At 52.6% G+C, this 276,375-nt stretch overlaps 11 protein-coding genes and 1 pseudogene across 39 annotated transcripts; 6 read left to right on the forward strand and 6 right to left on the reverse strand.

Moving 5' to 3' along the window:
- Positions 1–422: 422 nt before the first annotated feature.
- On the reverse strand, positions 423–9,339 carry HSD17B8 (hydroxysteroid 17-beta dehydrogenase 8). Of its 4 annotated transcripts, none has more exons than XM_084831939.1 (9): positions 9,285–9,339; positions 8,320–8,510; positions 5,831–5,947; positions 5,642–5,737; positions 5,446–5,531; positions 4,735–4,819; positions 4,472–4,530; positions 3,738–3,812; positions 430–3,628 (listed from the first exon to the last, which is right to left on the reverse strand). In XM_084831939.1, exons 1-9 carry the CDS (start codon positions 9,328–9,330, stop codon positions 3,574–3,576), a joined length of 810 nt encoding a protein of 269 aa, XP_084688065.1. In that variant the 5' UTR covers positions 9,331–9,339; the 3' UTR covers positions 430–3,573. The 4 variants fall into 4 exon arrangements, with proteins under 4 accessions (XP_084688067.1, XP_084688068.1, XP_084688065.1 ...); XM_084831940.1 differs by having other exon boundaries at positions 433–3,628; positions 4,488–4,530; XM_084831941.1 differs by lacking the exon at positions 5,831–5,947 and having other exon boundaries at positions 423–3,628.
- An 84-nt stretch (positions 9,340–9,423) lies between these two features.
- SLC39A7 (solute carrier family 39 member 7) lies at positions 9,424–20,047 on the reverse strand. Of its 4 annotated transcripts, none has more exons than XM_084831904.1 (8): positions 19,992–20,047; positions 17,913–18,483; positions 16,686–16,854; positions 16,491–16,571; positions 15,420–15,548; positions 14,819–14,920; positions 14,477–14,673; positions 9,424–13,890 (listed from the first exon to the last, which is right to left on the reverse strand). In XM_084831904.1, exons 2-8 carry the CDS (start codon positions 18,471–18,473, stop codon positions 13,639–13,641), a joined length of 1,491 nt encoding a protein of 496 aa, XP_084688030.1. In that variant the 5' UTR covers positions 18,474–18,483; positions 19,992–20,047; the 3' UTR covers positions 9,424–13,638. The 4 variants fall into 4 exon arrangements, with proteins under 4 accessions (XP_084688030.1, XP_084688031.1, XP_084688029.1 ...); XM_084831905.1 differs by having other exon boundaries at positions 19,222–20,047; XM_084831903.1 differs by having other exon boundaries at positions 18,867–20,047.
- A 100-nt stretch (positions 20,048–20,147) lies between these two features.
- Positions 20,148–44,599, forward strand: RXRB (retinoid X receptor beta). 16 transcript variants are annotated; one of them, XR_014787319.1, is made up of 11 exons: positions 20,472–20,549; positions 26,781–27,013; positions 27,171–27,324; positions 27,578–27,757; positions 29,493–29,659; positions 30,123–30,252; positions 30,613–30,745; positions 31,138–31,229; positions 31,469–31,574; positions 32,670–33,234; positions 43,575–44,598. XR_014787319.1 is itself a non-coding variant. In XM_084831915.1 (10 exons), exons 1-10 carry the CDS (start codon positions 20,489–20,491, stop codon positions 32,815–32,817), a joined length of 1,404 nt encoding a protein of 467 aa, XP_084688041.1. In that variant the 5' UTR covers positions 20,148–20,488; the 3' UTR covers positions 32,818–41,602. The 16 variants fall into 16 exon arrangements, 14 of the variants coding, with proteins under 14 accessions (XP_084688041.1, XP_084688036.1, XP_084688043.1 ...); XR_014787317.1 differs by lacking the exon at positions 20,472–20,549 and adding an exon at positions 20,584–20,668 and having other exon boundaries at positions 29,493–29,722; positions 43,575–44,599; XM_084831915.1 differs by lacking the exon at positions 43,575–44,598 and having other exon boundaries at positions 20,148–20,549; positions 32,670–41,602.
- Positions 20,150–26,524, reverse strand: LOC146356719 (uncharacterized). The gene is made up of 2 exons (XM_084831953.1): positions 26,094–26,524; positions 20,150–21,260 (listed from the first exon to the last, which is right to left on the reverse strand). The coding sequence occupies exons 1-2, from the start codon at positions 26,212–26,214 to the stop codon at positions 21,034–21,036; spliced, it is 348 nt and encodes a 115-aa protein (XP_084688079.1). The 5' UTR covers positions 26,215–26,524; the 3' UTR covers positions 20,150–21,033.
- A 25,776-nt stretch (positions 44,600–70,375) lies between the features above and the next one.
- Positions 70,376–166,416, forward strand: COL11A2 (collagen type XI alpha 2 chain). Its single transcript, XM_084830270.1, has 67 exons — positions 70,376–70,387; positions 70,653–70,980; positions 75,664–75,874; positions 79,411–79,573; positions 79,848–79,985; positions 87,761–88,078; positions 88,926–89,072; positions 89,454–89,618; positions 92,335–92,394; positions 93,716–93,757; positions 93,889–93,951; positions 98,410–98,484; positions 101,497–101,583; positions 102,817–102,873; positions 103,373–103,426; positions 104,986–105,039; positions 105,265–105,318; positions 105,514–105,567; positions 106,008–106,061; positions 106,455–106,499; positions 109,540–109,593; positions 109,697–109,741; positions 111,042–111,095; positions 112,025–112,069; positions 112,188–112,241; positions 113,605–113,649; positions 117,616–117,669; positions 119,025–119,069; positions 120,105–120,158; positions 120,258–120,365; positions 120,530–120,583; positions 121,807–121,860; positions 122,377–122,421; positions 123,934–123,987; positions 125,249–125,293; positions 126,133–126,186; positions 126,271–126,324; positions 128,250–128,303; positions 128,515–128,622; positions 130,156–130,245; positions 133,304–133,357; positions 135,150–135,257; positions 135,956–136,063; positions 136,161–136,214; positions 136,343–136,396; positions 137,679–137,786; positions 137,887–137,940; positions 138,136–138,189; positions 138,315–138,368; positions 138,886–138,939; positions 139,472–139,579; positions 140,204–140,257; positions 141,555–141,608; positions 141,892–141,945; positions 143,521–143,574; positions 147,699–147,806; positions 148,213–148,266; positions 148,384–148,437; positions 149,460–149,567; positions 151,610–151,663; positions 151,752–151,787; positions 151,921–151,974; positions 155,588–155,858; positions 157,683–157,795; positions 161,136–161,204; positions 162,417–162,656; positions 164,422–166,416. The coding sequence occupies exons 1-67, from the start codon at positions 70,376–70,378 to the stop codon at positions 164,566–164,568; spliced, it is 5,685 nt and encodes a 1,894-aa protein (XP_084686396.1). The 3' UTR covers positions 164,569–166,416.
- A 1,037-nt stretch (positions 166,417–167,453) lies between these two features.
- On the forward strand, positions 167,454–167,587 carry LOC146356721 (U1 spliceosomal RNA; annotated as a pseudogene).
- Positions 167,522–184,037, reverse strand: VPS52 (VPS52 subunit of GARP complex). 3 transcript variants are annotated; one of them, XM_084831895.1, is made up of 20 exons: positions 183,833–184,037; positions 181,036–181,117; positions 179,801–179,853; positions 179,620–179,695; positions 179,368–179,435; positions 177,968–178,143; positions 177,323–177,473; positions 175,308–175,408; positions 174,837–174,969; positions 174,609–174,666; positions 174,202–174,335; positions 173,538–173,693; positions 172,631–172,749; positions 172,186–172,309; positions 171,349–171,444; positions 170,630–170,737; positions 170,447–170,512; positions 169,823–169,934; positions 169,606–169,724; positions 167,522–168,165 (listed from the first exon to the last, which is right to left on the reverse strand). In XM_084831895.1, the coding sequence occupies exons 1-20, from the start codon at positions 183,983–183,985 to the stop codon at positions 168,019–168,021; spliced, it is 2,232 nt and encodes a 743-aa protein (XP_084688021.1). In that variant the 5' UTR covers positions 183,986–184,037; the 3' UTR covers positions 167,522–168,018. The 3 variants fall into 3 exon arrangements, with proteins under 3 accessions (XP_084688021.1, XP_084688023.1, XP_084688022.1); XM_084831897.1 differs by lacking the exon at positions 183,833–184,037 and adding an exon at positions 183,043–183,823 and having other exon boundaries at positions 167,524–168,165; XM_084831896.1 differs by having other exon boundaries at positions 167,525–168,165; positions 183,884–184,037.
- Positions 184,038–184,732: 695 nt separating this feature from the next.
- Positions 184,733–193,771, forward strand: RPS18 (ribosomal protein S18). The gene is made up of 7 exons (XM_084831950.1): positions 184,733–184,778; positions 185,070–185,090; positions 187,142–187,240; positions 191,812–191,898; positions 192,697–192,798; positions 193,329–193,420; positions 193,659–193,771. Exons 1-7 carry the CDS (start codon positions 184,776–184,778, stop codon positions 193,732–193,734), a joined length of 480 nt encoding a protein of 159 aa, XP_084688076.1. The 5' UTR covers positions 184,733–184,775; the 3' UTR covers positions 193,735–193,771.
- Positions 193,772–197,513: 3,742 nt separating this feature from the next.
- RGL2 (ral guanine nucleotide dissociation stimulator like 2) lies at positions 197,514–221,263 on the forward strand. 5 transcript variants are annotated; one of them, XM_084831893.1, is made up of 18 exons: positions 197,514–198,145; positions 198,745–198,892; positions 200,245–200,340; positions 200,446–200,666; positions 201,189–201,248; positions 202,735–203,020; positions 204,152–204,367; positions 204,478–204,581; positions 205,485–205,569; positions 206,883–206,960; positions 207,135–207,209; positions 209,618–209,650; positions 209,781–209,902; positions 209,991–210,083; positions 210,282–210,390; positions 213,346–213,591; positions 214,056–214,170; positions 215,143–221,263. In XM_084831893.1, exons 2-18 carry the CDS (start codon positions 198,776–198,778, stop codon positions 215,346–215,348), a joined length of 2,262 nt encoding a protein of 753 aa, XP_084688019.1. In that variant the 5' UTR covers positions 197,514–198,145; positions 198,745–198,775; the 3' UTR covers positions 215,349–221,263. The 5 variants fall into 5 exon arrangements, with proteins under 5 accessions (XP_084688019.1, XP_084688016.1, XP_084688017.1 ...); XM_084831890.1 differs by having other exon boundaries at positions 200,245–200,666; XM_084831894.1 differs by lacking the exons at positions 197,514–198,145; positions 198,745–198,892 and adding an exon at positions 199,024–200,106.
- PFDN6 (prefoldin subunit 6) lies at positions 218,205–225,213 on the reverse strand. 2 transcript variants are annotated; one of them, XM_084831951.1, is made up of 5 exons: positions 225,188–225,213; positions 223,078–223,179; positions 221,774–221,844; positions 221,496–221,620; positions 218,205–218,452 (listed from the first exon to the last, which is right to left on the reverse strand). In XM_084831951.1, the coding sequence occupies exons 2-5, from the start codon at positions 223,139–223,141 to the stop codon at positions 218,332–218,334; spliced, it is 381 nt and encodes a 126-aa protein (XP_084688077.1). In that variant the 5' UTR covers positions 223,142–223,179; positions 225,188–225,213; the 3' UTR covers positions 218,205–218,331. The 2 variants fall into 2 exon arrangements, with proteins under 2 accessions (XP_084688077.1, XP_084688078.1); XM_084831952.1 differs by having other exon boundaries at positions 223,078–225,213.
- Positions 225,214–239,254: 14,041 nt separating this feature from the next.
- Positions 239,255–241,706, reverse strand: LOC146356726 (HLA class II histocompatibility antigen, DR alpha chain-like). The gene is made up of 2 exons (XM_084830271.1): positions 241,340–241,706; positions 239,255–239,409 (listed from the first exon to the last, which is right to left on the reverse strand). The coding sequence occupies exons 1-2, from the start codon at positions 241,704–241,706 to the stop codon at positions 239,255–239,257; spliced, it is 522 nt and encodes a 173-aa protein (XP_084686397.1).
- Positions 241,707–244,581: 2,875 nt separating this feature from the next.
- Positions 244,582–248,885, forward strand: LOC146356727 (H-2 class II histocompatibility antigen, E-S beta chain-like). The gene is made up of 6 exons (XM_084830272.1): positions 244,582–244,636; positions 245,499–245,780; positions 245,976–246,086; positions 248,263–248,310; positions 248,486–248,707; positions 248,806–248,885. Exons 1-6 carry the CDS (start codon positions 244,582–244,584, stop codon positions 248,883–248,885), a joined length of 798 nt encoding a protein of 265 aa, XP_084686398.1.
- Positions 248,886–276,375: the final 27,490 nt, after the last annotated feature.

Genomic DNA, 276,375 nt, shown 5'->3' on the forward strand with positions numbered 1-276,375 from the left:
TGTGAGGATAAAACAGAGAGGGGGAGGATCATGTAAGCTGCCCAGGGTTCCTTGCAAGATAAAAAAGGTGGGCTATGCATGAACATCGGAGGTCATCTCATCCCAACCTTTGCTCATTGTACGGTCCCGAAATCAGGAACGGCTGGTCCTGCTTGCCCCTCAATGCTCATCAGAAGGGGTCAGGCGGCTGGGTGGGCTAGGGAGAAGTCCGGGCCGTCCTCCTCACAGGGGCTGTGGCGGGGGCTGCTCCGAAGGCTCCGTAGTGGCCTCCTTTCAGAAGGGCACTTCCAGACCTTTCCAAGAATCGGCCCCATGCTCCAGAGGCTGGCCACAGAGACCACCCTCTCCTCGACAACCTGGGCTGGGTGGAAAAAGCCCAAATTGGCTGCGACAGGTCAGAGGGCTCCAGAGGAGACCCCACCATCCTCCCCCCGGGCTAATCCTCTTTCTCCCCAACACTCTGATGCCCCACACCCGCTTTCCAAGCACACCCCAATAATCCCTTCGGCAAACATTAATTAGTGCAGCCGCACAACTGGCCTGGCCACCCATAATCCCCCAGGATTAGCGGGAAAAGGGGACCCAGGTGTCCTGGATCACATGCCCACCGGCCCCAGAAGCCACTGTTGGCAAACGGAACCCAGATGTTAACGTGCAGTGTGTGTGGTGGGGGAAGAAGTGGTTTTGCGTTGCTATGAGAAAAGAAAGGCGCTCTGCACATGATAAAGACACTCTTTTCATTGTATTCCTAGGCTGAGCCTGGGCTCCCAAGAAATGGGGCTAGCTGGGGGTGACCTCCCCCACACACAAAATCCGCCCAAGGCATACACACTGGGGGTACCCCAAACCATCTGATCGAGCCACGCGAGTCTTCATGTGTCTAGAAATTATACAAATCCAAAAGTTGCAAAGAGGAGGGGTAATGAAAATTGGGGGGACATCTCCAGAGGCAAACGGTGGCCTAGACTGACAGTTCTGTTAGGTCCTGCTGCACTTTTAGATTGGCTTTTAATCTGGATCACTGCTTTTAGAATGTGTGGTTGTTTTTAACTGCATCACATTTACCTTTTGAAGCAAACCACCCTGGATGCTCCATGAGAAGAACTCGGAAGAAAGAGAAGTACCACTAATCGTATTATATTATAATATAGGCCCGGCTTCATGCAAGTTGGAATAGGCTAAGCTTGACACAGGAAAGCCTTCAAGCAAACTCTGGTAGCAGTCCAAATCGGACATAGCGTGTCTGCCCTGCCGGAGTGAAACCACACCCCTTGCCCTGGCGCTCCCCTACAGCCCCCTGAAGGAGCGGCCTGTCCACACCTTTCCCCGGAGGGGGGCTGCCCCACAGTCGCGGGGACAGGTAGCAGGCCTGCAACTCTGCCCCTGCACCCAGCAGCCTCCTCTGGCGTCGCGCTGCATAATGACAAAACTATATGCTGGTTAGGGAAGTCTAGTGGATGAGGTTGTCAGCTGCAGACTTAAACCACATGGGCAGTTAAATTAATTAAAAGTAATTAATGCCTTAAAAACCCTCCACAACCCACACCCCCAGGGTCACCACAGGATGCCTGTCAAGTGTCAGAAGTCTAGGTTTCAAAACTTTGGTGCTCTGATGCCGATGGATGGACAAACAGACATGCACTTTCATTATTACAGACTATTAAAGGTGTCCCCAACCAGTCGTGTCCGACTCTAGGGTGCGGTGCTCATCCCCGTTTCTAAGCCGAAGAGCCAGCGCTGTCCGAAGATGCTTCCGTGGTCATGTGGCCGGCATGAACACCGAGGTGCACGGAACGCTGTTACCTTTCCCGCCGAGGCGGTACCTATTTATCTACTTGCAATTTCTTGCTTTCGAACTGCTAGGTTGGCAGGAAGAACAGACTATTACAGATACATTAAGATTGAAGTGCTGGCAAGAGTCCCACACCTTACCTAGGTGGCAGTAAGGGGGGGGAATCCACTGGGGATCCACTGGGCCTCTCATCAGGCCCAAGCAAGGGCTTGTGTGGGCACCCCAGGTTCTCCCATTTTCCCCCCTCAACCAAAGCGGCTCCCATTTGCACTGGCCACCAGGGGACAGGGTTGGGGGGGCGCGTACTTTCCAAAGAGAGACCTCAGGGGCCCTACTGCAGAGGAGCCCCCCGCCGTTGCGGCTCTGGGTCCCAGTTCTGGTGCGGAAACGGCATCATTCGGCTGCCATTCTCAGTGCAAAACCCCTGTGGAGGAGGAGGCTAGTAGTCTTGATGGCTAGAAGCTCCCTGCAGGGTCAGAGGATGCCAATATGCCTCTGAATGCCAGTTGCTGGGAAACATGGGTGGGAGGGTGCTGTTGCTCTCGCGTCCTGCTTGTGGGCGTCCCAGAGGGGCAGCTGGCTGGCCGCTTGGGAAGAGAAGCCTGGACAAGACAGGCCCTTAGTCAGGCCCATCAGGGCTCTTCTTACGTTCCTAACATACCTGGGAAAGCCCCACTGGGTGTCGCAGGCAGGCGGGGAGAAGCCCAAGAGCCGACCCACGTGGGCAGGAGGCTCACGAGGTACAGGTCAGGCTGGACTGTACCACTTCAGGCACTGCACGTCTGTGTGTGGGAGGGGAGATGGCTCGAACACTCCCCATTCCTAAGGGACACAAGGAAACGATCCTGTTGATCGCTTCCCTGACTTCATCTCCCTCTGCTTGTTTTGAAATTGTACGTTCCTTGGAGCAGGGACCCATTCTCTCGCACTTTCATCAAGGGCGGTATATGAATCGGGATAGTCAACCTGGTGTCCTCCAGTGTTTTGGACTACAGCTCCTATAAATCCCAGACAGAATGGCCAATGGCCAGGGGTTATGGGAGTTGTAGTCCCAGGTTGACTACCCCTGATATAAATAACAGGGCTTATATGTTTTTTCAAGGCTGTGTTTTTTGATATGTTTTTTGAGGCTGCATTCCAGCCTACACCAACTCCCAGCATGGCTGGCTGGGGGATGCTGGGAGTTGGGGCCAGCACATTTGGAAGGTGCCAGGTTGGGTCAAGCTGCCATATTCCTTTTGGTGTCTTAAGCCCGGATGAAAAACGGGAGTTATGAAAGGTGGCCTCCTCCCCTTCAGACAATCAGCAGTGACTTTTGTGCATTATTTTCCACAGCCAGAGGCATTCCCCTCAGCTTCTCCCAAAGGCACTTCTATCAGGGTGTTGAGCACACGTTTATTTTAAACATAGTCAGCTGATTGATCAATCCATTAGAAAGCGATAATCAAGTACAACATTCGCATTGCCAGTCCGCAGCTGCAGTTAGTACCAGCCCCCCAAGGTCGCGGGGAGCGAGGCCAAATCGAAGCACCTCCCTCGGGGGGGGAAGTCCGGCTGGCCACCTGCCTGACTTGGGCACAGGTCGTTTGCAGAAATGCCCCTCCCTTCCCAGGGAAGCCGGGGGTCCCGCCTCCCGGCCTCTCCCTCCCCGCTTTGCATTGAAAGGCCTCAACAGCAAGGCGCTGAAATTGTCCACACAGTGCAGTGCACCCATGCCCCCCGCCCACGCCCGAAGGACCCGCACAGCCCTTCCTCGGGAGCAGGGGTCGGGTCAGGGAGTGTCATCTCATGAGGCTCCAGACGCGGAGAAATGGACGGGTCAGATGAAAAGTCCCCCTGGAGGAGAAGGAGGGAAGGAAGAGGGCGTCACAGTACGCCCCAGGTGGGGGGCTGGCATCAAGGAAGCCCCCCCGGCACCGCCACTTGCCTCCCCTCCCCTGCTCACCTGTCACCTCCACGCTGGCGCCGGTGATGTAGCGGCTCTCCTCCGAGGCCAGGAAAGCGCAAACGTCGGCCACATCTGGCAGGAGGGAGAGTTGCCAGTGAAGCTCCCAGGCACATCTGCCACCTCACCCTTCCCCAGACCCCGCCGCTCCCTCTCCCCAAGAAGAGACCAGGACGCGCCCTCGCACGGATCCCACGAATCAATGACATGCTGGGAGGGCCGGAAGAAGCCGGCTCGTGCTTTGCGCTCGGAACTGTATGCTGCAAGCTCCCCCAACTGGGTGCTCTCCCGATGTATAGGACTGCAACTCCAAGATGTGCCCCCCACCCACCCTCCACACACACTATCAAACAGAACACATCCAGAGGACAACCGGCAGTAGCTGTCGGGGGGGGGGGGGGATGTCTTTCCCCAGACCTGAGATCTTTTTACCTGGAGATGGTGCAGACTGATGGATTGGATTTTTTATTAAAAAATTCAATGATTTTGCATGTACAGTGGGGGGGGCAGGGTGTCTGCCCACTGAACATATCCCCCAGACACAGATTATGTGTGGGAGCTCCTTTTGATCATGCTGCAGGAAGCGAGAAGACACTCTGCAGATGCGCAGAGGCCCTCTTCTGCATGATTTCTCCCTGAGTCCCCTGAAGTGCTCTGGGGCCTAGCCCTTCCAGTGCCCCCACCTTCACACCTTGGCTCCCCGGATGCCCCCCCCAACCCTGGAGGATCCATACATGGTGAACGTCTGACCTTCGGGCTCCCCAAGTCGTCCCAGCGGCACCATCGCTGCAAACTGGGGGGAAGAGCAAGATGGGGTCAGGAAGGAGGGTGGCCAGATAAATTCTGACCCACGCCTCCCCGCAAAGCGCCCAGGAAGCCAGTCCAAGAGAGGCTGTGGCCGGATGGGAAGGAGCTAGACAGCTCCCACCCTCCGTGCCCCAAGGACCCCCGCAGCCCTCCCCACACCCCCAGCCCGATTCTACAGAAGGCCACTGACCTTGTCCAGCACTTTCTGGGGGACTTTGTCTGTCATGGGGGAGCGGATGAATCCAGGCAGAACTGTATTGCAGCGGATGTTGTATCTGCGGTGCAGCAAGCGAGGGGGTCAGACGGGGGGACATGGGCAGGGGAGCAGGCGGTGGGGGGGGGTTGCTACCCCAGCTCTCTCAGAGCAGCACTGGCAAAGTGTGGGCAGTCTGCAGAGGAGCACAGGGACCTGCCTCCTCTCGGTCTGTTCAGCCTTCGATTTAGTTCCGTTACTGATTTAAATTGGCTTCAATTTAGTTCTGTTATTGATTTAACCTTCTTTTCCGGCCCCTTTAAGGGTGGAACCCTTGAAGCGTTTTCGCCCCAGCCGAAAAGGCTCCCAGAGTGGCTCACGTAAGATCACATAATTTTTGTGAGCTGCCCAGAGAGCTTCAGCCATTGAGCGGTATAGAAATGAAATGAATGAATGAATATCAATAAAAAGCAAGGCAGTCCCTGCCCACAAGCTTACAGCCTGAGACACAGCACAAGAGGAAAGAGGGATGAGGAGGAAAGAGGGAAAGAAGCAACCTCAGGCAGTCCCAGCATCCCAAGCAACCTTTCCTTCCTGATCACCTGCTGCTTGGAATTGTTTTCTGCGCAGAAGGCAGGCTGGCTACCACTGAAGTGCAACGCCCCTGCCCACATCTAATCCTATAAGCTCTCCCACCACGGGGATTACCTGGCCAGTTCCTTGGCCGCCGTCTTGGACAGAGCCTCCACCCCGGCCTTGGACGCAGCGTAGTTCACCTGTCCCAGATTCCCCACCTGGCCAGGGAAGAAGAGAGGAAGGTGTGGGGGAGAGGTGCAGCGATCCGGGGTCCTGCCTGGCGGGCCGATGCAAAGGGCAGGCGGGATTGGGGAGCCACTCACTGCACCTTCCCCACCACGCTGCCCACGTTGATGATGGAGCCGCCGGGCCCCCCGCTCTCCACCAGGGCCTGCGCGACAGCCTGCGTCACCAGGAACGTCCCCTGAAAAGAAGCAGAGGAGATGGGAATTGGAGCATCTCCGGGGGACTGGGAGACAATCCCCCCACGGCACACCCCCACCGCCAGGCCCGGTACCTTGAGGTTCACCCTGAGGACGGCGTCAAACGCCTCCTCTGTCTGCTTCAGCAGGAACTCATCCATGGTGATCCCGGCGCAGTTGACGCAGACGCTGGCGGGGCGGGAAAAGTGGGCCTGGGATCAGGAGGGAGAGGGACGGGTCAGAGCGCACGGCAGGAGACCAGGCCCAGGCGGGAACCTCTGGACTCGCCAAGCCACTAAGTGATCTCGCAGGAGGGCTGAGGGAGCAATTGAATCGATAACAGGGACAAGCCTAGGCTCTCTCTCCCAGCCCTGCCCAACCCATGTTAGACTACAACTCCCAGCATTCTCCAGATGGCTGGAGGGTGCGGGGAGTCGCAGTCCAACCCATCTGCGGGGCACCAGGTTGGGGAGCGCTGCTCTTCATGAACCCATACAACAGAGCAGGGCTGCAACCCGATAAAAGAACTTTCAATTGAAAAAGGGCTGCAATCGATTAATCAAGTAATCTATTGATTTTATTTCCATACGGGTAAAAAAGAAAAAATCAAAATCAAGGAGCCACGTTGTTTTGAGGTGATGCACAAACATGGCACATGTGGAGAAAAAAAGGGGGTGCTGGTCCTTGTCATCTGAGCAGGTCTTTAGAAGTGCCGGTACTAATAATATTTTCTATTTAAAACATTGACTACCAAGTTAGATAATTCATTTTTTATAATCACTTAGGCTTACCAATTGATCCAGCCTTCCCCAAACCAGCACCCTTCATGGCAGCCATGCTGGCTGGGGATTATTGGAGTTGTAGCCCAGCAGACCTAAAAGGGGCCAGGCTGGGGAAGGCTGAATTGCTCAAATGCTGCAGCCTCAGAAAGGTGAGACCTTTGAAGATGACCTCATGTTTGACCACTGCAGAAAGAAAACGTTACACAAAACACCGGAGAACATTCTGTCTCCACAGCAGCTGAAGGGGGAAACAAAGGGCAGAAAAGTGCCATCATCAACTGTATCAGAGCAAGGTGAGGAAGGACAGAGGGACCTGCCTGAAGGTTGAGGCCTGCTTTGGACGCCCTGTTTTATGTCTACCACCAAGTGAGGCCGGGTTGGTGAGAACGTGAGACAGGGCCTTCTCTGTGGCAGCACCCAAGTTGTGGAGACTAGCCCCGTTCCTGATGGTGTTTAGGCAGTCAGTGAAGACATCCCTATTCCATGTGGCTTTTAACAGTTTTTACTTACATGATTAGAGGTTTTAACCCTGCTTCTTTTGACTTTAAGGTTTTAGTTTACGTATTTGAGTCTTATTTATTTATTTATTTCACTTCTATACCGCCCAATAGCCAAAGTTCTCTGGTTTGGTGCTTTTATATTTCGGAGCCCTTCTTAGAGCCAAAAAGCTGTATAAAAATGCTTGAATAAAATAAAACAAAACACAGAAGATAAGGCAAATTTTGTTCAGGCGGGGGCTTCCTTTGTGATTTGGCTCTGCCGGTAACACACATGTATTATTTATGTATTCGTTATACTGGCCAGCCACTTTAAACAATACAAACTTCTAAAAGAAATGTAAAATATAAAACAAAGTTAAAACAAGAAAAAATATAAGAAATTCCAAATCCAACATAAAACGAACCCCAGCACCAGTAAGTCAGTTAATCAACAAAAGCCAACTTACAAAAGGTGAATAGCAAGCAAGGACCATAATCAACAGAACTAGTATTAAAATGATGCTAATATGGTGTTCCAAAGGTCTCGGAAAATAAAAAGCTCTTAGGCTGGTGCTGAAAGGACGTTAATGTGGGTGCCAGGTGAGCCTCTCAGGAGAGCATTCTACAAGCGGAGCCACCGCCGAAAAGGCCCCTCTCATGGCCATGCCCCACATCTCAGACTGAGGGGGCATTTGAAGATGGGCCTCCGCTGATGATCTCATGGTATGAGTAGGTACATTATACTTCCCTCTGTCGGGACTCATAGTTTTAATGGATTGTAATAACTTCCTTTTGTTGTGAATTTAATGCTTTTAAGATTTCATAACAGGCTGCTGCTGGATACATTCTGTTTCCCTACAGCCCGAATTAAGCTAACAGGGTTTTTATCCCGCTACAGGGGCTAATTATCTTGCCAGTGCCAGGATGTTTGGTCACTCGGCTTATTTTACAGTTCACAAGGCCATGTTGGTCTGTTGCATGCTGGCTGGGGGGATGCCGAGTACTGTAGTCCTTGACAGCTTCGGCAGTTGGACCGTATGGAAATGTAATGAATGAATAAATAGCCAGAAGGGCACCAGGGAGGAGAAGGCAGACATAAGCATTCAGGTGCCAGAAGACTTTGCTGTTTCTGGGGGAGGAGGCATACGAGAGGGGCTGCGGCTCAGCGGCAGAGCCCCTGCCTGGCATGCGGAAAGTCCTGGGTTCAATCCCTGGCGTCGCCAGTTGAGAAGATCAGGTAGATGAAGAGGTGCTCTGCCTGAAAGCCTGAGCCAGAAAGTACAGGCGCAGTGGAAGGTACCCTTTGCACACGCTTAGTACTACCTGGATACGGGCCATGAGGTCCGTCACACTCTTTGCGCAGCCCACGTCGACTCTCAAGGCCTCGTGGCCCCCCGGCTGGAGCCCCTGCAGCGTCTTGGCCGCTCCCGCTTCATCGCAGTCCGCGATGGCCACCACGGCGCCTTCCCGGGCCAGGCGAGCACAGACGGAGCGGCCGATGCCGCTGCCGCCCCCTGCAGAAGATGCCTCACAGTCAGGCCCTGTGGGGAGAAATGAGCCCCGACCCCCCAGAGCCCAGCCTCAGAGACTCCCCCACCCCCCCACCTCTCACCACTGCCGTATACACTTCTGCCACATCCTGCCACCAGACGTTCCCCTGCCTTTAACAGTGGTGCGACAGGCAGACATCCAACAGCTCGTTTTCAAAAATATTCATGGCATCTCCATGCTGCAGGACACCGCCTATCTGAAAAGCTCAGGAACCCTGGCGAAGCGGCCACATCCCAACAGGTGGATCTCCCCCTCTTGTTATCACCGCGCTTGGTAAAAGCTTCACCGGTTGAACTGCTGCCTAACAGGGCCTCCCAATAAAAGGCACGGGAGCTGTGCTGCAAAGGGGAGGGGGAGAGAAGAGAAGCAGCAGCAGCAGCAAGAGCATGGCTGCTTCTTTCTCTCCCAACCAGGAGCCCCCTCCCCAAGTAGGGTTAAGCAACACGCCCCTCCCTTCCAGTGCCTGCTTCCCGCCCCCCCTTTTGGGGGCCTCTCAGAGAATAGCCTGCGAGTGCCCCCCCCAAATCATACTGGGCAAAGATGTGCACATGGAAAGGCTTTCCTACCAGTAAGCCCCCTCCCCAAATATCCTCTCTCCCATGCCCCCATTGCTCTCCAACCACCCAATTTGGCCCTCCCCCCCCTGCCCCCTTGCATCCCAGACTTGCTGCCTCCCACCCCTTGTGAGGGAAGCTCCCCCCCATATTAGGGAGCAGCCCCCTCCCCAGCTGGAGCACCTGTGACCAGCGCCAAAGCCCCCCGCAGCCTCAGGTGGGCAGCCATCGCCTTGTGGGGGGGGGACAGGAAAGGGAAGCCCCTCCCCCGGAAGTTAGGGCCATAGAGGCTTCAGGCGAGACGAGGCAGGCCCTGCTGAGCAGTCCTCTCTCTGGCCTTAGTCCTCCAGGCTGGCTGCGGAGGGGAGCAGGACCCCTGGGTCCTCTGGGAGGCAGCCTGGGGGTCCCACCACCCCTCCCCCCGCTTTAATAGGCTGGAGCGCTGGGCAGAAAACAACGGAATGACATTCAATAGGGATAAACGCCAAGTCCTGCACCTAGGAAAAAGAAACCAAAGGCACAGTTCCAAGATGGGGGATACGTGGCCCAACCACACTACAAGCGAGAAGGATCTTGGAATAGTTGTAGATCGCAAGCTGAATATGAGCCAACAATGTGATGTGGCTGCAAAAAAGGCCAATGTTCTTTTGGGGTGCATTCATAGAAGCATCGCTTCCAAATCCCGGGAAGTACTAGTTCCCCTCTACTCTGCACTGGTTAGGCTTCATCTGGGGTACTGTGTCCAGTTCTGGGCACCGCACTTTAAGAAGGATGCAGACAAGCTGGAGAGGGTTCAGAGGAGGGCAACGAAGATGATCAGGGGACTGGAAGCAAAGTCCTATAGGAGAGAATGAAAGAACTGGGCATGTTTAGCCTTGAGAAGGGAAGACTGAGGGGAGATAGGATAGCGGTCTTCAAGTACTTGAAAGTTTGTCCCAGAGAGGAAGGCCAGGATCTCTTCTCGATCATCCCAGAGTGCAGGACAAGGAATGATGGGCTCAAGTTACAGGAAGCCAGATTCCGGCTGAACATCAGGAGAAACTTCCTGACTGTTACAGCAATATGGCAATGGAACCAATTCCCTAACTGGGGGCATTCAAGATGAAGCTGGACAGCCACCTGTCAGGGATGCGCTGACTTGGATTCCTGCATTGAGCAGGGGGTTGGACTCAATGGTCTTGTAGGCCCCTTCCAGCCCTACTATTCTATGATTCTATGAGCGGCTTCTCCCGGGAGAGATCAAAACCAAAACCTGTTGAATGTCTGCTTGTCAAAGGGCACAGCAGCCCTCCCCAAAGGTCACCAAGTGACAATCTTATGGGAAGGGAGTCTTAATTTATTGCTGTAAGCCACCTCGGGAGGGCTTCTGCCCTGAAAGGCAGCCAAGAAATACTTTAAATAAATACATATTAAATTAATGCAGCATAGAGGCTGAAAGGGCTTTCAGGGGGGGAGAAAGTATTTGAGGGCTGCTTTGGAGAGATTTAGGGTTAACCTGACCCATATGCCCTTCCTGCCAAAAAAAAATGGGACACCACCACCCCATCCCAAACATGGGAGAAATGTCCTCAAACATCTGAAAGGCTGCCACGCACACAAAATGGAGCAGACTTGGTCTGTGTTACTCCCGAGAGCAGGACCAAAGGGTGGACATGGGAGGGAAGCAGATTTGGGCTAAACATTATGAGAAACTTCCAAACCGTGAGCTCTGTTCAGCCGTGGAACAGACTCTGCCATGGGAAGTGGTGGGCTCTCCTTTGCCAGAGACAATTAAGCAGAGGCTGTCCGTCTGTCAGGGCTGCTGTAGCTGCACCCTGCAGAGCAGAGCCTGCATGGATCAGGGAGTTGGACTAGATGACCTCTGAGTCCCCTTCCAACCATTAGGATTCTAGAGGTCTTGCAGGTAGAGCGGAAAGTATGGCAAGAGGCACCTGTGACGTTTCGAGCAGGGCATCCATGCATCTCATGCACGCTGGAGAGAGTGGCGAAGAAAAACCATCCACCGGCCTTGCTTGGCTTTTCTGCATACATTACTGGCAGTTCACCTGGCCTCTAAGGGGTCTTCTTTCTGGGAAGGCGTCCACAGCATTAAGAACTTAAGAGCTGTGCTGGATCAGACCCAGGGCCCATCTCGTCCAGCATTCTGTTCACGCACGGGCCAACCAGCTGTCGCCCAGGAACCCACGAGCAGGACACGAGCGCAACAGCACCCTCCCACCCATGTTCTCCAGCAACTGGTGTAGATAGGCTCACTGCCTCTGGTCCTGGAGGTAGCACCCACTGATAGCCTTCTCCTCCAGGAATTTGTCCAACCCCCTTTTAAAGCCATCCAAATTGACGACCATCACTACATCCTGTGGTAACAAATTCCATAGTTTTAACTATGCACTGTGTGAAGGAGGACTTCCTTCCTTCCTTCATTTATTTCATTTCTATACCGCCCAATAGCCGAAGCTCTCTGGGCGGTTCACAATCTTCCTTTTCTCTGTCCCAAATCTCCCACCAATCAGCTGCATGGGATGACCCCGTGTTCTAGTAATTTGAGAGTGGGAGAAAAATGTCTCTCTATCCACATTCTCCACAACATGCATAATTTTGTACTCCCCTATCACGTCTCCCCTCACTCACCCTTTTTTAAAGCTAAACAGCCCCAGATGTTGTGACCTCTCCATGTAGGGGAGATGCTCCAACCCCTTGATCATTTCAGGGCAGAATATGCGTGTTTAGGCAGAAAAAGTCCCGGAACTGGGAATTGTAGGACTTTTTCTGTCCAGACACGCATAGGATTATGCCCTTAGTTTAGTTGCTCTGGAGGCAGAGGCACAGACCTAGCCAGGCTCGTGTATGCATTGCCCACTACACCTCCTTCCGAGGGTGGAGCTGCACCTGTTTAACTGATGGGGATGTCAGGCAGGTGGTAAAAAGGGGCAGAATCCCTGCTCAGGGGAGCCCCCAGCACAGAGAGCTGAATGGAGCGAGAACACTGGATTCTTGGAATGAACACACACGCTCACACCCTGTGAATCTGGATTCGTTTATTGTGCAGTCAACTGCCCCACCTCACCCCAACAAAACATCCTGTCCCAGTTTTTGCCACTGCTAATGCAGAATCGTCCTTCAAAAAAAAATAATAATCTAGCTCTACAGCTTCCTGATCATGAGTAAGTCTGTACAGTAAAGAGATAGAGGGAATTCGCAATTACGCTAGAAGGCTCTCAGAGCAGATGCAGATGGGTTTAAGCAGCCCTCCTCTGTTGCCCTCCATTGGCCATGCTGGCTGGGCTTGCTAAAAGCTGTAGTCCAACACCTCTGGAGGGTGCCAGCAGATGCAACCCCCTTGGGGCAGAGCCTTGGCAGTGGGCAGCAGCACCACCTGCTGTCCAGTACAGGAACAACATATAAAATTTCTCATGGTCACACTTATCGCAGTCTTTCTTTTTAATTACAGACACAACCTTGCTTCATACGTTCCTTGCCCCCCCACCCCCCACCCATTACAGTCATGGTCCCAAATAATATCCCATCCCCCCTACAAAAATGCAAAAAACCAAGGAGATATATAAAGCAAGTGTACACAGAGATCCCACCCACCCTCCACTGCCACCACCGTTATGAGCATGAATGAGAAAATCCCACCCACCCTTGGCAGGGGGAATGGACTCTCCCCTCTTCCTGACCTGGAGCGAGCAAAAGGAGGAGACACACATAGGCAAACCCCTCCCGTCTTCTCCAGAACTCTCAGCCCTGGTGCCTTTTTGGGGGGTGGAGGGGAAGGGTCCCACCGGCACCACCCTTTGGTGACACCCGAGTTCAGAAAACCTGCTCTGCGACACCTTCTGTCCTTGGATGGCAGGAACTCCGCCTCCGCAGTCCCCCAATCCTGCCAGACACCCAAATAACCGTCCCACACTTCTTGGAACCATGATTTCCACCAATCCCTCCGCCCTCAGACCCTCCCCAGCGTAGCACTCCGCCCCAGAAGACAAAAATTTCACAGCCAGGTTTGCCTCTTCTTTGCTTTGGTCCCTTGTCCATACTTCTGCACCTTCACCCCCACTAACAGGGCTGAGAAGGGGAGCGGCTGTCCCGGGGCCTGAGAAGAGAGAGAACTCAACCCCCACCCCCAGCTCCCCAGGAAGAGGGTGATGGGGTGTAGCCTTGTTATCTGCTACTAAAATCCTCTCTCAGCCTCCCACCCCCAGATTCCTTCAGTGCCCGGTAGGAAAGGGCACTCCACAGTGGAGTTGGCCCTCTGGCGTACCAGACCTGCTCACAGCTCCTGACAGCACCCCCTGCTGGAGGAAGAGTGCACAGCAGGGGCAGAAGTCTGAATTCCCAGGGCAAAAAAGCAGACCGGGGTGGGGGAGTGGGAGGGAAGGGCAGCCTCGGGACTCATGGCTTCCACACTCGGCTTCTTCGCAGGCTAAAGCAAAGTGGGAGGCCCAAAGTCCTGCAGTCGCTCTCTCTCTGGTGGGAAGGAGCGCTCCTGGCTGCCTTGGCTCCCGAAACTGGCGCCTGCCCCCAACGGCCCTCCCACCTACTCATACAGGGCGATGAAGACCATCATGGCCACGCCGCCCATGAGGCCCAGCACCTCCAGCAGGGACTGGACAGGCCCCGAATCCTGCAGGAGCTCCGGGATGACTGAGACGGTGGCCACGTAGATGAAGCCCCCAGCCGTGAAGGGCAGGATCCACGCGGTGGCCGCCTCGCCCACCCCCTCTGCCAGCAGGGAGCAGACTGTGCCTGCCAGCGCCCCCAGCGCCGTCACCAGCTGCAGCTTCATCGCCTGGCCGGGGGGGGGGGGGGGCGCGGAAGAGAGAGAGACAGAGAGAGAGAGAGAGAGAGAGAAGGAAGAGTCAGATATTGTGCACATGTGGAAATGGACCAGCCTTTCCCAACCAGCCCTGCTGAAAGACTGCATTGTTTTCTCCTCTACCCCCCGACGCCCTTTCTCCTGCTGTGTTGTGTTTCTGCAGACTGTAAGACTCGTTGCTCAGCTGATTATATGCAAGGTGCTCTGGGAACCTTTTCGTCTGAGCAGCAGCCTAAAAATGCTTCAAAGAAATAGATAAATCTCTCCTCCACATCCAGCGGGCCACCAAGCGACCGACATCCTTTCTGTTGCCACCTATCCCTCCTTGAAAAACCGCCCCTTCCCAACAAGCTTCCACAGATCGAGGGGTCTTCATGCAACCCCCCGAACAAAGAAGCTGAAGGCTTGCAATGGCGCTTTGCATGAGCGTCAAATCCTCAGGCTGGAGCAAGTTACAGATGCAGACAAATCCCTTTTCTTTCTTTTTTTGAGAGAGAGAGAGAGAGAGAGAGAGAGAGAGAGAGAGATTGACTCCCACGCAGGGGAGAAGCCCCATTACCTTCCGCTTGCTGCATCCAGACTGCACGAGGATGGCGAAGTCGCCCACCTCGTGGGGGACTTCGTGGAGCAGCACGGTCAGGGTGGTGACGGCGCCGACGGTGGTCCCCGCCAGGAATGAGGCTCCCAGCGCCAGCCCGTCCGTGAAGTTGTGGGCGAAGTCAGCTGCCAGGTTCAGGTACCCTGCAACACGCATGGCTGGGGGGCAGGGGGAGAGGGGGTGAGTCGGGGGTCCCAAACCTCCCCGCTACAAGAGTCAACCCAATCTCCCCCTGCCCCCCCCCATCTGAATGTGATGCCAGCCTCAAAGCCCAACCGAGCGGCCTGCCCCCACCCAACGTACCCGACTCGGGGGGCTGCTCCTTCCTCTTGGAGGCTGCTTTCTCCGCTGACACCCGGGCAGGCTCCTTCTCCCCCTCGTCATCACTGACCTTGGCCTTGGCGGCTGTGGAGGGAGCAGAGCAGGGCAGGGGAATCAGAGCGGGGCAGGGGAATCAGAGCGGGGCAGGGGAATCAGAGCAGGGCAGGGAGCTGCCCACACCCTCCACCCTGGAAGCAGGACCGCCCACCCACCACCAATCAAGTGGCGCAAACAGGACTAGAATTCCACTTTCTAGCAGAGAGCTTTCTCGGCCTTCGCTCTCTAGAAAAACAAAGCAAGCAGCTAGCCCTCAGTGCTGCAGGTGAGCTTCAAATTCTGCCCATGCAGATAAGGACTTTGCCCCGTGTGGCTCTCCTTTTCCTCTCCAGTAGCCAGAGGCCCAGCCTCACTCGCCCTGAACAGCTCTGAATGTCCACAGGCCTTTGGGGTTGCCACCCTCTTTGCTTGGAAGACAGAACCCATGGGGCTTCTGACTACAGACTCTGAGCCCCAGATTCTGGAGATCCTCTCTGTGCAGAGAGAGAGGGGGGAGGGTCTGGCCAGTGCCCATGCCAATACCCACCATGGCTGTGCCCGCCGTGGTGGCCGTGGCCTCCCTTGACGTGCCTGACAAACTTCTCCACGACCAGGAAAGCCACGATGCCCCCCAGGACCCAGAGGCCGACTGACATCATGTGCTGGTGCTCAGGACCTGGAAGCGGACACAGGAAGAGAGAGGAAGGTGGGCAGAGAGTGCATCAGAACTTGCACCCAGCAACCTCCTACAGGCTCCTCCTAGGTCTAGCTCTTCCCACATCTCTCAGGCCTCAGCGCACTCATGCTGGCTGGAGGATGCTGGGAGTTGTAGTCCAAAAGAACTGGAGGGGACCAGGTTGGGGCAGGCTGTTCCATGATCTCCCCACTATCATGGACCGATTCTTCCTGACTCTCAGCAGCCTCTCGTGTGTTTGGGGCTGTCCTCTCCCCACAACCCTGTGGGACCAGCCACACTCCACGTGTCCCACTGCAGCCCCTCAGCACTCACCCGCCTCTCCATCCCAACAGATCCCCGCCCCCACTGATCCTGCAAAAGAAGCTTCTCTTTCCAAGAGTCCAGCAAATTCTGCTGTGTCGAGAAGAGATGGGGGGGGGAGAGACACATATCTACAACTGAGGATGTGTCCCCTGGCTCCCCCCCCACACACTATTCTAGAACCAGAGGGGTGGGGGAAAAGGTGGCACTGGGGTTTTTTGACTGGGAACACCCAAGTTCAAATCTCAGCGTTTGGGAGGCTGGGGGTTTGAATCCTTGCTCTGCCAGCGCAATGCCAGGGACAAGATCCCGTGTTGGGAGAGCTGTGCTGAGCTTTGGAAGTCCTGAGAGGAAGCAGAGAGATGTCACAGCTGCCCTGCTAAACCGAGAGTTGGCTTGTTTCAAACCAAGATGTCTCGAAGACGTCTCAGTCAGAGGTGAGCCCCACCCGCATCTTCCCCCGCCTACCCCCCAGGTTAAAGCTGTGGCCAATCTCCCCCCCACCCCCACCTCTCTCAGCCCAAGGCCACCTCACAGACTTTCGGGGGGGGGGGGCAGTGCCAGAATTGCCCTGAAGTCTGGGAAGGAGCAGCGACCTGCAAGGCAAACGAGGCCTCTTACCCTGGTGAGAATGGCCGTGGCTGGAAGGCTTTGTGTGGCTGTGAGCGTGGACGGCTCCATCTTCATGATGGGAGTGAGGCTCTACAGGGGGGAACAGATGATGTGAGAGAGGGAACCCCCCTGCCTCTTGCAGCCAGCCAGCCAGCCAGCCAGGAGCCAGACTGGGGCGGGGGGGACGGACGACAGGCAACTCACCCAGGGCGTGAGGAATGAGGTGCAGGAAGGCGTCTCCCAAGAGGCCCCCCGAGGCAAAGCTCAGCAGCAGCTTGAGCAAGGCCTGGTGATGGGAGGTGTTTGACTCCACGGGGATCAGGAACAGGATGAAGTAGGGCGCAGCACTGATCAGGAGCGTGGCCCCGATGGCCTGCGGCAAAGAGGGGCAGAGAGCCAGGTCACAACGACAGCAGCTGCCTGCCCTAATTCCAAGGACCACCTCAGAGCGGGGGTGGGGGGTGGGGTCCTTTTACAGACTGGAAATGGAGGCTCCTGCCTTGGCAGGCTGGAGGTGCAGGATCTGGGTTCAAATTCCCACTTGTTAGCCACAAAGCTCACTGGGTGACCCTGGGCCAGCTGTCATCTCTCAGACTGACCTACGCTGCATAGTGCAGGGGTCCCCAACGTTTGGGGCCCATTTGGCAATTTGAGAAAGTGCTGTGGGCACCACCAGAAAATGCCTGAGGAGTGGATCACCACTTCGGCGCCAGCCTGTCACGTCCATGGATCTTAGCCTGCATCTTATTCAGCACAAACCTTTATCTTGTATCTATTCCACACCACAACAGCTCTTTAGTAAGGGATTGTTTAATTCAGCAAATTGCTGGAAGTGCAGCGTCCCTACTGTTTCTTTTAAACATACGTTTTGGCAATGTCTGCTGGTTGCTTCTTGCAGGCGGGGGAGGGGAGGTTATTACACAAAGAAATTTCATCCTGGAACATTCTTTAATATTCACTGATGCACATGCTCTTTTAAATTATTTTCCAGCTTCATGGAAATTAGCAAATGGTCAGCGAAAATGGATTCCCGGTGCCCTTTCAACAGCTAAAAGGCTGATAGTACAACACTGGAACACTCATTTCCTATGATGCAATGGATTGAGGACCTTACACCACTTTCAGTTTTTGAACGGCGGCACACAGACGCCACCTTCAAACGGATGCTTATTTGGATATTTGGTCCGCTGCTGTCAAGGCCTGGAAACCTGTATGCACTTCATACGTATCCATTGCTATAGACATCAACAGATCCATGTACGTATATTTTAAAAACAGGCAAAAAGATTAAGAGTTTTGCGGGTGCCACACTGAGGCCCCCTGCTGTACAGCATCTGAATGGGGTTTGTGCAAGATTCTGGGTGGTCTCCACAGGCAGCATCACCAAGAAGGTGGCACCACCCTCAACCCACCACAGCCCTCGGCACTCACATAAGTCCACAGCCACAGAGGTTCCAGCTTCTCCCTCCTCGGAGCAGCCTTCTCATGCCCAGGGAAAGTACTGGCTTGGCTGGGGCCACTGGAGTGATCCTCGTGCGAGTGGCTGTGAAGATGGTGGTGGGAACCCTCGTGGAAATGAGAGTGGCTGTGCCCGTCTTGGGGACCCTCATGTGCATGGCTGTGCCTGTGGTGAAAATCCTCCTGCCCCTGCGCATGGTGCAAGTCCCCGTGGCCATGGTGAGGGTCACCATGGGAATGACTGTGTCCGTGGTGGTCCCCGTGGCCATGGTGAGGGTCACCATGGGAATGACTGTGTCCGTGGTGGTCCCCGTGGGCGTGTCCGTGGTGGTCCCCGTGGGCGTGTCCGTGCCAAATATGTTCATGCGTGTGGCCGTGGTGAGCGTGGCTGTGGCCATGGTGGAAGTCCTCGTGAGTGTGCTCGTGAAAGCCTTCATGCTGCGAGGAGACAGTCCCTGTCAGCATCACACAGACCACGATGAGGGCGATGGCGTTACTGAGCCGGGCTCTCCACAGCAACCGGCCGGCAGCCATCGTGGTTGCTCTGTCAGGGAGGAGGAGAGTAAGTACAGGCACAGCCACTCTAGACAGCCTTCCCTTCCACATCTATGGCCATTGCATAGCCAGTTTACCCACTCCCAGGCCACCTCTCTCTGGTTATGGAGGACCCACACTGGACTGGATGGATGGTCACCACCCTGAGGCACTCTGATCCCGTCTGATAAAGCTTTCTCACTGTGCATTTCCAGGTTGCCTGGGAATTGCCTGACAGCAGCCATGGACCGGCTTTCTTTTTTTGCTAGAATCCCCATAGGCCGCGGCGGCATCTTAAATTTAGAACGCAAGAGCTGCACGTTCAGTTCTCTGTTCTCAGACATAACTAACAGGCGCACCGGAAGCCGCCTGAGATCACCTTCCCTGCCTTACCTCCGATCTCTGTGGGGAGATCAAATAGTTTCCCGGCTCCTCCCCCATGGCGCACTGTGGCTCTTTAAAAGCCTCCACTGGTCCCATGGAAGGCTTTCTCAAAGCGTAATTGTCGCGAGGGGAGGCATTTTTGCAGGGGGGGCTGCTGAGGAGGGGAGGGCTCACCCTCTGCTGTGACCCCCCCCCGAAAATTCGCCCCTTGCCTGCTGCAACCAGGCTACTTAAGGAGTGGAGAGGAGCAATGGCTAAGCGTCCCACTGCAGGCGCGCAGCCCCCAACAAGCTTGCCCGGAACCAGTCTGGGCCGAGACCTATCCCCTGGTCTATACAGAGTGGCAGCAGTTCCCCAGCCCCACCTGGAGCCACGGGGGATCAAGCCTGGGGCCTTCTGCCTGCCAAGCAGCCCCCCCCCCGCACACTCCTGAAGCGACCCCGCGCCTGGGCCCCTTGGCCGAGAACATCAGCAGCACCGCGCAGGACCAGGACCAGGACCAGGACCGGGCCCACCCAGGCCAGCGTCCTGCGCAGCAATCCCAGCCGCCAGCGAGCACCGGCGAATCGGGCCGCGGCCCAGCCGTGCACCTGTCTTCAGCCGGCCCCACTTCATGCCACCCGGCTCAGCCCAGCCCCTAATCCCTGCCCGCCATCCACGATCCTTCAGCAGCTCCCGGGAATGACGGGCACTGCGGCCCCCCCTAGCGGGAGGGGGGGAGGCGGCTGGGGGCGGCTTGTCCAGAGCGGGGGGGGCATGGAACGCACAACCGCTGGCGCCCAGCCAGAGGTCAGGCGCCGGGGGGGCGCCGGGGGGGCGCCCCGCCCCGCCGTTTCTGCAGCTCAGCCGGGGCTCCGCGCCCCCCCGCGCCCTGGCCGGGAGCGACGGGCGCTGCCGAGGGCGAGGGCGGCGTGCGGGGAGCTGCGGGCGGGGGCCAGGGCGGGGCCGCCTCTCCAGGGCGCCCCGTTACGGACGCGGCCTGCTCGGGGCCGGGCGCCCTCCCGCGCCCCATCGGCCCCGCGCAGGCGCCCGGGCGCAGGGCCCCGGCCCCCCCGGGCCCCCGCGCAGCCTCCGCGGCCGCCCCCTGTGGCCCGGGCGCCCCCCGCCGCCGCCGCTCCCCGGCAGGATCCTCACCCCGCTCCCGGGACCCGTCAGCTCCCGGCTTAAGCCCGACGTGGCGCCCGAGCCCCGCCCACCAGCCCCAGCCCTCGCGGGAGCCCCTTCCCGCCCCAGCTTTCCCCGGCCGGGCCCGCCCAAATTCCTCTTCGCCCGTCCCAGAGACGGCGCCGCCGGCGCGCCCGCGCCCTCAACAAGCATGGCGGCCACGGCGCCCCGCGGGAGAGCCGCCGCGGAAGGGGGGCGCCCTCAGCAAAGATGGCGGCCGGCTAAAACGAAGCAGCGCCACGCAGGGGTTCCCGGTTCCGCCATGTTTCTGTATGGCAAAGTGCGGCCTAGTTATAACCGGCTGTTCTGAGGAGAAACTTATTAGCTCTTCTTCCAACGGACAAAAGGACCCGCAACGGCCGAGATTCCCCCTTCTTAATCATGAGCGCGCTAGTTCTGCCGGGAAATGAAACTAATGCGCCTGCGGCCGCGGCGCATGCCGGGTAAGCGACGAGGCCCACCGGTGCATGGTGGGAGGCGAGCCAAGGCAAGAGCCAGGCCGGCCGGCCGACGGGCGCGCGGTGCATGGTGGGTACCCCCGCATCCCCTCTTCGCCTTATCCTATCCCTCTGCGCGGGCGCGGTGCATGCTGGGAGTCTGGCCAAGGCTGAGCCGCGCCGAGGGCAGGAGGCGGGGCGCGGTGCATGGTGGGTAAAGCGAGGCGGCCGCGGCAGGGGAGGGCGGCGGCAGGGGAGGAAGCCCAGCCGATAGGCCCCGGCCCAGGCCTGCCTCGCCTGCGCGCGCGGTGCATTGTGGGGCCCAGGCCGGAGGCGGCGGCGGCGGCGGCGGCGGGGGGCGGCCGCCGCGGGACCAGGCCCTGGAGCCCCTGGGGGCGGCGACGGGGGGCCGAGGCTCGGGCTCCCCCGCTCTCCTGCGCCTCAGCCATGGGAGACTCGGGCCGGGCCGGGCCAGGTAAGCACGTGAGGGCCGGAGCGGGGGAAGGAAAAGGGGAGGAGGCTGCCCCCCATGCACGCCCTCGAGTGGAAATGTGCGGGGGGCGCTGCGCTCGCGGTCAGCCCCCCCCGGCGGAGGCAGGAGAGTGGGGGAGGGAGTTATTGTTATTGTTGCGCGGGGGGGGCGCATCAGCCCCTGGGCTCCTTCCAGGGAAGGCGCCTTGAGAATTTGGCTGGCTTTCTTTGGCTGTGTCGTCGTCGTCGTCGTCGTCTTTCCTGGCAGGGCTTCTGGGCCTTTTGCACAACAGCTCCGCGACAGGCAGATGTCCAGTTGGATCCCAGTTGCCTGCAAGCGGAATGATGCACAGCGTTCAAAGGGAATTCGTGGAGGAGGAGAAGGCTGTCAGTGGCTACGGACCCTGACGGCTTTAGATTGACCGTACCTGATGGCTTTTCTGTCTGTTGTGCAGCTGTTTAAAAGGTGCTGAAATGGTGCCAGGAGAAACAACAACAAAACCTCAAAAAATTGTACCAGGCAGGGGTTGGGGGGAGTTTGGGCTTCTCTCCAAAATGGTCAGGATATACCTGGACCCCTCCAGATGTTTTGGACATTGCTGGGGCTTATTGGAGTTGCCCATAAACCCCATCATGGCCAATGGACAAGAATGTTGGGAGCTGAAGTCTGAAACTTCTGGAGGACACCAGATTGAGGAAGGCTGGTCTTAACTTGCATTAGCAAGTTTCAGAGAGACAGCTGTATTAGTCTGTTGCAGCAAAAACAACCAAGGGTTTTGTGGCACCTTACAGACTAACGCATTTGTTCTGGCAGAAGCTTTTGTGGATGCTGTTTGCTTCACCAGATACAAATTGGCAGACTTATATTCACCCACATGCAGCAGTGCAGTTGGTTGGGAAATTAGCAAATTTGAACTTCCAGAAGGGGTTGCAGCCTTGTAGTGCCCCAAAGACTAGCAGATTACTTGTGGCAGGAGCTTTTTGAGATGTGTTAACTGTTATCCCACATGGAGCTAACTTCTGCCAAGTCAGATTTTGGTATGCCAGTCTGTCTGTCTCCTCTGTCTGGTAGTGGGTCTCAGTCAGATAAAAAATCCTCATTTTTGGAGACAAACTAGATAGTGCTTCCAACTTTTGAAAACTTCCTGACCTTTTTTTCCATCTGGAAATGGCAACAACACTCTGACCCAAAGATTTTGGCAGCACGTACAATGTGACAGCTGCAAAAAAGAGAGGCAAATTCTATATCAGCAATAATTAGGAAAGGGATCAAAAATAAAACTGCCAATATTGTAATGCCTTTATGCAAATCTGTTGTGTGACCATATTTGGAATATGGCATAAGAACATAAGAAGGGGTGTGCTGGATCAGACCAAGGGACTCTCTAGTCCAGCATTCTGTTCTCTTAGTGGCCAACCAGATGCCCCAATGGGAAACCCACAAGTAGGACATGAGTGCAACAGCACCCTCCGACCCATGTTCCCTAGCAACTGGTGCACATAGGCTCACTGCCTCTGATACTGGATGTGGCATATAGCTATCATGACTAGTATCCAGTGATAGACTTATCTTAAATAATGCTACATTTTGTGGTAGCAAATTCCACAATTCTAGTATGTGCTATGTGAAGAAGTACTTTTGTCTGTCCTTAGTCTCCTATCATTAAGCTTTGTTGGATGATCCCGGGTTCTAGGACTGCTACGCACTTTCTCCACACCATGAATAATTTTATAACCTCTACCATAATTTTATAACCTCTACGCTTTACTTACATTTTTTTTCTAAACAGAAAAGCCCCAGGAGTTGTGATCTTTCCTTGTAGGGGAGTTGCTCCAGCCTCTTGATCATTTCAGCTGCCCTTTCTGCACCTTTTCCAACCCTATAGTTTCTTTTTTTAATCTGAGATGACATGAATTGTGCACAGATTTCCAAGTGAAGTTGTAACATCAGTTTGCACAAGGGCAGTATGATACTGGCAGTTTTATTTTTGATCCCTTTCCTAATGATCCCTAACATGGGACTTCCCTGTTTCACAGCTCCACTGTGTGTTCGTATGTGGTGCCAAGATCTTTGGATCAGAGCGTCATTGCTTTATCCGGATTTTGAAAAGGAGGGGAAAAAACAACCTAGAACTTTTTGAATTATTGGAAGCACCACAGCTGCACCCCGCTGGTCTGGCTTGTCTTTGGAAATTAGGATTTCCCTTCTGTTCTCCATGGGATGTGATTATCTACTGCTCTTTGCCCTGAAAGAAACAATAGGTGTTTTCAGCATACAAGTTGCTTTGCATTTTTGAACATTTGTTCTGATGGCCAGGAATAGAGGAAAGGCTTTGAAAGGAAGGGGTGTCCCAAGATGGGTCCACGGACCAGAGGTTCCACTTGTTGTGTGAGGATATCTGGCAAGTGAGATGGGACTGTGTTTCAGGATTTGATCTTTGGCCTCGGGCTCATTCCTAGCATAGCAACTGGTAGCCCTGAAAAGCCTCTCTTACCAGTTTAATCCCAACCTCGCCATCAAACACCAGCCAAGGGTGGAAAGGGTATTTCCACCACTTCTGAAAAATGCTGACTTTAACGAATCTCCAGGGGCAGGGAGCTCCATAGTTAGTTATGTATTTATTTATTTATTTATTGCATTTATACCCCGCCTTTCTCCCTCTCGCAAGGAACTCAAGGCGGCTTACATTATCCTCCTCCTCACCGTTGTATCCTCACAACAACAACCCTGTGAGGTAGGTTGGGCTGAGAGTCTGTGACTGGCCCAAAGTCACCCAGTGAGCTTCCATGGCCAAGTGGGGACTAGAACCCGGATCTCCCGGCTCCCAGTCCGTCACTCTCACCACTACACTACACTGGCTCTATTTGATCTGTATCCCACCTTTCCACAAAGAAAATAGTGCTCAAGGCAGCTACACTTATAAGACAGCCAGAGATACGCATTCTTAGAGGAGCAATCTCTTGGTACATAAGACCTCCCTGTGTCGAGACCCTGTGCCACGGAGGACCAAGTGCTGAGGTCAGAGAGTGGAAGGCCATTGCCTTTTTGCCTGTGTACAGGCTGGGGTGAACTTGGCTTCTAGTCATTGCTGGATCAAAAAGACGGATTTTATAAGGCGATCCTTGCGTAGCTCTGGGTGTTTGAGAACAGACCGTTGTGTTATGAAGGCAAAATGCTGAGAAGCCAGACTGTCGGACTTCGACCAGGGTGATCCAAGTTCAAAGTTCTGGTCAGCCCTGAAGATCGCTGTGTGACCTTAGGCTAACTTTGAGATAGACCTACCTTGCAGGATTGTTGTGAAGATACAATGGCGGACACCCCCCATTGGATGCGACCAACCAATAAAAAGGCATTCCCCTGTTGATTTGGGTCTGAGCTGTTTGGGCTTCTTGGTCAGAATGAGTGCTTTTTTTGTGTACTTCGCAATTCGTGCATTGGAGCATTTTGGTGCCCCCACGTTGTAGTTAGTGGAGTGAGTCCGAGAAGTCGCCAGTTGTCAAAACCCCAGAGCTTCACATGGCCTGGCCCGTTAACCACTTGGCTGCGAGGCTTCCCTCTCCGAACACCTTAAGGAGGATGGGCTTGTTGACAACTTTGAATCTTCAGGGGCTTCCCAGTTGAATTGACCTGCAGGTGTTTTGCGGGCCATTGAGCAAAGGCACCTGCAGAGAGCAGCATCTTGCAGCTGTTGCTGCTGTGTGTGAAGATCTGGGGGTCCTAATCCCAGCAGTAGCTGAAGGAGAGGAATGGGGCAGGACTTCTCTGGCCTCCCCCCCCCCAAAGCTTAAAAGCATGTGCAGTTAGAAAGCATGGGTCATTGTGGGTCCAGCCAGGCCCATAAATCCAAGGGGGATCATGGGGCGTTCTCCCTCCCAGTGCTTGGCTTCCCCTGGTGCAGGGTCCTCTCCCCCTTCCCCCCTCCCCCGGAATTTGAGAAGCACTCCAGTGGCCTGCGGAGAATAACTGCTAAAAGTCTTGTGAAGACTTTTTCATACAGGGTAGGGGATAAATGATGGGGGGCTTGCAAGCCACTGGGGCAAAGCGTAGCTGGCTGCCTTGCTGAGCTGAATTAGCGGCAGAGTAGAAGGGTGTGCTGGGTGACAGCCGGAGACAGTGCATAGGGCTCCTCCAGTTGGCCCAGCCACTTCCTGTCTCCTGCCTGCGTGAGGACCTGGTCTCCAGAGCCTGGCCTGGGCCCCTTTTGTGTGCCACTGAGTGGGGGTCTTGGAAACAGCCTGCATGACAGCCCGGTGACGTTATTTATTCCCATGCACCCCGAAGTGTGGCGGGGTTCAAACGAGAGCCCCTCCCCCATCGCCCCCCTGCATAACCTCTTAATGGTCAAGCGTTGTTCCCTTCGTGGGATTCTGCAGCCCTCAGCAGCAGAGGTGGCTCCTGGCAGGGCCGGGGTGTCTCGCTTGAGGCTAGCCCGGCTGCCAAGAGGAAGAAGAAGGCAAAGTCCACGGCAAGCCAGCTGTGCTGGAGGAGGGAAGGAGGTTGCTTGGGGACAAGACTTCAGGAAGAGAAAGCGGCTTGCTCCTGAGGAGGAAGTGGCTGTTGCTCAACCCTGGTTCCCCCCTCCCTTCCTCCCAAGTTAATGGGGTGGCTCAGCACTGTTCACGTGAGGAGGAGTCACTTCTCTCTGGTCATTGCTTCCGCCCCCCCTTGGCAGTGGCGCTGGGGTGGGGAGGCGAGAGGAGGAGAGCAGGCTTCGGCTAAGGGGGAGCCCCCCAGCACCCTCTTGTCACCCAAGCTGGACTGCTTTCTGGGGTGAGGTTTGGCCCCTTGGGAGTCAGGAGGTCCAGGCAGGGCGGGCTGGGGGATCTCGGTCCTGGCGCAGCTCCATCTCCTGTCTCGGGCGATCCTTGCAAGCCTCTGGGCTGGGCAGGGATGTTTCTGCCTCTTTCCCTCCTGCAGTGACAGGTCAGTGGTGGGATGGAGGCCCGCTTCCCCGAGGACGCGCACTGTGCTCAAGGAGCGAGCCCACTGGCGGGGCAAAGGCCAGGGCCTGGGTTTCTCCATCTTGTGTTTCAGAGTCTCCCTGGGGCATCTTGGCAACCGCTGTGATTTGCAGACGGAGCATGGCTTGGGACTCTGCCAGGGGCGACAAGTGCGCCACCCTCTTTGGCCAGGGTTCAGTTGCCATCTCCTGCCCAGACTCACCTGTGTCTGCCTCGGGAGGGGCGCTGCTAGCACCTTCTCTGCCCGCGGAAGGTGCCGGGTGTGCCATCCTTGTCGTCGTCGCTTGTTCAAAGGATGAGGTAGCAGACAATGCAACCGCCATCTGCCTCAGACCTAGCTGCTCAGAGGAGACTCCTCCACTGTTCCAGTTGAGATTGGGGGGCTGTTTCTCAGCCCCAGGAATCTGTCCGAAGCAGGCGGTGGTCCTTGCGTTGTCTACCTGGCCTCCTTCGTGCACCCCCTTCCCAATGGAGCTGTATACTTCAGGGGAGCTGTTGTGGGGGGCGGAGGTGCCATCCCACACTCCGCATGTTCTCAGCTGCTCTGAAAGTTCTGAGCAAAATTATTTCTCGTATTCAGAGCAGCAGACGGGAGCTGGGAGCAGGACGACTGGGTCCCTTGCTCACCTCCCAGGCCTCCTTGGGAGCCGCAGGCAGGCAGGAAACTGGCCGCTCATGTGGTTCCTTGCAGTTTTGCAAAATATCCGGAGAGGAAGCTGAGGGTGTCTGGGGTGGGGGCTCCTGGGGAAATGCTAGAAGGGTGGCGACGGGTGGTTCTGGCGGGTCCAGGGCTGCAGTGGCTGACTGTCCCCCTTTGATTTCGGGGGGGGGGGGCACTGTCCCATTAGTCCATTCTTACTGCTTCCCTTCCTTCCTCCCCTCCTCTCAGGCTGCCGGAGTCCGGATAGCTCTTCTCTCAGCTCGTCTCCACCACTGCGGGGCACAGGAACGTCCCCCCCTCCTGAGCCGTCGGCCCCCCTGCACCCTTCCATGATCGGGTCTGCCATGACCACTTCCATCGGCGGGCTGGGGTCTCCCTTCCCAGTCATCAGCTCCTCCATGGGCTCGCCGGGTCTCCCTGCGACACCCTCCATTGGCTACGGGCCAGTCAGCAGCCCCCAGGTAAGCTGGGGGCCTGGGCCCTGGGGTCCCTACACTTGGCCGAAGGAGCCAGGCCCTCCTGCTTCCTGCCCTGGGGCGGGGGGGGGGGGGCTGAGCTTGGCGGGGGTGGGGAGCCGTGGCCAGACCCCCTCCACAGCTTCCATCCTGCCCTCTGCAGATCAACTCCACGGTGAACCTGTCGGGCCTGCATTCGGTCAGCAGCTCGGACGACGTGAAGCCGCCGCTGGGCATGAGGGTGGTGCCAGGCCACCCCCACAGCGGCATGATGCCGGGCAAGCGCCTCTGTGCCATCTGCGGCGACCGGTCGTCAGGTGCGCGGGCACCAGGGCAGCCGGCGCTGACAGGGACCTCGGAGCATGGGGCTTGGGGGGGGTGTGAAAGGCTGAGCGGAGAGAGGGAGGGGCAGGGGCAAATGGTGTGCTTGGCAAGGGCGGGGGAAGGGGAGTTGGGGGGATGTGGCCTCCACTGCCTCTGGAGGGAAACCTGGGGGCGGGGGGGGCGGGGGGCCAGACCTGGGACTCAGTCCTTGCCTTCCTCCCCCCCCCCCCCGCCGGCATCCCTCAGGGAAGCACTATGGGGTGTACAGCTGCGAGGGCTGCAAGGGGTTCTTCAAGCGCACCATCCGGAAGGACCTGACCTACACGTGCCGGGACAACAAGGACTGCATCGTGGACAAGCGCCAGCGCAACCGCTGCCAGTACTGCCGCTACCAGAAATGCCTGGCCACCGGCATGAAGCGTGAAGGTAGCGGGCGGGCGGCCGTGGGCGGGGCGGCGGCGAGGGCAGCCTGGAAGCCCCGGGGCGGGGCCTCCCGAGGGGCAGCTCTAGGGCAGCCGGGGCGGAGCTGGGGGACAGCGGGCCCAGATGAGAGGCCAGCTCCTCCTCGGCCCACTTGGCCCAGCCTCCTGCGTGGGGCGCGCTGCGAGCTCTCGGGGGAGCCTCGCAAAGAGGGCTGGAGGCCGCCTGCCTGCCCTCCCCAGCAGGGCTGGCCGCCTGCCTGCCCTCCCCAGCAGGGCTGGCCGCCTGCCTGCCCTCCCCAGCAGGGCTGGCCGCCTGCCTGCCCTCCCCAGCAGGGCTGGCCGCCTGCCTGCCCTCCCCAGCAGGGCTGGCCGCCTGCCTGCCCTCCCTCCCCAGCAGGGCTGGCCGCCTGCCTGCCCTCCCTCCCCAGCAGGGCTGGCCGCCTGCCTGCCCTCCCTCCCCAGCAGGGCTGGCCGCCTGCCTGCCCTCCCTCCCCAGCAGGGCTGGCCGCCTGCCTGCCCTCCCTCCCCAGCAGGGCTGGCCGCCTGCCTGCCCTCCCTCCCCAGCAGGGCTGGCCGCCTGCCTGCCCTCCCTCCCCAGCAGGGCTGGCCGCCTGCCTGCCCTCCCTCCCCAGCAGGGCTGGCCGCCTGCCTGCCCTCCCCAGCAGGGCTGGCCGCCTGCCTGCCCTCCCCAGCAGGGCTGGCCGCCTGCCTGCCCTCCCCAGCAGGGCTGGCCGCCTGCCTGCCCTCCCCAGCAGGGCTGGCCGCCTGCCTGCCCTCCCCAGCAGGGCTGGCCGCCTGCCTGCCCGCCCGCCCTCCCTCCCTTTCTCCCTCCCCCTCCACAGTGCTGTGAGGATGGCTCCGGGGCACATGCTCTGCTTGGAGGAGGCCCCAGGTGCCATCCATCTCCAGGGTTAGAGGGGAGGCCCCAGACAGCAGGGCTGGCCCCAGACAGCAGGGCTGGCCCCAGACAGCAGGGCTGGCCCCAGACAGCAGGGCTGGCCCCAGACAGCAGGGCTGGCCCCAGACAGCAGGGCTGGCAGGCGGGCCTCTCTCTCCGCCTCAGCCCCAGGAGAGCTGTGCTAGCCAGAGGAGACGGTCCAGGCTGCGTGGGCTAGTGGCCCGGCTTCATGGGGCAGCTTCCCGATTCCTCCCTGTTCCTGAGCAGAGCTAGGGGGGATCCCTCCTGGGCCTGGGGTGCTGCTCCTCAGAGCAGACGCCACCGGACCGGTGGCCTGGCGCCGTGTAAGGCAGTGCCAGAGGTTGGCAGGCCCCCTCCGGGGGAGCGGTGGCAGCGGTTGATCTCTGTGTTCGTCCTCCTCCCGCAGCAGGGGTTCCTCCCGCCGGTGCTTCCCGTGGGCTCGGGCTCAGGGGAAGCAGCAGCAGGGGTCGCCATGCTGCCAGCGTGCGAGGCAGCGGGGGCGGTGCTCCGGCCTCCTCCCGTCTCCAAGGGCCAGGAGGGGGCCAGAGGGAGCTGCCCCCGCAGCCTGGCATGGAGGCGGCCAGTCCCCCCCCCCAGCCTCCATCTCTCCCCCTGTCTCTCCCCAGCTGCTTTGGGGGGTGGGGGGGAGAGAGGGAGAGAGTGGTGATGTCGTTGCAGCGGTGGCGTGGTTTGAGTCTCGTGCCTCCCTCCCTCTCTCTCTCTCTGCTGTCCAGGGGTGGATTGTGGGGGAGTGGGAGCTGGGCCGGGCCGCCTCTCTGACCCCCATCTCTCTCCTCACCCCCCACGCGCGCACACCCAGCTGTGCAGGAGGAGCGCCAGCGCGGGAAGGACAAGGAAGGGGAGGGGGACCTGGCCGGGGGCGGCGCCAACGAGGACATGCCTGTGGAGAAGATCCTGGAGGCCGAGCTGGCCGTGGAGCAGAAATCGGACCAAAGCGTCGACGGATCCAGCACGGGGGGCAGTTCGGTGAGTTGGGGCGGTGGTGCTGCGGGATCAGAACGCTCACCCCGGACCTTTGAAGTGAACGAGGTAAATACCGAGCAGGGCGGTAGCAATTAGTCGCGATTGTTTGGAGGGGGGCGGCAGCTTTGGCTGCAGGCGGGGCGGCCGGCCAGGGAAGGAGTCTCTCGCCTGGATTTGGGGGGGGGGGGGGGGTTCCAAGGAAGCTCATTTGGCCCCTAGAGCTTCGAGGAGTTTGCAGACAAGTAGCTCAAGGGAGCCATGGGAAGTGGAAACATGGCGGGGTGGGTGGCAGTGGGAGTTTGGGAGGACGTTCTGGGCAAGGTCCTGGGTCTCCCCCACTCCCTGGTGGCTAGTGGGTGGTTTTGAGCTCTGGCCGAGGGGAGAGGAGGAGGTCTGTTTTGCCAGGCTTCCCTGCACCTGCCGACAACCCACCTGCCTCTGTCGTCTCTCCCCTCGGCTCCTCCAGCCTAACGACCCCGTGACCAACATTTGCCAGGCTGCTGACAAGCAGCTGTTCACGCTGGTGGAGTGGGCAAAGCGCATCCCCCACTTTTCAGAGCTGCCACTCGACGACCAGGTCATCCTGCTCCGGGCCGGTGAGTGTTCCGTCCATGTGATTCAGCTCTCTGCTCTCGTCGCCACGAGGGCCAATTTATCTGTGCCACGTGCCCCTCTTCTAGACAGGATGCGCGCAGTCTGGGGTGTGACCCCGATGCATCTACATTGGGTCATGGATTCCCCCCCTGCCCGTCACCAGTCCAAGGGGGAAGCAGCCGACCTCGCTGGCATTTTAGAGGCCCCTGCTCCTGCTCCTGCTCCTGCTCCTGCTCCTGCACCTGCACCTGCACCCCATGTCTTGGGGGGGGGCACATGGGCCCCTCTTGGGATGAAGGTTACCAGGCCCTTTGCGCCCCCCCCCCCCCCCGCTCTCACATTCACTTTCTGCTCTATGGCAGGCTGGAACGAACTGCTGATTGCCTCCTTTTCCCACCGCTCAATTTCGGTGAAAGATGGGATTTTGCTGGCCACGGGGCTTCACGTGCATCGCAACAGTGCCCACAGCGCCGGCGTGGGAGCCATCTTTGACCGGTGCGAGAGTGTGGGTGGGTAGGTGGGTGTGTCAGGGCTCTAGCGGCAGGGTGGGGGTCTTCCTGGAGTGTGGATGTGGATGGGTGGCAGAACTGCGTGTATGCGCTCACGCGCACACCCTTTTGAGCTTTCATCAAGTAACATCTGCTCCAGGGCTGTTGAACCTCAGGCTCCCAGCCCAGCCCAGCCCAGCCCAGCCCAGCCCAGCCCAGCCCTCCGGCGCTCCCCAGATGGCCACCTTTCCCCGACCACCAACCATTGGGTGGTTTCTCAGCTTTTGCGTGGATTTTCCCCTGTTTTAAAAGGTTGAAATGCCTCTGCTACAGCTTCGTGACTGGCAGTAAGGGCTTGAAGCTAAAAGACCCCTCCCCGGGGCTTTCCCTTTCCTGCAGGGTGCTGACCGAGCTGGTGTCAAAGATGCGAGACATGCGGATGGACAAGACGGAGCTGGGCTGCCTCCGGGCCATCATCCTCTTCAACCCGGGTGAGGAAAGGGAGCGTGGTCTCTCCTGGAGCCCTGATGGAGGCCCTGGCCTCGTGCGGGTGGGGGTGGCGGCTTCTGGTTTCTTTCTCATACAGGGCCTTGTCACGGGGGGCCTGTTTGTGTCTGCCTGAGACGCTTCTGTCTCCTCACAGCACAAGCCCCACAAGGGGTTTTCTCTTTCATCTTGTGTGTCTCCCTCCGTGGCTGAGTGTACTAGCTCTCCCATTGACTCCCCATAGATGCAAAGGGGCTCTCCAACCCTGGTGAGGTGGAGCTGCTACGGGAGAAGGTATATGCCTCGCTGGAATCCTACTGCAAACAGAAGTACCCTGAGCAGCAGGGCAGGTACAAATATGGAGCGGGGGGAGGCTGGATGGTGGGGGGCAGAAGAGGTGTGTTCCGTGTAGGTGAAAAGTTTAAATTCGAGGACACTTTGAAGGGAGAGGCCCAGGAAGGAGAGATAGTCTTTCTCCCGCCACCTTTGGAAACCACTCCTTTGTTGTATGTATTTCTGTTTATATTCCACCCTAAATAAAAAATCCCTGAGGTGGGTAACAATACTGAAAGAATAAAATCCAACACTTCCAATAAAACCAGTAACAATCAGCAGAGAGACCCACCCGCAACAGAGACTCAGTCACGGGTATCAACGGCTGGTAATTGTCCAGGCCAACCGACGAGTCTTTGCCGGGGGCTGAAATGACAGCAAAGTCGGCTCCAGACACATCTCTGGCAACATAGGTGCCCTCCTTGGCCCCCCACCTCAGCTGTGAGCAGCCGAAGAGGCCCCGTTCTCCCCACTGCCCCCTTTCTTGCCCACAAACGCCCCTGTCTTCTGAGTGGGGGCGTTTGGAATATTTGGAATAAGTTGGAATATTTCTATGCCGCTCTTCATCTGGGGAAATTCCGTGGTGGGGTATAATTGCTGTGTGGAGGAAGTGGCGGGTTATGAAGAAGCAGCTGAGGCAGTTGAACTCCCCACCCCAATTCCCTCGGGCTGACTGGTCTGCAGGTTCTCTTTTTCGAGGTGGGGGGAAGGAGGCCCCCGGTCTTGGTCTAGCCTCGGACTCACACAGACTCTCCCTCTTTGGGGATGGGGGCCAAGAGGACAGGGGTCTGTCAAAGGTGACTGAGAGCAGCCTTCCCCAGCTTGGCGCCCTCCCGAGGGGTGGGACGACAACTTCTATAATCCCCAGCAGCTGGGTATTATAGGCGTTGTCATCCCACCCCTCTGGAGGGCTGGACCAGACGCCCTTTCACGCTTGCAGGCAAGCAGCGAGGCCCTCTGGCTGCCCTGCTGATGCTGGCCCTCCCTTTTCCGCTACAAGCCCCTTTTGGGCTCAGGCCGCGACTCCAGCTGGCCCAGGGTGGCCTCCCCCGACCCGCGGGCAGCACGCTTTCCCCCCAGCCCGGCGAAGTGACGGCTCCCTGTCCCCCCAGGTTCGCCAAGCTGCTGCTGCGTCTTCCCGCCCTCCGGTCCATCGGGCTGAAGTGCCTGGAGCACCTCTTCTTCTTCAAGCTAATCGGAGACACCCCCATCGACACCTTCCTCATGGAGATGCTGGAGGCCCCCCACCAGATGTCCTGACCTCCCCCCCCCCCGACAAAAGTCTCACGTACCTGCCGTGGGGGTGGTCTGGGTTAGGGAGACTCCGCAGGCACGAACGCAGGCGCCGGATGGGCGCCATCCGTACCTTCCTCCTCGTGACGCTGCAGCCCATCCCATCAGCTGCATCCCGCCCACTCCCTGACGCCCCCTCACGCCCAGCAGACCTCCTTCACGAGGGGCAAGCAGGGAGGGGGGCAGTTCTCCCCAGCAGCTGGATTTTAGGGGCTGGGCACCTGGCTGGCCTTGTGTCGAACGTGGGGGCGGTCCTCCTGGGGCCCAGCTTCCACCGATGTACTCCAAGCTTTGGGGGGGGGGGGGCGCTTCTTTGCCCCCTTCCTGGTATGGGGAAAGAGGCTGCTCTGCCAGATGTCGCTCCAAATCAGGTTCAAAGACAAGGTACTCTTTTTCAGGGGGCTGCCTCTGTTTTGTTGTTGTGTCACGACACTCCCTTCGTGCTTTGGGGTGGGAGAGCAGGGGAAGTCTCGGGGCATGTATTGGAAGTGTCTGTCTGTCTGTCTGTCTTTTGACTAGTTGGGTTGCAGTTCTATGCTCGTGGCGCAGGGACTGTGGGCCCAACCGCATGCCCCCAACAGAGGAGCCCGGATTCACGTGGCAGATTTGCAGCCCTTACTTCAGAATATGTGGGGCGCACACCCTCCCATCCCCTTGCCCCCAAATAGGCTTTTCAAAAAACGGTTTAGGGGGTTTGAGGAATGTTGCGGGAAAGGGTTGCGTTCTTACCTCAATAATGGTTCTAGAATGGTTTCCTCGATTCTCTCCTCCTTCCACCCCAGCGGAAGGGCCTAAGGCAGGGCTGCAAACATTTTTCTGTTGAGGGGTGCGTTCCCTCCTGGGAAAACGGGGTCAGGATGTGTGTATTGGTGGTGGGGGAGACCAGAGCCAAAAGTGGGTGGTGCCCCCTTCTTCCCCAGGAAGGGACGGATCACTTTTGCCCGAGGTCTGAACTGATCTCACGCAGAGGATTTCACATCAGGCCGAGGAACGCCAGTTGCCCATCCCAACCTAAGCAAAGCCCCATTCCTCCCTGCGCTTCTGGTTCAGCACTTTGAACATGGCCTGTGTCCCTCATCTATGCAAGGAGGTGTGGTCTTTGGGGAGGGGCTGGAGGAGGATACAGAGTGTGTGTTCCTGTGTGTCTCTCTCCATCTGTCTGTGGGAATGCTCCAGATCCCAGAGATGAGGATCTGATTTAGCCTCTCTTCCTCAGTATATGCAGGGGGCTAGGGGAGAGAAGAGAGTAAAGAATTTGGTACTTGCAGGCCCTACATGCCTCTAGTCATATTTTCTTTTGGGGAGGAGAGTAAAGGTGGTGGTGGTGGTGGTGTGTTTCACTGTCCCTTACCTAAGAGTCCCTTGGGGGCGCTGCTGAACAGAGCAACATTTGGGAATCTTACCTCCCACACACACTCTGGTTTGTAGGGATGGGGCAGGCCGGGTGGAAATGAGGAGGAAACAGCTGGGCCCTCTTTAGGGGGGGGTGCCCCTTACATGTAAGCTGCTGCTGCTCTCTTTCTGCCCCCTCCCAGCCTCTGCATGCCCATCTTCCTTCATATCCCCCCATCCAATTTATTTGACTTCTGTTAATCTCCCCACCCCTCCCATGGATAACTGCTTTTCGAATATGTTGATTTAATAAAAGCTGCTCTTTCCGGAGGGCCCCGTGTCCCCCACCCCCGCGTCGTCTGCTTTCTCTTCCGATCTCTGTGCTTCGTTGTCCTCCCCCACTTTACGGGAAGGAGGAGGAAGGCAGTTGCCGCCCTTCCCTCTCTTGGATTATGCAGGATAGTTGCAGGATCTCTGCCCACAGGCAGAGTGCTGGCCTGAATTTGGGCCCAGGAACGTTCACTGCATGCAGCGTCAGTGTGTGCAGCAACCCCCCACTCATGTAGGAGTATGGGGTGGTCACTGCACTTACTGTCCTGGGGTGGGTGGATAAGAGGAGTGTTTGGCCGTGTGTCTCTCCCCCCCCCCCCCCCAATGTACTATTTTACAAATACTAGGACAGATTTTGCTTTCTTGGTGCACTTCCTCGCTCTGCCAGTAGAGGGCAGCAGTGCCCCGTGAGCTGGGGTGGGGCACCAGGTCTTTTATCCCTCCCCTTCTTGTCACCCTGCTCTGCCCCCGCCCCACTCAGGGAGGGTATTCCAGGTAAAATCACGACAGGCTGCAGATCCCGCTGTCAGGAGTAACCTCTCGGACATCCTTTGGGTCTTTCTCACATCTACTCTGCTTTTGGGGGTGGGGGTCCGTTCCCTTTGACCAGCCCTTTAAGTGGCTTATCCACCCACCCACCCTGTTTTTCCGTAGCTCTCAGCTTCCTTCATTTCTCCTCCTGTGATCTCTGTGGGACAGCCCCCGCTGCCCCCGCCCAATATCAGCCAGGTAGCCACCTCTACCTCCCCACACACTGGATGGGGTTGCTAGTGCACCAGCCTCTGGAAGGAGGAGCCCAAAAGTGCCTCTGAGCACACACAGAGTGCCTTTCCATTTGCTGCCAACTTCACTGCGGCCCATCCTTGCAGGTTAAGGGGGTGGGCTTCTGACACAGTTTCTCACTGCTTCCTGCTCCTAAATTGAGGGCATGCTGTTCTGTTAGTGGTCCCATGGAAGGGGTAATGCATTTCTGCAGGGAGGCCCCTGTTCCTCTCCCCCCCCATTTCTCCCTCCTAGTTGGAAGGGAAGGCTCCCCCCTCCCACAGGAAATACTTTGCATACCATCAGGCTGTTAAGAATGGATAGAACCAGCCTTCCACCCCCAACCCGAAGAGCCCAATAGGGAATTTTGAGTCTAAATTGGCAGGACCCCCCCCCCTTACATTTTTTTAAGAAATGCAACAGCATTTTAGGTTGCAGGTTTTGCTGTCTTTTTGGCCTCCCTTGGCACAATTTCTCTCCCCCCTACCTTTGCAATCATGGCCTGGACTGACCCCCACAGTCACAGGGCTGTTCTCCCCCCCCCCCCCGCTGCCCCAGGCTTCATCCTGGCCATGAATGGGGCTCAGTCCCTCTCTGGCTGGTGTTTTCATAGTCCAGGCTGAAAACAGACCGCCAGGAGCCGCACAAAGGGGGGCTTGTTCCCCCCCATCAATGGGTCCTTGTCCTGCCCCCTCACCTGGCGGCCCTGGCAGGCCCCACAGACCCTGGCAAGCAGAGGAGCTGGGAGGAGGAGGAAGAGGCCATGTGGGAAGCAGCCCCCCTCTTTCAAATCCTCCCCCCCAGATAAGAATGGTTGCCTCTCTCCGAGGGGGGGCAGTCCAAGACAACCCCTATATACACAGTGAGGGAGATACAGTATTCTTCCCTCCCCGAATATTAACCCCACTTCATAGCATGAACCATAGAGAAGAAAGCCCTTCCCACCACTTGAGTGTTATCCCCCCCCCATCGAATTCTGTGCCTCTTCCCCCTCCCCACAGGAAAGGTCTTTGATCTGCGAAGATCAGAGCTCCGAGACCCAGCAAAGATGCCCCGGAACAGATGATTAAGCGCGCAAACCACTTGTGCTGCGGATTAGTTGATAACGGGGGGGCATCTGAACATGTGCAGAGAATCAGCACCGCTGGGGATAGCTGACTGTTTTAATAGTTGTTTTTAGAGCCTTCCGCCTGAATGCCAGGCTGTCCTTTGCGATTCACAATGCCAGGATAAGAGATGTTCTTAATCTTTCTTTTGCCAGCTGCTTGCAAGGTTTGTAAACAGGATTACGTGTGTGTGTAGGTACACGGGCAGGCAGTAAATGCAATCCCTGAAGAGAGTAGGGTAGCCGCTAGGGAGGCTTGAGCCCCCGGATCTCTCTCCCGTCTTTTTTTAGAAGCTCAGCCGATTCCCTGCATTGCTCCGGGGGCGGCTCTGCAGCCTCCAGCTCTCACCACGCCTGGTGCCAGGAATAGCCGGCCTTTCGGCCACATCCCAAAAGAACATTCCTGTGCTCCCATCTTGGCCATCCTGGGCGACTCCACCCAGCCAGTGCACGAGAGAGAGAGCGGGGTTACGAGTGGGAGCTGGAAAATGTCCTGGGCTTGCTTCTGCCCAAATGTGCCCCCAGCTGCCAGGGGTAGGACCATCTAAAGAGCTCCCCTTTTCCAGTAAGACCATTCAGATCCCCTAAGTGCACCTCTGGGTGCTCTTATGCACCTTCCAATCCCCCACCTTTTTCCTTAACCACCGTCTAGGCCTGAAGCACTGATGATAAAGAAAAGAGTGTCTGAGCATATGCAGAGAGCCTTTTCCTACCATACAAAGCAACCTCGACCCTCCCTCGGTGGTTGATTCCTAAAGAAGCAGGATGGACCCTCCACCTCCTCCAAATCTCCCCTCCGGACCTAGAGCGTAGGTCCCCCTAAAGTCCTGATGTGTGGGGCTGGTTATACTTACTTGATGGGGAAATAAAGGCAGTCCACACATGCTCAGGAGCAGGGATTGGTGGCAATGTCTGGTGCTGAAAGTAACTTCGGGGGCTCAAACTGGTATTGGCCCTGGGATAGGTATGGGGTGGGGGGTGAGTGCATGTGTGTACGAGAGAGAGAATCCGTGTGCAGGGTCAGCACTGGCCATCTGGTCCCCCTAGTGGGTTGCTGTGCAACATGTGCAGTCCCTGCAATTTTGGACTTCCATGTTTGGGGTCCTTCATCCTGCGGAGGATTGAAGTCCCTACTCCTAATAATTTAGGAGCATCTCTGCTGCATCAGACTGAAGGCCCTTTTCGCAAGCATCCTGTTTCCAATAGGGGACAGCCAGATGCCCTCTGGAAGCCTACAAGCCAACAAGTTGAAGGCAACGGGGGTTATATCCCTTGTGGCGTACACCCCATACCCTGTAATGCCAGGTGGAGTGGTGCTGGAAATGGAGGTCCCATTTAGCTGTTGACAGGTGCTATCCATCTTCCACAGATTTGCCTCCTTCTTAAAAGTCAAAAGCGCTTTTCTGGCAGACCTCCCTGCCCTGTCAGAGAAATCTGCCCAGTTCCATGGCAGTTGAGAGATGCAGAAAAACAGGCCTTAAAAGTGGGCCCAGGCCCTTCCGTTGCCCCACATTGCCCCAGATGCAGGGGAAAGATACTTGGCAAATCCAGGCATTTCCTGCTACCTTGATACAGCTGCAGGCCTGGAGACAGGTGCAGCCAGTGCATGGGGGAACACGAGCAGCAAACACCTAAACCAGCCGCAGCACAGCGGAGGCTCCACACGGCCATCATGGCTGCTGCGATACATTTCTGGGCCTCCTTTTAGTTCCCCAAGCAGAGCTCTGCTGGCATAGACCGAAGGCCCAGATTCTGGTGCAACGGTGCACAGCCCATAGCTTGTGAGCCAGATGTGGCCCTCCGCTGATTCCAGTGTGGCCTGCGGGGCCATGGGGACCCTGCCCAGAATTTGCCTTGGTAGTCGCCTTGAGTGCCATTTGGGGGGCTAGAAATGCAGGGTACAAATAAACAGTGGTACCAAGGGAATACCTGGGATTTCCCTTGTCAGAGCTCGCGCAAACAAGAGAAGCTCTCCCCTTGTCCCTGATCTCTCCCCTTGTCCCTGATCTCTCCTAAGAGAGTGGAGATAAGGGAATGGTTTCCCTTATGCAGAGAGCGCGTGTGTGTGTGTGTGTGCACATGCATGCCCAGGTGTGCACCTGTGCAGCCCCTGGCAGATGCGTGATGCAGTCCTCGAGCCCGGAAAACTCTGCACCCCCGTGCTAGCCATCATCCAGGCCCTGGTCCGCTGCTTCCAGGCACACCAGCAAGGGCTTTCCCTCCTTTCTGCGCCCCAGCCTGCATGTGGGGGCTGGCCCTCAGTGTGCATGTATGTGGATCTCTTCTGGGCTGCCTCATGTGCGTGATCTGTATGCTGCGCTGTAAGACATTGGCCATGGGACCAGCACAAGGTCTCCTGCCGCCTGAGATGGGGGGGCACACACCTGCCTCCACCGCATCTCCCCCTTACCTTCCTATTGCCGCCACTGCTATTACTGCTGCTCTTCGAAGAACCATAATCAAGGTGGTCTCCTGAAACACCTCCTCCGAGAGGATTCTCAGTGTGAGCCAGAGGACAAGTCGCTGAAAGCAGCCACCCATCCTGCCTTGCTCCGAGCGAAACAGGGCGGGCGGCTGCTCTGGAGAGCCCCGCCAGCTGCTTTCTCACTGGAAGTTGCCACAGTGGGAAAGCGGAACCAGCGGGGCTCTCCGGAGCATCCACTAGTGTTGCTGAACAGCAGGTGCTCCAGGGAGTCCTGCCACCCGCTCACCCTCCGCAGCATTCACTGCAGCAGGGGAGAGGGACTGGCAGGGCTCTCCAGAGCACCCAGTGGAGGCCTGTCGCCACTCTGCTGCCTGAAGCGGGAGCTTTGCCCTGCTTCATGGGAGTGGGGGCTGGCTCTGGCTGGCCAGAGTGCAGCCTGATGCAATGCAAGACTTCCATGGCTTTTGCAGTAAGAGCTCCCCAGGTTCTGCTTTCTGGACTTGGTGTGACTCAGAGTTGGGCCGAAGGCCGAGGGAATGCCAAGCGGTGTGGCTTCTAGCAAGCTTCACCAGCCTGGTGGCCCCCAGATGGGTTGGCCTGCAACTCCCAGCATTCCCAGACAGCATGGTTGGAGAAGGCTGCATTTCGGCCTTTCCTGGCAGGGGAGTTGTCCCAGGAAAAGATGCTGCATTTCGTGCTTGCAGGTTTTTCGGTTGTGTCTCATGAACAATTGCTGTTGCAGAACTCTTGTTTTACGCCTTTTCTGAAAGCTTGGCATCGTTTTGGGCACCCCCAGCCGGGCCCCACAGCATGAAGGGAGGGCCCATTCTGCAGGAGGACCCAGTTTCAATCCCACCCGCCACCTGTGCTGGAAGGATTTTGGGCAGGAGGGCAGGGGAAAACCCCCATCAGCATGATGGTCAGGTGATTCGGGGAGTGCCTGTCCCCCACCTGATCCCTGTGGCCCTGCTCTGAGCACCCCACCCCACCCTGTTGGCAAATGCTACCCCAGATCAGCCCTTCAGCAGTTTAAAGCAGCAGCAGCAGCCCTCCCTCCCCTCCTGCTCAGGACTGTGCAGATAGCACTTATGTATGGAGAGGTAATACCTAGGTTCATGCGCAGCTCTGCGGGATCCAGTCGGCTCTCAGAGAACCGGAGGCTGCAATTAGCGCTGGGCGAGAGTGCGAATGGCTGGATTGTGGGCCAGGAGCGTGGCTATGCCAGCCATGGCAAGACCCAGCACCTCCATCACAGGAGGAGGAACCCAGCAGCACCACACCGCGCTGGGGTGGGCAGAAGAGGAACAGGCACTTCCCAGACCCCTTTCCCCCCGAAGATCCAGGTGGCCTTGAAGACGCGTGTGTCTCCAAGCGAAGAGTGCACAACACTCCCTCCCACCACCTGCTCCCTCCCTTTGTAACCAGAAATGCTAGGGATTGGATCGGGACCTCCCGAAGGCTAAGCAGGTGCTGTATCCACTGAGCAATCCTGCCTGCCCCACATGGGAGGCCCTAAAGTAGAGGAGCCATAAAAAAAAAAAAGAGAGAGTCCCCCATCTCCTTTGTGTATTTCCATGTACTGAGCAGGGCTGGAATGCAAAGCCCCAGTTCACTGTTGCTTTCCAGGCTGGACTCCAAATTAAGCCCTCCCCAAATGTACCTAGTCGGTGCCCCTGTTGTCAGCAGCTGCAGGCCCCCAAATGAAACCTCTCTCCTTTACCCTCGGCATGTCCGTCTCGTGTCCCCCAGCTGAGTTTGGCCCCTTCGAGTGGCCGCCGCAGCCGGGACAGGAAGCCAGATGGCTAATTACAGGCTCCTAATTATAGTTCCATTTTAGGAACGCCAGGCCCAGCCCAGCCCAAGAGGCGGGGAGAACCCAAATAAATCCCTGGCTGGCCAAGGAATCCCACCGCAGATCACGGCCAGGCATGCCCGGCCGGCCCCGAGATCACATCGCTGCACGGATGTGTGACAGAGTGACCAGGGGATGCCCTGTGAGAAGCTCTAGGAGCAGGAAGAAGCACCACGCAGGCCAGAGCCGGGGTGGGGAAGCCCAATTATGGGGCCAAATCTGGCCCGCTGGGGATCCCCAGGTGGCCCCTCCCCCGACCTCCGATTGTTTGCTGTTTTCCCGAATTTTGAGTATTGTTCTCCATTCCAAAAGATTGCAGTGCTTCTCCTGAGGCTCATTTACTGGCAGTACGAGCTTTAAGCTCAAATATGCTGGCCTCTGGTATTTTGGTGCCACCCACCCCTGGAATTTGGGCCCCGAGAGCTTCCCTGAAATGGAATTTGGCCCTCTGGCTGAGAGAAGTTCCCCACCCCTGGGGTAGAGTTTGCTGGTTGGTCTTTGGTTGTGACAAAGCTGGCCCTCTCGAGAGGGAGGGGGGAAACACAGGGGCTCTGTTGTTTTGGTCCCGCACCCTTGGAGGGTTTATACCCCGCCGCACAAATTAGAGGCACAGTGAGCTAAAATGGGATGTCCAACAGGCAAGCAGAGGGCCAAGTGCAGCCTGCACAGCCCTTTTCTCTGCCCTGTTGTGCAAAAGGCCTGGCCACATTTTAATTGCATATGTGTTTAAAAGTGTTTGCCCCTATAAGAGGCTTTCAGCTATCAGAGAGGTACAAAGATATATGTTGTTGGTGTCAGTCAGACCAAGACCAAAGAGAGCCAGGTTCGAATTCCTCCTCAGCCAGGAAGGTCAATGGATGAAGCTGAGCTAGTCAGTACTCTCCCAATCTAACCTACCTCACAGGGTCATTGTGAGCAGTGGCACAGCTAAGACATTTTAGACTCTGTATATTCCTTTATTAATTAATTAAATTTATTAATTTATTAATTGCCCATCTGGCTGTTGTGAAGCACACAAGTAATATTCCTCCCCCCCTCCCCCCCAACTAGGCCCCTAACAGTTCACGGGTGTTAACACTACTTCTCCATCCCTGATACGTTACACCAAGTAAACAAACATTTAAAAAACTTTTCATACAGTGAGAGGGAGAGAGAGAGAGAGACTTTGAGCATGGGCAGTTCTGCATTTTTAAACTTATTAGAATCATAGAATAGTAGGGGCCTATAAGACCATCGAGTCCAACCCCCTGCTCAGTGCAGGAATCCAAGTCAAAGCATCCCTGATAGAGGGCTGTCCAGCTTCACCTTGAGTGCCTCCAGCTTGAGAGAGCCCACCACCTCCCTGGGGAATTGGCTCCATGGTCGTATTGCTCTAACAGTCAGGACGTTTCTCCAGATGTTGAGCCGGAATCTGGCTTCCTGTCACTTGAGCCCATGATTCCGTGTCCTGCACTCTGGGATGATCGAGAAGAGATCCTGGCCTTCCTCTCTGGGACAACCTTTCAAGGATTTGAAGAGCGCTATCAGATCTCCCCTCAGTTTTCTCTTCTCCAGGCTGAACATGCCCAGGTCTTTCAGTCTCTCCTCACAGGCTTTGTTTCCAGTCCCTGATCATCTTTGTTGCCCTCCTCTGAACCCTCTCCAGTTTGTCTGCATCCCTCTTAAAGTGCGGTGCCCAGAACGGGACACAGTACTCCAGATGAGGCCTAACCAGTGCTGAGGAGAGGGGAACTAGGACTTCCCGGGATTTGGAAGCTATGCTTCTATTCATGCAGCCCAAACTAGTATTGGCCTTTTTTGCAGCCGCATCACATTGTTGGCTCATATTCAGCTTGTGATCGACAACAATTCCAAGATCATAGAATCATAGAATAGTAGGGTTGGAAGGGGCCTACAAGGCCATCGAGTCCAACCCCCTGCTCAATGCAGGAATCCAAGTCAGAGCATCCCTGACAGATGGCTGTCCAGCCTCGTCTTGAATGCCTCCAGTGTGGGAGAGCCCACCACCTCCCCGGGGAATTGGTTCCATTGTCGTATTGCTCTAACAGTCAGGAGGTTTTTCCTGATGTTCAGCAGGAATCTGGCTTCCTGTCACTTGAGCCCATTATTCCGTGTCCTGCACTCTGGGATGATCAAGAAGAGATCCTGGCCTCCTTCTCTGTGACAACCCTTCAAGTACTTGAAGAGTGCTAAGCAAGATCCTTCTCGCTTGTAGTGTTGTTGATAGGGATGTCAGAGAATTTCACCACGAATCTCGGGGAGGCCGAATGCCAGCGCATTCGGCCCCCCGAAATCGGTGGTGAAACGGTCTGCCCCTCCGCCCCCCCCCCCCCCCCGGGACGGGACTTACCTTGTGCGAATGTCCCTGGTGGCGGCGGCTGTGGCGGCCGGTCTTCCGACCGGCTGCTGCCATTTCCAGTAAAAAAAAACAAAAAAAGTGATAGGCTACGTAAACATTTACAACTACAGCGAAAATAAGGGGAACGCAAATAGCTTTTTTGTTGTTTGTTTTACTCAGGTTTTTTTGTTTTACTGAGCCGTGATAGGCTACGTAAACATTTACGTAGCCTATCACAGCTGATTGCAGGGACGCAAACGGCGGCAGCTACGGCCGCCGCCATTTGCGTTCCCGGCCAGCCAGGATTCGCGGCGGGAGGGACGGGGCACCTCCCCCCCCAGCCAGAATTTCGGGGGGAGGGATGGAGCACCTCCCCCCCACTGCGAATCAAATTTTGGGCAAGGTAAGTGACTTTCGTACATCCCTAGCGCCACATATCCCCCATCTTGTAACTGTGCCTTTGGTTTCTTTTTCCTAGGTGCAGAACTTGGCATTTCTCCCTATTCAATGTCATTCTGTGGTTTTCTGCCCAGCGCTCCAGCCTATCCAGATCACTTTGAATTCTGTTTCTGTCTTACAGGGTATTCGCTATCCCGCCCAATTTTGTGTCATTGCAAATCTGATGAGCACTCCCTGCACCTCCTCCTCCAAGACATTAATAAAAGTGTGGAAGAGCACCGGGCCCAGGAATCACAGCACTGTCATGACTGCAGCGATACCGTTGCATTGGCTGCAGCAGCTACAGATACCACCCTGAGGCTGAACACATTGACTTGGAAATAAGAACCATTTAATTGTAAAAGAAAAGGTTAATGTACTTGAGCGTCATTTTTTGGTAGGAAGCCAGGGTCCGAATCAAATAAATAAGCACTTAGAGATTTTTTTTAAACGTTTAGCAATATATAAATCTATTAAATAAATGAAAATAAACAAACAGCTGTAACCCATGCCCACATCTGTAAACTGTGTCCATGCCCGTCTGGCCACCCTCTGGCTATAAAATGTTTTTAAACAGAAGAAGAAAGTGAGGATGTTGCAGCGGCAGGTGTTAGCCCCACCCATGTACACCTGCAGCGGCAGGTGCTAGTCTCCAAGGCTGCCCCACCCATGTACTACGCATTGCAGTAGTCTAATCTGGAAGGTATCGGAGCATGACTGAAATTGTGGAACAGCTGTCATCAACCCGGTGCCTTCCAGAGGGCACATTGTGCATGCAAAGCATCCTACATACTAGGCAGAGGGCCTTTTCAGTGGTGGCACCCCAGTCATGGCGTGCTATCCCCAGAGAGGCTCGCTTGGTGCCTACGTTGTGGTACTTTCAGCACCAGGTGAAGACCTTATTTTTTTAAAAAAAATAAATTATCCTAGGCCTTTTGGTCTTTTGGTTTTCAAAAGGGATTTTTAGATCCTTTCACTGCTGTTGCTTTTACCTTGGTTTTATACCGCGACTGTTTTAATTGGTGTGAAATTTTACATTATATATTTGTGTATTTAGTTTGCTTAACTTTATTTTGTGACCTACCCAGAATGTTTTGGCTATTGGACAGCACAGTAATGCAGCCAACAAGTAAACAAATCACACGCACACGCATGTGCACTGTACCCATGAGCTACCAGCCCTCCATAAGGCTGGGTGTTAGGTTTGCTTTGCTTTTATTGTGTGTCCTGTTGTCTTTTACTATTTTTATTGTAAGGCACTTTGATTGTTGATACAGAAAAACAGGACACAAATATGAAACCAAACTAACCTCAGCTTAGGTGCCCGCGCCACCAAGTTTACACAGACATGGCCCCCATCATCCAGTCTTCCAGCTGTCCAAATGCTTTGGGGGGGGGGGGCAGTCTCCAGTTGACCCTTTGACTGTGTAACAAAAAGGCAGGGGGTGTCATCGCTGGTGGTCCCAGCATCTCTTTGACCCCTGTCCCCCACCAACAGTTAGCACAGTGTATCCCAGCCTGGCGCCCTCCAACTTCCATCAGCACCCAAAACCTATTCTTTTCTCTTTCTTTTAGTACAGTTGATGCAATGTTATTCTGTATCATTCCTTGTTCCTGTTAACTGCAGGCAGTCTCTCTGCTTATATAAGCCCGGTTTCCCCAAATCTGGTGCTGTCCAGATGTGTTGGATGGCAAGTTCCATCGTTTCCAGCTGGGGTGATGGGATCTGTAGTCCAACATATCCGGTGGGTGCCAGGCTGGGGTAGCGGCACATCCGTTTCAGAGAAAGCATGTTTCCCCAGCAATATTTTGCTGCTTGCAGAATGTAACTCCCCTCTTCCCACCCCACCCTGATATAGGCAACCTTCTGCAATTGAAGTGTGATCATGAAATATGATTTGCGTAAGATGTTGGATGAAGAAAGACCTTTGGTCGGACCAGCAAACCTCTTCGTCTGTTCTTAGAAGGCAGCCACCGCTGGGATGGCAACCATCACCACAACTCTTCATTGTTCCTGCAGCAACAGGCTATCACAGCCACCACCGCTGGACTTCACCCAGCGGTGTGTGGCTTGGCTCACTTTCTTGAGTTAGTCAAAGTGCCTTTTCTGCAAGCCCTTTTTGGCAGCGTCCCTGCTGTGGCTCATGTAGGTTGAGGTGTGTGTGTGTGTGTGGGCCGGGAGAGATACAGTCATCATGCTTGGGAGAACTTCATAAGATCATAGAATCATAGAATAGTAGGGTTGGAAGGGGCCTACAAGGCCATCCAGCTCAACCCCCTGCTCGATGCAGGAATCCAAGTCAGAGCATCCCCGACAGAGGGCTGTCCAGCCTCGTCTTGAATGCCTCCAGTGGGGGAGAGCCCACCGCCTCCCTAGGGAATGGGTTCCATTGTCCTATTGCTCTAACAGCCAGGACGTTTCTCCAGATGTTCAGCTGGAATCTGGCTTCCTGTCACTTGAGCCCATGATTCTGTGTCCTGCACTCTGGGAGGATCGAGAAGAGATCCTGGCCTTCCTCTCTGTGACAACCTTTCAAGTCCTTGAAGAACGCTATCCTATCTCCCCTCAGCCTTCTCAAGGCTAAACATGCCCAGTTCTTTCAGTCTCTCTTCATAGGGCTTTGTTTCCAGTCCCTGCTCATCTTCGTTTCCCTCCTCTGAACCCCCTCCAGTTTGTCTGCATCCTTCTTCAAGTGTGGTGCCCAGAACTGGACACAGTACTCCAGATGAGGCCTAACCAGTGCTGAGTAGAGGGGGACTAGTACTTCCCGAGATTTGGGAAGCCCCCAAGCAGGGCATGGAGGCAACCACATGGGAGCTACAAGGCCAGTTCAGCTCAGGCCGTTGCTCTGAGCGTCAGGGCTGAGGAGCAACAAGAACAGGGGGCACGTGCAAAGTGCCTGCTCCGCACTGAGTCAGAACAGCCACCCTATCTTCCCCATCACCTGAAAATGTCCAGTTAGCATGTGGATGGTATGAGACACAAATTCCATGTTGGGGACAGGGAGTGAAAAGAAAGCTGCCGATGTCCTCCTGCCCTCATATCTGCTTTCCCAGACCCGGTCCCCTTCAGATGGGTTGGACTGGCATTGGCCACACTGGCTGGGAATGATGGGAGTTGGAGTCCAACACATCTGGAAGGTTGGGGAAGGCGTCCAACACAATGACAATCCTTGCAGGTACTTTTACCGAAACATTCCATATAACTGATAGGAATAGTGGGGCTGATTGTAAATGAAGGGAGAGATGGGGGGGGGGGTACAGTGTCAACAAGGAAAGGTGTGGGGTAGATCTGTGTCAGTCCTGTGCTCTGAAGGCTGAACTGAGAAAGAAGGAGGTTCTTTGGGGGACCTGGCCAGGGGGATGGGGGTGGAGCTGGATGTGTGCCAAGGTGCTTGTGTGAGGTGTGGAGCCTTGTGGGGGGGATGGGGGGGCATTTGGCTATATCTCCAGGGAGCCAGTATTTGGGGTGGCATGAGGAGGCACCCCAGAGAGGAGGTGGGGGCAGATTTGGGATTGGGGGGGGCAGGGGCTGCTGCTGCTTATTTTCTTCCTTTTTTCTGGCAAGCCTCCTATGCCTTTAAGAGCTGCGGGCCAGGGAGACATCCAACTGGTGCAGCTTCTCTCACCAGCTATGTACAGGCGCGGAGCGGGGGGGGCCCAGCAAAGGCATCCCTCCAGCTCTGTGCGGGGGGAGAGGTGTCACGGCCGTGCGGGGTGGGGAGCGGTCAGCCCGGGCGGCCGCGGGGGTTGGGGCGTGGCGGGGCCGTCCAGGCCGGCGGGAGGGAGGGCGGGGGGAGCCAGGCTGCCTGGGGCTGGAGCGAGAGAGCGGCCGCGCCTCCTCCTCTGCCAGCCAGACGGCACCGAGCGCCCCGCACGCCGCGCCAGCCCGCCCGGAGCGCGCCCCGTCCGCATGGGCCTGGTGCGCCGCTGACAGCCGCCCGCCTGCCCGCCTCGCCATGGAGCTCGCCCGGCTCCTGCTGGTGCTGCTGCCCTGCCTGGGCGCCCGAGCAGGTAAGCGCCGGACGCGCCGTCGGGCTGCCGGAGGCGCGCGGCCGCGGCGGCGCCGCTTTCGCCCGGGCACGGCACGGCCGCGTCCCCTGGGCTGGGCGCCCCGTCGAGGACGGGCCTGTGGGCGCTGCGCGCCGGAGGGGAGACGGGGGGGGGGCAGGGGGTTGCGAGGGCGGCGGCGGAGCGGGGGGGTTCTTGGGATAACTTGGCTGGCTGGCTGGCGGTGGGCGGGTGGAGGGGGGCGTTGGAGGGCCGGGCGCCTCGTCTGCGGTGGGGTGCGCTGTAGAAGGCCGTTTCTGGGGCGTTGCCCGACCCGACGGTCCTCGGAAAGAGGCGATATCTCGGGGGCCCCGAAGTGACGGGGCGGGGGCGAGGCGCTGCAAGGTGGGCCCCCGCCCCAGTGCAGGAGGCAGCTCCGCACAGGCCACTCAAAGAACCTCTTAGACAGACAGTCCGGCCAAGGCATTTGCCAGGGGTCCCTCCCGCCAGGCGGCCAGGGTGATGGGCGCAGTCCTGGCGGGGCCGGGCAGGTGGACAGGCTGCAAGGACTTGGAAGGAGTGCGGGTGGTCGGGGGGGCTTTACGTTTGAGGGCGCTGCTGGATATTTTTTGGTGGGGTGATGGGGGTGCTCTCTACCTGGGCTCTCGGCCATCGTGATTTTTGGTACAAAGCCCTGCGTCTCTTGGGGGGGGGGCACGCTCCTTAGCTGTCACTCATCCCTGCCCTCGCCCCCCTCCCAATTCCTGCAGCTCTTCCCGTGTCCGGCAGGGGGCAGGAGCGGGCCCCAGAAGGGGCAGCGCCACGTGGTGAGGCGGCTCCGGCTGTCCCCCCCCCCCCATCCAATTGCTGGTGGGGCTGAGAGACCGTGAAGGGGCTCTAGGTTTGCGGCGCGCCGGCTGTTTAGGAACCACCGTCTCGACAGCATAACACGATCCCCTCGCATATTTTTCCGGGGGGGTCAGGCGGGCGCCTCCTGCCATTTCTCTTGTGCCCCCCTCCCCAGAAAACGGTGGCCCCCGCTTCAAGGGGGGTCCAAGAAAAAGCCCTTCGGGCAGGGGGCGAGAGCGGGCGCGGGCGCCTCCAAAGAGGTGCTGTCGGTGTCGACTCACGTCGGACTCGGAGACGCCTCTTGTTAGCTGGGGGCGGGGGGGGGGGAGCTTTGGGGGGTGCTGCGGGGGGGGGGAGCCGTCCGGGGCAAGAAGACCAGACCTGACTGGTGTGCTTTGGGGGTTTGTCCAGCCTCCGAGCAGCCGCCAGGGGCTCCCTGGACCCTTTTGGGGGGGCGGGTTCCTCCTGCTGCCTGCGGTTTTCTGCACAGGGGAAAGAGAAAGCTGTCTGCGCGGGGCCGCGCCGTCGGAGCGCCCGCTGCCGCCGCTGCCTTCCCTCCCCGCTGCGGGCGGCGGCGGCTGTGCCCAGACAGGGCGGCCTTTGTGAGGGGGAAACAGTGGGCGAGTGTGCGCGGCGCTGCCCGCCCGGGCGGAGTTTGTTTGCCTTTGGGCGGCGGCGGCGGCCCCCGAAGCGGCTCCTTGGCAGCCTCGCCGCCCCCTTTCCCCCCAGGTGGGCAGCCGGGCGCCGACGGCGAGGCCAGATGCGGCTCCTGGCTGGGCAAAGCCCACCCCAAATCAGCGGCTCCCCCTTTCCCAGGGGGTTCCTTCCTCCTTTGTACCCCCCCCCCGAAACGAGCAGGATATAGGCGCTGCCGGCAGGCAGAAGATCAACTGGCGCAGCTGCCCTTGGAACTGAGGCGTCATGACGCAAGTCAGCAGCACCTGCTGGATTTCTGCCTGCTCAAAAGACTGTCTCCCTCAACGCCCCAATGCATTCACGTGGGCCCTGTCTGTCCGTCTTGTCTCTCCAGCTTCTCAGCAGAGATGGACTTTATCAACCTGGAAAGGTGGAGGACAGAAAGATGGAGCGCAGGGGGGTGGGCGGGGGGGGTTGCTGGGATGCGGATGTGGCGGCCACCCCCCAATGCGGTCGTGGTGCTCTCGTGGTCTTACTCCCTCGTTCCCCTAGTTCGGCCTCCTCCTCCTCCTCGGTGATATTTGGACCTTCCCTCGTTCACCGACGTTTTAGGTCCTTGCTTCCTTTTCCTTCCTTCCCTTCCTTCTGCATGTTGGGTTTTTCACTTCCAGGACCTCTGAGGCTGCAAAGCTCGGACTGGCCTGACAGATGTGCATGTGGGGTGGGGGGCTCTTGGCGTCCAAACCCGAAAACATTTTCAGACAGTGGGGAAGAGCTAGGGACATGAAGGCCTGGGGGGGGGGGGGAAGCTCAGCCAAAAACAGGGAGGGGAATGGTTTCCCCCGGAATTTCTCCCCCCCCCCCGCCGCCACTGCCTGGCCTTCACATCTCTATAAATGGCCACCAAGGATGACTACCAAGCTGGTAGGATCTGGATACATGTGAGTTTTTAAGAAGAGCTCCCTCTTTCCACAGTGCCATCAACAACCCCTGGAACTCCCTGCCACATGAATTTCTCATGGTCCATTCTTGTTAGTCCCTTTATTGTCACCTTCCTTACTTGACTGATTAGCCAATATTCCTCGGGTTAGACATGGCTTCTGCTACACCAGGTTTGCTACAGCCTAGGACAGCTCCACCTATAGCAAATGAGGCTGTTGAGAGGCTCCTGGCCAGTTCCCTGCCTGCCTGCACAGAACAAGACCCTTTCCCCCCTACATCTGTCTGTGGGGTTGCAGTGGGCTGCCAAGTCCTTCATCTCTACGGTGCACTCCATTTCTTTCCTTCCTCCTCATTAAGGAATAGTTCATTTCCCGGCCATTTAGCACTTTGCCACTGAGCATTTGAGGTGGAGAGGTGGTTGTGCAGCTTTAATTTTTCCGTATGCCACCCTGAGCTCTTAATGATATAGGGTGGGATGCAAATGTTTTAAATAAATAAATAAATAAATAAAAATTCCAAATGGATACAGGAACGAGGGAGAGAGAAGCAAGGAAAGGGCACATGGAAACAAACAGTCTTGGCCGTGACACATACAGGAGGCTGCTGGCCCTTGGGTTGTATCCAATGCTCGTCTAACTTAAGTCCTGTTCATTTCGATGGATCTACTCTACATAGGACTAACAGTGGATACAGCCCCTTGTTTTTCAAAGAAAAAGTACTTCTTTGCATGAAGCCATCAGTAGCCTGTAAAACTCACTGCCACATGTTGTTGTTGTTGTTGTTATTTGTACATGTTGCAATAGGCTTTCAGAAAATAATTGGGACATATGTGGGACTATCAGGGTCTACTATGCTTGGTAGCCAAAAGCTCCTTCCAGAATACCAGATGAACTGAAGGGGTGAGATCATGTGACTGTGGCCATTTTGCCACTCTTTTGAGCTTTTTTTTTTTCAGGTGGGGGGCATTCGGGCTGGCTGAGTCAGCATGGTAATTCGGTGGGGCTGCAGAGATGGATGCAGAGGTGCCCTTGAAAGGCTGCCGTTCCAGCTGACACAGCCTTGACTCAGAAGCTCTTGAGAGAGAGAGAGAGAGAGAGAGAGAGAGAGACTGCAGCAAACGCCATAGAATCGTAGAGTGGAAGGTGCCTCAGAGGTCATCTAGTTCAACCCCTGCTCAGTGCAGGGTGCAGCTGCAGCACCCCTGAGAGAAGGCCATCCAGCCTCTGCTTAAATACCTCCAGCAAAGGAGAACCCCCCCCCAGCTGTCTGTTCCTCTGCTGAACAGCTCCGACTGTTACGTTTCTCCTGATGGTGTTTACCCGAACCCTGCTTCCCTGCCATTTCCACCCATTTGGTTCTAGTCGTGCCAGTATGCAGGCGATGTGATGTCCATGACACAAAAACGAGACAGCCAACAGTAGCACATCCAGTTTTTTAATGTATTGATTAAAAAATTATAAGCAGATTTTAAAATGTGAAACGTTTTGGCATAAAACGCCAGCTTCAGTCGGGAGAAACAGTGGATGATTCTGCTCCATCTTCTGCCCTTCGCATATCTGGAGGCAGCTGTGGTGTGGGCCCTCAGTTGTCTCTTCTCCAGGCTAAACATACTTAGTAGCCGCTCTTTCAACCATTTCTCACAGGACGTGATCCAGTCTGGTGGCGATCTGGCCTAGCAGACGATGGGGTGTGTGAGCGTCAAGGAGACAGACAGCAAGATATTTTTTTCCAGGCTCTGATTCCAGCATGAGCTCAGGAGTTGTGCCATCTGCTGCTGGTCCCGCAGCTCAGTGGACTGAGGGGAGAGTTGCCATGTTTTTTTTCCTACCAGAGCTCTGGTGCATTTAATCACTGCTGTGTGTCTTTCTCAGATCCCTGTGGCCCACAAAGAGCTACACCTACATGCTGCATGGATGTTTAAAAAAGAGGCCCTTTGTGGATAGGGAGGGGGAATATATGAAGTCCTGGAGATCTGAGCATGGGAGGACTTCATCTGTTGGGTTGCCACTGTCACGCAACTCTTAAATGTCACGCCTGAAATAAGTGGCTCTTCTTCGGGCCAGATTTTAGAGTTAACCAGCTCAGCTGCTCCTGACATCAATGCCTGGCTGGCCTCCGTTGGTAGCCAGATGAAAACTTTGTGGTAGCCATTTCATGGAATTGCCCAACAGAGGTGTCGATGCCCTGTGATGGAGACAGGGAGACAGTTCCCCACAGAACGGCTGGAAGTCCAATGTCCCATCTGTCCCTCCAAGGTGGAGGGAAGCTGCATTGAGTCAGCATCCTCGCCCCCCCCACATTCCTCCACTCTCTCCCTCCTATATAATCTGGGGGAGGGGCTGCTCTCTTACACCCCCAATGCCTCTAACGGCTTCATAAGATGCAGAATGTAAAACAGTGAAAGTTGTTCTTGGCAGGGAGAAGGAGAAAGCTTCACCAGCTGAGTTTCTGCTTGTCCTGAAGTTGTGGAAGGCCCAGGAATCCGGGGGGGGGGGATATTGCAGTGGGGGGGGGCTGGCAGGCATCTCATCATGCACTGTACACACTGTCAGCCCTGAGAACCCACAGCTCCAAAGAGTTTTAAAATAGCTTTTTAAACTATGCAAATCTATTGCATAGTTTATAAATGAACCTACTCCTAAAAGAGCCCCTTTCTCCTCCTCGTCTTCTACCAGATCAGCCTCTGTCAGCGGAGGCATGTACAGCCTTCAGAGTTAACACAGAGTTCTTTGTCAGCAAGGACGGGAGACATTTTCCATTTGACGCAGAGCCAAGTTGGTTACGGGAGGAAAGAATCACTCCAAGTCAAGGGAACGACATTGGGGGAAAAAAAACAATATTCAGCATGTTGAGCTGTTCTGTGTTGGCTTTGAAAGCAGCTGTGCTACTGCCGAGGCTCTCTCAGCTGTGTCTGACAAAGAGCTCCATGTAACCCCCAAACCCCTGAGCAATTTAGTGAACAAAAATTAACATACCACCCCAGTCAGACCAATCCAGGCCAGTGTTGCCTGCATCAGATGCCACCTGGGCACAACTGAAATCACTGTCCGCTGTGACTTTCCGCCAGCATCTGGTGAGTCATCCTGCTTTTAGTCTAGGAGGGGGCCATTCTGAGTGATTGCACCAATCCATGAGATCAGTCTGATCCTTAAAACTGTCTGAGCTAGAGTCCTTCATTGCATCTTGTAGCACTGAGTTCCATAGGTTAATTCTGCTACTTATTTCCTCCATTCAACCTCTCCCACTGTTCACCCTTTCACTTACAGTGCAGTCTTGTGTCTTGCATCATCTGTGTGCAGGACACTTTGCAGGGAACAGGTGCGACGGGTTCCTGCTCCCAGGGCTTACAATCCAGAACAGGCACAGGGGAACAACAGAGGCAGGGGGAAATGGAGGCATGGCTAAGCAGGGAAAGAATATGGGAGGATTTCAGTTACATGGGCTTTGGCTTAGTTACAATAAGGCAGGGGTGTTGAACCTCAGTCCTGCAGGCCAGATCCGGCCCTCCAGGGCTCCTCAGATGGCCACTCCCCCTTTCCCCAACCGCTGATGGATTTGGTGATTTCCTGGCATTTGCACAGTTCCCCCTGCCTCATTTTAAATGGTATTTTTGCTAATATTATTGGCTCCACCCCCCCTTTGCCTTTGGTTCCACCCACCACAGGAATGCACCCTCCCCAGATTCTCCGAAATGGAATTGGGCTCTCAGGCTGAAGAAGGTTTGACATCCCTGCAATATGGTTTGGTTCCAAAGTCAGAAAGGTCTGAGTTAATAAAACTTTGTAAGAGTTCTATCTAATTTTTTACTGTGTGTGTGTGTGTATCTAAAAGTTTGTGAATAAAACACCCTGAACTTGAGATGGGTGGGAGGAGTTGAGACATATTTTAATTCCTCACTTCGAACCTGTTGTTGTTCAGTCGTTCAGTCGTGTCCGACTCTTCGTGACCCCATGGACCATAGCACGCCAGGCCTTCCTGTCCTCCGCTCTCTCCCGGAGCGTGCTCAAGTCCATATTCATTGCATCAGTGATGCTATCTAGCCATCTCATCCTCTGCCGTCCCCTTCTCCTTTTGCCCTCAGTCTTTCCCAGCATCAGGGTCTTTTCCAGGGAGTTTTCTATTGAACCTGACTGACTTCCTTTTCTGCCACACATCACATCGGGTTTGGCTTGCACTGGCATGGAGAAACAACCAGACCTCCTTCCTGTTTAGGCATGTTAATTTTTAAAAGGGGATCACAGAAAGTTTTGGAGGAGAAGTAGGAGCAGAGATCTTATTGTTGGTTATTGGCCATGATGGCCCATGCGGAACCTCCTTGGTGCTGAGGGAGGGAGACTGGGACCTGGCGCCGATGGCCAGCCTGGCTGGGAATGATGGGCATTGCAGTCCAAACACATCTGGAGGAAACCCGGTTGGGAAAGGCTGGCCTTACCGTCCAATATATAAGGTACCAGGACCATTCCTCCCCATGTGCGGCTTGCCTTGGACTGTACTGTGGTTTTTGCCTATATTACGAGGTCATGACTTGGGTTTTGACCATCAATTGCCAATCCCCCACACTCATTTCTCAGATTTTTGAATAACCCGTCATCTTGGGCTGCAGGTGTCCCAAATTTCAGTGTTTGATTTCTCACAGAAGTTTTCCTGTAACCATTTCTGGACACATGGCTTCAGAAAGTTTCCTAGTCACTGGCATGTCCTGGTTTACATGCATGCCTCATCCCAGCTTTCTGTCTGTTGCAGAAATACCAGAGCCATCGTTGGGGGGGAGGGGTGTCTATTTACATCCCCTCTATGAGGGAAAGATGTACCAATGTCGTGTTTCCCTCTTTTCTAGTTTTCAGAGCATCGCGGGTGATCTGTGCACGGCACTTCAGCTTTCTATCTCATATGGAAATACCTCAGCATCTATGACACCTAGGGATGTATGGATTGTGCAAATCCATTCTGTCTGTGTATCACATTGTCAGGTACCTTTGGTTCCGTCATCTGCCCATCGACGGAATTGGATTTTTTTTTGCTTCCAAATTTGTGCAGATTCGCACGTGCAAAAATGCACACATTCCCCCCAAATGCACATTTTCACACGTTAGCCAATGGGGGAACTGCACATTTTTGGCAAGTATTCTTTTAACATTGCATATTTTTCTATGACAAAATTTGCACAAAATTTGGGAAAGTTAGAAGGTTGGTCTGCAAGTCTGCAGATCTGCCCGACAGGGGAAAAACCAGTCTGCTGCAGAATCCCTGGGTTGGATTTGTGAAATTCTGAACTCATCTGTTCCGTTGCAGATTCTCCGACATTCCTAACGACACCCCGTGGTGAGGAGGGGGCAGGGGTCTGTCAGGCTGGGTTGCCTTGCGGCAATACTGGGCGTTGACAAAGAGTGTCGATAGCCCAGGATGTTCCAGGGATGTGTCCCCATGCAGAGCTGCTACATCAGCCTCCCTCAACCTGGTGCCCTCCAGAGGAGACCAGATGGGCCCAGTATCTGTGTGAAAATGACAACAGCTTCAGTAGGGGGGAGAAAGACAGCGACATGCCGCTTGGGCTCCACGTGGGGCTGTCTGTCTCCTTAGAGACTTGATGTGGGAGCAGTGGAATTTGGCGGCCTGTTGGAGCATGGGAGCCATCTGCCTTAGGGGGAGGGCTGTGATTCTGTGGCAGGGCTCCGACTTTGCATGCAGAAGGTTCCAGGTGTGGTCCCCGGCATCTCCAGACAGGGCTAGGGAAGAATCCTTCCATTGACAATACAAGGCTAGACGGACCAAACGTCCGACTCTCTGTGAGGCAGCTTCCATCTATGCCCAACCTGGATATTTGCAAATCATCACAAATACGGCAAAATGCCAACAATGGGGCTAAACCTGGCTAAGCGCCCCCGGAACGCCTTGCAGCTCCCAGAAGTGGCGCAAGCACAGAGCTATAGAGGTGTGCCTGGCCAAAGCGGCTGCCAGTCAGTGGCATGGCTGTGCCAATGCACTGCGGACCAAGTACAGTTATCCTGCAGAATTTGTTCTCTTTCCCAGGTGCGCAGCTTCCGAGGGAGGGTGCGGCAGGGTGGATCCCTTTGGCGCCTCCCTTTCCTTCTTCGCCACAGCCAGGCAGCCTCCAGGTCCTGACGCTTCTTCCTCTTTGCCCCCTCCGAGACCTTCCTGCCCCCTCCTCTGTTATCCCTCCCTCCTTGCCTCCACTGAGCCGCAGCAGTAATGCTATTTAGCTTGGATGATCTAAAATTACCCACCTGGTTGTCTTTTTGCCTGGAATTACTCCCCAATCCTTTCTTGCCCACAACAACACCATCCTTCTTTGGTGAAGTCCTTCCCTAACACCTTCCTCCCACGTCGTCTTCATCTCCTGCCCCCCTTTCTGTTTCCCACAACTAGATGTAAGATCCTTGGGGCAGGGCCCTGTCTCCTTTAGCTTATGCTGTAAAATGTCCATTTTGGCGTGCTAGAAACTGTGAGGAATTAACCTTTGAGGTGCATTGTAAAAAAACGTTCAACCGGCAAGCGGTGAACATGTGCCTGGTTATGTGTGTGCCGCACATGCACCAAGAAGCCAGGATCGGGGCCTGCTGCTCCCTGCCATCTGTTCACTGGGGGGGGTCACTTGTTCCTGGGCGGGGGGAGGCAGGCAAAGCTACCGATCTGCTAAACTCATCTTCCACTCCCGTCTCTAGGAGGAGGCTGTTGTTTTGATCTGGGTTTCGGATTTGAGCTTCCTGGGGCGGAGGGAGCCTTGGAGGCTTCGACTCCGGCAGCACCAGGAATGGAAAATGCTTCTTGGTAGGAGGGGGCCGGAGAAGCAGGCTGGGCCTAGGAACTCCAGCCTGGGTGTGTGGAGGCTTGGCGGGTGGTACAGGCCACCCCACACCTCCCGGCCATGTCTGTTCCCAAAACACCCCTCTTTGCTCACACCCTTATGGGGCTTGCCCTGGGAAGGAGAGAGCCTCTCTTTAGCCCCCAGTTGCTCCCCTCTCCACTAGACCTTTGCAAATGAGTTAGCCAGACCTTGGTGTCCTGAGAATGGTGGGGGGGCTGAGAGAGTGGGAGCCATCCCCGCCCCCAGCCCTGACACCCTGACTGGCAGCCACCCATCCCCAGCACGCCGCAGGTCGCGCCTGTGTTTCCACTCTTGCTCCTGGAAAAGAGCAATTTTCCGGCTGCAAATTCCAATCGGAGCAATTGGGAACAGCTGCAAAATGCAGCAGATGGAGGAGAGGAAAGATGGGGGGGTGCAGCAGGACACCTGGGTTCTCTGGGAGTGGGATGTATGCAGTAAGAGAATTGCTAGCAGAGGGACACAGCAGAGGGTTTTGCAGTGTGTTTTGTGGACCAGGCAAAAAAGCACACAAAATGCCACTTCTAAGAGAAGCACAAGCCCCTTCCAGGGTTAAAAAAAAGACTTTTGGCTTCTATAAGTTTTATTTATTACCACTTATCCAGAGTCCATGAGAATCTGCTATTCCTGTGCCCGTGTGGCTGGTACTTCTTGGGGACCAAGGAGAGAATCTGTCTCCTCCTAGATCCCTCCACCCCGCAACAGTTCCTCAAGCATGCAAGGACAGTTCTGCTGGATCCGAGCCCAAAAAGTCCACCTCTGTCCAACAGCAACCAGCCGCTTGCCTCCATGGGATGTTTTGGGGCAGGCTGGCTGTGGGAAGGGGCTGTAGCTCAGCAGTGGAGCCCTGCTTTGCATGCAGAGGGTCCTGGGTCCAACCCCTGTGTCTCCAGGCAGGGCTGAGAAAGACCCCAGCCTGAGACGGTGTAGAGCCACTGACAGTCCGTAAAGATAATACTCAGCTACAGTGTAGGGTCCGGGGGCCAGATGACATCAGCCATGCCCCCTGATGTCATCTCCCCGCCCCCTGGAGGAACCTGAGGAGGATCTGCGGGTTGGATGCAGAACCTCTGAGGGCTGTATTAGGCCCGCGGGCTGGAAGTTCTGCATCCCTGGTGAAGACAAACCTGAGGTAAATGGGTTAATGGCCTCCCTGTTCCAGCAACGTCCTGTGTACATCTGGCCTTGTTTTAAGTGCAGTTTCTGGTGGGTCCCGGTGAATGAACTGGCTCTTACAGCACTGAAGCGAAAGGGACGGGGACGTGACGCACAAGCACAGGCGAGGGCTCTGCTAAGTTGCTGAGGGGAGGGTGTTCCTGGCACGGCCCTTCTGTTGAGCTCTCTTGCTTGAATGCTGTCCCTTTATTGTGGACGAGCGCTTGAGCTCACTGAAGTTCTGCAAATTCCATCTCAAAGTTCGTTCCATCTCAAATCCGTATCAGATTGCTTTGTTTTTTTCTTTCCACATGAAAATCCATGCGTAAATGCACACATCAGCTGTGTGCATCTTTGAAACGTACGCATTCTTCTCCCATTTATGAAAGTGTATTTGTGTGCATTTTCCAAAGTATGCATTTTTTGTGCCCATTTTTCAATTGTGTGCGTGCTGTCCAGAAGGTGCGAACTAGGTAAAACCTGATCAGACTCGAAGTGAAACAAATTTCCCATCCATCCCTATTGTGCACCCAGGGTTGGGCAGGCCTGCTTCAGAGCAGGAGGGAGGGAGCCTCTGTGCATCACGAGAGCAGGTGCCCCACTTGACACTTTGGGGGTTGGCAGGCACTAAAATGGAGCCAGAAGAATCCACGTGGGCGTCGCGCCTTCCACAAGTGAAGCCCCCCTCCCTTGCTGGCAGTGGGCTCGCGATCCTGCCTCAGTTCTGCCCTAAGATCCCCTCCCCTTCCCAGCCTTTCTCAAAATAGCCCAGCAGATCTGGGGAGGGGGGTGTTGGGGGTGTGTGCTGCTCCGTGCAGGAATGTTGCCATCTCAACAATCCCAGAGTGGAATCTTGGCTGCTGCCAGTTGTATCATGTCAGTGTAGTGGATTTGTTTCTCTTTTGTAACTGTGTATTCAGATGGAAGCTCAGCCTCACAACAGCCCTGCAAAGTTGGCCACTCGCAATTTGGGTTTACAAGTGGGGAACTGAGGCTGAGAGAGAGAGAAAGACCGAAGCCAAATTAGTGAACCTGTGGGTGGGGGAATGGGGTGTGTGTGGAATTTTCCTCCCCCAGGCCCAAAAGCAATGCTTTAGCCCAATCTTCCCCAACCTGGTGCCCTCTAGATGTGTTGGCCAGGTTGTCTGGGAATGATGGGAGTTGCAGTTCAACACATCTGGGGGGCACCAGGTTGGGGAAGGCTGGTTTAGCCGTTGGCCTCGGCTCCAATCCAGAGACTTGTGGTGACTTGCGGAGGGGAAGGAGGCCAGCGTGACAGCTGGAGTGGGCCCCTTTGGGTGCAAAGCTTTCTTCTGGTTCTGTCCCCTGACAACAGGCCTGATGGGGGGGGGCTGCTTGCCCCCTCCCCCCTCCTATCCCCCCTCTGCTTCTCATCCAGCCCTGTCTTTCCTTCTCCAACTGCATCTCTAGAAGTTAATCTCATATTTAATGGCCTTTCCACTTCCCCTTTGTGGCGGTCAGGAGAATTTTTCTGAGAAATAAAAAAAGCAGACTGGCTTTCGTGAGCACACAGGCCTGGGTGTGTGACCCGTTGCTGTTTCTTGTGGCAACAAAACCACCCTCGCCACTGGCCGCCTTGCTTTGGCAGGGTGTGGCTCCCGTGGTGTGGCGCTAATGGCGCACTGCATCCTCCTGGCCTGCAGGGGGCACATTTGCCACCAAACTGCCACGGGGTGAACAAATGGCAGCGGAGGACCGCTGGAGCCAGCCCGGTCTCCTTGACGGATTCTGCAGTGCTGCAGCAATCCCAGATTCAGGTGCACATGAGTCGTCTTGCAGGGGTAACCAGGGCAAACCTAAGACATTTTGCTACCTTATGCTTGGAACAAGACGGCCTCCCATTCCATGCACAACAGCTGACTGGCCTGGCAGATGACTCTGCCGTCAACACCGATGGTGGGACAGCCTCCTCCGCTGCATCTGAAGGCAGCAGGCTAACTCAGGGGGTGCAGAGCGGGCCGTGTGGGTCACACCTCTCTCCTCCAACACCTGGCTGCCGCCTCCCAGCATCTGCCACCTGAGGCGACCACCTCACTCTGCCCCATGGTAGGGCTGGCCCTGGGTGGAATCTGGTGCAGAGTGGTGGAGATTTTACTGGAGTTGATGCCCCGGGGAAGACAGGGAAGGGCTGGGAAGGATTCTGCTCACCATGGAAGCAATGTCCCCAGCCAGGGATGCATTGCTTTTCTTGCGGTTGGGGATTTTTGTTGCGATGGCTACTGGCTTAAACGTACACACACTGTATTCATGGGGAAGGGTTTGTGTCTCAAGTTCTGTTCGAAGCCATCCAATGACAGCTAAAACAAATGAGATCTGCAACAAAAATTTGTAGTGTATCCTTGGCCCCTAACAGGAGTGCTGCTGTTCAGAGGTCGAGCCAGATTCAAACCAAACGCTATAAGTGCAAGGAACCAACCACAATACACTGGACTAGTAATTGAGTATTTTTGTGCAAATTATAATTAGTATTAATAAATACATTTTCAACCAACAATATCAGAACAGATCTTACAAACCATTTCACTATATATTTTACAAAGAAGTTGTACCAAACAGCCTCCAGTTATATCTGGAAGACTACAAATGTTTGAACATTTTTCAAGCTGATACAGTTTTAAATGCTGTCTAGCCTGCCAGCCACGGCCACCTCCAGGGTACTCCATTCCATTTCCCCTCTCCCCGCCTTCCGTTTTCCTTTTCCAGTTGAGACTCAACATTCTGTGTGTTCTGACCTAGCTGAGTCCTCATTTGCTTTTTGTTCCCCTTTAGCTTTTTCTTTCTTGAATAATTTTTTTTTGGGGGGGGTACTTCTTTGTGCTTCTGCAAACCTCAGGGCTGCCCTGATCATTCTGCACCTTCCCTCTTGTTTCTCTGTGGCCCCATTTTGGCTCCATTTCTGTCAGCACTCACCATGTGAGTTTGCTATTAGAAGGACCACCGTGGTCAGGACAGTGTCCCTCTAAGTGCCTAGAGGCTAGAGAGAAAAAGAGGGAGAGAGGATGGCAAGTGCCTTGGCATGCGGCTAGTGCCTGATGCTCCTCACCACGGACATCAGGGGGGCTGGCGTCCAGGACTGTGAGAATCACCCATAAGTCATGTGAAACCCAGCCACGTTTACGCATGAGTCCTAGCTTCCCTGCTTCTCCTTCTAGCTGTCCCATCAGGTCCTGCGTCTGTTGCCTAAAGCAGCCTTCCCCAAACAGGTGCCCTCCAGATGTATGGGACTACAACTCCCATTGTGTTGGGAATGATGGGAGTTGCAGTCCCACACACCTGGAGGGCACCAGGTTGGGGAAAGCTAGTCAAGGCACTGACAGGCTGTCCAGGGAACCTGAGATGGTTCTCCCACTGGTCCCCTCAGATGCCCGAATGGGTCATGTCCACTCCTGTAGGCAGAGACTCCTGCTTGGCTGGTGTAAACGGGCGCATGTGAGTCTGGGGGTTGCATGGGCAAAGGAGCCCCGGCTGAGCTCGGGCGAGACCTTATCAGTGAGCGCGTTGCCGATGCAGGGAGCCCAGCTGGCCTGTTCCAGGGTCTGCTCCCCGACTGCGTTGCTGGTTCTCTGCCTCGGCTGGCCCATGCAGCCCAGCATCGGTGGTAGTGTGCTGGCTTCACTGGGGGAATCAGGAAGGTTTTTACCTGTGAGCTGCCAGTAGCAGCAGGAGGTGAGCGTTTGCTCAGCACCTTTCCCCGGGTCCACAGACCTCTCCTCATCTCCTTGTCAGGGTCACTTTGCACGGTGTTGCGCCCAACATTTTGCGCGGTGTTGCAAGCATACCTGGCTATGGCTCGGTTGGTGTGCCATGGTATCTGCTCCCCCACCCCCCGAATTCCCTGTTTCCCGTGATGGACCTCTCCTCTCCCCCACCCAGGAATTTGTCTAAGCCCCTTTCAAAGACACCTCAGTTACACCTGGTTGCCATGAGGTGAGCGAGGTCCCCCCGCCCACCCCTGCAGGGGTGGAGGTGGGTTGCTGGCAGATCAGCCACTCCTTGGTTTGGCTAATAGCCCCAGAATGGATGGCTGAAGGGAGCAAAGGGTTAGGAGATGGTCTCCTGATAGTTCTGGGAAATATCTGTGTGTGAGAGAGAGAGGGAGAGGGAGGGGGAGCTTTCTCTGCTTCAGAACTGGTGGCCACCACCAGTCAGAGGAGATGGTGCAGTGCTAGACCAGTACCCTCCATATGTGCTGGACTACAAATCCCATCATCCCCTGTCCCTCACAGGCTTAGTGCTTTAGATTGTGTCCCCACCTCTTGTATCCAACACGTATGGGGCAGAGACCCCTGTGTGCCACCAGTACACCTAGTTTAGGGCTAGGATGTGTGCGCACGGGACAGGGGAAGTGTGCAGGGGGACAGCCCTCCCCCGCCTCCACCTCGTCCCCAATGCACAGCTGAGAGCCGGTGTGGTGTCGTGGTGAGAGTGTCGGACTGGGACTGAATCACAGAATAGTAGGGTTGGAAGGGGCCTATAAGACCATCGAATGGATGGAATGAATGGAGCCGTGGGCAGCTCCTGGTCTCTCCCTCAAACCCACGGGCACTGGAGATGCTCTGATGCTCTGGGGCATCGCGTCCTTGGCAAATGGTTTTTTCTCCTTGCACATGGCCACTACTACAGGCAGCTGCAGCATCCGAGGCAGTGCTGGGATGAGAGCAGAAGACAAAGCAAAGCCAAACACACACACACGCAGAGCCGCAGAGAGACCTGCTCCGTCTGGGGGCCTGTGTGTTCCGGCTCCCGCACTAGCCTGGTTGCTGTCGCTTCCCCAGGTTTCTGCTGCCGTTTTTCTGCCTGGCCGAGCCACATCTGGCCAAGCCATCACTTCCCGGCGTGCCAGGGGAGTGCAGCTGCCGCCCTCGGGCTCTGTGCGCCAGCCCGCCAGCCACGCCCCAGCCCTCCCTCCCTCCTGTCCCTGCGACCTGATGGCTTCCCCAGACTTGTTGTTGCGAGCGAAACAGGAGCCGCCTTCGGGTGCCAGCAGGGCTGAGAGATGGGCGTGCAGTCGGGGGGCGGCGTGCCTGCCTGGTGCCTCTTCCCGCTGCTACGCAATGGAGGAGAAACACCCTTTCTGGCCCTCCTCCGCTCCGGCTCAAGACACCTTGCGTGGGAAGTCAGGGCTGGCCCCAAACGTCGGCCTGTCTGAGCTGGCCGCCTCGCAGGGCCCACGTGTTGCACCTCCTGCATGGGACCTGACCTAGGCTGTGGTTCTTGGGTCGCATGCTTCGTTGGCCCCAGCTGAAATGCCACTTGGCCCAGCTCATTTCAAGCCTCATGTCTCTTCTTTGGAGGGGCTCTAAAAGTAGCATGATGTACAATCCATTGATGACGTCAACGGCAACGTTATTAAAAAGCCCACCTTGATTCTTAGGACGCGATCCTATGCTGCAGCCACGCCAGTGCTGTGGCAGCATATCTGCAACCTGGCACGTCGGATTGCCAAGCACGTAAATATTTCATAAACGCAAACACCGGCCAATGGCCATGCCAGCTGCGAATGATGGGAGTTGTAGTCCAATGCATCTGGAGGGGACCTGGTTGGGAGAGGCTGTTTTCCAGTATGTTCAGCTCCTGTTCAGATGCAAAGTGCCCCATTGGTCCGCATGAACCAAATTTTGTATCTAGATCTGGAGCTGGCAGCATGGGACGGACCCCACACCAGCTTTTCCCCGTCACCCGCACCAGCTGCCTGTTTGCTTCTGGGCCAGGCGGCCCTCACCATGAAGTGGCACCATAGCTGGTTCGCGAGCGCCCTTGGGGTGGCCCGTCCTGGATGGCTTTATTCTTGGCAGCAGTAAAACCACCCAGATTGGCTGCTCCTCGAACCTCCCACAAGACAGCCCCTCGACCTGCTTGTGGATGGTTACCTGATGTGCCCTGGGATGTGGCGCATGCATGGGCTGGGCGCATGGAGGGGTGTTCATGCACAGCCACCCTGGAACTGTCTCGCGCCTGCCTTTCGTTGCTTCCTTGAAGTGTTTAAAAATGGGTGGGAAAGAGAGAAAGACGTCCTCTCCGTGGTTATTCCATGCATGGGAAGATTATTCTCTGGGAGGGCGCCCTGCCCCGCCCCGCCCTTCAATCCGCCCCTGCAGCCGAGCAGCCATGGGGGAAGGGGCTTTGGCTGCACAAGAAAAGATGCCCCTCGGCTGTGCAGCCAGAAGAGGCTGCTTTGCTGGACGCCCCCCCCCCGGACTGCACAATGGCTCTCCCCGGACGAGATGCTGAGAGCCCCATCCGTTGCATGGAGAAGGCCCCAGGTTCAATCCATGTGGCATCTCTGCATTTTTAAGGCTCAGGTGTCCCACCATCCCCATCCACAGTCCCATGGGAAGCTGCCTTGTACTGAGTCAGCCCCCGGGTCCATCTAGTCCAATATTGTCGACGTGGGCTGGCGGCAGCGGCCCTCCAGGGTTTCAGGCAGGATTCCTTCCTAGCCCTGCCAGGAGATGCTGCCAGGGATGGAACCTGCCTGGGACCTTCACATGCACAGCCCCAGCCCTGGCCCGGCCATGCTGGCTGGGGATGTGGGAGCTGTCATCTGACAGATCAGGAGGGCACCAGCTTAAGGGAGACTGGAGCAAGGCACACTTACATATTTCATTCTGACCCCATTACCTTATCTCAACTGACATGCAGATAAGCACATTGCCAGGTAGCTGAAGGGTGGTTGGAGCTCTTTGGGGGGAAGTACAACGTACTTCCAGCGACAGTATAAACCGCAGAAGGAGAGACAAGGCAAAGCCACAAGGTGAGAACATCAGAAGAGCCCTGATACTGGATCAGACCCAGGGTCCATCTACTCTGTTCACACAGTGGCCAACCAGCTGCCTGCAGGAAACCCACAAGCAGGACGTGGGAGCAACAGCGCATACACCCCACCCATGTTCCCCAGCAACTGGTGTACATAGCCATACCGTTCCAATACTGGAGGGAGCACACAGCCATCAGGCCTAGGAGTCTCAATTTGGAAGAGAAAGGAAGACACAGCAAAGGGAGGGAAAGGACCGTCTGGAGTGAAGAGAGGTGCTCAACTCCGTTGCACACAGAGGCTTCGCTTCAGTAAGGACGAAATAGGAGTTGTGCCCAAGGGTTCACAGAAAAGTGAGCCTAGAGCTGAGACGGGAAGTGTGTGGGGGGGGGGTGAGGAGGGGAGATTGAGAGCTCCAGGCATTAGAGCCAGCCAGGGAGAACTGTGCAGAGTCATAGAGGCAAAGGAGCATCAGATTTTAGGGTTGGAGGGGGCCTTGGAAGTAATCTAGTCCAACCCGCTGATCAATGCAGGAAGCTTGAGCCATTTAAGAGAGCATATCGCCACTGCCCATGCCTCATTTAACTACTCATAGACCACATTTCGCCAACCCTATCGCTGTCTTCTCACCCTTCACACACACACACACACACACACACACACACCATGGGGGAAGGATACATGAAAGACAGGAGAGCTGCCAGCTGATAACTTCTCCGCTGCCTGCCCGTTCCAGTTCCACAATTCCATTATTTATTATTATCATTATTTATTTCATTTCTATACCGCCCAATAGCCAAAGCTCTCTGGGCATTTCACAAAAATTAAAACCACAAAGTACAACATAAAACAACATAAAATTGTTGTTGTTGTTGTTCAGTCGTGTCCGACTCTTCGTGACCCCATGGACCATAGCACGCCAGGCCTTCCTGTCCTGCGCTCTCTCCCGGAGCGTGCTCAAGTTCATATTCATTGCATCCGTGATGCTATCTAGCCATCTCATCCTCTGCCGTCCCCTTCTCCTTTGGCCTTCAGTCTTTCCCAGCATCAGGGTCTTTTCCAGGGAGTTTTCTCTTCGCATTAGGTGGCCAAAATATTGGAGCTTCAGCTTCATTATCTGTCCTTCCAATGAGCACTCAGGGTTGATTTCCTTTAGGATGGACTGATTTGACCTCCTTGCAGTCCAGGGGACTCGTAAGAGTCTTCTCCAGCACCACAGTTCGCAAGCATCCATTCTTCGGCGCTCAGCCTTCCTTATAGTCCAGCTCTCACAGCCATACATTACTACTGGGAAAACCATAGCTTTGATCAGATGGACCTTTGTTGGCAAGGTGATGTCTCTGCTTCTTACTATGCTGTCTAGGTTTGCCACAGCTTTCCTCCCAAGGAGCAAGCGTCTTTTAATTTCATGGCTACAGTCACCATCTGCGGTGATCTTGGAGCCCAAGAAAGTAAAATCTGTCACTGCTTCCATTTCTTCCCCTTCTATATGCCAGGAAGTGATGGGGCCAGATGCCATGATCTTTGTTTTTTTAATGTTGAGTTTCAAACCAGCTTTTGCACTCTCCTCTTTCACCCTCAACAAGAGGCTCTTGAGATCCTCTTCGCTTTCTGCCATTAGGGTGGTATCGTCTGCATATCGGAGGTTGTTGATAATTCTCCCAGCAATCTTAATTCCGACCTCTGATTCATCCAACCCGGCATTTCTCATGATGTACTCTGCATATAAGTTAAATAAGCAGGGTGACAATATGCAGCCTTGTCGTACTCCTTTCCCAATTTTGAACCAATCGGTTGTTCCATCTCTGGTTCTGACTGTTGCTTCTTGACCCTCGTACAGGTTTCTCAGGAGACAGGTAAGGTGGTCTGGTACTCCCATCACTTTAAGAATTTGCCACAGTTTGTTGTGATCCACACAATCAAAGGCTTTAGCGTAGTCAATGAAGCAGAAAGAGACTTTTTCTGGAATTCTCTTGCTTTCTCCATGATGCAGCGAATGTTGGCGATTTGATCTCTAGTTCCTCTGCCTCTTCGAAACCCAGCTTGTACTTCCGGTAGTTCTCGGTTCGCATACTGCTGAAGCCTAGCTTGTAGGATTTTGAGCATCACCTTGCTGGCATGTGAAATGAGCGCAATGGTGCGGTAGTTTGAACACTCTTTGGCGTTGCCCTTCTTTGGAATTGGAATGTAAACTGAACTTTTCCAGTCTTGTGGCCACTGTTGAGTGTTCCAGATTTGTTGGCATATTGAATGCAGCACTTTAACAGCATCATCTTTTAGGATTTTAAATAGCTCGGCTGGAATACTGTCATCTCCGCTAGCTTTGTTGTTACTAATGCTTCCTAAGGCCCACTTGACTTCACTCTCGAGGATGTCCGGCTCAAGTTCAGTGACCGCACTCTCATGGCTATCAGGGACATTCAGATCTTTCCTGTATAGTTCTTCTGTGTATTCTTGCCACCTCTTCTTAATCTCATCTGCTTCTGTTAGGTCCCTGCCTTCTTTGTCCTTTATCATGCCCATCTTTGCACAAAACGTTCCCTTGAGATCTCCAATTTTCTTGAAGAGATCTCTAGTCTTTCCCATTCTGTTGTTTTCCTCGACTTCTTTGCATTGTTCATTTAAGAAGGCCTTCTTGTCTCTCCTTGCTATTCTCTGGAACTCTGCATTCAGTCGGGTATATCTTCTCCTTTCTCCCTTGCTTTTCGCTTCCCTTCTTTCCTCAGCTACTCAACATAAAATATGAAAGCTTAAAATGACAATATAAAAGTACAACCAGAATAAAACCTAGCAGCAATGCAGAGATTTAAAATACGGATTTAAAACAGCAGAGCTAAAAGGCTAGAGTGCTAAAATGCCAGGAAAATAAAAAGGTCTTAACCTGGCACTGAAAGGAGGGCAATGTAGGTGCCAGACAAACCTCTCTAGGGAGCTCATTCCCCATCTGGAGGGCCACAGCAGGGAAGGCCCTCCATGGAGTCCACCAGGTTAAGATAAACCTGTCAGGGGTGATGGTCAGTGGTGTCATGATAAATTTGGATGTGTAGGTGCTCACCTACACCAGCCCTCATAGCCACCTCCCCCTGAGGAGACTCCAAAAATGCCGGCAGCTGTTTGGATCCATGTCAACAAAAGCAGTTTTCTTCTCCAGGAACAGGTCTTTGGTAAAGTGAATGGGTCTGAATTGGACCATTCAAGACCAGGCCACCCCAAAATATGTGTATGTGTGACTGGGCTGAATGCAGATTGTCTCCCAGATTACCTGGCTGCCACATCTTCCCACTGTTTTTCTCACCTGGGTCAAATTTTAGACCCGCCTTCTCCAACCTGGTGCCCTCCAGATGTGTGGTGCTACAACGCCCATAATTCTGGAAGCTGTGGTCTAACACACCTGGGGGGCCCCCAAGTTGGGGGTGATGGTTTAGACTGTAATTGCCTCGGGGCAGGGATCTGTCCTCTTGCCTGAAAAGCAGCTCACCGATGGCACTTTATACATTGTGTTCGTGTGTGTTTAACTGGTCATCTCTGGTGGGTCTCGATCAATGTGGCTGTCTGAGCCAGGTCACCTTTGTAGCTGAGGTGTCAGATGCAAAACACAGCTGTTTGTGATGTGCTCCAACCCCCCCCCATTTACCCATGAGGAGAGACCCTCCCCAGAGGCACCTGTTCCTAGCAGTAAATCAGCCCCACTTCACTGTGTGTTTGGAGTTTGCAGCTATCCTGTCTTGAGAGTGACCCGATCCACTGTGAGACTGCTCATTCTCTTAAAGTTCCTTGAGCTGGGCCTGGGGGGGCAGGGGTAAGGAAAAAGAAACAGCTATTCTGGGCCGTTTGCTCCCTTTCCCTGCTCAAGAGAGAAGTTAGCACAGGAGAGAGTGAGTCCTAGAATAAATAAATACAGCCAATGGAGAAGAAGGAGCGTCCGGCCGTTTATTTATTCTACATCTCCTATCCCGCTTCTTAGCTCAACAGCAGCTCACACAAACACTCCAGTGTGTAAAGATGGATGTGGGTGGATGTGTGATGTGCATGCGCGCTCAGGATCAGGAATAATATGAGGATCGGGGAGCCCTTTTCATTTCCTCCATGCATCCAGCAGTGCAGTTAGGTCTTTCTAGACTTAACGGTCTGACGGTGCTGCATGTGCATGTGTGTTTAGATGGTCTTGTAGTAAGCCATGCTTGCTGCATTTGGGGACCCTCCTGCTCCTATTGTTGAGTGGAGGCCCAGACATCTGCCCCGGAGTTCTACCCTAATGGTACCACTGTCTGGAAACTATTGGAAGGCAACTGTGTGTATGTGTGTGTGATTGCACAGATCTCCCTGTGCATGGGCGCACAAGAGCCTGTGTCTTGTGCATGCAACTCCTGTTCCAGAAGATCACCTCCTTCCTTCCTTCCTGCTGCTGCTGCGTATGTGTGTGTGTGTTTCTAAGTGTGCAAGCGTGTGCCCTGGATCCACCTCCTGGGGCTGAACAAAGAGCCTTTTCATGGAAGCCGGGCGAGAGGCCCTTTTCGCGCGGCGAGAGAAAAGATTGGAATTCTGATATTCGCGGGCACACCTGAACGGGAGACCCCAATCTGGTCTCTTCATCTGATTGGACTGAAATTCCACCCCCACCCCCCATTTGAGAGACACCCTCTCCAGCCTGCCAGGGCTACTGCAAGTATCTGCCCTTTGAGGAGACTCCCCCATTTGGAGGTTGAGTTCCTGGAGACCCCTTTAAGAACACAAGAACCTCAGAAGAGCCAAGCTGAGTTGGAACCAGGGTCCATCTAGTCCAGCATTCTGTTCCCACAGTGGACAACCAGCTGTTGGCCAGGAACCCACAAGCAGGGCATGAGCGCAACAGCACCCTCCCACCCATGTTCCCCAGCAATGGGTGTACATAGGCTCATTGCCTCTGGTACTGGAGGTAGCACAGAGCCATTGATAGCCTTCTCTTCCATGAACTTGTCCAACCCCCTTTTAAAGCCATCCAAATTGGCGGCCGTCATTACATCCTGTGGTAGCAAATTCCATAGTTTAATTCTGTGCTGTGTGAAGGAGTCCTTCCTTTCCGCAGCTATAGGACAATTTGTGGCACTCTTCTGTGTAGGAAGAGGAGAGGCACTTGGAACCAGAAGTTCTGGGTTCAGGTCCTGCTGCTGGATGCCTTTGGAGAGTGCTGCGCTGTCCTTCCAAGGCTCGCCTGGCCAGCTGTAAAAGGCGCCAGCCATCTGCCTTCAAGGAGCACCCTTGAGATGAAGACGTTGTTTTAGGAGGAACTTTCTGAGCAACAGTTTATTAACCCCCCCACCCTTTTTGAGCTGGATTTTGGATGTCTTCTTGTGCTAAGCCAGTTCTTAGGTTTCATTGTTAAACTTTGATCTTAATCTGTTTGGATCTACTTCGCCGTATTTGTTTTTTTTTAAATCACGACCAGTGATTCTTTGGTGTTCATTTTATGGTGTGGCTTAAAAAAAAATATTGCTGGCTTTGAAAGTTGACTTTCAGGTGGGGCTGCCTTGGCCATGGCCAGAGGGTTGCCACCTTTTCAGGCTGCTCCTGTGCCAATCTGCAGCAGCTTGACACACAGAAATTCAGCTAAAATTGGGTCTGCCCACTGTTTGGCAGTGGCATAGACTGCTTGAGGAGGTGGTGTGGTCTCCTTTGGAGGAGGTGTTTAAGCAGCTGCTGGACAGCCATCTGGCACTGATGCCGTATCCTCATCATGTTTTGCAGAGACCTCAATAACCTGGGGTTGGACTAGATGACCTCGGAGGTACCTTCCAACTGGGCAGTTTCACTATTTGAAGGAACCAAAGCTTTTTCTGGCCTGGAGTTATGATGGGGAACAGCTTTCCTTTAGTATCTGTGGAGTAAGACACCTTTTGAAAGGCACAGGAGCAGGTCCTGGGAAAAAGCTGGCAACTCTAGATGGCCAAGATTTCTCTGTCTTTTTTTTATTTTTAAGCAAAATATTGTTTCTTCCTCTCTTGTATTTAAAGGGATAAGTGGAGCAATGGAACCAGTGTGTGTGCCTGAAGATAAAGAAAGGGGTGGGATTGGAAGGGGAACCTCTGGGTACTGCACTGAAGGAAGAGGAATTTGGGCAGGTGTTTGCCTGCACGCAGTGGGGCTGCTGCAACCCCCACCCCCCACTAATCCTTCCATTTTTTGTCTGTCTCTCTCCCCCCTCCCCCGCAGCAGAACCAGTAGATGTTTTGAAAGTATTGCAGCTGCAGAACCAGCCCGAAGGGGTCCGCAAGACGACGGGTTTCTGCCCCAAGAGGCGCTCAGGATCCGGACCAGATGTGGCCTATCGGATATCACGGCAGGCTCAGATCAGCGCCCCCACGCGGCAGCTCTTCCCAGGTAGACCAGGGGAAGAGGCTGTGTCTGGCGAAGAGACTGAAACGCTGGCTGCACTGGGGGCGGGGAGATGGCTTTTCACTTCAGGCATGGTGTGGGGGTTAACCCAGTGCCCCCCACACACATACATTTAGTCCAGGTTGCCCCCTTTTTCTGGCATGATCCCACACTGTCTGTCAGCAGAAACTGGCAAACAACACTTGTTTCTCTGTGCCAAGAAAAAGCATCACTGGTTGAGTTTCTGCCTGCCTCTCTCTCTTCCAAAGTGCAAACATGTCCCCCCCCCCACAGGCACAGGTACACCTGCCCCAGTCTTCACCTGTGGGAGTGGGGTGGGGGTGTTGTTTGCCACCTGCCCCAAGCTCTGGTGGTTGATGGTGATGATGATTAACGTTTCTATACTGTCCCACAGTCAAAGCTTAAAAACATTAAACATACAATATTTAAAAACATAAAACACACACACAAACAGACAATAAACACAGAAACAACATATATCTAAAAACAACTTTGAGCAATCAGCCAAACCATTAAACAAATCCAGGATCAACTGAAACTCATCACATGCTGCCAAATACCTGGGAAAAGAGAAAATTCTTGACCTGGCGCCGAAAAGATAACAATGTTGGCGCCAGGCGAGCCTCACCGGGGAGATCATTCCATAAATGGGGGGCCACCACTGAGGAGGCCCTCTCTCTTATTGCCATCTTCTGCGCTTCCCTCAGAGTAGGCAGCCGGAAGAGGGCCTTAGATGTTGAGCATAGCGTACAGGTCTGTTTGAGCCAGGAGAGGCACTCCATCAGGTATTGTGCTCCCAAGCTGTGTAAGGCTCTATAGGTTAAAACCTATACATTTCCAAGCACCTTGAATTGGGCTCCGAAACGTATAGGCAACCAATACAAGCAGGCTGCAGTTGGTCTTACATGTTCGGACCTTCTGGTCCCCGTTCTCAATCTGGCCACCGCATTTTGCATGAGCTGCAGGTTATCTCATTCTGAGAGCGATTTCCAGCTTTTTCCTTTGCATCAGCTCCCATCCGTCAAGCCTGTGGGGCTATTCGCCTAACAAACGAATGGGCGGCCAGCACCTGTAACACCAAGACTTACTGTGTGTGTGTGGGGGGGGGGGGGTACAAGCATGCTAATTTCGGCTGGAAGTCAAGGCCCCTCAGTGATTCTCTGCAAAGGGCCTCGTTGGGCGCCATCTAGCATTTCAATTGTGTCATTGTATTTTATTGCAATGTCTTATTGGGAACTGCCCTGGGGTCTTTTTTTATGAAGGACAGTGTAAGAACATCAGAAGAGCCCTGCTGGATCAGACCCAGGGTCCATCTAGTCCAGCATCCTGTTCACACTGTGGCCAACCAGCTGTAAACCAGAACCCACAAGCAGGGCATGAGTGCAACAGCACCCTCCCACCCATGTTCCCCAGCAACTGGTGTACATAGGCTTACTATCTCTGGTACTGGAGGTAGCACAGAGCCATCAAGACTAGTAGCCACTGTTAGCCTTTTCCTCCAGAAATTTGTCCAACCCCCTTTTAAAGCCCTCCAGATTGGTGGCCATCACTACCTCCTTTGGTAGTGAGTCCCATAGTTTAATTGCCCCAAGATGCCTGCCCCTGCCTTCAATGAATCAATAAATAGCAATCACTGAGTAAGTCTGAGCTTCTCCCAGACACCCGGACCAGTCCTAGGTCAAATGGCCCCTGCGCACCCCTTGCTGGCCTTCCGTTTGTTCAGCTTTTAATTGCCTTATTTTTAAGGATTGCACTTGTAGCCCATTTCATGACTTTGAGGCACCCGCCCCCCCGGATTTCCTCCTGTCACGTCGAGATGATCCATTTGCACACTGGGAAATGCACATGGCCAAAGATCCGCATAGTTAAAGCAATGGTATTCCCCGTAGTAACCTATGGCTGCAAGAGCTGGACCATAAGGAAGGCTGAGCAAAGGAAGATCGATGCTTTTGAACTGTGGTGCTGGAGGAAAATTCTGAGAGTGCCTTGGACTGCAAGAAGATCAAACCAGTCCATGCTCCAGGAAATCAAGCCAGACTGCTCACTTGAGGGAAGGATATGAAAGGCAAAACTGAAGTACTTTGGCCACGTAATGAGAAGACAGTATACCCTGGAGAAGATGCTGATGCTAGGGAAAGTGGAAGGCAAAAGGAAGAGGGGCTGACCAAGGGCAAGGTGGATGGATGATATTCTGGAGGTGACAGACTCGACCTTGGGGGAGCTGGGGGTGGCGACGGCCGACAGGAAGCTCTGGCGTGGGCTGGTCCATGAAGTCACGAAGAGTCAGAAGTGACTGACCGAATAAACAACAAAAATTGATCTACTGATGGATCTACAGGAACTGGTTGCGCCATTCGTTTCAGCTGCAGAGAGGACAGTTGAGTGTGGTGGCCTGTGGTGGCCTGGCCCACCCAAGCCCGGCCTCCTGGGTGGTGGCTTAGCTCACCTGCCCTTATCTCTGACCCCGATCCATCTTCCTGGCCATAAAAGCACCACCATGGAAGCACCAGGAGAAAACCCACACGAGGGAGCCATCAGCAGTGCATTTTGCTCTGATTCAGCCCTCCCAAATCTGTTAGACCAGGGGTCCCCAACCCGCGGGTCGCTGACTGGCACCGGTCCGTGGCCTGTTAGGGACCGGGCCGCAGTAGGGGTGTGGGAACCCCCCCTTACCTTGGGTCCGTGGCGGTGGAGGCGATCCGTCCCTCCCACCACCCCGGAATCCTCACCGGCCCTGGCCGGCTCCACTCCGTGGTGAGTCTGCAGAGCTGCCGGGGCCGGCTCCGGCCCTGTTCTTTGCAGTAATAGCTTATTACTGCAAAGAACAGGGATGCAAATGGCATTCCCTATGCAGATGCCATTTGCGTCCCAGCAGCCGGAAGTCCTTCCCCGGCCGGAGCCGGCCAGCAGCTCCGCAGACTCGCCACGGAGAGGAGCTAGCCAGGGCCGGCAAGGATTCCGGGGGTGGGGAGGGACGGATCACCCCCCCTGCGGACCCAAGGTAAGGGGGGTTCCCACATCCGAACTGCAGCCCGGTCCCATCCCCCTGCCCGGTCCGTGGAAAAATTGTCTTCCGTGGACCGGTCCCTGGTCCCAAAAAGGTTGGGGACGGCTGTGTTAGACTAAGACTCCCATGGCTGGGGGATTATGGGAGTTGTAGCTCAACACACCTGGGAGGTACCAGGTTGAGGAAGCTGATTTACCTTCAGAGACGCGTCCTTCACTGACTGGTTCTCCTTTCAGCCTCTCCTTCCTCCAGGGGTCTTGCAGCACAGCTAGGATCTGAGGTTCCCAGGCCATCTCCTAGCCTGGCGGTGCTCACTGCTGGACCCCTTGAGCCCCCTACGCCCTTTCAGCTTCTCTCTTGCCCTGTTTGTGGCCCCCACCCCGCCCGAAGGTGCCTGCAGATTCGAGCTGATGCAAACTTTCCCTCCCATTGCAGGAAATGCAGAACAAAACTAAAGCCTTCCCCGTTCCTGGCTCAAGAAACACAGAAAGAGATGTACGCCTTGCGTGCACTTTCTGCCCTGTGCCATCAGGGAATTCCCTGGGCGTCTTCCTCTCCATTTTAGGCTTCCATCAATCCTCCCAGGAAATGCCCTGCAAATATTATGCTGTGAACATTGGCGGTGGCCTGATCATAGAATAGTAGGGTTGGAAGGGGCCTACAAGGCCATCGAGTCCAACCCCTGATGCCACTCGGATGGTCGCATGGCTGGGTCATCTAGGGATACTGGTTCTCTGGGTCCGACCCAAAACTTCCAGGGTTTTCGCTTCCTTCTTAGGGGTAGAAGTCTGGCTATGTTCTGCTGGGCTTGAGAGTTTTACTGTTAGCTGTGCCTCATCCAATCAGCCCCCTCCCCCTGGCCTATGAGGCACCCCATTAGCATCCAGGCTCCCCCCCCCATCCCGCAGGCTCAGGTGGCCAAGCAACTCTGTATCCAGAAGTAAACACAGTGAGGTCTGGAAACTTGTTTGTGCTACGTTGCTGCCCCAGAGGCCGAGGGAAGAGGCGGTTTTAACGGGTTGGCTGCTGCTTAGGTCCTGCATTGTTGCGTTTTTAATTTATTTGCTTTTGTGTTGGGTTTTAATTCAGATTTTGTTTTTCACCTGGGTGTTATTGTTAGCCGCCTTGAGCACCATTTTGGGGTGGAAATGCATGTGGCCCCTGGAGTTGCTCCTCCTCTTCACCATTGCAGCTCGCTTGCTCGCGTGCCTCTCGCTCCAGCCAGGATGGCGGTGGTGGTGTGGAGGAGCGGAGGGGCTGTGGCCTGTGTGCTCCCTGACCCTCTGCCCGCCAAGCGAGCGAGCGAGCGGGAGCCCTGATGAGAGAGAGGAGGGGGAGCGCGAGCAGGTGGAGACAGTGGCGGCGGGAAGGGAGACCCGCTGAGGGAGGGGGCCCAGGGAGGGTGTCTTACTCGAGGCCCCCCCCCAAACCTGGAGGCAGCACCAGTCGCCACCTTTCTTGTGGTTGGAGGCTCCAGTGCCTTGAAAAGATGAGGCGACGCTTCCCATGCTGCAGAGGCAGAGTGAGGGGGAAGCCTCCCTGTCGGTTCCTGCCCCTCTCCCCCACACCCCGACGTTCCCCTCCATCACCGTGACCAGTGGAAACGTGATTTGAGCATGCTGCTTGGCCATTTCCACCTCTCCTCCCGCTTCCCTCTGCAGGTAAATTCCCGGAGGATTTCTCCATCATGGCGCTGGTGAAGCCCAAGTCTGGCCTCCAGGCCTTCCTGCTCTCCGTCTACAACCAACACGGCATCCAGCAACTGGGTGTGGAGCTCGGGCGCTCGCCCGTCTTCCTCTACGAGGACCAGAGCGGCCGCCCCGCCCCAGAGGACTACCCCATCTTCCGAGGGGTCAACCTGGCGGATGGCAAGTGAGTGCCCATCGCCCGTCCCCTTCCTCCTCCTGCTCCTCCCCTGTTACCCGGCGGTGTCGTGGTAAATTTCGAAGTCCAGGCGCCCATCAGGACAGGCCCCACAGCCAGGTTCCCAAGGAGGGTCCCAAGATTCAGGCATGAAAACACACCTGTTCTAGCAGTTCTCCTCTCCAGGACTTTGGTAAAGGGAATGGGTCTGACTTGCCCGTTCGAGACCAAGACACCCCAAAATATTGCAACAGGGAACATTAGGTTGTTGCTGGGATAATTCATTTGCTCCCCGCTCCTGTGAGGGCCGCAGCTAAGCTCAGAGGGAACGGGAAGTCTGGGATGGGCGGCAGATGACCTCAGCCTCCCTGCCGATCAAGCCGGGCTGGGGCTGCGTCCCTGTGAGCCCTGGCTGCGCTACACCGCTGCGATTACCTTACTGCTTTCCTCACCCGCCTGCCAGGATTGTCTGTAGCCAGTACTTGCTTGAGTAGATCGCAGTTTGTTGTAGAGTGTTTCCCGGTCCAGATCAAAAGCAAAGCTGAGATTGGGCACGGGGGGGGGGGGCAGCTGGACAGATCCAGCAACGTGGGGATTAGAACTGCAGCCAAGGGGGAACCATGCACTTGCTGTTTATGGCTGTCCGGCCCCCACCCTTTCTAGTTCAAAAGGTGTGCAGGCTGGTTTGCCAACTTTTTTCCCCAGGCAGAGCTCCTGTGCTTCCAACAGTTTTGTGAGAAGTCAAGAAATGCATTGATTTTTGCAACGGTGCCAGTCATGGGTTGGCACCAGGGGCATATTTGAGTTCTCCCGAGTCACTAAGCCCCAACCCGGTACCCTCCAGATGGGCTGGACTGCAACTCCCATCACCCCCAGTGATGCTGACAGGGGATGATGGGGCTTGCAGTCCAGCCCATCTGGAGGGCGCCAGGTTGGGAAAGGCCGCACTATAGGAAGGGTGCAGAAACCTCCAAAACCAGCTTGGCCAGGCAGAGACCATGGTGGGGCAGGCTGTGTGTGTGTGTGGGGGGTGCCAGGGGGCTCCTTCACACGGGCTTTTATCCTGCCATTGAGATGGCTCCTTCACGGAAGTTTGCGGGCTCTTTACATGACGCCGTGACCCTCCTGCACTAAATGCCCTTTGTTCCGTTTTTAAATAGATCGATAGATCGCAGATAATGAGCTATCAAATCCCGCCCCCCGTGTTCCGCTTGAGTTCCCTCCGTGAAAAGAGGAAAAGTGTCAAGAAGAGGAGCGAGATCCATGAAAGAGAGTGGAAGACTCAGATACGGGGAGAAGGAGAGGGAAGGCGAGGGAGGACAGGGAGCGCTGTAAAGGCAGTCAGTTGTGATCCTGCATTTAAAACGGACGCAGAAAGCCCCGTCTTAACATCATCGCTTTCCCTGGGCTAGTAGAAATTCCCTGTCTTGTGATCCCCTGTTGCTCTTCAGTGCCCTGTCCAGGAGCCTCATCATTTGCTGTTCCTGGAAGGGATGGGGAGAAACTAAGGGGCGTTGTTAGGTGGGGGCCACATGGTCCAGGTCCCGAGTGTACTGCACAGAGAGCCCTGAGTGTACATTGATGCCGACGGAAGGGGTTCCCCCTCCCTCAGCTTAATTGATCTCCCCTTCCCACATGCAGCAACTCCCCCACCCCCACAAATTGCCAAAAATCATCTCCTTCCTGGCAATTAATCTGAGAAAAACACTTTTTCCGTTGGCTTGGGATTATCTGGGTCAGGGTGACAAATTAACTGAAGAGTTTACTTTTTTTGAGATGATTTGGATGGGAGGTTAATTGGCTGGCTTTGCCTCCTGTGAATTTAAATTAACCCTTGCAATTGTTTCTAAATGTGCATATATAGATGTAAATTAGCATATGTAGATTTTATGCAGATTTGTGTTCTGCGGGCCTGGGCCCCAAATCTCTGGAGTGGGTAGCAATGCCCATAACATTGGGAATTTCTTCTACACATCAAGGGGGTGGTTGTTTCCAGCAACAGAAAGGCATTTCGCTTACTTTCCTGCTTGAGTCTGCTTTGTCTTCCTCCAAATAATTCTGGGAATTGTTAATGTGAAGTTGCTTGGGTGGCCAACTTCATCATGCTTCTGTGCCTTTTAAGAGTGGTTTGATCTGCAGACATGAACGGCCAATAATGTTCATCCCCACCCTCACCCCCTGCTGACATTTAAAGCTTCTCTTACTGATTTCTGTCAGTCAATCTGCACTTAAAGGCACAAGAGCATACTAGGATGTCATTTTTGTGATCAGTTGGCAACCCCAGAGGGTGCAGAGAATTCTAGCTACAATCCTCAAAGGAGGCAGAACTCTTAAGCAGACCCGGAACTGGTTTAAATCTATAGTGCAGAAATGTACTTGGGATGGGGGAACGGACCCCGAATGAAGCAATACTAGTAGAGACCTGTGGGTCTTCATGTATGATGGGAAGGGATGGGCAGGGGTCAAGAGGGGTGGAGCTGGGAATGTCTGTTCTGTGGACCAGGGATCTTCTGAAAAGATGACGATTTCTTGACAATTGTTCAATTCGTTCAAAAGTCAGGATCATTTGAGGTGTCCAGGGATGTTCCCCAGTTCTGGCAGGTGCCCAAATGTGGTTTGGAAACTGTCAGAGACACATTTGCACAGCAACTTCCTGGGAATCTCCACTTCCCTTGTTTTAAGAAACCAAGTTCCTACACCTTATGTCTGCAAAGATGCCTCGGTGTGTGTGCCTTCAGCGTCCCCAGTATATACTTTGTCGCTCTCCCTGAATTGCAGAAGCAGATCCGTGTAGAATTGCACACTTTTATTCCCCTTGTGGAATTCTGCTTTCCGTGGCTTCGGTTTGGGATTGCCTTCACACAGAATGGGTGATTCGTTAAAAAAGAAAAAGCACAGCCCTGAGAAGCTCTTCCCCAATGAAGTCTGCCTCCCTGAATGTTTGCCTCCGTGCTTCCTGCCCAGCGTTAGACAGCGTAGTGGACAGTTGCCCCCAGCTCCCCTTCCCCATATCCTTGCAGAAGCGCCACCCTTCTCCTCCTCCTGTTCGTAGATGGTAATTTGCCTCAACTCCCTCTTTGCCGGATCCCTGTAGTGTAGGTGTGTGCTTGAGGTGGTTCCCTTGGCCACATTTTACTTACTTACTTATTTATTTACAATATTTATATACCACTCCGCATCAAAAGATTTTGCAGCGGTGAACAAAGAAAAAAGAATACAACACTATGTTAAAACAATTAAAACATTTTAAAATAAACAAATTCTGAACTTAATAAACCGCGGGTGGTCACTCAGGGAAGGCCTCTCGAAATAACCATGTCTTCAGGAGGCACTGAAACAACACAACGTTGGCGCCTGCCTGACCTCCGAAGGCAGGGAGTTCCACAGGAAGGGGGCCACCACGCTGAAGGCTCTTTTCCTGGTGGGCTCCAGCTGGGCCATGGGTCCGTGTGGAACCTGCAGGGAATCAAAGAGGGGGCTACATTCCCTCTCTTTAATTCCACTGGCCTTCCCCCTTCTCCTCCTCCTCCTCTTCCTCTATCCAGGTGGCACCGTGTGGCGCTCAGTGTCAGCAAGAAGCAGGTGACCCTGGTCCTGGACTGCAAGAAGAAAGTGACGCGGCCATTGCCCCGCGGAAACCAGCCGGCCATCGACACGCGAGGCATCACCGTCTTTGGAACCCGCATCCTGGATGAGGAAGTCTTTGAGGTAACGCCTCTCCAGCCCCCATGGCTTCCCGTTGCCTCCAACCCCTTGTGGGCAAGACAGTTATTTAACACAGGGGTACAGAATGCCAAATCCGGCCTTCCCAGTTTCCCCCTCCCACCACTGGAGTGGAGCCCCCTGAAAGCTTCCCCCAAATTGAATGTGGCTCTCGGGATGAAAGAAGTTCAACACCCCTGATTTAACCCTTTCAGTCCTGAGGGAGAGAGCCGGCTGGCTTGCCTCATCCCCCTTCTGCCCTCCCTTCCCCGCCCCGCAGGGTGAAATCCAGCAGCTCCTCATCTCCTCCAGCCCCCAAGCTGCCTACGACTTCTGTGAACACTACAGCCCAGATTGTGATGGAGCGACCCAGAAGCCCCAAGCCCAAGAGGCCCAGCAGAGACCCACCAGGCCTGAGGTGAGATGGGGGGCACAGCTAGGGCAGGAGGAGCTGGGCAAGTACTTACACCCCTCCTCCCCCTCAACATCCCCGAGCAGTGGGAATTTGTGGGGAAAGGCTGCTTCCGCTGGAGGAAGGACACAGCGCTGAAGAGCCAACGCGCTGGCTCGTCCTTTGACATGTGTGCGTTTGTGACGTAGCTAATTCTAGCCTGCCCTGCTCTTGGGGGCCAGGCTGGAAGGGTTGCATTAGAAAAACACATTTTAAACATTCCAATTAAAACTGAGGCCTCAACCCTCAATTTAATAGCTTACACAAACCTGGCTTAGCAAAAGCCAGCTGAGAAGATGTTCCATATACTCTAGGAAGGAAGTGGGGGTAACAAGATGATTTTGCAGGTAGCAGTGAGAGAAATGCAACCTCCTGCCCCAACTTTTGATGGCAACAGGAGCCAGAAATCACCGCTACTTCAGAACATGGCTGTTCTTCAACTGATTGACAACCAGTGGTGCAGTTACTAAATTTTAGACTCTGGACTTACTGCCCTTATTGGGATGGGATGGGGGGACCTTTAAACGGTCACATGTATTGCTTCATTCCCTTCAAAAGGTGGTAAGCTGCCCTTGCTGTGTTCGGGGCCCCTCCGTCTCGTTCTGAGGAGAGGGGCCCTGTACGTCTGCCCCAAATCTACCCTGGTGGCACCGCTGTTGACAACAAACCTCATAGTGGGTGGTGGCGGGAAGGGGACCACTTGAGTGAATCTGAATCTGGGAGATGATTTTGGATTTTCCCCAAACTGGGGTGCCGGCCACTCAGACCTGGAGGAGACACAGTTGATTCAGGGTTTTTTGGCAACATATTCTGCCAGGCAGTGACGAAGGCTGCTAAACTGAGCTGATTATTCATCACACTTGAGAGAGAACATCTTTGGACACTGAGATTTTGGAGAAAGGAAGTAATGAGGACCCCCCCCCCCCATGTTAATGATGATAGGGCAACTCCCCACTCCTGTTTGAGAACATTGTCCTTTGACAACTTTTTTTGTCCGACCAATTTTTCAGGCTGCCAACTGATTAAATACATCTTAAGTCCCTGCATCGTATTAATTTCAATTCGTCAATGAAATCTTCATACATTTTCATGTGCATAGAACAATCACCCAGCACTTCCGTTTTTGCTAAATTCTTCTAAGCCTGCTGCCCTGTTCATTGCGGGGGCTGGCCTTTTACCCTCCAAAGGTTTGTAGTTGATCTGTCTACCCAATTACCAGTGCAATCCTAAACATTTCTACTCAGAAGCAGCCCCCATTGATTTCTCACTTACCTGGAAGTAAGCCCCATTGAACTCAGTGGGGCTTATTTCTGAGGAGGCGTGTCTAGGATTGCGCACTGAATGCTGCAGCCTTGGCAAATACCAATCTGGGAAAAGATTCTGGATTTTCCCCAAACTGGAAGAAGAAAATAAAAACTTCTTCAGGGATCTGTGGAACAAAAACATCTCCCATGTTTTCTAGAAAGGCACTAAAGACTCAGCAACCAGTCCCTGGAATTGTTTTTCACGCTGGATGGCCTGTTGGGCAGACCCCAGGCCCCAGCATGTATCATTTGAAGGGTTCTCTTTTTTTACAAAACAGTTGCCTCTCTCGCTCTCCCTCAGTACTCTGATGAGGACACGGAAGACTATTACGCCTACTCTTACGGGCCTAGGACGGATGGGACGGGTTCTCCCGCGTCCATGCCTCTGGGGGGAGCCAGTGAGCAGGTAAAGGGAGGGGCAGTGAATGCTCCTCCCCCAAAATGTCTGTCCGTCCGTCCTCATATGTGAGAGTCTCGTCCTTGTTATATGGCTGTGGAATCCACCTTTTTGTCCCATACATGTCCATCTGTCCGTCCGTCCATCCATCTATCCATTTTCATTCATCTGTTTTGTCCTTTATCCAACAGCATGATAGGCAGGCCTTGAGCAGAAAAGGAAGTAGTTCTTGGTTATTATTATTATAATTTTTTATTTTAATGCCATCAGTTGTGAACTCTTTGCCCTGACCTCACAAACCCTAGAAAATGCAGAATGCTCGTTTGCTCCTCCGGCCGTTCCAGTTTGGGCCAATGATGTACAGCTCCAGAGGTCCTTATTCATGCAGGGTTCACTCACGGTTGCACTGCATCACATCCCACACAGTCCACTGTGGACCACAGAGCCCATGATGCAATGTGACCGTGGCTGAAACATGCACCCACATGAATATCTCGGGGTTGTGTAACACTGAAGAGGTTGGCTAGTACAGATGAGAACAACCACAATCTACTGGACCAAATGTGTGACAATGGAGAACATTAATTGCACAGATTTCCAGAGGGTGTGAACGTCTGTAGCTTTACCTGAAGTGAGTGATGGAAGTCCTTTCTCTCCTTCCCTCAGAGATGCATAATGAATTAGAAACCTGGTGAGGGAAGCAGGCAAGGGCAGCTGGAAAACCCCCAATTCCCTTTTCTCCAGAATCCTGGTAAAATTCTGGTATCCCACATGGGAGACAGGAGCCAATCATGAATGTTCATGCAAAGTTTCCCCGTTAACATAGACTAACTCAGATGTCGATGAAATTCAGGGAGGTAAGCAGGAAAATCTGATTAACATCAATTTTACATAGACAGGAGTGCCCAAGGTAGCACTGAAGGGGGAGACCAAATCTGGAAATCATAACCTGTTGCCCTGATTTATTTATTTATTTCATTTCTGTACCTCCCAATAGCTGAAGCTCTCTGGGTGGATATAGGGTTGGGCAGCCAACATGGATTCTTCGACAGTAAAGATGGGAATATACCGAGTCAGACCCTGGTCCATCTAGTTCAGTTTTGTGTACACACTGACCTGGTTCACAGGATCACCACAACCCACCATGGTAGGTTGCAGTGTGTGTGCTGGGCAGCTTTTGAATATTTAAGCTATGGCCCAGGCTTGTTGCGTTGTCTGAACCTGGTGGGGGTGGGCTGTGTGAGGGTTAAACAATAACCCATGGCTTGTTTTAGGGGTATGCAAGGGTTGTTTAACCCTCCCACAACCCACCCCTGCTGGGTTCAGATGACACAAGAAGCCACGGTTGTGGCTTGAATATTCAAAATGGCCACCCGCACATGCCGTGGTGGGGGCTGTTCGATCATGTGAACCAGCCCACTGACTGACAGCTATGGCTCTCCAGGGTTTCAGATGGGGGTTGTTGAGAGCCTACCTGGAGATGCTGAGGATCGAACTCAGGGCCGTCTGTATAGGGATGTCCGCTGCCAAGAAATCTGGCCTGTTTGGGGCTCACCGGAGTTCCACGGCGTGCCTCACTTGGCTTGCATCTGCGAGCCAAGCCATGGTTTTTTTCCCCAAACACCAGGGACTTTTTACATGTTTTTTTGTGTCGGCCGCAAACTGCGCAAATAGAGATTTGCGCAAATTGCAAATTCGAAAACATCGGAAATTCAGTAGCTGGCCCAACTCGCTGCACACCAAATCAGGCCAGGTAGCAGAAGACAAACTGAAGTCTGGGGGGCCGCGCCAATGAAAACTCATCAAGTGCCACCCCCCAACTGGATTACTCCGACATCCCTACTTGCATTCCAAGCAGGGGCTGTACCACTGAGCTACCACCCCTCCCTTAAGATGGCCACGGTACAGGCACATTTCTGTGTCTTTGTCACACCACCGATTCACAGATGGAGGGTGCGTACTTTGCCAATGATGTCTTGCTCTTACCACCTTGGCAGATCTGCTGCTAATTCGTCATATATGTACTTTCAGTGACTACTTTCAAATATGTCAAGAGATTTCCAGTATTTCCTTAAAAAAAAGTATTTATTTGAATTAATAATTTTTATTCTATTACCTACGAAGGTATGTTCCAGTATTTCTAAAAACAAATTTTGGCCCAATGATTTTGTCAGCTCCCCCCCCTTTTTTGACACGCAAGTGCTGCATTTTCACACATACAGCAGCAATGTAAAATCCTCTGCCTGTCACCGTCCTTGGGCTCATGTTTGCAGGACGTGAACTGGAAGTTCTTGTTTTTTTTAATTTAGCATTTTTATCCCTCCGTTGAGCCAAAAAGTTTCCCAGAGTGGCTTACAAATAGGACAATAAGAAATTGGTATACACATCTGCAGCTACATGAGGTTCCTGCAAATGCATCAGCCAGTTAGGCAGCCTCCCACAGTTGCAAGATGGCGCGTAACGGAGGACTACCTGCTCCAGCTGCCAGTATTTGCCTAGGAGAAGCTGTATTTTATGAACATATACCAATTAAAAGGCCCTTGGGGCATCTTTCTTGGGATTCTTGGCACCGACTGGCAGCCGTGGCTCTCCAGGGTTTCAGGCAGGTGTCTTTCCCAGCCACGCCTGGAGATGCTGAGAACTGAACTGAAGACTTTCTGCATGCAAAGCAGCAGCTCTGCTGCTGAGCAATGGCCCTTGCCAAAAAATGAGATCAGTGGTTTCTGAAATCACCGATTTCATATTGTGTCCCTGTTTTTCCTTTTGGAAAGATGTGAACGCTTTTTTCTCTGTATGCACGTGCACTGTGACTAGACATTCCAGCAGTTAAATCTCCCCCCCCCCCGCCCCATGTGTGCATTAAATCTTGTGAAAGAAATTTTAAAAAAGAAAAGTGTTACAGTCCCTTTATCCCTCCCCCAAGCCTCCAGTTGTGGGGTTTTCCTCCCCAGTAGACTGACAGTACAATCCTGTGCATATTTACATTGGAGTCAATTTCGTTGGGCTGGTCGGACATAATGCTAAACCATCTTTGAGCATTCTCAGGTTGCGCCTAGGCAAGCTTTACTCCCCCGCCTTCTCTGGCGCAGATTTGAGGAGGAGTTTGAAAGCATCTGCTTCCATTTTAGATGAATTGTTGTTCGCAGACCTGGGCAAACTGTGGTTAATCTTAACCACAAAGAGTGGAAACGATTTCTATGATTCTAAACCAGCGTCAGCCACGCTTGATGAAGCTGGGCTTGTTTTCATTAGCCAAAACGCAGGTGATGTAAAATGGAAGCAGGATCCTCCAGTCTCCTCCTCATCACCTGTCCTGGAGGAGGAGAGGGAAGTGGTGGGGTGGCGGGGATGTGTGGTTTCGGGCAGCTGCTCTAACCTGGTGCCCTCCAGATGTGTGGGACTGTGACTGCCATGGAGTTGCAGTCTCACACATCTGGGGGGCACCAGGTTGTGGAAGGCTGGTTTAGGGTTACATCCAGGGGTGTTGCTAGGCATTTGCCAGGCCCATTAGACACAAGTCTGTGTACAGTCTAGATATGCTAATTTCTATCTACATATGGACATTTTAGAAATAATTACTAGTATTTATTTAAATTTCATTAATTGGCTTGCAAAGGCAGCCAATTAATTCCTCATCCATATAATCTGAAATGAATCAAATTCTTCAATTAATTTGCACCCTGGCCCAGATCATCCCAAACCAATGGAAAAAGTTGGAATATTTTGGGGAGGCGGGGGGGGGGCGGAGGTGTTGCTGCATGTGGGAAGGGGAGAGTTAGCCCTTCCCTCGCCAGCTGCAGTCTCCCTTGAAAATGGCCCCCTGCATGGCAGTTAAGTGGAGAAAAAAAAAATGGTATCAAAGGACCTCTGTAGAAGAGATCCAGGACCCTGGGGAAAAGATTCAGGACCCAGGCCACATGGTCCGAGATCCAACAGTGCCCCTGGTCACATTTGACGGCAGCCAGTGTGTTTGTTGGAACTTACTCCCAGGTAAGCGCACGTAGCATTGCAGCCTAACTCCTGTTTCTTCAGACACCAGCAGGCAGGACTGGCTCCTGGGGAGTAAATGCAGGAAGGCCACAGCAGGCAGAGGAGCCCTGCGCAATTGGGGGGTGGGCTGTCAGGCGTAGACCCTTGGCGTGAACAGTTGAGGGGGCGCACGGGCGTGAGGCTAGGAGGCGGGGAGGCAGGCATCCCTGCTTCCACCTGTGAAGTGCTGGAGAAGCGTAGGAGCCAGGCGCCGGTCAAAGTGGAGCCCCCTCAAACAGGTGCCTTTGCCAGAAACTCTGTCTGGTTGCCCCTGCCTGAGTGGGTTACGGTGAGCGGATAGTTCGGCGACTGGGGGCCTATGTCAGGCTTCCCCGCCAGGCGCCCTCTGGGTGCGTTGGACTACAACTCCCATCACCCCCAGCTAGGGTGGCTATTGTGGTGGCTGGCCTCTGTGGTTTCTTCATCGCATGTCTGGATGACCTGTTGTGTTTTAATTGCGTTTTAATGTAGTTGCGTATTGTTCTTTTGATCAGTGACTGTGAGCCGCCTGGAGTGCCAGTTTTGGTAGAATGGCGGAGCTCAAATCAAATACATAAATAAACGGCCATTCTGTGGGTGGGCAGCCCATTTTGCTGCCATTGGGGCAGGTCCCTGGGCCTTCTGCACTCACCCTGCACCCCTCAGCTCACCCCGTTAAAGTGGTCCAAGGACTCGTTCCTCCCGTCCCCAATCCATCCCCACCATCTTTGGCGGCTCGGAGTTCCGCTGGTTTGCCAGCTACAGCCTTTCCCGGACAGGGATAGCTTGGCCACAGTGGTCCAGGCGCTAGGAACCTCAAGGCTGGATTACTGCAACGTGCTCTAGGTGGGGCTGCCCTTGAGGCTGGTCCAGAAGCTGGAGCTAGTGCAGAACGCAACAGCTCAGCTCTTGTCGGGAGCTGCCCCTTTCCAGCATGTAACTCCCTCACTGAGGGAACTGGACTGGCTGCCTATTTGCTACTGGGCCAGGTTTAAGGCCCGGTAGTACTAGTGTACAAAGCCCTAAACCACTTGGGATCAGGATAACCAAGAGAGTGCCTTCTGCCTCACCAACCTGCCCGGTCACTGAGGTCATCGGAGGGCTTTCTCCTGGTGGTTCCAGATGGACCCATGGCCCGATTGGAGGCCACCAGGAGAAGAGCATTCAGTGTGGCGGCCCCCTTTCTTTGGAACTCCCTGCCCCTGGAAGTCAGGCAGGCACTGACACTGCGTTGTTTCCAGGGTCTCCTGAAAACAGCACTATTCCAGGAGGCATTCCTTAACTGACCAGTCACAGTTTTTATTGGCATCGTGTTTTTAATAAGTGTAATTTTAATGTGGTGTTTTAATCTATTTACGATTTTACTGTTTTATCTTTTGTGTTCACTGCTCTGAAATCTGTTCGAGTTATCAAGTGGTATATAAATATTGTAAGTAAGTAAGTAAGTAAGTAAGTAAGTAAGTAAGTAAGTAAATAAGTATTGTTTACCACCAGTCGGCATGCTCTCTCCTGCTAAAACATATTAAACAATTAAACAAGTTAATACATATTAAATACAATTAAACAGCTAAAACATATTAAACAATTAAACAAGCTAATGCCAATTTAAAAATCTAAAACAATAAACCAGTTAAAACAGTGTGCAACTTTAGGGAATTCAATTAGTCCTCAATGGCTTTGGTGAAAAGCCATGTTTTAACTTGGCGCCGAAATGAAACCAATGTCTGCGCCAATTGGGCCTGCAAGGGGAGGGCATCCCACAACCAGGGTGCCACAGAAGAGAAGGCCATCTGTATTAGGGATTGGGAAGGGAGGAGGAAGGGAAGGAGGAAGGGAAAGGGTGAGAGAGACCTCCGGGGGAAACAAGGAGTTGGTATGTCAAGGTCGAAGCAGCCCCTGTTCGCTGTTTTCTGCTGTTGAACTCATGCTTCTATTTGTCTTTGCTTCCTGTGCCATGTGCTTCCCTGCTTCTCCATCTTCATCACCATCACCTTCATCACCATCCTAACCTCCTTCATCATCGTCATCGCTAGAAACCAGCCAAGGGCAATGCCCCCGCCAAGCCCAAACTGAAGCAGCCCCAGAAACGCCAGTTAATAGGCACGTCGCCCACCTATGTCAAGACGGGGGCCAAAAACGGGAAGTACCCTGGCGGTTCTAAATATCCCAGCAACGGAAAGTCTCCCGGCAACGGGAAGTCCTCGGGCAAGTCCTACAGCGGTGGCAGTGCCAGCACCAAGGCAACTTCGGGGGGCAAATCCTCAGCCACGAAAAACTCCCAGGGCAAATCGGGGGGCCAGGCATACGCTGGCGCCGGCGGAACCCGGACGCCGGGAAACAGCTACCAGCAGGTAGAGCAAGAGGGAAGGATGCAGGCCTGTGTGGAGCATGGCCTGGGATCCGAGGGGACAGGCAATGTTAATTGCCCCCCTCCGCAGATACCCCAGCCCCTCTCTCAGCTGTCTGTGTCTGTGTGTCTCCCCCTGTCTGTGTCTTTGTTAACTGTGTCGTGCACGTCCCCCAGCGCGGGCCATTGGGAAGCCCCCCAGAGCAAGAGAAAGGAGCCTGCAACAGCCACAAAACTCTGGAAGGCCGCCCCTCTCGGGCGGGGGGCTGGATTGGATTTGGGGCCCCAAGGGGGAGGCAAACCACATCTGCTCCACACACCCCTTCCAAGTTTTGGCTCTGCATTTCTCTTGAAGCTCTCTTCCTGGAAATGGACCCCCCCCCCCAAAGTGCTGGCTTCCTTGTCCAGCTGTGGGGGGCGGGGGAGGTTGAGATCAATTTGTCCCTGAGAGGGAAAATGATCCAGGACTAGGAATCCTCCCCTTCTGCCTCTGGGGCACAAGAAGGGAAGTTTGGACTAACTAACGGTGTCCTCTTCTTCTCCTCTCTTTCTTTTTGTTTGATCGGTTCGTCTGTTCTGCTCGAATTCATCCATCTATCCGCCCACCCCTCCATCTCATACCCATCCTTTTATTCAACCCCTCATTCCCCTCATTTTATTCACCCTCACCGTTCATCTCATGTACCCTCCAATTTTTCTCTCCCTCCGTCGAGCCATTCCTTCCTCAACACACCAACCATCTCTGTCTCTCTCATACACATTTAATTCCTCCTTGTATTCCCCGTTGGCCCTTTGCTCCTTGCACTACCTCCACCACCATGGTGCATCATTAATATCACCCCCCTCCCAAGGATGGGGGTCCACTTACCACAGAGGAGCCCTGGGGGGCTCACGAGTACCCCGACTACACCCTACCTCCTGATGCGGAAGACACTTACTGGGAAGAGAACCCCACAGGGGAGGTGTCACCTCCTGCCTCCTCATCGCCATGGGTAGAGGTAAATGCCCCCCCCCCCCCCGCAATCCCAGCATGGTATTGGAGGGATAGGAGGATGTTTGCTCCATAGCATGTTCCTGAGTTGGTGGGAAACGAGAGACTGAGAGAGAGGGGCTGACTATTGTTAGAGCAGCTGGGCGCTTTCTTGATCCTGCAAGAAGGAGGGCCCAATGGGGGTAAAGCACAGGTTCCGCACACCTGGGTTCTCTGGAAGAGGAGGGTGAACTGATAGGCAAGGATGAGCTGAGCTGGGATCCCTTGTTGTTTGTCTGGCAGAGGGGTGGGCTGCATGGGAATCCTCAGGGAGGGCTGTGGGCATGGGGCCCAGCGCTATTTTCCTCCTCTAATGCGTTGTCGGGTTCCCACCCTGCATGGGGGTCAGGAGGAAGTGCCCAGCCCACGTCCCACCGAGGAGGAGGTGTTCACGGAAGAGGAGGTGCCAGGTGTGGGTCTGGAGTATGAATACGTCTATAAGAACTATGGCGAGGGGGCGGAGCCGTCGGAGCTGGGCCCCGTGCTCTCAGCTGAGACCCCCCACAGTGGAGGCGTAAGTGGGGAGCTGCCCCCTTCCTGGGGGCCCTTGATGCCTTTCTCTGGGGCGCCCGTCTTCTCCTGTTATGTCACAGTGTTGCTACATTTTCCTGATTCGCGGTACACGTCTTGTTGGTTGTATTTGTCTGTGGTGCGCTGTGATGTCACTTCCTCCTGGCTGTTGGTTGGCTTACTGATTGGCTTCTGCGTTGTAGTCTTGCGGCCTGATGCAACCAAACTTCTTATCTCGGCAATACTGTACTTATTTGCTACCTCTTGCTGTTTTCTCCTCATATGTTTGTTGCAAGTTGGCTGCTATGTTGTGAAGTTTCTTCCTGCCTGTAACCTTGTTTGTGGTGTACAGTTGTCATTCCTCTCTCTCCGTTTGGTGTTATTTGGAGGATGGCTGCGGATATCGTTTGCTATTGTTACTTCCTGTTTGATGTTATCGATTTCCTGCTGGCTCTGTGTCACTTCCTGTTTTGAAGTCGTCACTTCCTCCTGTCTTTGCCACCATTCGCCACTGTGTGGCAGCAGTACTTCCTTTTCTATGTGAAAACTTCCCGTTTGTTATGACCCTCCTCTGTACGTCTCACGACATCGTTTCCTGCACTGTCCAGTTGTTCGATGTTTGTCATGCTGTCTTTTTCGGTGCTCATCACCATTTTCTGGGATTTCCATTTTATTACGTTTTTATTTAGTTTGTAACTGCCTCGCCATGTGTGTCTCTTCCCAACTATTTACTGTGATATCATCTCTCTTTGGTGATGTCGTTTCCTCTCTTTCCTTACTTGTTGATGTTTTCAACTGTCAGATTGGTTTGCCCAGAAATGGGTTGCCTCCCCTTTTGTTTTCGGGGCAATGGCAGCAGGCAAGCTTCTTGAGTGCTTCCTCCCTGTTCTCTGATGTCATCACATGCCCTATGATGTCATCGTACAACTGGGCCATCTCTGCAGGCAGCCCCCTTCCCCAGTATGGTACTAGCACTGGCCTCAATTACTGATGTTGGGGGAAGGGCAGAAGCCCCCCAAGGGGACATGGTAATTTACACGCCACGCTACCATCTTGGAAGGGTACCCCCCGTTCCCTAACACACACCCCTCCTGACCCTCCTCCTCCTGTGTACGGTGTCGGTTTTGCTCATCATTTTCTTCCTCAAACCAAACAGGATGTGGGATCCATGAGCTCACTTTGGGGTCATCCCAATGAGCCTTAAAGCCCTGAACTACAGGAGGAAGGTTTGCAGGAGAGGAAATATATGATCTTGCGGCCTCCCAATGGAGGCCTTTCTTTGTAGAGGTATATCACTAAATTCTGAGCTATTGTGGGCAACATTTTCAGGTTGCTGGGTTTGTTTGTTTACTATATGGATTTTAATAAATCCTGTTTAAAATTAGAAGAAATTCTGGACACTGTGGCTCACCTTTGATTCAGACTCGGAGACTCAAGGCATCTGAAATGGATGGCATCCAAACATCTCAGGATTTCTTCTTATTTCATGTAGAAATTACTTAAAACCAGATCCTTAAAAAAAAAAACCCAAACCTTAAAAACGTTTCCCACAATAGCTCAGATTTTACCTTTCCCAATTTTACTCAAGCCCTAGTTAGACTTCCCTACAGGTTTGCTTGGAGCTTAGTTGTTGGTTTTTGTGTGTGTGTGTGTGTTTTTTGCTGATAATGCTGATAAATGCCAGTCCATTTTGACACCAATAACTTTTTATTGCCTGCTCCTATCCTTACTCAAGACCTGCCCTATTTTTTTTTAAGCAAAATGCACTGAAGTTTTGCACTGATACTGCTCTGTTCCTCCTTCGCGTTTTAATTGCTGGTTAGGAATTCCCAATTCCCTTTAGCCCAGAATTAATCTGGTTGTACAGCACACCAATCCTTTACTCAGAATTAGCTCCCACTGCGTTCAGTGAGACTTATTTGGAAGCAGGCTGCATTGATTACCATGGGACCTACTTTTGAGGTTTGTTTAGGATTGTGACCCATCTTTTCCTGTTGTGTGTTGTTGTTATTATAGTCTTCAATAGCTACATTTAAATCAATTAACTATACAAATGAGCATCGTTTTATTTCCCCCTAGATCTCATGAGCATTCCAGTTTTGCTCTGAGAATAGTTTGCTAGTGCCCAGCTACAATCCTTAGCACCAGGATTTACTCCCAAGGAAATGCATTTAGGATCGAGATCTTATCATTTCAGCATCATGGAAGGTCCCCCGCCCCCCCAAAATGTATACAGAGAGAGTGCCTGATTTGACACATCCCTGGGGTGTTAGTTTGACTAAAGTTCACATAACCCACTCTTCCCCAACCTGGTGTCCTTGAGAGGGGTCAGACTTACAACTCCCATCATCCCAGGAATGATGGGAGGTGTAGTCTGACCCCTCTCAAGGGCACCAGGTTGGGGAAGGTTAACATAACCGATCATGTGTGTGGATGGTGAAATGATCCCACAACTAAGTTCCCTGCAAACACAGCTCACCCCTTGGACTTTTCCTTGAGAGCCCACCTTCTCCCTGCACTGAACTGGTCATGCCAGGATTGGGGCCTGTTTTCTCATGCAAATATGTTTTCTCATGCAAAGACACCCTCCCTCCTCCTTCCCGAACTAGAGGCCGGGGGTGTGGGTGGGTAGAAGGATAACACATATGGGGTGGGGGGAGGTTGTGGTTCCATTATACTGACTGGACCCCTCTTTGTGGTTACATGTGTGTTTCCCACAGGCGGTGCGTGGAGCTAGAGGCTACAAAGGAGAGAAAGGGGAACCGGCTGTCTTTGAACCTGTAAGTTCTTGGGGCATCCTGGCCCGTGGGGCAAGGGCGGGAGGAGTTAGTTAGGACTGCGGAGGAGGGATATACGCTGGGCCGTGCGTGCTAAAAAGTGCAAATAAAAATAAAATTGGATCTCAAAGCTGATCCAAATTCCACAACCTGTATAATTTCTCGAAATGTGCATGATTTCTCTTGTTTTTGCATAATCAATTCTGCCTTTGACTGGTTTGCATCATTCTGCTTTTGCAAATCGCACCGAAGGCCCAACCACTGGGAGGGAAGTCTTGTTCCGACATTTCTCCAGCTTCTGAGATTGCAACAAGCATTGTTATCCTCACACTTTCAAGCGTTCTCTTCGCATCCCTTAAAGACTGCTGCCCCCCCCCCCCCCCGCCGCCCCGGCGAGGAAGTTGAGGCCTTCTCCTAGCGCCACTTTCTCAGTCCCATCCGGGATCATGACATGAACACAGCCCAATCCACATTTGGAGCTGTTTACCTTGTGCAATTCTGCAGTCACACCACACTCGTGCAAAATGGCACACATCCTAGTGTTTGCACGGACATTCTTTTGTCTGGCTCTTCCAGAGTCCTAATTGTATGAACAAGTGAGTCTGTTTAAAAAACTATCACTTTTCAGCGTTCTTTCGATTGATTTGTTTGTTTGGGCTGTTATGAATGGTTTCATACGTTGCATTTCCAAGTGTATTTTTTTTTTAATGCACAGAAGTGTGATATAAACGACATGGCAAGAAATAATAAATCAATCTGCAATATGATCCGGCAGGGGCAGTTTGGCGACCGTTTCTTTCATGGCGGCTGCAAAGACTGGAGTCCGAGGGCCTGTTTGCACCTTCAGTTGGGAAAACGGCCCCTGAATTCATACCATCCTTTGGCCTATTTGCAAGCTCCCAAGCTATTTGCAAGCTCTCCTAAAAAGAGGCAGAAATGAGGGTTGCCAGGCCGCGGCAGGATCGGGGCTCTCAACTCCTGTGCTGCCTCACTTGGGCATTTCAGAATTCCCTGGAGAAACGCGGTGACCTGTGAATGACCTGAGATACTCCGTAAGCCGGTGTGTCTTGGCCACCCCTGGATGCCTTGTTTTGCATATCATCTGAGTGTTTATCTCAGGATAACCATGAAATAACAGCCCCCCCCCCGTCTCTCTCTCCCTCTCTCTGGTGTAAACAATGACCTCTTTCATGGGAGAGGGAAGAGAGACAGAATCCTGCTATGCCAAGGCAGGGCTCTCTGTGTCTGTGCAAGGAGGCGGCCACGGCTGCCGTGTCTCCTGCCTCACCCCTGTGTGTGTCTCCATCTCCTTCTTCCTCCGCAGGGCATGCTGGTGGAGGGTCCCCCTGGCTCAGAAGGACCTCCGGTAAGAGCCGTGCCGCTCCCTGGGCTGGGGTGGGAGGTAATGGGCCTGACGCGGCTTAGGTCTCCCGTCTTCTGTCCCCCTCGCCGGTGCAAGGATCCCAACGGAGCTCTTTCGTGTCTTCTGCCCTGCAGGGTATAAGTGGGCCGCCAGGCACCCAGGGACCCCCCGGACCTTCCGGTGACTCTGGGGAAAGGGTGAGTGTGAAGCACCAGCGCTATGTGGGCAGAAACGTGACCATGTCCCTGGAGAAGAGCATGGGGCAAGGGGGTGAGATGGGGGGGCAGGGTACAGAAGTTTCCCTCTCCAGGAAGAGGGTGAGGGGGGCAAGCGAGGGCGTCTGTAAAGGGCAATTTTCTTAGTAGGGTGCAAGGATATAGGGCTGTCCAGGGCTGGCGCCAAGGGTGGGCATGTTTGGGCATCTGCTGAGGCCCAGCAGGGGCCTGCTGACAAGACCCTCCCAGAGTTGCAAGCAAGTGGCGGCAATGCATGGCAATCCAGTGACCATGGAGGCGAGAAGGCAGACTCCCTGAGGGGGCCACAGGGGATGGTGTCTTGGCCAAGGGCCCTCCGAAAGCTGGAGCCGGCCCTGAGACGCTCCCCTTCCACGTGTGTCTTTGTATGTCCAGTCGCTGCAAGTGGCTTCCCCCTCCACTCAGCTTTGTTGTTGTTCAGTCGTTCAGTCGTGTCCGACTCTTCGTGACCCCACGGACCAGAGCACGCCAGGCCTTCCTGTCCTGCGCTCTCTCCCGGAGCGTGCTCAAGTTCATATTCATTGCATCCGTGATGCTATCTAGCCATCTCATCCTCTGCCGTCCCCTTCTCCTTTTGCCTTCAGTCTTTCCCAGCATCAGGGTCTTTTCCAGGGAGTTTTCTCTTCGCATTAGGTGGCCAAAATATTGGAGCTTCAGCTTCAGGATCTGTCCTTCCAATGAGCAGTCAGGGTTGATTTCCTTTAGGATGGACTGATTTGACCTCCTTGCAGTCCAGGGCACTCGTAAGAGTCTTCTCCAGCACCACAGTTCGCAAGCATCCATTCTTCGGCGCTCAGCCTTCCTTATAGTCCAGCTCTCACAGCCATACATTACTACTGGGAAAACCATAGCTTTGATTAGACGGACCTTTGTCGGCAAGGTGATGTCTCTGCTTCTTACTATGCTGTCTAGGTTGGCCATAGCTTTCCTCCCAAGGAGCAAGCGTCTTTTAATGTCATGGCTACAGTCACCGTCTGCGGTGATCTTGGAGCCCAAGAAAGTAAAATCTGTCACTGCTTCCATTTCTTCCCCTTCTATATGCCAGGAAGTGATGGGGCCAGATGCCATGATCTTCGTTTTTTGAATGTTGAGTTTCAAACCTGCTTTTGCACTCTCCTCTTTCACCCTCAACAAGAGGCTCTTGAGATCCTCTTCGCTTTCTGCCATTAGGGTGGTATCGTCTGCATATCGGAGGTTGTTGATAATTCTCCCAGCAATCTTAATTCCGACCTCTGATTCATCTAACCCGGCATTTCTCATGATGTACTCTGCATATAAGTTAAATAAGCAGGGTGACAATATGCAGCCTTGTCGTACTCCTTTCCCAATTTTGAACCAATCGGTTGTTCCATGTCTGGTTTTTACTGTTGCTTCTTGACCCTCGTACAGGTTTCTCAGGAGACAGGTGAGGTGGTCTGGTACTCCCATCACTTTAAGAATTTGCCACAGTTTGTTGTGATCCACACAATCAAAGGCTTTAGCATAGTCAATGAAGCAGAAATAGACATTTTTCTGGAATTCTTTTGCTTTCTCCATGATGCAGCGAATGTTGGCGATTTGATCTCTAGTTCCTCTGCCTCTTCTAAACCCAGCTTGTACTTCCAGTAGTTCTCGGTTCGCATACTGCTGAAGCCTAGCTTGTAGGATTTTGAGCATCACCTTGCTGGCATGTGAAATGAGCACAATTGTGCGGTAGTTTGAACAGTCTTTGGCGTTGCCCTTCTTTGGAATTGGAATGTAAACTGACCTTTTCCAGTCTTGTGGCCACTGTTGAGTGTTCCAGATTTGTTGGCTTATTGAATGCAGCACTTTAACAGCATCATCTTTTAGGATTTTAAATAGCTCGGCTGGAATACTGTCATCTCCGCTAGCTTTGTTGTTACTAATGCTTCCTAAGGCCCACTTGACTTCACTCTCGAGGATGTCCGGCTCAAGTTCAGTGACCGCACTATCATGGCTATCAGGGACATTCAGATCTTTCCTGTATAGTTCTTCTGTGTATTCTTGCCACCTCTTCTTAATCTCATCTGCTTCTGTTAGGTCCCTGCCTTCTTTGTCCTTTATCACGCCCGTCTTTGCACAAAACGTTCCCTTGAGATCTCCAATTTTCTTGAAGAGATCTCTAGTCTTTCCCATTCTGTTGTTTTCCTCGATTTCTTTGCATTGTTCATTTAAGAAGGCCTTCTTGTCTCTCCTTGCTATTCTCTGGAACTCTGCATTCAGTTGGGTATATCTTCCCCTTTCTCCCTTGCTTTTCGCTTCCCTTCTTTCCTCAGCTACTTGTAAAGCCTCATCAGACAGCCACTTTGCTTTCTTGCATTTCTTTTTCTTTGGGATGGATTGAGTTGCTGCCTCCTGAACAATCTTACGGACCTCTGTCCATAGTTCCTCAGGCACTCTGTCTATCAGGTCTAATCCCTGAAATCTATTCCTCACCTCCACTGTATATTCAACAGGGATATGATTTAGGTCATACCTGAGCGGTTTAGTGGTTTTCCCTACATTCTTCAATTTAAGCCGAAATTTTGCAAGAAGCAGCTCATGATCTGAGCCACAGTCAGCTCCAGGTCTTGTTTTTACTGACTGTATGGAGCTTCTCCATCTTTGGCTGCAAAGGACATAATCAATCTGATTTCGATATTGACCATCTGGTGACGTCCATGTGTAGAGTCGCCTCTTGTGCTGTTGGAAAAGAGTGTTTGCTATGATCAGCATGTTCTCTTGGCAAAACTCTATTAGCTTTTGTCCTGCTTCATTTTGTACACCAAGGCCATGCCTGCCTGTTATCCCGGTGATTTCTTGACTTCCTACTTTAGCATTCCAATCCCCTGTGATGAAGAGGACATCTTTTTTTGGTGTTAGTTCTAGAAGGTGTTGTAGGTCTTCATAGAACCGATCAACCTCAGCTTCTTCGGCCTCAGTGGTTGGGGCATAGACTTGAATTACTGTGATGTTGAATGGTTTGCCTTGGATTCGTACTGAGATCATTCTATCATTTTTAAAATTGTACCCCAGTACTGCTTTTCCCACCCTTTTGTTGACTATGAGTGCTACTCCATTTCTTCTAAGGGATTCTTGCCCACAATAGTAGATATGATGGTCACCTGAATTAAATTCGCCCATGCCTGTCCATTTTAGTTCGCTGATTCCCAAGATGTCGATGTTCAATCTTGCCATCTCATGTTTGACCACCTCCAGCTTACCTTGATTCATTGATCTGACATTCCAGGTTCCTAAACAATATTGTTCTTTACAGCATCGGATTTTCTTTTCACCACCAGACACATCCACAGCTGAGTGTCCTTTCGGGTTTGGCCCAGCCGCTTCACTCTTTCTGGCGCTACTTGGAAATACCCTCTGCTCTTCCCCAGTAGCATATTGGACACCTTCCGACCTGAGGGGCTCATCTTCCGGCGTCATCTCTTTTAGCCTTGTGATACGTTCCATGGGGTTTTCTTGGCAAGAATACTGGAGTGGGTTGCCATTTCCTTCTCCAGTGGACCACATTTTGTCAGAACTCTCCGCCATGACCTGTCCGTCTTGGGTGGCCCTGCACGGCATAGCTTATGGCTTCACTGAGTTACGCAAGCCCCTTCGCCACAACAAGGCAGTGATCCATGAAGGGGCCACTCAGCTTAAGCCAGGCTAACTCCTTAGAAGAACAGTCCTCGGGGCGGGGGGGTATAAGTCTCTAGAAGCTGCACCCTCTGACTGGGGAGCTGCGCCCCCTAACTTGCCCCCTTCCGTACGCGGAGGCAGGTTGTGGTGACTCAGTTCTGCTCCGCACGTGGACCGAGGTGCCCTTTTCCCACCATATCTCCAGCGGCTGAGATGTGGTGCTGCAGCTCCCTGTGGGATTAGGAAAGCATGAAAGCAGCCTTATGGGAAGCTGGGGCCCTCCCGAAGTAGCTCCCAGCATGCCAATGGCCAGGCTGGCTGGGACCTCTGGGAGTTGTAGTCCCACACATCTGGAAGGCACCAGCTTGGAGAAGGCTGCATTCGAAGCCGTCGTGCCCAGCATATGGAGGCTGTTGGGTGGGCCTCTCGCTCAGAGATGGGGCATCCGTTTCACATGGAGAAGGACCCAAGCGCTCCAATTAAAAGGACTGGTGGCAGGTCGTGGGAAAGAGCCTTCTCAGCTGGAGACCCCAGAGAGCTCCAGCCACTCAGAGCAGATTATTCCGGTCGAGAGACGGACCACCATCGCGTTCTATGTTCAAATTCCAAGGCTCCCTTTGCTCCCAACTCCTACGAACCGTGGCCGCCAACGTGCACATTGCTAGGTTTGCGCATACCCACCTTTGCGCGTTTGTTTATGCGTGTCTGGGAATATGCGCGTGAGCGGCTGCTTCCCATCCTGCCCGGAAGCGTTCGGCTCAGTGGTCTCCTTCTCCCCAACAGGGTCCTCCAGGACGCCCTGGTCTCCCTGGGTCTGACGGTCTCCCCGGACCCCCCGGTACCTCCATGATGCTCCCGGTGAGTCGGTAGGGGGCCAACTGTGATGGGTTAATGCTGGGGTTGTAGCCGGGGGGGTGGGGAGTTGCAAGGAGACCGTAGTGAGGCCACAAATCAGCTCGCCTTCCGTTTAGGGTGGCCGCTTGCCTGCCACCCAAAGAAGAGGAAGAGCGTCACAAGAGGGCCAAAGAGGACACTGGTTTCCATTCAGCAGGCTGATTTACATGCAGAGACACCCATTTAGAAATAGTTACTCCCATTTAAATGGAAATACAATCCATCTTATCTCTTGCAGGGGGTGTTGAGCCCAAGTCCCTGGGGTCAAATCTGGTGCCAGATGGCCACGCCCCTCCTCTTGGCTCCACCCCTTTCCCTGACTGTCAATCATCTGGTGGTTTCCTTGGCTTTTGTGCAGCTTTCCCCCATGCCTCTGCTAAGTTACTGTCAGTAAGAGCTTTAAGCTAAAATGTCTGTCTGTCTGTCTGTCCGTCCGTCCGTCCGTCCATCTATTACATTTCTGAACCTCCCATTAGTTGCAGCTCTCTGGCCGGTTTACAAGTCAAAGCTTAAAACCATAAAGCACAATAACAGAATCAAACCGAAGTAGGAACCAAGATGAAAGGCAGCATCCCACAGCACCATTACAAACTGCTGGTATTTGGGGTATTTGCCCTGCCCTGTTCGCCTTCGGTCCCGCCCACCCCTGGAATGCTGCCCCTGAAAGCTTCTCTGATTTTTGGCCCTCGAGTTCAGCACCCCTGGCCCAGCGGGGAGGGCTGGGACCAGGGGACCTGTGTCTTCCCACTCCGCTCACTGTGGATGGGCATCTTCAAGGCCAGTCTCCGCCGCTCACCCTTCTTCAGGTTGTTTCCTTGGAGAGAGAAAGATCCAGGGTGGTGCAGTGGTGAGAGGGTTGGACTGGGGCTCGGGAGACCCGGGTTCGAGTCCCCACTCGGCCGTGAAGCTCCCTGGGTGTCTTTGAGCCAATCCTTGACTCTCAGTCTAACCTACCTCACAGCATTGTTGTGAGGATAAAATGGAGGACAGGAGGATCATGTACTCCACTTCGGGCTCCTTGGAGGAAAAGGCGGGGTGTAAATGAATGAAACGGACCTGGGCTGGAGAGCCCTTTGAATAGAGGGCTGTGCTCTGTACAGTGGGGCACCTGGCCACCCCATGCCCCTGCATCCTCAGGCTACGCATCCCTGGAGCCAGCGGCCACGCTCTGGAGAGTCTCCTGTCTTCTCAAATTTTGCATCAGAGCGAGGTCATGTCCCGGAAGGAGAGAGGCGAGCTGGCCGACTAGGAAGAAGGCAGGCGGGCGGGTGAGAAGAACTGAAGGGGGTTCCAAAAGAGCTGCAGGTCCAGGAACATCCAGCAGGGGGCAGCCTGGAGACAAGAGCCCAAACCTAGTGTCCCTGGGAGTGAGTCCCATTTAATTCAGTGGGGCTTACTTCTGAGTTGACACGTCTACGATTGCACTGTTAGTGACCTAGAACTGGGAACAGTATGGAGATTTATGGGGTGGGGCTTGGGGTTTTTAGTGGGGGGTGGGGAAGTGTAGAACGGGGAAAATGCAATTCTGGTGTTAGAACCAGATGTGCTCTAGAACAGGATCAAACTAGCGGTTATGGAGGGATCCAAATTTAACTTGCGTGTTTCTTCTTTTTTAATGGAAGGAGAGCACTTCAGGGGTGTTACTCCAGAATGTGTGAATGATGGAGCTGAGTCCTCAAGGTTCTAGATCTCTGCTGGCAGCGAGAGATTAGGGAGGAGGGACTCTGTGTCAATAAGGAGGAGCTCCATGTCATGCATGAGAATCAAAGAGTCTAGAGGAATCCAGAGAGAGAGATGTAGAAGTCTAGAAAATCCAGAGCATTTGTAGCTCTAGGAATGTGGTAGGGATGTACTTAGATCTTCTTTGGAAGCCCTGCTCTGGATAACCTCACCTTCAGAGATTAGGCAAGTAGCACATGGGGGCTCGGGGGAGCCTTTTCAGTGGTGGGCCCCTCAGTTATGAAGCTCCCTCCCTGGTGCTAGCTTTACAGAGTTTTATGTGCCAGGTAAAAACGTTTCTGTTTCCCCAAACTTTTATGGATTGTGAAGGAATTCTATTGAGGCCTCCAAATCACAAAGTTTGGTTCTGTTTGGTGCCGCTTCTCTGCTGCTTTTCTTGTTCTTGGTGGATTCTCAGTGCATTAACACAGGATTATTCTGTAGAGGGGTTTCTGGATCTTGCATCTTGTTTTCAAAGGCTGTGTATAAACGTTTTATAACTTATGATGGGATGGCTGGTAGGAAATGGCTCATATTGCTCTTTTTATTATTTTAAACTCACGTTGATGTTTGCTTTAAAATGATCTTACCATATTTGTACACTGCCTTGGAAAAAGTTCATATTTTGAAAAGTGGCTTAGAAGTGAGGACGAGGTGGTGGAGTCCTAGCAGGCTAGAATGGCCTCTACCACTGCAACGGGTGGATCAAGACACTCTTCAATCCATCAATCAATGTTTTACATTGGCATTTTTAAATTGAAAAGTGGGTTAGAAATGTTGCAAAACAAAACAAAAAAGAAGGTTGTTCGTTTGTTTGCTTGTTTACCTATTTTATTTAGATCCCGCTTTTTTGCCAGAAATATTACTCAAGGCATCTAGGCCCAATGTGACGATGTGGAGCTGTATATCTCTGGTAGACAAATCTAGAAAAGTGCAGACTGAATCTTCAAAGGTCCAGGAAACTTGGGAGATGATCTAGTTCCTTGAACAGCCTGGTGCCGTTCAGATGTTTTGGACTTCAGCTCCCACCAGCCCCAGCAAGGATGGCCAATGGTCCAGAATGCTGGGAGTTGTAGCCCAATACATCTGGAGGGCACCGGGTTGGGAGAAGGCTGATTCTAGAATGTTCTACCCACCCGGCCCATAGCAAAGCCCACCGGGGCTGGGCTCAAGGGAAGGGTCTCTTCACACCTGGGAAGGCTGTGCAGCCGCGATGCAGAAGGCCGAGCCTCACACATTCCTCTTTTCCTGCTTCAGTTCCGCTTCGGGAGCAGTGGAGGCGGCAAGGGACCGGTGGTGGCAGCCCAGGAGGCCCAAGCCCAAGCCATCTTGCAACAAGCCCGTGTGAGTGTGGTTGGGTGTGTGTGTGGTTGGGTGTGTGCGCGCGTGCAGGATGGGTGGGTGGGGAGAAGATGGCGAAGAAACTTTGTGTAGAAAGAAGCCCTCAGTACGTTTCGCACCCTCTCGCAACGTCCCTCAAAGTGCACTGGTCTTCCTTTCTGGGCAATGGTTGTTTGGATGCCCACTTGGACTTTTAAGGGAGTGCTTCCCACCTTTATTATTATTATAACAAAGGCCGGGAAGTATTATTATTATTATTATTTACAATATTTACATACCACTCCTCATCAGAAGATTTCGGAGCGGTGAACAACATGATAAGAATAAAACAATGGTTAAAAGAGTTAAAACGTTTTTTAAAAAGACAAATCCCAACGGAGTAGTTATAGAATCTTAGAATCCTCGTGTTGGAAGGGATCCAAGAGGGCATCTAGTCCAACCCCATGTTGCCAATGCAGGAAATCCACGGCTGATAGGTGGTAATCCAGGCTCTGCTTGAAAACCTCTCATGATGGAGAGCCCACTGCCTTCTGAGATCCAGAGATTGCAGTCTGCTGTTCCTCCGGAGTCCCAGTAAAGGTGGAACTTCAGTGCCTTTGGGAACTCTCTCTGGAGAGACATTTCAGGTTTCACCTTCCAAATCTCTCACACAGCCACATTGCACTTCCAACTCTAATGCAACTGAACTGCAGCTTGGAGGAAAACTAATGTGCCCCCAAATCTAGACCATGGGGTCTCTCCCTAGAAGCCCCCGCCCCCAGTCCACTGTCCTCTTTTTGAACCACAGATGTGCCCCCAGTAAAACTCAGGTGCGCTTGACCTGGTTCCTTTTTAGGGTGCTGTTCTGGCCACCATGACAATTGCATTCATCGGAGGCGGCATGAGTTGCCAAGGGTGGACCAGGCTGGGCGTGGGGTGGGGCTTGCAGGGGGAGGAGGAGCCACTGAGAGGGAGCGTTAAAGACAAGAAGAAGAGGGGGAGCAGCTGATGGGCTTACGGGGGAGGGAGTTGGACAGCTGCGAGGGTCCTTGGGATGGATTTGAAGGGAACTCCAAAGAGTGTGCACAGAAGACTCATTGCTCAGATGGGAAAACTGCTTTAGGCCCTATAAAGATGGAGGACATTTGCCTGAGAAGTTCACAGGCTGCCCCCCTTTTTTATTCCTGGTGCCCTCTTGGGGTCCCCATTTTGTTTGGCTGGTGTATAACCTCCTGCCCCCCTTTCTTTGTTCCCCAGCTGGCCTTACGGGGGCCCCCTGGACCTATGGGATACACGGGCCGCCCTGGGCCGTTGGTGAGTATTTTTGTCTTTGGGGCCAGGCAAGGGTGGGAGAGGTCCAGGGTATGTGGCTGTGTGTGTGTGTTGTGTCTATTGTTCGCTGGGGTTCAGAGCAGGAGGACATGCTTGGATGTGCTGGAAGCTTTGACTGGTGTGCACACATGTTTCTCCTGCAGCTTCTGTGTGAATGAACCCGAGGTGCCTCCAAATCACAACCAAAACGTGTTGCTGTTGCTGTGTCCTTTAATATACTGATGCTGCCCTGTTCAGGGGTGGCTACATATTAACGAATCCCCCTGCAGTGGCAGGTTATCTAGTTTTCCCCGTGCAAAGTGGGAGAGTCGCCCTTCGGAAGGAAGGCAGTGCCAGCGACATGCCCCAGGCTGCCTTGCAGGTTTAAGGAGCGGTGGTGAGACGGGCAAGCTTCCCTTCCAGCTCAGCGGCTGGTCTGGAGAATCCAGGTGAAACCGGCAGTCCTCAATGCCCAAGTAACCACGATGCCTTTCTCTTCCAGGGTCAACCCGGCAGCAATGGCATGAAGGGGGAGCATGGAGACTTTGGTCCTCAGGTAATGCGGCCTCTGACCTCAGCTGTGAGCCCACAACCACGGCCCCGTCCCACCCTTCTTTGCACTGGCCTTTTCTGACCCCCCGGCTCTGAGAACACTGATGCTGGAGGCTGCTGCAGCCCCCGGATGTAGCTGAAGATGTGGGGGCACAGCCCTGTACCCCTGCTTTAGAAACACAGCACCGGCTCAGAAGACCTCTGCAGCTGTGCTTTGGTCCAAAACGCGGCCAGCACAAGCCCTCGTTCTGCTACTGCAGGGCTGCCGGAGGGCTGGATGTGGCCTGTGTGGGGCCCCCATCAGGCCAGCCCGCTTCTCCCCCCAGAGAGGGAAATCTCTGAGCTGGACAGAGATAAGAGGCTCCCCCTGCTTTCCACCACAGCCGTGCTGCATTTCAGCCTTTAAAAGCCTGCTGGGGAATGCAGGGCTCCCCCTCCCCTCCCCCAACGCTGTGGCCGCCCTTAAAAATGGGACCATCCTGCACTGCCATCACACCGTTAGAAAGCACCCTCCATGCCAACAGAGGCTTTCTAAAAGCCCAATGGCTGTCCTGGGGTGGGGGGCACTTTCACGAGTGGGGAGCGCATGGTGGGCGTGGAGAGGGTACGGGTGTGGACAGTGGATGGGTGTGTGTGTGTGCATGGAGGGTGTGCATCCCTGGGTGTGGAGAGCGTGCATGGGGCGGCTGGGTGTCTTCGTGGGTAGGGAGAGGGCGTGTGGAGAGAGCGTATGCATGCATGAGAAGAGTTATGCGCAAGCGCCGGCACGTGTGTGAGGATGGAGAGCGTGTGTGAGAGAGGAGGGAGTGTGTGTATGTGAGGACAGTGTGTGCATGGAGTGTGTGTGCGTGAGTGCATGTCCACGTGCATGAGCGTCCATAGCGCATCCATAGTTTAACAGCGCACAGCTAAACTATGGAATTCGCTGCCACACGGTGTCGTGAGGGCCACCGGTTTGGATGGCTTTAAAAGAGGGTTGGACAAATTCCTGGAGGAAAAGGCTATCCATGGCTACTAGTACTGAAGGCTACGTGCTCCCTCCATGTACTAGAGGCAGTGAGCCTATCTACACCGGTTGCTGGGGAACATGGGCAGGAGGGTGCCGTTGCGCTCATGCCCTGCTTGTGGGTCCCTGGTCGACAGCTGGTTGGCCACTGTGTGAACAGAATGGGGGACTAGATGGACCCTGGGTCTCATCCAGCAGGGCTCTTCTCATGTCCTCATATTCTTATGTGAGGAGAGCATGTGTGTAGGGGTGTGTGTGTGTGTGTGTGTCAGAGAGAGAGAGAGAGAGAGAGAGAGAGGAGTGTGTGTATTTGTGAGGTGAGTGGAGAGTGAATATGCATGTGAGGAGTGTGTGTGCTGGCATGTGGCCACAGATGGGCTTGTCCGGAGCCCCAGTTTGTCCCTCAAACCCAAAAGGTTCCCCACGCCTTTGCCAACCCTTCCCCACATCCTGCCCCCTTTCTTTCCCGCTCCATGTCAAATGGGGGGTTGGGACAAGCGGGGCATTCCCCTATCAAGCCCCCTAGTAAGGCCCTCTTTCTTCTTCTCTCCATCTAGGGGCCACGGGGGCCACAGGGACTAACTGGCCCCCCAGGGAAGTCGGGCCGCCGAGTAAGTTCGTTTATTATTTATTTCTGACTTTTTATTCTGCCTTTCTCTAAGATCAGTCAAGGCAGCTAACAAGCCAAAAAGGTCATGGAATAATAATAATAACAATAATAACAATAACAATAACAGTATAATATAATGTTGAAAGCAAGGGAAGATGACAAGCAGGTCTGAGGCAAATGGGATGAGCTTCATCTCACCCTGTCTGTCTGTCCATCCGTCCCACAGGGTCGTGCAGGAGCTGATGGGGCCCGGGGAATGCCGGGGGAGTCTGGCATGAAGGTAAGATGGTACCTCCAGGCGGAAGGGCTTTTGCTGCGCTTCTGAGGTATGTTCGGCCAGGGCTTTGGCTAACCCCTAGAGGATGTTGTGGGCACAGAGTTTCATGAGGGCTAGCACTGTGTGTAATTCCTTGGGATTTGCCCTTGTTGCAGGTTACAGTGCTCAGAAATACTGGTCTTTCTCTTCTCCCTGCAGGGCGACCGTGGGTTCGATGGGCTGCCGGGCCTTCCAGGGGAGAAAGGACACCGGGTGAGTGAAGTGGGGAGGGACATGGTGGGAGGGCTGGCAGCATACCTCCAAGTCATCCCAGGCCTTGGGCTAAACTGTTGTGGCTTGCCCAAGGAATTGTGGGAATTGTTTCGGGTTCCCAATTCCTTGGTCCGCCCCCCACCCCTGGCGTTTTCAACAGTGGCGTGACATGCAAAAAATCCCACAAGTGAAGCCTTTCTTCCTTACCGAATGCACCTGTTGAACTTCTGTGTCTCAGAGCCACCCCTGTTGAACAACTGTGTCTTCTAAAGCTGCTAAAGGCACAGGGGGTCAGACGGAGGCCAAAGGAACTCAGCTTTCCTAATTCCATCAGGAAACGACACTTCCCAGAGTTCTTTGAGGGAAGGAGCTGGAGGCAGCCATTTAAACCAGGCTAGATTTATTGGCTGATCATGTGTTTCTCTCCTCCTCCACCCTAGGGTGACAGTGGCTCCCAGGGCGTCCCTGGTCCCCACGGGGAAGACGGCGAGAGGGTAAGTCCTGGTTATTGATGGGGAAAAGGGGAATTTGGAAGTGGGGGTGGTGCCATGGGATGTGGTACCGCGGAAGGGAGGAGAAGAGGGTTTCACCCTGTAGCCAGGTGAGTTGATGCCAGCAATAATGATCATGCATCATAAATCATTTCTAATGTATCACCTCAAGGACTTAAGGACTAGCAACTTGCTTTTCCAAAAAGAAGAGGAAGCTGAGATTCTCTGGATGCGAAGCTCTGCCTTCTAGGCACTGGGTTGACTAAGGGGCTGTCCAACACAAGAAAAGGAGAAAAATGCAGGTTTTGTGGAAGGTGGAGGCGGTATCCACCCAGCTGACTCTCCCTCCTCCCTGAACTTCTCTGTGTGACACTGTTATCCTTTCTCTGACTGCAGGGAGATGATGGTGAAGTTGGGCCACGTGGGCTTCCTGGAGAGCCGGTATGTACCATCCCAACCTCTGCATGCCTGCAAGGGATTCTGGGAATCCTGCAAAGTCCAGGATGCTGTGCATAAGTGTCCACCAACGTTTGAAAGTTCCAGAGATGCCCTGGGTTCTCGTAAAGAGATGAGCAGCTGAAGCTTGTGTCTGCGACGTACCACTTCCAGTCCAGACACGTGAGCCCTCACCTGCGGTCTAAAGGGGCACAGCCCTGACACAGGTTAACCGCCTCATCTGCTGCTTGTGAGAATGAGGCCATAGGTCCTTCCCCTGGGCTCTGAAGTCCCCACCCCTTCCCTCCAATACTTGGCACACGATGAAAACAGGGGTTATTAAAACAAAATTGCTAGATTGCTGGATCTTACATTAAGAGGGTTCGTACTGGGCCCAGGGCTCAGTCCTGGGCCCAGTGCTCTTCAACATTTTTATGAATGACTTGGAGGACGAGGTGCAGGGAATGCTGATCAAATTTGCAGATGACACAAAATTGGGCGGGATAGCTAATACTTTGGAAGACAGAAACAAAATGCAAAGTGATCTGGATAGACTGGAGTGCTGGGCAGAAAACAACAGAATGACATTTAATAGGGATCAATGCCAAGTTCTGCACCTAGGAAAAAGAAACCAAATGCACAGTTACAAGATGTAACTCAACCACACTACAAGCAAGAAGGATCTTGGAATTGTTGTCGATCAAAAGCTGAATATGAGCCAACAATGTGATGTGGCTGCAAAAAAGGCCAATGCTCTTTTGGGCTGCATTAATAGAAGCATAGCTTCCAAATCCCGGGAAGTACTAGTTCCCCTCTTCTCAGCACTGGTTAGGCCTCACCTGGAGTACTGTGCCCAGTTCTGGGCAGCACACTTTAAGAAGGATGCAGACAAGCTGGAGAGGGTTCAGAGGAGGGCAACAAAGATGATCAGGGGACTGGAAACAAAGCCCTATGAGGAGAGACTGAAAGAACTGGGCCTGTTTAGCCTTGAGAAGAGAAGACTGAGGGGAGATGTGATAGCACTCTTCAAGTACTTGAAAGGTTGTCACAGAGAGGAAGGCCAGGGTCTCTTCTTGATCATCCCAGAGTGCAGGACACGGAATAATGGGCTCAAGTTACAGGAAGCCAGATTCCGGCTGAACATCAGGAAAAACTTCCTGACTGTAAGAGCAATACGACAATGGAACCAATTACCTGGGGAGATGGTGGGCTCTCCCACACTGGAGGCCTTCAAGAAAAGGCTGGACAGCCACCTGTCAGGGATGCTCTGACTTGGATTCCTGCATTGAGCAGGGGGTTGGACTCGATGGCCTTGTAGGACCCTTCCAACCCCACTATTCTATGATTCTATGATTGCTGTGTTTTAAGACCACACAGTAAACTAACAACTATACATGTCTTGGGGTGTTCAATGGGGCTTACTCCCAGGTAAGCGGGTATAGGATTGCAGATGAAATGCCTAACCCTAACCCTAAATTTACACTGAACTCTACTTGCAGGACAACTTGAGTGTTATTTTAATTAGTTTGCAAAATATCTGAGGTCTTTTAAAAAAGCTCTGCTCGGATGTGGCAGCTCAGGTTCTGCAAAGCTCATTTGAGTTTCAAGAGCTCAGCTGTAGAGATGGATGGATCCGTCTGTTCCCATCTCTGTCAGTTTTGAACGTGTTCAGTCGTAAATCCCTTCTGACCCTTTCTTGCATTAATCAGAGCTGTTTGTTTTAATTTAAAAAATCTCCATGGAAATTCACATTTCAAGATGTATTTTGAGTCTTCTCTCAAAATATGCTTTTCTAACCATCTTTTATCTCAAAATATGCATTTTTAAATGCATTTGGGTATTTTTTTGGAGCCAAGAGTTCCACTGCAAAATTTGGAGAAGCACTAAATTGGATGGATAGGTACGTTCTGGTCCACATGCTAGTCCAGGAGATGCAGATCACAGCAGTTCATCCTAGAATTTGCAAGGACTGAATCCTTGAAGCCTCCCTACTCAGCATTTAGCAAACCAACTCAGCTCCTTTGCAAGCAACAACCTTGCAGATAAGCTGGGCTGCAAAATCTGAGTTGATTTGCATTTGCTGTTGAGCTTAGCCGGGACACGCAGCACATGAGTTAAACCTGAGCGGGACAGGTCAGATCCAAGTTCTTGTAAGCAGGAGACGCCAAGCTCAGAGGGGGAGCTACAAAGAACTGAGCTGTGCAAAATGATCTGAGCTTCCAGACTTGAGTATCTGCCAACTCTGTTGTTTGGGAAGCGGTGAATGAAGCATGGGAGCAAAGGGAGGAAATCAGATGTCATTATGGCAGCTTTCCCAAACCTAGTGCTCTCTGGCCGTGTTGGACTGCAACTCCCATCATTCCTAGCCAGCATGGCCATCGGTGGGAATTATGGGAGTTGCAGTCCAACACAGCCGAAAGGCAGCAGGTTGGGGAATGATGAAGGGAAAGAGATGGGCTCTCAGATCAGGTGTTTGTCCCCCCGCCAAAGGAGAGAGTTGGCACCTCAGTGTACATGCGTGTGCCATGCTTGATGCTATAAACTGCTCTCCTCCTGGAGACTTGCTGTGAAGCACCAGATGCTTCACAGCAGGGAGGGGAACGAGCGCCCTTGCTCCATGCACATTCGGAGCCTGCCTGGCACATTGCGCAGCCCCCCCAACACACACACACTTGCATTCTACTCTAGCCAGTGTGGTGTCACGGCAAGAGTGCTCGACTGGGAGTCGGGAGATCCGGGTTCTAGTCCCCATCCGGCCATGGAATCTCATTGGGTGACTTTGGGCTAGTCACCGACCCTCAGCCCAACTTATCTCACAGGGTCGTTGTTGTGAGGACAAAATGGAGAGGAGGAGGATTATGTATACCGGCTTGGGTTCCTTAAGGAGGAGAAAAGGTGGGAAATAAATGTAATAGTAATAAAAATCTCTATGCTCAACAGTTATCATGGGGTCCACATGGGCGCAAATGGAATGTACCCATCAAGCCCCCCTGTGCCTGTGTTTTGACCTGCCTCCTTTTCTCACTCCTCCTGTCCTTCTTTACAGGGACCCAGAGGTTTGCTCGGCCCCAAAGGGCCTCCAGGGATCCCAGGCCCACCGGTAAGTGCTGGGGAGGGGTCCCACTGTCACACAGAGCGCCTTCCCCCAGCCCTGGCACTAACCCCCTTGTCTCTGCCTGTCTGTCTCTCCATGATCTTGACAGGGTGTGCGCGGCATGGATGGACCACATGGGCCAAAGGGGAATCTGGTGAGTAGCCCCGGGGTGTCCTGGTGGGTCGCAAAGCTCCATTGCTTCTTTCTTCTTGGAAGCAGTTCTGCATCGAAGGAAAAGATGCAGCTGTCTGTCTCTCTGACTGTATCTCCTTTACTTATTTGTTGAAAAAGTGTGAATACCCCCCCCCCCCCCGCGAGCGGCATCTGGTTGGCCTTAAACAACTTCCCTTCAGGCATTTGCATTGTGATCCTTCTATTAATGTGTTTTGTGTGGCCCTGGCTGGGGCATGCTGGGAGTTGTAGGACTTTTTCTGTCTAAACCTGCATAGGATTGTGCCCTTAGGAACTGCCTCTCGCTCTCTCTCTCAGTCAGGAGGAAGCAACGTTGTGCCCATGGGTACCAATGCCCCCCAGACACCTTTCTTGGTGCCCCACAACGTGCCCTAACCCTCCCACTTGTTTTTCTAAATTATCACATTTTCTTACTGGCAGCTGGGCTTGCTGTGAAATAGGTTTCTGTTGATGCTGAAAACTGTGAGTTCAGAGGACTTGTTTAGTGTGTTGAGGCTCAGACCCCTTCGCTGCTTTGGGCTTGGTCTTTTGGGCAGGTTACTTGCCCTTAGGCACACCGCCCATGGCAGCCATTTTGTGGTGGTGCCCAGGACAGTTTCTCAAATTGCCAGATGTGCCCACAGCCCCAAAAGCTTGCCTATGCCTGACCTATGTGTGTGTGTATCTATCTACCATTTATGCATACACATGCACAATATCATAAATAAAATAAAAATACGCGCGTGTGTGTGAACAGCCATTCTTAGCTTTTATCAGATATTCAAGGCATTTCACAACCATTGTCTTGGTGCTTCCTACAGTTGCCCCTTTGAGGTAGGACAATATTTAAGAGGCCCTTATTACAGAAGTGGGGTGCCTCTCACTGTCCCCTTGACCCTGATAGGCCCTGATGGGTTCATTTTGCCCACTGCTTTGGATCTCGTTTAGTACAGCCAGGGGCAGTGTCCCCCCGCCCAGTTTGTGGCCAATGACCTCAATTTTTTAAATTATTTTATTTCATTTCTATACTGCACAATAGCCAAAGCTCTCTGGGCGGTTCACAAAAATGTGAACCACAAAGTACAGCATTAAACAATATAAAATATGACAGCTTAAAACTACAATATAAAAGTGCAATGAGAACGAAACCTAGCAGCAATGCAGAGATTTAAAATACAGCTTTAAAACAGAAGAGCTAAAAGGCTAGAATGTCTGGAAAAATAAAAAGGTCTTCACCTTGGCACCGAAAGGAGTGCAACTTTCTCTGTTTTGTTTTAAACCAGGGTCCGCAAGGGGAGCCAGGCCCCCCCGGTCAGCAGGGAACTCCAGGGACGCAGGTAAGTGAATAAAACAGAAGAGGGGCCCTGAAACTGGGTCAGGCCAGGAGGGTCCATGTAGCCCCCCCCCCCCCCCCCGCTGCTTCCCACAGCAGCCAACCAGATGCTTCTGGGAACCCCACAGGCAGGGGGCATAAAGGCAACAGCCTCCACACCTCAGTGTTGCTTCCCAGCAACTTGCCATTATTATTATTATTATTATTATTATTATTATTATTATTATTATTATTTATACCCCGTCTTTTCCCCCAATACTGGGACACAAGGCGGCTTACAAACATTTAAACATGTACAATTAAACATATGAAAATATACAAAGGTTAAAATATAATTAAACAACAATACAATTACAATTATATTAAAACATTAAAACAGCATTTTAAAACGGCATTTTAGCATTCCAACTATGTCCCAAAGGCCTGCTGGAAGAAGAATGTTTTAGCCTGCTTCCAGAAACACATCAAGGAGGGAGCCATCCTAGCCGCCCTGGGAAGGGCGTTCCACAGCTGTGGGGCAGCCACTGAGAAGGCCCTCTCCTGGGTTCCCACCAAACGTGCCTGTGACAGTGGTGGGACTGAGAGAAGGGCCTCCCCAGAGGACCTCAGGACGTGGGCAGGTTCATAAGGGAGGATACGGTCTCTCAGATAACCTGGAGGTAGACTGCCTGATCATGGAGGTTCAGTATAGCCAAGATGACTAATAACCATCTAATAGCTCATCTAAGCTTGTGGTCCTTGTCCCATCGTAGCCTGATGTGATCATTTCATATCAAGACAAAAGAAACTGCATCGAACAAGCAAGAACTGAATGGGCACTGCGGGGGAAGTAGGGTGGACTTCTGAGCCGCTGGAAGGTGTGTGGGGCCCAGAAGGTTTACTTGGAAGTTTAGCTATAGGGCCGTTTCACCGTGTGTTCTTCTCTGGTTTCAGGGGCTGCCGGGACCGCAGGGGGCAATGGGCCCCCATGGGGAAAAGGTGAGCTACACCAGACCTGGATTGCTGCTCAGTAACATGGTCCAAGATGCCCTACTGGGAGACCTCTGGGTTGGGTTGTCCCACCGCTCCTGCACTGACGTGTGTCATCCTTTTTCAGGGCCCCACTGGGAAACCCGGGCTCCCTGGAATGCCTGGCTCTGATGGCCCTCCTGTAAGTATCTGCCCCTCGCCCCTCATCAGGCCTCCCTTGGCCCAACCTCTAATGTTTTCCCCAGCAGCCAGATTCAAGAAGTAGTTAGCGGCCGTTTCCTCAGCTCTTCCTGGAGAGCTGTGACATCGCGGCAGCCAAATACTCCTCCGCAGCCCTATTAAACAGGAAGTGAGCTGCTGTGGTAGCCATGTTAAATGGGAAGCGACCTGGTGTTGTGTACCTGGTGGCCCTGATAAACAGGAAGTGAGCTGCTGTGGTAGCCATGTTAAACGGGAAGCGACCTGGTGTTGTGTACCTGGTGGCCCTGATAAACAGGAAGTGAGCTGCTGTGGTAGCCATGTTAAAAGGGAAGCGACCTGGTGTTGTGTACCTGGTGGCCCTGATAAACAGGAAGTGAGCTCCTGTGGTAGCCATGTTAAAAGGGAAGCGACCTGGTGTTGTGTACCTGGTGGCCCTGATAAACAGGAAGTGAGCTGCTGTGGTAGCCATGTTAAAAGGGAAGCGACCTGGTGTTGTGTACCTGGTGGCCCTGATAAACAGGAAGTGAGCTGCTGTGGTAGCCATGTTAAACGGGAAGCGACCTGGTGTTGTGTACCTGGTGGCCCTGTTAAACAGGAAGTGAGCTGCTGTGGTAGCCATGTTAAACGGGAAGCGACCTGGTGTTGTGTACCTGGTGGCCCTGTTAAACAGGAAGTGAGCTGCTGTGGTAGCCATGTTAAACGGGAAGCGACCTGGTGTTGTGTACCTGGTGGCCCTGTTAAACAGGAAGTGAGCTGCTGTGGTAGCCATGTTAAACGGGAAGCGACCTGGTGTTGTGTACCTGGTGGCCCTGTTAAACAGGAAGTGAGCTGCTGTGGTAGCCATGTTAAACGGGAAGCGACCTGGTGTTGTGTACCTGGTGGCCATATTAAGCAGGAAGTGAGGTGTTATTACATCCTTTGGGCCTTCTTGGCATATTCATGACAATCTCCAGCTGAATTCCGGAATCTGTGTGGAAGGAACAAGTCCAACTGGCTTGTACCCAAATACTTATTTTATTGTGTTTTTGTAGATCTATCAGTGAAGGGGAGGGGGTGTCCCAAATTTAACAGAAAAGCAGCCAGGACTGTGTTCTGCTTTTGCGTCCTGCTTTGGCCTCCACTTTTCTCTGGTCAAGGGCAAGGAACGCAGTGGTCGTTCTGCATGACGTCAGGGACCAGGCAAGTGGTCTGCGTCTTCGGAGGCTGGTTATAAGTTACCATATGGAAGTTTCTCGCCCACAATGTTGGGATTCAAAAAGGAGATGGAAACTGTGGGCACATGATTAACTCAACTTGCTCTCTTGCTTCCTTTTCTCTTCCCCACCCCCCGCTTCTTCTCTCAGGGCCACCCTGGCAAAGAGGGTCACCCTGGCACCAAAGGAAGCCAGGTGAGTGAAAAGCGTTTGAAGCTGTTGTCGGAGGACCGTTGTCTCCAGCAGGGGCTTCTGCATGTGCAGAGTGAACCCCACAGGCCACCTCAGTGATGCAACACAGGTTCCTGCAAAGCCCCTGTTTTCCAGACAGTCCTGAATACAGCTGAAGCCCTGCTGTAGTTTGTGAAAGAATCCATTGTAAAAATAATGGAGTGTGGTTCGAGTGCTAGCAAATTGCAACATCCCATCCCTGAAAAAAGAGCCATCCTTTGCAAAAGGAAGCTCAGATTCCATGCAATAACTGAGTAACGGTTGCATGTTTGTTGCACACACCCCAGTATTTGCAAAGGCCCTCTGCATCCTATCTGTAAAGCAGGGATTACAGTGGTCTGCTGCACAGGGCTGTTGTGAGGATGAAGAGACAAGGGCTGCATGCTGAAAAGTGTTAGAGAAACTATTGAGAGATGACCACAGAAGCATTCTCTCCCCTGGTGGGCAGAAGCAACCAGCAAGCCTCAGGGCCATAACACCAAAGGGCCCCATAGGTCCTTAGAGGTGAAGGCTTCCATCCTAAACACACTAGAGAGTTTCCAGAGGGGCACCTTAATTCTGCATCTGATGAAGTTGGTTGTAGTCCACAAACTCTTATGCCAGAATAAATTTCTTTGTCTTTAAGGTGCCACAAGGTTCTTTGTTGTTCACACTAGAAAGCAAGCCCCCCTGGGATTTACTTCTGAGTAAACATGCTTAGGATTGCTCTGCAAAACATGTTTCATGGATGATTGGGAGAGCTTTTAAGGTGCTGTTAAAGAGGGGGAGATTTCGGCTGCAATCCTAGACTTGCTTCTCCAAGAGTAGGCCTCATTGAACTCAATGGGACTTACTTTTGAATCGACACGCATAGGATTGGGCTGCTAGTATGTCATATACTTCAGTGCCATAATCCAGGCTGCAGGACAGAGGGCCCAAGGGCCAGGGCCAGCGCTCCTGGGGTCCTGATCCAGCCCTCCAGGTTTCTCCAGGCTGCCCCGCCTCCTTCCCTGGGCCCTTCCCCCTTTTCCCCAACCACCAATCACTGGGTGATTTCTCAGCTTTTGCGCTATTTTTTCCTCTTTCTAAAAGGTCGAAATGCCTCTCCGAAGGCTGAGCTACAGGCAGGAAGCGCTTAAAGCAAAAATATGCTGGGATTTTTGTTTTTTTGGCCCCACCCTTTTGTTTTCGGCCCCGCCCACCACTGGAATGAGGCCCCCAAGAGCTTCTCTGAAATGGAATTTGGCCCTCAGATTGAAAGAGGTTCAACACCCCGGCCACAATCAGTCGATGGTTCTTTAATGACGCAATCCTGTGCAGGTTTAGGCACAGGACCCCTGGCTGGGGCATGCTGGGAGTTGTAGGACTTTTTTCCGTCTAAACCTGCATAGGATTGCGTTGTAAGGATTGTATCCAACGTTAGCCTAACTTCTGTCCCATTCATTTCAGTGGGTCTACTTTAAGTAGGACTAACATGTGATACAACCCACTAGCTTAAGACTTTGTCGTCTTTGCTGCATGACCCTAACACAGATGCCCTACTGGAGCTCGGCTGGTGTTGTTTTTCCACTACCAGTGTGCTCAGCGCTTGACAGAGTACAAGAGAGCGGGTCCCTGTTCCAAGGAGCTTAGAATCTCAACTTTGACACAGAGGCTGGGCAGGAGGCTCCAGGGGTAGTAAACAGGGAAGCAATATGCTAGTCTTAGGGCACAATCCTAGGCATGGTTGGACAGAAAAAGTCCTACAACTCCCAGCATTCCCCAGCTGGGAGCTGTAGGACTTTTTTTTTTTCTGTCTAAACATGCATAGGATTGCTCCCTTACCCAACCTGCTGCCTTTCTGGCTGGGGGATTATGGGAGCTGTAGTCCCCCACATCTGGCAAGCACCAGGCTGGGGAAAGCCGTGAAATGCGGCTGTTTCAGTTACGCACGCTCAGGATTAGGGGCAGGAGGGCCTGGGAATAAGAGGGTTGTTCCAAAGGCTTCACGGAAAAGGAGGGCTTTTGGGGAGGGAACTTAAGGGAGTCAAAGAGGTGTCCTCAAGGCCAGCTCAAGGCATTTTTTGCCATCTGAGGCAAATGGCAAGATGGCTCCCCCCTGCCCCAATTCCAGGTACAGAGGAAGCCAGCCAGCCAGACCGGCGGTTTGTTTCTTTGTATAGTGTGTTCCTTACTTCAGCACTGGGACAGCGTCCTCCACAGCCCCAGACGGCAGCAGGCTAGCTTTGGGCGTGCAGGGCAGTGACCCACACTTCTGTTCTCCAGCCCCTCACCGTCACTGCCTCCCCTGCCCCCCAGCATCTGCCTTGCCCTGCCCAATGGTGGGGCTGGCCCTGGGTGGGAAGCCGCTGTTCTGGGAAGCGGTTCCAGGCCTACAGGGCAGCAAGGGAGAAAAGGTGGAGCCTTGAACAAAGGTGGGTTGTGGAGAAGGCGGAGTGAAAATCACACACTCTGGGATATAGAAGTGGAGAGAAAAGCAGGGGCCAGGCTGCAGAGGGCTTTGAAGGTGTTTCTCCCATTAAAAAGAGAAAACAGGGACTCTTATTTGGACGTCCCTCTAAGTTCAACTGTGGTTTTACTTTCTAGTGTCAACTGCAAAGAGCCTTGTGGCACCTTAATGGCCAAAGGTGCAATCCTATGCATGTTAAGACAGAAAAAAGTCCTGCAGCTCCCAGCATTCCCCAACCAGACATGCATAAGCTTCAGTAGACTGTATAGCCCACTGCCTCAGAGGCAGAATAGTGTTTCATAGAATCATAGGGTTGGAAGGGGCCTGCAAGACCATCGAGTCCAACCCCCTGCTCAGTGCAGGAAGCCTGATTCCCAGGCGGTCTCCCATCCGAGGACTAACCAGAGCTGACGCTGCTTAGCTTCCAAGATCAGGTGAGATGAGGCACATGATCGTGTTTAAGGTGTCACAGAACTCTTTGCTGGTTTTGCTGTAATAGACTGGCACGGTTGCTTGTCACCCCTCCAGAAACTCTCTGACATGTTTAGCATGGCAGCCTCCAACTTTAAGGCCCCACAGGGCCCTTTGTCATTTGAACTGTTGTATGGATGGTTTGAATTCTGAGCCGCCTTGATGATCCCATTTGGGATGGAAAAGCAGGGTAGAAATAGTTTAAGAAATTAATAGCTTCAGCTGTTGGGTGATATAGAAATGTAATTAAGAGTAAGTAAGAAAGGAAGCCCAGGGGAGAGTTGGAATTGCTGCACAGTGTTTTTTTTAATTCTTGGTATGTATGCCCCTCTGTATGGCGGCCGCCCCTGTGTCCGCAGGACCTCTACTCATGTGCTATGCCCCTTCCAGCCACTAAGTGGCAGAAGTAATGAACACATAAGCCAGCCTTCCCACCTCTCTATTCCATCCAGCAGGGGGCAGCACAGCCTCACACGTACGCAAGTGGTACACGTATATGTGGTACACGTAACACACACATACCATGCTAACCACAATGAACACTGGGCTACGAAACTCTGGCATTGGACACACACACACACACACACACACACACATTTTCACTTTGCCTTAAGTCCAGAAATATGTAGTTAAGCAGGGAGTCGCAGCAAGATGACTGGGGTGGGGAAAAGGGGTCATGGTTCTTTCTGGGCAACTGCTCTTCATGCCTTTTGGTGTGACAGGTAGAAATCCAGCTGTTCTGGGAACCGAGAAGTGATGGTGGGGAAAGCTGCACCAGTTGAATTTCTGCCTGCCATACATCTTTGAGTGCTGTTTTCTGGCGTGGTACAAATCAAACAAATGCATTAAATAAATAAATCTGTTAAAAGACACGGGAGTCATGCCGGCGGGTAGATGGGAAGAGTGTCAACAACCCTCATTTGTGAGCAGGATATTTCCGTGGGTCGAGGAGCTTCCTCCTTCCAACTTCCTTGTGATTCTGATTTCATCTTCCTCCTTCGACCTGCTGTCTTATTTTTCCTTTCTTCCAGGGTCCGTCTGGTCCGCAAGGTCCGATTGGCTACCCAGGCCCTCGTGGTGGAAAGGTAACTAAACTGTGTGATTGGCTTAAGGGACCTGGCGGGACTGAATTACCCACAATCCCCTGCTTGGACTATGCAGATCTGTTGTTTTCTGACTGTTTCCATGGAAAGAGGACCTGGGGTTTCTAGTAAAAGGGTGTGGGCAGAGAGCAGCGAGGGCCTCGTGGCTGAGAAAGCGGGGGGGGGGGGCGGCAGCGGGGTGCTGGCAATTTGGGGAAGTGCCTTGGGAGAGCAGGAGCTCTTTAGCCTGGCCCCCTGGCTTCTAAGGCAAAAGAGGGAAGAACTTGTGGGTTAGAGCAGGAAATGGCCTTCCAGGAGGGGTTTGACACAAGACTGGCACAGCCCACCTTGAAATCTTTGTACGACTGTGTCCAGCGGTGTCCAACTCCTTTGTCTTTAAACGGCTGCACAAGACACGGAAGTTCAACAGGGGGAGCTTTCTCAACCCTTCAACTCCTGTGTTCAGGAAATGCTTCATGGGTTGAATTTTGGCTTGTTGTGCACCAGTTCTGAAAGCGCAGCAGCTCCGCCAGCAAAGAAAGATGGCAACCCTCAGTTTAGGAGGCCTTGGGGGTATATTCAGCCTGCATAGAACTTGTGGCGTCCCTCATTCATTCACTTCGGACATCCTTCCCCAAGTCCAAGCCCGCAGGGATATGTTGGACTACAACTCCCATCCCAATAGTTTTAACCTATAAAGCCCTTCATGGCTTGGGACCGCAATAGCTGACGGCATGCGTCTCCCAAAATGAACCTACCCGTACACTACATTCTGCAGCTAAGGCCCTCCTCCGAGCGCCTCCTTCAAGGGAAGGTCAGAAGGCAGCAATGAGGGAGAGGGCCTTCTCAGTGGTGGCCCCGCATCTGTGGAACAAGCTCCCTGATGAGGTCCGCCTGGCCCCTACATTATTATCTTTTCGGCGCCAGGAGACCTCTCTCTTTTCCCAGGCATTGGGCAGCACATGTTGAGTTTTAATCAGTCCTGGATGTGTCTTTAGTTGTGTCTGATAGTTCAATGTTGTTTTTAATGATATGGTGTTTGTGTATATCGTTTGTGTGCTTTTATGGGCTTTTTAAAAATGGCTTTTAAACTTTTTATATTGTATTTAATGTCTTAACTTTTGTAAACTGCCCAGAGAGCTTTGGCTATGGGGTGGTATAGAAATGCAATAAATAAAAATAATACTAATAGGCATCTGTAGTCAGTGCATAAAGAGGATACTGTTTTAGGGAAGGCTAACTTAGGGAAAGCTTTTTTCCTGAGGTGGGGAGGAAGGGAGCCAAGACTGCAGCTGTTCCTGTTTCTTCAGAAGAATAATCCCCCACTGATCTGCCCAATATCTTTTATCACCTTTCAGGGAATTGACGGCATCCGCGGCTTGAAAGGTCACAAGGGTGAGAAGGTAACCTTGGTGTCTCTGAGAACATAACTTTGGAAAGGAAACTGGACCAAAGGAAAGCAAAAACAAACACACACACTTTATTTTCAGCTTTGGAAAGGAAACGAGCCACACCCTTTTGGGGGAGCCATTCCACGTTCCAAACTACAAGATTGTATGGGTGGATTTCCCCTATAATTTGGGCCAGGCCGGTCAGAGGTTTCTTACGACGGATAGAGGCTCTGTTCAATTCGTGGATCAACAACTAGAAGCAGCAGATGAAAATAGCCCATGCTGAAAGGCTTAAAAAAAGCCTGGGAGAAGGAGGTTGCAGTCTTATGCATACTTACATGGGAGTCAGTATCACTGAGCACAATGGGACTGGGTTCCAAGTAAACATGCATAAGATTGCAGAGCTCAAGAGTCTTTGCTTGGTGCTGGAAAGATAACAAATTCAGTGGTGGGTGAGCCTCTCTGGGGAGAGAATTTTGTAAACAGGGGCGCCACAAAAGAACATAAGAGCCGTGCTGGATCGGACCAAGGGACTCTCTAGCCCAGCATGCTGTTCCCAGAGGGGCCAACCAGATGCCCATGGGAAGCCCACAAGCAGGACACGAGTGCAACAGCACCCTCGCACTCATGTTCCCCAGCCACTGGTGTCCATGGGCCTACTGCCTCTGATACTGGGGGTAGCATATCGCCATCGGGACTAGTAGCCACTCATAGCCTTCTCCATGAATTTGTCTAACCCCCTTTTAAAGCCATTCAGGTTGGGGGCCATCACTACTTTCTAAAGTTTAACTCTGCCCTGTGTGGAAAAATATTTCCTCTCACCTGTCCTGAATCTCCCACCATTCAGTTTCATGAAATTCTTGTATTATGGGGGGGAGAGAAAAACATCTCCTTATCCTCTTTCTTGACACTGTGCATACATTTATAGCCTCTTCTCAGGCCCCCCCTTCCAAGACCTGCACAAGAGCGAGGGTGCCGTTCAGAGCTACGAAGCCGGAGGGGTGTCCTTGAGTCCCCTAACGCCCCTTTGTTTTTTGTTTCCTGCAGGGAGAAGAAGGATTTCCTGGTTTCAAGGGCGACATAGGCGTGAAAGGGGACCGGGTAAGCGCCCCCCCATTGGGATGTACCTCTTGCTTCTTGGGGCTCCCATGGCTCATCCTGGTGTTTACTTGACCTTCTTTGGTTTCTCTCCATGCTCAGGGCGAAGTTGGTGTCCCAGGATCCCGAGGGGAAGATGGCCCTGAAGGCTCCAAAGGCCGGACTGGCCCCCCTGGAGATTCAGGCCCCCTTGGGCTCATAGGAGAGAAGGTGAGAGTTCAAGGGGAGGGGCAGGGGTTGGAAGGGGAAAGGCTCTGGGTTCCTGTTTTCTGGATTTCCTTTCTGGGCTACCTGGTCCTCGATTTCAGCCAGTACTTCCTGTGTGGATGAGACCTCCACATTTCTCTCTCTCTCTCTCTCTCTCTCTCACACAGGGCAAACTGGGTGTGCCAGGACTGCCCGGGTATCCAGGGCGACAGGGCCCCAAGGTCAGTATGAATCCAGCAAGCAGCCTTTCTCTTCTGCTCTGGTGGTTGTGCAAAGGTCACCTGCAATGTTAATTGAAAGTTTCCTCCTTGCAGGTTTTGCCTTATTTTATACTACTGCAACTGGATACAAATATAGCTTGGTGTTTTCTATGCGATATATTTATTATATTTTTTTACAATAATGCAAGGAAACCTGTGATTACTCCTCCCCAAATAAGGGGCCATTCAGAAATATAAGGAATATTTTGTCACTGATCCCCCAGCCATGATGAATGAGCAAACGGGAAGCTCTTAATTAAAGGTGGTTAAATGTGCCAGTATTTATTTATTACATTTATATACCACCCAATAGCAGAAGCTCTCTGGGTGGGTGGTTCACAACAACTAAAAAAACAAAACACAGCATGATAAGACATAATATACAACGTTTAAAAGTTTAAAGCTACAGGTCAAATATTTTGGCCACCTAATGTGAAGATAAAACTCCCTGGAAAAGACCCTGATGCTGGGAAAGATTGAAGGCAAAAGGAGAAGGGGATGGCAGAGGATGAGATGGCTAGATAGCATCACTGATGCAATGAATATGAACCTGAGCACACTCCGGGAGAGAGCGCAGGACAGGAAGGCCTGGCGTGCTATGGTCCACGGGGTCACGAAGAGTCGGACACGACTTAACGGCTGAACAACAACAACATGAAACCAAAATGAAAACCAGCAACATAGGTGCCAGCTCAATAGTGCTTTGCCAGTTCACACATTGGACAGACTGGTGCTGCAGTTGCATTTTATTGTAAAAGAATCGCCACAAATCAGGGTGGGGAGGAGAGTCAACATGGAAATGCAGTGGGCAGGCAATGACATCTGGATTCTCTGTAAAAAGTGAGTTAGGAAAGGGGGGGATTCCAGAAGAAAAGGCCTAGTGTGGGAGCATCCTTTGCTCAAATGTGAAGCGCGAAGGGTGAAGTTTACAGCTACGTCCATCATCAGCCTCCTTGTGGCAGAATTCATGTTCGTGCCACGCGTCCGGCCTTTGTGGGGTGAAGAAGCCCGTTGCGAGGCAGCCCTGCGTCTCCCGACTCGTGGGTCCTCCACGCCTCCTGCACAGCCCGCCTTGCATGTTCCCGGGAGCTCTTCCCGTTCTCTCTTACCTTTCCTGCCTCGCCTCAAGTTGAGAGTCCCTTCCGCCGCTCCTGCATTGTAACAACCTGCCCGTTTTCCCTCAGGGTTCGCAAGGCTTTCCTGGATTCCCCGGGACCAATGGCGAGAAGGGGGGTCGGGTAAGTAGCCCCCTCTTTCCCTGCCACCTGTACCTCCTCTTTGGGCTCCTGACACCAGGAGGGATTAGAAGCTTTTGCTAGAGGTTTGGTTTGGGAGGTCCTGAAAGACTCCTATTAAGAGCCTCCCAGGTGGACCAGGAGAGACTGAAATGGGTGTGGGGGGAGGTTGGTTTGATGGGGGACAGGGCGAGCCAAAGGAAAACGGAAATGAACGGAACCTGAGAAGTCCCGTATCAATTGAAGAAAGCAAACCTCATAGTCTGGAATTCCAGAACCAGAATTCCGCCATCCCTAAAGTGCAGACGTATTACAGTCATGCTGCTCTGTTCCAGTTAGTAACTGGGATAGCTGGGATTTTGTTCCAGTGCAGAATCATAGGTCACAACCCCATCATAACCTTGCATTTGCTAAAACGAATAGAGGGCCAGCAGCAGGGAAGATGAAAGGGGCGGGGACAGGAGATGTTTGCAGGTATCAGCCCCTGAGTTTCTTTCCTTCCTCTCATGCTTCTGGCAGGGTCTCTCCGGGAAGGCCGGGCCCCGAGGTGAGCGGGGGCCCTCGGTGAGTAACCTGGGGGGACGATTGGGGAGAAAGGGGAGGTGGCATAAATGGGGGGGGAGTTGCTCTGCCATGCTTTTGTCCATCCCACTCAGTCTCCAGACATCAAACTACAGCTTAATTTCCAGCAACAGAGGTGCCCAGAAGACCTCCCCCCTCCGCAGCCCCAGTGGGATTTGTTTTTTTTGTGTGTGGGGGGGATTTGCTGCAGATTCTCATTTGCATCCCAGGCTCCCAAACACTGGGATTCTCATTGCACTGCAGAGCCCCCAGTTGTTAAAAACACGTATTTCTGCCGCAGAAATGTCAGGCCGAATTGTGCCTCTGATCCTTGGTTGGGGGTGTGTGTGTCTCACCTCAGTGTTTTACACCTTCCCTGGGCGGTGAGACGTTCAGGGCAGCCTTTGCTGAGTCAGTTTCCTCTGGAAGGAGAGAGTGCCAGAGGCTCGGGATGTCTTTGTAATCGCCTGCTCACAAACATGCAGGCTGAGTGGGCGTTGCAGTGGCCGCAGAAGCAAGCACACAGGCAGGCCGTGCTTGTCCTAAGCAGTATCATTCTGTCAGTTCCCCCACCCACCCCAGTCCAAACCAGCTTGCTCCCAGGAGAACCCAGGCAAAACCCATTTTAGCCCCCAGCCCTGCAGGAGGTTGTGACTCGCGCTCCAAGCGCATTCTGTCAGTGTCCTTGTTCCCCCGCAATGACCAGGCCGTGCCAACGCATCTCGAGGGAGAGCAGTTTCTGCATGTTGCTTAATTCACAATGCACTCACAGTAGCAGATTAACAAGAACGGCTGGGGCAACAGAAGACTTTGCGGAGATCATTTAAAGATGCTAGACTCTAAACTCATGCCATGAGGGTTCAGCGGCCTTCCCCAAGGGATAGGAAGGAGGCACAAAATGGGTCTAGTGGGCTTCTCAGCTGGAGCAGCTGGAGCTGGCATTGGGTTGTGCCAGCTGTGGCATTTCCCCAGAGGCCCTCCGTGGCTCCTGAGTCCCCCCACATGAGTGCCAGCCGTTTATGCGCGATGCGCTTGCTGCAGAAAATGCCGGCGGGAACAGTGCTCAGCCCACAGCAGCTGTGTTGGCTTCATCAACTATGATGCTGCACTTTCAAGCCTCTCTTCTCCCCCATGAGGACCAGACGCTTGCTTTTTGATCTTGTTTCAAATGAGAGCAGAGGCCCCCTGAACGCAGAAGCCAGCACCTCGTATCCAGCCAGACCCTTGTGTGTTGTGCCCAGGGCTGCCCTCGGCAGCATCTGCCCACTTGGGGCCACCAGAAAGAGGCAGCAGTGCCTTTTGCTGCAGTCCCCCTTCCCCCTCGTCCCCGTTCTCCTCCCTGCTCGGGCAGCTTGATCCGTGGCTCCCACACTAATAGGGTTCCGTGGCTTTGCCTCCAGCCGTTGGCAGCCGGAGGAGCTGGGGCTCTCCGAGATGGGTGGGAGGCTACCCGGGTGAGCTGCCTCTGGATCTGTTGACTCCCCCTTCTCTCCCTCCTCCCCATCTTTCCTCTAGGGCCCCAGAGGCCAGCGTGGGCCACGAGGAGCCACCGGGAAGGCAGGAGCAAAGGTTGGTCAGTGGTTGTTGCGGGGAGGGGCCACGGAGGGGGCTGTGGGCTGGCGGACCGGCGGGCCTTGTGGATCGTCACAGATGCTCTCGGCAGGGGTCTTGGTGCCCCTTTTCCTGAGCGAGTGGAAGGGAGGGAGGAAGGAAGGAAGGAAAAGACAGACGGACAGAGTGAGTGTGCATGAGTACAGGAGCGGAAGCAGGAGCCAGGGGGGCAAAAACGCTTCAGACAGATGCCAAGACCGGCCTTCCCCAAGCTGGGGCCCTCCAGAGGTGCTGCAGGAGGCCGTAGCTCAGTGGTGGAGCCCCGGCTTTGCAAGCAGAAGGTCCCAGGTTCCGTCCCAAGCAGCATCTCTCGGGGGGTTAGGAAAGCATCCTGCCTGAGATGCTGCAGGGAGAGAGCCGTTGCGGCCAGTCAGGGCAGACAGTACCGAGCTGGATGCACCAGGGGTCTGTCTCGGTACGCGGCAGATTCCTGTGTCTTCATCTCCCATCATCCCCTGGCCATGGTGCTTGGGGATGATGGGAGATGTAGTTCAACGCATCTGGACGGCACCAGGCTGTCCTTGTTTCACTCACGCTGTAACATGCACCCCAAACTGTCAGGGGCCAGAATTCTCATTTGCATTATAAATGCCCCCTGTCTGCATTCATAACGATCAGGGACGTCCTGTGGCTCTGTGTGCACGTGTCTCTTTACAGCAGGGGTGGGCAGCTGGTGGCCCTCCGGATGTTTTGGCCTACAACGTGCATCAGCCATAGCCAGCATAGTCAATGCTGACGTATCATGGGGGTTGTAGGCCAAAATGTCTGGAGGGCCACCAGTTCCTCACTCCCGGCTTACAGTTTTCTAAGGCCATTTTCTCGCATGGGGCTTAGGAGCACATTCGAGCCTCTTCCAGGCAGGACAGAACCCGTGGAAGAGATTGCATGTATTTTTGCCAATGTAGCATTTTTCCCACAGAGTCGGGAAAAGCTGATCTGAGCCTTGTGCATGAGATGGTGTGCTTGTGTTTGTCCCTCCATCGAGCCTAATTCGGTTTCCGGAGTGGCTCTTTTGAGAGTGTGTCTGAACAAGGATGTGTCTACACAAGTAGATTTGTGTGTGCACAGACCTCTGTATGTGTTCACAATTGCCTTTGAGTGTGTGCATGTGTTTTCCTTCTGTATTCGTGGTGTGCGTGTGTGCGCGCGCACACGCACGCACGCACACTCTTTACTAAATAATCTCATTCCTCTTTCTTTATGTCTCTCCATCACACAGGGCACCTCCGGGAGTGAAGGTCCAGCCGGACCCCTCGGTGAACGGGTGAGTGACTGAGCACGATACCCCTCCCAATTTAACAACAACAACAACTATAAATATATTTGTTATTTCGAAAGCTCATAAAAACAAGGCACTGCCCCATGTATAACTTAGGGTTAATGGGGATAAAACGTTGCCTGCACGCTTATAGTCTCAATAGAGAAGGGCACATGAGGACGAAGGAAGGAAGGAGCCGGACGGGTAAGGAAGGAGGAAAAGCGAGATGAAGTGAAAATCTCTGTGAATCCGAGAAGGCCTCGGAGAAGAGTTCAGTCTGGAGGTGGTTCTTTCAAAGCAAGAGGGGCTGAAACACTGCCAGAGAAGTGGGCAGAGATGCGGGACGACGGGTGTGGCCTCAGGCCCCACGAAGACAGGGGGGTGCCACATCTCCCGCCCCAAGGGCTGCATCGGGGCTCTGCCAAGGGTGCCAGGGGCTGCGCACGTACGGGCTTCCCCTTGTTCGGGCTGGCAAGGGCAATGCCGGGTCTTCCCTTGGAGAGGGTGGAGATGAGGGAAGGGCTTCCCGTGCTGGCTGTAGTACTGGCAAGGGAAGTCCCAGGCATTCCCTTGCTCGTGCTAACAAGGAAAACTCTGGGCAGGGTCCCCACGGCTTCACAGGCCACACTGGAAGCATCTGAGGGCCACGGGCTGTTCACCCCAAGTTCCATGACAGCATAACGTGCAGCATGTGTGCCGGGACACCCAGTGCCAGCGCGAAGCCCTGTGCCACAGTGGGGCAATCAGCTTTGGGCACGGCCACATCTGGGCCGGTTTGCGTCACCAAAGCCAACAAAGACTTCCTGCCCCTCCTCATGGGCTGCCTCTCTCCTCTTCTTCCTCAGGGGCTGCCAGGACCACAAGGGCCGAACGGATTCCCTGGGCCGAAAGGACCCCCCGTGAGTGGCTATGTATTTCCTGCCCCTCCCCTGCTGCCAACCCCACCCCCAGCCACTGACCCCTCTCCTTTTGTCTGTCCACAGGGTCCCCCCGGGAAGGACGGGCTGCCTGGTCACCCTGGACAGCGGGGAGAAGTTGTAAGTTCTCCTCTGAGTGATCCTTAACCTTTCCCTGGAATAACTACCCCTGCTAGTCTTGAACACTGGCGGTTTCTTCTAGGTTACTTCACATCCGCTACTCTGTTCTGCTTATTTCTGCTGAGTTGCTCTGCTTTTTTCTTCTTATTCCCATGTTGCCAGGTAAACAATCACTTCTCAGATCTGTATATTTAATCTCGTGATATAGAGCTTTTCTACACAAGGCGTTTATTTTGTGGTCATCATTCCTTACTTTTGGGTTCTTTGGACGATGTTGTGACCCTCCAGTTTTGCTTCTGTTTTTTAAGAGCACTTTCCCAGGGGGTTTTAGAGCAGGGAAATGGAGTGTTATTTGTGAACGCAAAAGAAAATGAATTTTCCTATTTGTGTTATTCCTATACTCTAGCACAGCGCCACCTAGAGATTATGTAGGGGAAAAACAGGAAAGGAAAAGCTCTTTGTGTACTCTTTGGATCTCAATTCTGTGACAAAACTGAAAGTAGATACAGTGGATTAACAGGTTCCTGTAGAAAAGGTCTTAGTCCAAGTCCTCCGATGTTACCACCTGCTTACTCCTTCTGAGTTTCCTTTACAATTGCATTTCGTCTTTCTTTTTGTTTGTTAAATCTTCACTCCTTCCATGCTGATTCCTCATGTTTACAATATACTTTGGTCGCTCCCAAATTTACTCCCAGGTTAGACACACGTCCGTTCTTTACATTATGCTCTTAACTCCATCTTTATGTGGTGTTTATTGCTGGATCGGCCCAAGGGCTGTTTAATCTAGCATTGTTTGCAAATATCCTGATGCCCAGGAGGTGCTAGATGAGGGACAGGGAACCTCCGGATGGGGAACCTCCCCCCATGGGTCCCTGCCCTGCCCCCTGGAGGCTACTGGGGGCTTGCAGGGGGCGGGAAGGGGAATCCCCATGGTATTCCCGATCTGTGATGGGAGGTAACAGCAGGGAGCTGCGCCTCCCAATTGCAGAGGGAACGCCACTGTTATCTCCCACAACAGATTGGAGATAACAGGGGAGTTCCCTTTATTTAGCAAGGCCCTCGTCCTACCAGTTCGGGTGGTGGGGTGGTGGAGCAGTGCAATAAGTGCTTCGCCCGCCCTGGATCCTCCCCAACGGGGGAAGCCGTGGGGCAAGCCTGACTGAGGCATGGGGTGGAGGATTGGAAGTGGTGCCTCGGCCAGGGAGGCTTCCAGTCATTGGGCTTTAAACGGCTGTGGGTCTTTACAAAAAACAGGAAGAAAAGCAATGGGAGGTGGAAATGGGATGCAACGAATGTAAGACTGGAAAAATGGGAAACTGCAAGAAACTGAAGACAGACAGAGCTCTGCAGATGCTCAGGATATCCCCCTTTTTCCACGTCTCCCAGACCTGGGGCTTGGCATGGGAAAGGAGCGGGGAGGGGCCATAGCATAGTGGTTTGCCTGCAGAAGGTTCCAGCTCCAGACCATGATGGTGTAATTAGTGTAGTGTAGCTGCTAGTTAATGTAAGACCAGGCTTGCCCAACCTGGGGCCCTCCAGATGTGTTGGGCTACAACTCCCATCAGCCCCCAGCCAGCTGGGGCTGATAGGCATTATAGTCCAACACATCTGGAGGGCCCCAGGTTGGGCAAGCCTGGTGTGGCCCATATTGAGCTAGATGGAGCAGAGGTCCTGGTATAAGGCAGCTTCCTGTCTTCGCAACCCTCCCTGATTTCCTGAGCACTCTGCACATGCTCAGAGTTCTCACATGCGCCACGTCTGGGACTTGGCACTTGCGAGCCCTGTCTCCCATACCTCCCCTGACATGATCAGGCCGGATGTGTCCCTCGGGTCTGTGGGATGGCTCGAGGCAGAAGAAACCCCACTTGGAAACAGAGCTGTAAGCCATCTCTCTCTTTTCTCTCCCTCCTCCTCCCCTGCCCCAGGGATTCCAAGGAAAGACTGGCCCCCCCGGAGGTCCGGGGGTCGTGGGGCCACAGGTAAGGAGCAGCGATCACTCTGCGGACCGGGGGAACATGTTGTTCTGACGTTCTGAAGTAGTCACTGTCCGGGCTGTCTCGCTCGTGGTACCCCGGCTGCCTCCTGCAGGGGGGCTGGGGCTTAAACTTGAGGGAGGGGGTGCGGGAGGCGGGGGGTGGGTGTCTCTGGTGTGGCCATTTCTGAGAAGGCCTCTCCTTCTTCCTCTGATAGGGAGCAGCAGGAGAAACAGGCCAGATGGGAGAAAGGGGGCACCCAGGCCCGCCAGGACCTCCGGGGGAGCAAGGTCTACCTGGGCCGTCTGGAAAAGAAGGGACCAAGGTAATGACGCAGCCAGGTGCACGGTTTGGAGGAGTGGTAGGGGAGGAGGCTTCTTGGCAAGGGCAGAGTGGGGTGGGGGCGCAGCCTCGGGGCCCATCCGCCTTGCAGGTTTTGACCCAGTCGCGAGGCTCGTGGAGAGCACAGTCCAGGGTCCCTGGGCCTTCTTGCTCCATGCAGGGGCTTTGGGATGAACACATACAAAACTAGCGCGTCCTCCCTGCATCCGCGCCATTCCTGACGGTCAGAGACACCTGGGGAAGTCCTTGACAGCTAATCTGGTTTCAAACCCATTTAGTTGCATAGAGTGTGGAGGTCCCAAGGCATTTCACTAGTCAGGCCTGGGCTAAGGTGGGGCTCAGGGTAAAAATCTGCAGCAGGTCTGTCCGTTCACAAGGGGAATGGCTTGCTTCTTGAAATCTAAGCATTGCTAGGCTCCACCCCTTGGCCACCAGGCTCCACCTCCAAACTACCAGGCACCTCCCCTTTGTTCCCAAGCTCCCCCCCCCCCATTTCAGGTTCTGAGCCTCAGGAGACCTCATCACCCTGACTGAGTTTCCCCTAGAGAATCCCGTGTAGGGTCAGCATCACTTAGAATCATGAGCATTTGGGGGTCTCGATGCAGGAAATCAAAAGCTAGAGAATCCCCAACGGGTGGCTGCCCAGGCCTCCTGCAAGGGAGAGCCCCTACGCACCCCTCGTGGTTAATGGCTCCATGCACAAACTGCTCTTACACGCAAAGTTCCTCCTAATGTTCAACCAAAATCTGTCCCCCTGTAATCTAGTGCTGCCCTCTGGATCAGCAGCCGAGAATAAGTCTTTGCCACAGCCCTTCAGGTGTCTGAAGAGTGCTATCATGTCCCCCTTCAGTCTTCTCTTTTTCAGCTCAAGAAATTTCATTTATTGCTTTACTGATTTAAAATTATTTTTAGGATGCCTTTATTTTTGGATCCTCTCAAGGCAGCCTGCAAGGTTAAAAAAAATGCAAAAGTGTACAAATAGGCCATAAATAAATATACAATAAAATACTATAAGATACCCCGTCCTCCTAGGACTTGTTTTCTATACTCTTGACTATCTTTCTTGCCCTCCTCTGAATCTGTTCCATTTTGTCTATATCTTTCCTAAAGTGTGGCACCCAGACAATAGCCTGGATGAGGTCTGACTAATGCAGAATGAAGTGGAGCTCTTCCTCCTTGTGACATGGAAATGATAGTTCTATTAATGCAGCCTAAGATCACATTAGTCTTTTTTGCAGCTGCCCCACCCTGCTGGCTCATGTTCAGCTTGTGATCGACTGTCATTCTTCCTCCTGCTGTCCACTCACAGAGGATGGGAGGAGGCCTCGAGCGCTCTGCACTTTCCTCCTTGTTCTGCCACCACATTCTTTGTTGGAAGAGGCAGGATCAGGCAGGTTCAACCAAGATGGCGGCTGTGCTTTTGCCGAGCCCTGGCAGGGGCTACTTACATCTTTCTGCCCTGCTCTAATGTTAAGCATGCTTGTGGGTACAACATGGCTTTCCTTGTCTGTTTCAGGGTGACCCCGGCCCAACGGGAGGCCTAGGGAAGGACGGCCCGGCTGGACTGCGCGGTTTCCCCGGAGAACGAGGCCTCCCTGGCACCGCTGTATGTACCTTTCGCCTCCCTCTGGAGAGATGTACAATTTCTGGAAGAGTTACAGCAATAAGTGTTACAGTGTGGGTGGGGAAGGGTTTGGGGCGTTTCCTCCCCACCGGGAAAAATGGTATTGGCGGCAGGGGGGGACTGATATGTGAACCATCTGCACTCTGCATTGGGTTGGAAGGAACAGCTTTAAAATATGAGGAGAAATTGAGATTAAGCATTTCCTGAGTGCCAGAGAAGGTAACAGGATGTCCTTTGTCTTTAGGTGTGCCTGCGTCACCCGTTTTAATGCCCCCCTCATTGATCTTTCCTTTTGGTTTCCCTGGCCATGCATATTCTTCAGGGTTTGTCCCGCAAGTGAACAGAAGTTTGCTGTTTGCACCCCGCCACCGATCCCACAATGTGGGGGACGACTGTTTGCAGGCGCGCAGGCCTCTTCACACTCTTTCACATTCCCTTTTCATTAAAAAGAAACACTCATCCTGTTTGCACAAATGCACCTCTCTGGCAAATGGTGAAAAATGTGTTGTGCGCGCTGTTTCAGATACTGTTGTGTGAGGCTGCTTTTGCAGAACTTGAAATGAAACGCGACCCCGAAAGGTCACCGTGTAGGCTCAGCGCCCCAGCCGGGCAGGCTAAGCAGCTCAGGAAAAACCAGCAGAGTGAGGGAACAGCAAAATAAAAAAAGGAGAGAAGTAGAGGGAATCATTCATTCACTTAGACACGCAAGAAGAGCGTTGCAATTTATAGTGTTATGGCGGGGAGTTGCTGGCAAGACAGCGAAACATGTAAAAACCAGGCTTTTTAAAGAGGAATGTCAGATTGCAAAAGATGAACTTGGAGGGGAAGGGGGACTATTTGAGAGAGAACTCTCAGGCTAGGAGAGGGGGGCAGAGGAAGAGCGGTCTCAGGAAGAGCAGTGGCTGACTTCACGGGGCCAGGGGCCGGGGGAAGGAGTCTGTGTGACCCATGGCTTTAGAAGGGCCTGAAGTGGAGGTCCCATTTGCACATCTTGGCTGAGCTGGGGGTGGGGGGAGATCTCTTGAGAGAGATCTCCCAGTGAGGGCACTAGATTTTATTTGTTTGTTAAAACTATTTTTATCCTGCTCCTCAGCCAAAAAGGGTCCCAGAGCAGCATACATTCAATCCGTTCAACAAGACAGTCCCTGCCCACAGGCATACAGTCTAAAGAGACTTGACACACAAGGAAAAAAGGATGTGGAGGGGAGAGGAAAAAATGGTGTCTTTCAGCAGGGCTGGTGGAATGGCCCTGATTCCCCCTCCTCCCTCCCTCAGGACAGCCTGCTGGAATGGCTGCTGGGGAAGGCGGCTTTAGCCTCTCCTCACCCCAGTCCTCTTTTTCGTCATGCATCCTCCAAAAATGTTGCATCCGTCATATGAGATGAAGAGTGCATCCCTTCGCTATGGCATGTGCCCAGCTTTACAACTGAAATGACCAGTGCACTGAACATGGGCTCAGCCGTCCATCTTGCTCCATCTACTCTTTTTGGCTGCTTTTTTTTAAAAGTGCAGATTGAATGTTTATTTGTTCATCCAGTCATTTGTTCTGTTAATTACAAATTAGTTTCCTTTTTTTGAAGAGCAAAATTACTCTGGGACTTGGAAGAGAATGTGTGTTTTGGTGGCAACATGGGTGCTAGCCAATCAGTACTGTGCACAGCCATCCACTTCAGTTGTGGGATAAGGTTTTTGGTGATGTCATGGATGCTAGGCAATCAGCGTAGTGCACAGCCAGCTTCTGCTTCAAACCTGCAGAACTAATTTTTTCCCACCAGACCTCAACCCTAGAGAGGACAGTAACCTTTGGTCTGAACTCAGTGGGGCCTCTTCCAGATCAGCCTGTTATATACTACCTCTTGACCTGCATTAAATAATCAGCATAAAATCTGCATATGCTAATTTATATCTACATATGCAAATTTCATAATAATTACAGGGATGTATTTAAATTTCACAGGAAGCAAAACCAACTGATTAATTTCTACCCCAATTTATCTCAAATAATAGTTTTTTTTAAATGTCTGTTAATTTGTATCCTGCCCCAGATTATCCCAAACCAATAGGATAAGTTTTTCCTAAGCATAATAGCCATGCAAGGGAAGATCTTGGGGGGGGGGGGGAGGTTTGCAGCATGCAGAGGGGGAGTTAACTCTTCCCTCCCCAGCTGCAATCCCCCTTGAAAATCACCCCCTGCATGGCAATTAAGCTGAGAAAAAAACTCTCCTATTGGCACCAGTGGACACTGGGGGCTCTCGGTGGACACTCGGAAGAGATCTGGGGGCCTTAGGAAATAGATTTGGGGCCAGGGCTCCATCGGCCCAGGCCTCACAGTTCCTAGTGGTTTCCCAGCCCAGTCCAAAGTACTGTTTTTGGCCTTGAAAGCTCTTAAGCTTTCCTTGAGTGACTAGCCACGGTTTTATCAGAACTCTGTTTCTTTTTTTTAAATAGTAATTATTTTAATGCATGTTTTTACTCTTTTGTCCTGTCTGTATTGTTCACCACTCCGGAATCTGTCTGGATATGGAGTGGTATAGAAATATTGTAAATAAATAAAATAAATACAAATAAATGGTTTGGGATAAAGTTATCTGTAGGACAGCTTCCCTGTGCGTGAGTCTGCCCGAGCTCTAAGGCCATCCTCGGAGGCCCTGCTCTCTGATCCTCCATGAGGCTGGTGGGTAGTAATGGAGGGGGGTTTCTCAGTGGTGGCCCCGCACCTTTGGAACTCATCCCTGCTAGGTTTTAAAGCAGAAACCTTCTGAAGGCATTTTGATTCCACTCTGTGTTTGGCTGGTACACTTTTTAAAAAGGGCTGTTGAAAAGTGTAGAAAGTCTCCGCAACAAAAAGCAAGTGCGGACAAACCAAAACAATGGAAAGTTGGCGGGCGCTGGGGGAGAGGAAGGGGAAAAACATTGATGGTTTCTGATGGCTAATTTTGGTGGGGACCCTCACCTCTCTGTCTCTCTGCCACCTCCTTCTCACCCCTCTTGTGGTCTTTTTGGGGGCCTGGCTAAAGCTGTTCTTTCTCACCTCCTGCAGGGGGGCCCTGGACTGAAAGGCAATGAGGGACCCGCCGGACCCCCAGGACCCGCTGTGAGTATTTCCGCTCCCCCCGCCTGCCGCACTCCCTCCTCCTGACCCTGCAGTTCCCTGGTCCCAGGCTGGATGCGGCCTCAGCTCCGCGCTCACGTCCTGGGTGTCAGATGTGACCTCCCCGCCAGCACAGCATGTGCTATGGTGGCCTCTCTTTCCCAGGATCAGGCATGGGAGGGAGGGAGGAAGCAAGGCCTGCTTGCATGCAAGCTCCCAGGAAAGCATCGACACACCCGGGACATAGAGTTGAAATCTGCAAAGGCACAAGTGTCATCAGCTGACCAGAGGCCCTTTGACAACTCCTGATGCTTAGGCTAAACAGTATTGATTGTACGCTTATAAAATATCCTGCTTTTCTACCTAAAAGTGTTCCCAGAGCAGCCAAAAAAATAAAAATAAAAATGAATACGCAGCAACGAAGTTTTAAAGCGGCAGAACAACCAAGAGAAGAGCGCAATCCAAATAAAATGGGTGCGGGGAGCAAGATTAAGGTTACAATCCTTCGCATGTTTAGACAGAAAAAATGCCTATAGGTCCCAGCATGCCCCAGCCAGCTATGCTGGCTGAGGCATGCTGGGAACTGTAGGCCTTTTTTTCTGTCTAAACATGCATAAGATTGTGCCTTAAAACAGTTTAAAACAGCATCTAGGCTCTTTGCAGTGAGGGGTGTTTTTTCATGTGGATGGAGCTGGTGCTGAGGGCAAGGACTGTACCTTGTGCATAAATGAAAGAGGAATGCATCAGAATCCCCTCGCTGGGTTGGGCCCCAAGGTTTTTTCTGGCCCCCTGCTCTGTCTTCTGGCGGTGGCCAGACCGGCTTTCCCCAATCTGGTCTCTTCCAGATGCAGTGATCTACAACACCCATCATCCCCAGCCAGCATGGCTAGTGGCCATGGTTGTAGGCCACATTGGGGACAGCCGGGCCAGAGAGATGCCCCACCAGGTTATAGTGGAAGACACCCCCCCCCCCCACCTTTGCACTGTGCTTTCCAGCATCTGGTCATACACAAAGTCCTTCTAAGAACTGAGGTTCTACACTTAGGGCTTCTTCACACGGAGCTTTTATCCTGCGATCGAGACTGATCACTCATGGAAGTTTGCGGGCCCTTTAGAGGACGTCGTCAACCCCCAGGGCGTCTCCAGCATTAAATGACCTTTATTCCATTCTTGAAAAGATCGGAGATAACGAGCTATCAAATTACCCCGCTTGAGTTCCCTCATGAAAAAGAAAAACCCGCAATGAGGAAAGGAAAATAAGAGGCGCTAGACCACAGCACCATCATGAAACATATGGAAGGCATATGGAAGACCCAGATAAGGGGGGAAAGGAGGGTGAAAGGGGGGGAAGGAAGCACGTGTCAAGGGAGCCCGTCCTGATCCTGCGTTCAAAACGGAAGCAGAAAGCCCCGTTTTAAATGCGGGATTTTAGGCTGGTGTAGAGATGCTCTTAGGTGCCGCCCAGTTCAAAGTAATGAGGGGACCCTTCCTCCAGACATATGTTCAATGTCCTCTATTTTATCATAGCCTGTTATGCAGGGCTGTTTCCTTGTGTGTTTCACATTTCCCTTTCCGCAACTTATGTTTTATTCCCTGTGTTGAAATTGATGGCTGCTTGTGCACCATCTTGTGTCGGGCCAGAGCCTGTGCCAGCTTTGAGCATCCCACTGTGCCAGGGTAGTGCACATTATCTCTAGGCCATTCATGGCTAGTCTTGATTCCAGTGGATAACTGTTGGCTTGAGTCCCTTTCTCTGCTGCACTCGGCCTCACATCCTCTTTCCTTTCTCTTACAGGGGTCTCCAGGGGAGAGGGGGGGACCGGGTTCAGGCGGCCCCGTTGGGCCCCCAGGAAGGCCTGGACCTCAAGGACCACCTGGCCCAGCTGGGGAGAAGGGCGTGCCTGTGAGTGTGGGGCGGGACCAGGACTCCTGGGTTCTCTCAGAGGGAAGGGAGTGTGGAAGGCAGCGAAAGGGGAGCCTAAGGAGTGTAACTGGAGCAGTGGGGCGAGGGGACAGCGGGGTTTGCCACCCAGTGTTCAAGTCCCGAGGGTGGAGGACTCACAGGCCTGGATTCCTGGGTCTACAGATTAGGAGGACCAGCTTCAGAAACCATCAGCCTTTTTGGTGCGAGTGTGTGGGTCTGTTTCTCTCAGCTCCACCACTTTGTCTTCTGCAAAATGGGCATTTTGTTGTCCTTTGCAGTGGCAAATATGTGATTTGACGTGCAGACCCCCCCCCCCGCCCCCCGCTAGTTTCCTGGCCAAGTGAGTTGTCTCTGAGCCTCATCAGTTTGCCTTCTGGGAAATGGGGTGTTTGGGGCCTCGCCCACTGTGGCAGCCATTTTGTGAATGGACAAGCCCTCTCCCCCAGGGAAGCCATTTTGTGACAGCACCCACAACACTCTCTTCACATTCCAAATGCGCCCACTGACCCCAAGTGGTTGGGGACCCCTGCTACTTGGGGCCTTGAGCGCCAGGATACGCCCAGGAGAGGGAGCGGGGTCTTGAGATTCTGGGCGTGGGGGTGGTTGAAGTGGGAGGGTGAGGCTCAGAGCCAGACACCTGTGTCCTCAGCCTCAGTTTCCCTCTTTTTTCCCCTCAGGGCGAAAAAGGGCCCCTTGGCCCTGCTGGCCGCGATGGCGTCCAGGGTCCCGTCGGACTGCCTGGCCCCGCGGGACCACCAGGGGGCCCCGGGGAGGATGGCGATAAGGTAAGAGCCTGGAGCGGTGGTCCCCTCTGTGTCTCCCCCGCCCGTCCCCCTGGCATCTGGGCTGTGCCTCCCCTTGTGTCTTCCTTTCTCTCTGCAGGGCGAAGTGGGAGATGCGGGGCAGAAGGGCAGCAAAGGCGGCAAAGGGGAGCATGTGAGTATGAGCCGGCAGCCCTGGTGGGGTCACCCCTAACCCTGGGGGCTGTGGGGCGGGACAGAAAGCGAGAGGGGCTGTTTCCCTCCCCACCAATGTTGCTCACAGCGTCATCTTCCTCCCTGCAGGGTCCGCCTGGGCCACCTGGCCCGCTGGGGTCCCTTGGGCAACCGGGAGCAGCGGTAAGTCCCTGTGCAGTGTGGGAGACCCCTGTCCGGCAAACAGGTGATGATGGGGGGGATACCCTCCCCTGCCCCCCAGCCACAGGAGATCCTTGCTCTTGCGTTGTTTTTGGTGGCTGCCTAGCTGAGGCCCTGCCTTTGGCCTGGCAATGTGGGCACGATCCTGTGGGCCGCACAAGCCCCCCTTTTTCCATGGGCAGGAGCAGCACTGGCCCTCTTTTCAGTGGGGTGCTGTATGTCAATTACAGGAAGGCTTTGGGTGGGATTTTGGAAGAGAGGTTTTGCTCTTTACAAAAAAAATGAATCTTACAAATGCATTTTTGCTTTTATCGCACTTTATTGTCACATTTGGATGCATTTCTCTCTTGTAAGCCACCAAATGGCAAACAGGTGGGGTGTAAGACTGCCTAGCCAAATAAAAACATGCAACTCTGCCATGTAGAGGAGGGGTCTTCGCCTCCTTCCTGTGTGGTCCAGTTGGATGGACCACACCGTGCAGCGAGGCTGGCCACCCCCGCCCTCCGCAGCGCACTGTTCTTCCCTCTCAACCCTGCCGTGCAAGAGGGAGAATACACCAGGCAGCCCCATCTCTTTTGAGGGGGGGAGTGTTTTTCCTGCTTCCCCCTCCCAGGATATCCCAGTGTCATTCTGCAGTAAAGGGCAGTGTAGCATCCCTTAGCACTGCATTGAATATCCTGTCGCAATCCAGTGCAGTGAGCCTGTGTCATGTCTAGGCTGTGCAGTGTGGGAAACGCTTATCCTTTGACGGGGTGGTGCAGTGCCCCAGCCTCCCAGAAATATTGTGTGCATGTGGGTATCTCGTGGCTCCTTTGCAGTGGGATGCAGTGTCCAGCAGCCGTTAAGTGGAGGCCATTTTATTTTCTGCTCCCCCCTGGCCCCACAAACAGTTTCCCCTTTCCGAATGCAGTGGCAGCAACTGAAGCAGGCAGCATGCCAGTGTAGTGGCAGTGTGAATTAATTGCACAGTGTGAGAGCGTAGTGGCGCTGCAGTTTAATTGCACAGTGAGCGTGCAGTGGTGTTGTGATTTAATCAGAAAGCGAGAATGCAGTGAAAATGTGATTGCACAGTGTGAGAATGCAGTGGTGTTGTGACTTAGGCAGTGAAGGTGCAGTCATCGCACAATGAGTGTGCAGTGGTGTTGTGACGTAGTTACCCAGTGTGGGCTGAGTTCCCCCAGTTATCTCTCTGGAGCTCCTCTGCTACTTCCGAGACGTGTGGGGCTCCTTCAGTCTGACTCCTGTCTGTCTTTTCTCTCCTTAGGGTGCTGACGGAGAGCCTGGAGCGAGGGGCCCCCAAGGCCACTTTGGGGCAAAAGGGGATGAGGGAACGCGAGGCTTCAATGGCCCCCCAGGGCCAATTGGTTTGCAGGTAAGTAAAGGCTGCCCTGGACTAAGAGCCGCCTCTCCTGCCTCCCCCCCCCCCCAGTAGCTGCAGTCTGATACCTCTAACTTTCTCTCTTACTGGACAGGGCCTGCCCGGACCATCCGGGGAAAAGGGCGAGACAGGAGATGTAGGGCCCATGGTAAGTACCCCTTCCCTGGTCCCTCTTTCTCAAGGCAAAGTTCTTCCAAGACCCCCTTCACCTGAGATTAATTTGAAAGGGGGCATTTTGGATCCCTGTTCCAATTCTCTGTTTCTACTGGATTTTGTTAGCCCCTTGAGTATCAAGGATAGAAATGGGAGCAGAGTTGCTCATTGATGCATATTCTTCACACAGGGGCCCCCAGGACCCCCGGGACCACGAGGCCCAGCCGGACCCTCGGGAGCTGACGTGAGTGTGTGCCACCCCCTCCCCACCCCCTATACTGCCACCCCCCATGCTGCTACCCCCCTTAAGTTATTTTAAAGATTGACCTAAGTTATAACAATTTTTGGATCTCTTTTCCCCCCCTGCAGGGTCCACAAGGTCCTCCAGGAGGTATAGGAAACCTTGGTCCCCCTGGGCAGAAGGTAAGTGGCTGACTGCCAGGACTCCTGGGTTCTCTGGAAAAGCGGGGAAGGAGGGGCACTCGAAAGTTCACTGCGGTGGGGGCTGGAAGCCAGAACTGCTGGACTTCCTGCAAAGAGATCAATACGAGTAGGTGCGGGGTGATTTGTGGGGAAGGGGCATAGTCTCTGCTCCTATGGGCGGGTGATGAGGTGCCAATCTTTCTAGAGGATGTCTGTCTCCTCTGTGGGGTGCCCAGTTTAGGGATCAAGCTCCTCAGAGATGTCCCCCCACTGGCACCTATTTGCAGGGGTGGGGGCAACTTTTAGATACCTTATTGACCCCAGAATGTCATGGATTGTTCCTCTTTCTTCTATATATGCCCCTCTTCTCTTTGCCTTTTACCAATTGTCTTCTTGGGCACGTTGTTTTATTGTGTATCAGACTTTATAAATAGATGATGAGGATGATAAAGTTGATGATGCATGGGGCAGAGCTCGCAATGGGGACCGGACCCCTAAGCTCCTTCTGTCATTTCAGGGTGAGCCAGGAGAGCAAGGGGGACCCGGGGTTCCTGGAGAGCCAGGTGGGAAGGTAAGTCTCCCCCCAGCGCCTTCTCCTTGCCTCCCCCACAGCCACCACCACACCTGTCTCCTCCGTCTGGCCCTGTGCACTTGACAAGACCAAAACGCGCACCCTGGTTTACAGTGCACAGCTTTAAAACACCTCTTGTGTAGCATCCTGCAAGATCCACCACAGATATGGTCATCATGTTAAACAGGAAGTGAGCTGCTCTCATGGGCCTGCTGGCCATATGAAACAGGAAGTGAGCTGGGGTTACATACCCAGTAGCAATGTTGACCTGGAAAGACTCACCTAATCCCAGCCTGGCCTCCCACGCACCATTCACAAATATAATGAGACCTGCTGGATTAGGCCATAGGTCAGGCCTGTGGCCTAATCCAGTATCCTGTTTCCCACAGCGGGGAGCTCATGAGTGGGGGATGAAGGCCACAGCCGTCCCTGGTGATTTGCCCTCCTGTGACTGGTATTCTGAGGCAGACGGCCTCTGAACTTGGAGCTTCCATACGGCCATCATGGCACTTATCCGCTTCTCTCTTTCCAGGGCCCACGGGGTGAAAGAGGAGAGAAAGGAGAAGCTGGGGCTGCTGGTGAGGCTGGGCCCCCTGGTGGAAAAGGCCCCACCGGAGACGATGGGCCCAAGGGCAACCCCGTAAGTGACATTCTGCAGGGACTGGGGCCATGTGGCTGGGAGGGGGAGGGGGTGGGATCTGAAAGAGGGGCACAGAGTGGACAACATGGCGCTGGCCTAAGAAGGTAACCCCAAAACGTGCAGCAGGAATCGCCCATTGCACTCAGCCTGTTTTTGATCTTGCTAGTAAGCAGGTTAATCGGGTTTTTAAAAATGTGTTTCAAAAACACGTAAAGCCTGTATTCAGTGTGGGAAGCAAAGCCTCTTTCTCTCAGACTTCCATCTCTCTTCAAAGCCATTGTCTGTCTGCAGTGAAAATCAACAATTCAGTGTAGTCCAAACTCCTAGAAACGTGAACGGCATAAATATTTTATAAAGATTTTATCTATTTGTAAACAATTTTATGTATATATATAAGTATGTGTGTTTTATCTTAGTTACCTGTTTTAATGAGCATATTCTGCCTTTACTCTACAATCTGTATTTCATCCTTGGGAAAAATAGTTTTAAAAAATGAAGACTTTTCGAAGAGGAGCATCTAAATAAGCTAGAATAGGGTGGACGAATATGTGTATCTTTTGACTTATATTTTGGTAACATTAAAACCTAGTGCTTAAAGACCCTCTTTTTCTCCCTCCCAATCAGGGTCCTGTCGGTTTCCCTGGAGATCCAGGACCCCCTGGTGAAATGGGACCTCGGGTGAGTATTCTCCTCCTCTTCTCTGTAACCTCCCCCAATCCCCAAGCCCACCCTGGAGGTATCGGGATAAGAACGTAAGAAGAGCCCTGCTGGATCAGACCAAGGGTCCATCTAGTCCAGCATTCTGTTGACACAGTGGCCAACCAGCTGTCAAGCAGAACCCGCAAGCAGGACATGAGTGCAACAGCACCCTCCCATCCATGTTCCCCAGCAACTGGTGTACGTAGGCTCACTGCTTTTGGTTCTGGAGGTAACACATAGCCATCAGGACTAGTAGCCATGGACCGCCTTCTCCTCCAGGAATTTGTCCAACCCCCTTTAAAGCCACCCAAATTGGTGGCCATCACTACCTCCTGTGGTAGCAAATTCCATAGTTTAACTGTGCACTGTGTGAAGAAATCTGTCCTTTTCTCTGTCCTGAATCTCCCACCAATCAACTTCATGGGATGACCCCACTGGGTTCTAGTATTTTGAGAGAGGGAGAAAGATGTCTCCCTATCCACGTTCTCCATACCATGCATAATTTTGTACACCTCTCTCATATCTCCCCTTACCCTCCTTTTTTCCAAGCTAAACAATCCCAGCTGTTGTATCCTTCTGTCATAGGGGAGATGCTACAGCCCCTTGACTATTTTAGTGGCCCCTTTCTGCACTTTTTCCAGCTCTACAATATCTTTTTTTTAGGTGTGGTGACCTATTATGACCTGTAAACAGCAGTTTTATTCTCAATTCCATTCCTAATTATGCCTAACATGGAGTTTGCCTTTCTTACAGCAGCTGCACGCTGGGTTGACATCTTCATTGAACTGTCCATCACAACCCCGAGATCTCTTTCCTGGTCGGTCACTGCTAGCTCCGATCCCATCAGGCTATACTTGAAGTTGGGATTTTTTGCCCCAACATGCATCACTTTACACTTGCTTACATTGAACCACATTTGCCATTTAGATGCGCATTCTCCCAGTTTGGAGAGATCCTTTTGGAGCTCTTCACAATCCCCTTTTGTTTTAACCACGCTAAATAATTTGGTGTCATCTGCAAACTTGGCCGCTTGACTGCTGACTCCTATTTCCAGATCATCTATGAACAGGTTGAAAACCATTGGTCCTAATACAGATCCCTGTGGAACGTTGCTATTTACTTCCCTCCATTGGGAGAATGTACCATTTATTCCTACTCCCTGCTTTCTTTTCTTGAACCAGTTACTGATCCATAAGAGGACCTCTCCTCTTACTCCATGACTGCTAAATTTGCTCTGGACCAAGGGATAACTGTATCTGTATTCCTCCTCTAACAGGGCCAAGATGGAGCCAAAGGCGACCGGGGAGAGGACGGCGAGCCAGGAGAAGTGGTAAGAGTTCTAGGTCTGATTTAAAATGGGTTCTAGATTGACTGTTGACTGTGTCTGATTCTAGGCCTGATCTCTCTTGGTGTGTTTGATTAACCCAACTATCATTTCTCTGTGTCCCCCCTGCCATTTTCCAAACTATTATCAGACCCCTTCATGACCTTCTTTAAATGCCACTCACCCACCCCCTTGTTCCAGATCAATGTTTTCTTCTCCTTCTCAGACTAACGGGCTCCACTTTGGTTCCATGTTCACCCTGATCTAATCTCCTTCCTCTCCCCAATAGGGTTCTCCAGGTCCAACCGGTGAGAATGGTCCTCCCGGCCCACTAGGGAAGAGGGTAAGTTATGGGGAGGGATTTACAGTTTTTCTTAAATCTGTTCTGTCTGTGTTTGATAGATTGTCAGGTGTCTTTTGTTCTGTTGTCTGCACATTAACGGAATTACAGTTTTTAAACCAGAATTTTGTTCTAATTTGTATTAGCGCTAATGCGCACTTAGTCAATACAAATTAGCGCTAATGCACATTAGCTAATGCACATTAGTGCATTTGCACATTAGTGCATTCTGCTAATGTGAATTAGTGCAATTCCCCCCGCCCCCCAAAGTGAAAAAATGGTCTCCCAAGACCATGGAATCCACATGAATTGGAAAAAGCCAGTCTGCTGCAGAATTGGATTCAGAAGTTGTCAAGGAAGCCAGTCAGAAATTATTTAGAAAAGAGCTAGCCAGTTCAGAGCCGTTGTCTATTGTGAAAAAGGCATTAAAATAGGAGAGGGGATTGGGTCCAAAATGGATGATATTGGCCCACTAAGGTGTGTGTGTGTGTCTCACCAGGGGTCTCAACTCCCTGACACACCAGAGCGGCCTTCCTGGTGCCCTTCAACTGTGTTGGACCCCAACTCCTATCATCCCCAACCAATTCCCATGCTGGCTAGGGATGATGGGATTTGTATCCCAGCACATCTAGAGGGCACCAGGTTGGGGAAGGCTGAGCTAGGCACTTCTCTTGGCCTATATTGGGGTATAGGGGTTCCCCAGAAATATATAACGAGCGATTAAGATATCAACACACAAAGCTGCCCTGGTGCTGGGTCAGACCGTTGGCCATCTAGGCTGAGATGGCCTCCGCTCACTGGCAGCAGCACTGTTCCCAGTGGGCCTTCGATATAAGCAAAGCCCCAGGGTCCATCCAGTCAAGCTCCCAGACAGATCAGGGTCTTTGCTCACCTTGCTCTCTGAGACCCTTCCAGCGGACAACTGGGCCCAAGACCTTCCGCATGCAAAATGTGCCCTCTGTGCTGAGTGGTGGGCCCTCTTCCCAATGAGCGCCCCTTCCAGTGACAGTTCGCGTAGCCCCCAAATGCCTCCTGGGGTCTCTTCCTGAAGTCTTTTCCCAGCTGCTACCTGAGATGGTTTTTGCCAAGGTTGAACCTGGGGCGGGGGGTGGGGATGGACCGTCTGCCTGCCACACATAAGAGCATAAGAATTGCCGTGCTGGATGGGACCCAAGGCCTGTCTAGTCCAGCCTCCTGTTCCCACATAGGGGCCAACCAGCTGCCCCAGTGGGAAGCTGGTGGGCCACTGTGCAGGACGTGAGTGCAGCAAGGCCCCCCGCTCATGTTCCTTAGCGACTGGCACACACAGGCGCGCTGCCTCTGGCACTGGAGGCAGCACGCAGCCATCGTGACCGGTAGCCCTTGAGAGTCATCTCCTGCACCACTCTGCTGTGACTCCTCCTGTTATGAATGAGGCCCCTGGACCAAAGGGCAAAGTTGCAGCTCTTGTCCTAGAGAGGGCAAAGCCCGGCTGCCTGCCCATTCACGGGGGGGTGGTTTATGGGGGGCTGGAGGTGGGGGGGATGAGCCTGGCTGCCACCGCCTGTGCCCTGAGCCCACCGACTTGTCTCTCCACAGGGCCCAGCCGGCACCCCTGGCCCCGAGGGACGGGAAGGGGAGAAAGGCAAAAAGGTGAGTGTCTCTGCCGGGCCAGTGAGGAGTCTTGCTGGATGAGGGGTTGGCTGTACCGAGCAAGAAACGCTGGGCAGGAGTGGCTGTGTGTCAGTTCAGGCCAACTGGTTGTACGGAAAAGGCAATGGGTGAGCTCTGGAGTCAGGCAGGCCTCTTTTCCCGAGAGGGGATGTTTGGAGTTTATGTGCCTTGTCACTGAGGCACTTCTTTGCTGTGCAGATGGGCATTCATCTAGCCACCTGGCCCCTGAATGTTGGGGCTGCTGGCTCTTGGGTTCTCCTTGTCATCCTGCGCCTCCCCCTCCAACCGGGGGCTAGAAGGGGGCTTGCCCCCTCCCTCTTGGGGCTGCAACAGCATTCAGCTCTCTGCAGCACACTTTCATTCATGGATCACTGCCTTGTTGTGGCGAAGGGGCTTGCATAACTCAGTGAAGCCATAAGCTATGCCGTGCAGGGAACGTATCACAAGGCTAAAAGAGATGACGCCGGAAGATGAGCCCCTCAGGTCGGAAGGTGTCCAATATACTACTGGGGAAGAGCAGAGGGAATTTCCAAGTAGTGCCAGAAAGAGTGAAGTGGCTGGGCCAAAGCCGAAAGGACACTCAGCTGTGGATGTGTCTGGTGGTGAAAAGAAAGTCCGATGCTGTAAAGAACAATATTGTTGAGGAACGTGGAATGTCAGATGAATGACTCAAGGTAAGCTGGAGGTGGTCAGACATGAGATGGCAAGATGGAACATCGACATCTTGGGAATCAGCGAACTAAAATGGACAAGCATGGGCGAATTTAATTCAGGTGACCATCATATCTACTACTGTGGGCAAGAATCCCGTAAAAGAAATGGAGTAGCACTCATAGTCAACAAAAGGGTGGGAAAAGCAGTACTGGGGTACAATCTCCAAAACGACAGAATGATCTCAGTACGAATCCAAGGCAAACCATTCAGCATCACAGTAATTCAAGTCTATGCCCCAACCACTGAGGCCAAAGAAGCTGAGGTTGATCGGTTCTATGAAGACCTACAACACCTTCTAGAACTAACACCAACAAAAGATGTCCTCTTCATCATAGGGGATTGGAATGCTAAAGTAGGAAGTCAAGAAATCACCGGGATAACAGGCAAGCATGGCCTTGGTGTACAAAATGAAGCAGGACAAAGGCTAATAGAGTTTTGCCAAGAGAACACGCTGATCATAGCAAACACTCTTTTCCAACAGCACAAGAGGCGACCCTACACATGGACATCACCAGATGGTCAATATCGAAATCAGATTGATTGTGTACTTTGCAGCCAAAGATGGAGAAGCTCTATTCAGTCAGTAAAAACAAGACCTGGAGCTGACTGTGGCTCAGATCATGAGCTTCTTGTTGCAAAATTTTGGCTGAAATTGAAGAATGTAGGGAAAACCACTAAACCATTCAGGTCTGACCTAAATCATATCCCTGTTGAATATACAGTGGAGGTGAGGAATAGATTTCAGGGATTAGACCTGATAGACAGAGTGCCTGAGGAACTATGGACGGAGGTCCGTAAGATTGTTCAGGAGGCCGCAACAAAATCCATCCCAAAGAAAAAGAAATGCAAGAAAGCCAAGTGGCTGTCTGAGGAGGCTTTACAAGTAGCTGAGGAACGAAGGGAAATGAAAAGCAAGGGAGAAAGGGGAAGATATATCCAACTGAATGCAGAGTTCCACAGAATAGCAAGGAGAGACAAGAAGGCCTTCTTAAATGAACAATGCAAAGAAGTCGAGGAAAACAACAGAATGGGAAAGACTAGAGATCTCTTCAAGAATATCGGAGATCTCAAGGGAACGTTTTGTGCAAGGACGGGCATGATAAAAGATAAAGAAGGCAGAGACCTAACAAAAGCAGATGAGATTAAGAAGAGGTGGGAAGAATACACAGAAGAACTATACAGGAAAGATCGTAATGTCCCCGATAACCATGATAGTGTGGTCACTGAACTTGAGCCGGAGATCCTAGAGAGTGAAGTTAACTGGGCCTTAGGAAGCGTTATTAACAACAAAGCTAGCGGAGATGACAGTCTTCCAGCTGAGCTGCTTAAAATCCTAAAAGATGATGCTGTTAAAGTGCTGCACTCAATATGCCAACAAATTTGGAACACTCAACAGTGGCCACAAGACTGGAAAAGGTCAGTTTACATTCCAGTTCCAAAGAAGGGCAACGCCAAAGAGTATTCAAACTACCGTACAATTGCGCTCATTTCACATGCCGGCAAGGTGATGCTCAAAATCCTACAAGCTAGGCTTCAGCAGCATGTGAACCGAGAACTACTGGCAGTACAAGCTGGATTTCGAAGAGGCAGAGGAACTAGAGATCAAATTGCCAACATTCTCTGGATCACGGAGAAAGCAAGAGAATTCCAGAAAAACGTCTATTTCTGCTTCATTGACTACGCTAAAGCCTTTGATTGTGTGGATCACAACGAACTGTGGCAAATTCTTAAAGAGATGGGAGTACCAGACCACCTTACCTGTCTCCTGAGAAACCTGTACAAGGGCTATCAACAACCTCAGATACGCAGATGATACCACCCTAATGGCAAAAAGCGAAGAGGATCTAAAGAGCCTCTTGTTGAGGGTGAAAGTGGAGAGTGCAAAAGCTGGTTTGAAACTCAACATTAAAAGAACTAAGATCATGGCATCTGGCCCCATCACTTCAGTCAATCCTGAAGGAAATCAACCCTGACTGCTCACTGGAAGGACAGATACTGAAACTGAAGCTCAAATATTTTGGCAACCTAATGTGAAGAGAAAACTCCCTGGAAAAGACCCTGATGCTGGGAAAGACTGAAGGCCAAAGGAGAAGGGGACGGCAGAGGATGAGATGGCTAGATAGCATCACCGATGCAATGAATATGAACTTGAGCACACTCCGGGAGAGAGCGGAGGACAGGAAGGCCTGGCGTGCTATGGTCCATGGGGTCACGAAGAGTTGGACACGACTTAATGACTGAACAACAACAACAACATGTCCCACAGAGCTCTCTGGGACTTCCTTCCTGCCATGTCATTACACACAGGACTCTTTCCTGTCACCAGTACCACCCCCTGCCCACTCAGAGGGATTTGTGGAACTCCGAACTGCGATTAAAAAAACAGATCTATTGAAAAAAGAAGTTATGTTGATTGTTGCAAACCACTTCAGTTTCTCTTTTATAACAAGAAAGGCAGAAAATGCAAAAGAATTAAATTATATTAAATTCCGTTCCGAGATGGAAGAAGTTAGAGCAGTCAGATTAGTTTATAAGCTCCCTTGATATTATTTTTATATATTATATATATATATATATATATATATATATATAATTTATATATATTATTTATATATATATATATATATATATATATATATATATAATTTATATTTATATATATATATTATATATATATATATGGTAAAAATTCTAAATAAGCAATACACTGTAAATAGGCTGTGGGGACGAAGGAGTGAATGAAAAGTAGATGGTCCATTCTGCAAAAGAATCTCATGTCCAAATATTCCTCTATGCATTTTTCATATATATACATATATATATACACACACACACACACACATATATATAAATGGCACATCAGTATAATGCTGTGCGGTTCTGCTCTTCAAAAAATCACAAGCCAGGAGTTCCACTAGGGAGCACAGTCCTGCTTTTTGCTGTGGGGTGAAAAGGGAAAATCCAGAATAGAGACATTGCTATCCCTCTGGATGCTTCATCTCAGAAGTTAGGGATGAACTTCAACCACTTTTTTTTTTTTTTAAATGAAAGGTTGGAGAGTGAAAGTGCAAAAGTGGAATCTGTTTACAAATGTGACTGGTTTTTCTTCAGAGCAATGTGCAGTTTTATTGCTAGAAACAACGTGCTTGAAGCAAAATCATATTTATTATTATTATTATTATTATTATTAAATTTATTAATCGCCCATCTGGCTGGTCACCCAGCCACCCATATGGGGTGTATTTTGTATTTTGACTGCAATAAGCTGCTGAAACAATAGCTGGGGCAAGGGTGTGTGTGTGTGTGTGTGTGTGTGTGTGAGAGAGAGAGAGAGAGAGAGAGAGAGCAATATGTGCACTGCCATTTCACCTTGACTCTGCCCTCCTTAGGGAGAAGTGGGTGCACTTGGACCCCCTGGAAAGACCGGGCCGGTGGGGCCTCAAGGAATTCCTGGGAAACCAGGAACGGATGGGCTGAGAGGCATCCCTGGATCTGTGGTAAGGAAATTAGCCCAGACGCCTGGGTTCTCCGGGAGGGGCAGGGTGTGTGGAGGGCATGTGTGTCAGACCTATTGGGATGCTCCTGTGGGGTGGAGCTGGGGCTAGCTAGACTAGACTCAAGGGCCTGCAGAGGGACTGAATTCAGGGCCTTTGGGAGAAGGCTTTTTCGTCCAACGGAGTTCTATCGTAGCATTGCGAAGTTTGTAGGAAGTGAACAGCTTACTGGGGGTGTGTGGTGGGGGATCATCTGTCACAGGGAGGCGTCGGCTAGGTTTGTTCCTGGCTTGCCTGTAGTGGAAGATGCTGACTGGAGGAGGGGGAGCTGCTGTCCGCAGACAGAGGGGTGAGTCTTGATAGGTCAGGAGGGGCACCATTGACCGTTTTTGTCCCACGTCTGTTCCAGGGTGCGCAAGGCAAACCAGGGGCCACAGGCCAGGCCGGGCCTCCGGGACCAGTGGTGAGTGTCTAGAGTTGGTTCTGAGTCTGGGTGGGGAGAGTGCACCAGGGACAGGATGGGGCTGTGCCAGCCGATGGGAAGCGCTAATGGCATCCTTGGTTGTGTCTCTTCCTACAGGGCCCCCCCGGCTTGCCTGGACTGCGAGGGGACTCTGGACCCAAAGGAGAGAAGGTGAGACAGGGGTTCCATGCTCACTTACGCAGCCTTGTATTTCTCCACTCGCCTGTTTGCCAGAGGCGACCAGGAATTCCATGCAGGTGAGCAAGTGGGCTGGTGGAGGTGAGGAGGGACGGATTGCACCATCCTTCCTCCACCAGCCTGCTTGGTAGGTCACATTCTTTACTGTCCTCTAGAACAGCCTTCCCCAACCTGGTGCCCTGTTGGACTACAATTCCCAGCATTTCCCTGCCAGGCTGGGGAAGGCTGCTCCAGAAGCCCATGTTCCTGTGCTGTCTGTGGAGGAGTGGGACAGGCCGGCTAGTAACTTCTGTGGGCTTATTTGCAAGCCTGCACTGATGAGATGAACGTGGCATTTACAGAGTATAACAAGACTGGGTCCCTCTCCTGAGGGGCTTTCAGCGTAGACCTTTGACACAGGGGGAACAAGAGAGGAAGGGGAGGTGGAGGTAAGCAGGGAAAGAACGTGTGATGGTCTCAGTTACCCAGGCGTCAGCTCGGTTGCGGAGTTGTGCCAAAGGTTTCACGGAAAACAAGGGTTTTGAGGAGGGAATTTAAACCAGGGAAGAGTGGTGGCATCACACGGGTGCTCTGGGGCAGCCGGTTCCAGGCATATGGGGCAGCGAGGGAGAAAGGGCAGAGTCTTTTGAGGGAGCAGCAGGAGACCTTTGGATGGCTGCGTGTGCTGGGGCGGGAGGAGAGACAGCCCCGGGGCCGGGATGCATGAGAGCAGAGAGATGACGGGGAGAAAGCCGTGGAGGGCTTTGAAGATAGGAGGAGGTGTCTGTGCTGGATCGAGGGGAGTGGGCAGGGCGCCAGTTGTGGTGGGGGCTTCACAGGTACATTTTAATTCAGTGAAAGTATGAGTGCCTGTGGAGTTGGGTCCTCCTTAACAGGTTTCTCTTAGGAGTGAAATTGACTGGACCGGTAGCTGCTTGTGATCTGGGCTAGACAATTTCTCCGTGCATCTGGCAGCCTGCCTGATCCACCCCAGTAACCAGCAGCTCTCTTCACAGGGCCACCCTGGTCTCATTGGCTTGATTGGACCCCCAGGAGAACAAGGGGAGAAGGGAGACCGAGGACTGCCTGGCCCACAAGGCAGCGGGGGCCAAAAAGGAGAACCTGTGAGTGTTGGGGGAGAGTTGGGGGGAGGGATCTGCAGCCGAATGCGTTCAGAACAAAGTGGGCTCCACCAAGTCATGGGGAAAAGAAACAGAAAATGCTGCTATCAGCACAAGAAAGGATAAACGGTTGTGCACAAGCCGAGTTTTATTCCCAGAATATTTTAAGATGTAAAACAAAACTCTTTTTTAGGGTTGTTTAACAGAATTTTAAAATAAACCATTTCTAAAATACACACAAAATAAAGTCAGTCCAAATTTTGCTAACATCACAGCTACACTTAAATCCAATTTCGGGGAAAAAACTACCCCCCATTATTATTTTTTAAAATGGAAATATCTCTGACCAACAACTACTTAATACAATTTTATTCTCATCTACATACCCTCTTAATAAAAATGGGTCATCCTGAGGGGCAATACCCTTATCAGAAGAATAATAGAAGCACAGAGTTGAATATGACCTCAAAGATCATCTAGTCAAACCCCCTGCTGCCAGTGGAGGAAATCTGCTCCTACAGCATTCCTGTTCGGTAGCTGTCTGAACACCAAATTCCATGAGGTTCTTGCACCCCAATCTTATGCGTGTCTGCTCAGCAGTGAGCCCCACTGAGTTGTGGTTTACCGGATTGCTTGGGAATTGGCTCAGTTTCAAACAGACTACTTTAGCTTTCCCCAGCCTGGTGCCCGCCAGATGTGTTGGACTACAACTCCCATCATTCCCAGCCACAATGGCCATCGGCCATGCTGAATAGGTTTGCTGGGAGTTGTGGTCCAGCACAGCCGGAGGCCCCAGGTTGGGGAAAGCTTCATTAGTCGATCGATCGATCAATTTAAACCGGTACAATGAATTGACGATGTCTGTCTGTCTGTGATTTATACCCTGCCTTTCTACCAAACTGTGGCACTCAAGGCGGCTTACAAAAAATGATTTAGAATAGATTTAAACAATAAAGCCCATTAAAATACAATAAAAACATAACAATGCCAGAATGAAACTAGCCCCCAACCCAGAGATCTGCTTGCCAGAGGTCTTCTTGAATAATGCAGCCCCTGCCAGTGTCTGCTGGTGGTAGTCTCAAAAGCAGGGCCCCTCCAGAAGAACCAGGCTGGCTCGTGTGGCAGATTTCTTTAATCAGATGACCAGCCCTAAAGAATACTGACTGCTTAGAGAAACCGTTCCTCAAGGATCTTCCTTCCACCCTTAGCTGCAGAATGTTAACATGTGGTGATCATAGTCACGATTCCAAGCCCTCTTTTAAATGCACTCTTATTTGTAAAAGTATTGCACCCTGTATCCAGCCATACCCATCAGCAAGTAAGATCTGCTCCGGCATTGTTGCTCTGAGCTCTTTGATAGTTGATGTTAATGGCTGTAAGGAAAGGAATTCCTGTATATTCTCCCACAAACGTTTGTTGGCCTGCAAAGTCCAGGGAACCCCGAACTTACATGTTCGTTGGTTGTTGTTTTTTAAGTATGTAAAGCTTCCCATTTTAAAAATCCTGACGCAGTTTTACAATAAATGATAAAACAATACATCATTATAAAAGCACAACAGCGTTTGGACAAGTTAATGGCTGGGAAAATCCAGGGCAGAGATGTAAGTTTTTCAATGGTCATTGAAAGCACGTGGTCGTCAGTGCCTGACGTGTCGTGTGTGTGTCGGGGGTCATTCCAAAGGGAGGGCGCCACCACAGAGAAAGCCCTGTGCCATGTTGCTGCCACACGGCACAGACAGCAAGGCCTCGCCTGAAGATCATAGTGGTCTGTAAGGGGAATATGTCAGTTCCCGTGAGGATACCTTCCGACTGATTCTGAGGCACTTCAGTCCCTGCAAGCAGGAACAATAGTGGTGGGCCAGGGAGAAGGGTTGGGAGGGGGGAATTTGCGGGGACTTCTGTGCCTATGGAGGCAGGACGGAAGGCATCTTTTCCTGCCCGGGCCTCCTAAGCACTGGTGGGAGGCAGGGGGGGCAGCCAGGACTCCTGGTTCACTGAGGTGGCACTGGGCCACCCTGTTGATCATCTCTGCGCTTTCCCCGCAGGGAATCCCCGGTCCGACTGGCCCCATTGGCCCTGGAGGGCCCCCTGGACTTCCTGTGAGTGACCTCTGACCATCTCTTCACCCCACCTCTGCCCCTACTCCCTTCTTGAGTGCCACCTTCTAACATCTCCTTCCTTTTCCAGGGTCCGCCTGGCCCCCAAGGTGCTAAAGGAGCCGCGGTAAGAACCCCCCCCCCACACACACACAGAGATGCCCCCTTCTGAGGGCTGGGGGAAAATGAACAAACAAGAGCGGCGGTATCTGTTCAAAGCCCTTCCCTGGAGTACTGACCTCTTGGGCTTCTGTTTCTAGGGTCAAGCGGGACCCAAAGGTCAGCGTGGAGTCCCTGGACCCCCTGGGCATCCGGTAAGCCCCCAACCCCTTTCCTGTCCCTGCCCCTTATATGCCTCCTTCTCCGGCTGCTAGTGCCGAAACGTATCAGAGGGAGAAAGGATCCAGGCTTGAATGTGTTGCAAGCAGGTGAATGTATATTATCCTCATTTTAACACAACACTCACAATGGTGAAGGTTTGGGGTTTAAGGGATTTGGAAGAAAATATATATTTAGGGTATAAATATTGAATTTGGAAATTCTAATAATGAGAACTTACTGCGTTAAACATTTGGCTTCTTACGGTTTTGGTTTTATACGTTGGTCCCCTACAAGATAAGAAATAAGACATTCCCTGCCTGCATGCTTGCAATCTAAAAGACAACACAGAAGGATAGGGGACTGGGAGGGAGGAGGGGAAAAAAGCAACTGTAGGCGCTAGATTTTACAGCTAGAATTACAGCTAGAACTGTAGGCGCTAGATTGCTAGCTGAACTAGCAAAGTTCAGCGGGTCATGGAGTTGGGACTAAACACAATGGAAGAGCTGCTGCTTCCTCCCCTTCTGATGGCCTCTGCAATGGCACTTAGTGTGAGTGGTCAGTGCTGTCAGCTGGCAGGTTTGTGTTTGTCCACTGCTAATAGTTACTTCAGAGTTCTTTGTTTAACTCAAGCATGCCCGGTACAGTCATCCCCCCGCCCCCGCCCAGTATTCTGGCAGGGAGCTGGTAAATTAGAACGTGTGTACATAGCATAGCACAGTAAAATGCACCTGTTGACTTCCTAGCCACCCTTTTGTGGTATTTTAAACAAGCCATCATGATCATTATACTGGCACAGGCATTTTCCCATTGTAAAAAACAGTAGGACTCAGGGTTACGAGAGAGAAGATAGACAGCTGGGAATGGTTGTTTACATTGGGTTTTGTGAATCGCCAGTAAACAAGCTAAAATTCATTGAGATTAGCTCAGTATTTTTAAAAAAAGAAAGGGAAAAAGACTGGGAATTTAAAAAAAGTAAAAATGGCCTAGTCCAAATCAGTGGGATCTTCCTGTTACATAAGTCAAACATGCCGAGTGCAGTCAGTTCTCCTGTCAGCATGATGACAGTGGGGAAAGGGTAGCAGGAAACTGTCAGCTGAGACACAAGTGCGGTAATTTTGAGGGCTGAAGGAGCCATTCTCGCTGTCAGATAGATCATTGCTGAAGCGGGGAGGGGGGGAAACAAAAAGGTATGTTGGGATTGTGTAAGCCTTTCCTAACGTCAAATCTTTTCATTTGCACACATCTACCCAGTTAATAACTTGTTTTGGGATTTGCTTGGGTTTTGTTCCTCTTCAGAACACTTTAAGGATAAATGTCCCTTTCAAAAACCAGGGAAATGCAATGGTCAGAATTCTGGTTTAAGACCAGAATTACGGCTACCTCATTTATTTATTATTTATTTATTATTAAATTTATTAATCGCCCATCTGGCTGGTCACCCAGCCACTCTGGACGATGTACAACATACAATAAAACAGTTTAAAACAATAAAATTCTACAATAAAAACATTTTCTAAAATACCCTAACCCACCCCAAATGCCTGCCTGAACAACCACGTTTTTAATGCACGACGGAAGCTCATTAAAGAGGGGGCATGACGGAGTTCCCTAGGGAGGGAGTTCCACAGAGTGGGGGCCACCACAAAAAAGGCCCTCTCCCTCATCCCCACCAGTCTAGCTGTCCTGGATGATGGGACAGAGAGAAGGCCATCCGAGGCTGATCTTGTTAAGCGGCCTGTCTGGTGCTGCTGGAGGCGCTCCTTAAGATAGGCTGGGCCAGAACCATATAGGGTTTTAAAGGTCAAAACCAACACCTTGAATTTGGCCCGGAAAACAACTGGTAACCAGTGCAACTCCTTCAGCACTGGAGTGATGTGATCTCGCCAGCAGCTGCCTTTAATCAGGCGAGCCGCCGCGTTCTGTACCAGCTGCAATTTCCGAACCGTCTTCAAGGGTAACCCCACGTAGAGCGCATTACAGTAGTCTAAACGAGAGGAGACCAGGGCATGTACTACCGATGGGAGCAGATGGTCGGGAAGGAAGGGGCGCAGCTGCCGTATCAGATGGAGTTGATACAGCGCTGTCCGGCTCACAGCTGACACCTGAGCCTCCATGGACAGCTGGGAGTCCAAAATGACCCCCAGGCTGCGGACCTGGTCTTTCAAGGGTAGCCGTACCCCATTCAACACCAGGTCAACATCCCCCAGCCTCCTCTTGTCTCCCACCAAAAGTACCTCGGTCTTGTCAGGGTTCAGCTTCAGCCTATTCCTCCCCATCCAGCCACTCACCGTCTCCAGACATTTGGACAGGGATTCTACGGCCAACCTTGGTGAAGATTTGAATGAGAGGTAGAGCTGCGTGTCATCCGCATATTGATGACACTGCACCCCAAACCTCCTGATGATAGCCCCCAGCGGCTTCGCATAGATGTTGAGCTCATGTCGGCTCAAGCTCCACAAAGGCAGGCAATTGGAAGCTAAGGCTGAAGACGCCTCAGCAGACGTGCCCCGTGATCAGTGATGTTGTTGTGCCATGCCACACATTGTGCTGGCTTACAACATCCCTCCAGGCACCCACACTGTCTCTTGGTCTTTCGGGCCCAAATCTGATGGGGAGGAAGGAGTGCCTGCTGGGACCAGCAAAGGCACCCCACGTAGTCCATAGCCTTAGATTTACGCATGTGCATTCGCGTAGTTTTGAGCACTGCATTGACTCAGACCCCTGGTCCATGTCGCTCTTTATTTTCTTCACTGCCTCTCCGGGGTCTCAGGTGGAGATGCTGGGGATTGGACCTGGGTCCTTTTGCATGTGAAGCAGGGGCTCTCCCGCTGAGCTACGGCCCCTCCCTGGACTTTTTGCTGGGGTGTGTGTGTGTGTGTTAGTAGTTGTGGCTTAGATCCATAATGCTCTCTGACTGTGGTCAGAGGGCTGCTGTTTCCCTTAACAGGCCTCTTGATTTATCCAGAAGAGTCAAAAGGTGGGAAGGGCGGCTCCTAGTGCATTCCTGGCTAATGAGGAGAGTCTTTATCTCTGATGTGCCTGGGAAGCAAAGTCTGTTTACCTTAGGTAGCTGTGCTTGAGAACCAGGCACTGCTGGCCTGTGCTGGGAATGAACGCTAGGGGCGCCTGCTGCTGTTATGCTGCCTCATTGCCAACATGTGGAGTATAAGACCCATTGTACCCCATGGCTCTGGGTTCAGAGAAGCTGTCTGATCCAACCACTGGGTATGCCTGTGTGCTGACTGTACTCAGTAAAGTGGTCCTTGTAAGTAAACCTGGGTCTGATTTATCACTATCTTGGCACCTCTAACCTAAGAGTTCAACGCCCACTGCAGGGGCGACACAGTGCATAGACGGCGTTTGTCACAGCCCACGTAGTGTGAATTCCTAGATCAGCTGCAGTTCAGACGGGGCCTTCTCAGCTCAGAGCTCGCTGTCCCAGCCGCTCTGCTCCATTGTCTCAGCGTCCGCGTTCCTTTGTTGTTCCCATTTCAAGGAAGAGGGAACTGAGGCCGAGTAGAACGCGTTGCCCAGCGCCCACCCCGGCCCCTTTGGATCTGCCTCGCCCTGCTCTCGTGAATGCTCTCATTGCCCCTCTCCCAACAGGGCCCCCCGGGCGAAGTCATCCAGCCGCTGCCCATCCAGAGGCCCAAGAAGAGCAAGCGCTCCATCGACGGCAGCCAGCTCATGCCGGAGGAGGGGGAGATGGCGGCGGATGCAGCCGGCCACACGCCCTCCGAGGGCCTGGAGGAGATCTACGGCTCCCTCAACTCCCTGCGGCAGGAGATTGAGCAAATGAGGAAGCCGCTGGGCACGCAGGACAGCCCCGCCCGCACCTGCCAGGACCTGCAGCTCTGCCACCCTGAGCTGCCCGATGGTGGGTGAGGTGGCCAGCCAGCCATGGGCTCCCATGGGAGGGAGGAGGTTAGAACAGATGGGCAAAGGACCCTGGCCCTCTTCCCCAGTGCCCCCCCCCCACCTCCCAAGGGGATCGGTCTAGCCAATCCATGCCAGAGAATAGGTACGCTGCAGGAAGGGAGCCTGCAGAACAAATAACCCCAGATAACTCGCATAAGTGAGCCAAGCTGCATGCTCCTGGATTAAACCAGCATTTCTAGCCTCTTCAACTTGAAGAAAAAAAACCTTTCCTTATCCCAAAGAAGGACACAAATCACTAGAAGTGCCCGTGCCACAAATATAAGGAGCTACCTTTACTGAGTCAGCCCATTGGTCCATTCTGTCAAGCGCATAAGAGCCGTGCTGGACCAGACCAAAGGCCTCTCCAGCCCATCGTCCTCCTCCTGACGGTGGCCAAAAGCACTGTCTGTGCCCTGCTCCATGATCCTTTTAGCTAGAGACGGAAGCCGGGGCCCTTCCGCATGGGAAACCAGGGAAGTGGCCGTAGCCGGGTCACGTGGCCAGGTTTCCTTTAAAGTGCCCTGCAGCACTTCTTGCCTTTGCCCTCTGAGGCGGGGCACTCTTGTTCCCATTTGATGGATGGAGAACTGAGGCTGGCAGAGGGCACCTTGCCAGCACTAGTTAAGGGTGGCCCCATCATCCGGCTGGCTGGCGCATTTGCGTATCACTACACGAGGTGTGGAGGTTTTTGCAGCTGGCTACAGCAGAAGCAAAACTTGGCAAAGTTTCAAAATGTGCATTTTGATGTCAGAATATGAATGAAATGCTCTAGAGCTCAAGAACAACCATAGAGAACTATTAAATAAATCCATTGAAAGCAAAGAAATAGAAAATGCAATAAATACATTTTTTTTAACGAGCAGTTCCCAGGGTATAGATGGCTGTGGAGCAGAAATTTATAAACAATTCAAAGATTTGTTATTGCCGTATATGATAATATTATTTAATCAGATCATGAAAGGGGAAAAATCGCCATACTCGTGGGAAGACACAAGGACTGCTGTGATCTTAAAACCAGGCAAGCCCATGGATCAACTACCGGCCAATTGCATGATTGAGCCAGGAGGCAAAATTGTTTACAGCCCTGCTCGCATCTCAGTTGAGCACTGTAACAAAATAATCGGTCTCCCCAGACCTGATGGGATTCATACCTCCAAGGCAAAGAGCTGACCCAATGCGTAGAGTACTTAATGGCATTCCCATACGTAAAAAGAAAGAGATGCCATTAGCCATCTTAGCCCTTGATGCACAGAAAGCGTTTGACCCTGTGGAATGGGGCTTCCTGTTTGGATTCATGAAAGGATTAAATATAGGACAATACTTTATGAAAATGCTACAGTCAGTTTATCAAAAATCAAAAGCTATGGTGAGAGTAAATGGATCTGAGTCAAGAAGACTTCTGAATAGAGGAACAAAGCAGGACTACCCCCAGTCACTCCTGCTATTTGTTCTCTCCCTAGAATCTCTGGCAGTTATTCCAAAAAATAATAATATTAGGCATTACTACTGCATGTCAGCTTTTTTTTTTTTTAAGGTTGCTTTTAAAAAAAAAGTCTTGACTGCTGCTGCATGCCAGCTGTCAAATATTGAACACTACTTCGGAATCTTTGGATGTAAAATGCTTCTATGGAATATCAAATATTTGGTAAATATTCATAAACTTTTGGGGGCAAATTATTTCTGACACTAGACAGGAGCTTGGGTCCAAGTAGTTGTGTGAATCTGCTCTGAATCAGATCTGGAAGCTAAGGGGGGTTCACATCTTCTTTCTCTCCCCATCTAGGTGAATACTGGATTGATCCAAACCAGGGCTGTGCACAGGATTCCTTCAAAGTCTACTGTAACTTCACAGCTGGGGGTGAGACGTGTGTGTTCCCCAACCAAGAGATTCGAGAGGTAAGAGCTAACCAGAGGAAAAAGAAGAGCACAAGAAGGGAGCATGAACCTTCCAGACTCCATCAGAGAGAACCCAGGAACCCATGTGATGTTGGGTACCTGAATATTTTCCCCTTTGGAGGGGCCTTTTGGCTCCAGTAATAGCGGCGAAGATGGGTTTGTGATTTCACAGGCACCATCCAATAAGTGCTGTGCACCTCCAGGTTCAGCTACAAACTCACAGATCTGTCTTCTTCCCTGAGCTTTAACCTGGAGAGAAAATGCTTTGTCTAAATACCATCAGAAGGAGACATGCACTATGCATTTACAAAGGAGTGGGCCTGCTCTGTGCTGGTGTTCCAAATTTGGGATGCCCTCCCAACGGAGATAGGATGGGCACCAAATTAAAATGTTCCTTTTTGCCCAAGCATTTTAACATTTTAGAATTTTACCATTTAAAATTTAATGTATTTTAAAACTGAATTGATTGTTGAGTCTTTGTCTGGCTTTCTGGTTGAAGAGTTGTTCTTTTAATTTCTCTTTTAATGAGAAGTTATATGGTTTTTATATTGGATCTGTTTGGATTGTATATACACTGCCCTGGGATCCCTTGTGGATGAAATGAAATGACTGTCTGCGCCAATCGGGCCTCCAAGGGGAGGGCATTCCACAACCAGGGTACCACAGCAGAGAAGTCCCTCTCCCATGTCCCACCATAGTCACATGACACTGCAGCTGTACCTACCCGAAGTGTCCACCCCCTTCAGGAGGCGAAGGGGTGAGGAGCACCTCTGCATCTCATCTGGAAAGTTGTTCTTAGTCTCCAGGGGCAGCTGCTGCCAAGGCCCTGCTCCCGATGATCTCATCTGGTCTGTGTTGCAGGATGCAAACAGCCGCTTAGATTAGCTGTATCCAACTAAAGGAACCTTCCTGGACCAATTGCATCAGATTTAATCTCCGTCAATGTTCCTCTGAAGGAAAGGGAGGTGGGGATTGCCCCCTCTAAGACGGTTGCTGTGAGGCCTGCATAGAATCATAGAATAGAATCATAGAATAGTAGGGTTGGAAGGGGCCTACAAGGCCATCGAGCCCAACCCCCTGCTCAATGCAGGAATCCAAGTCAGAGCATCCCTGACAGGTGGCTGTCCAGCCTCGTCTTGAATGCCTCCAGTGTGGGAGAGCCCACCACCTCCCTAGGTCATTGGTTCCATTGTTGTATTGCTCTACCAGTCAGGAAGTTTTTCCTGATGTTCAGCCGGAATCTGGCTTCCTGTCACTTGAGCCCATTATTCCGTGTCCTGCACTCTGGGATGATCAAAAAGAGATCCTGGCCTTCTTCTCTGGGACAACCTTTCAAGTACTTGAAGAGTGCTATCATATCTCCCCTCAGTCTTCTCTTCTCAAGGCTAAACATGCCCAGTTCTTTCAGTCTCTCCTCATAGGGCTTTGTTTCCAGTCCCCTGATCATCTTTGTTGCCCTCCTCTGAACCCTCTCCAGTTTGTCTGCATCCTTCTTAAAGTGTGGTGCCCAGAACTGCACACAGTACTCCAGATGAGGCCTAACCAGTACTGAGTGGAGGGGAGCTAGTACTTCCCGGGATTTGGAACCTAGGCTTCTATTAATGCAGCCCAAAAGAGCATTGGCCTTTTTTGCAGCCACATCACATTGTTGGCTCATATTCAGCTTGTGATCGACAACAATTCCAAGATCCTTCTCGCTTGTAGTGTGGTTGAGCCACGTATCCCCCATCTTGTAACTGTGCATTTGGTTTCTTTTTCCTAGGTGCAGAACTTGGCATTTATCCCTATTAAATGTCATTCTGTTGTTTTCTGCCCAGTGCTCCAGTCTATCCAGATCACTTTGAATTTTGTTTCTGTCTTCCAAAGTATTAGCTATCCCGCCCAATTTGGTGTCATCTGCAAATTGGATCAGCGTTCCCTGCACCTCCTCCTCCAAGTCATTAATAAAAACGTTGAAGAGCACTGGTCCCAGGACTGAGCCCTGCGGGACCCCACTCGTTACCTCTCCCCAGTTTGAGAAGGTCCCATTGATAAGCACTCTTTGAGTCCGATTCTGTAGCCAACTGTGGATCCACCGGATCGTTGTTTCATCTAGCCCACTTTGAGCTAGTTTGCTCATCAGGAGATCATGGGGCACTTTGTCGAAAGCTTTGCTGAAGTCGAGGTATATGATGTCTACAGCATTCCCACGGTCTACAAGGGAGGTGACTTGATCCAAAAATGAGATCAGATTTGTCTGGCAGGACTTGTTCTTGACAAATCCATGTTGGCTTCGAGTAATCACTGCACTGTTTTCAAGGTGCTTCCAGATGGATTGCTTTATGATCTGCTCCAGAATTTTCCCAGGGATTGATGTCAGACTGACTGGTCTGTAGTTCCCAGGTTCCTCCTTTTTACCCTTTTTGAAGAGAGGGACAACGTTAGCCCTCCTCCAGTCATCTGGCACTTCCCCGGTCCTCCATGATTTCTCAAAGAGAATAGACAGCGGTTCTGAGAGTTCTTCTGCCAGTTCCTTTATTACTCTAGGATGCAGTTCATCTGGCCCTGGAGATTTGAACTCATTCAAAGTCATTAGGTGTTCCTTGACCGTATGCCTATCGATCTCAAGCTGCAATCCTGCCCCTTCAACCTGTACTTTGCCTTTGCCAGGGGGATCATAGACCCTCTTTCGGGAGAAGACTGAGCCAAAGTAGGAATTGAGCACCTCTGCCTTTTCTTTGTCCTCTTTTATCATTTTGCCATCCTTATTTAATAGCTGAACAACCATTTCTTTCCTCTGCCTTTTACTATGCACGTAGCTGAAGAAAGCCTTTTTGTTGTTTTTAGCATCCCTCGCTAACCTCACCTCGTTCTCCGCTTTAGCCTTCCTGACGCCATCCCTGCAATCCTGTGCTACCTGCCTGTACTCTTCCTTTGTAGCTTGGCCTTCTTTCCACTTCCTATATGTGTCCTTTTCTGTTTTCAGGTCATCCCTAAGCTTTTTGTGAAGCCACATTGGCTTCTTCTGTTGCCTTCCACCTTTTCTTCTTGTTGGAATTGCTTGTGATTGTGCCTTGAGAATTTCCTTTTTTAAAAGCTCCCACCCATCTTGGACTCCTTTTCTCGTTAGCGTCTCTTGCCATGGGACCTGACTGATCACTGTTCTGAGTTTATGAAAATCAGCTTTCCTAAAATCCAGGGTACGCGTTTGACTACACTCGGCTTTTGCTTCCCTTAGAACCAAGAACTCAAGTGCAACACGGCCGCTTTCCCCCAGAGTTCCTGTAACTGCGACTTTCTCCACTACAGTTTTCCTAAGTACTTGTATTCAAAATTCTCTCTCCTCTCCCCCCCTTCTCAGGTGACTATGGCCACCTGGGAGAAGGAAAGGCCCCCAGGCTGGTTCAGCCAGTTCCGGAAAGGCAGTAAGGTGAGTCCACCCCTGGACGGAGCTCGCAGGACTTCCTTGCTGGGGCTGGCGGGATCCGCCGGGCTGGGCTTCTCGCCATGTCTCTTAAGGGCAGTTTGTCTCAAACTTTGAGCATTCCTCCAGTCTTAAGTCCCGTCCATCCTGAACTTCAAGAAGGTATTGTTTTCAAGTCCTCGTGCAAATCCAGTTGTAGTCTGACACATCTGGAGGGCATCAAAGGCCGGCCGTCAGGCTGGTACGGACAGTATTCACCACACATTGGGGCAGGTGTGAACTAAAACGAGTGGGGAGAAATGACGATAGAACGCCACCTGCACGAGGGGCTGGGGGCTGAGGTGTGTGGAGAGATCCAGAAATGAGGATTCGAAGGGCAAGGTGAGCCTGGCGGCTGATTGGCCCAATGGTCCCCCTCACGTAGCATCCTGTGTCCCTCGCGCGGCCAACCAGGCGCCCACAAGTAGGCAGGGACTGGTGTGGGCTTCCCCTGTCGTTTGCCTCCAGCATCTGGCTCTGATGGGGTAGACGGTCTCTGAACATGGAGGTTCCACTCCACTGTCATGGCTCCTGGCCCGTGATCCTGCCTGTGCGGCACTAGGGGGAAGGATGCGTCGGTCACAGCTGTTGAGGAAATATCCAAGGCCGATTAGGTTGAACAGTCAGGAATGTATTAAAGCACATCACAGCTGTGGGAGAGTCAGTCGAAACTGAGTCTGCCCCCACAAAAGAAACGGGGTATATTTATACATACTGAAAGTTGGAGGGCAAAGTAAATACACTCCACATGCTCAGGAATCAGTTAGAACTCAGTAGCAGTCTTATCAGCACAGCTGCATTATTATCTCTTGCTTCTGATGTCCTAAGCTACTCCTTAAAGTAAGGAATTTCCCGCCTATAATGAGCAAGTTACAGATACCTTCTCATGGTCAGACACATACACATTCTTTCAGTCCCGTCAAGCACCTTGAGTATTGCTTGAACCAAACTGCTCAAGAGGCCTACTCAGGCCTACCCTTCCTTCACACAGCGACGGATTCTCCTGAGCATTCTCAGCGACCTGGAGAAGGGACTTGGAAAGCAGAAGCAGGGAGGCCAGTGGGGACGGGGGGCTTGTGGTCGCAGGTCCTGAGAAGGAGGTGCGGGAAGGAGAGGAGCAGCTCTCAGCCCCCTGCCCCGCAGCTCTGCTGCCAGCTCCTGACTCCCTTCCCTCCCCAGTTCTCCTATGCGGATGCCGACGGCAGCCCCCTGGGCGTGGTCCAGCTGACCTTCCTGCGGCTGCTCAGCGTCTCGGCCCGGCAGAACTTCACCTACCACTGCCAGCGTTCGGCAGCTTGGCACAGCCGCGACTCCACCCCCGGCGGCTACCAGCGGGCCCTGCGCTTCCTGGGCGCCAACGAGGAGGACCTGAGCTACGACAACAGCCCCTACGTCAAGGCCCTGGTGGACGGCTGCGCGGTGAGGCTTCCAGGGGCGGGGCTTGGCGGAGGTGGGAGGGGCAAGGCTGGAGGGGGAGGGGGTTGGCCTGGGGCCACCACAGGGAAGGCTGAACCATTTAGGGGTCGGGGGAATCTATGGGTGCAGTGGGGCAGAAGAAGAGAGGATAGACGTGCGTGGATGGATGAGTAGCCACTAACAATTCCATCTTCCAAGTCATCTAATTCAGTGATTTCAAACTATGCTTGGGGGAACCGCCGGGGGGGGGGGGGGTTCTTTGCAAGTGTCTTGGGGCGCCCTCAGTAAGATCAGCAACAGTGCACAAGTTTCCTCAAAAAACTGCTCATGCCCTGGACTCCTATCTTCTTCTAGCATGCAGATACAGTGAAGTGTCGGGTGTGTTGTAGGGCACTTCCTTTGTTCGGGGGGGCAAGAGCGAGGCCCCCCAGCCTGCCCTGTGCGATCTGAGTGTGCACCCTAAAACATGCCCTGCTAATCCTCCAGCATGTGAGGATTAGGTCGAGGACACACTGATATTCGAAAATAAAGCTTCCCAGAGGTAGAAAATTTGGACAGACTACTGACCTCGTCCATTCCTTAGGATACCTCTCAGCCTCTCGTGGCAAGCAGTTCCCCAGGCAGGTCATGCACTCTTTTTTTTATTTTTTTTTATTTTTAAGACCTTCGTTTTGTTTTGTTTGGTAACTTAAGGGGATCCCCCCACACCATCAGGTTCTGGATTTTGAGCATGAATAAGGTTCCTCCCTTTTCCCGATAGCTTACAACTCTTGACCTTAAATAAATAGTTTAAATAACTGTGGCAAAAACAACCAAGAGTCTTGTGGCACCTTAAAGAGTCACACACTTATTCTGGCATAAGCTTTCATGGACTGTAGTCCACTTCATCAGATGCATGGAGTATTAGGGAGAGTTTCACATTTATATACAGGATTTTTATCACTCAGTGGCCTGGTTCGCATGTAATGACAACCCAGAGTATGGGCTGCTGTTGAATCGTGGGCTGTCATTACATGCAAACCTTGCACTATGGTTTAACTACAAACAAACCCGGAAGAGAACCCATGGTTTGTTGCTGGGTTGTGAATTCTAGGTTGTTCAAGGTTAACAGCCCATAGTTAAACCACAGTGCAGGGTTCATACGTAATGACAACCCACAATTCAACAACAACCCATACTCAGCCTGTACTGTACATTTGCATTATGCGTGAACCAGGTCACCATGTGTTCATTGGCTTACTGAGTGCCACGAGATCTGTGTAATCAGCACCAACTGCACGGTGAATGTTCCTGCATTTAATTTCCTTTTGACCGGTTTACAATTCTTGCTCCCCACTCCCCAGATATATACTTTATATAAGCCTGATACTCCATGCTGCTGATGAAGTGGGCTCACAAAAGCTCATGCCAGAATAAATGTGTTAGTCGTGAAGGTACCACGAGACTCTTGTTTTTGCTGCAATAAACTAACGTCCCCCCCGCTCCGGAAATGTTAATCATGGGTTCTTCTGGTTTAGAAATGTGCCAAACTGTCTTGCTAGAGAACACCAGAAGCTGCCTTTCGACAAACTCAGACTGTTGGTCTGTCTCAGTCTTGCGGGCTGCGCTGACTGGCAGCACTGTCTCTCGCGGGTCTCAGGCGGGGGTTGGAGGTCTGGGGGTTGCTGGGGGCTTTTTGCATGCAAAGCAGCAGTTCCCCTGCCACGCTCTGGCCCTTCCTCCCAGCTGATAGCATCTCCTCCCTCTCTCTGCCCGCCCCCCCCCCCAGGTGCGGAAAGGGTCCGCCAAGACAGTTCTGGAGGTGAACACCCCTGTTGTGGCTCAGCTCCCCTTGCTGGATGTGCACGTGACGGACTTTGGAGAGCCCAACCAGAGGTTTGGTTTCGAGGTGGGACCAGTCTGTTTCCTCGGCTAGAATGGAACCCCTCAACCCGGCGAGCCCCCCACCCTCCGTCCCCTCCCCTCGGTCTCCAGGGGAACAGCCCACCTTCTGCCACCCCCTCCGCAAGCAGAGACTGAGCGGGATCCATCCTGCACCTCCTCCCCAACAAGCAGCCCACGAGCACCATCGCCACCAGCGCACGGGAGTGACGGCATGGAGACAGAGGGGACAGTCGCGGCGCATGGGCGGGCGGGCCGACGGACCAAAGGGACCCGGACATTTGGAACAAATCGCTCTATGTTTTATTGTGTGTAAAGAACGGCAGAAACATTCCAGCCACCCGCTCCTTCTGTAGAGGCCGGTGGGACTTGCCCATGGCACACCCCATAGACGTCTCTCCCTCACCCCCGCCCCTGCCTCGCACACACAGTTTCGGAGACGCCCCCTCCCCTCCCCTCCCCTCCCCTCCGCACATACCTAGGAGTGTTCTTGTCCGTTGAACTCACCACTGCAGCTTCCCCGTGCCCTTGCCCAATCTCCCAGCTACCCCCTCCAGTACATAGCTCCCAAATGTCAGTCGTGACCCCACTACAGCCCACACCGAAATTTCCAAAATGTCTGATCTTCCCCCAGAGGGTGTCCCCCCCCCTGCATCTGCAGCCCTCTAAAGCAGAACCTGGCGATTCTCTGCAGATCCACACAAGCGCCTGTGCCCCACCAGCTGTCACCTCCTATTCTAGTCCCTGCACCTCTTAAAACCTCTTCTATGCCTGCCTCCACTGTTCTGGACCTCTGCCCCAAGGGGGAGTGAATTCACACACACACCCCGGAGGCCTTTCTCCCACAGCTGTGGCGTCTACCTTTCCCTGGCAAAAGCCTTCGGCCCGGGGCACAGCGGCAGAGCAGCCCGGCCTCTTGCTCCGCTGCCCGGCCTATCTTCGAAGCGCAGAAAGGCCAGGCGTTCCTTTCAGAAAGCAGAGCTACGCGACCGGGGAGGCTGCTCAGCCCCTGCAGGATGTGCCCTAAATCCAGGTCCATCTTCCCAATGAACAATGGCCGTTTGCCATCAGAGACGAAAGTCCTGCTGTGTTTCCTGAAGGGCCAACTTAACACTGGTGTGGATGAACCAGGTACAAAGTCTCCCTACCTCAGAGATAGCAAAGATGCCAGGAACGGCACCTCGATTCTGAACGGCTACTCGGCATCCCTGCCCCCCGCCGTTAAACTAGCCCAGAGGGCCATCCGCTTTTTAAGTCCCACTGATTTCAAACTGACGGTTAACTCGCTCCCACTGAGAGCGGTGGGGCTTTGTAAAGCATTTTAAAACTTGGAAGGGCAGCTGGGGGTAAGGTGTGCGCGTTTCCTTTTGCGCAAGTTGCTCCCATGCGTCCAGGGCCCCCTCCCTACCCCCAAGTCACCCACCCACTCTCTACTCGCAGGCCACAACAGTGATTTGTGTCTTTAAAAAAGAAATTACCTTTTGCCCCAGGAGCAGTCCAAAGAGGAGAAAGAAACTGTGTATTTTATTTTGTTTTTATAAAAAATTTAAATTAATTATATTATTTAAAGGAGTGGATATAAAAGACTATTTTTGTCTCCTGCTGCGCATTTTCAGTCTTTAAAAAAAAAAAAAGGAAAAAGGTGAGTTTTACTTCCAGTTTCTGGTGCTCGGGAAGTTTAAAAAAATAAATTTAATTTTCTCTTGGCCGCCTGCAAATTCAAAGATTTTATTTTAGGGGTGCCCAAACCGTTCTTCTGCTTTTTTGTTTTCTAAAAAGCAGCAAGGGCGCCCCCTGGTGCTGGAAGCAGGCGACCCGACTGTGTAATGTTTTGTAAGTAATTGTGGAAATTGTATTGTGTAATAGATAATCTATAATTTTGCTGCTTTCTTTGGGTCTGTTATTTTGATTTCTCCACTTCACCTGAACTCTTCCCTGGTCTAAGATGCGGTTTCCAACACACTTGCCCCCCCCCCCCCCCCCCGCACAAATAATAGATTTCCACACACCCCTGCGGGTTGGCAAAGGAGAGGGTCCCTCCCGCCCCGCAGTTGCCCCAGTCCAGCAAGTCCTCTACTGGTGCAGTAGGAGGCTGATCCACACGCATAACCCTGAATGGTGCCTTGCCTGGCGCAGGGTGGGAACACAAAGGCTGGGTCCAAAACCCACCTTAGCCACAACCCTTTGCAGCAGACTCTTGGCTGCAAGGGAGAAGCCGCACCCTTGGCCCCTGCAGACACGCCCCTGCTGCCTCTCAGAGTCATTTCCTGAACATATGCACACCTGGTTCCCACTCTGTGGGGCAGGGGGGCAAAGCCTCTTTCAGCCCAAGCTGGAGAGCATTCCAGTTGTGGGTGGGGCCAAAGGGGAGGTGTGGGGCCAGAAATGCCAGCATGCTTCGCTGAAAGCTCTTTTGCTGCCAGTAACGGTCTTAGAAGCATTTCAGCCTTTCAGAGTGGGGGGAAAACCGTGCATAAGCTGAGAAGCCACAAAACCAGGGGGAAGGAGACTGTGTTTTCATCCTGCTATTAAGAAAGCTACAGCATGGATGGGGAAACAGGCATCGGTGCAGCTACAAGGCGACACACTTTGGGAGGCGGGCAGCAGGGCGGGGGGTTTGGAATAAACGAGCGAGACCGCACCGTGGAAGGTGTATCGCTGGGGTGGGGCAGGCGGGGACGTCCCTGCATGAGCAGCAGCCTACATGGAATAAAGGCGAGTCCCTGGGAGTGTTTCATCCCTGCCCGTGCTCCAGTGCAGCACACGGTTGGAGCCCTGCCGGATCAGACCCAAAGGTCCACCCTGCTCCCAACAGTGGCCAGGCAGATGTCTCTCAAGGCAACAGCCTTCCCTGTTAGCTGGCTCTTCAGAGGTACACTGCCTTTGATCACGGAGCTTCCGCAGAACAGGCACCATAGTGAACTTACCTGGCAGGGGAGACCCCATGATCACGAAGGTGGTTTTCCCAGGGTGAGGCTCATCCATTGCTCCGGGTGTGCTGACCCCTGCGATTTCCCCAAATGTGGGAAACTCGACTGCATAACTTGTGGCCCCCTCTCCTCTGCTGCTACGGATTTGCCTAATTCCGCCTTCCCCAAACTGGTGCCCTCCAGATGCCTTGGACGACAAGTCCCAGCATCCCCCAGCCAACAAATTCCATTAAGTTACCACGTGTTGAACGAAGGAGGACGGTTTTCCTCTTTGGTCTTCCCTTAATACAAGAGCAATGGGCTGGACTGGAATAGTCTCTCTAGTCTCTCGCTCTCACATACACCCATGTGTCTTCTCTTGAATCATGACCTCAGGAATCCCATGTTGAGTTGCAAGGGAATTTATTGACACTGTACAAAGCAAAACAGCAGACGGACGGACAGACAAACAGGACGCTCTCCCTGCAGCACTGTCCGCTGGTCACCCCGCCCCGGGCTCTGGGGATGAGAAGTGGGGCGGGGAGCAGCAGCAAGGCCTCCACGCCACACCCCCTTCAGAAATTGGGCTTGTGCTTCTTCACCTCGACCATGAGGTGGTGGATGTTGATGAGCTCGGAGCGGACGGGCAGCGCCTTCAGCGGGGGCAGCGCCATGACCTTGTGGAAGCGGTGGTAGTACTGGATCAGCTGTGTCAGCGCCCCCTGCAGGCAGAGGCGGGGAGGGGGTGGGAAATGGGGCCGGGAGGGTCCACCGTCAGCGTTGGGGGGTGAAACTCCCGGGGGCCATATTCCGGTGGTGGGCAGGGCCAAAGGCCCAAACGGCCTGCCCAGGTGAGCTTAACGCTCCCCCTGCCTTCAACTAGGCCTTAGGAGAGATGCTTCAATCTTTCGGAAGGGTGGCGGGGAGCAGGGAAGAAACTACAAAAGCCGGGAAGCCGCCCAACAATCTGTCGGTGGGGGGAGGGTGTGTGGCCACCTGGGGAACCCTGCGGACCAGACCGGGACCCAGGCCTGCGGTTCTGCACCCCCGCGGCACCACCCACTCAACGTCCCAGCCGGGGAACCTCCAGCTAGAGATGCCATGAGGCGGAGGAGACGCAGCTGGGCCCTGGGCACACAGGCTGCCGTAACTTAGTGGTCTCCGGCAACTGAAGAACCCCAAGCCCAGCCCCACCTCGGATGCTGCCAGCCCCTCCCCAGCGCCCAGCTACAGCCGCACGTGATGTGGGGGAAGTGGGCCCCTGGCAACAGCATGGATGTCGGGCGGGGTGCGTGGAGTCGCCTCCCCTGTCCCCAAAGCTGCGAGCCCAAGGCGCGTCTCCCTCTAAAGCAGAGCTGGGCGACTCCTGGTCTTCCAGACACTTTGGCCTACAACTAGGAGGGATGGAGCTCCATGGCGCAGCCCCTGCTGTGCATGCAGAAGGTTCCTGGCTCCATCCCCGGCATCCCCAGGCAGGGCTGGAAAAGCAGCTGCCCGAAACCCTGGAGAGCCGCTGCTGCCGGTCAGTGCCGACAATACTGGGCCAGATGGGCCAGGGGTTGACTCAGTAGAAGGCAGCTTCCGATGTTCTCCTCATCCCTCACGATTGGCTAGGGACGATAGGATTTGTAGCCCAGAACTTCTGGAGGGCCACCAGTTGCCCACCACTGGTCTAAAGGGACTGGAAATGGAAGCCACTCAGGCACGGTCTTTGGGGGATGCTTCAAGGGGATGATCCCAGCCTCCTGGGAACCGGAGAGGGAGGGAGGGAAATGAACAGTCGGTGCGAAAGAAGGGCAGTGAGCTGTGCACATCTCTCTCCCAGCACCCCCTGAAAAGGAGTCTTGGCAATGCAGAGACGGAGCCAGCGGTCAGGAGAACGGAAGGGCCGGAGGCTCCCAGCTGCAACGGATGTCAATGGAAAATCTCACGATATGTCACAGATGTGGATTTACCACTTCGCAGCCCATCTGCATTTGTGAAGTGGTCTCAGGGTCGGACCATCTTGCCCAGTAGCGTCTCCCCTGACTGGCAGCGGCTCTCTGGGGCCCCAGGAAGGGCGGTGGGACCTTTCCCGGCCTGCCTGCCTCCTCAGAGCACAAGAAGGCCCACGAGGCCACCAGCCCCTTCCTCCCCCCTGCCCCTGCTTCGCGCAGCCCAACCTGGATGATGGCGGTGCCGTTCTTGAAGTTGGTGAAGGAGCGCATCACGTCCTGGCTGAGGGACTCCACGGCCGCCTTCCAGGTCCCGGCAAAGCCGCGCACCAGCTGCGTCACCCGGGCTGTGCGGGCAGGACACACACGGAGAGCATGAGCCTCTGCAGCATGGGTCAAAGGCCGCTCCCGCATGCAAAGGGACAAACCCCCTTCCGACACTCACCTTCCTCCCCACGCAACCGCTCCAGCTGGCCCCGCTCCACCAGCGCCTCCGCCTCCTTCACAAAGGCAATCATGCCCCCGAAGCCAGGGGCCAACAGCTCCTCAATAAACTCCTGGAAGGGGGCCGGGGGAGATGGGGAAAGGGAGACAGCGCTAAGGACAGAGAAAACCCTGCAGTGCCTCAGGGGTTATATCAGCTCCTGCATTTTTCAGATGCCAAATATCCTCAGAGCCCGATGGGCGAGCATGACTACGATCAAGGTTCCTGTGTGTGCAAAGTCCTCCCTTTCCCCTCCTATCATGCCACCCATGCTGTAAGCCCCTCGGCAGGCTCCTGGTGCTGCTCTGCAACCATTTCAAGTTACTAGCCCTCATGTTTACAGGAGGAGCATTTAACTCTCAGGGAGTGGGCGGGAGGCAGGGAATGAACCACTTCTAGGTTCCAGGCGGAACTCAGCAGGCTGTCACCACCGGACAGGATCTTTCCCAGGATAGCTGGAACTCCCCTCCCCAGGGCCCCAAGCTAACGGCAGACGACACCCTGTCACCAGCCGCATGGCTGGATCAGGCCCATCCGTGCTCAGGGGGAAGGGCGGAAGAGCAGCCCCCCTCCCTGGTCGCTCACCTGAGTCCGGGCACTGAGCAGCTGCTGGAAGCCCTCCACCTCCTTGCTTTCCTCCACTGCGCGCTCCTGGAGAGGGGGGACAGGAGGGGAGTAAAGATGTGGAGGGGAGTAAAGATGTGGAGGGGAGTAAAGATGTGGGGTGGAGAGCGCCCCCCCACCCCCGGGAAGGCCGGCCCCGCTTACCATGAGGACGCCCAGCATCATGTCGTAGTTGTTAATGAGAAAGATGAGCTGCTCCTTGCGGGAGGAGAACTCGGCCGCCACGCGCAGGACAAAGTTCTCCACCTCGGTCTGGCGGAGGAAAGGGGGACAGGTGGGCCGCAGGTCAGGGGGACGGGTGGGCCAAAGGCGCCTGGCTGAGCCGGCCCAAGCAGCCGCAGCATCAGTGGTGCGGGGTTGGTGGGGCAGCACATGTCTCAAGCTGCAGGAGCCGCTTCTGCCCACCCCACGGAAACCGGAGCCTCGGAAGCTGCCCGATACTGGGTCAGCCCCTGGGTCCGTCTAGCCCAGTGTTGTCGACACGGACTGGCAGCAGCAGCCCTCCAGGGTTTCAGGCAGGATTCTTTCCTCGCCCATCCTGGAGAAGCTGGGGATCGAACCGGGGACTTCCTGCACGCAAAGCCGGGGGTCTCTCGCTCTGTGTGCAACGCATGAGCCCCATGGCTTGACTTCCCTGTCCCGTTCCTCCTTACTGAAAAGCCCCGATTGCTCTCTACATGGGCTCTGACGCAGCAGATCCCTGCCCTCCTGAAGCCAGCCGCTTCGGGGCCCCGATTCCACATCCCGCACTCAGGCTGGCTTGACCCCCTTGAGGTCCAGGCGGCCACAGCGGGGGCAGCATGCTGGGCCAGAGGGGCTCTTCCGGTGTTCTCATGAGGCCTCCTGTCCCCCGGGGCTCCTACCTGAAGCTGCCCCAGCAGCATCAGCGTCCGGTCATGCGGGAAGGTCTGGTTGATGCTGACGATGGCCGAGGAGAACTCTGCGTACCGGCGGGTGATCTGGGGGGAGGATCAGGGGAGCATCTGAACACAGGGCGCGAGGGCACATGCCTCCTGTACCCAGCCAGGCCGAGTACACTTTGTGGCAGACCCGGGAGCCTTAGGGCTGCTCCTCCGGGTATCCTCCTCCCAAGCCACCTTCCAGACAGTCCGGAAGATGCCTCTGGGTGCATTGCGCAGGAGCGAGCCACCCTTGCCCAGCCCTTCCTGGCAAAGCTCCAGGGAAGCACGTGGCCCTCACCACATCTGTGGCAATGGGTCCACCAAGTTAGCCCCACAAAAAAGCCCCACACTCTTCAGAAGGCTTGGAGAATTCCTCCACCCAGCACCACTCTCCAAGACCCCGCTGGATCAGGATCAACAGAGTTGTAAGGTGCCTCAGAGGTCATCTAGTCCAACCCCCTGCTCAATGCAGGCGCTGCAATGCAGGATGCATTAGATGGCCACCCCGGCTTAAATGCCTCCCGTGAATTCACGATGGCCCCACAACCTCCTGAGGCAATCAGTTCCACCGCCAAACAGCCCTCTCTGTCAGGACGCTTCTACTGTTTAGCCAAAATCTGCTTCCCTGCCATTTCCACCCGTTGGCTCTCGTCCAGCGCTTGGGAGCCCAGAGAACGTTCTGGGTGGCAACCCTTCAGATCTGTGCAGGCAGCGATCCTGGCTGCCCCGTCACCATCTCTTCTCCAGGCCGAGCACCTGAGAGTCGGAAGAAGCCCGCCGCTCCTGCCCTGGACTCACGTAGTGGGGGCGCGTGTCCAGGAAGCCCAGCTTCTGGGGGTCAGTGTTCTGGATGCTCTGGATGTTCAGCTCCAGGATGTGCTCAAAACGTGGCCACAGCATCTCCAGCAATGTGTCCCAATACCTACCGGGGGGCGGGGGAGAGAAAAGCGGGGGCAGGACCCTTGAGCTCCCAAAGCCCCCCTGGTTATTTCCTCCCACAGGCCCCAATAAGTTAAAGATGGGGGACAGCAACACTCTGGCTGTGAAGGAGACAAGGAGGCAAAGCCGCATCCAGCGCTGGCTCTCTCTTCTGGGTCGTCAGCTGAGTAATCCTGGGCCACCTTCTGAGCTGGGGGGTGGGGGGTGGGGGGTGGGGCGTGGGGGGGAGTCTCTAGCTAGGGACTGCTGGGTTCCTCAGAGAGATGTGCATGCCGGAGGATGGGAGAGCACAGACCCCACTCACTTGTCAATGGCCGGGACGTTGCGCTTGGCCATGATGGCTTTGAAGCGCAAGACGATGTGGATGGAGAGGAAGACGGCGATGCTGTCGTAACAGTCGCTCACGTAGGCATCCATGTGCTTCTGTGGGTGGAGGGGAACACACACAAGGTAAGTGGTCGCATGTGGTTCGTCCGTTGCACCCCTTGAGGCAGGAGTGGGCATCTGGTGGTCCTCCATATGTTTTGGCCTACAACTCCCATCAGCCCTAGCCAGCACAGCCAATGGTGAGGGATCATGGGAGCTGTAGGCCGAAAATCTGCAGGGCCCACAAATTCCCCATCACCACCACCACCACCACCACCGGGACTGGCTCCTGCCTGATCAGTCATGATCTTTCCCATCTCCGGAGACCCTCCTCTTCATTCAATAATGCCCCCCCGCTCCTCTCTGCTCCAAGTTCAATGTCATGGAGACAGAGACAGAGACAGAGACAGAGAGTCAGAGAGTCAGAGAGTCAGACAGGAAGGAAGGAAGGAAGGAAGGAAGGAAGGAAGGAAGGAAGGAAGGAAGGAAGGTGTAATAGTCCCGGGTTACAAGATGAGCTAAAGGTGGCCATTGGGTCAAATTAAGGAACGGACACTTGAGCTCCACCTTCCCTAGGAGCCCTGCATGCTTCTTTGGGGTGCGCTCAACAGTGTTGGACAACAGGAGGTGGCTCGGGGCTTGGAAGGGCTCCAAGAATGAGGCCTGTGCTCATGTGTTATTTCCCGCCCCGAAAGGACAGAACCAAAGTCTGCGGCTGATGCTCAAGCAAAAAGGTCCCCAAAATATCCATTCCAGAAAAATGAAAAAGCAGTCCGTTCCCCCGAAATGGCACCGAGCCCCCCAGGGTTCTCCGCCTCGCCTCCCGCTGCCCACCCCATACTCACGAGGAACATGGCCAGGGTCTTCCCCATGACGGCGTTGAAGAGGTCCAGGGCGGGCGTCCCGGTCACCAGGAAAAAGTCGCACAGGAAAAGATACTCCCGGCAGCTGTTGTCCAGGAGGGCGTAGTGCTGGCTTCGGAACAGGGACTCAAAGGGGTACTGGAAGCAGTGGAGAGAGAGAGAGAGAGAGAGTTGGGAGGGGGAGAGAAATCAGTAGTGGAGTAATCCACTTGCCAGATGCCCCCACATCCTGGGGGTTTAGCTAACCAGCCTGCCCCTCTTCTACACGCACACCCTAGACCAGGCATGGGGGATTTCTGGGCGGTGGGCCACAGCAGTTCCCCATCTTGCCCACCAGCTTCTTCCCAAGGCCCCTCACCCAAGGCAGGGAAAGTATCTCCAATCAGCAGCTGCTCAGAGGTGAGAGATTTTTCCTGCTGCAATTCTCTGCATTTAAGATTTGACAGTTCAGCTCTCGAGCCAAGAAAGGCCCGTTCTCCCCACCCCCCGCGCATTCCCCAGACCCAGGAACTCCCAAGGAAGTCTGTTAAATATACTACAATCTAAATGAACAAACCACAGTATCAGAGAGAAACAGCTCTGGGAAAAATGGTGGCTGTGCTGGAACAGGGAAGGACGCCGAGGCACAGCCCAGAGGGCCACTTACTCGGACGTCGCTCTTCTGGGCGGAGTGGGGGACGATGATGGGGCCTTCCAGCTCGGCCCCCGCGATCACGCTCCCTCGGTTGCCCAGCGTGAAGATGGTGTTGCGGTTCCGGAGGGACGGCTTCGAGAAGAAGCGTGCCGAGACGGGGTCAAGGGAAACAGCCAGGAAGCGGCCCCGTGTGGAGTGGCCATTGAGCCCTGGCTGTGGATCCAGCCGCTTATCTCCACTTGTGGGAGATGCAGGGCCGCCCCTGAAGCATGGCCTGGGGGAAAGAAAGGCGGCTTGCGGCTGGGCTCAGCCCCCATTCCTGGGCCAGGCTTGGGAGGCAGCTTTTGGGGGCCAGAGTGGGAAACAGGCAGATCAGAGCCCCTTCCCTGCCCCCCCAACAACAGAGGAGAAGAGGATATCCTTTTTGGCTGTGTCCTCCACCCCCATGAGATCGTCCTTCTCAGCCACTTCCTCGTACTGCAGGGGAGGGAGGGAGGGAGGGAGGGAGAGAAAGTCAGCAGAAATGACAGACTGGCTGGGGGTCATAAGCGCAGCCCGCAAAGGGAGCAATGTGGGGCAGGGGGTGGTTGCCCAGGTGGGAACAGACCCCTCCCCCGTGTCTACGCCCAGCCCCTGCCGTTTCTCACCTGCACCTTCATGAGGCGGCTGGTGTAGGACTTGAAGTAGCTGAGGTAGATCTTGCTCATGGTCTCCAGGTACTCGTCCCGGACTTCCTTGGCGACCGACCGCTCGTGCCCCAGCAGGAACTGGTAGAAAAACCTGCCCCAGAGAGAGGGGTGAGAGGCCGTGAGAGGAAAAGCCCTACCCTGGCCCACCCCACCGCAAGACACCACAGCAGGGAGAGCAGCCCCCCAAAGAGGAGGGGGCTGTTTCCTGTCCCAGCCTAGCACTGAGCAATGCATGCTGGGAAATCCGAGAACCAGGATGACGTCAGTCGTACTAGTCAGTGGACACCGCGCGTGGAAAATCCGCTACCAACACAACAAAGCATTCTGGGAGAGGAGAGGATGCTTTGCTATTGGCTCTCCCCTTGTGCCCGCACAGTACATGTTGGGAGACGTGATGGCTACTCACACCCCCACAGGGCACCCTCCTACCTGTACTTGAGCAGTGCGTTCTGGGGGATCTGGTAGTTGGTCATGGGTTTGCGGAAGGAGTATATCTTCTGCAGGATGAACTCCCGGATCTTGGCCACCGCCTGGCAGAAGGGAGAAGGAGAAGCGTGGACTGAGCCCCAGGGGCACCTCATGCCCAGGCCCCCAATCTCTCTTCCAGGGCTCCTGGGGGGGGGGGGGCACCACATTGAGATTCTCACAGCCAAGGGGAGAAAAACAGCTCGATTCTCTCCATGTGCAACCGGGGGGGGGGGGGGGGCATGTCCACGTTTCTTTGGTGTTCTCTTGCACAGCCCTTGCTGGTGGGGACATCTGAGGGGGCATATCTGGCAGCCAACCTGCAACCCCACTGCCTTCCATCCACGGAGCTGCTCTACGCCTTTGGCTATCGGTACCCCATCACACGCCTGCACACACTTTAACAAGTTCGTGTTCTCTTCTGGAAGGACATCTTTGCCTTTCAAATCAAGAAGATGGCGGCTTGGGGCTGTTCTGGCACACAGACAGCCCAGTCCCCCTTGTCCCGCTGCACACGCAGCCGGCAGGACGCCGAAGACGCCTCGTGAAAGAGCTTTAAGCATCTGCCAACCGAGGGCTGAATTGGGAGGGGGAGCTGCAGCAAGGGAGAGGGGCAAGTGGCCAGACCCACAGCACAGGAAAGGACTGAGGAAGCAGGCCGCACACACCCAAAGCTTGATTTCGAGGGGCGCTTGCAGAGCAAACCCCCGGAACGCTGTAGGTGGGGCTTGAGGGCACCGACGGCTAAGCATCCACCTGCCAGTTTGACACTGAGAGACCTCGGGCATGAGCCAGCCGGACTGGCTGATGCAGGGAGAGGAGCTCCCACGTTCTGGGGAGCCTCCTTTCCCACAACCCACCGGGAAGCACTGCAGGGCGCCTCACAGCTGGATGTGGGACAGCCCTCTGCTCTCTAGGCTACATGTCCTGTGTGGAGCAGAGGCAGGCCGACAACCAAGGCTGGATAGGTGCGTGCGTGCGGCACGCAGAGAGGCCTTGGCTACCTGTCGGTCACTGCGCCCCACCCAGGAACTGGAGAGCTGGGGGTGGAGGGAAAGCGCCACAGGATGCCTGCAAGCTCCTGAGTGTTTGTTGACCCAAACACTCCTAAATCCACAGCTGAAAATTCCTGGGTGGGGAGGAGAGGACCAACTAGGGAAATACAAAATCTGAGATAAGGAAAAGGGCTCGACGGTTTTCTCCTCCCTGCAAAATTCACGCGGGCTCCAGAATCTGCCAGCGCAACACAGAACGTGCTTCGTGGCAGTGCTTGCTCCCTGTGAAATGGGGGGGGGGGGCACAAGCTTGTCCCCAAACCCGCCTGGCGGGAAGGCTGCAGGAGCCGCACTGCCTCTCCAGAGAGAGGAGCCCAGAGGCAGCTGGCTGGGCTCTCCGGAGGGAGGCCTGACCCCCACTGCCCCACGGCTCTACCTCCCATGAAGCCCACATCTTCCCTCCCTAGGAACGACAGCCCCACTGCACCTGCAAGAACGGGGAAGAGCCACAGATGGCGGAAGTGGGGAGGCTCCTGGCACAGGCTTCCCCCTGCCCAGATGAGGACCCGATCTTCCAAAGGCCCTCATCAGTAAAACGACCGATCGGTCCAAGTTTGAAGAGGCTCAAGCAGCCTTCCCCAGCCTGGTGCCCTCCAGAGGTTTTGGACTCCCAGCATCCCTGCCCACTGGCCATGTGGGCTGATGGAACTCCGTCATGCCCCCTCTTTAATGAGCTTCCGTCGTGCATTAAAAACGTGGTTGTTCAGGCAGGCATTTGGGGTGGGTTAGGGTATTTAAAAAAAAAAAAATATGGTAGAATTTTATTGTTTTAAATTGTTTTGTGGTATGTTGTACATCGCCCAGAGTGGCCGGGTGACCAGCCAGATGGGCGATTAATAAATTTAATAATAAATAAATAAATGGGAGCTGAGGTCCAAAGGATCCGGAGGGCTCCAGGCTGGCCTCCAGGAGGCCGCCCCTGACCTTGGCCTTCAGCTTGTCCAAGATGTCCGTCACGTCGGTGCAGGCCATGGTCTCGCGGAAGGCCTGCTCCTTCACGGCGTTGATCTTGTTGTTCAGCTCGTGCAGCTGCTCCAGGAAGGCCTGATCCGTCACCGGCGTCTCCAGGATGGTGCTGAGGAGGAGAGAGGGCGCCGGAGAGGCGTCAGGGCCCCATGGGAGGAGGGCAAGTAGGAACACACGGCACCCTTGCCCAAGGTCCACCTGTGGTGTTGATTTCTCTTCTTGTTGTGTTTTTGTGTTTTAATTTATTGTTCGGATGCTAAGTTTTAATTAAGATTGTGTTCTTACTCTGGATGTTATTGTTAGCCACTTTGAGCACCATTTTTTTCACAGAAAGGCGAGATAAAATTTAAGTAATTAAATCTGTTCCTCTGCAGTTCTCCCTCCAATCAGGGGGATCAGAGCAGGGATGCAAGACTCGTGGGGCCTTATTTTTGTAACCAGCCCAGAATGCTGCCGATTTGGGATCTGCACTGACCTGACTGAAATCTTACAACATTTCTGTGCGTGTTCTATATTTTCAGGTTACTTTTTCCAAGGTCTCCCATCCCACCACCACACAAATCTGTGCCCCCCCTTCCCCGCCCCCACCCCACAAAGACGGACCTGATCATGGCGCTGGGCACCACCAGCTCGTCCACCAGCTGCGAGAGGCGCCCCCGGACGGCCTGGCGGTTGCGCAGCCGGACGTTCATGGCCACCGACTGCTCCTGCAGGGTCTGGATCTCACAGCTGATGCTGCTCAGGTCAGACTGGAAGGAGCTCAGCATGGCTTCCATGCGCTGGAAATACAGGAGGGGGTGCCTGCGTTAGGAGGCGGTGGCAGAGGGAGGGGAACAACGAAGCTCCATCTGCCTGAGAATTGCAGAAAGAGCGGTGCCGCCATCCAGGCGGACTCCCCCAGAAATAGCTGTGAGCCAGGAGGCCTTGAACAGAACCCCCAAGTGGACCTCCGAGTACCAGGTACTGGAGGCAAACGGCAACAGGAGAGGGCCGTCTCCATCACAGCGCCCTGTTTTGGGGCTTGCCTGCCAGGGCCAGGGGACCACGATGCTAGGCCAGCTGGTGTAGGTCTTGTTCCATTTCTCTCCCAGGCTGAGTACAGGAGGGGGTCCCAGGGGGTCATAGAATCATAGAACAGTAGGGTTGTAAGGGGCCTACAAGACCATCAAGTCCAACCCCCTGCTCAATGCAGGAATCCAGGTCAGAGCATCCCTGACAGATGCCTCCAGTGTGGGAAAGCCCACTACCCCACACTGGGGTCTCATGTCCATGCCCCGTCCAGAGCCAGGCCTGCTCAGCCTCAGCGAGGTGGCTGCCGCATCCTGTCCTGGGACCTTTGACAGGAGCCAGCGAGGCAGACAGATGTCCTGCAGTCCCGCCCCCCCATCCCTCTGCCTTGGGCAGGGCTCCCTTGCAGTGGGTGCAAAGGAAAGTGGCTACCAGCAGGGGGCAGGCCTGAGCTTCCATTTCAAGAGGACTAGTAGCTAGCAAATACCCTTGCTATGCATCCAGCCTAGGTCTACGGGAAAGGGGTCAGGATGGGAGTCAAACAGATGTTGGACGTGGTGGGTGAGGGGCCTCTCTAGAGCAGCTTTCCCCAACTTGGCGCCCGCCTGCCGCGTTGGACTACAGCCCCCATCATCCTCAGCCAGCCATGAAGCTACTACGCCCCCAGCGCAGCACCAGGGGTGGGGTGGGGGGCAAAGGTCAAGCACTGCAGGGGAAGCTGACTAAGGGGAGTTCAGGCTGGGAGGCTGGGGAGAGAAAGCCTACAGAGGCGGGCGGGCAAGCGCCTCCCAGGGCCGGGGGTGTGTGGGTGGTTTCAAGCCCATGGGGAAACCCGTGCAGGGGGCTGCCAGACCCGTGGAAGCTGGTGGGCTGAAACAGGATGCCCCCAATGTCTGAGAACAGAGGAGGAAGGGGGGAGACACTGGCAGCCCAGGAAAGGGGGGGGGCGAGCCTGGCCAGGAGCCCCCAGAAGCAGGCCGTGCGCTGCGCCTCACCTCCAGGACGGCGTCGCAGGCCGTGATCTGCGTGTGCAGTGACGCGATGTTCTTGCTCTCCTTGATGTCTGGGGGGCCGCTAAGAAGAACTGCGGACTGGGAGGGGCTTCAGCAGGGGACCCTGGCGGGGTGCCACATGCCCTCTCCCACCCCACCCCAAACAGTCGCTCTCTGGGGGAGAAAAGGGCCTCCGGGATTCTGGAGGGGCCCACGGGCTGATCCTGCTGTGCCCCCCCCCCCAGCAATGGATACAGTCCTTGACGGAGGCATTCTCGATCTCCTGCAGCTCCAGCTCCACCTGCCTGGAATACTGCCGGAGGTCCACGCCCTGCCAGGAGGAAACGGGGGGCGAGAGGTTAGGAGGGTCCCAGCCAAGACCCCTGCCCCCATCTCAAGCTCCCCCATGTCACCTCCTCCCCACCCTGCCGCTCACCGTCTTCAAGGCCTCCTGTACCAGAGCGTCCCCCAAGTTGGCCTGGATGTGAACTGAAAAGGGGAAACACAGTCAGTTCAGGGGGGGGCAATGCTTGTCTCCCCCCCAGCAAACATTCATTTATTTATTTCAGTTATATACCACTTTTTTCCTCTTGCAAGGAACCCAAGGCGGTGTGCATTATCCTCTCCATTTTATCCTCCCATCAACAACCCTGTGAGGTAGGCTGGGCCAAGAGTCTGTGACGGGCCCAAAGTCGCCCAGCGAGCTTCCGTGGCCGAGTGGGGACGAGAACTTGGGTCCCCTCGCTCCCAGTCCAGCACTCTCACCGCTACACCATGCTGGCTCTCATGAGATAGGGGAGGCTACAGAGATGTTGCATTCTGCTTCCTATCAAACAGGTAACTCTCCAGCAGCCCCGACATGCCGCCGTGGCCTATTTCAAGGCGAATTGGGATGACCTCGCTCTGGGAGAGGGAGCAGAAGAGCCAATTTGGGAGCTGTCCTTTTTGGCGAGGGCCCCAAGCAGCTTTTGGGATCCAGATGGGGCGAGAACAGCAGGTGGAGGCAGTAGGACGGGATGGCCATAGGGGAGGATGGGTTTGGGTCTCCAACGCGGCCTCCGAGGGCACCTCTCTTGTCATCCTTCCAGGCTCCCTGCCTCTGATTTTTATTTTACTTCTTAATCATTTTAAAAGTACCTTTAAATTATACTTTAATTGGGGGTCTGGAATGCTGCAAAGCAAAGGGCTGCCCTCCGGTGCCATCTTTATTGGGGTTCAAAAGAGTGGTTTTGTGTTTTGTATCCCAGACCCCACCTCCGCCTTGTCACTTGGTTTTTGGGTAAATCACTTTAAGTCTTCCCAGTTTGCCGTTTCAGAAATTAGTGTTTTGTGGCCACCGTGGCAGCCATTCTAAGTATGGACAAGCCCCTACCGTGGCAGCCATTCTAATTATGGACAAGCCCCTCCCATGGCAGCCATTTTGCAAGAGTGCCCACAACACTCTCTCAAACTTCCAAATGTGCCCACTGACCCCAAAGTGTTGGGGACCCCTGCTCTAGCTGGTGAAGAAAAAAAAAAAACAGCTCTGCCTTTTGAGGGGAAGGTAGAGATGTTTCCCTGCTCCTCTTGAGGGGGAGTCAGCCTGTAAACAACAAAAACTAGTCGATGTACAAAGCTTGTGAGGAGGAAGGAGGGAGGGAGGAGGCACCGAGGACCCCCTCCCCAACTTACTGTCCACTTCATCCAAGATGAACTCGTCAGACATCAGGTCCAGTTCGCCCAGGTTCAGCTGCAGGGCCTCCTCGCTCTGGCCCTAAATGGCAGACACAGCCAGAGTTAATTATGGGGGGTGGGCTTCGGGGGGTGGGGGGCAGGGGGGAGATAGGCAGCAGGGAACTGAAGCTGGGAAATGCCCCACTTTCTCCCTCTCCCATAAACCCAGCTGCTGATTGGCAGGAGAACCAGTACGGACAAAGAGACAGGGGTTCTTCAGACAATGCCAAACTAATGTACAGAACTTGGTATGGAAATGACAGATGCTTAGATCGCTTTCAGGGGGCATTAGGCGCACTGGTAGGGGAAAAGGATCTCAATTTACGGTGGCTACGTGGATTCTCTCGTACAGGACTGTGCTTCTGTTGGCCAGCTCCTCATGTGCTGTTTGTGGGTAACCCCGAGGTTTCTGGCCGGGTTACTGTGGGAAACAGGGTGCTCAGCTCGATGGGCCTTTGGTCTGATCCGGCAGAAGAGCTCTCCTGACATTCTCTCGAGGGACGTCTGGCTGGCTGCTCCTGGGCCAGACAAACCTGTCTGGCCTGAACCAGCCAGGGATTCCTTACGCCAGAATTCAGGGCTGAAGAGGAGACGCAAGACAGTGTGGTGAGACTGAGAGGCGGCAGAGTTCAGCTATGCTCTCCTCCACTCTGCTCCCCCAGCCCCGTTACCCCCGCACCATTTAGAAAACATACACGGACATAACAGGGTGCCATAGCGCTGTTTCTCCCAAACACGTCTACTTTCCAAATACTTTAAATTCCACCGCTTTCAAGCTCGACGTATGCCAGAAACGTTGTTGGAGATGGCACCAAGGAAAGAGGGCCGCCTTTGCACTCTTTATTCCTGGCAGAGGCTTGCGCACTTTTAGTAGCCGTGCGGCAGGTGGACAGTCACCACTTCATCTCCACGCCTGGAAGCCCTGCTCCTGTTGGGTTCCTGCCTACCACGCAACACTTAAAGCATCCTCAGAATGCCTCACAGCTCCAAGTCTCACTGGACAGTCCCTCATTCTGCAGTTCCCAACATCCTTTTTCTACCAGGGTGTTATTCTCTTTAACTGGCACCCGACAGGCAGAAAGTCAACAGGGGAAGCAGTTCAGATTGTTCCTTTTAAAAACTCATCTGAGATCTTTCTCCTTCACAACTGGCAGTGGCCTATTTCTTCTCAGTGCCCACGGGCCAAATCCAGCCCTCCAAGGTTCCCCAGATGGCCATGCCCCCTTTCCTGGCTGCCCCCCTTTCCACCAATTATTTGATGGTTTTCCACCAATTATTTGATGGGTTTCCAGCTTCTGCACACTCCTTTTCCCATTCTAAAAGGCTGAAATGCTCCCCAAAGGCTTCGTTGCACACAGTAAAAGCTTTAAGCTAAAAGATGCTGGTATTTTGGCCCACTATTTTTGGCTTTGGGCCTGCCCCCCCCCCCCAAATGTGGCCCCTGAGAGCTTATCCAAAACTGAATTCAGCCCTTGGGTTGAAAGAGGTTCCCCACTCCGATGGAAGAAGAGTCCTGATGTTGGATCAGACTAAAGTGGTTCTACGTGGGCCATCATCCTGTTTCCCTGTGGCCAATCAGAGAGCCCAACAGGAACCCAGAAGCAGGCCATGAGCATGAAATCCCTCTCCCACTGCAACAGGTATTCAAAGATAGACTCCCTTTGAACCTAGAGGTCCCATGTGGCTATCATTGACTGCAGTCTTTTTATCACTGGCTGCATTCTTCTTTCATCCTTCCATCACAGGGCTCAGGAAGTCTCCCCTCCTCCCATTTACTCCTCAGAACCCTGTGAGGTAGGTCAGGCTGAGAGGAAGCGATTAGCAGATGGCCGCTCACAGAGGGGAGCAGGAATTTGCATCCAGCTCTTTGCCAGCCTATGTCTGACAGTCCAACCACCAGGCCGCACACTCTTTTGACTAATAGCATAAATGACAGTACTGCTTCTCCCTCACAAGTTTACCTACCGAGAACCAGCGTGGTGTCACAGTTAGGCTGGGAACCCGGACGCAAATCCCCACTCAGTTTCTACTGATCAGGGGTGTTGTGAGGATAAAGTGTGGGTGCGGGGGGGATAAAGTATGCTGACTCGAGCTGACTGCTGCAAATTCTAGTGTGGCGGGGGTCACACTTGAGGCCAGGGGGGCGCATGCTGCCCACGAGCAGCACGTTACAGACTTGTGGCACAGACCAAGGGTCTACCTGGTCCAGCATTCCTTTCCCACAGTGGCTGCCCCAGTGGGAAACCCACAAGCAGGACACGAGAGCAACAGCGCCCTCCCGCCCATGTTCCCCGGTAGCTGCTGCGCATGGGCACACCGCCTCTGGCACCGGAGGCAGCACACGGCCATCGTGACTCGTGGCCGCTGACAGCCTTCTCCTCCATTAAGTAACCATTTATAGTAATTAATCCCCTTCGAAAGCCATGAAAAGCAGTCGCCTGGGGCGGGCAGGAAGAAATCCAACAGGTGCACTTCCCCCTTGCCCTATCTTCTATCGATGCTTCCCTGGTAATCACATTTCTAGGCTGACCGCCGCCCAGGCCACGCGAGGCGGCCATCTAAAGGAGTCACTTAGCGGGGACAGGCAGAAATTCAGCAGGTGCATCCTCCCCTGATCATATAGTAGAGGTCAAAGGCCGCCCAAGCATCCAAGGGGCGTGGCCACAGAATTTTGGGGTAGGGTGGGGGCCTCCATCCTCCCCCGGGAGGAACAGGAGAGAAAAGAGCATAGAGCGACTCGGCCCCCTCCAGCTACCGGAAGTAGGGGCTCAGGGACCGGAAACGGGGACCAGTCCGTGACCCTCACCGGTCCGGCCTCCACCTCTTCTTCCTCCATGTCTCCCGAACGGAGCTGCTGCCGCTGCTGCCGCCTCCAGTCCTCCTCCTCAGGCCCGGCCGCGGCTGCCATCGAGCTTCGCCCGGCGCGACCAACTCTGTCCTCCTCCTCCTCGGCCACATCCGGGGCTACCGGGGGCGACTTCCGGTCCTTCAGGACCCAAGCCCCATAGGACTACAAGTCCCAAAATGCCTTGCGACGACATCACGCTTGTGTGCACGTAGCACCTTCCTTCCCAGAAAGGGCTGGTCGGGGGCTGGCGCTTAAAACCTCGTCCCCGTTGTGCGTGGAGGAGCCAGAGGCGGCCCCCAGACGGTCGCTGTCACGGAGCTGACGGAACTGTTCTCTCTGCTTTCCTGTTTCCCACCCGGGCATTATAGGGCAAAGCACACCGATGGAGCGAGAGACTGGTCTCTCGGCCACAGAGATAGAAACTTAGACTGACACGCAATCCGTACTTTCGGTACAAATTGAAGGCCTCCCTTGCCCATGATTCTCCGTGCCCGCACATTGACGTCGCTCTGACCTTGGCATCCCCATAGTTGAAGCCCTAATAGGTAATTCACACTGGGAGGTTAGAGTGAGGAAAGAGCTCAATATTAGACCGATAGGGTGTACTATGGCTCTTCAAATTTCTATCTCTGTGGCCTCCATACCGGAAGTGCTGGCAGGCTAAACCGGAAGACGGCTTGCCCTTACTTGGCTTCAGCCTGAGGACTCCTCGGCGTTTAACAGGAGTTGAAGCGGGTCCACCTCCACCGGAAGTCGGCCTCGCTTAGTGGGCGGGTCTTAGAGCGACGCTCTCGCGCTCCGCTCCTTCCTTTTCCGGTCGCAGCAGGAGCGAGAGCCAGCCGCCGCAGCCATGGTGGGTCGGAGGGGAGGCCGGGCCGGGGGGCTCGGGGAATCCGCCGCCATCCGCCGCGGGGAGAGGGCCGCGCGGGGGCCCGGCAGGCGGGGGCCCTCCTTCGGGGGCCCTCCTTCGGGGGATGCGGCGGGGGAGCGGGGAGGCAAGGATCGGGCCCCCTTTCCGGGCCTTGGTCTCTTCCCACCGGGGAGGCGGCGAATCCTCCCCTGGATCCCTATTCTGCAATGATAATGAGCATTTCTGTGGTGCTTCGGGGGCTCTGAGCACTTGCCGCGCCGTATTTGGTTCCAGTCATTGCAACAAGCGTGCAAGGTAGGCCGGCACTGAGAGTAGCTTGCTAGCTAGGGGATACCTAGTGGGGCTGGCCAACTCTCCTGTTCGGGGTTGCATGCCGTGTTAGGCCTGCTTAGAGTAGTCTCATCGAAATGAACGGGGCTGAAGTTAGTCGTGACTGACTTGGCCTGCTCTTAAATGGGACTGGCACTGGATTCGGGCCGCAGTCTCCGTGGCAGCTTTTAAAGAGGTTTCCTGGCAGAATAGCTCGCAGCTGTAGGCGTGCTCGCTCTTGCTGTCTTCCTAGTAAGCATCTTGAGGACTAGGATTATAGCCTCGTTGGGCTGTAATTCTCTGCACCAATTCTCTTGGAGCAAGTTAAACCGGCCTCTGTGGGAAGCCTTGCCTGCGAGTAAAGCCCTGTAGGGTTGTACTGTTTCTTAAGAATTAGCACTATTAGCACCTTTGAATGTTCAAACTGCTTTGCAGTCACGCACCTCAAAGAATCCTTACAACAACCTTGTGAGGCAGGCGAGTGTTATCCCCATTTTGCAGAATAGGGAAGCCGAGGCTATGAGCGAGGGGCTTGCGTAAGGCCAACCACCCAGTGTGTGGCAAGGGGTATATGGGGTGGGGAAAGAAGGAACGTGGGCAAAGTAATGGGCTTGAGCCGGTGGGAGATCTGGGGTCAAGCTCTCACTGGACTGTGATGCTCACTGGTGGGCCTTGTTGAGCTGGTTGTGTGCTCTCAGGCCGACCTTTTGCACAGGGTGGTTGTGAGACTAAAATGGTATAAGCCCCGTTTGCTACCCTTCCTTGAGTGCCTTTAATGGGTCTGCTGCATTTTGGAGATGTGCACTCTTCTGTGGACTTCAGTTGATGTGTAAAAATCCCCTAAATAAGCTGGTGGAAGGGGTGACAGTGTTTCTGTTTTCTGGTGAAGGATGGAGGCTAGAGCAAGCCACAGAAGCAAGTTCGCTCATCTGCTCCGTAGGGATGGGCTCCCATCTCCAGCCCCCTGGAGGTCAACTCAGAAGATGTAGTTACTCAAGTGTAGCTACAGACCCAAAGCAGCTGCAGGGGGCGTTTGGGCCAAGTGATTCAAGCAAGCCCTCCCACCAGGAAGGAGGGAAGGCCTCTAGGCAGCCTGTTTGGGAGGAGAGGATGGCTTCCCGTCCCCTTGGCCCCCTCCAGCTGTGCTCATCCGTGCTCCCAATAGTTTTTCTCCGGCAGCGCGTGTCCTGCCGTCCCAGCCCACGTATTGTTGTCCTGATGCATGAGGAGAGGTGAGGAGGGCACAGGGTCAGCTTTCTTGGTGACATTTGGTGCGAGGTGCGTATGGCCCTTTGCCCGTGCTCTGCCTTGAGCAGCTACAGCGAAGCCCAGGGCACCCCCTAGGCAGCTGGAGAGCCCCACCCCCTCCCCGTGTTCTGAAATACTGCCATATTGGCTGGAATGTAAGCTGGGGTCTTTTATTTATGTGCTTCATATCCTGCCTTTCCACCCAAAATTGGCGCTCAAGGCAGCTAACAATAAAATCAGATTAAAACAAAACTTAATTAGAACTACCGTGCCAGCCAACAGACAATAGAGTTCTGATCTGTTTGTGAAGAGTGCTAGAGAGGTAGGAGCACAGGGAACTGCCTCATACCGAGTCAGACCCTGGGTCCATCTAGCCCAGTATTGTTGACGCCGACTGGCAGCGGCTGTCCAGGGTTTCAGGCAGGATTCTTTGCTCACCCTACCTGGAGAAGCCGGGGAGGTGATGTTTGCGAGGAACTGTGAGGGGGCTGGACATCCGCCACCACCAGAGTGAACGGCCTGAGCTCTGCCTCCAAAGTTCTCTTGTGTGGCATGTGACGGGTCTCCTTACCACCCCAGCTGCGGAGTGGGGGCTTGCCCCATGTTTAGGCCGGTGGAGTGTGGAGATTTGCGTGTGGGGCCATCGTTCCCGGTATGGCGGGGGGATCTCACTGTGGTAGGAAAAGGCTGTGCTGCCCCTTCCACCAGTTTTCTTCTGGTCTGTTTTCTTTGTAAAGCCTTTTCTTGACTTCTGGCTAAATCTGTTTTTTCGCTCTTGTCCCCCAAAGTCGCTCGTGATTCCAGAGAAATTCCAGCACATCCTGCGAGTCCTCAACACCAACATAGATGGGCGGCGGAAGATTGCCTTTGCCATCACCGCCATCAAGGTCTGTGAGAAAGTGGGACGGGGGCAGCCTGGGGGCACACAGGGGTCTGGTCTTGTCTGGAGCAGCTTATGAGCCCCAGTCTCCCATAGAGATGTGAAGGGCCAGAATAAGTTGGAAAAACAGTTTTTTTTCCCCAGGAACATTTTTGATTTTTTCTGAAAAATTGGACAGCTTCGGATTATGAAACATTTTCTTTTAGCATTTAAGACAAGGTGTTTATATATTGCTACCAATCCTTTACTCCCCCTGCCGCCACCAAATGATTTCCAAAAACTGTGTAATAAGAAGGCTTTTATAGACAGACTAGAGACATAAAATGTCTTGAAATAATGAAGCCAAGGAGGGACATTTTTTTTAATTCTCTCTGTAAGCTTCCCAGCATAGTGCTTTCATTCCTTATTAAAATTATTGATCCGGTGTATCTTCTACTGATAGACATTTTGGGATTCTCCAGGTCATGCTCAGTTTCCCACCATGTGAATAGAGTCTCCATATCATAACATGGAAGAAAATGTACATTCTTGACAATTTGGGTTTTGTTCTACTAAGTCCTGTGATCCTGGACTTGTCTTCCTCTACCTCCAGTTCTTCCTGTGTTTCTGGACTTATCTTCTTCTACCTCCAGTTCTTCCTACTTCTGGCTTCTAGGATGATTCGGTTATTTGTTTATTTATTTATTTATTTCATTTCTATACCGCCCAATAGCCGAAGCTCTCTGGGCCGTTCACAAAAGTTGTTTCATGGACCAGTTGCTGAAGTTCCCTCTGGTCGGACATAAACTAGAAACCTAAAATATGTTAGGTATAACTTGGTTTGCTCATAAAATTATAATGTTTGGTATATTAAATTTTAAAAGTATAGTGTATTCAGACAATGATTGCTGTTGTTGTTGTTGTTCAGTCGTTAAGTTGTGTCCGACTCTTCATGACCCCATGGACCATAGCACGCCAGGCCAAATTTACTAAGTGAATTCACTTTTTAAAGTTTTCAAATATAATGATAATTGTATAAGAAAACAGCGTTATACATAACATAACGTTAGGAACGTAATGGCTGTTGTACATTCCTCAAGCAGCCTCCCTCAACCTGGGGCCCTACAGGTATTTTGGGCTACAGTGGCCAGCATACTGGACCATCCTGCCTGAGGCTGATAGGAGCTGAAGTCCAAATTTGGTTTTAATTTTTGGGAACCGCCCAGAGAGCTTTGGCTATTGGGCGGTACAGAAATGAAATAAATAAATAAAATAAGTCCAAAATAGCTGAAGAGCACCAGGTAAGGTAAGGCTGTCCTAAAGCAAGAAAGTGATTTGAGAACTGTACAGAGTGCTAAAAAAATAGGTATTACTTATTTTTCAGACTTTCCCAAATTTCTGTTTTTTCCTAAAACCCTCCAGAAAAAGTTTTTTTCCCCCAGGGCTTCAAAATTTCTGGAAGTTTTACATCTCTAGTCTCCCATGACCTAGTTGTGTGCCAGGTCATAGGAACAGCAATACCTAGAGAGGGCTGCCAGTGTATCTGTGGCATTTGCTGGGCAATCTTAAACTTATTTGACAGCAAGTAAACCCCAGTGAACTTGGTGAGGCCGGCCTGTAAGTACGTGAATACCCGCAACTTAAAGCGTAGGATGTGGAGGAAACAAAGACAGAATTTGATTTGCCTGAGCAGCCCTGGCTCCCTTCCTTGTAACATCGCACATTCCTGCAGCTCAACTCAAAACGGCGGGTTTCTTCCTGCATGATTTCCCACGGTCCAGTTCCTCTGTTGCTTAGTCAGTGCGCGCGAAACTTACATCTACGTTGGTGGTGCTGATGTGGGTTTTCCAGAGAAAGTTCAGCTGGGGAGATTACCGGATGCAAACTAGGGTAATTTGCATCAGAAACCATTCTGTTAGCATCGGAAAATTTTCATGTGGCTTACAGACTGACCTACTTTACGACATTTATTTTATTTTTATCCAGTGAACAGCAAAGCTTTTAAAAAGTACCCCATGTTAATTTTTTGTCCCAGTACACCGCAAGTATTTGAGTATCAAAGCACACTTGATGTGATTTAAATGTTACGTTGAAATGTTTCTTGGAAAATTTAAAGACAATAGCATGTACTTCTCATACATTGTTTAAATTTAGGGAGGGGGAAGCAAAGGTACTGCTGACACACGAATAAATGTTATCAGGCTCAGTTCTTCGGGTTGCTATGCTGACAACCACTCATCTGTTTCAGCAGAGCTCAGCTCCCTTCCGCTGAGTTCGTTGGGGCACCTTCATTTTTGCTCTCACGATGTATCAGTTCCATTTCGCTCTGAGATATATATGTATTTCAGTGACATGTATTCTCTCACACAATTGCTAGGGATCATCACCTGATCAACTTTAATTAAACTTTGGCATGACAAAGGTTGCCTGCTATTGTAGAACGCTGGAGCATTCTAAGGCCTCCTGTGAGGCTTGGCAAGGCACTTTGCAGATAAAATTGATCGGATCGGGAGTGTTATTCCATGCGCCGTGGATACAGTTAGCGAGCAGGAGGTGGTCTGTGGCAGACCGGTTTTGTGGGATCGGTTCCAGCTTCTTCCTTCTGATGAAGTGGACAAGGTGCTTTCATCTGTAAGGCCGACCGTCTGCTTACTTGATCCCTGCCCATCTTGGCTCATTATGAGCTGCAGAGAGAGGCTGGGTGAGGGGATCAGGATGGTGGTGAATGCCTCCCTTGAGGAGGGAGTGATAAGACCACTTTTAAAAAAGCCCTCCTTGGATCCCCAAGTTCTGAACAACTTTTGCCCAGTCTCAAATCTGCCATTTTTGGGCAAGGTGATTGAGCGGGTGGTGGCGATGCAGTTGAAGGCACACTTGGAAGAAGCCAGTTATCTAGATCCATTTCAGTCGGGCTTCAGGCCTGGGCATGGGACAGAAACGGCCTTGGTCGCCTTGGTGGATGATATGAGGAGGGCTCTGGATAGGGGCAAATGCTCCTTCCTTGTTCTCCTCGACCTCTCAGCGGCTTTTGATACCATTGACCACGGTATCCTCCTGGACCGCCTGGAGGGGTTGGGCATTGGAGACACTGTATTGCGGTGGTTCCAGTCCTTCCTCTCCGGCAGGTACCAGAGGGTAGCACTGGAAGAGGAGGTTTCGGACCCATGGCCGCTCACTTGTGGGGTGCCACAGGGTTCCATCCTCTCCCCAATGCTATTTAACATCTATGTGAAGCCGCTGGGGGCTATCATCAGGAGGTTTGGGGTGCGGTGTCATCAATATGCGGATAACACACAGCTCTACCTCGCGTTCAAATCTTCACCAAGGTTGGCTGTAGAATCCCTCTCCAAATGTCTGGAGATGGTGAGTGGCTGGATGGGGAGAAACAAGCTGAAGCTGAACCCTGACAAGACCGAGGTACTTTTGATGGGAGACAAGAGGAGGCTGGGGGATGTTGACCTGGTGTTGAATGTGGTATAGTTACCCTTGAAAAACCAGGTCCGTAGCTTGGGGGTCATCTTAGACTCCCAGCTGTCCATGGAGGCTCAGGTGTCAGCTGTGAGCCAGGCAGCGCTGTATTAACTCCATCTGATACGGTGGCTGTGGCCCTTTCTTCCCGACCATCTGCTTCCATCGGTAGTACATGACGTGGTCTCCTCTTGTCTAGACTGCTGTAATGCGCTGTGAAGCTGCAGCTGGTACAGAACGCGGCGGCTCGCCTGATTAAATGCAGCTGCCGGCGAGATCACATCACTCCAGTGCTGAAGGAGCTGCACTGGCTGCCAATTGTTTTCCGGGCCAAATTCAAGGTGTTGGCTTTGACCTTTAAAACCCTATACGGTTCTGGCCCAGCCTATCTCAAGGAGCGCCTCCAGCAACACCAGACAGGCTGCTCAACAAGATCAGCCTCAGATGGCCTTCTCTCTGTCCCATCAGCCAGGACAGCTAGGCTGGTGAGGACGAGGGAGAGGGCCTTCTCTGTGGTGGCCCCCACTCTTGGGAACTCTGCCATGCCCCCTCTTTAATGAGCTTCTGCCACGCATTAAAAACGTGGTTGTTCAGGCAGGCATTTGGGGTGAGTTAGGGTATTTTAGAAATGTGATGTTTTTAATGTTGAATTTTATTGTATGAACTGTATTTATTGTTGTAAATCGCCCAGAGTGGCTGGGTAACCGGCCAGATAGGCGATTGAGTGAGTGATTAATTAATTAATTAATTGAGAGAGAGAGAGAGAACGAACTTGCAGTTGGCATCCATTCATTGTTACTAATGAACTTACAAAAAGGGAAGATTTTCTGCGGAAAAGCTAAGCGCTGGAAAATGTCCTGCCCCCTATCACTAGTCGGTGGCAGTCCTGAATGGCCATGCCAGGTTCTCGGGTCCAAATGTCCACCATCTAAGCAGCCCTCAGGCCGTGGTGCCACTGTTCAGTTGAACCTCTCTGCTGTGCCACCAAATTGAGCCCAGAGCATCTGCTGGGGGACCCTCCAGTTCTATTGACAGTGCTGGGTATCTTCCAGCTAGCTACAGGATCTTGGCTTCTTGTCCTGCGGAGACCCCTCCCCCTCCCTAATTCTCTCCCCCTCCTTTTGCCTGCAGGGTGTGGGCAGGCGTTACGCTCATGTGGTGTTGAGGAAAGCCGACATCGACCTGACCAAGAGGGCCGGTGAACTCACAGAAGATGAGGTGAGAAAACCCTTCCAGATGGGTGGGATGGAGTGGGGGGCTCCCCTGCATTTTTCCTTTATTGGGTTCTGGATGTGCTCAGAGCAACCATCTTGTGAAGGGGGGGTGGGTACGGTCTTGGAAAAATGTTTCTGTTGGCTGGTCCCTAGAGACTTTGGGGGCTAGGGAGGGGCACCGCCCGGGGTGGAAGATAGACTTTGCATGCGGGAGCCTGTCAAGGAAATGGCTCTTGGTTGCAAGCCGCTGGAGAGCTGATCTGCAGCTTGCCCAGATGTGCCCTTGCCCCCACCCCCAAGGCTTCCTGGCATGTAGCATCTCTCTGGGTGATGACGGCAGGCAGGCACCAGGCCCGGGCCCATCAGAACTCTGCACCCTGAATCCGTTTCAGAAATAGGTGTGTGTCTGCTGCTGCAGCCCACGCTCAGCTTGTTGGCTGGTCTGGCGAGCGCGTCTGCCTTCTTTCAGAAGCCATGAAAGGCATCTTCAGCCAGCCTGGTGAGTCAGGAGCGTGACTCACACAGGCTCACACGCGGCTGCCAGCAGTGGCTGCGTTAGTGCTGGCTTGTGGAGACTTGTGCTGCACAGACTCTTGAGAGATCTCTTCCACCCCACATTGCGAGGCCTCAGTAGTCCTGCCATGACCTCTTCACTCCCCACACCTCCTCTGCCTCGCTTGACATAGCCAGCTCGACTCCTTTTTTGACCTGACAGCCACACCTTCCCTTCCTGTCATTTGGTGACCCCTGGGTGAGGAGTACTCAATGCGATGCTCATGGTGGTCTCTCCTGCCCCCTGTAGGTGGAGCGCGTCATCACCATCATGCAGAACCCCCGTCAGTACAAGATCCCGGACTGGTTCCTGAACAGACAAAAGGACGTCAAGGATGGGAAGTACAGCCAGGTGAGAACCCTGAGTTAGGGGCCACCCCCTTCCCCCGCCCAAATATCGGCATTTGCAGCAGCAGTTGCTGATGTGGGTTCCTGCTTCTGTTGTAAGGAGGACACGTGGGCCTCTTGAATTCAGTTTGGGACACTGCAGATAACCTTGAAAGGGAACCAGTTGATGATTGGACTTGATGGTGATGATTGGACTTGAAGGTCAAGCAGGGAAGGAAATTCTGAGGGAGCCAAGTAGGTGGGAGTGTGATAACAGGCTTTAAAACTACAGAAGACCATCAGGAAGATGGGGGAGACATTTACTCACAAACTAGTTTGAACCCCTGCAGTGCAGGTTTTTAAGTAGGGCAGGCAACTCTCTGAGCCCAGGGCAAGGAGGTGGACTTGCTGGCTGTTCGTGCCGTTCCTGTCTTCGCTGTGATTGTGTTATCAGTTGCCTTGTGGACCCAGTGATCCCGTTCAGAGAACAGGGCCCCTGTATCTGTGTGGGGAGACACCTTCCTGCGCTGAGGCTTTCTCTCCCCTCCCTTGCAGGTCTTGGCCAATGGGCTGGACAACAAGCTCCGTGAGGACTTGGAGCGTCTGAAGAAGATCCGAGCCCATCGGGGCCTGCGCCACTTCTGGGGGTGAGTGTGGTGGTGGGCAGGGGTGGAGGGGGCATCTTTTTGGGGGCGGGGAGAGGGGATGGCAGGGTTGCATGCAGGGGCAGGCTAGGCAAGGTCAGACAGGGTCTTGACGGATAAGATGGGGAGAGCCAGATGCCAGCAGGGGGAAGGCAAGTGGAATGGGGTGGGGGTGTGGGTGTTGGTGTTGGTTGCTTCCCTCCCCCTTGCTGATCTGCCATACTCTGCTCTTCCCTCACAGCCTGCGTGTCCGTGGCCAGCACACCAAGACCACTGGCCGCCGTGGCAGAACCGTGGGTGTCTCAAAGAAGAAGTAAACCTTTTATGTGCAAATAAAGTGCTGTTTTCAGCTCCCCTGTCTTTGTCGTTGCTCTTGGTGGGAATGTGGGGTGGTGGTCTTGGGGGGGCTTACAGAGTGGGCTCAGGGTGGACAATAAAGTATCAAAGATAACAGCAGATTCAGGATGTTAGAAACACAAGTGAACTGGAAAGAGATTGATGTCTCCGAAATAGGTGATAAGGTTCAGCGTGAAGTGATGCACATCGGGGCAAAAAAGGCTTCACCTTCACATTTGCTCTGATGAGGGCTGAGCTGGTGGTGGTGACTGGCCAGGAAAGGGACCTCAGGCCTGTGGTGCCCAGCTTGAGGAGAACATGGAGCCAGTGTGCATGGAAAAGGCAAATTCCATGTTGGGGATCATTGGGAAGGGAATAAAAACTAAAACTAGCAGGCTTGGTTGGTTCATTTGATTTATACTCCAACCTCCCACCAAGAAAATGACACCCAAGGTGGCTAACCACACAAACCGACATTTTCAAATAGAAGCTTGGTTAAAACAAATTCGTTGAAGACTCATAAGAACAAAAGACACAAACAAAAACAACGAAACGGCGCCCGGCCCAGCAGACCAGCTTACGTGCCGAAGGCCTGCTTAAGTAAAAACGTCTTTGGCTGTGGACAGGCAGAGCCCCTCCTTCAGCAGGGAGTCCTGAAGGTGCTGTAATGTGTTTCTGTAATCTGGGGTATGGCCACAGAACTGGAAAAGGTGCAGAAAAGGACAGCCCAAACGATTAAGGGGCTAGAGCATGGAGTGAGGCCCATCAATCATGAAGTGTCAGTGGCTGCAGCCAAAACAGAAATCTACAAATAGTGGACAATGATGAGAAGAGTGCTAATCCCAGTTCAGTTGGTGCTTCTGCTTCTGCCCTTTCCCTCCGGCTACTTGCACTTGGGGTCATCTATGTATCAGCAGGAGAGGCCCTCTGCTCGCCTCTGCAGCCTTCATCCAACAACTTGTCAATTTCTTTAAATATTTAAAAAAGTCATGCAATGCCAAGTTCTCTGGTTAAAAAGGTCTTGGAGTGGACCAGCCTTCCTGACTACCTGCTTCCAGATGTTTTGGGCCACAATTCCCAGGATGCCTGGCCATTGGCTATGCTGGCTGGGGTTGATGGGAGTTGACTTCTCAAACATCTGGAAGGCACCAGATTAGGGAAGGCTGAAGCAGAGTTCAGGTTAGCTTCATATGTCCCCTGAGCCAACAATTCTACATGATGATGGCAATTGGAGGATGTACATCGTAGAATAGTAGGGTTGGAAGGGGCCTACAAGGCCATCGAGTCCAACTGCCTGCTCAAGGAATCCAAGTCAGAGCATCTCTGAAAGATGGCTGTCCAGCCTCACCTTGAGTGCCTCCAGTGGGGGGGAGCCCACCACCTCCCTAGGGAATGGGTTCCATGGTCGTACTGCTCTAAGCTGTGGGGTTTTCCCCTGTCCTCCACACCTGCAGGGCTGAATTATAGACAGTGCATGTATCTATTGCTGGAGTTAAAATCGCTGGAAGAAACAACAATCTCAGATATGCAGATGATACCACTTTGATGGCTGAAAGCGAGGAGGAGCTGAGGAACCTTATGACGAAGGTGAAAGAAGGAAGTGCAAAAGCTGGGCTGCAGTTAAACCTCAAAAAACAAGATTATGGCAACCAGCTTGATTGATAACTGGCAAATCGAGGGAGAAAACGTGGAGGCAGTGACAGACCTTGTCTTTCTAGGCGCAAAGATTACTGCAGATGCTGACTGCAGCCAGGAAATCAGACGACGGTTACTTCTTGGGAGGAGAGCAATGACAAATCTTGATAAGATAGTGAAGAGCAGAGACAGCACACTGACAACAAAGGTCCGCATAGTTCAAGCAATGGTATTCCCCGTAGTAACTTATGGCTGTGAGAGCTGGACCATAAGGAAGGCTGAGTGAAGGAAGATAGATGCTTTTGAACTGTGGTGCTGGAGGAGAATTCTGAGAGTGCCTTGGACTGCAAGAAGATCAACCAGCTTGATTAATTCAGTCCATATAATTCAGTCCATACTCCAGGAAATAAAGCCAGACTGCTCACTTGAGGGAATGATATGAAAGGCAAAACTGAAGAACTTTGGCCACATAACGAGAAGACAGGAGACCCTGGAGAAGATGCTGCTACTAGGGAAAGTGGAAGGCCAAAGGAAGAGGGGCCAACCAAGGGCAAGGTGGATGGAAGATATTCTGGAGGTGACGGACTTGACCTTGGGGGAGCTGGGGGTGGCGACGGCCAACAGGAAGCTCTGGCGTGGGCTGGTCCATGAAGTCACGAAGAGTCAGAAGTGACTGACCGAATAAACAACAAATGTATCTATCGCTCCTTGCATCATTCTTGCTAGACTGAGTATCTCCCTTCTGAATAGATTTCCTTATTTGAATTTTTTGTGGGTCCCTCTTTTTGCTGTTGCAGTGGCTGCAGGGTGCCCAGCAAGTGTTTTCAGGAGTCTCTCTGTGTAGGCTGGCTGGTCAGACAAGGAGTACAGGAGGGTAAGTTCAGTGCTGTGTCTCTTCCTATGCTGGCTGCATCAAGTGGGACTATTGCCTGCCGCACCGCTCTTAAGAAGCACAGGAGCCTGGGATAAAAAGCTGGCCACTTTATAGCCTGGGAAGTTGTGTGCCTGGATCAGGTGAGCTGCTCGGCAGCTATGGGGTTAAGCAGCAGGGGAGAAGGAAGCAGTTGGCGCTTGTGACATGGCCCCTTCCTGGAGACAGGAAACTGGGTTTCCAGCCCCCCATTGTGCTCTTTCCTCCACTGGGGCATAAGCAGAGCCCTGGGGAGAGGGAAATTTTAAGTTCTGTGCAGGGGAACGGAGAATCTGGAAGGTGTGTGTGGACACATGCAGCCTATCTAGATTCCAGGGCATGTTTTTGATGGGCGGAGAAAGGGTTTCTCCTGTGTCCTAGTGGCTGAAATTCTCTGCTTGTCCACCAAGAGATGGGGTTTCAGCTCCTGGCATGGGGTTTATGTTGACTTCTTATGGGGAGGACCAGGGTGCCTTACCAGCCCCCACCAGGCCCCACCCCCACCCCCACCCCCCACCAGGCCCCCCCACCAGGCCCCCCCACCAGGCCCCCCCAGGCCCCACCCCCACCAGGCCCCCCCAGGCCCCCCCAGGCCCAGGCCCCACCAGGCCCAGGCCCCACCAGGCCCCACCAGGCCCCACCAGGCCCAGGCCCCACCAGGCCCCAGGTTCAACCCCTGCTCCCCGCCCCAGGTAAGAGGAACATCTTGGTTGGAGGCCCCAGGATCCGTTGACGATTGGAGTTAACCAGCCCTCCAGATGTATTGCACTACAATGCTCCCATCATGCCAGCCAGCGTGGCCAGTGGGCAGGCTGGCTGGAAATGATGGGAGTTGCAGTTGGGCACCAGGCTGGGGCGGGCTGTAGTAAACGATGCTGGGGCTGCACGGTCCAGCGGCTGCACGGTCCAGCGGCTGCTCTCATTGTAAGGCAGGCCTGTACGTTCAAGCAACAGGCACGTGCGTATGTATAGGAGATGTATTTGATTTATTATTAACATTTGTATACCGCGGTATTTGCTAAAAAGCCATCGAGGCAGTGCTCAGCGATTAAAAACACCCTCAACACAATAAAACAACACGATTCACTTTTAACTGGTTAAAGCTGACTTATTTGGCAGCTTGGCATCGCTCCAGCCTCACGGAACGGGGCTGTCTTGTGCCTGTCCGGCTGCAGGCTGGAGGGATGCCTTTTGACGCATCAGAATCCGCTCCACGTTTTCCTTTTCTCTCTGTTCTTGACCCTGGCTCTTTCCAGCTCCAGCTCCGGTTTTTGCACAACTCCCTTGAGTCAGATCCTGCTGGGTCCCAAGGCTTAACCGTTGACCCCATTTGCACTAACTTCCTTGTGGTTATGCAATCTCTGTGTTTTGAAGGTGCAACTGCCTGATCCACTTCGACCTCTGTGCTGATGCCAGGTTTTCTGCCTGCTTCCTGACTCCATTCCTGATGCCTGGCTGTGGATCCAGTTCCAGATCTTCCAGCAGCATTCCTGGATAACTCCAGTTCCGTGGTTTGGGCTTCCCTGGTCTGCTTTGTTATGGGCCCCTCTCCCAGGATCCAGCACCAATCCCAGGGTGGAATCCAGTCCCTGGCTTTTGGCCCCAGTTTCCTGGCTCCGTTCCTGGGTTGTTCTGTTCCAGGTTTCCCATTCCGTTTGTTCCTGGCTCTGTTCCCAGCCTGCTCCACTTCCGGACTTTCCATCCTGCCCACTCCTTTGGCACCAGCCCAGGGGCTGCCTGGGTGAAGCCTTGGTGCCCGGCGGGCAGTCAAGGCGCTTGCTGGGTCTCTGCACCACGGCCTCTCCTGCCCTCCCGTCTCCCCCATGGTGCCCCTTCCAAGCATCCAGGTGAGACCCGGCGGGGGCACCAGGAAAAGGGAGGGGGTAGACATAAATGAGAGGGCAGGGCAAAGAAAGTAACATTTTGCACTGTATTCTTTTAGCTTTTATGGGTTTATGCTATATTTTAATCTTTTAGTTTTTGTAATGTGCCCAGAGAATATCTATTATTGGGAGGGGGGGGCAGATTACAAATATAACAAATATATAAATTGGGGGGCCAAACGAGGTGGTGGTGACTTCTAGATGGTGAGTCTCTCTGGAGTGGAGAAAGTGAGGCAGTCATAGGGGGCAGTTTGGGGGATGGCTGGAAAGGGGGAAAGTTGGCATGAGTTTGTATGAAGCAGGTTTTAGGGGTTCTCAGAGGGGTGAAGGCCTTTTGGAAGGATGCCCATGGGTGTGGGATGCAGAGGTTTGGAGCGAACGCTGGGCTGCGTGGCCGTTGCAACAGGCATGTTAAGCATGTATCTGCGTTAGTTTGGGATGAATTGAGGGGGGGCCTAGAGTGCCGGGGGGCAACAGGATGGGAGACAGCCCCCCAACCCTTCTCTCCCCCCAACCCTTCTCTCCCCCCAACCCTTCTCTCCCCCCAACCCTTCTCTCCCCAGCTTCTATAGGAAGTAAGAGGAGGGGGGCCGGATGCTGGCCCGCTCTCTGCGCCACCTGCTGGAAGGGGGAGACGACACAGGGGTGACGCTCAGCGCCTTCCGGACCCTGACCCCCGACTCGGAGCGTAGCCCCCCGACTCCTGAACAGGTGAGCGGCAGCGGAAAAGGCGTGTGCCAGTGGGAGGGCCATGCAGAGTTGCCACTGGGTGCGCGCGCGTGTTCCCACGCCTTGCCTACTGCTTGTGGCTGCTGGCGTGTTCCCACAACGTCCTGCTGAGTAGCATCTCAGTCTGTGCACCTGGAGGTGTGGCTGCCCCTGGCAGGTGTGGCTGCCCCTGGCAGGTGTGGCTGCCCCTGGCAGGTGTGGCTGCCCCTGGCAGGTGTGTTTCCCAGCTGGCTGCCTCGCTGTGCTGGGTGGCGAGAGGTGGCGGGCCCAGCTCTGTCTGTGTGTGCTCGTACGGTTGCCTCGTCCTCCAGCCGTGCATGCCAGAGGCTGCACTGCACAGCCAGAGGCTGCACTGCATAGCGGGGTGCGTGTGAGCAAGGCCCGGCCACATCTCCCTCTCCAGTTGCGCCGTAGGCTAGGGAGAGTGCGTAGTGGCCTGCCTTCGTTTACTGACTGTGTAGTCGTGGTGTCAGGACGACAGCTCTCCCGGCACTGGAGGTGCTGCCCTTCGGCCTGCCTGCCCTGGCACTGTCACCTGTCACCCGCCCCGTTCTGGGCCAAGTGCTCCCTCGGGCCTCCCATGTGGCGGCGTGGCCTTTGCGCAACGGAGCCCTGCGTGGCTGCCGTGGACAGGTGTGCGGGTGTCTGCCTGCCTGTGTGCAGAGACGGTTGTGCCCTCAGTAACAGATACACCATCTTGAGCTGATGGACACACACACACACACACACACACACACCCTGGGATCCGGTTGGGCCAGTCTTTGGGGAAGTCCTGCAGGGTGGGGAAGGGGCAGGGCAGAATCTAGTGAAGCGGAAGGAGAGCAAGGAAGAGGCAGAGAAAGAGGCACCGAAAAGAAAAACAAGATAAGACACGAGAATTGGAGGGGAGGGAGGGGGGACACATAGGCTGAGCCCCCCAATCTTGGCCTCGTCTGCCGCGTTCTTCAGACTCCTGCCCTCCCCAAATTTGGCTTCCACACCTGTCTGCCCCCAGGGAGGGGCAGAAGGAGGTCCATGCACTGCTTCACGGGTGCAAAGGGTGCTCTGCGAAGGAAGGGGGGGGCTCTGCAGGGAGCGGTCGGTGGGTGGCCGCCCCCATGAAGGTGTTCCTCCGCTTGGGGGGCTGCCTGGAGCCGGGGGGGTCTGCAGACAGGGTGCTGCTCACGCGGACCCGTTGGTACTGCCTGCCCGTTAAGGTAAGCCTCTTGACATTGGGGGGGGGGGGCGGGGGAGCACAGGAGGAAGGGGAAGGGGGCCAAAAGGGGAACGTGGCCGTGCTGGGGGAGGAATTCTCCACGGGCTGAAACGTCTCCCCCGTGCCCCCCTCAACTCAGGCCCCGGTGACTGTGTGGGAAGAGGCGGAGGAGGGCGCCATCTACACCGTGAGCTCTCGCGCAGCAGGGGGCGCCAGAGGCAGCGTGGACTCCGGGGTAAGTCGAGCCACGCCTGTCTGGGAGCGTGGGTGTGAGAGAAGCGTCTCCGCAGCCCCAGTCTGTCTTCTCTCCACCTCTCGCTCTCCCTTTCTCCATCCTCAGGGCAAGGAGGAGGCCGTTTCAGGCCACCCGGCTGTGGAGTCGGTGGTGTCTGGTTCCCCCGCCGGTCAGTCACGGGCCCTGAAGGCTGGATCGCTGCCCCGGCTCGTCCAGCACCTGCTGGAGGCCCCCGCGCTCGGGGATACCTGCTACGTGCCCGCCTTCCTGGCAACCTATCGGACCTTCGCCGCAGCCCACGTGGTCCTGGGGCTTCTGCTGGACAGGTTTGCAGCTGGCGCCAGTTCTTCTGGGAAAATGCCGTTGTTGCATGACAGGCAGGAGTTCAGCAGGTGTGGTGTAGGAGTTAGAATGCTGGACTGGGGAGTCCCAGGCTCACTCAGCCCCACTCAGCCCCACTCAGCCCCAGAGCTCACCTGGGCCCAGTCACAAACTCTTCGCTTAACCTACCTCACAGGGCTGTTGTGAGGATAAAGTGGGGACAGGGAGAGCCATGTGCCCCACCCTAAGCGCTCTGGAGTAAGGGCAGGGTTAAAAAGAGGGTGGTGGTGGTTGAATTCATTTTTTAATTTTTTAACACACGTGAGCACGCCCTCTTTCTGCATCTCTATGCAAGGGACAAAGCTTCACCTGAGGAACTGCTGCCTGTTATGCGGCTGGCGGAGGCCCCACCAGAAATGGGGGTGCCCCTGAGGGGATCGGTGTCAGGGTGAGGGAGGAAGGATGATGTTGCTGTCCTCATTTTTAAATTGGCTCCCTGTATTTATTTTCTCCCCCACCCTCCCCAGGCTACAGGCAGTGGCCGGGCCGGGCTTGGACATCTCCCCAGAAACTCCAGTGCTGCAGAGGTGAGTGGGCCTCCCCTGGCCGAAAGCCATTTTCTGAGTGAACGATTTCTGCCTAGAAGTTGCACTCGCTCCTGGAAATCCAGTCCCTTTCCTCCAGGGTGTGTGTGTGTGTGTGAAGGGCTGGAAATGGTTGTGAACTACTTAAGGTTTAACGCACTCTTTACATGTTCAGAAGCACAGTCATTCCAAGCCTTATGTTCTGGGCCTGAGCCCTGGCTTAGATTTCAGCCTTGTTTCTTAACGTTCTCACCCACCTCTCCCCTACACCGTTCTTCGCTCTGGCCATTGGGCAACCCCCTTCTGGGGCTGGGGGTAGCGGGATGTAAGCTTGCATGATGAGAGCGTGATGAGAGAGTTTCTCAGAGGAGCAGGGGAGCCTAGAAGCCTCCCTAGTAGTTTCTGGTCTGGTATTGGCAGGTTGTCCCATCTGGCTGTCCACCGTTGACGACAGAGTGCTGGGGGAGACAGACCTTTTGGTCAAGTCCAGCTGACGGGATCTTCTCATGTTCCTAACGGGAAGGGGCGTGGAGATGATGTCCTTGGGGTATGGCTCAGCGGACAGGCGATGCTGATGCTTTGACTCTTCGCCTTGTTCCGGTCTGAGATCTCCTCCTGGGTCAGATTAGCAGCTGGGCCCATGGTGGGTCAGGAGGGTGACAAGGCACATGGGCTTGGTTGTTCACAGGAGTCACCGGAGCCTTTCGACTCTGCTGGCCCCCACCTCTGCCACACCTGCTCTGTGCCTCTGCTGGGGTCTGGAATGATCCGTGGAGTGGGGGTCCTTCATGGACACGGGTTGCGTCCTGCATCACAGCAGGGTGTTGCTGAGACTTCGGCTTGCCCAGTTGTTCAGGGGACTGTTCTTGGAGTGGAGGGGAAGGCACTCTGGACATGCTCAGAAACTCTGTAACCTAAAGGACATTTTTAATGCAGCCCTCCCCAACCTTGTGTCCTCCAGATGTGTTGGGCTACAACTCTTATCATCCCCAGCCCTGCTGGCTAGGGGTGATGGAAGTTGTAGCTCAACACATCTGGAGGGTGCCAGGTAGGGGGAAAGCTGTTGTAAGAGCCCTGGTGCTGGATCAGGCCAAAGTCCTATCAAGTCTAGCACCCAACAGTGGCCAACAAAATGCTCATAAAAGGAAGCCTGCAAGCAAGAAAGCCCAGTCCCGTAATACTAGAACTGAAGATCCGAATGAAACTGGTTTGGCAGGAGACTCAGGGGAGACAAAAGGAAGTCCTCCTTCACACGACACATAGTTAACTTACGGAACTCCCTGCCACAGGATATCTTGAGGGCCAGGGCCTGAGATGACTTTAAAAGAGGGTTAGAGAAATGGAGAAGCAGGTAGCTCAGGGGCATCTGTGGGAAATGGGATATGCTGGGCTAGGTGGACCTCCGGCTCTGCCTTTATCCTGACATGAGAGGGAGAAGGGCATCTGCAGTCCAGCATTCATGGATCCTCACTTCCCCCACCTTCCACAGAGCCCTAGGATCGTTGCTGTGCTCCTGGCTGGATGGGTACCCCGAGGACTTCGTGGGCCTGGGGCCCGGCCTCTGCGGGCAGCTGCTGGGCTGGCTGCGCTGGGCCCTCGGGGACGGCTCCGCGCCTGAGAAGACCCTCCTTGCCGCCTCAAGGGGGAGCACCCCGATGACCAAGGGGGAGCCAGAGGAAGACGCGGGCGTCACAGATGATGGGGACCCAGACCCCCACTACATCCTGGGCCTCCAGGCGGAGGACGTGGCCGCCCACCTCACCGCACAGGATGCAGTGAGTGTTGTGGGGCTGGGTGTCTGTGGCAGGGCCCTTGCTTTGCGTCCTGAAGGTCCCGGGTCCAGCCCCCGGCATTTCCAAGTGCGGCTGGGAAAGATCTCTGCCTGGAACCCTGGCCAGCTGCTGGTCAGTGCAGGCAATAAGGAGCTGGACGGATGAAGCTTATATGCCTAAACTAGCTGGCCTGCTGCTTCTCTGCGGAGTGCTCAGCGTGTAGGACACTTTCCCCTCCCTCCCTCCCTCCCTCCCTCCCACCCACTTTTCTGGTTCTTCTGCCGCCAGCTAAAAAACCTCTTGTTCCAGCAAGCCTTTGGCTGATTGGTTTGATTTTCTTTTTATTGTTGTTATGCTCCCTCCAGGAAAAGGCTCTTTTGATGTGCCGCTGTTGTGTATTTTATGTTTTAATGCTGCTGTCGTAACAGTGCTTTTAATGTTGTGGGCTGTTTGAAACGCCTCTGATGCGAGCTGCCATAAGCGCTCTGTCTGGAGAATAGACCGATGGGATGTTTGAAAGAATAATAAGAAATAAATAAGTACATAAATTTTTTTAAAGCGGAAGATGGGTGCCTCTGGAACTGCCTAGCCTCGGGCCATGTTCGGCATATGTGGGATTACAAAACACCACCAGATCTGGTTATGGGTAGTGCACGTGCATGCGTGCGTGTGCGTGCGTGTGCAGCTGTCTGTGGTTAAGTCAATCAATTGCTAAACCTCTATAAATTGCACAAATCAACCCATGTGAATTAGATTATTCTATCTTGCAAGTTTTATTTTTCATGGGGGTGGTGGAAGGGGGGAGCTGCGGGAGGTGCTGAAGCCGTCCCCCCAACTGCAGGAAATCCCACTTCACCCTCCTCTTTCCTGCTCCTTGCATTGCCCATATCCTTTCAAGCGTAGCTTTCTAACCTTGGGGGCTAGAACCTTAGAACAGCTGGTTTGCTTTTTTAAAATGAAAGCTAAGTTTCTTGGGATGTTTGGTGGAAGAAACACAGGCTAGGATTTCATATTGGTGTTCGTCAGTCTGCTGAATATTCAGTTCTTGTGGGGTGGGGCAGGGAGACAAGTGTGAGCTCTGTGGGTCTCTCTGGTCCCCTCTCCTTCATCCTCTCCATTCCACCCCCACCACAGGAGCTCTTCCTGCGCCTGGTCCCCCACGAGTGCCTAGGCTCACTGTGGTCCCAACGTGACAAAAAGGGCCACGAAGGTGCCTGCCCCTCTGTCCGGGCCACAGTGGCCCAGTTCAACCTCGTGGCCAAGGCGGTCGTCTCCTCCTGCCTGGGGGACACGGGCCTGCGAGCCGCACAGCGGGCCCGGCTCCTGGAGAAGTGGATCCGAGTGGCAGAGGTGAGGCTCCCGGCTCCCCGTTTCCTGGCTCCCCATTTCCTGGCTCCCTGGAGCGTCTTCCCCAAACAGAATTCAAGGCATCTTCTCTCCTTTCCTCCCTTTCAATCCAGGAATGCCTCTGCCTCCGGAACTTCTCGTCACTCTACGCCGTGGTCTCCGCACTGCACTCCACCCCTTTGCACCGGCTCAAGAGGACCTGGGAAGAGACGTCCAGGTTGGGGCAGGAGGGCAGAGTACAGCAACCACCACCACTACCTAGGCTCCCCTATCCATTAACCCAGGGGTGGGGAACTTCAGGCCCAGGGGCCAAATCTGGCCCTTCGGGATTCCCCAGAATGCCACGCCCCTCCCCCTGGCTCCTCCCCCTTGCCTCAAGCTGCCAGTCCTTTGGAGTTTCCCTGGCTTTTGCATGGATTTTCCCCTATTCTAAAAGGTTGAAATGCCTCTCCTAAGGCTGAATTACTGGCAGGAAGAGGTTCAAGCTAAAATAGGCTGGGGTTGGGGGGGCGGGGTATTTTTGGCTCTACCCTCTTTGCCGTAAGGCCCGCCCACCACTGGAATGTGGCCCCCAAAAGCTTCTCTGAAATTGAATTTGGTCTGCGGGCTGAAGGAGGTTCGTCACCCCTGCTTTAAGCCATCCCTCACTCCCCTGCCCCACACAATGTCCCCATCTCTCAGGGCCATAATAAGGGCCGCCAGCTTTGTGGCAGGGGGACTCATCAGGGACTGAAGAATTAAAAGCGGTCCCCATTCTCTGCAATCGACTGGCAAAGGCCATGGTGCCAGTAACCCAGGCCTCTCCTGTCCTTGTGCAAGTGTTAAGCAATGCGTCAGAGATACCCTCAGCTCCAGAGAGCCCCATGGAGACGTTGCAGGGACATCTGCGTGCCCCAAGGTCTTCCCAAGACCCCATGACACCCCCGCCTCATATAGAGTCCCCAAAGTCCTCAGACAGGACTGTTGCACTTAACTTTTCTAGAAGGTTTGGGTATCCCTTCTCTTTCTCTCCCTTAAATGGAGGTGGGTCGGTGCTGGGGGGAGGGGGGCTCCTTTAGGATTGAATTTCTGTGAGTGTTGTTGCCCTACACAGTTTCTCTCCCTGTCCCCCCACCCCCAGGGAGTCTCTCCGCTGCTACGAGGAGCTCAGCGCTATCTGCTCAGAGGAGGACAACTACAGCCAAAGCCGACGCCTTCTCTTTCAGGTGGGAGACCACGGCACCTTACCCCCCCACACACCACACACATCCTCCTTCTCTGCTGCCCTTCTGCTCTGTGTGTGTGTGCACGCACGCGCAGGTTCCCTCCAGACTGTGAGCTGGGGAGGGGCTTTGTGTTTTCTGTGCACACGCACAAACACATATGAAATCACAGCATCTGATGCAAGGAATTCCATTACGGGAAGGAATTCTGGGGAAATAAGCCAATAATTCTCCTTTTGTTGTTGCAACATGGATTCTACAGATTTGGGGGTTCTGAAATCATTTGGGATTTCTTTGGCAAGGGAAGTGGGGCATGGTGGAGAGAGAACAAAGCAGGGACAGAGTGACATAAAGATTCTTCTAGGGGGCTTTTCTTTGTAATCCATCATGATGTCTAGAAACTTTGTTGTTGTTTTTAAAGTTGTTGTTTTTAACCCCTCCTGAAATTCTCTGGATTCTGATTTTGTGAAGCCTATTTCCTGAGCCACCCTAACCTACTATACCTGTTCAACGGCTGAATGTGTGTACTCTGGGCTTAAAAGGAAAGAAAGTGCGGGGGAAGGAAGCTCCAGAATGCTACATGGAGAAAAGCTGTGATCAGTAAAATTATACTCATGCCATGTTGTGCATCCGAGCCAATTTTTCACTCCCATATTTATTCATTATAGTCATTTCTAATCCCACCCTTCCCTGGATACAAATCCTTCCAAGTTGGCTCATGACAAAACATAAAACAGTAACACGTTCAACTGAATATCACATCTTCAAACATTAAAACACAGCAGGGAAAACCACGTGGAATGCAAGCATGTGTGCTGAAGAGGGCTGTGTTGAACTGGTCTTTGTTCTTGAGTGGTTTAACCGCCCTTACATTGCACCACTCCAAAATCTGGACGTTGCGGAGTTCTGTCCTCTTTTTTGTTTTGTTTTGAGGGTGGGTGCTTTTCCACGATGACCAGCACAATCCTATGCCTGTTTACTCAGAAATAAGTCCCACTGGGTTCAACGGGGAGTAAATTGCATTGAACAGTGGGATTTTCTTATGAGTAAGGCACAGACGTACGTTCAAGGAAGGCACAGAAGTACGTCGGTGCCTTAGAACCGCTACGGCACAATCTCTTGTTGTATCTGAACATTTCTTGTGACCTGCATTTACATTTAGGTGCTGTTCTATCGGAGGTGAGTTCAAGCCCTGTTATAACTGCCTGGCCTTACCCGCTAGTGCCGAATAGTCCCCGAGGGGACAGTGGTGGCTGTTCTGAACCCATTCTTCCTCTCTCCCTTCCTGTCTCCCATTCCCCCTCCACCCCCAACAGGAAGGTTCCCCTCGAGGGGCTGGCGCTGACCCCATCCAGCGGAGACAGCAGCGGAGAGCACTGGAGCAACGCCCAATGGTGACTGGCTGCAACTGAATCCTGGATTTGGGAACTGGGCATGGGGTCATGGGAGGAAGAAGAGGGTGGATTAAAGGTGGGCCAGGGAGGGTGCTAGGGCACTTGGCTGAGCTCCCCTTCCCAGCCTAACTGTCTCCTCCTGATCTCTCCCTCGCTGTCTCTGTCTCCCCACAGGGCGTGGTCCCATACCTGGGCACTTTCCTGAAGGACTTGGTGATGCTGGACGCAGCCACACGGAACCGGCTGCAGGTGAGTGTGAGAGGCACGTAGCAGGCGCACTCACCTGGAGCCTCGTCCAGTTTCCCTACCTGGGATAGGCGCTGTGTGCTTGTGTGTGTATGTATTGGTATTGATATGCCAAAAAATTGGATAGCTGGTCTGCATATTAAGAACTGTACGAGCGGCGTCTGGATTCAGTCTGGTGAGACAGATTTTTATGTATTAGTGAGAAATATATTACTTTGTAAATACTGTACAGAGCGGCCCAAAAGTAGGTATACAGTTGTTTAGAATGTTGATGGGAGGGGGAGAGAATGTGTGAGTAGAAGATGTGTGGGTGGATTCAGAATGACAGTTGGGAAGAGTGAGTGACAGGGAGTGACAGTTAAGTCAGTTAAGTGTAGAGAGTGAGGGGAGTGAGGCCCTTAAGTAGGTATACAGTTGTTTAGAATGTTGATGGGAGGGAGAGAGAATGTGTGAGTAGAAGATGTGTGGGTGGATTCAGAATGACAGTTGGGAAGAGTGAGTGACAGGGAGTGACAGTTAAATCAGTTAAGTGTAGAGAGTGAGGGAAGTGAGGTCCTTAAGTAGGTATGCAGTTGTTTAGTTATTATTTTTTTTTTTTTTACTGATATTGTGAATGATGGCAGCGAATTTGAGTCAAGAACAAAGGAAGTGGATTCTAAAGCAGTACTGGAAGACTGAACATTCTCTCCCCCTCCCATCAACATTCTAAACAACTGTATACCTACTTTTGGGCTACCCTGTATATTAATGGATTAGTTTTTTAAAAGAGTTAATTTTTTATTTGATTTAAGCCACTGAGGAAGGCCACACAGGCCGACACGCGTTTGGCTTTGTTTTGAGCTCAACGAGTATTTTCTTCTGTTCACCAATTCCATGAGCATCCAGCAAGGAGTGATATGAACTACTAACCCATCATTCTCATCTTATGGACTATATATTGATTTTTTTCATTCCTATGTAGCCTGTGCTGGCTCTATGAGAACCTGTTGCATTGTATTGTACAGACTTTGATTTTTGTGTTGTGCTTTTTAAATAATTGGGGATTCTACCCATAGTTTAAATAAATGTTGTGCTCAATATTTTATTACATTACTTTGAAGTTGTGGAAATACTGGCTTATCTTTGACTTTTTTGGTTGTTGTATATATTACACAACAGCACCGGTGGAATGTTGATTTATTTTATTTTAATTATTTGCATTCTGCCTTAATTTTATCTCCAAGACAGTTTACAGAATAAAGCAGCAAAGCAATAATACAGCCACAATTTAAACACTGTCAAAGATCATGGAGTCATAGAGTTGGAAGGAGCTATTTAGGCCATCGAGTCCAACACCCATTGATTTTTGAAACAATGCATCCACGTAAAATATGTAAGAGCCAGCACAAAAATTACTCACAAAAACCTTGAGGATAGGTGGGAATATTTTCAAAGCCCACCTAAAAGCGGGAATTGAGGAGGGTTGATGTAGCAGCTCTCTGGGAAAGGGAGTGCTACAGCTGTGGGGAGAGGGCCCCGTCGTTGGTGCCCACCAATGGGCGTAGCTATTTTGTCTCCTTGGTTTGCTTTCTTACTAACTGATTTTGGAAGACCTTGTGGACTCCCCGGATGGGAAGGCCATCCAATAAGCCTTGGGTGTAGGCTTATTGGTAGCTAAAGGGGGATACTTTTAGCTGACAAAGCCCTAACGGAATCTGGCCCTGCCTCCTTCCTGCTGCTGTGTTACATCTCTTAGAGATCTGCTCTTCTGAATTCTCGCACCCGTCAGGGCGCTGAGCTGCATGACGAGGATGTGTAGAGAGCTGTTCCTGTACATTTCATGACGGCTTCTGCAGGTGTCTGCAATGCGGAGAGCACAGCTACCTGGTGTTGGCCCTAAAAAGCCCTGCACGCTTTCCTAGTTCGCTCTTGCACCTCAAACCGAGCGCTACACCCCTGTTCTTTGTGCGTGGATTGAGGCTCCTTGCTTTTCACAGCTGCGTAACGTGCAGCAGTTCAGCAGGCGAAGCATCTCTCCGCCAGCATGCAGTGGCAGTGATGGGAAAAGTTTCTGTTGCGGGAGAAGGCTGTTAGAGGCGCAGTGTTGTTTTGTCTGCAAAAAAAGTTGGCGACCTTGAAGCTTCACTGCTAAAGGCAGCCAGCTTCGTAGATGCACAGAATTCTTCTTCAGACAGAAAGTCATTTTGGGTGATTTAGAGTTCCTCCCAGCATTTGTATTTAAGGCTTTCAATTATTTCATTGAATAAGTAATTGGTCCTTGCCCGGGGAGGCGGGGGGGTAGGAGAGGTGTGTTTTTTTTGTGTTGGTTTCTTTTTGTGGGCTTCTTTTTGTCTGTCTTTGTATTGGTTTTGAAGAAAACCGTACATTTCTGGACTAATTGCATCCCTCCGCCACACCGTCTTTCTTTGCAGAACGGATACATTAATTTCGAGAAGCACCGCAAGGTAGGTGCGTTAGCAGAAAAGGGAAGGAGGTAGAGAAGTGGGGGGGGGCATGGGTGCCCGCTGCTTTCCTGGTGGCTGGGGGCCTGGGATTATTCACGGCTTTCCGTTCTCTTCCTCCACGCTCCCCCAGGAGTTTGAGATCCTGACCCAGCTGCGCCTCCTGCAGGCCAAGTGCCGCAGCTATGCGCTGCATCGCGACGCCACCCTCCAGCGGTGGCTTAAGCGGCTGCCCCACCTCAGCGAGGTCCAGAGGTGGGTGTTTGCAGAAAACCTAGCGACCTGCGCACAGTGTCACGTTGTATGACACGAAAGGCTCACGCTGCTCCCTCTTCCCACCCAGCTACCGGCTGTCCTGCGCTATCGAGCCACCAGCAGAGGGAGCGACCCCCGCAAAACCCATGAAGCCCACCCTGGTGATCACGCACTGCACAGAGTGAGAGCTGGGAGCAGCTGGGGGGCTGCGGAGGTCTGCAGGGCTCCCCTCCTTAAAGAAACCCAGCCCCGACTCGCTTTGTTTCAGGCACTCAGTAAAAAAAAGGACAACCCCTCTGCAGAAGAAACAGAAAGGGCAGTTGGGGGGGGGACGTGGGGACCCTGTTGATCAGCCCTCCCCATTCTCTTGTTTCTGCAGCCTGCTCACCTCGATTGGGATGAGCACCCTGGTTTCCTGGGATGGACCCAGCTCCCCTCACGCACCACCGGACCTGTTGATGCCTTCATCTGCCTCCTCCCCCTCCCAGGTGACTGAATTGGGGGGAGGGGGATGGGACGGGACGTAAGCTTCTCTGTTTCCAGTCCTGGATCATCCTCCCAGCTGCGTTTCTCAGTGGGGGGCGCAGGATAGTCTGAGAATCTGCCTGTCATCTGCAATCACAGTGTGGGGCGTGACGTGTGGCCAGAACTTGGAGCGTGATGTGCAGCCAGAACTTGGTTGGATTTTTGTTTTTTTCAGCACCGACCAGAGCTCTGCCTGCCCAAACGCCATTGAATCGGATGGCGCTCTTTCATAGTTTGCAGTCGTTTCAACAGGGCTTGTGTAGAAAAGTTCCCAGTGGGCTATTCCATCAAGTATCTAGCTCTCGTGGTGATGAATTCAGAGCAAAGCTGTGGAGGCATCTGTGGGGCTTTCATTAGTCAGGATACAGAAGTTCTCATTCTCTCTTTTTGGCTTCTAAAGTTTGGGGTCCTCAGCCTTGCTCCCTAGGGCCTGACCATCCCTGTTTGCACACACAAAAGGAAAGAAAGAACAGAAGAAACATACCGATTTTCTGAGAAATAAATGGGAAGTAGGAATGTAAATTCTGCATTCTTGAAGACATAGGAGGAAGCCTCTTTTTCTAATAACCATGGACATTTGGGGAATATTTCAAATATTTGGTGCTGTCCTTCTGGGTTTGCATTTGGGTGTGATCTGAATAAGAACACAATGTATATACTCTGAAGTTGGTCTGACTGAGTTCAATGGAGCTTACTTCCAGGTAAGTCGGCAGAGGACAACAGCCTCCGTGACCCAGTCGTACCACTGCAAAAGTAGAAGGTGGGAAGTTGTTATTCTCCAGGGCATTTTCTTGAATTGCCTGCCTTTTCTTATTGCTATCTTCATTTAAAACAAAGAGCAGCATTTCAGTACAGCATTGGCTTATATTAGGCACACAGCAGCAACAGTTACATTCTTGCACCCTTCATTGTGAGCAAACCTATTGCCAGCTGTGCTTCTGTTTCTCTCTCTTTCCATTGCTCCTTACCTTTGGGTTCCAAACAGCAGCAGCCCCCAACTGCAAACTAAAGGTTCCCTCTTCCCAAGCAGAGCTTTTCATTTTTTTTTTGTTCTGACCTTCACATCATTAATAAGAAGCCCCCAGACAGTGTGTTACCGGAATGACACCGCAAGTTGGCATGAACTTTATTCCACTCCCCAGCTGCAAAACTTTGGAAGTGTGGCTCAGAATTTAATCTGGACTTGTCTGAAAGACAATCAAAATCGACCTGAAGCTGCTTCAGACCCTTGGCCCGCCTGGTTAGGGTTCCTTGTTTTGACTGGCAGCAACTCTTCAGGGTCTTGCATAGAGAGCAGGGTGTGGTGGGGTGGGGTCCTGTTTTTAAAACTGGAGATCCTGCCAGGGATTGAAACTGTGCTCTTTTGCATGCCACACAGATACTCTCACACTGAGCTATTTTTTTAATTATTAAATTTATTAATCGCCCATCTGGCTGGTCACCCAGCCACTCTGGGCGATGTACAACATACAATAAAACAGTTTAAAACAATAAAATTCTACAATAATTTTTTTTCTAAAATACTCTAACCCACCCCAAATGCCTGCCTGAACAACCACGTTTTTAATGCATGACGGAAGCTCATTAAAGAGGGGGCATGACGGAGTTCCCTAGGGAGGGAGTTCCACAGAGTGGGGGCCACCACAGAAAAGGCCCTCTCCCTCGTCCCCACCAGTCTAGCTGTCCTGGCTGATGGGACAGAGAGAAGGCCATCCGAGGCTGATCTTGTTAAGTGGCCTGTCTGGTGTTGCTGGAGGCGCTCCTTAAGATAGGCTGGGCCGGAACCATATAGGGTTTTAAAGGTCAAAACCAACACCTTGAATTTGGCCCGGAAAACAACTGGTAACCAGTGCAACTCCTTCAGCACTGGAGTGATGTGATCTTGCCGGCAGCTGCCTTTAATCAGGCGAGCCGCCGCGTTCTGTACCAGCTGCAGTTTCCGAACCGTCTTCAAGGGTAACCCCACGTAGAGCACATTACAGTAGTCTAAATGAGAGGAGACCAGGGCATGTACTACCGATGGGAGCAGATGGTCGGGAAGGAAGGGGCGCAGCAGATGGAGTTGATACAGTGCTGTCCGGCTCACAGCTGACACCTGAGCCTCCATGGACAGCTGGGAGTCCAAAATGACCCCCAGGCTGCGGACCTGGTCTTTCAAGGGTAGCCGTACCCCATTCAACACCAGGTCGACATCCCCCAGCCTCCTCTTGTCTCCCACCAAATGTACCTCAGTCTTGTCAGGGTTGAGCTTCAGCTTATTCCTCCCCATCCAGCCACTCACCATCTCCAGACATTTGGACAGGGATTCTACGGCCAACCTTGGTGAAGATTTGAACGAGAGGTAGAGCTGCGTGTCATCCGCATATTGATGACACCGCACCCCAAACCTCCTGATGATAGCCCCCAGCGGCTTTGCATAGATGTTAAATAGCATCGGGGAGAGGATGGAACCCTGTGGCACCCCACAAGTAAGCGGCCACGGGTCCGAAGCCTCCTCTCCCAGTGCTACCCTCTGGTACCTGCCGGAGAGGAAGGACCGGAACCACCGCAATACGGTGTCTCCAATGCCCGGCCCCTCTAGGCGGTCCAGGAGGATACCGTGGTCAACGGTATCAAAAGCTGCTGAGAGGTCGAGGAGAAGAAGGAAGGAGCATTCACCCCTATTCAGAGCCCTCCTCATACCATCTACTAAGGCGACCAAGGCCCTTTCTGTCCCATGCCCAAGCCTGAAGCCCGACTGAAATGGGTCTAGATAATCAGTTTCTTCCAAGTGTGCCTTCAAGTGAGCTACAACACTTCAATTCCTGCTAACTCTGGAATAGGAGCCACCCACCATTTCCTTTCCTGCATGCTTTTCCCATTGACCCAGCACCCTCCCTGTCCCTCCCTCACTAACCCTCACTTTCCTTCCTCCTTAGCATATGAAGTGGCCCTCGGTCTCGTCACTGGACACGGCTGCACAAAACTCCCCTCCCCCCTCCCCTGGGGGTCTTGCCCCACCTCCTGCCACTGGGGGCACCTTTATCAAGGGACACCGCCGCTCGGCTTCCTGTGGGTCGGCCTATCCCACGGCCCCCAGCCCAGGGAGCTCCTCCGCCTCGGACTGCCGCATCATCCGTGTGAGCATGGCGCTGCAGAACGGCACCCTCTACAAGAGCATCCTGGTGAGTCGGCAGCGCCTGGGTGCCTCTAGGTCTCCAAAGGGGAGGACCTCAGACCCCTTGCCTGGGCTCTTTACCAGGAGATGGGAGCCTAGAGACACCAGGAGCTTGGAAGTGCAAGGGGAAGGGCTGGCTTGAAAGGCACGTTCCAGAATGCCCGTGTCAAGGGGTGCGTTTCAGGGCTGCGACTTTTAATGGGCTAAAAACATAGCTGAGCAAACTTTGGGATAAAGGTACTATTCGTTGTTACTTCCTATGAAGAAAGCTCTGAGTTCCCTGCCCTGAATTAAGGGACAGCTGAAGTGGTCTGGGACACGGTGTGGGCCTCTGGTGTAACCTTCTAGGGAAGGTTTTAGATTTTCTTCATTTATTGCATTTCTGTAACCGCTCAATAGCCAAAGCTGTCTGGGTGGTTCACAGCACAAATGAATGCCTGTTTCTCTGTTATCGTTTGCTGCCATCTGCAGGTTACGAGTCAAGACAAGACTCCTGCCGTGATCGTGAAGGTGTTAGAGAAGCACAACCAGGATCAGGGCCTGACCGCCAATTACGAACTGGTGCAGCTTCTGCCAGAAGGCCGAGGTGGGGCCTTGGGGTGACAGAAAGGGGTTGGCCGGGACTTACAGGGATGGGAGAGCTGTTGATTACCATGGAGAAACCCAAGAGGATGGCCGGCTGCTAGAATGTTGGACCAGGAGTTGGAAGATCCGGGTTCTAGTCCCCTCTCAGCCATGAAACTCACTGGTCACATACTCGCAACAACTCACAGGGTTGTTGTGAGGATAAAATGGAGAGGAAGATTATGTATGCCGCCTTGGGTTCCTTATGGAGGAAAAAAGGGATATAAATGCAATAAATAAATAACGTTCCCTTAGGCACCCTGCAAAACCTCCTCACCCCCACCACTTGACCCATGATGGAATTAAAGCCATTAAATTACACTTGCATTAATTCAGACCATATCCCTAAATTAATTCCGAAGCAGAAACATTTAAGATGGCACTTTGTGTTTCCATGCCTCAAGGCTGCCTTGGGAGATTACGGCTGCCGTCCTCTGCGCACTTACCCAGGAGTGAACCTCGCCAAACTCTGTGGGGCTTATTTGGGAGTAGAGGTGTATAGGATTGTGCAAGACTGTATTATCCTGCTGTGTGTGCACATTGTAATTGGGGCATCTTTCTGGAAAATGGTTCAGTTTCGTAGCAATTTGACCAGTGGCTGTTGCACTGCAAGCAACAATAAAACAATGTTAAAATTATGTGTTTGCAACAGTGGCCATTGATAGCTGTTTTCCTCCCCTCAATTTGTAAAGGATATGTGGTCTTCAAAGGACCTGGATTTGATCCAGTAGCTCAGGTTCTGCAGAGCTTATTGTGATCAACCTGCAGGGGATCTCAGGTCTGGAAAGAGGAATCCTAATAAAGGGAGATTTAGGTCTTAATACTGGGTGTTGGCAGGCCTGCCATCAGGCTTATTTCCTCTTCCAGCAGGAAGGTCTGTGCCAGAATTTCCTCTTGGTCCACCATTGTGATCCCTCATTGCTTCCTTTCACAGAGTTAACCTTACCAGCTACAGCGAATGTGTTTTATGCCATGAACAGCTCAGGCCTGGACTTCATGCTGCGACCCAAACAACCACAGGAGAAGCTGCTCCCGCCACCGCCCTCGCCCAGGATCCCCACACCGCGAGGGGTAGAAATCAGCGCTACTTTCCCGAAGATCAAAGCCACGGGGCGGAAAATTGCCAAGGCCCTCTTCTGAGAAGGGGACGCCTCGACTACTGCTGGGTGCTGCCAGCTGCGTTGGCTTTGTGACTGCACGGGGGACCCTTTTCCAATACACGGAGGGGCCAGGTTGGCTGTTAGGTTTCCTCTGGTAGCAGCCGTTGTGCCCAGAATTGTGGTGCCTGTACGGGCAGAACCGGACGGCTTCTGCTGCCTGTTTCGACACTGAACCAACGCTGGTTTTCCTGAGGCGTCATGGAACTCGATGTACTTAGGATGCGGAACCAGGGAAGGGAATTAGAGCTGCATAGGTGTGCCTGGCGACCCCGTCCCCTGTCATCTTCTCCAGCGCAAGCAAAGGAGCTACGCTGAAGCCACGCCTGTTGTTTCATGCTCCGAAGAATGCTGATTTGTCACGCAGTTCCTGTTGGCGTTGCTGCCGATTTCCTGCTTCTGTGCAGAGCACTTTCTGCTTTCTTGCTGCAGTGGCAGAACGACAGTCTTGAGCTACCCGACTGCATGGCCGTGACGGAGCGCCCGCGCTGTCCTTCAAGAGGCAGGCACGGTTGTTCAGTGTTTCCTTTTTGCACAGAAGGGGAAGCATTAGTCCACAGAGCAGTGGGAAAGTACAGCAGTTACGTTTTCCAACTTTTGTGTGTTAAGCTAACACAAAAACGGTGTTGGAAATGGTGGCTTTTCTCAGGGAGTGTCACCTGTGATACAAACTGCCCCCCGCAAACCTCAGCCACCTCGCCTTCTGGGAAGGGGCGCTCTTATGCACCGTGTGCAACTGGAGCCTCCCTCCGCTTTGTTTCTCAGCACAACATAACACTAATTTTAAAGATATTACTGCACGAGGAAGACGACACTGTGAGTGGGAAAGGGGAAGTCTCTTGCACTCTCCTCCCTCCTTCATAGCCACATCAGCCTTAAGAACATCAAAGCCATGCTGCATCAGACCCTAGCGGTCAACCAGCTGCCCCCTCGGGAAGCCCACAAGCGGGACATGAATGCAATAGCACCTTCCTGCTCATCTTCCCCAGCAACTGCATACTGCCTTTGATACTGGAGATAATCTATATATATATATATCTATATCCATCATGACTAATAGCCACTGCTGGCCTTATGCTACATGTAGCCTCCCTCAAGTGAAATAATTGCAACGGTGACTATGCACTCCTACAGCGCATGGGAGTGCATTTCAGCTGTCTCACAGGGTTGTGTCTTCATTCTTGTGGGTAGATGGCTTGGAGGGTGGGTTTCATCTGAGAGGATCACTTTTCATGTCTAGCATGTGTGCAATCTTCTCTTTTGGAACTTTTGTAATTCCAATTCACTGAGTGACAGAAGTATCAGTCTTTCTCGTACAGGAAATCAACCTTCGCAGTCAGAATTATTTTATATATATATACTAAATGCTTTCATGTCCCAAGCAGCTTACTGTCTAAGACTCTATGGCACTTGTCTTTCATGTAACATGTGGAAGATCCCAATCCTCTTCTCTCCCACTGGGCTCCTGCACATCCCCAACCGATGTCATAGCAAAATGGTTCCAACTTTGCAGATCACCCAACCGCCACCAAAGACACCCCCCTTTTAACATCTGCATGACAGGAAGAAATCCACCATGTGTTGGTGGTGTGGGATAGCTGTACCTGTTGAGTTACTTCTTGCCTCTGTTGCTATTACAGGCACAAGGGACTGGTAGCAACCTTCAGGGGGCTCATACGCAGTTCGGGATCTGCAGCAGGGAGGAGTGCAGGGACCCATGCTCTCTTCTCCCCCTCCCCTCTTCTGAGAACAAAACCACTTTGGAAGAATGTTAAATGTTTGTAAAAGACCTCTAAACGAGGGACATCATCAACCTTTCTATAAAATAAAAGCAAAAGGAAGCTTGGTGGTATGAACAGCTGTGTCCATGTGGGAAGGGTGTCATGTGGTCTTTCTGCAGCCCAGCAGTCAGCTGTCGAACTTGTGCTGTAATAATAAGAGTACCTCTGAGGACTGCCAATCCCAAGCACTTGAGATTGGATCCGGGGCTTCCTTAACAACAGATGGGGCTCCTGCAAAAGGTGGAGCCCAGTCAGCCTTTTGAATCGGTAAAAGGCTGTAGGACGCGTACCTTCTTTGGAGTAAATGGGAGCTCAGCCTAACTTCTGGTTCGGCCTCCCATTTCACCCTTGGCATATGGAAAGAAAAGCAGTCAGTCCAGCCCCCCCTGCCAGCAGCTGGGATTCTTAGCTTTTGGCTGTTCTTTCACCTTCGCATAAGCCATGTTGTACACACCAGAGAGACGCCTTTTCACAGCGAAACAGAGGACTTGCTTCAAGGCAAGGGGAAGCACTTGAAGGCTTCTCAAGTCCAAAGGGGACTCAAGTCTTAAGAAACCACTCAAGGCAGCGGTAAGGTGGTGGGGCCAAGGTGCCCTGCCAACATCTGGCTGATACGGTGGAAGGGGGCCACTTTGGGTTGGGCTGCCAGGACTCCTCCATTTCACCAGTTGGTGGTTCTCATTTCAAGGTGCCCCAGGCCCAGTGTTAACTTCTCCATGTGGCTTCTGTTTACTTATTTGCTACATTTATACCCCACCTTTTCCTCCAAGAAGTCCAAGACAGCTTATGTGGTCTTCCTCCTCCTCTCTATTTTATCCTCACAACAATCCTGTGAGGTAGATTAGGCTGAGCGTCAGTGGCTGGGCCAAAGTCACGCAGCGAGCTTTATGGCCGGGTGGCAACTACAACCCAGATTGCCCGAGGCCCAGTCCGACGCTCCAGTCACCACACCCCACTGGCTCTATCCCACGTTTCAGACTCCAAGAACTCAGTGGCAGGCAGGCATCACAAAGTCATCCATTTTGGAGAGGGCAGAAAGACAGAGAACCAGCAAAAAGGAAGAGAGAATTGACCTTACCTTTATTTCAAACAACCGAGTACTAAGGCCTAAACAGTAACACAGAGGCCCGACTGACCCCTTCCTTTCCCACCCACCACAGTCCTGCTCAGGAATGCCTTGAGGGGTCAGGCCTTGACCGCCACCTTGGCCTGGGCCTTCTGGAACTCCTGCTGCAGCCGCGCCAGCATCTCCCGCTGCTGGTCTGATTTCTTCTCATACTCCTGCATCTGCGCCTCGTATCGCTTGCTGCAAAGACACAGGAGTCAGGGGCTGCCATTGTAACAATGGGGGCCAGAAAGCGCCAGGGTCTTCTGTAGGGGTGTTGGGAGTAACCCCAAGTCTTGCACACTTCCATGGGCAGGAGTACTTGCTCTTTTCTCCCCTGCCACCCCCAGCCATGCAAGAGCCCTTTCCTTGTTGTTGGCCCCCCAGATCTGGTACTCGGAGGCAGACTGCCTCTGAACCTGCAGGTGCCATTTAACATTCCTGGCACCATAAGAGCAGCCCTGCTCCTATGCAGTGATTCACCTCGCCTTGCCTCCTGTTTCCACAATGAACATATGAACCTGCCTCCGCTTCAGCTGCAGTGGAGTCCCTTTCCCTGCAGCGGAGAAGGATACCCTTGGGTGCGACTCTGACTCAAACCATCAGGGGTTGGACTTGAAGGTCTTATAGGCCCTTCCAACTCTACTATGCTATGATTCTATGATTCATTCTCTCCACGAGGCTGTTTCACCTGGATCTGGGTGTAGAATTGCTCCCTGGCTGAGGGGGTCCCGTGACACTGGAAGGGGCCAAGCCTCTTCCCCTGCTAATGCCATCCTGGCTGGATGGGGGCTGCTGGGATTGCTGTCTTGCCGTATTGATTATATGTAAGCCGCTCCAGGAGCTTTTTTGGCTGAGGAGCAGCATAAACATACATTAAGTAAAATAAAACAAATTAATATAAATCGAGCCTACACTGTGGAGGAAGAGTAACACATATCAAACTCCAATGAGCTTTAGATAATAACCTTTTTGAATGCCTCAAAATCACCTAATTTTCTGCGTGGGGAAAATTCCTCCAGCTATTTGAAACCTCTGAACCCTGCTCCATACTGACAGGATATTGTCATCCTGTTAGAAAATAGAGATGAGTCCCCGCACTTAAACTGCTGCCCTAAAGGGACATAAGGAACCAGTCAAGGGCTTGGAATGCTTCTCTTCTTGTTATCTAGGGAACAGAGGAAGAAGCGGCTTCTCCTCCCTGAATCAATTATGTTTTCAAAAGGAGTATAGAAATGGGTAAAAACATATCAACCTCAGTCTTGAAGTCCGATCATATCTGCTGCCAGGTGGCAGACAGAAGAAAGTATAGCGACTAATCTTATAGCTACCATCATAGGCAGAACACTTAGCTAACCCGCCTAAACCTTTCAAAGTTCTGCTGAGGTGCAGATTCTCGGAGTTTTCAACCAAAGGTTTGAAACCCTGGTAGAAGGAAAGGTGACCGTGCCGACTTAGTGGCCAAGGATGAGTTTTATCCACAGCTTTGGAACCAGAACGCCAGGGATCAGTGTAACTACAGCAGACCATCCCCTGAAGGGAACCCTTGCACTCCTCACAGCATCATCAGGCAACTCTTATGTATTAAGTTGTAGTCATCTGAAGGCGCTAACAGGTTCTTCTGCCACGGTGCTTGGAAACTCCCCTCAGGGCCTGGAAGGGAGACGCAGCTCCCTAGCCGAACGGCTCCTCCTGTTTTAGCAGCTTCAGAGAAAAAAGGCAGGAAAGTCCTCCTCCAGGAGGGAGCTCGGCCCTGACACCTCACCAACTCTCCCTTCTTTTTCTGAGGGGGAAGAACTATGAAACTCTCCACAGGGGAAAGGGGGATCTGGAATCCTTTAGTTTCCCTCGCCAGACAGGTCACCCTTTCTCATTTCTGAGGGAGGAGCAGGTGTCTAATAGTCTCCTCAGAAATAAAGTACCAGAACGCCTCGAGTTCCTCACACAGAGAGTTTGCAGCCCTTGCTGTTTCTGAGGGGGAAAAGGTCTGGTATAGTTAACCTCTTAATGTACTGAGGTACAGGCCCCTCAAGATGTACCAACATGGGGGTATCTTGGACCAACTTATTTCCTCACACACACACACTTTGTGGGAACACCATGGGTCAATGTGCCCAAATGAGGACAGGGTGAGGGGAAGGAAGAGATTTCCTGCCTTTTCGCTCCATTGGGCCTGAAACTGGGTCCCTCCTTTCCTTGCTGCAGGGAGGTGGGGAAGAGATTTGGCTTCCCACCTTTGCTTGCGCCGTGCCTCAGGGGTGCCAGGCACCTGTTCCAGCCCCTTCCCCAGGTGCTTGGACATAACCTGGCATGTCCAATAATAAACAAAGTCCAAGGCTTTCCCACTGATGGTGGGGATCATGGTGGAGTGGATCATGGCCTTAAGAGCAGAACCCCCTCAAGCAGACATAAAAGATAAAATCCACACAGAACCATGCGGTGTCCCTTGGGGATATTGCCTGGGCTTGGTCAGGCCCCCTGGAAATAAGGAGGCCATTGCATGGGCCCAAGTGGGGCTTTGCCCCATAGGCACTGGGCCTCTGAGGAAAAGGACCCCTGGGCAATGAGGAGACTGTTGCACCAGTACAGAGGGATCCTTCACCAGGACCCCTAAGGAGCCTAAAGTGAGTGGTTTCATTGCGAACTGCAAGGGTGGGAGAGCCTAACGAAGGGAGTGCTCCAAGCATGAGCCCCATCATCCAAGGATATCCTCCATCTGCTGCAGGAAATGAAGCCCAATATCATCTACACTGGCTGCCAGAATGCTGGCCGAGGCCAGGGATCCCTTTCCCAGCCCTGCTGCCGCCCGAGATTCCTTTTCAAGTGAAGATGGTGGGGACTGAACCAGGGCCTTCTGCATGCAATGCGGGGGCTCTGCTGCCAAGCCACGGCCCCTCCTTTGTGGGCCACGCCAGAGGTCTCCAGGAAGGGCATGAAAGCCCTTGCTCTCTTCCTTCCTGCAGCAACCCTTCGCAGGTAGACTGCCTCTGAATCTGAAGGTTCCATAGAACAGCCTCCCCCAACCTGGTTCCCCTCTAGATGTGTAGGACCGCAACTCCCATCATTCCCAGCCAGCATGGCAGGCTGAATGGCCGTGTCGGCTGGGAATGATGGGAGTTGCAGTCCTACACATCTGGAGGGGAACCAGGTTTGGGGAGGTTGCCACAAAGGAATCTCATCTTCTGGAAGCCATACAAGCGTCTCCTCCATAAATCTGCCTCATTCCGCCCCCCAATGGACTCACATCTCCCCTGTGATGTAGTCCAGCCTTTTCCCGACCGTCGCTTTGGCCTCTTCTGTGTCCTGCTTCACCAGCACGGGCCCAATCAGCTTGTAGACGGAATTAGAGGAATCCAGGAAGTCCAGTTCCTAGAGGGGGTGGACGCAGGGAGAGAGCCGGTCAAGGGCCTTGTGCAGCAGCAGCTGAAGTGGTGGTGGTGGTGGTGGTGGTGGGTGGGTGGGAGGGAGGGAGCCAAGGGAGGTGGGCGTTTCTGGGGGTGGGGGGTCTAGCCAGGCACTCACCTCCTTCACTACGTTGTTCTCCGTCAACTGAGCCTCCAGTTTTTGCCGGGCTGTCATGCATTTGCTGATATCTAGAGATGGATATAAGAAAAGAAATTCCCTCAGTAGGAACCCACCACAGAGAGCTCCCTTGCTGATCACAGGACCTCCGCCTGGTTGTGGGGCAGCTGCTCCTGGCCTTAGCAGCAGCAGCCAGGATGAGCTGTGGCTCCCTCTTGTGAAGGTAGGCCTGGCTAGGCCTTGGAAGTAGTTTGGTTCAGGCGAGGTGCCTGATGGGATAGAGAGAGAGAGAGAGAGAAACCATGAGAAGGTAATTGTAAGTAGCTCATAAGCAAGAAATTCTTATCCACCAAAGTAACTCATCCCTAAAGATAAGAAGGCCGCTGTGTTGATAGGACTGTTGTTGAGTACTAATTGGTTTCTGAGCATGTGTAGTGTGTTTTCTTTGTGCTCCAACTTTCAGTCTGTATAAATGCATCCTGTTTTTTTGAGAGACACAGTTTCGTCTGTCTCACCCATGGCCGTGATGTGCTTTAATAAATTTCTGACTGTTCAACCTAACCTGCCTTGGATATTTCCTTAATACTCCCTTCTTTCTGGTATCATGTTAAATATTTGGAACCTACTCATACTTGCTATTTCATGTATTGCTACTCTGCTTGAGTCCTGGAAATCGAGGGGGATTTAAAAACAGCCAAATAAAATATGCGAAGGCGGTATTCATTTTATTTAAAGTATGTCTATACCACTCTTCAACATTGGGTCCATCAAAATTGGATCCATACAATAATATTTATAATATATTAACAAAGAAATACCTAAATCTAGAGATTGTGGTTTTAATGTTCTATATATTTTAAATTGTTTTATTGTGTGTTGTTTGGTTTTAATTTTTGTGAACCACCCAGAGAGCTTCGGCTATTGAGCGGTACAGAAATGAAATAAATAAATAAATAAATAAATATGCAGCATTAGATGGTGCTGCTTTGGCCTGCTTTTGGCCCTGGGGCTCTCCATATATTCTTACCACTGGGGTTCTCTTTTAAATGACTATAGCCAGTTCTTGATGGAGGTTTTAAAAGTACGTTTCTTTGAAATACCATCTGTACCAGTTTTGAGGTTAGTGTACGGCCTACAAGGCTGAGAGTACATACAAAAAAGAAACTGAGCAAACACCCCCTTTGTGGCAGGGATGGGGGAGGAAGAAGAATACGGCAAGGCTGGAACTGAGAGGGCAAATATAGGGTTACAGGGCAGGGAAGGGGCTTTGAGGTGCTCTCCAAGAAAAGGCTGTATTTAGTTACCTTTCTGCAACTGCTGGTATTTCTCCAGCTCCCCCTGGAGCTTCTTCTGCAGTGCCTCTGCCATTGCTTCACTCGCCCTCTCTCTCCTGGGGTGGTTTTTCTCTGCAGAGAAACAAGGAGGTGATAGAGCTCATGCTTTGCACGCAGAAGTCCACAGGTAGCTCAGCAGTGGAGCACACGCATTGCCTGGAGCAGGTCCAAGATCCAACCCCCAGCATCTCCAATGAAAGGCAACTGACAGAAAACTCTGCCTGAGCCCCGGAGAGCTGCCATCAGTTAAGAGCAGATAGTTCTGGTCCAATTCAGCCTAAGGCATCTTATTAGGCTCACAAAGACTCTCACAGCACCAAAGATGTTGTGGTGCAGTAATTTTCCCACCCTTCCACATCAGTTCACCACCCAAGGGACCCCCACATGACGCAAAACAAAAGATACTGGTGCACATTCAGTTCCTCACTGTCACCCCTCTGCATGAACTAAGAATAATGATGCACCCAATGCCCGCTCTACCCATATTTGCCTGTGACAGGGAAAGAGTGGCTGTATCAGGCAAGCTGCCATTTGAGAAAGCTTCCCAGCTGTTACTGCCCTTCTCATTGAGGAACTGCTACTAAGCAACCCACAAGGGCTCCTCAATACGCCCCCCCCCCAGGGGTTCCCTGAAATCTATTTGGAAAAGTACTGAGATATTGGATAGATGCACAAAGGGTCTGCCTGGGAACTGTGAAGTAAGAACAGGAAAAAATGCTCTTTGAGTTTGTGCGTTCCTGTCCCCCCCGCCCCACACACACACACAAAATTCTCCATTAACCACAGCCCTGCTGGATCAGGTCACGGAAGGTCAGCCTAGTCCAGTATCTTGTTTCCTCCCAGGAAGCCTGGAAGAAGAGTATGAAAACAACAGCCGTGCCCTGCCGTTTCTCCACCCAGCAGCTGGTACTCAGAACTGCCCTTGAACTCCATTCAGCCATCGTGGCAGATGGGTCCTCCTCTCCCACGACTTTGTCTAATCCCATTTTAAAGCCATCTCAGAGCCAGCGGCCATCACCATCATCTGGAAGTGAATCCCACAAACGAATGACACCCTGGGTGTGATCATAGGAATCCGCGTTATACCAGCTCAGACCCTTGAACCATCTAGCTCAGTACTGTCGACACCAGGGGTGCAAAACCGAGGCCTCGTGGGCCAAATGCAGCCCAGCTGGGGTCCCAATCTGGCCTTTTGGGTGTCCGGAAATGGCCTTTCTGCGGCCCCATCGCTGCACCTGCCACCCGTCAGGTGGGTTTTGCCTGTTTGCCCCCCATTCTAAACGGCTGACACGCCTCTCGCAGGGCTTCGCGAATGACAACAAGCTTTAACCTGAAGTAGGGAGGTGTGCTGCCCCTGCCCCTGGAGGCTTTGGCCCCACCCACCCCTGGAAGGGGGCCTCTGAGAGCTCCCCTAAAATGGAATTTGGCCCTCCGACCGAAAGAGGTTCCGCGCTCCCGGCTGGGCTATCGGCAGTACAGGCCCCGAACCCAAGACGCGCTATTTGGGGCGTTTTGCCCTGCCCCATTTCGCCTTTGCCCTGCCCACCACTGGAGCGCAGCCCGCCAAGGGCTTCTCCGAACTGGGTCGGCTCCCGCGGGGCGGGGCGGGGCGGGGCGGGGCGCTGCTCCTCTGGCCGACGTCCTCCGGGATTTCAGGCGGCGGCGGCGGCGGGGCCTTCCCACAGAAGCCCGCCAGCCGAGCCAGGCCGTCCGGCGGGCGGCAGCTCTCCGGGGGCGCGTGGCGGGGCGCCGCACCTGCTCCCCGGGGCTGGAGAGGCGGGCGCGGCGGGGCTGCCGAGCGGGGGCTCAGCCCCCGGGCTGCAGCCCGCCCCGCGAATCACGGCCCCCTCCGTGGGGTCGCCCTGCAGACTCCCAGCGCTGGGGGCCCCCATCCCACAGGGGCCCCACGCCTCCCGGGCTGGGGCGGGGGGAGGCCCCCTCCCCGCCAGCCCGCCCGCTCCAGCTCCCCAAGCCACGCGCCCCCTTCGCCAGCTGGGGCTGGGCTCGATGGCCTTGTGGGCCCCTTCCACCCCCACCATTCCACGCCGCCCCGCTCCCCGCCTTGCCCGCCGCCCCTCACCGGAAGCAGGGCCTCACTTCCGCCCCGCGGCCCGCCGCCCGCCGGCAGACACGAGCCGCGGCGCGGGAGGGCGGCGGCGGGCGCTTCCGCCCGGCCCCAAGATGGAGACCATGGAGCGGACGGGCGCCGTGGCGCAGCCGCGGGCTGGCGATGGGGGGGGGAGCCCCGCAAAGCCGCGAGGGGCGGAGCGCCTTCCCTGGGCCGCGCTGCAGCGCCCTCTCCGTGCCGGCGGGGGATGGGGCTTGTAGTCCAGCGCGTCTGGAGGGCGCCCGGCCAGGGAAGGCGGCGCAGGGCGGGCGCGGAAGTCTGAAAGCGCTGGCGGGCGCGCGCGCTCTCGCCGCCCCATCGGCCGGGGCAGCCAGGCAGGCGGGCGGGGCGGGGCGGGGCCTTCTCTGCGGTGGCCCCACTCTGTGGAGCTCCCTCCCCGGGGAACTCCGCCGTGCCCGCTCGCTCATGAGCGTCTGCCGCGCATTAAAAACATGGCTGTTCAGGCAGGCGTTTGGGGCGGGCTAGGGCGTTTTAGAAAACGTTTTCACTGTAGAATTCTATCGTTTCAAACGGTTTTACTGTACGTTGTACATCGCCCAGAGTGGCTGGGCGACCAGCCGGATGGGCGGTTAATAAATTTAATAAATAAATAAATAAATAAATAAAATTCGTAGGTAGAGATGAAAATGTCGGGATGACCGCCGCAATTTAAATAGAAATGCGGCGTCACAGCATAGCGCGGAGGACTCACGTCCCCTGATGATACTTTCAGGATTCATTTTTATCATTACCGCAGGGTTGCTCGGGACAGGCCCTGTCAAAGGCCTCCTGCCTCTTCCACACCGCGGAAACAAAGCCCGCCTGGGCCTCTCTCTTCCCAGGCGCAGCCCGGCACTCCTGCCTCTGTGTGTGTGTCGTTAATGGCAAAAAAAAAAACGTGTTCGTAAAGTCACATAAAATGGCAGGAGACCCAGGACAGACAAAAGAACAAATAGCGCAGTCTTGTGGCACTTCATTATTATTATTGCTACTGTTATTAATTATGGTTGTTGTTGTTGAGTCGTTCAGTCGTGTCCGACTCTTCGTGACCCCATGCACCAGAGCACGCCAGGCCTTCCTGTCCTGCGCTCTCTCCCGGAGCGTGCTCAAGTCCATATTCATTGCATCGGTGATGCTATCCAGCCATCTCATCCTCTGCCGTCCCCTTCTCCTTTTGCCTTCAGGCTTTCCCAGCATCAGGGTCTTTTCCAGGGAGTTTTCTCTTCGCATTAGGTGGCCAAAATATTGGAGCTTCAGCTTCAGTATCTGTCCCTCCAATGAGCAGTCAGGGTTGATTTCCTTTAGGATGGACTGATTTGACCTCCTTGCAGTCCAGGGGACTCGTAAGAGTCTTCTCCAGCACCACAGTTCGAAAGCATCGATTCTTCGGCGCTCAGCCTTCCTTAGAGTCCAGCTCTCACAGTCATACGTTGCTACTGGGAAAACCATAGCTTTGATTAGAGCAAGCGTCTTTTAATTTCATGGCTACAGTCACCATCTGCGGTGATCTTGGAGCCCAAGAAAATAAAATCTGTCACTGCTTCCATTTCTTCCCCTTCTATATGCCAGGAAGTGATGGGGTCAGATGCCAAGATCTTAGTTTTTTTTAATGTTGAGTTTCAAACCAGCTTTTGCACTCTCCTCTTTCACGCTCAACAAGAGGCTCTTGAGATCCTGTCCGCTTTCTGCCATTAGGGTGGTATCGTCTGCGTATCTGAGGTTGTTGATAATTCTCCTGGCAATCTTAATTCCGACCTGTGATTCATCCAACCCGGCGTTTATCATGATGTACTCTGCATATAAGTTAAATAAGCAGGGCGACAATATACAGCCTTGTACGCCTTTCCCAATTTGGAACCACTCTGTTGTTCCATGTCTGGTTCTTACTGTTGCTTCTTGGCCCTCGTACAGGTTTCTCAGGAGACAGGTAAGGTGGTCTGGTACCCCCATCTCTAATTATTATTATAATCATCTTATTCTGGTCTAGCCTTGAACGAAAGGGGGAGGGCGCCCTCTGGTGGGAAGAGGAGGAATGGCAACGGGAGGAGCGCTGTATCACGCAGCAACGCATCAGGCCGGAGCATGAGTGTGCGCGCGTGTCGGCGCGTTGGTGCCCGGCTGGCTGCCCAGGCCTCCCATCCCAGCACCCCTAGCTCTGCCAGAGCCGAAGGGGTGCAACCACTGTCTGGCGTCCTCCCCATCTCCTGGAGGCGGGAGATGCGCCAAGGCAATGAGAGGGTTTGGACAGAGGGGGGCGCCCTTGCCCTGGCATTCCCTCCCTAGGGAGACACAAGAGCCCCCCCCCCATTTTATGATGCTGCCTAAGCCTTTTCTAGTTTATATATTTATTATTTATTTGAATCTATACAGCTTTAGGGCTGGGTGAGCAGAAGTGATCCTTCTGTAACTTCCTATATTTTAGTCACAGCTTTTAAATGTGTATATATAGAGTTTTCAAACGTTCAATGTACTTCACACAGATTATCCCGCTGCAGTCCTTAGAACTACCTTGCGAGGCAGATCCCTATTATTATCACCCTATTGCAGATGGAAAGAGGGGGATTAAAGACTGAGTGGCTTGCCTCAGACATCAGAGGAGAGGTTTGAACTGGGGACCTGCATGTTCATAGGTCTCTCTCTCTCAGCTACTTTGCTTTCTGCTTATTTTGGTGCTAGGAGGATTGGTCTGGTCAAAAAGTGGCCTGGGAATCTAATTACTGAGATGAAGAGGGCTGTTTTCTGCAGGGCCTTTCCTTCTCCAAGGATCTGGGCTTCTCCCCTAATACCTGCTCTTTTAATCCCAGTAAGGATGTCCCAGCGCTGCTGCCGCTCTTCCCTTTAGAAGCAAGAGCAGGGCAGCGCCCACAGCCTCTGGCCACGTTCTCACCACGACAGGGGCCACCAGCCTGTGTCTGGGCAGGCTGATCGGAGAGTGGAGGGGAGGGCCCCCCCGAGATGTTCTGCCGTGATGGACTGCTACAAGACAAAGGGGGGAAAACACACCCTCCATGTTGAGAGTGAGCATGTCAGAGAGGGGGGCTCTCCTCCTCTCTGACATGACCACTGTTCCCACATGTCCGCCCTCCATGGCGAGATCAGGACCAGCGTTGGGGCAAGTCCAAACTTTTCTTCACATGGAGCTTTTATCCTGCAATTGAGATAGCTCCTTCACAGAAGTTTGCAGGCTCTTTATATGAAGCTATGAACCTCCAGGGCATCTCCTGCACTAAATGCCCTTTGTTCCGTTTTTAAATAGATCGCAGGTCATAAGCTTTCAGACTACTCGGTTGTGTTCCACTTGAGTTCCCTCCATGAAGAGTGGAAAAGCAGCAAGAAGAGCGAGATTTTTTTCTTTTTGAACTAACTTTTTTCCATTTGTTTGTCTTGTAACACACACTTCCACACCAGTGGGACTCTGCTTTTAAGCTCTACTGAGTGGAGGAGCAGGCACAGGCCAGTCTAGAACAATCAGAAAGCCAGACACAAAAAGGGACAAGAGGCTATGGAAGGACAGGACTCTCCAGTGGTGGTGACCTGCAAGGTGTGTGCCATGTTCGCTTTCTTGCCTGAGGACAACATGGCCTACACCTGCAACAAGTGCAAGTTGATCACGCTGCTGGAGGAAAAAGTAAGTGGACTGGAGCGGCGACTGTCGACCCTCTGGGGAATAAGAGAACACGAAGAGTTCTTGGACAGAATGGGGGAACTACAGCAGCAAAGGGCAGACCAGAAGCTTGAAGAGCAACAGCAAGATGAGGCAGTGGGAAATGCTGAGGTGAAGAAAAATGGAGTAGAGGATACTCCTTGGAAAAGGGTGACAGTTAGGAGAAGAAGAACTAGACGCCACTCTGCACCAGTGGAAGCAGTGGAGCTGTGGAACCGATTCCAGGTACTTGCGGATGAGACTGGAGGACAGCCTGCAGAGGAAGAATCACAGGGGAACCTGCATGAGAGTGAGAAGGAGTCTGAAGGTCAGTCAAGCAGAGGCGATGAAACCCAGGCCTACAAGAAGAAGAAGAGAAGAGTGGTAGTAGTGGGAGACTCCTTGCTGCGTGGGATCGAGACCCAAGTATGTCGCGAAGACCCGTGGATTTGCCAGGTATGTTGTCTCCTGGGAGGACGGATTAGAGACGTGACTGAAAGGTTGCCTGCACTCATAAAGCCCACTGACAGGTATCCCTTTCTTCTCATCCATGTGGGAACAAATGATACCGCCAAGCGGAGCTACAAAGAAATCACGTCAGACTTTGAAGCTTTGGGAAGGAAACTCCAGAACTTTGAGGCCCAGATAGTTTTCTCATCCATCCTTCCAGTAGTTAGAAGAGGGATAGAAAGGGAACGAAAAATACTCTGCGTGAATGACTGGCTACGAAGGTGGTGCTGACGAGAGAGATTTCGATTCTGGGACCACGGGCTATACAAGTCCTGCCAGATGAATCTGATCTCATTTTTTGGTCAGGTAACCTCCCTTGTGGACTGTGGGAATGCTGTAGACATTCTCCAGGTGAATGACTGGCTACGAAGGTGGTGCCAACGAGAGAGATGTGGATTCTGGGACCACAGGCTATGCTTCCTGGGAGATGGGCTGTTGGCAAGGGACGGGTTGCACCTCACAAAGGATGGGAAGAATGTGTTTGGCCACAGCATGAAGAACGTCATCAGGAGGCCTTTAAACTGAATCCTATGGGGAAGGGAGATGTAAAGTTGGGGGTAACAATGGACGTAGGCTCATGCACTGCAACCGAGGGAACAGCTGTGATAGCTCCCAATAATAGTCTTCAGACACATGTAGGAAGAAAGCCAGACCATGAAGCACATGGTCTTCGATGTCTGTATACAAATGCCCAGAGTATGGGAAACAAACAGAACAAACTTGAACTCTTAATACAGGAGGGAAATTATGACTTGACAGGTATAACTGAGACTTGGTGGGATGACTCTCGTGACTGGAATACAGCAATGGAAGGATATCACTTGTTCCAAAAGAACAGGAGGAACAGAAAGGGAGGTGGGGTTGCCCTGTATGTGAAAAATACATATCTCTGCACAGAAATACAGGAGGATGAGCTTGGTAGCCCCATCGAGAGCATCTGGGTCAAAATAAATGGAGCAAAGAATAAAAGGAACCTGGTGGTCGGAGTCTACTACCGGCCACCCAATCAAGGAAAAGACGAGGATGAAACCTTTGAAAAGCAAATAGCCAATGTTTCAAGGAAGCATGATGTAGTAGTAATGGGGGACTTCAATTTCCCCGATATTTGTTGGGAGACAAATTCTGCAAAACATGGCCCCTCCAGGAAATTCCTGACTTGTTTGGCGGATAACTTCCTCCTACAGAAAGTAGAGGAAGGAACTAGAGGATCGGCTATCCTTGACTTGATCCTAACCAACAGAGATGACTTCGTGGAGAAAGTAGCAGTTACAGGAACTCTGGGGGAAAGCGACCGTGTTGTACTTGAGTTCTTGGTTCTAAGGGAAGCAAAAGCCGAGTGTAGTCAAACACGTACCCTGGATTTTAGGAAAGCTGATTTTAATAAACTCAGAACAATGATCAGTAAGGTCCCCTGGCAAGTGACGCTAACGAGAAAAGGAGTCCAAGATGGGTGGGAGCTTTTAAAAAAGGAAATTCCCAAGGTATAATTGCAAACCATTCGAACAAGAAGAAAAGGTGGAAGACAACAGAAGAAGCCAATGTGGCTTCACAAAAAGCTTAGGGATGACCTGAAAACAAAAAAAAGGACACATATAGGACGTGGAAAGAAGGCCAAGTAACAAAGGAAGAGTACAGGCTGGTAGCCCAGAATTGCAGGGATGGCGTCAGGAAGGCTAAAGCTGAGAACGAGCTGAGGTTAGCGAGGGATGCTAAAAACAACAAAAAGGCTTTCTTCAGCTACGTGCATAGTAAAAGACAGAGGAAAGAAATGGCTGTTCAGCTATTAAATAAGGATGGCAAAATGATAACAGAGGACAAAGAAAAGGCAGAGGTGCTCAATTCCTACTTTGGCTCAGTCTTCTCCCAAAAGAGGGTCTATGACCCCACTGGCAAAGGCGAAGTACAGGCTGATTGCAGGATTGCAGCTTGAGATCAACAGGCATATGGTCAAGGAACACCTCATTACTTTGAATGAGTTCAAATCTCCAGGGCCAGATGAACTGCATCCTAGAGTAATAAAGGAACTGGCAGAAGAACTCTCAGAACCGCTGTCTATTCTCTTTGAGAAATCATGGAGGACGGGGGAAGTGCCAGATGACTGGAGGAGGGCTAATGTTGTCCCTCTCTTCAAAAAGGGTAAAAAAGAGGAACCTGGGAACTACAGACCAGTCAGTCTGACAGCAATCCCTGGGAAAATTCTGGAGCAGATGATAGAGCAATCCATCTGGAAGCACCTTGAAAACAATGCAGTGATTATGCGAAGCGAACATGGATTTGTCAAGAACAAGTCCTGCCAGACAAATCTGATCTCATTGATCAAGTAACCTCCCTTGTGGACTATGGGAATGCTGTAGACATCATATCCCTCGACTTCAGCAAAGCTTTCGACAAAGTGCCCCATGATATCCTGATGAGCAAACTAGCTCAAAGTGGGCTAGATGAAACAACGATCCGGTGGATCCACAGTTGGCTACAGAATTGGACTCCAAGAGTGCTTTTCAGTGGTACCTTCTCAAACTGGGGAGAGGTAATGAGTGGGGTCCCACAGGGCTCAGTCCTGGGCCCAGTGCTCTTCAACATTTGTATTAATGACTTGGAGGAGGAGGTGCAGGGAATGCTGATCGAATTTGCAGATGAGACAAAATTGGGCGGGATAGCTAATACTTTGGAAGACAGAAACAAAATTCAAAGTGATCTGGATAGACTGGAGCGCTGGGCAGAAAACAACAGAATGACATTGAATAGGGATCAATGCCAAGTTCTGCACCTAGGAAAAAGAAACCAAATGCACCGTTACAAGATGGGGGATACGTGGCTCAACCACACTACAAGCGAGAAGGATCTTGGAATTGTTGTCGATCACAAGCTGAATATGAGCCAACAATGTGATGTGGCTGCAAAAAAGGCAAATGCTATTTTGGGCTGCATTCATAGAAGCATAGCTTCCAAATCCAGGGAAGCACTAGTCCCCCTCTACTCAGCACTGGTTAGGCCTCATCTGGAGTACTGTGTCCAGTTCTGGGCACCACACTTGAAGAAGGATGCAGACAAACTGGAGAGGGTTCAGAGGAGGGCAACAAAGATGATCAGGGGACTGGAAACAAAGCCCTATGAAGAGAGACTGAAATAACTGGGCCTGTTTAGCCTTGAGAAGAGAAGACTGAGGGGAGATATGATAGCACTCTTCAGGTACTTGAAAGGTTGTCACAGAGAGGAAGGCCAGGATCTCTTTTTGATCATCCCAGAGTGCAGGACACGGAATAATGGGCTCAAGTGACAGGAAGCCAGATTCCGGTTGAACATCAGGAAAAACGTCCTGACTGTAAGAGCAATACGACAATGGAACCAATTACCTGGGGAGGTGGTGGGCTCTCCCACACTGGAGGCCTTCAAGACTGGACAGCCACCTGTCGGGGATGCTCTGACTTGGATTCCTGCATTGAGCAGGGGGTTGGACTCGATGGCCTTGTCGGCCCCTTGCAATCCTACTATTCTATGATTCTGTGATCAATGACAGATTATGGAAGACTCAGATGTGGGGAGAAGGAGGGGGGAAGGAAGTGTGTGAAAAAAGGAGCCATTGAGTTCCTGCATTTAAAACAGAAGCAGAAAGCCCCATTTTAAATGCAGGATTTCAGGCTGGTGTAGAAATGCCTTTGGTTTTCTTCAGAGAGAGAGAGGGTCAGGGTTTCTGAGGAGTAGGATCAGGGCCCTGGGCTCTAGCTTTGGGGGTGGTTAGATTCCCTTGGGAGGTGGAGGGAGGTAAATTTATTGTTTTGATGTATTACTATTAGAAGGGGTAGAGTAGGTAAGGAATTAATAAAAATTTGAAACAAGGATTTTATCACATGAAACTCAGACTGCTTTGAAACGTCTTATACTGTGTCAAGGTTTCCTTTCAAATCTGTTCTTTCAAACCACGCTATTCTTGGTCTCATTTGTTACCAGTAAAAGAGCCAGATGAATCTAGGAAAGTAAGCCATGGTTTGTGAATCTACACTGTGTAGACTGTGTGAATCCACATACAGAAATGGAAGGTTCTCTCCTCACGAGGAGGAGGGTGGTGGCAGCGTCCTAATAAAGTGGCTGCCTAGGTTATAGTTGATGCATTCCTTCCCCACACAGTCGCTCTAAGGTATGACCTCAGGGACCAGGTTGAGGGAATATTCTGGAGCTAGAATCAATTCTTGTAAGACTAGTTATGAGGAGGGGTGATGTTATAATAATCATAGGTGGGGAAGGGTGATAACTTCACACACTCCAAGGAGTAGAATCAAGCCGGGGTCCAGAGGTCAGCAGGGTTTTGCCCAGCACCTTTCCTTGTAGGAATTCGGATCAGCGCCAGTCTGAGCCTCCTGCCTTGCTGCGTTCAACCAGAGTCTGCTGGCAACTGGTGTCTAGGGGTGCCATTCTCAGAAAGGGGGGGGGGCTGTCCGGAAAAGCCACAGGACTGGGAGGGGGCAGCAGGAGGGAGCAAGACGGGTGAGGGAAATCCTGTGCAAAAGGAGCGTGTTTGCTCAGCAAACTTCTGCATTGCCTCTCCTTCCTGAGAGCCCGAGGAGGCTCAGATGGGGTCTGGCCAACCTCGATTCCTGCCCCCAGGAGAGTGCGATCCTGACGCTCTCTCCCCCGCCCCCCCTTCTGCCTGACCATTTGCTGAGCAGCATAACAGCAGCACATTCAAAGTGATCCAAGGATGACCAGGACCTTCTTTTCTTAGTTTCATTTTTAGTTGCAGTAGCTCAATCTGACCCAGGCATCATTATGAACACCAACACAGCGAATCCCCATTTTCCCACCTGGCTGCTTCCCTCAGCCCGCTTGTGCAGTCTGGTTCCTGTTTTGCTCACCTGTGAAGTGGTATCAGGGCTTAATATGAGCCAAAGGCTGGACATGGTTTTCCAGACTAGTATTCACCCCTGGCCCCTTCATGGATCACTGCCTTGTTGTGGCGAAGGGGCTTGCGTAACTCAGTGAAGCCATAAGCTATGCCGTGCAGGGCCACCCAAGACGGACAGGTCATGGCGGAGAGTTCTGACAAAATGTGGTCCACTGGAGAAGGAAATGGCAACCCACTCCAGTATTCTTGCCAACAAAACCCCATGGAACGATGCAATGGATATGGACTTGAGCACACTCTGGGAGAGACCGCAGGACAGGAAGGTCTGGCGTGCTGTGGTCCCTGGGGTCACGAAGAGTCAGACACGACTCAACAACAAAACATTCACCCCTGGATCATACATGGTGGTAATACAAATGTGCCCCTGAGCATGTGCAGAGTGTTTTTTCTTCACTATGGAGGAGCCTCAATAAACTCCTGCACAACTACAGGATAGGTGGAGGATTGTGAGTTTCCCAAGGAAGCAAAAATGGTGTTGGGCCAGTCCTGGGGGTGGGAAGCACATCAGTTGCTCCCTGCCTTGTCTTGTCTGGCCTAGCCTTTCCATCCCACCCCTGTCTGCATGCTGGATCTGTGCCAGGGTTTTTCCAGGACCGGCTTGTCACCCAATGTGGCCCTTGTGTGTTTGTCTGGTTTTCTCCAGTTGAGACTTGAGCTGTGCCAGTCGCAGGCTCTAGGACTGCCTCGGTCATCACTTGCTGGGCAGGGCAGGGATCGTTCTTTGCAAAAACTGTCTCTTGAATGGCACTGTCACAAGCTGCCCTGAATGTCTCAGACTTCTGCAGGCTGGAGAGACTTGCTCTGGGTGAGAGGAGAGGAGATTAAAAGTAAGCCATTGGCACAGCCCCCCCCCCTTCTGCCTTACCCTGTTTCTCTGGACCAGGGCGTTTCAGGTTTCCTACTTTGGGCACGAAACAAGCAGGGGTGAAATGCAATGAAGGTTTTCCACTGACAGGCCCCCCAGAATAGCGGGGCTATGGGGGAGAGGAGGGAGAAAGTCCTGCTGTGCAAGTAGAAGTCCTTTGGGCAACATCGGATCCTGCCCCAAGAGTCTCGGAGCACCTGCCGGACTCACAGATCCATTGGGGTCCATATCAGCTTCCTGTTTCATCAGATGCATGAAGTGCTCTCCTCAGATGGCAGAGAGATGTCTACATGCACACACGTGGGAACACCAAGGAAAACAAAACACGGCATTTCATGGGCATTTGGGCCCCAAGGTGGGCAATATTTTCCCCTCTAACTCATTTACAGACTCCAGATCTGAGCTGTGCCAATCATAGCCTCAGAGACAGGAAAGGCTCCCTGTTGCCCTGGGTGATGCTTCTGTTAGAAGGGTCAGCACTGATCCCATCGACAAGCCCACCCTCCCACCACCACCACCACCAGTAGCCACCAGAACAGGCTCTTCTTGGCTTGGGGTGCAGAGCAGCCAGGAGGGAGACTGGACAGCCTGCCAGGCACCTGCCTCCTTCATGCATCTCCTTGCATAATTACCTCAGAAGAGCCCAGAGACATTGGGTCAGAGTTGCAAGCGCTCATCCAGTCCAGCATCCTGTTTCCCTTGGTGGGCCAACCAGGTGCCTCTGGGAAGCAGGGCTTGAGGGCCATGCCCAGGTGGGGTGAGGGGATGGGTGGCTCCTGGAGGGCCTTTTCAGTGGTGGTCCCCAACTGTGGACCACCCTCCCCAGAGCGGCTTGCCTGATGCCTGCTTAGTGGTCTTCCCAGCACCAAGTGAAGAGCTTTTCATTTCCCCAGGCCATTTACATCTTTACCTTGAATTTATTTACTCTCTGCCACTCGTGTTCCTTGTGCTGTATTAGGCTTTTATTCTTATATGTTTTAATGTAATGGAATTTTAATTTGTTTAATTCCTTGCTGTCAGCTGTGCTGAGAACTCTGTGAAAGGCCTGTACCACACTGATTCCTGGAAGGTACCAACTGCAGGCGCAACCCATCTCTCTCGGATGTCAAAGGGCCCAGACTCAATCCTGGCAAATGCAGTTAAAAGGGCCTCAGGAGATGGATGATGGGGAAACATCCACCTGAAACCCTTGGAAGGAATTCTGCTTCTCCCAGCCCAGTTGCAACTGCATAAATCTGGATCCAGCCCAGAGATGACACAGGGTGGGATTGGCCCAAGGGTCTCCCGTTCATTTTCTCTGTCCTGCCGGGGTCAAGCAGCATTGGAGGGTTTTGCCTGGTTGGGGTGGGTGGGTGGGTGGGTGAGTTGTACAGGAAGTTTGGCTGTCTTAAAAACAACAAGATTAACTATGTCTAACTGCAGGAGCTCCATGGCTGTGGTAATACACAGCACCCTTTTCAAAGGGGACAAAACACAGATGCATTCAGACAAACACAATCTAATTCATTCAGACTGCAGAAAGGTGACAGCATGAAAGTATGCGAGGGGTGGGGGGCGCAATGCACAGGCCCTGCAGGAAATGTGGTTACAGTATAAAATCACTTCTCAAGACCCTCCCCAAACCCAACTCTCGGAGTGCTTCCAGATGAGGCATTTATGGTGCCATCGTCCTGCCTCCGTCACAAGATATTATGGGGGGTCCTGATGCTGCTGTCTTCCACTTGTGCCCCTCCTGTGTTTTCCCACCACTTCTCCCATCTTTTCTCTTACTGCAGAAAATCCATTAAAAAGTAAAAGATGGAATACCTGCATAATGCCTCCTAATTAGTGGTGCCAGGAGCTCTCTGTCTGGAAGCAACTTTTATCAATCATTGACAAAAGAACTTGCCATGAGTGATTTCCCTGAGAGGAAGCCTTGGGGGAGGCATTTTGCTGCTAACAGATAGATCTTATAACTCTTGACATCATAATGAATGAGTCCAGAGTGCAGGACATGGAATAATGGGCTCAAGTTGCAGGAAGCTAGATTCCGTCTGAACATCAGGAAAAACTTCCTGACTGTTAGAGCAATACAACAATGGAACCAATTCACTAGGGAGGTGGTGGGCTCTCCCACACTGGAGGCATTGAAGATGAGGATGGACAGCCACCTGTCGGGGATGCTCTGACTTGGATTCCTGCATTGAACAGGGGGTTGGATTCGATGGCCTTGTAGGCCCCTTCCACCCCTCCTGTTCTACTATTCTATGAGTCTGCAACATGATGCAGCTGCTAAAAAAGCCCAAGCAAACATAGGGTGCATTTGACAGAAGCATAATGTCAAGATCACAAGAAGTAATAGCTCCACTCTATTCTGTGCTGGTTAGATCTCACCTAGAGCACTGTGCCCAGTTCTGGGTACCACACTTTAAGAAGGATATCAAGAAATTGGAACGGGTTCAGAGGAGGGCAATGAAGATGGTCAGCTGTATGGAAAACAAGTTCTACGAGGACAGGATGAAAGAACTGGGCATGTCCAGCTTGGAGAAGAGGAGATGAAGGGGAGACATGAGAGCCTCTTCACATATCTGAAAGGCCACCATGTGGAAGATGGAGAAGGTTTGTTCTCGGTTGCTCCAGAGGGCAGGACTAGAACCAGCGGGAGGACATGGTAGGGAAGCAGATTGTGGCTAAACTTTGGGAGATACAGTCCTAACAGGGAGCATGGTTCAGCAGTGGAACAGACTCTGCCTCGGGAGGCGGTGGGATCTCCTTTGCTGGAGATGATGAAGAAGAGGGAGGGGTGGCCATCTCTCAGGGATGCTGTTGCTGCCTGCACTGAGCAGGGGGTTGGACTAGATGACCTCCAAGACACCGTCCAGGTTTAACATGCTCTGATTCGAATGCCCAGAACCAGAGCAGGCTTTCACCAAAGCCCTGGAGAGGCAGGAAGAAGTGGCCAAAATGCTCCACCTGAAGCCACCCAGGATCTTTGCTGAGCTTCACTGGGACCAGGAATGTGGCATCCTCAGAGAGCCCCAGGGAGCGGAAGGAGACAGACAGCCTCTCAGGGCATGTCTCCCTCCACCGCTCCCTGGAGGGAGTCGTCTGCAGGGTGCAGCCCTTCCCTCTTGGGGAGCGATGCTGGAGCCCTGGAGCGGAGCCCTCCTGGGCAGGCATAAGGCACAAGAACAGGGGCTTGGTTTGCTGTCGACCTAATCGGCCAGTGTTGCTTCGTGCCCGATGGGGCTGGCATTCGGATCCCTGGGTGGCTGCCTTTGGGGCATTGCTCTTGGCAATGCATCTGCCTGAGGGGCCCTCATCTGCCCCGCTGGCCCATTTCAATGTGAACACAGGGTTTGGGGGAGCGGCCATATTGCAGGCTGGGGGGAATCAGAGAATGCCAGCAAAGTGCCCCCACCCAAATTCTCCAAGTGAATTATGGAAGGGGAAAGCATTGCCGAGGAAGGAGCAGCATTGGTGAGAAGGGATCCTGGAAGTTCAGAGGAAGGCAGGAGCAGATCTCATGGGAAGGAGCTGGAACGTGGCATCTCCTTCACCTGAGAGGGGAGGAAAGGAGACGCAGGTGTGAGAACTCATGGACAGAGGCAGGGCACTCTCAAATCAAGGAGGAAGATGCTCCTCATCTGAAACAGCCAGGCACCACACTTAACTTGTGGCTTTGAAAGCTGTCTGCTCCCCCAGTGACTACAGTACACAGATCTTGTTTCATGCTGTTCTTCATGCTTTTACCCAATTCCTCACTGACTTATACACTGTTGGCCACCCCTTTCCTTCTCCCTTTGGCCCCTCTTCCGTGGCTTCTCCCATTCTGCTCCCTCTGCCTGGAATACCACCCGACACACACACACACCTTCCCCAGACTGCCTCCCATGCATGACTGGGCACCACACTATCTGAGGCCATGGAGGCCAGCATTTTGTCTGTTCACTCAAACCTTGCTGATCTTGCAGGAGAAGGTTGCTAGGCCTCATGAAGAAGGAAAGGATGCAGAGATGTGCCACTTACAGATCTCCCCATGGTGGCAGCAGCCCTGGCTCGCCAAGAGTGTCCCCCCACTCTATGGGAATGAAATGAGAATCCCCCCGCCCCCTTTTAAGGCTTTCTGCAGGTGGCTGGAACTCACAGGGGCCCCTGGCGATATCTGGCTCCGTTCCTCTGCCTGCTCTTAATGAGGAGGGCAGTGCCCATGACGATGCCCATGATGCCCACGGCCAGGCCCAGGCCACATGCCATGTTCTCCGTGCTCTCCGGGAGGGGCTCCGGCATGTTGGCATCTGAGAGAGGGGAGGCAGGAGGGGTGCAGAAGGGCTATCAGAAGGAGGAGGAGGGAAAAGTCCCAGACCCTCCTCCACCTTTTCCGCCCCTGTGATGCTGTATCTGCCGTGGACATGACTGAGTCTTCTGCTCCTCCCTTGGCCCCATGAGAATGCTGGGAAGCAAGCAAGGGTGCCAGGGCTGCCTTTTCCATGGAGCCCCCCAACCATGGGCATCTCCCAGGGGGCACCACATTTCTCATTTCAGGCCTGATTACATGGCCAATTTGAACTGATCTGCTGATCTCTTGTACAGACTTCCCAGCAGCCTCACTATGCAATTTCTAGGGCCCTGCTTTTAGCAGAGAGGGGGTGTCTCTAAGGACCAATTCACACATGCATTTCTCAGAATGACTAAGAGTTGAATGTGTGGACTGCCTCCATGGCAAAGTCTTGCATTTGAAGATGACAGCCCTGTCCTATGATCTCTGATGGCTGTTCCATGCCTGTGAAGAACCATTTAATGTGGCCATCATGAAGTGATGGACATGCATGTGTGAACACCCGCTCAGCCTGTGCTTCCTTCCCGCCACTCCTTCAAAGAGAGCCCCCCCCCCGCTTATTTATTATTTATTTATTTTATTTATTTCATTTCTATACCGCCCAATAGCCGAAGCTCTCTGGGCGGTTCACAAAAACTAAAACCAAACAACACACAATAAAACAATTTAAAATATATAGAACATTAAAACCACAATATAACAATACAACCACAATAAAACCTAGCAGCAGTACAGGAGTTTAAAATACAGATTTAAAACAGCAAAGATAAAAATTTAGAAAGCTAAAATGCCTGGGAAAATAAAAAGGTCTTCACCTGGCGCCGAAAAGAGTACAATGTAGGCGCCAGGCGAACCTCACTAGGGAGCTCATTCCAGAGCCGGGGTGCCACAACAGAAAAAGCCCTCCTCCTAGTAGCCACCCGCCTCACTTCCTTTGGCAGGGGCTCACGGAGAAGGGCCACTGATGATGATCTTAAGGTCCGGGCAGGCACATATGGGAGGAGGCGATCCTTCAGGTAACCTGGCCCCAAGCCGTTAAGGGCTTTGAATGTTAACACCAGCACTTTGAATCGGGCCTGGAAATGGACTGGCAGCCAGTGCAACTGGAAAAGTACTGGCGTAATATGAGCTCGCAGGCCAGTCCCTGTTAACAATCTTGCTGCCCTATTTTGGACCAGCTGAAGTTTCCGGACCGTTTTCAAAGGCAGCCCCACGTATAACGCATTGCAGTAATCCAGACGAGAAGTTATCAGAGCATGGATAACTGTAGCTAGGCTCTCTCTGTCCAGATAAGGGCGTAGTTGGTATACCAGCCTAAGCTGATAAAAAGTGCTCCGTGCCACTGAGTTCACCTGTGCCTCAAGTGACAGTTCTGGATCCAAGAGCACCCCCAAACTACGAACCTGATCCTTTAGGGGGAGTGCAACCCCCTCCAGAACAGGTTGAATATCACCTAGCTGGGCAGACGAACCACCCACTAACAGTACCTCCATCTTGTCTGGATTGAGTTTCAGTTTATTAGCCCTCATCCAGTCCATTACCGTGCCCAGGCAGTGGTTCAGAACAGCCACTGCCTCACCTGGTTTTGATGAGAAAGAGAGGTAGAGCTGGGTGTCATCCGCATATTGATGGCACCTCAGCCCACACCTCCGGATAACCTCCCCCAGCGGTTTCATGTAGATGTTAAACAGCATGGGGGATAGAATAGAGCCCTGTGGAACCCCATGGCACAATTGCCATGGCACAGAGCAATAATCCCCCAGCACCACCTTCTGGAATCGGCCATCCAAGTAGGAGCGGAACCACTGTAGTGCAGTGCCTCCAACTCCCAACCCAGACAACCTATCCAGAAGGATACCATGGTCGATGGTATCCTTACCATCGCTTACTCCATTCCGTGACCAGGGGCTCATCCAGGCCCCAGTGCACCACTTGGCAGTAGTAACCGTCGCCCCTGGTTGGGATGAAGGTCAGGTAGGAGAACTTCCGGAAGGAGTTGTCCTTGTTGGGGCAGAAATCCGTCTCTCCCATTCCTTCCGTCACCACCTGCCCGTTCTTCAGCCACGTGATGTTCACCACGGGGGGAGAGAAGTCGTTCACCAAGCAGATCAGGACGTTGGGCTCCCCCTCCTCTGCCGGCTTCTCCGGGTACACCGTCGCTTTTGGAGGAACTGGGGGGGGGGCAAGAGAAGAGTTTGGGAGAGCCAGATTGCATAGCAAGCAGTCAAGACAGGAGGGCCACCTCCAACACGCCATCCTCCTTCCCCAGGGACAGCTCCTCCTCCCATTCTTCCTCGAGTCCACATTTTCCTGTCTGCACCTTCAGTGGGATTGTGCTGCTGTTCTGCTCTTTCCCTCCTTAATGGATTTTCTGCATTAAGAAAAATGATCAGGAGAGTCGACACCCATAGTGTAGACATGTCCCAGAAACTCCAAATGGTTCAATTTGAGCTCGTTCGAAAGTCTCACCCACAGACCAACTGAGCGTCTCTCAGTGAATTAAACGATTTCATTTCTAGTGTTATGGAAAGGTAACAACTCTCACTGCCTTGTTGTGGCGAAGGGGCTTGCGTAACTCAGTGAAGCCATAAGCTATGCCGTGCAGGGCCACCCAAGACGGACAGGTCATGGCAGAGAGTTCTGACAAAATGTGGTCCACTGGAGAAGGAAATGGCAACCCACTCCAGTATTCTTGCCAAGAAAACCCCATGGAACGTATCACAAGGCTAAAAGAGGTGATGCCGGAAGATGAGCCCCTCAGGTTGGAAGGTGTCCAATATGCTACTGGGGAAGAGCAGAGGGTATTTCCAAGTAGCGCCAGAAAGAGTGAAGCGGCTGGGCCAAAGCCGAAAGGACACTCAGCTGTGGATGTGTCTGGTGGTGAAAAGAAAATCCGATGCTGTAAAGAACAATATTGTTGAGGAACCTGGAATGTCAGATCAATGAATCAAGGTAAGCTGGAGGTGGTCAAACATGAGATGGCAAGATTGAACGTCGACATCTTGGGAATCAGCGAACTCAAATGGACAGGCATGGGTGAATTTAATTCAGGTGACCATCATATCTACTATTGTGGGCAAGAATCCCTTAGAAGAAATGGAGTAGCACTCATAGTCAACAAAAGGGTAGGAAAAGCAGTACTGGGGTACAATCTTAAAAATGATAGAATGATCTCAGTACGAATCCAAGGCAAACCATTCAACATCACAGTAATTCAAGTCTATGCCCCAACCACTGATGCCGAAGAAGCTGAGGCTGATCGGTTCTATGAAGACCTACAACACCTTCTAGAATTAACACTAAAAAAAGATGTCCTCTTCATCATAGGGGATTGGAATGCTAAAGTAGGAAGTCAAGAAATCACCGGGATAACAGGCAGGCATGGCCTTGGTGTACAAAATGAAGCAGGACAAAAGCTAATAGAGTTTTGCCAAGAGAACATGCATAGCAAACACTCTATTCCAACAGCACAAGAGGCGACTCTACACATGGACATCACCAGATGGTCAATATCGAAATCAGATTGATTATGTCCTTTGCAGCCAAAGATGGAGAAGCTCCATACAGTCAGTAAAAACAAGACCTGGAGCTGACTGTGGCTCAGATCATGAGCTGCTTCTTGCAAAATTTCGGCTTAAATTGAAGAACGTCGGGAAAACCACTAAACCGTTCAGGTATGACCTAAATCATATCCCTGATGAATATACAGTGGAGGTGAGGAATAGATTTCAGGGATTAGACCTGATAGACAGAGTGCCTGAGGAACTATGGACGGAGGTCCGTCACATTGTTCAGGAGGCAGCAACTCAATCCATCCCAAAGAAAAAGAAATGCAAGAAAGCCAAGTGGCTGTCTGATGAGGCTTTACAAGTAGCTGACGAAAGAAGGGAAGCGAAAAGCAAGGGAGAAAGGGGAAGATATATCCAACTGAATGCAGAGTTCCAGAGAATAGCAAGGAGAGACAAGAAGGCCTTCTTAAATGAACAATGCAAAGAAATGGAGGAAAACAACAGAATGGGAAAGACTAGAGATCTCTTCAAGAAAATTGGAGATCTCAAGGGAACATTTTGTGCAAAGACAGGCATGATAAAGGACAAAGAAGGCGGGGACCTAACAGAAGCAGATGAGATTAAGAAGAGGTGGCAAGAATACACAGAAGAACTATACAGGAAAGATCTGAATGTCCCTGATAGCCATGATAGTGCGGTCACTGAACTTGAGCCGGACATCCTAGAGAGTGAAGTCAAGTGGGCCTTAGGAAGCATTAGTAACAACAAAGCTAGCGGAGATGACAGTATTCCAGCCGAGCTATTTAAAATCCTAAAAGATGATGCTGTTAAAGTGCTGCATTCAATATGCCAACGTATGGCTGTGAGAGCTGGACTATAAGGAAGGCTGAGTGCCGAAGAATGGATGCTTTCGAACTGTGGTGCTGGAGAAGACTCTTACGAGTCCCCTGGACTGCAAGGAGGTCAAATCAGTCCATCCTAAAGGAAATCAACCCTGAGTGCTCATTGGAAGGACAGAGACTGAAGCTGAAGCTCAAATATTTTGGCCACCTAATGCAAAGAGAAAACTCCCTGGAAAAGACCCTGATGCTGGGAAAGCCTGAAGGCAAAAGGAGAAGGGGACGGCAGAGGATGAGATGGCTAGATAGCATCACTGAGGCAATGAATATGGACTTGAGCACACTCCGGGAGAGAGCTCAGGACAGGAAGGCCTGGCATGCTATCGTCCATGGGGTCACGAAGAGTCAGACACAACTGAATGACTGAACAACAACAACAACCTCTTTTGAAGTCCAGTGTGACTGTGTTGGATGTCCTGGGCATTTTTCCACATAAATATATATTAAATCTGATAGCACTGTGGTCACTGATTCCAAGTGGTTCAACAACATTTACATCTCGTACTGGGTCCTGGGCGACATCACTTAGGATTAAGTCCAAGGTTACCTCCCCTCTGGTCGGTTCCATGACCAACTGTTCCAGGGCACAGTCGTTTAGGGCATCGACACACACAAACAATTTTTACAATCAACAGTAAGAAAACCCAGGACCTGATTAGAAACCTGATCGAACGTTGCCAAATGCCTGAGAGAAGAGGAAGTTCTTAACTTGGTGCGGAAAAGATGACAAAAATGGTGCCAGGTGGTTCTCCCAGGGAAGATGCCTCTGGGGGAGAGGGTGGGCTTATTGGGAAGCGATACCTGATGGCCGTGAGCATTTGCTGCTATTTCTAAAATGATAAAATGCACAATAAAATGACAAGAATAAACACATCATAAAACCAAGTTAAAACTAGCAGCAAGGGGTAAAAAATAGTGCAGAACATAGTAAAAACCGTATCAGCCCACCTGCCTGTTGAGGTCTTAAGAGGCACTGCTCACGATCAGGAGGTCAAGGCACTAATGGTTAATAGCGGGGCCTTCGCGGTTGTGGGCCCATATGTCTGGAGCCTCTTTTCTGAAGCAGCTTGGAAATCTGTCTCCTTACTAGGTTTATGGATGTGGCCCAAGAGCTTTGGCAGCTCCCTGTGCTTTCTTGGTTAATATTTCTGGGTGGGAGTTTGTTTTTGGGACTGTAATATTTTGAGCTATTCTGGAGAATCCATATACATTTTAAATAAATCAGATTATATTAAAAATGGCTTCTGGTGACTGCAGGAAAAGAGGGAGTACAAGGAGCCAACCTCAAATAGGCCCTGTCACACACCCCTTATTTGCTGGTCATCTGCTTCCAACGGCAAGCTTCTACAACTCCATGTCCTTGAAATAATTTTTAAAGGGAAAAAGATGACCTGTGACTGAACTTCACATACAGCTTTGGTTTTCATGTGGCTACCAGGGGGAAAGTTGGGCACTTTGGGACCAGTGAGGGGGTTCAAGGAAGCAACAGGAGTGGTGGAAGCGGTGTGTTTTGTGGATGCAATTTGACAGATTGATTATCTGGGGTGACTTGATTTTCCCTCCGTCCCTCATGTGAAGACTTGTTATGTCCACTCCTCCCCATTTGTGACCCCTCCCACCTTCTCTGCGTCCCTCTCCAGTTCAGCCCACGGTGGAAATCACCCTCACGGACTACGATTCCACAACCTCCAACACTCTGCTGATTTGTACTGTGAACGGCTTTTCCCCCCCAAAGATCGAAATCAAGTGGCTGAGGAATGGGAAGGAGGAGGAGGCTGGGGTGTTGTCCACAGATCTGATCCGTAATGGGGACTGGACCTTCCAGATCCAGGTGATGCTGGAAACGCAGCTGGAACATGGATACGTCTGCACCTGCCAAGTGGAACATGCCAGCCTCCCAGGACCTGTCACTGTGCACTGGAGTACGAGATTTGAGCTCCATCCGCACTCTTATCCTAGATCCTTCTTCTTAATATTCTGGAGTGTGGAAACAGACCCTACTTCAAAGGGGGCATCCCTGAGCCAAGGCCTGTGGGGGCTATGGATCCCCTGAGGGGAGTGAGAGGCTGATCCGAAGCCTGCCCCTTTGTCACCCAAGGCTTCTTTTCTTTCTGCAGCACCACAGTCGGATGCTGCCAAGAACAAGGTGTGGACCGGGATTGCAGGGGTCGTGCTGGGACTGGTCTTCCTGGCACCTGGATTCATCCTATATGTGAAGAATAGGAAAGGTGAGGGCAGTGCCAGGGGAAATGGGGTGTGTGTGTGTGTGTGTGTGTGTGTGTGTGTAAAAAGGCCCCACTCTTTCTCTCCCCAGGCAGAAGCTCTGAGGGCCACTATTTTCTCCACTTCTGGAGAGAGGGCTCCAGTGTCTTGGACACAGACAGGGTTTCATTTTTCAACATCTGGGTGGGTGAAGTGGTCCAGGACTCAGAGAAAATGCAGCACATCTCAAGAGTATCATGAGGAGTTATTTTCTGTCTGTGTTCTGGCAGTTTTCTATAAACTTTTGGAAAACTGGGACGCTTTTAAAAAATAAAGGTTTGTCACTTGCACGCACAGCTAATACATTGAGGGGGTGTGCAGAATGGGGGGGATTGCTGTAATACTCCAACTCCGAAAAAGAAATGACATTGACACAGTGGGAAGGAAGACCCCCAGCCCTTAAAGGGGCATCTCAGAGTTGCAACCTGGGTATGTTAAGAGTCTCTCAGCACTAAGAACCAGGGGGAGGTGGGGAGGATGGCCCCAGACATAGGGGCCCCACTTGGACCACAAGGGCTGCTCAAACTATTCACCCCCTGACCAAACATCAGCATGCAGGAAAAACAGCAAATATTATTTGGGCCCCTTAAATGATCCCTGTCTCCAAGGTGCAACAAGACTTTGTTGTTTAAGGGACAGGTCAGACACTCCTCCCCCAAAACAAGGCAACTCGGCACAGAGAACAAATGGCCATTTCCCGTGCTGAGTATAATACTAATTCAGTCACAGACTCTCAGCCCAGCCTACCTCACAGAGTTGTTGTGAGGATAAAATGGAGAGGAGAAGGATTAGGTACTCTGCCTTGGGTTCCTTAAGGAGGAAAAAAGGTGGGATATAAATGTAATAAATAAACAAAGGCACATAAGACGTGGATGAGACCAAGGGTCCGTCTAACCCAGCACTGTGTTCCCCGAGTGGCCAGCCACACGTCCCAGGGGGAAACCCACAAGCAGGACAGGAGTGCGACAGCACCCTCCCAACCATGATCCCCAGCAACTGGCAGAGGGAGACTGGGGTAGCTATACCCATCGTGACTAGTAGCATCTGGTAGGCTTCTTCTCCATGAAGTTGTCCAACCCCCTTTTAAAGCCATCTGAGTTGGTGTCCATCAATACAACTTGAGGTGGCGTAGACCATAGTCTGACTCTGCGCTGTGTGAAGGAGGCCTTCCTTTTCCCTGTCCTGAATCTTCCACCAGTCAGCTTCATGGGTTGGCCCCAGTGGGGTCCAGTGTGATGAGAGAGGGAGAAAAATAACTCGGCAATCAATAAGGTGTGCCAAACGCTTCAAGAGGTATTCTTCTCCCTTTCCCTCGTTGAACTCAACTTGAACTTCCCTTGAGTGTCCCACTGAACTCATAGGGGGCTGACTTATGAGTTTGTTTATTACATTTTTACGCCGCCTTTTTTCTTCCTCAAGGAACCCAAGGCGGCGTACATAATCCTCCTCCTCTCCATTTTATCCTCACAACAACCACCCTGTGAGGTGGGTTGGGCTGAGAGTCTGTGGCTGGCCCAAAGTCACCCAGTGAGCTTCCCTGGCTGAGCGGGGACTAGAACCCGGGTCTCCCAACTCCCGGTCTGACACTCTCGCCACTACATAGCATTGTGCTGTAGGATTGCAATCCTAGGCACACTTATTATTGGACAGAGTGAGGCTTGCTTGTGCGTAAACATGCCTAGGATTGTGCTATAATTTCAGCTTCCCCCACGCTGAGTGGCAAACTCAATTGAAAACTGGTAACGGTAGTCCTGAATCAAACGCACAACATTTTAAGACTGGATAAAGGGTTTCTGCGGTTTATCCTCCCCTCCTGGGAGAAATGCCCCTGTTCGGGGTCCCTGCCAGCCAGCCATGCCTTCCTCCAGGGTGCTACGAGCTGTAGGGGGCTCAAGGGGGCATTCCACTCCCCCCCCGAATTCTCTTTTCTTTTCCAACTGACATTGAACATTCTGGGGCTTCTGAAGGCCAGGGTGCAGGCCCAGTCTTCATTGGGCTTGAACCCTCAGCGTTCCCCTGAGCATACAAATCTCTTCCCCTCTCCGCGGTCCTGTTTCTTTGTGGCCCTGTTTTGGTTCCTATCCTGTTGGCACGAGGGCACTGAATTCAGTATTAGAGGGTGTGATGCCTGGTTTGGGTGAGGGCAGAGAGTGATTTTGAGAAGTCCCTTGTTTTACCTTAATTTGTTTGGTAAATTTTGGACTTTATTACTTGCAGAACGCAGAGTTTGAGCTTTATTTTGCACACAGAAGTTCCCATCTGTCCCTTCATGGTGCAGTTCTGATCTGGCAGCCAGCGGGTGGTGGGTGGGTGCATGTGACAGGCTTCTGATCCTGACCGCGTCTTTCTGTTCCTTTTCCCCCAGGTCGGGCCACTCCTCAGCCTCCAGGTAACCTTCCTTGCAGCCTTTCCAGTGATTGCTACGGCCCCGTCCACCCCCCGCTTGATTTGCCCCTGGCTGTCCTCTGCTTGCTTCCCAGCCACAGACTCCGTAGTGCAGGGGGGGGCTTCCTGGGCGGCTTGCCAGGGTTTGCAAGAGAGCCCCCCATCTCTGGAAGGATCAGGCAGGCTTCCTTAGCAGGGGCAGGTGAGGAGAAGGGGTCGCTGTGCTGGGCCTCTGATCCCAAGATTTCTTCCCGCAGTACACCTCATTTTGCACCTTCTCGCCTCCCTTCTGTGCCGCAGGGCCATTTCCAAAGCCCACAAGTCTCCTTCAGCAGCCGTTCGTCCCTCCTCCATACACCGCTCAGCAGCAGCCCCACTAGATCCATGCCAGATCAGTTAGAGTTAAGTGAACCACGTTAAAGTGCATGCAGATGCCTTGCACAGCAATTTCCCTAAATTGTCAGCAGCTGGAGCTCAACCTGGTGCTTCAAGGGATTCTTTGCAGAGGAGCAAGCCAATCGTGGTGGGTGTTTGAAGGCCCTGGCTGCTCCCCCCCTTGATACTACCTGTGACCCCATATCTGAGGTTGCCCCAAAGCCTGACAGGGACTATTCTCCACCATTCCCAACCCTCCAGAACCTGCAATCAGGGTCTCTCTCTCTCTCTCTCTCTCTCTCTCCTTTCTTCTCTGCCTGCAGCACTCATGGGTTAGATGTTGCTGCTCCGTTGGTGTCCCACGACATGGAGAAGCTTTTTTCCCCCCTGCCTGTAGCCCCCTTTCCTTGCTAAGAGGATGCAAAATTTGGAGGAGGCAGAGACGGATTGGAGGAAGAGGACCACAGATAGAACTACATCCCTCCGAAGCACCACCCCTTGTTTGTCTTTCATTTCTTTGGGGTGGGAGGGGGTGGAGGGGAGAAGGGAAAAAACAGGCAACCTAGGATGGCGGCACATCAGGCCCTTTGCACTGGTCCCACACGCACAGGAGACACACTCCCACGCACAGACACACACACACTGTCGCCACATGCCCTCCATCATCTTTCCGCCTGGAGAGGAGGGGTGGGAGTTCTGCTGCTGCTGCTCCTCCAGATCTTCCCCCACCTTAGGGGGAAATTGGATGGTATTTCTCCCTGCTTCATTTAATATCTATTTCTCTTCCCTCCCCACCCTAAAAAAAAAGGTAAAGGTGTCCCCAACCAGTCGTGTCCGACTCTAGGGTGCGGTACTCATCCCCGTTTCTAAGCCGAAGAGCCGGCGCTGTCCGAAGACGCTTCCGTGGTCATGTGGCCAGCATGACTGAACACCGAGGTGCACGGAACGCTGTTACCTTTCCCGCTGAAGCGGTACCTATTTATCTACTTGCAATTTCTTGCTTTCGAACTGCTAGGTTGGCAGAAGCTGGGACTGAAGACGGGGGCTCACTCCGTCACGCAGCACTCGGGTCTCGAACTGCTGACCTGCCGACCTTCCAGTCTGCAGCTCAGGGTCTTAACCACTAAGCCACCGCGGTCCCTATACCCCCCACCCTAGTAGGTCTCAAATAAATTGGCTTCTTGGAGAGGAGCATCGTTCCTCTGGTGCCCCCCTGCACCCCCACCCCCATTCATTCTCTGCAGTTCAAATAACGCCTGACCAGCTCAAGGGGCTGACTCCAGTCTGATCTCCCCATGTCCCTGGGTCACCGCCCTCTATTCTGAAATGAAAGCGAAGTTCTCCAAAAGAGGGAACACATTTCAGCCAGGCTAGGAACTGGGATTTCTCTGCCCCATGCAGGGCACACCTCTTCCTGCGGAGGTCTCCGATTCTTCACCGGGGAGCTGAGTTGCTGTGCTCGAGGGTGCTTAAGGTTGGCAGTCCTGGGTTTCCTGTGCCAGGGAATCTGGGCCGCCTCTTGCAGGATTTCCCCAGGGGAGGCTGACTGCCTCTGCCTGCTACTCTGTTCAGCCAGGCATTTCCCTCAAGGAGGAAGGCGCCTTGCCAAGGCCTTAATACAGTCCTCTCTGGCTTGTGTTTCCCGGGAGGTTCCCGCTCAGGAGACTTGATGGCCGCCAGCCCCCTTCTGTCGCTGGCCTCTCTCCCCTTAGCCCCCGTGGGCTCCTTTATTTGTGCCCTGTGCTTCTGGAGCTGAGGTTCACTTGCAACTTTCCCTCTTTGCTCTCAGCCATCTCTTCGCCTTCCACCTGTGTTCTTGGCAGAAAGGGTCTCTAGGCCCCGGACACAAATGGCTAAGTGTCACGGGGTTCGGGGGAGCGGTACTAGCAAGTAAAAGTCGATGTTATTTTATTTATGTAAAACAGACCAATGCTCTCTCATAATTAGCCGCGTATCCTCACCTCTTGGTTCTAGTTATAATTGGACCAAAGTATTGAAACACAATTTTTTCTTTTAAGCCTCCTGCCCCCCAGCTTTTTGTTCTCCCATTGGGAGGGGGCGGGTCAGTCCCCAGCAGGGGTGGGAGGAGGGGTCTGTGGGTCATCCCTGGCTCTGTGGGCGCAGTGGTCACCATGTGTCATCCTTTCCCTCTTCTGGAGCCAAAGACAAGTCAGTTTCTGCTCAGGTCCCCCTGCGCCCCCCCCCCCCCGCTCTTGAAGGGATACTGCAGTTGGGCTTACCCTCTTTGTAGATTTTTCCCTGGGGGGTGGGAGAGGGACGTCCCTTCAGCAACCCCCACTGCAGGCACTGATCAGACCAGCTTCTAGGGACAGACTCCCCCGCTAGTTGTATTCATTTGTGGCTAATTAATTTTGTAAATTTCCAATTTTTTTCTTTTAATTAAAAAAAAATATTGCTATGGACTACATCAGACTCACTTAAATCTATCAAGAATTACACACGTCTCTTGATACAATTTCCTTTGAGTTTTATCCATAAAGACTTTTCATCCTCTCTCAGTTGCCTTCACTGGATCCTACCCAAGAACTAAAACATTTAGCTAGGTGGTTGGTGGAAGTTAACGATTTTCCTGCTAGATGGTCCATTTTAGAAAGGGGAAAAAGGGAAGCTTTCTGTGTCCCCCACCCCAAGGACCCCTTTTAACTGAAAAAATGGCAAATTTGGGAGAACTATTAAATATTTTCTGTTTTGGAATGGGGCTGGACCATCTCCCCTATGAGAGAAGGTTACAACAGCTGGGATTGCTTAGCTCGGAAAAAGGGGGGAGACGTGAGAGAGGTGTACAAAATTATGCCTGGTGTGGAGAATGTGGAGAGGGAGACATTTTTCTCTCTTTCTCAAAATACTAGAACCCAATGGAATCATCCCATGAAGCTGGGGGGTGGGAGATTCAGGACAGGGAAAAGGAAGGACTCCTTCACACAGCGCATAAACTATGGAATTCGCTACCACAAGTTGTCGTGATGGCCACCAGTTTAGATGGCTTTAAAAGAGGATTGGGCAAATTCCTGGAGGAGAAGGCTATCAATGGCTACTAGGCCTGATGCCTCCAATATTAGAAGCAGTGAGCCTATATACACCAGTTGCTGGGGAACATGGGTGGGAGGGTGCTGTTGCACTCGTGTCCTGCTTGTGGGTTCTTGGTCGACAGCTGGTTGGCCACTGTGTGAACAGGATGCTGGACTAGATGGACCCTGGGTCTGATCCGGCATTGTTCTTATGTTCTTAAGTTAAAACTGCTGGACATTTACCTTTTTACTCCAGTTCTTGAACAGGTGTTTATTTCTTTTGGATTTTGATGAAAATCCCATCTATGGGGTTTCTTTTATAGCAAATGCTTATTTCTCAGGGTCTAAGGAACTTTCTGCCACCATCCCTCAGAGTTCCACCTGCCAACCTTTTTCTGCTGCCACCAATTCTCTGAGAATACTTTGAAACCTCCTAGTAGCTGGTATAAGAGGCTGAGGCGTGAGAGGGCACCAAGCCCTGAGACGAGATGACTATTAAACAGGTTGGTTTATTAAAGGGATATTTTGTACAGAAGGGAATACTAATATTTACTTTGGGGTTTTCCAAAGATTGCTTGGTGGCAATTCCTTAGGACTCAAGAGATGCTGTTGCTACTACAAGCCCCTTAATGGCTTCTTTTTCCTCAGGCTGCCAGGGTGGACACTGAGCCCATAGAATCCCAGAGTAGTTCTGATTCGGAGGAAGAGCAGTCGCTCCTGGGAGAGGAGCGCGCCCCTTTTTCCCAGGGCCCGCAGCTGACGGAGATTCCTCCCACCAGCATTCCTAGATTAGAAAGCAGTCCAAGGAGTGACCCAGCTCAGATAGCAGACTTGGTGGATGTGCGGCGCAGACGTAGAGAGCGGCGCCAAATGGAGGGCGCGGAAAGGAGGCGTAGTGCCCGGTTGGTGCTCAAACAAAGGCTGCGCCCCGAGGATCCAAGGGAAAAGGGGAGGGATTCTCCCTAGTCCTTAAATACAGAGGTCTGCCAGTAATTGCCTTTCAAACGGGGACCAACTGTTCCAACTTAGAGCATAGGGATGCTGCTGCTCAGATCTAGTTGCTACCTGTAGAGTTGTTAAGTTGTAAAAGAAGAATAAAGCTTTGAAAAGAATCCCTTTGTCTGTGTCTGGACTTGGCTACTGGAATAGACTGAGAGAGCCCTCCAAAGAGCCCTTGACACAGGCCACATTCCCTAAATCTCCACCCCAGCCAAATACACCCACATTAAGGTCCTGCTCTCGGGTGCAGCCTTCCTCTGACCTGAAAGTTCCCCCCGTTGTATTTCTGGCTGCTTGGATCATTTATCTGGGTATTAATGCCTGCTTGTGTAACCTTCTTTGGGCCAGACTTTACGGAAGCCTGCTGGCATCACACAGCCACCAGCTCCCTGCCCCTGATCTTCAAAAGCCAAGTGTGGTTCTCCCACAGAGTCAAGGAATAGCTTCCTATTATTCAGGCCTCAGCTATTCACTTTCCCCTCAGTTTTCTCCTAGTCCTTCTGTCACACCCTGCACCAACCAGCAGCCTGTCTCCCTTTCTGAGTACCATGGACTGATGAACTCACCTGTCGACTCCTAACTGTCATTTCCCAACCGCTTTCCCACCTAGCTAGAACCCCCCAGCCATTCAGAACTGGATTTATCTAACAGGGCCAGGCTTGGGGCTGGGTGAGCTGGGCGGTCGAGGTGAGGGGGGGGGGCAAGCTGAGAGCAGTAGCTGTGTTTTTTGAATGTGCTGTCCGCAGCAAATTAGTGTTGTGCCAAAAATTTCTCCCACATTTTTTCGACCATTCTCATTTAATTTGACAGAAGAGAAATTTCTATATGACAATACTACAAGCGAGAAGGATCTTGGAATTGTTGTAGATCACCAGTTGAATATGAGCCAACAATGTGATGTGGCTGCAAAAAAGGCCAATGCTCTTTTGGGCTGCATTCATAGAAGCATCACTTCCAAATCCCGGGAAGTACTAGTTCCCCTCTACTCAGCACTGGTTAGGCCTCATCTGGAGTACTGTGTCCAGTTCTGGGCACCACACTTTAAGAAGGATGCAGACAAACTGGACAGGGTTCAGAGGAGGGCAACAAAGATGATGCAGGGCCTGGAAACAAAGCCCTATGAAGAGAGACTGAAAGAACTGGGCCTGTTTAGCCTTGAGAAGAGAAGACTGAGGGGAGATAGGATAGCGCTCTTCAAGGACTTGAAAGGTTGTCACAGAGAGGAAGGCCAGGATCTCTCCTTGATCATCCCAGAGTACAGAACACAGAATCATGGGCTCAAGTGACAGGAAGCCAGATTCCGGCTGAACATCAGGACAAACCTCCTGACTTAGAGCAATAGGACAATGGAACCCATTACCTTTGGAGGTGGTGGGCTCTCCCACACTGGAGGCGTTCAAGACGAGGCTGGACAGCCACCTGTCAGGGATGCTCTGTCCTGAATTCCTGCATTGAGCAGAGGGTTGGACTCGATGGCCTTACAGGACCCTTCCAACCCTACTATTCTATGATTCTAAATTGCTTCTGAAAAGACATTGATTGGTGAAGGATTTTCAGAGAAATTCTCGTGGGTTGAGTTTGGGTTCCTTGGGCTTCCCTTACTTGGGAGGAGGCCGAGGAGTGAGCATCTCTGGCTGCCCGTTGCGTCCTCAGCTTCCCACACTTCAATTGGAGCCCAGTTTAAGGCATCATGAGGTAATTCCTCCCACAGGGCTTTTTCAGATCAGGACATGCAGGCAGCCCGAGAGGCCGGTTGTGATTAGGTAACCTCAAAAACACCACAAAAATAAATGATAAAACATTTGAGGCAGAACAATGGAAGCCTCTTTCATGGAGAGAGAAAACTTCAAGGAAATTGGGGGACAGATTTTGGCAGAGCACCAACCTCATCCCTGGAGCTTGACGCAATGCTGCCCCCACCTGCGTTGAGGTGGATGCAAACTGGGGGCTGGCCTGCCGAGACAGTTGGTGCTGTTGCAGCATCAAAACCCTTAGGAAAAAAGAAAGAAGCTGTGCTCCAAGCCCTGCCGTTGCCAACGGGGAGCCCTAGCTGGGAGAAACTGTTGTGAATTTCTCCTTCCCCTGGAGAAATTTAGTGAAATTGTCTCCCAAATTTCTCTGCCCATAAATAAGGGGGAGAATTTAGAAAGGACAATGGTGCCCAGCTCTAGGTGATACTGTTCCTTGAGGACTAGTAATACCTACCCAACCTCTTTTAGCTGAGGAGGGAGTGTTGGCGCTCCGGGAGGACAGCTGCACCCATTTTGTGTGTGTGCTGAACATAATGAAGAATGTTCATTATGGCCCACAACTCCCTGAGAGTCATGTTTTGAGAGCCACAGGGCAGAGACATCATTGGGTTCCTAGAACTGGCGCAGGGGTGCACTGAAGGAGGAGGAGCGAATAAGAGTTCCCTAGAACTGTGCAAGCTTCTGAGATCTGCAGATCTCTTCATCAGCCAAGACGTTTTAAGAAAACAGGTCTGGGGGGTGCGGAGAGAACAAAAGAAAGGATGCCTTGATGCTGAAGCTTCTGCATGATCACAGTCTTGAGATGAGGCAGGGGTGGGGAGGAAGGGGCTGCAGACGTTTCAACTGGCGAGGACAGCTTCTGTGACAGTTTCAGGTTTCACCTGGAACTACTGCAACGGCCCCAGGGCTGCTGGGAACAAGGAAGGCAGAAAGGTTTGCCCTCTTCCCCCCCCCGCCCCACAGCCCCCACTGCCCCCACTGCCATTTTTTAAAATACAACATGCAGTTGTTATTCAGAAACATCTGTGCCTTCGCTTATTGTGTATACATTCAGCTCTGCATTGCTCAGGCCCCTTCCAGAGGAACCAGTGATGCAGCCAGTCGGGGGCGGGGGGGCACATTGGTTTGGTGGGAGGGGGTTGGAAGCTGAGTTGGCTTTGCGAAGGGAGTTTGCTTCACTATTTGCTGACCACAGTTGCTTGGGTGGTGGCCAATGTCTCTGTTCCTTTCCCCTGAACACAGGGGACAGCGTGGTGCGTGGGGAAGCGAATCCCGAGCGCCTCTGCAGCGCTCTGCCCCCGGCCGGGGGTGTCTGTTTGTGTGTGTGTCTGTGTGTGCTTCGGGGGTGGAGACAGCCAATGGGGCCAGGGGTCTTGCTTGTTGCCGGAGAGCTGGAAACGTTGGATAGGGGGCTTCCTAGATCCAGTGGGGGGGGGAGTGAGTTTCTCCCTCCCCCCAGCTGCATCTCTGAAAAGGGACCAGAATGTTGGCACCGCCAGCCCCAACTATCCAGGACCCCCCCCCCTTAATCTCTTCTGTTTAGCCCACAAAGAGTCCTTCTTCACAGACTCAGGTAGGGTCTGCACAAACACCAACATGATGTGGCAAAGTGGGCGGTAACTCCCTGCAAATAGAACTCTAGCACATCAGGGATCAAGGTTGCATTCCAAGGCTTCAATGGCTTCCTATTTACAGAGAGCTCCGTACTCCCCCCCCCCTCGCTTCTTCCATTCAAATGTGATAGCTGTTAGGCCACCGTGTGAACAAAATGCTGGACTGGATGGACCCTTGGTCTGATCCAGCATCAGGGCTCTTCTTATGTTCTCTTCTCATGTTCTTATGATGCCCCAGTTTAAGAAGTTCAATTTCATCACCTGCTGCTTGAATTGAGATTACGGGTTTTTATCACACTACAGGTGCTAAGTAATGTATGAATACCAGAAGGATATTGATCAGTGAAGCATGGTGGGACCAGTGGGAAAATGTTGTTAGGAGCAAAGGGGGATGGGGAGAAGAAGGAGACGCTCCCAGGAAGCCCAGCTGGGTGGGATTTGGCTTGGTTTTTAGGGCTTATGGAGACAGGAAGCCCGTTGACTATATTGGTGGTGATGATAATGGCAATTAATACTATTAATACTATTTAATAATGTGGTTTCTCAACATATCGGCTGGGGAAAATATGAAAATGGGAAATAAGTACGGTAACCTCGCCCTGCAAAAGAACGGAACTTGGAAACTCACGGAAATGAATATATCCCCCATCCCTTTCTCAAGAACAGCCGGGGATGCCACAGTGACCTTTTCCTCCCTCCTTGAGCATGCCTGCAAAGTGGAAGGATTGTGGCCACCCCCACACTCCAATGCAGCCTGCAGTGGATGGTGGAGGGCAGGGAAATCAGGGTCCCCACTGAGTGTGTGTGCGCGTGCGGGGGGCTTCCTTCACCCTGCCCTAGGCTGGGAAAGCAGGGGGCGGGGAGTGGGGAAGTCATAGCATCCTAGAGTTGGAAGGGACCGTGCTATTTTATGTTGTACTTGTGGTTTTAATTTAAGATCACATGGTTACAAAGCTAGTGCTTGTGTTTTGAGATTTTTAGAAGGGTTTTTGGAAGTTCTTGTCAGGGATTCTAAGCCCTCTCATGGAGGAGTGAAGCCACAGAGACTCGCTGTGCAATCTGTTTCCAGGCACAATTCAAAGTGCTGCTATGACCTATAAAGCCCTATACGGCTCCGGTCCAGGTTATCTAAAAGACCGTATCCTCCCTTATGAACCTGCCCGCATCCTGAGATCCTCTGGGGAGGCCCTTCTGTCAGTCCCACCGCTGTCATGGGCACGTTTGGTGGGAACTCAGGAGAGGGCCTTCTCAGTGGCTGCCCCATGGCTGTGGAACTAAAATGCTGCTAAAATGCTGTTTTAAAATGCTGTTTTAATATTTTTAATATTATTTTAATTGTATTGTTGTTTAATTATATTTTAACTTTTGTATATTTTCATATGTTTTAATTGTATATGATTTAATGTTTGTAAGCCGCCTTGTGTCCCAGTACTGGGAAAAAGGCAGGGTATAAATAAATATAACAACAACAATAATAATAATCCACAAACTCTTTCTTGAGTTAATAGCACCTCTTCGTGCTATTAACACGACTGAACGACTGAACAACAACAACAACAACAACCCCCTCCTCCCTCCCCCTGTTTCTCTGGACCAGGGCGTTTCATGTTTCTTCCTTTGGGAACGAAACAGGCAGGGGTGAAATCCAGTGAAGGTTTTCCACTGACAGACCCCCAGAGCAGATTTCCTGGGTATGCGGAGGGCGGGGGGACGGGACAGATGGGGACAGACAGGTGTGGCATGTTCAGAGGTTTTTTCAAGGCATGCTACCACTATATAGGAAACACTGGGATAATGGACTAACTGTTGTTGTTCAGTCGTTCAGTCGTGTCCGACTCTTCGTGACCCCATGGACCACAGCACGCCAGGTCTTCCTGTCCTGCGCTCTCTCCCGGAGCGTGCTCAAGTTCATATTCATTGCATCGGTGATGCCATCCAGCCATCTCATCCTCTGCCGTCCCCTTCTCCTTTTGCCTTCAGTCTTTCCCAGCATCAGGGTCTTTTCCAGGGAGTTTTCTCTTCTCATTAGGTGGCCAAAATATTTGAGCTTCAGCTTCAGGATCTGTCCTTCCAATGAGCACTCAGGGTTGATTTCCTTTAGGATGGACTGATCTGACCTCCGTGCAGTCCAGGGGACTCGTAAGAGTCTTCTCCAGCACCACAGGCCGAAAGCATCCATTCTTCGGCACTCAGCCTTCCTTATGGTCCAGCTCTCACAGCCATACGTTGCTACTGGGAAAACCATAGTTTTGATTATGCGAACCTTTGCCGGCGAGGTGATGTCTCTGCTTCTTACTATGCTGTCTAGGTGTGCCATAGCTTTCCTCCCAAGGAGCAAGCGTCTTTTAATTTCATGGCTACAGTCACCGTCTGCGGTGATCTTGGAGCCCAAGAAAGTAAAATCTGTCACTGCTTCCATTTCTTCCCCTTCTATATGCCAGGAAGTGATGGGGCCAGATGCCATGATCTTAGTTTTTTTAATGATGAGTTTCAAACCCGCTTTTGCACTCTCCACTTTCACCCTCAACAACAGGCTCTTTAGATCCTCTTTGCTTTCTGCCATTAGGCTGGTATCGTCTGCATATCGGAGGTTGTTGATAATTCTCCTGGCAATCTTAATTCCGACCTGTGATTCGTCCAACCCGGTGTTTCTCATGATGTACTCTGCATATAAGTTAAATAAGCAGGGCAACAATATATAGAAAGCCCTCTTAAAACTACATACTATCTTAAGAGCAAGCTTAATACTTCACTCTTGATATGAGTGATACAGAATTCTATTTCTTTAAAAAATACTCTCAGACAAGAGTTGTCTTTTTTTTTTTTACTACAAAGTATTAGCATAACTGTACTGAATACAGTTTTTAAAAATAATTTATAATTTGTGCAGGCATACGTTCAAACATGTGAAACATCCAACATCATACTAAACAAGGCTTCTATGCAGAGTTAAGTACATTTGCCAGTTCTCAATGATAATCAATATCAAGCTGCCCACGTTGAGTCTACAGGCAGAAGCGGATCCTAAGAGGAGAGCTTCCCCTGTTGTGTGTTCTGAGTCTCCTTCATATACATTTTGGATGCTATAAAATATGTTCAACCTATTTTTACTGCTATTTATGTCACTTATCTAACAATTCCAAAGACAGCATTTCTACCTTAAATCTTAATACGTCTAAATAAGATAATCAATTCTTATCAAAATTAATGACTATAACATAGTCATAGTTAAACCTTTTAGCTTTTTTGACATGTTACAGGTATGTTTGTGACACAAAAATATTTCCTTTATATCATCCTGTCTTGTGAGCTTGTTTTTTATTTTATTTTTTTAAACATATCTCGTAGTATTTATGATCTGGGATGAGATTTCTGGTTACTTATCTGATGGCCCAGCTGGCCTCAGGATGTAGCTATTTGGGGGCGGGGGGTGATACCTGCTAAGTGAAAGTCGTAACATTAAATTTAACGTGGGCACCTCTTTATCTGGATTCTTTTCCAGTCAGTAGAGGGTGCTAATAATCAGTCTCCTATGGTCTGGCATGACTGGCTCTCATCTGGCAAACCTCAGAGATGAGACGCTCTACTACTCATGTGGGGCTTGGTGTCACATCCAGGACGTGCACAGTGGGGAAGGCCAGGAGACAATGGGGGAAGTGGGCAAGAGGCAGCAGTCTAACCTAGTCTTGGCCCCCAGAGGGGGTGTGGGGGGCAGGTGGGTTCAGCCGGGCTCACCCAGTTGAAAAAAGCCTTTGGTGCTGACTGGGTTGTTGCTGGGTTGCACCAAGGAGGAGCTAGAAAGGGCTCCTTCACACGGCGCTTTTATCCTGCGATTGAGAGGGCTCCTTCACAGAAGTTTGCGGGCTCTTTACATGACGCCGTGGTCCTCCAGGGCATCTCCGGCACTAAATGTCCTTTGTTCTCTTTTTAAATAGATCACAGATAATGAGATGAGATATCAAATCACCCCCTTGCGTTCTGCTTGCGTTCCCTCCGTGAAAAGAGGAAAAGTGGCAAGAAGACTCAGATACGGGGAGAAGGAGGGGGGAAAGGAAGCAGGTGAAAAAGGGAGTCAGTGGTGATCCTGAATTTAAAACGGAAGCAGAAAGCCCCGTTTTAAATGCAGGATTTTAGGCTGGTGTAGAGATGCCCAAAGCGTCTCCAGGGGAGCTGAAGGCTTTTCCTCTGAGCCTCGCCAAAGCAGAGCAGAGAGACCACCTTTATTTCTTAACTCATGATGTCTACCTGACCCCCTCCCCCCTCTCCCTTGTGCCCTCTGGGAAGGGGCTGCCTCACCTCTGCCTTGGGCACACTCTGGTTTTTGCTGACTGGGGGCCAAAAAGAAATATTTACACCTGGGCGAGTAGCAAGGCCCCACCTGAGAGGAGGCTCTTCTGCCCCCACCCCCAAGAAAGAGTCACAAGCTTCTGGGGTTGTAGAGTCATAGCCAGAGACGAGCCTGGTGGGTCTAATGGAGTCTGGATTCATCCCAAAGGGGTCCGTAAAGCGCCATCAAAACAAGGGGACAAAAGAGCAGGCACGTTGGCTTGCAATGATGTGTGCTAATTTATATGCATAGATACAAATATGGAGATAATTGTTATTGTAATTAAAATAGAGATGCAGTACGTCACAGCGCAGTGTGGAAGACTGCGACGAGGTGACCTGTGTGTCTTCCCTCAGCCGGCTGGCTAGGTGATGGGCACCTGGAGACTTGATGATATCTGGGGGGATCCCTTCAGCAGTCTCCCTGATTACTTGTATCTGCGGTTGGTCAGAACTGGGAAAGGGCGGGACACACAGGAAGACACACGTCAGCAGTTCAAATTCTCAGGATTTACTCCTAGTGGTTATCAATACGTTATTACAGGGATAACTACTGCTGGGATGCTTGGGCCCGCAACCGCCGAAGGACTCTGCCTCTCGGAAGGACAATTTCTGCCTGGGCCTCCCTCTTCCAGGGCAGGGCGCACGTGCGCGCACACGCACACGCACACGTATGTGTTGCTTCTAATAAAAAAGCTGTTTATAAAGGCACATAAAGTGGCAGGAGATCCAGCAAGGCAACAGGAGAGACAGCGCAGTCCTGTGGCACCTTAAAGACTGGCAAATGGGCAGGGGAGGAATGGCAATGGTGGGTGCTATCCGGCCTACAGTGTGTGCGTGTGTGTGTGTGTGTTTCAGTGTGTTGGTACCCAGCCCCCCCCCCGAGCCCCCCAGCTCTGCCAGAGGTGAAGAGATGCAACCACTGTCTGGCATCCTCCCCATCTGCCGGAGGCGGGAGAGGCGCCAAGGCAATGCGAGGGTTTGGACAGAGGGGGGCGCCCTTGTCCTGAAAGTCCCTCCCCAGGGAGAGCGAGAGGCCCCCTCCCACCTCTCATTTTAGGATGCTGGCTAAGGCTTTTCTAGTTTATGTATTTATGTATTTACTATTTATTTTAATCTATATAGCTTTAGGGCAGGGTGGACGAAAGTTTCCCTTTTGTTAACTTCCTATATTTCAGTCACAGCTTTTAAACGTGTATATAGAGCTTTTGAACGTTCAACTTGCTTCACCCTGATTATCTTGTTGTAATTGGTACAACAGCCATGCAAGGTGGATCTGTATTATTATTCCCCGCTCCCCCATTTCAGGTGGAGCGAGGGGCGGGTTGGACAGCTAAAGAGACAGTGGCTTGCCTCAGACATCAGAGGCGCGATTTGAACTGGGGACTTGTGTGTTCATCGCTCTCTTTCTCAGCTACTTTGCTTTCTGCATATTTTCATAGAATCGAATCGTAGAATCGTAGGGTCGGAAGGGGCCTACAAGACCCTCGAGTCCGACCCCCTGCTCAGTGCAGGAAGCCTGATTCCCAGGCGGTCTCCCATCCGAGGACTAACCAGGGCTGACCCCGCTTGAATGGCTGAGATGCAGAGGGCCGTTTTCTGCAGGGCCCACCTTCTCCAGGGATCCGGGGTTCTCCCCTCCGACCTGCTCCTCCAAAGTCAGGGGTCCCAGCAGGGCTGCCGCTCTTCCCGTGAGAAGCAAGGGCAGGGCAGCCACATGGGGGCTGGGCACCCACAGCCTCTGGCCACGTTCTCACCGTGACGGGGCCACCAGCCTGCGTCTGGGCAGGCTGACTGGAGAGTGCGGGGAGGGCTCCCCCTCCCGGAGACCAATCATCTTCCGTGACGGGCTCCTACTTCACACAGAAAGATTTTTTCGAAAGCCCTCCCTATCGAGGGCGAGCGGGTCAGAGAGAGGGGGACTCTCCTTGCCTCCTCCCTGACACGGCAACTGTTCCCTTGTGTCTGTCCTCCATGGCCAGATCAGGCCCAGCGCTGGGCAGCTAAGGAGCCAGTCCGAGAGCAGGCGGTGCCCAGGCAAGGGCCAAGAGCGCAGCGTCACCAGCCGGGAAGGGGAGTTCCCAGGGGAGGGCCTGAGGGTGGCCCAGGGCAAAGCACAGTGGGCAGCCCACGGGCAGAGGCCAGCAGGGCTCCCGAGGCCAGCAGCACAGGGGATCCCCACCAGGCACCGGGGCTGGCAGAGAGACGCTGTGCCCAGCAGCCAGTAGGTCTTGGGTGAAGGCCTTTGTAGCCCGAGCTCCCAGAGCCCCACCCAGGGCTCAGCCGCAGTTCCCCGCAGGCCCTCTGGCAAGAGCCCTACTTGTGAGGAGGGCCCTACTCCTTTGCCACTTCTCATAGGGGTCCTGCTGGCCGGCCTCTTGAGACGACGATGCTCTTGGGGGCTGGGTGGTCACCTAGCCCTGTCTCTGAGCCAGAGCTCCCCTCCTCCTGCGGCCAGGACTCCCCCAGGGGCCAGGGGATGGGCCAGGGTCCCCCTGGTCTCCTGGCATGTGCTGCTCCTCGACACTGTCCATCTCTGGGAGCTCCAGCTCCTCCTCTGAGGAGGATTCCTCCAGTGGAGGCATGCCAGTGTCCTCCTCCACCTGTGTGCATGAACTCCCCTGGCACCCGTGTAGCTGCTCTCACCTGGAACACCGCTCCTGGCCACATGCTGGCCGCCTCAGGGAGGCCTAGACCCCTCGTCTCCCCGGCCCTTTGGGAGGAAAGGCGGAGGGGCACAGCTCACTGGCAGAGCCCCTGCCTTGGATGCAGGAGGTCCTGGGTTCAATTCCCAGCATCTCCAGGTAAGGCTGGGAAAGGCCCCGCCTGAAACCCTGCGGAGCCGTCTCTGCTGGTCAGTATAGATGCTAAGACATGGGGTGGGGGGGATATTTTGACTAGCAGCCCACGCCTTTGAAGAATAAATAAAATAAAAATGACTCTGTCTAAGGCAGCTGCCAACGTTTCTGAGAGGATGCTCTGGAATGGCCATTTCGGTTACTCCTAGGAAGAGCTACACAGACCGAATCTCCTGGCTGCTTGGGCTGGATCCGGTGGGTGATGGAAGGCACAGGGCAAGGAAGGGCCCAGGAATGGCTGTCTTTTTCCTAGAAGATGGGGTTCTCTGGGTCCCTAAGAAGGCCATGAGGTTCTGCCCAGGACTGGGCAACCAACTGGTGCTTATAGCCTCATAGGATGGGCAAGGAGCAGACCACCCCCTCCCCTGCAGAACCGCCCACCCACCCAGCACCTGACAGAGGAAGCCAGGGCAGTGCCGTCCATTCTGAGCCATGAGCAGGGAGGAGGAGGGCTTCAGCCTTCAGAGGCAAGGGCTCCAGGTGGCTCGAGCAAGTGAGCCCAGCCACATGTTACCAAGGGAAGGCAAACGTCCCCCAAGACACGTGGGAAACCCCTTCCTGACCCAGGGGTGGCACTCAGCAAGACCCTGAGCATGGGGAAACAGTGTCCATGAAATGGTCCCCCTCCTGCAGAATGGGGCCTTGGCCGGGCTCCTCGCTCATTCGTTCCTGTGAGCCTGGGTGGCTGGTGGGGTTTCCCCCTTGCTTGTTACGTTCACATCCAGCCATTCCTAAGGACTCCCTTCCCGAGAAATGGTGCTAATGGGTCCCTGATGTGGACTGTGTGTGCACATTGGTTCCAGGGGGGCGGGCGGGGGGGTGGAAGCTGAAGTGGCTTTGTGAGGAGGCTTCGCTTCGCTTTTTGCTGACCACAGTCGCTTGGATTGTGGCCAGTTTCTCTGTTTCATTTCCACGAATGCTGAGTCTGGCTTGGTGCGCCGGGAAGCAAAACCTGAGCACCTCTGCAGCGCCAGTGGGAGTCTCTGGGAAAAGAAGGATGCCGTGGGGGGGGGGGGCAGGGGGACGCCAAGCGCCCAGAGGTGCTGCTTCTGCCACCTGAGAGCTGGAAACAAATGGATAAGGGGCTGGCTAGACCCAGTGACCCGTGCGCGCGCGCGTGTGTGTCTGCCCTCCCCGTGTATATAGCTGAAAAGAAGTACAGAGTGGTGGAATTTCTGGCTCTGCCTCTGGAGAGGCACCCCACCCCCCTCCCTCGCTTACTTCTCTTCCATTCTCTTCCCAGTCTCAGTGAAGCAGGATTGGCACATGAAGTGGTAGAGTACATCAACTCCCTACAAGTAGAAATCTAGCACATCAGGAGAATGGTTGTAGTTCAAACTGTTGCATAAGGACATAAGAAAAGCCCTGCTGGATCAAACCAAAAGGCCTATCTAGTTCAGCAGGCTATCTAGGCTATTTATCTTCCAAATAAAGCCTGGAAAATAAAGGTTAATTGTAGCATTATAGACATTCAGTGGTTGAAATATGGTCCAAAAGGAGAAAGAGTTATTTCTCTTCTATTACAAAAATGCAAATGTCTACATAAATGAACAATGGCAAGAACAACGTTAAACAGGAACTTTTAAAAAGAAGTGAAACCTGAATAGTTCCTCTGAACAGCAACCAGAAAAATTGTTTCTTATGACTGCAGCGAAAAAGCTTTGCAAGAATTAACATCCATTTAGTGATGCATTTACCTAGGGAGGTGGTGGGCTCTCCCACACTGGAGGCCTTCAAGACGAGGCTGGACAGCCATCTGTCGGGGATGCTCTGACTTGGATTCCTACATTGAGCAGGGGGTTGGACTCGATGGCCTTGTAGGCCCCTTCCAACCCTACTATTCTATGATTCTATGATTCTATGCTTGTTCATAAATAAGACAAATGGGTCCCAATGTGTTTCAAAGGGTTCCTGAGGCTGTGCACAATCCTATGAATGAAAAGTGCTGAGTTCAGCATGAGTGCAAAACACCATGTCTCTTACATAAAAATATAAGGAGGGCTGCGCTGGATCAGACCACAGGCCCACCAAGTTTGCCCCAGTGGGCAACCAGAGGCCCCAGTGGGAAGCTCAGCAGGGCGTGAATTTAGTAGCAGACCCTCCCGCTTGTGTTCCCCAGAAAATGCAGGTACTATATAGCCACCATGACTACTTTCCTATCTGCAGATAGGCTTTTCCTCACAGAGGGGAGCGTTAAAAAGAAAAGTGACCCACCAGCTGAAGTGGTGCAGTCCATTCTACCACATTAGGAGGACTCTACCACCTCATGCTCTCCTCACCCATCCTGAGAAAGACTAGAGTTGGAATTCCGTTTGAACGCTGAAGGTTCAAGAATTTTAACCTTAACGCGTCAGGCTGTATTGGGGATGGGGGTGGGGGGACAACTGGACCATAGCACAACCTGTGTTGGGCCTCAACCCCCAGGACGTGTGGCACGAGAGATGGGGCTGTCTCCTGCTAAACTCCTCCCACCTGCACCCTCCTGGCACCCTGTCAAAAATGCTGCTATGCCGATGTGTACAGGGCTGGACCACAACATACAGCCGAGTTTGCCTGTGCTGCTACAGTCCTGCACCTGCGTATAGCCTTCAGGGAGGCTCAGATGGCCAAGGCCTGGCAGGCAGGACGACCGGCACGGGTCTTTCATCTCCGCTGGGGACTCAACCATTGCAAAGTGCCTGAATGTTGTCTATCAGAAGCCAGCTTCACCACTTGGACTCAATGCCTGGAAATGTGTTTCTTTCCACCTAAGCCAGGCTGGAAAAGAGAGTGCCCCTGAGCATGTGCAGAGTGTATAATTTCAGCCACCACAGATGTCCCTGGGGTGAAGGGCAGATGGCCGGGCCCCCAGGCAGGCAGGCTCTTGCCCAGCGCCTTTCCTTGTATGAATTCGGATCAGCCAGCGCCAGTCTGAGTCCTCCTGCCTCGCTGCGTTCAGCCAGAGCCTGCCAGCAACTGATGATGTCGGCCTCTGTTTATTAACGGATTGGGCAGGATGGATGGGTGCCAAAAGCCGAAGGGGGGCTGTTCTCGGAAAAGCAGGGGGTTCTCCGGAAAATGCACTAGCTGCTAGGGCGGGGGTGTGCGGCAGGAGCGAGCAAGATGGGGGAGGGAAATTCTCTGAACTGGAAAAAGGAGCTTGTCTGTCTGCTCAGCGAACTTTGGCGTTGCCTCTCCTTTCTGAGACACCCGAGGAGGCTCAGACGGGGCCTGGCCAGCGTTGGCTTCTGCCCTCAGTGGATTGAAATCCTGATGCTCTCAGCCTGCCCCCACCCCCCACAACACACAAACCCCTTGTGCCTGGTCATCTGCTGAGCAGCATAGGGCAGCACATTCACCGTGATCAAAGCTGGGCCAGGTCCCCTTTTCTTAGGTTCATTTTCAGTGGCAGCCCCTTAATCTGACTGGGCGCCATAGAATCATAGAATAGTAGGGTTGGAAGGGGCCTACAAGGCCATCGAGCCCAACCCCCTGCTCAATGCAGGAATCCAGGTCAGAGCATCCCTGACAAATGGCTGTCCAGCCTCGTCTTGAAGGCCTCCAGTGTGGGAGAGCCCACCACCTCCCCAGGTAATTGGTTCCATTGTTGTATTGCTCTTACAGTCAGGAAGTTTTTCCTAATGTTCAGCCAGAATCTGGCTTCCTGTAACTTGACCCCATTATTCCGTGTCCTGCACTCTGGGATGATCAAGAAGAGATCCTGGCCTTCCTCTCTGTGACAACCTTTCAAGTACCTGAAGAGCGCTGTCCTAGCTCCCCTCAGTCTTCTCTTCTCAAGGCTAAACAGGCCCAGTTCTTTCAGTCTCTCTTCATAGGGCTTTATTTCTAGTCCCCTGATCATCTTTGTTGCCCTCCTGTGAACCCTGTCCAGTTTGTCTGCATCCTTCTTAAAGTATGGTGCCCAGAACTGGACACAGTACTCCAGATGAGGCCTAACCAGTACTGAGTGGAGGGGAACTAGTACTTCCCGGGATTTGGAAGCGATGCTTCTATTAATGCAGCCCAAAAGAGCATTGGCCTTTTTTGCAGCCACATCACATTGTTGGCTCATATTGAGCTTGTGATCGACAACAATTCCAAGATCCTTCTCACTTGTAGTGTTGTTCAGCCACGTATCCCCCATCTTGTAACGTTGCATTTGGTTTCTTTTTCCTAGGTGCAGAACTTGGCATTTATCCCTATTAAATGTCATTCTGTTGTTTTCTGCTCAGCACTCCAGTCTATCCAGATCACTTTGAATTTTGTTTCTGTCTTCCAAAGTATTCACTATCCCGCCCCATTTTGTGTCATCTGCAAATTTGATCAGCATTCCCTGCACCTCCTCCTCCAAGTCATTCATAAAAATGTTGAAGAGCACTGGGCCCAGGACTGAGCCCTGCGGTACCCCACTCGTTAGGTCCCATTGATAAGCACTCTTTGAGTCCGATTCTGTAGCCAACTGTGGATCCACCGGATTGTTGTTTCACCTAGCCCACTTTGAGCTAGTTTGCTCATCAGGAGATCATGGGGCACTTGGTTGAAAGCTTGGCTGAAGTCGAGGTATATGATGTCCACAGCGTTCCCACAGTCCACAAGGGAGGTGACTTGATCCAAAAATGAGATCAGATTCGTTTGGCAGGACTTGTTCTTGACAAATCCATGTTTGCTTCGCATAATCACTGCATTGTTTTCAAGGTGCTTCCAGATGGATTGCTTTATCATCTGCTCCAGAATTATCCCAGGGATTGCTGTCAGACTGACTGGTCTGTAGTTCCCAGGTTCCTCCTTTTTACCCTTTTTGAAGATAGGGACAACTTTAGCCCTCCTCTAGTCATCTGGCACTTCCCCCGTCCTCCATGATTTCTCAAAGAGAATAGACAGCGGTTCTGAGAGTTCTTCTGCCAGTTCCTTTATGACTCTAGGATGCAGTTCATCTGGCCCTGGAGATGTGAACTCATTCCAAGTAATTAGGTGTTCCTTGACCATATGCCTATCGATCTCAAGCTGCAATCCTGCCTCCTTCAGCCTCTACTTCGCCTTTGCCAGGGGGGTCATAGACCCTCTTTTGGGAGAAGACTGAGCCAGAGTAGGAATTGAGCACCTCTGCCTTTTCTTTGTCATCTGTTATCGTTTTGCCATCCTTATTTAATAGCTGAACCACCATTTCTTTCCTCTGCCTTTGACTATGCACGCAGCTGAAGAAAGCCTTTTTGTTAGCCTCGCTAACCTCAACTCGTTCTCAGCTTTAGCCTTCCTGACGCCATCCCTGCAATTCTGTGCTACCTGCCTGCACTCTTCCTTTGTTACCTGGTCTTCTTTCCACTTCCTATATGTGTCCTTTTTTGATTTCAGGTCATCCCTAAGCTTTTTGTGAGGCCACATTGGCTTCTTCTGTTGTCTTCTACCTTTTCTTCTTGTTGGAATGGTTTGTAATTGTGCCTTGAGAATTTCCTTTTTTAAAATCTCCCGCCCATTTTGGACTCCTTTTCTTGTTAGCGTCGCTTGCCATGGGACCTTACTGATCATTGTTCTGAGTTTATTAAAATCAGTTTTCCTAAAATCCAGGGTACGCGTTTGACTACACTCGGCTTTTCCTTCCCTTAGAACCAAGAACTCAAGTACAACAAGGTCGCTTTCCCCCAGAGTTCCTGTCACTGCTACTTTATCCACTGAGTCCTCTCTTTTGGTTAGGATCAAGTCAAGGTAGCCGATCCCCTAGTTCTTTCCTCTACTTTCTGTAGGAGGAAGTTATCCGCCACTCAAGTCAGGAATTTCCTGGAGGGGTCATGTTTTGCAAAATTTGTCTCCCAACAAATATCGGGGAAATTGAAGTCCCCCATTACTAATACATCATGCTTCCTTAAAACATTGGCTATTTGCTTTTCAAAAGTTTCATCCTCGTCTTCTCCTTGATTGGGTGGCTGGTAGTAGACTCCGACCACCAGGTTCCTTTTATTCTTTGCTCCATTTATTTTGATCCAGATGCTCTCGATGGGGCTGAACAACCATTTCTTTCCTTTGCCTTTTACTGTGTACGTAGTTGAAGAAAGCCTTTTTGTTGTTTTTAGCCTCCCTCGCTAACCTCAGCTCGTTCTCAGCTTTAGCCTTCCTGACGCTATCCCTGCAATTCTGTGCTACCTGTCTGTACTCTTCCTTTGTTACTTGGCCTTCTCTCCACTTCCTGTATGTGTCCTTTTTTGTTTTCAGGTCATCCCTAAGCTTTTTGTGAGGCCACATTGGCTTCTGTTGTCTTCCACCTTTTCTTCTTGTTGGAATTGTTTGTGATTGTGCCTTGAGAATTTCCTTTTTTAAAAGCTCCCACCCATCTTGGCCTCCTTTTCTCGTTAGCGTTGCTTGCCATGGGACCTTACTGATCATTGTTCTGAGTTTATGAAAATCAGCTTTCCAAAAATCCAGGGTACGCGTTTGGCTACACTCGGCTTTTGCTTCCCTTAGAACCAAGAACTCAAGTACAACACGGTCGCTTTCCCCCAGAGTTCCTGTAACTGTTACTTTATCTACTAAGTCATCTCTGTTGGTTAGGATCAAGTCAAGGATAGCCGATCCTCTAGTTCCTTCCTCTACTTTCTGTAGGAGGAAGTTATCCACCACACAAGTCAGGAATTTCCTGGAGGGGCCATGTTTTGCAGAATTTGTCTCCCAACAAATATCGGGGAAATCGAAGTCCCCCATTACTACTACATCATGCTTCCTTGAAACATTGGCAATTTGCTTTTCAAAAGTTTCATCCTCGTCTTCTCCTTGATTGGGTGGCCGGTAGTAGACTCCGACCACCAGGTTCCTTTTATTCTTTGCTCCATTTATTTTGACCCAGATGCTCTTGATGGGGCTACCAAGCTCATCCTCCTGTATTTCTGTGCAGAGATATGTATTTTTCACTTACAGTGCACCCCACCTCCCTTTCTGTTCCTCCTGTTCTTTTGGAACAAGTTATATCCTTCAATTGCTGTATTCCAGTCATGAGAATCATCCCACCAAGTCTCAGTTATACCTATCAAGTCATAATTTCCCTCCTGTATTAAGAGTTCAAGTTTGTTCTGTTTGTTTCCCATACTCTGGGCATTAGTATACAGACATCGATGACCACGTGCTTCATAGTCTGGCTTTCTTCCTACATGTGTCTGAAGACTATTATTGGGCGCTATCAGAGCTGATCTCTCCGTTGGAGAGCATGTGCCTACATCCATTGTTACCCCAACTTTACATCTCCCTTCCCCGTAGGATTCAGTTTAAAGCCCTCCTGATGAAGTTCTTCATGCTGTGGCCAAACACATTCTTCCCATCCTTTGTGAGGTGCAACCCGTCCCTAGTCAACAGCCCATCTTCCAGGAAGTATAGCCTGTGGTCCCAGAATCCAAATCTCTCTCATCAGCACCACCTTCGTAGCCAGTCATTCACCTGAAGTATTTTTTGTTCCCTTTCTATCCCTCTTCTAACTACTGGAAGGATGGATGAGAAAACTATCTGGGCCTCAAAGTTCTTGAGTTTCCTTCCCCAAATTTCAAAGTCTGACGTAATTTCTTCGTAGCTTCGCTTGGCGGTATCATTTGTTCCCACATGGATGAGAAGAAAGGGATACCTGTCAGTGAGTTATATGAGCGCAGGCAACCTTTCAGTCACGTCTCTAGTCTGTCCTCCCAGGAGACAACATACCTGGCAAGTCCACGGGTCTTTGCGACATACTTGGGTCTCGATCCCACGCAGCAAGGAGTCTCCCACTACTACCACCCTTCTCTTCTTCTTCTTGTAGGCCTGGGTTTCATCGCCTCTGTTTGACTGACCTTCAGCCTCTTGCTCGCTGTCATGCAGGTTGCCCTGTGATTCTTCCTCTGCAGGCTGTCCTCCAGTCTCATCCACAAGTACCTGGAATTGGTTCCACAGCTCCACTGCTTCCACTGGCGCAGAGTGGCGTCTAGTCCTTCTTCTCCTGTCACCCTTTTCCAAGAAGTATCCTGTACTCCATTTTTCTTCTCCTCAGCATTTCCCACTGCCTCATCTTGCTGTTGCTCTTCAAGCTTCTGGTCTGCCCTTTGCTGCTGTAGTTCCCCCATTCTGTCCAAGAACTCTTCGTGTTCTCTTATTCCCCAGAGGGTTGACAGTCGCCGCTCCAGTCCACTTACTTTTTCTTCCAGCAGCGTGATCAACTTGCACTTGTTGCAGGTGTAGGCCAAGTTGTCCTCAGGCAAGAAAACAAACATTGCACACACCTTGCAGGTCACCACCACTGGAGAGTCCTGTCCTTCCATTGCCTCTTTTCCCTTGTTGTGTCTAGCTTTGTGATTGTTCTAGACTAGCCTGTGCCTGCTCCTCTACTCAGTAGAGGTTAAAAGCAGAGTCCCACTGGTGTGGAAGTGTGTGTTACAAGACAAATAAATGAAAAAAAGTTAGTTAAAAAATAAAAAATGAAAAAATGAAAATAATAATAATAATAATAATAATAATAATAAAATGTTAGGGGCCTCCCCCTTGACCTCCCCTGGCCAACTCCTGTTTGCTCCCCTTTCCGCTCGCTCCGGTCGCTCGCTGTCTGGGAGCTTGCTTGCTTCTGTAGTCCCTGGACCAGCTGGAGCAGCTTGCTCTGCTCTGCTCTGCTTAGCTGGGAGGCGGGAATGAATGAATGAATTCATTTATTTATTACATTCATATCCCCCCTTTTTTCCTCCCTAAGAAACCCAAGGCAGCGTACATAATCCTCCTCGTCTCTATTTTATTCTCACAACAACAACCCTGTGAGGTGGGTTGGGCTGAAAGTCTGTGACTGGCCCAAAGTAACCCAGTGAGTGACTTTCAAGTCCTTGAAGAGGCCAACGAAGATGACCAGGGGACTGGAAACAAAGCCCTGTGAGGAGAGACTGAAAGAACTGGGCATGTTTAGCCTTGAGAAGAGAAGACTGAGGGGAGATAGGATAGCGCTCTTCAAGTACTTGAAAGGTTGTCACAGAGAGGAAGGCCAGCATCTCTTCTCGATCATCCCAGAATGCAGGACACGGAATAATGGGCTCAAGTGACAGGAAGCCAGATTCCGGCTGAACATTTGCCCTACCCCGCCCCTCCCACAGGGCCATCTACCATCAACTGCCCCATGGGAAAGATTGTGAAGAGAGGGAGGTTCGTGAGAATTACACCAGGCACCTGCTCCTGTTCCAGATGGAGTCTCCCCGTCTTACACCAGCTGCCCTGAAGGAAGGATCCTGATTTTTTTTTAAAAAATGTTAATATTGTTTATTTTGATTTTATTATTTTTAGGTTACTTGTCAGCCGCCTTGGTAGGATTTGCATCCTACAAGGTGGCATGTAAACAACTGTAGTAAATAGATGCATAAATAATGCTAGTTTCCACTCTCGTTCATCACTAAAGCAGGTTATGAGTCATCCACAGTCATCCTGCCTGAGGCCTGTCCCTGTTCAATGTTCTAATGATTGATATGCTCATCAGGCTGATCACACAGAGATGGGGGTCTCAGAATCTTAAGCCATTATCCTGTACCTTCACAGCAAAGTCCATGGTCAGTTTCATAAGAGAAGCTGGTACCAGCACACCATATGCCGTAACTACCAGTCTAGAGAGCGGGTGGACTTTTTGTGTCTAGCTTTGTGATTGTTCTAGACTAGCCTGTGCCTGCTCCTCCACTCAGTAGAGGTTAAAGGCAGAGTCCCACTGGTGTGGAAGTGTGTGTTACAAGGCAAATAAATGAAAAAAAAAAAAGTTAAAAAAGGAAAAAAAAAATCCATGAGGAACACCATCATAGCGAATCCCCATTTCCCAGAGGCACCAACGTGAGAACACAAGAGGAGCCCCGAGGCTGGACCAGTCCCAGGGACCCCTCGTCCAGCACTCTGTTCTCATGGTGGCCAACCAGAGGCCCCCAGGGGGAGCCCACCAGCAGGACACGAGCGCCAGGGACCCTCCCGCGCCTGTTCCATCCCCAGAAGCTGGCCTACAGAGTCCTGCTGCCTCTGATCCTGGCAGCCCTCCTCGTAGGAAGCCTGTGCTCTGCCACTGAGCCACGGCCCTCCGTCATGATGGCGAGTAGCCCTTGGGAACGGGGCCATCCCTACATCCTGTGGTAGCCAGTTCCACGGGTTAACTCTGGGCTGTGTGAGGGAGTCCTTCCCCTGTCTGTCCCCAGTCTCCCACCATCAGCCTCGGCGGTCTGGCTCCTGTATTGCTCTGTATCACAGAGGCTTCAGTCGGGGATCAGGCCGCTTCCTCCATTCCTCTTCACAAGCGAGCCTTTCCCCCCCACCGTTTGGTCCCGTGCTGAGTCCGGGCCACGTCCCACCGTGGGAGCCTCCTGCTTTGCAGCCATTTCTGGGCCAGGCCCCACCCTCGGCCCGCTTCGCAGCCTGGCCTCTCTGATGCTCACCTGAGAAGTGGCATCGGGGCTTATTTAATCTGAGCCCAAGGCTGGAAAAGCTTTTCCAGACTAGCATTCACCTCAGGATCAAACATGTGGTGGTAATACAAATGTGCCCCTGAGCATGTGCAGACTGTGTTTACTTCTCTATGGAGTGGCCTCAATAAACCTATGCATAACTATGGGATGGGTGGAGGACTTTGATTTTCCTAAGGAAGCCAGAACTGCTTGCCCAGGCCTGGGGGTGGGGAAGCAGGTCAGGTGGTGTCGGCCTTGCCTTGCCTGGTCTCGCCTGGCCTTGCCTGGTCTCTGCACGCTGGCTCTGTGCCGGGGTTTTTCCAGCCCCGGCTTGTCACCGGATGCGGCCCCTGCGTGCCTGTCCAGGTTTCTGTTTTGCGGAGACTTTCATCGAGTCGAGACTTGAGCTGTGCCAATCACAGGCTCCGGGACGGCCCTGCTCAGCAGTTGCTGGGCAAACTTTGTTTGCAAACTCGTCTTTGCAAACTTCTCAGACTCCTGCAGGCTGGAGAGACTCGCTCTAGGAGAGTGGGGAGGAGATTAAAAAAAGAGAAAAGGCAAAGCCCCCCTCCTCCCTCCGGTGTTTCATGTTTCCTACTTTGGCCATGAAACAAGCAGGGGTGAAATCCAGCGAAGGTTTTCCACTGACAGGCCCCCAGAGTAGATTTCCTGGGTATGCGGCGGGGGGGGGGGGGCTACCGGGGGGAGGAGAAGGGAACAAGTCCTGCTGTGCAAGCAGAAGTCCCTCGTGCAACATCGGATCCTGCCCCCAGAATCTCGGAGCATCTGCAGGACTCACAGATCGATTGGGGTCCATATCAGCCTGGCTGCTTCCCCAGAGGCATGAGGGGCTCTCCTCAGATGGCAGCGAGGGGTCTACAAGTACATAGGTACATGGAGACAAACAGCAGCCCCCAGAACAGGCTGTTCTTGGTTGGGGGCAGTGAAGGTGCAAAGTGGCCAGGGGGGAGGCTGGACGGCCTGCTTGGCCCAGGGCTCCTCCTTGCATCTCCTTGGAAAACAACCTCAGAAGGGCCCAGATGCTGCTCAGACCCCCGAGGGCCCATCCGGTCCAGCGTCCTCTTTCCCAGTGGCCAGCCAGGTGCCTCTGGGGAGCAGGGCTTGAGGACCACATCCTGGTGGGGTGTGGGGACGGCTGCCTCCTGAGGGGTCTTTTCAACGGTGGCCCCAGCTGTGCAATGCCCTTCCCAGAGGGTCTTGCTGATCCCTACATTGTGGTCATTCCAGCACTAGGTGAAGACCTTTTCATTTCCCCAGGCCTTTTCCATGTGATTTAGCTCGAAAGTTTGTGCTGTTTGCCACTTGGGTATTTATGCTGCATTATACTTTTTTCTTACATGTTTCAGTGTAATGGAATTTTAATTTGTTTAATTCCTTGCTGTCAGCTGCTGACAACTCTGAGACAGGCCTGTGCCACACTGATTCCTGGAAGGTACCAACTGCAGGCGAAACCCTTCTCTCTTGGATGCCAAAGGGTGCTGGTTCAGTCCTGGTAAATGCAGTGAAAAAGGCCTCAGGAGAAAGACAATGGGAAAGCATCCACCTGAAACCTCTGGAGATCTGATACTAATCAGAGGGTTGGTTCCAGGACCCATGTTCCTTGGATGGAAGGGCTATGCTTATGCAAGGTTGTTGTGGTTCAGTCGTTCAGTCGTGTCCGACTCTTCGCGACCCCATGGACCATAGCACGCCAGGCCTTAGCCTTGTGATACGTTCCATGGGGTTTTCTTGGCAGGAATACTGGAGTGGGTTGCCATTTCCTTCTCCAGTGGACCACATTTTGTCAGAACTCTCTGCCATGACCTGTCCGTCTTGGGTGGCCCTGCACGGCATAGCTTATGGCTTCACTGAGTTAACGCAAGCCCCTTCGCCACAACAAGGCAGTGATCCATGAAGGGGTTATGCAAGGTGCCTCTGCCCAATTTTGGGGGATCCCCCCACCCTTTACCACAGGCTATCCCATTCAGCAAGGTCCTGGGGTCCTCTGTGTAGCATTTTCAGGGGGCTGGAGGGACTGCTCTGGGGCAGCGGTGGGGGGGTGTCTGCTTCTGCCAGCCCAGTTGCACCTGCAATAATGTGGATCCAACCCAGAGATGATACAGGGCAGGATTGACCCCAGGGTCTCCCTCCGCATGAGGTAGCTTCAAATATTTAAAAAGGAAACATTGCCTGCGTGCACATGTTGGTTTTCTCGTCCCGCTGGGGTCAAGCAGCATTTGGAGGTTTTTGCCTGGTTGGGAACAGCATGTCTGGCTGTCTTACATACAACAAGATTAGCTGTATGTGTCTGTAACTGCAGGAGCTCTATGACTGTGGTAATACACAGCACTCTTTTCAAAGGGGACAAAACACCGGTGCATTCAGACAAACACGATCCAATTCATTCAGACTGCAGAAAGGTGACAGCATGAAAGTATGCAAGGGGTGGGGGCGCAATGTACAGGCCCTGCAGGAAACATGGTCAAGTGCAAAACCTCTCAAGACCCTCCCCCAGCACATGCAAACCAACTCTCAGGGTGCTT

This window comes from Heloderma suspectum, chromosome 2, assembly GCF_057233095.1.
Source record: "Heloderma suspectum isolate Gila_16-S chromosome 2, 16-S_ref, whole genome shotgun sequence".
Classification (NCBI taxonomy): domain Eukaryota; kingdom Metazoa; phylum Chordata; class Lepidosauria; order Squamata; family Helodermatidae; genus Heloderma; species Heloderma suspectum.

Bases quoted from the DNA above. Each gene is read 5' to 3' on its own strand.
- HSD17B8 (XM_084831939.1), bottom strand. From the start codon at position 9,330: ATGGCTGCCCACCTGAGGCTGCGGGGGGCTTTGGCGCTGGTCACAG. The intron at 5,532-5,641 runs GTGCAGTGAGTG...TTCCCTGGCCAG, and splicing joins TGGGCAGCGTGGTGGGGAAG to GTGGGGAATCTGGGACAGGT. The intron at 3,629-3,737 runs GTGAGCAGGGGA...CTTCTCCTCCAG, and splicing joins CGCCAGCGTGGAGGTGACAG to GGGGACTTTTCATCTGACCC.
- SLC39A7 (XM_084831902.1), bottom strand. From the start codon at position 18,545: ATGTGGAAGGGAAGGCTGTCTAGAGTGGCTGTGCCTGTACTTACTCTC. The intron at 16,572-16,685 runs GTGAGTTGCCTG...TCCCCCCTGTAG, and splicing joins CCTCATTCCTCACGCCCTGG to AGCCTCACTCCCATCATGAA. The intron at 14,921-15,419 runs GTGGGTATTGGC...CTCCCTCCACAG, and splicing joins CCACGGCGGGCACAGCCATG to CCGCCAAGGCCAAGGTCAGT.
- RXRB (XM_084831907.1), top strand. From the start codon at position 20,489: ATGGTGGGAGGCGAGCCAAGGCAAGAGCCAGGCCGGCCGGCCGACGGG. The intron at 20,550-26,780 runs GTGGGTACCCCC...CCCTCCTCTCAG, and splicing joins CGACGGGCGCGCGGTGCATG to GCTGCCGGAGTCCGGATAGC. The intron at 27,014-27,170 runs GTAAGCTGGGGG...TGCCCTCTGCAG, and splicing joins GGCCAGTCAGCAGCCCCCAG to ATCAACTCCACGGTGAACCT.
- LOC146356719 (XM_084831953.1), bottom strand. From the start codon at position 26,214: ATGGCGGTTGCATTGTCTGCTACCTCATCCTTTGAACAAGCGACGACG. The intron at 21,261-26,093 runs GTGAGTCTGGGC...TTCCGCTTGCAG, and splicing joins CCCTCCCGAGGCAGACACAG to GCAACTGGGATCCAACTGGA.
- COL11A2 (XM_084830270.1), top strand. The intron at 93,758-93,888 runs GTAAGAGCCGTG...TCTGCCCTGCAG, and splicing joins CTGGCTCAGAAGGACCTCCG to GGTATAAGTGGGCCGCCAGG. The intron at 147,807-148,212 runs GTAAGGAAATTA...CGTCTGTTCCAG, and splicing joins GAGGCATCCCTGGATCTGTG to GGTGCGCAAGGCAAACCAGG.
- VPS52 (XM_084831895.1), bottom strand. From the start codon at position 183,985: ATGGCAGCCGCGGCCGGGCCTGAGGAGGAGGACTGGAGGCGGCAGCAG. The intron at 174,970-175,307 runs GTAGGAGGGTGC...TCTCTGGGGCAG, and splicing joins AACGCACTGCTCAAGTACAG to GTTTTTCTACCAGTTCCTGC. The intron at 168,166-169,605 runs GTTGGGCTGCGC...CTCTGCCTGCAG, and splicing joins ACGGCACCGCCATCATCCAG to GGGGCGCTGACACAGCTGAT.
- RPS18 (XM_084831950.1), top strand. The intron at 185,091-187,141 runs GTAGGCCGGCAC...TGTCCCCCAAAG, and splicing joins CATTGCAACAAGCGTGCAAG to TCGCTCGTGATTCCAGAGAA. The intron at 187,241-191,811 runs GTCTGTGAGAAA...TTTTGCCTGCAG, and splicing joins TTGCCATCACCGCCATCAAG to GGTGTGGGCAGGCGTTACGC.
- RGL2 (XM_084831890.1), top strand. From the start codon at position 198,776: ATGCTGGCCCGCTCTCTGCGCCACCTGCTGGAAGGGGGAGACGACACA. The intron at 207,210-209,617 runs GTGAGTGTGAGA...CTTTCTTTGCAG, and splicing joins CCACACGGAACCGGCTGCAG to AACGGATACATTAATTTCGA. The intron at 210,391-213,345 runs GTGACTGAATTG...CTTCCTCCTTAG, and splicing joins CTGCCTCCTCCCCCTCCCAG to CATATGAAGTGGCCCTCGGT.
- PFDN6 (XM_084831951.1), bottom strand. From the start codon at position 223,141: ATGGCAGAGGCACTGCAGAAGAAGCTCCAGGGGGAGCTGGAGAAATAC. The intron at 221,621-221,773 runs GTGAGTGCCTGG...CACCCCCTCTAG, and splicing joins AGAACAACGTAGTGAAGGAG to GAACTGGACTTCCTGGATTC. The intron at 218,453-221,495 runs GTGAGTCCATTG...GTGTCTTTGCAG, and splicing joins GACTACATCACAGGGGAGAT to CAAGCGATACGAGGCGCAGA.
- LOC146356726 (XM_084830271.1), bottom strand. From the start codon at position 241,706: ATGGCGTGTTGGAGGTGGCCCTCCTGTCTTGACTGCTTGCTATGCAAT. The intron at 239,410-241,339 runs GTAAGCGATGGT...CCCCTCTCTCAG, and splicing joins GCCCCTGGTCACGGAATGGA to ATGCCAACATGCCGGAGCCC.
- LOC146356727 (XM_084830272.1), top strand. From the start codon at position 244,582: ATGACAAAAATGGTGCCAGGTGGTTCTCCCAGGGAAGATGCCTCTGGG. The intron at 246,087-248,262 runs GTGAGGGCAGTG...GGTTTGGGTGAG, and splicing joins ATATGTGAAGAATAGGAAAG to GGCAGAGAGTGATTTTGAGA. The intron at 248,311-248,485 runs GTAAATTTTGGA...CTTTTCCCCCAG, and splicing joins GTTTTACCTTAATTTGTTTG to GTCGGGCCACTCCTCAGCCT.